Genomic DNA, 256665 nt, shown 5'->3' on the forward strand with positions numbered 1-256665 from the left:
TGTCGTGAGAGAACATCTCGCAATCACGTTCACACCGTCACTGAGTGGGAACTGAAATCCACGCAGCCGGCGCGGAAGTCGGGCCGACGTACAACCACGCTATCAGTTACTGTATGCAGGGGAAAAAAAAAGCAGGATTTTGAATGGGAAATGTCTGGCATACACAGGAAGTTGTTATCTTCAAAAGTGCCCCAAAGATCGGCTCACTCTTCACATTTGGCAAACTTTTGTACAGTTGCTGTGGTTGATTTGGTCAAGTTGCCAAACAAAATGTGTTTTGATTTACTTTAGCTAACTCGGGACTTTTGAAATGCACATTTAAAGATTTCCCTGATGGCTCAGTTTATATAAAATAATGTTCATATTCAACCCAATTCAGAAAAGTATCTATCTATCAAGTACAAATGTCAATGCGATCACCCCATCTAGCCTTTCTAGTCTGAACACTGACTGATTTGGTACTACCTGACTATAGTACACTGTGCAATTCTAGTTGATTTATGAATTTTAATAAACTTCAAATAACTGCAGGATGTGAATATCTGCAGTATTGGGCCACGTCTCAAATTCTCATCTTTTTTCAAACTATTCAAAGTTACCTATCCCTGTGTGGAAAAAGTAATTCGCACTCTTTTAACTTGTGAATTCATTGTGGTTAATCACAATTTTTGTTTAATTTTCACTGATCACACCCGTCCAGACCTGTTCAATCGAGAAATCCACTTAAAAGAATCTGTCCTGACAATATCCAGTCTCGACAGAAGATTTGAAAATCTACTTTATGTGACATTTTTGTTTTTTGGTGTACGATGAGATTTTTGTGATAATAAAATATATTGCTTAGCTTCATAAAGATTGGAAATCACTGTTCTTGCCGGGTTATGTATTCTAATCAAATCAACATTACAATATGACGGAAATAATGGTTGCCAAGAGACTGCAATCAAACTACAGTGAATACTCGGTTCTCGAACGTCTCCGTTCTTGAACAAATCGGATTTCAAACGAAAATTTAGAGATTTTTTTGCTTCTGTTTTCAAACGAAAATCTGTATTCGAACGCCCCGGACAAAACCTGGAAATGACACAATGACCAGCTGACCCACTACGCCTGTTGTGATTGTGAATTCGAACGCACCGCGAAAAAACACGGAAATAACGCGCACAGCCCGACCAGATGACCCACGACGTGGGTCGTTATTGTGAATTCGAACGCACCGCAAGAAAACCCGGAAATGACAACACGTGCGGCCCGATCAGCTGACCCATGACGCGGGTTATTGCGAATTCGAACGCAGCTTGAAAAAACCCGGAAACAACAACGCGCACGACTTGACGAGCTGACCCACAACGCCCGTTGTTATTGTGTATAACGCAGCCTCTGTACGCAGACATGTCCTGGTAGCTACATTTGTAATGGACAATATCGGTGCGGTTTTCAAACAAATCGTTTCTCGAACCGCCTTCTGGAAAGGATTGCGGTCGAGGACCGAGGTTGTACTGTACTTTATGACAATAAAATGACTTCACCCGCACCGAAGCTTTAGAGCATGACTTGACAGAACGGCGGCATGTTTACGCAGAATTGTTAGTGCTAGCACTAGCTCGCCAGGCTACGTAACGTTTTGTTGCCTGCTTGCTAGGCGTATTACAAGTGCATGAACATACATCAAAAAAACACTTTCACGTGGAGGTGCCCTTTCGCGGAGCCGATTCATGACCTCATTGACCGGATCAGTGATTTCTGATAATAAAACCGATGAATCGATCAGCATAAAATGGTTATAATGGATTGATACCAATCGCCGTAAAGTCGATTTAATTTTGTCCTTAATTTTCTCAACGAATGACAAACTTCAGACATACAGGAGATGTATTTTGGAAAGTGTGCAAGTTCTTTCCACCCAAAAAGGATGCCAGTGCATTGTTATTCCTTTGACACGACCAATCATTTTCCAAACTACAAGCTGAAATTCCATCCAGCCTTACTTCATCAGCCTCTTTTGTGCCCCGCAGCACAATGAACGGAGCTCTGGGGTCAAGAGACAATGTTAAAATGGAACGACTATCTTGGTTTTTTTTTTTGTTCGTTTTTTTTTTTTCGGGGGGGGGGGATTGATTTTAGGGCTACGAGTCAGCTCATTGGCATTCGGATTGAGTGCAGGTAGGACTCGAGACGAATGCGAGAGCTTCTCTTTTGAGGGCGTGGGGCATGTAAATGACAGCAGATCGAAGAAACAAGGACAGCACAAGGACGGCAGAAAAATGGGAGGTCACGCTTCGTGACAAATGAAAATCTAAACTTTTGAAAACACATTTCATCAATTGTGCTGACTTGTTACACACTTTGCTAGTTATCATTTAAAGGCAGCTGTGGAAAAAAATGTTACTCCATTATTCTGCATTCGATAAAACACTTCCACCTAGTGGTGCTACATTGTGGCGGTGTACTTTTTAAACTGGATTTGACCACTACTTCTGCTTATGATGGCACAACAGTCGCAGTAATGCTGATAATCACGTCATATCTCTTGCAACAAGCAAGTTTGACACCATCTTCACGTACTCCGCTTTAACCTCGAGAACATTTTAAGAGGAAACATCAAAGAGGCGATTCAATTCCCCCTTTGCATCACGAGCATTTTTGCTGACGCCAGTCCAGGAATATCATAAAATTAGCTCTCAGATCACCTCCGATGTAGAGATGGACCAAAAGTTCGAAGTCATCCCATTTGAATGCTGTTCATGAGCTAATGGACCTTTCCAAAAGGCGATCTTAAGTTTCGCTCCCCCTTAGCTACAGTTGCCATGTCCCACAAGCTTCCAAAATGTCGACTAAACAGAAGTCGATTCTCTAACGCGTATTCCGGATAATACTGTGGTATGTTTTTTTGCCAAACGCGTCAGACCTGTCCAAGAGAGTTCTACAGAGAGCTCTCAACGATTTCACGCAAGGATATGTACACGCGATTAAGATTTTGGACGGAGCAGGACGCAATGTCAGAGTTACAGCGGAACGTTGGCGATCGATGCAAAAAAAGTTTGACGCCTCACAAACTTCATGTTGAAATCCAACAGCAGAAAATTGTGGAATCGTACTGCGCATGTAAAGCATTGTGAGTACATTTTACTTGGAAAGATCATGAGTAATATAATTGTAGTCTTTATAAGTGGGTTAAATTTAATTTTCTACATTTAAACAATGGTGATTAACTCAGTCTGTACCATAGTCACCAAATGAAAAAGTTTGACTTGGCTCGTAATGGAACCCAGTGCTCTGTCTTAAAAGTCTGTTTAGTTGTACGTGCGCTTTTCCGCGAGCCTTCATCCATCGTAGACACTTGAATGGAATGAATCAACCGGGCCACTTGTAACCTAGCCCGGATATCTTTCATCAGAATTGCACGTTCCCCAAGCGCATCCGAGGACCATTTTCTTCGTAACATTAACTTTTCCAAGCGCACACTACTGACAACCGGCATTGCTTGTGGGACAATACGGCGAGAGGGGCGTGTCAAGCCAGGGGTTAAGACAATGCGGCTATCTGATTGGCTATTAATGTACGAGCGATTGGCAGGTCGGAAAGGTCCATTGTGATATGCAAAACGTACCAGATGTGATTCATACGAAGCTGGCAAGACTTATGCACTTTTGCAGAGACGATACAAACCGCTCCACCAGCTCCAGTCGTCCACAGCCAACTAGAATGTCGGCAGGTTTACTGATCACAACCTCCAGAAAACTGAACTTTCTCTACCCTTTGGTGGAAGCGCGGCCGTGCCCTCGGTTCCACGCGAGCACCTGGCACTAGTGACTGATGATTGGGCTTACAAAAGCAAGAATTGAATCCCCAAAAGGAGCCAGAGTGGGAGCACACCCGTGTCTCGTTTCTATCGACGCTTGTGAACTCTTTGCGACATCTGCTGAGTTGAACAAATCAGCGATCGCCACCTTTCGGGGCTCAAACTGCTCGGCGCGGCACTGCAGCCGACACCCCCGTCGAGATAAAAAACAAAAAAAAAGTGGGGTCAGCGTCATCGATTCCCCGTGCCCTGCGCGGGTCAAGACGGGTTTAAGACTTTCCCAGCATGCATTTGGCTCGCGGTGGGGCGGGGGGGAGTAACAACGCAGGGTGTTTGATACATAAACCTACAAGAGAGAGATGTAAGCATTTTCCCTTCATCAAATTCAGCAAAGGCGGAGTTAAGGGGTGTTAAAAATCAGAAGTATCCCTCAGGACTGCATCGCTGACAACCCGCTCAAAGCAACGTTCATCCATCTTACCTGAATCCTTGTCCAAGAAAACGCAGCAGTGAGTCGGTAGTAACCATGGCAACACCTGTGACACATAAAGACATACTGTATGCGTACTAGTATACGATACAGCTGACTCACGTCACGTGTACGTTGGCTGGATGTGAGAACAATGAAGGTGGAGGTGCTGTACCTGATGGGATCGCTTAAGCGCTTTCCCCACCTAATAACACGTTGAGGTTTTTCACAACTTTCTATTTTTCTATAGCGTTACATGCCATGCCCACGTGACGTAATGGCTATAAACCAAAAAAAAAAAAAAAAAACACACAACATGCTCCAGCTGCAGCCCGGCGCGCATTTACCTTCTTCATGGCTGACATGTTCCACGCGAGGCGATCATGTCTCCCTCGTTGCGTCCGCGACCGGGTCGGTTACCCCGCGGGGGGTGAGAGAGAGCGCGCGCGCGCGTCGATTCGGCGTCGCGGAGGTTCGGCGGGCATGGACGGATGGGCGCCCGGCTCGTCCAGATGTGCCGGAACGCTCACGGCCGAGTCTGACGCCATTACCCCCCCCCCCCAACACCAACCCACCCATGTGATGATGTTGTGATGCAGTCACAACTTCTTAGATACTTCTATTAATAGATCAATTGGACGCGCCTCTCTACAGGAATTGCTCATTTTGAGCTTATTGGACTTAAAATGTACAGTAAAGGTGATTTAATGTGTATTTTGTGCTTATGGACTTTTGTTTTCATTATTGGGAAATGTATTATGCGACATTTTATACTGTATGTTGTAATTTGCAGTGGTGTTGAAATTCATCACAAGTTTCATTTCGCGGTAACTAAAATATTAACAAGACCTCCAAAATGATGCCACGCATTTCTTCAGAAATGTAACAAATAAGATTTGGCAGTATTAAAATGTCCCTTGTACAGATTTTATAATTATTTTAATCTCTTTTACTATATTTATTATCTGCGATTGACTGGCAACTGGTTCAGGGTATTTCCTGCCTCCTGTCCAAAGACAGCTGGGAAAAACTCTCAACTCTTCTACAACCCTTGTGAGGATAAGCAGTGAAGAAAATGGATGGATGTGTGAAGTGCTTCTGTGGCACAACATTTATTATCCATCTAATCAGTTATTAAAGTTAAGTGTATATTTAAGTATATTCAACAGAAACACCACCGGGCCACAATTATTAAAATTGCTATTATGTATTTTTCCGGAAGTGACGTTCTCCGGGTTTCTGATTGGCTAAAATTCCCTCGCGGTCTCAATTTTGTCGACCAAAAATATTTTTGCTGGTGATTTATTTATATTGCTTTAAGCCACTTTTGAGGAAAATTACTGTTAAGCGTGTTTTTTTTTAAAGTTTAAAAACGAACGATTTCTCTTGGCGTTTTGTGATCAAATGTATTGAACACCTGCTTAAAATGAGCCAGCTGCCGCGTAATCGCTGCTTCCTCCCCCCAGAGCGACGCGTTAAAGGCAAGGAAGGAGCTCAAGAGCACTCCGCCAGCATTTCCAAAGCTTTGTGCAGGTTTCCAGGAGCGAGGCGCGTCATGGACGTGGGATTTCGAGGCTGGGGTGGAGGAGAGCTGCAGGCGCGGACCCTTGCTTGAACCGGCCCAGGAAGTGAAAGACCTGCAGCTGCAAGGTATGCGGGTGCAGAATTGTCGCAATGTTTTATCTTGTGCATTTAATCAATGAAGAGGGTCTTCCGCGAAGAGTTTGAAGTCTTTGAGTCAGTAAAACGTTCGCGCTTGACGTTCGATGGTCTTTCTGCAAAAGTCGGCGTCGCCGTGGCAGCTGATGCACGTGATCGCGTTTAATTTGTCATTCGCGTCACGCGATGAGGTCGCTCAAGGGCACATTTGCCATCATTGAGTCCAGCCGTCATCTTTTATTCTTCATCAGTTGTTAAAATTGTATCATGTTGCATTTGGTTGAACTTGCATGAACGGCAAACTTTTTTTTTTTTTTTTTTTTTTTTTCCCCCCAAAACATTTGCGCGTGCTGCTCAACCTCAATGCTTTGTTTGTTTGTTTCAGATTGGCTGGCTTTCGTGCAAACACAATCCAGCCCCGCATCACGATGGGGAATACGACCAACCGTTCCTCAGCAGGTCTGTGATATACTCTCCAAAAATGACCGCACAATTATCCCCCCGCCCCTTCCAAAGAGAGTTGCCAGCTCCCCACGACACAAAATTAGAGAAAACAAATTAAATTCGCTCACACAAGTTAGGCGCATATGTCGCTCTGTTGGTTATATAGTCGAAGGGCTGACAGGTGGTAGCTTAGGACCATTTTTGCCACCTCCCAAAATGTTTTTTTTTTTTTTAAATATGACCATTATGAGCAATGCTCATTTTGTTAAAACATGAGCATTTTTATTTTAGGAAACCCTTGAAATGGAATCCTTATACAAGAGTTTTTAATCTGCAGCATCTCAACCACACTTTGGGAATCCCTGTGATATCTTGGAGAGATGAAATGATAATTTTGCAAACAAAACGTGCAGTTGCTTGTATTTAGTTTAAATGCCACTATCCAGCACTTATGATTCAAGGTCCTATAATTAACTGAACTAATTTTTTTTTTTTCTTTCTGGTGTTTGGGACACAAATTGGCTATATGGTGCCTCAGTAGATGCATGCGAAATATGAATTAAAGTTGTCCACGTATTCTTCAGTTCTAGATCTCTCCCCCCTAACCCCCTCGGCGAGGCTTGGAATCGGGTCATTCGACTTTTTCAAGCTAAGCTACGTCACTAGCGAAGATCTCACCTCCTTCTGGACGTGAGCTAGCGCTGTTAATGTTGCTCTCACAATTGGGTCTTCCACATGGAGGCAACAAATCAGTGGAAAGGGGGCCAAATATATAGACAAAGCGGGTGGAAAATTGGGTCAAACAGAAGTAGCTGTCAAAGGAGAATTTTCTGCACACTAATATGACAAAACCAAGTTGTTGTTTTTTTTATGCTTTTATTTATATTTTATACAAAGTCCATGTTAGAGAGTGAGGGTACAAATAGCCAAATTATGGGACCTTTTTATTCTTCTGTCATCTACGTTTTCCCAAAAATGTCTGAAGTACCACTGTTGGCTAACTCATTCTTACTGTGCTCAAGAATTCATTCGAAATGACAGACAGGAAGGTGGCATTCTGCGCGCCAATGTTGTTGACATTGGCTCAGGTTTTGGCTTTAGATAGGTGTGGAAACACCATGCTTACTGCTACATCAACAAGGATATATATATATATATATATATATATTAAAATTTTTTTAAATCCTTCAGCCCTTTCACAGTTGTTCAATCCTTCCTTCTCCTGTAGGTTCTCCTTTTGATTTCTTCCAAACCCACCTGATGCCCTCCGAGGCAGACCTAACATCCATGACTATAGCCTCCAAATCCTCCTCTCGCAGGCTCCAAACTCCCTCGCTCGAAATAGCCACGCACGACTCTTGTGGCACCACCTACGCAATAACGGACTGGGTGCAGGGGCTTTCCCCTCCCTCCGAATGGGCCATCTTGAGCATCGACCGCAGCATCAAGTCCCCGAACCTGAGCGGCGAGGTGGCCGGCCACGACGAGGCCCCGGCGGTCAGCCTCCGCAGCCTGACGTCACTGAATTCGTCCCGGGTGTGGCCTTTGGAGGAGAGCTGGCAGGAGAGCGACAGCGGGCTGGAGCCCCAGGTTGCGGCCGAGAGTTCCGGGGAGAAACTGAGTCAGGCCCTGCTCTGCCTGATGGATCGGCATTCTACCTTGATGGGCCTCACCCTGGACACGGATACCACTGTGGAAGCTGTAGGTAGGCCTTGGCTTCGCTGGTGTTGGATTGTTTGATGTACAGTTTTCTCTGGTCTGGACATTTGACTTGATTAGTCCATTCCAGAACCCGTCAACTGACATTTTCCATATTTTGTGACGCTGACGAGTCTACTCTCACTCACAGACGTATGCATTTTTAAAATTTGCTTCATCCTTTCAGAGCTGGTCAAACAGTTGATAACGGAAAGGGACAAACTGGCCGAGGAGGTGAACAGCCTGCGAGAGACTCAAAACGTGAGTCCAACCTGCACGTTCTAGCGTAGCTGAATTTGACACGTAAAACTGTTGGTTAGGATGAGAATTTGTGATTGTTGTTACATTTCTGTCTTCTGTGGGAGGCCCCATAGCCCCTGTCAATTGGTAAACAAGGGGTTGTGAGTTCGTATCTCACTGGGACGTCTACTCCCCAAGAAGGGGTTGCGTCAGGAAGGGCATCCGGCGTAAAAATGAGCGTTCACCTGAGAAGTCACGCTGTGGTGACCCCTAACGGGACAAGCCGAACGAAACTTACTTCTGTCTTCTGTGGTCTCCATCAGAATGAGAAGTCTGATTGGCAGCAGTTCCAGTGCGACCTGCAGGTGGCGGTGTCCGTGGCCGACCGGATACGGGCGGAATCGGAGCATGCCCTGAGCCGGCTCCAGGAGGACCACAAGAATCTGCAAGAGCAGCTGGCCCAGGCCCTTGGAAGGGAGCTGGAGCTGGAGCGGGAGCTGGAATATCTGCAATCCCAACATAGGGAAGTGTGCCTGAGATTGGATTTGCTCAAAAAGCAGCAGCAGCCGATGGACAGAAAAGTCGCGGAAGACAAAAGCCACCAAGTGGAGGGGCATGCGACGAATCTTCACTTTGTTGAGGAAGCTGACTTGAAAAGTGTCCAAAAACAGGAGGAGCACGAAGGTCATGAAACAATGGATGCTAAAAGATCTGCAAGCTCGCAGCTGACGGGGAACGGTATAGTCAAGGTATACGTGGATGCACTGGAGAAGAAAAAAGGAGAGCGTGATCCAAGGAGGTTCGTGATGTCTCGACGGTCCTTGTAAATACACGAGAGCTCCCGCTGCAATGTTGTTCCTCTGCTGTATCGTAGTAAACGCGCACACATTGTCTTTTATATTTTATGCTTAATTTTTTTCAAAGTTCAAATTCATTTTCTGTGCATGGGTGAAATTATGAAGATTTTTTTTTTTTTACACATGATCTATCACAGACTTTCACGTAGGTGGTTATGAAACATATCCACACACGGTAAATGGAGATTTTACTGTACCGGCAGGTGTGATGTAATATTTCTAAGAATTTCTTCCCCAGGAGTCTGTCCCGTATTCCGTTGCCCGTTGACTCTTGTCACAACAACTTGATTAAAACGAGGTCGACATCGCCATTGTGCAAGGTAAGAACATCCTCCTTTGGTACAGAATTTGTCCGACAGTTTCTCCTCCCCCCCCCCCCTTTTTTTTTTTTTTTTTCATTTTTTTTTAGCAAAAAGAAGAGCCAACACAGGGGAGGAAGATTGCGCACATCGTCAAGCGCCATGACAGCTGGTCAAGCTGTCAGACGGGTGAGTTTAGAACCGATCTCCGGCTAGGTGGATCGTGGTCTCTATCAAGATCATGTATTGTAGACCAGGGGTGTCACTAATTTTTGTCACCGGTCACTTCGGGGTTGTGGCTTCCCTCAGAGGGCCGCTAAGACTGTGAACCCAAACAAATAAAAGCTGACCTCATTTACTAATTGCATATGGTGTACACAACACATTAATAAATACGTTTTGAAATAAGAAGCCTATAAAGTTTTTCCAACTAATAAGTTTCCTTTCAAAGGGGGGATTAATTGCAACAGTCTCATTGGTATTACCGCAGAAATTAGCAATTTTGATTTGCTTTTGCGGGCCACATGAAATGATGTGGCAAGCCAAATGTGGCCCCCGGGCCACCAGTTTGACACCACTTTTGTTGTAGGATTTTGACAGTTTATAAATTTTAAGTGGTCCCCAAACAACAGGACCATTTGGTACTGTGCCGTGAAGATAGTTTATGGGGAAAAAAATGTAAATTTTGGTGCAGCATTTTTTTTGTAAATGTATTTAATGGGGGAAAATGTTAAAGTTGCTAAATACTTAGTGAATCTTGAATACAAAATTGGTATTAGTTCTGTACAAACACCATACACTTAAAGAACAAAAAAATATATAGGATACCTAATATGTACGTCACACACTGGTTCACATCAGGCCGTTTCGAGGAGCACGTATAGCTTATGAAAATTAGAGGGAACAGCTTTCATTACCATGACGACCAGTGCCAAAGTTAGGTCATGCGACAAAGCAAAGTTATTTTTTGCCAAATGGAAAACATAATAATCGTTAAAACACGAGCAGTGAATCTAGAGACCTGTTACAGTGATATTGGAGACGTCTGGAGACTTCGAGACTTCTTCCAGAGTAAATGTTCACCAATCTGCGTCCGGACTGGAAATGGAAGATGTCTGCACAAAGTCACCTTTGGGTAATCTTATCTACCGCCCCTGAGACCCAACTATTTGAATTTTTTATTTTTTTTGTCTTTTTTTTTTAATTGACGAAATGAGTTTGGTCAGAAAAGTTCTTGGACTGGTGTCACAAACTATATATTTCAAAGACAAGCGACAAACTTAGTTCTCCATTCGATGGTTGGACAACAGATTCAAGATAACTAACTTGTTGCTTCATTACAATGAAGGCCTGTCTGAGCATCGGACACTTCCTGCCAAAGCTGGAGCAACCTTCCTCCTCACCAAACCTAACTACCTGTATTCATTTATTTATTATTATTTTTTTAATTCTCCCCTTTTCAAAGCTCAAGGGGTTCATGAATATCTTGTGACAACAGAGCTGGAATGTTTTCTGACGCCATACTTGTCAAATTTTAATTGTACTCCTTTTGTTACAGTTTTTTTTTTTTTTTTTTTTTCAGGAAAACTGGAGGAAGTCCCTTGCGATATCAAGTGAGTACTGTTTTTAACTAATTACATACTGTCCAACCTTTTGACATAAAAATACCAAATATCTCATACATGTATAAAATTGACCTTGTCGGCACGGTGGATCAGCTGGTAAAGCATAGGCCTCACAGTTTTGAGGTCCCGGATTGTTGTGGAGTTTGCATGTTCTCCCCGTGCCTGCGTGGGTTTTCTCCGGGCACTCCGGTTTCCTCCCACATTCCAAAAACATGCAACATTAATTTGACACTCTAAATTGCCCGTAGGTGTGATTGTGAGTGCGACTGTTGTCTGTCTCAATGTGCCCTGCGATTGGCTGGCGACCAGTTCAGGGTGTACCCCGGCTCCTGCCCGTTGACAGCTGGGATAGGCTCCAGCAATCCCTCGTGAGGATAAGCAGCTAAGAAAATGGATGGCTATATTTACCTTTTCACCTGGAAGTTTGATGATTCTTCGGGGGGGGGGAAATCACCCTAAATGCTAACAAAAAATTCAAAACTTCATAGACTGGCTAATGGATCGCATCAGAGTATTGTTGTTGTTTTGAATGGTGGAGCGACACACAGATATGCACGGGCATTGATTGTTCTGCCAAAAAACAATTCCATTTGTGCACGGAATATGAAATAGAAATCAAATAACTCATTAATTAGGGTGAAAGCACGTTGACATGATGACGTGATTTCCAGAACCCTGACTGGATTGTGCCCCCAGCTACGGCGTCACAGCTTCAAAAGGAACTCCCTGCTGAGCTGGTGTCAAAGTCGCACTCGAGGCTACCAGGTTTGAGAGCCGTACCCTTCTCATCTCCTCCCCATCGCCAACTGAGTAACGACTAAACATTTTTTTTTGGGGTGGGGGGGGGCAGCATATTGAAATCACCAACTTCAGCACGTGTTGGCAGGACGGTTTGGCCTTCTGCGCCATGTATCATACGTACCTGCCTACCCGCATCCCTTACGACAGGCTCAACCCAGCAGAGAAGGTATGGGACAGCAAATAAAACCAACGCTACTGTAGAATAAACAAGATGATTGACGTTAAGTAAAACAATTTCAAAATTCATTTTTTTTTTTTTTTTCCCTTTCAGAAGGAAAATTTGGATCTTGCTTTCAAGACTGGAGAGTCTGTCGGGATCACAACAACTCTGGTGAGGCTCTCTTCATATAAACATTGTGGAAAAAATGTTTTAACTGTGCTGTTAAATCTTTCAACATCCAAAGAGTAGGACAACACTGATTTTTGTCCGCATTCCAGTCTCTAAGGTTCATAAATATTTGAAATGCATAGCTGTGAAAGTGTCAATGCCCACAGTGCATTCTAATGCTCGAGGTAGATGAATAGTAAGTTGGGAAATTGGCACTTTTGGAAATCCTTTGGCAATAAAAGAATGAAACTTTCATTGTCACATGAGATCGCAAAATGTTGTTTTGCTTTTTGCATTTTTTTTTTTTTTTCGTGATGCCACCCCATAAAAGAAACAAGATAAATATATGATAGTCCAGGAAAACTAAGATAAATCTGCCGGTCTACATATGGCTCACTACCTCCTTTACTGTACAGAGTAAAAGTCAACACACCCTTTAAAATGGCAGGTGTTTGGGAAATAAAATAAATGAGACTAAATTTATATTCTTAATGCTTGTACAAATCTTTTTTTTACACGGGTGAAGTAAAAATAAACTAAGAAACTTGACTGAATTTGTAAAAAGAACTGAATGAATAATTTTAAAGAACTGATTGTAATGGAAATTAAAACTCATTTTTATATTAAAAGACATTTGAACATTTTGTAAACTTTTTAAATCCACTATTACATTCCCCCCTAAGATCATTGAGTAATCACTAGATTGATTTATTGTAAATTATTTTTTTTTTTATAATTAAATTCTAAGTACTTTTTTTTGGGGGGGGGGGTGACCTCAAATATGAATGACCTGGCCTATTTGACTTTTTTTTGTTTTCTTTATTTTATCTTTTCCTTTAACTCAAATGTTGGCTATGCTTTTGTCCACCTGTGATCTTTGTACGTCCAGTAGCAGATGTTGTCTTTTGTTTTGCCTTCTTTTCATGGTGACGGCGCATCAGTCCGTGGAAGACATGCTGAAGGAGGATGGTCCGGAATGGAAGAAAGTCCTGTATTACGTGGAAAGCATATTTCATCGCTTTGTGGAATGTGAGGTAGCAGCCGCCCAAGGCTGTGACCACGCATCTGCGATATGACCCCAATGTATCGTTTGATGGAGCTGCACTCCTCTTGCACATCATGCTTCATGGTTCCCCAGTATCAGAAGTTTCACCCCCACCAATGATGTCGCTCACACTGGGTAAAATAAGCAGCCCGTTTGTTGCACTGACTGTATTCCACGTGGCTTTTTTTTTTTTTTTTTTTTTTTTTTGGGGCAGGGGGGGTTCTTGAAGCACTATGTTGCACTAATTTTTTTTTTTTTTAAGAAAATGAGCACTTTTTGAAGGACTATTTTTGGAATGTGGGCACTTAAGTGTTTATTTTATTCGATAAGCGTCATCTGTAATGATTGTCACATTCACTGCCTGCACGCAACCAAACTCGAAGACAAATTTTATGTTCAAGTGTTTTGCATGAGGAATATTTTAGGAAAGTGCATTTGTTTTTTTCCTGGTGTAAAGTTAAATAAAGGTATATTTGAACATTTCACGATGCAAATTTTAGATGTTTTTCAGACGGCAAAACGAACATTGCTTTAAAAATATTGCTAAGAAATTTAAAATACAAAGTCGTCAAAAGTTTGGGACTTGATATTTAAAGTGTCTGTGAGTAAACAAGGGAAGTTATTAGAAAATACAAAACAATGCAGTGAAATCAAGGAATCTTTTCATAAATGTGGATGGATACAAAGCATAACACCATGAACTCCTATGACGAATCCAAAAATTGGATCGAGGTTTTTCTTGCTCAGATCTGGGTCGCTGGGGCCAGGCCTGGAGGTGGGGCTTGAAGGAGAGTGTCTGTCTGGGGGCCGGGCACAGCTTGAAAAGGTAATGTGGGTCCCCCTTGCCAGAGGCCCAGGGGTACAGGGGTCTGGTCAAGAAGTTACCGATTATAGCCGGACTGTCCACACACGGCTTGGGTTCTGGTACCACTCCCCTTGAGAGAGGTTGGACTCTCTCCCACTCTGGAGTTCCCTACCGTGAGATGTGCTGGGGACGTGTGGGTATACTTGTTGCCCCCGCCCCCCCCAAGCTCGGCTCTTGCATTTTGGGGTTCACCAAGTGGTAGAAGACGGATGGGATGAAAGAAACAGGTGGAATACAGCCATGTTTTTCTACATAACATAAATATGGAGCATTTCAAAATGACATTTGTGATCAACAACTTCGATTGATTGTATTTTATGAGGCTGGGATAGCCCCCCCTATGGGTGGTGTCGACAGAGGCGGGAGGAGGAGAGACTTGAGTTTAGCTGACATGGCTGCTATTTCGGGGTCCTGGCTTTCATACATCTTGACCAATCGGGCAAACTTCAGGACACCTGAAATGACAAGCACACGTGGAGTTAAAAAATCTTTTTGACATTCTATTCCACCAATTCCAGCCTTTTAAAATCCCAAATACAGTAGTGCCTTAAAATATAGATTTAATTCACTCCATGACCATGCTAATTAAAAAAAAAATGAATCTAATCTGTTCCAATTTCCCTGAAAACAATGACTTTTTTTTTTTTTTTTGAGACAAAAAATAGCACTTTACAGTCCAGTGTTCTCACCCTCTCCTTCATTGTTGAAGCCGTATGCTTTGATAACTTCCTGTTGAATCTGCGTGGCCACGGGCAGCACCAGCTGTAGCATCTTGCCCATGTCGTTGCACGCGCTTTCCCGTGCCTCCTCCATCCTCACGGCATTTTCCGGCACAGAGAAGGCCTGGATAACCTCACTCAGCACCACTGACACACACAAACGCGTGGTCCACTTTCATGAAATTCACGATTTTTAGGATGTTATTAATTAAAAAAACGGCAGCTGGTATGGACCCATCTGTTTTTTTTTTTCCACCACAAAACATGATTTTGACGTGTATGGCTTTTTGTAAGTCCTCCCATGAAAATCCTCTCGAGGGATTTTTTTCGAGAAGAAGCAGGAAGTGACGTACAGGGCAGTAGTGCACTCAAGCGGACTCGTTTGTTTCTATTAGTTTTACCTGCGGGAAGGTAGCTCTTTGTTCCTTCGTGTTAGCCAAAATGCCGGCTCGTTGCATTGCTGGATATTGCTCGAACACTCGGGAGGATGGATTTACCCTTCATAAGTTTCCAAGAGACATAGTTTGTCGTGAAAAATGGATTGCGCAGGTGCAAAGGACGAGAGCTTCGTGGGTTCCAAATGACAGGTAGGTATGTATACAGCTAATAAAAAATATATATTTTTTAAAATTACATTTTTTGCAGGGACGTAATCCGTAAATCAGAGGTGCTAAATGTGTCTATGTGCCACCCTGGCCAAAGCCGTGATCGACGGACGAGGCACCGCCGGGGTGGCTCATCTCTGCTGCAAAGGTGGATTGGACAGCGAGGCAGTCTGGCCACGGCATCGTCGTCGCTTGTGGGAGGCGTTATCACCGCCACAGAGGTGGATCGGACAGGGAGACAATTTGACCGCATGCGGTTTTGCCGTGATCCACATATTATCTAAATATGGCTGGAAATGATGGGGTAATATTGCCCCGGTCACTTCACTCAGTTGTGAGATGCTCTCTTCTTCGAAAATTGCTTCTGGAGTCAGAAGGGGCGTGTTCATCTCCCACAGTAGGAGCCACAGCGTATTTTCAATGGCGAATGTCCCAGTGTGACGTGACAGGCAGAAGATGCAGCCAAAATGGCTACCACTTGAATGTCGAATGAGACTTCTGCAACTTTGCGCATGGACAACACGCTCTCTGCTCATATTTATTTTTTCATTCAGACATTGAAGTGAATAATGTTATATGTGTTTTTCATTACAATATCTATTCTCGAATGTTTATTGTCATAACACTTGACCTTTAAGATGCCTCACGAATGCTTATCCAGTGCAATACAGATGCATGCAAACAAATTATATGTAGAAAACTTCATTTACTTCAGGAATTCAAATATGAATGCTACATCCACGATAGATGTGACATCCACGATAAAGAGTTAATTCGATTTGGGCCAGGCCAACCGCTGTGTGACATTTAACAAAACTATGCTTAAAACATTTTGACAGCTTTGTAAATAGTGCATATAATAGTTAATGGTTTTGTTACAAGAACATTTTATGGTGAGAATTCCCTTAGTTAATTTGGTATGCGGGATGTAAAATGTACCTCTTGTCTGTTCTACAGTCAGGGTGGGCTGCTGTGCTGGTGCAGAGGCCATAGCTGGAAAGAGCACACCACCGGCATATATATTTTAAATATTGCACTCTGTAACATCTTATTCTCAGATGTAAATAAAGGGTGTCAAGTTACAGATGAGTAAAGTGAACAAAGACATGGCGTTCGTGATGTGATTTATCGCAACGTCACATCACTCCGGTCTATTTTACTCTTATTTGAAAGACTGTCGTTACGTCAGACCAACGTCAAAAAAAGATCTTATGTAATATAATGGCGGTTTGTAAAACAAAAAGTGTTTAATAATCGAGACAACAGAATGAATTAGGTGTGGTTTGAGATGTCTCGACGATTCGTGGCAAATGTTTAGCAAACGTTATTATCGTGCCATACGATGACTTAACTTTTATCACTGTTTATAATAATAAGGGCATAAAAATGTAGCATAATAGCGTCAAACTCACCGCATCGACGCAGACAGGCTGGTTAGCCCCCCCCCCAAAAAAAAAAGCTTCCGGCCCGATTCGCGACAGTCGATTTGCGACAGCAAGTCCCGCTTTCAGGCAGACGCTCTAGCTGCAACGTCAAAGTTGTGACACGGAAATGTCACTAAAACGTAGAAACGTGGCACTCAAAGCACATTAGTGAACGTTGGAGGTGTCGATGGATGAAGGCGGGCTGCATGGATCAAGGTTGAGCGGCCGCTGAAATCCCCTGGACGCGTTTCTCGCCGCAATGGAGCGGAAGCTTGCAGATTTTAGGGCCCGGCGACAGGCCAAAAAGGGTTCCAGCAAGGAGCGCTCGGCCGCCGCCGCCGCCCCCGCCGCGAACGTAAACGCGACCCCGGCTGTCACTCCGCAGACTGTGCAAAACTCAGACCCCAACCCCCTACAAGAGGTGAATACCGTCCTTTTCCGTGTTCTACATTAACTTGTTGCTGTTGTCAGGAATTGCAGCACACTTTTAAATCCTTGTTTTTGTCTTGCTGAGCTCCAGATTCATGCAAGTTGAGTACAGAGCTGGTTACCATGACGACTAGTTGCAGGGCTCGTCGTCAGTGTGACGAAACTAAAAAAAAAATTGTGAACACAACTTTTTCTTTTTGACTAATTTCGAGACAGGGTTTTGTCCTTCTGCATCAAGATGGCAATTAAATGGCGTGGAATTGATTATTAGAAATTATGAATTCTCACCGAGCCCCCTAATGGCAATCATCAATTTCATGTAGTTTCTTCTAAATTGAAAGTGGGTTTTTTTGGGGGGACCAGATTTTCGATGATACTCAAACAAAAGTGTTCCCAAATAAGTCTGTTTCTCCCAGCCTCCTAGCCTCACACATGCAGAAAAAAAAATCAATCAGATTTTAATAATTCTTGTTGCACTCTACAGCAGCAGCAGCAGCATTTTTGAGCAATCTTATCAAGTTGCTAACATTAGCAAAGGTGAATCTGAATGAGGCGGCACAGTGGCTCGGCTGGTAAAGTGTTGGCCTTACAGGTCTGAGGACCCGGGTTCGATCCCGGGCCTGCCTGTGGAGTTTGCATGTTCCCCCTGTACCTGCGTGGGTGTTCTCCGGCCACTCCGGTTTCTTCCCGCATCCCAAAAACATGAAACATTAATTGGACACTCGGTAAATTGTCCCTAGGTGGGATTGTGACTGTTTGTCTCTATGTGCCCTGCGATTGGCTGGCAACCAGTTCAGGCTGTACCCCACCTCCTGCTCCTTGACAGCTGGGATAGGCTCCTGCACTCCCGTGACCCTCGTGTGGATAAGCGAGTAAGAAAACTGATGGATTATTGGACTGTATTCAGATCGAAGTGGTCGTTCCAACTGGACTAAGCAATCTTGTCAAGTTGCTAATGTTAGCAACGGTGCATCTGTATGAGCACTGCAGCTCTGCTTACCTTTTTTGCTTTGCCCCCCTTTGAAAGTGACACTCTTGGGTGGAGAAGCTTTACATGGGGGCAGTAAGGTGTGGAATTTGCGCATTGTATGGCTTGTTCCCACATTCCAAAAATATGCATTTTAGGTGAATTGAAGAGTAAATTCTCCTGAGATGTGAATAACTTTTTTAAAAATGTATTTGTCCCGTGCAATTTGCTGGCAAGCAGTCCTGGGTGTGCCTCGCTTCTTGCCTGAATACAGCAGGGATAGGCTCCGGCTCACCCGCGACTCTGTTGTGGATAAGCAGCAGAGAAAATAGATGGAGTTTCCGAGTCTTCCGTCTCATGTTTGTTTTTTTCCTCTCGTGTTTTTTCGCAGCGTTCGAGGGACTGGATGGTGGACAGCTCGTGGGGGAGATGGCTGTCAAGGAAATACGAGTTCTCCAACATCACCCTGCTAAAAGTCCTCCTCTGGGTGGTCCTGCTCGGCTTTTTCGTGGAACTGGAGTTCGGCTTTGCCTTCTTCGTCTTCTCTCTCTTCTACTGGCTGTACGAGGGACTGCGCGACCCGATCGAAAGGGAGCCCGGGGAGATGAGCGCCTACTCCGTCTTCAATCCGGACTGTCAGCCGCTGCTCGGCACCCTCACCGCCGAGCAGATGGAGGCTGAGATGGGCTACAGAGGTCTTGCGAACCGATGAAATGCCAGTAAATCTTATGTGAATCCTCACAACGAATAATTAATTCCTGTGTATTATCTGTCATTAAATGTCATGTTTATTTCCTTTACTGTTTCACATTTGAGGGAATGTGCGTGGAAGATGTTAGTAGTGAGGTTCTGGGTTCCAATTAATGACACTGGGTTAAATAAAACTTTCAATTGGTTGTCGGTGTAAATTGTGTGCTTTTACAGACGTCTCAGTGTAATTTACAGATTTGTTATGTTTTGGTTTTTTTCACGGAAAGGCCAATAAAACATTTTCGTAGAAGGAAGGGCTTCTAATTTTTGTTTCAGCGCTTTTCAAAGTTCATTAACAAGCCACAAGGGGCAGTGTCGTATTTTCACGTACGAATTGGCGGCCTTGTTTGAATAACACAAGCGGTTCAGCCGGTTGTACTTCCGCATTTGTTTTCCCGATAAATTACCGGGTCAATTTTATGTTGATTAAAACTCATATACTGGCTTGCCGATTCAAAAATCTGTCATTGTCCCTCCCCCCCTTGTTCTTCGGACTCGATAAGCAAGAGTCCGCTGATTTAGCTGGAGTACGACTTGCGAGCCTATTATAAGTGGACTCATCTACGGCTGCGTGCCGATTCATAAATCAGTCATTTTTTTCCCCCTTGTTCTTCGGACTCAAGATAAGCAAAAGTCAACTGATTTAGCTGTAGTAGGACTTGCCAGCTGATTACAAGTGGACTCATCTAGAGCTACAGTACGTGCCAACTTGTTTGAGCAGTGGCGATTGATACAATGCCGTGAGAGTTGTGTGCAGCTCCCAATAGGTCACTACTAATACTAATAATATCTGTAAACAAAGCTATCGTAGTACGAATTAAGAGGATTTGTGCTAGCTGTAGCCATCTGCATAGCGTTTTAAGTTCCATTTTTATTTTTCAACGCTTGTAACTATTCCATCCTTAGTGTTTTATTTACTATGTATTGTACCAGATCATGTCTTGTCCTGCTACTTGTAGTAAATCCCGAAAAACTCTTGACTGCTTTTGCTGTATTTGAAGGAGATTGACCATTCCGAGTCAGAAGGCAAACAGTGAATTTGTCAAATAAGTATACAGTAGTTTGCATATTTTCAAGTGAAAGTATGTGATCAAGACGAGCCATGGGTATGAAAGTAGATGAGTGCCACCAGGATTTGAATTTGAAATGTAAAGTGTCACATTTTCAATAGTTGCGACAATTCACCGTCTGTGCCACCAGACGGAACACAACACATCACATACTAAGGAAGCGTAACTGGATTGGCTGGGTATTCGGTTCTGACCTGAAGTAACCCTGCCTGGTAGCACAGACGGTGAATTTTAGACCGCGAATTGTAGCCAGTTGAATTGTTAACATTGAAAAGTTACGCTGAAATACAGCTATTGAAAATGTGAAAAAAACTTTACATTTCGATTTTAAATCCTGTTTTCTGTGGCATTTCAAATTCAAATGCTGGTGGCACTAATCTACTTCCATACATGGGCCCCTTACAAAGTGTGCAAGAAGTGTGTGGACACTTTACGGCTGTGGACCAAAGGAAAATGTGAAAAGTTGACATTTCGTATCGCTGTGGTTTGACGATACCAAAAAGGTCATTGGAGACTATGTTTAGAGAAACATTGAGATCTGACAACAAAAATAAAAGTAAATTAAAACCTGCTAATCTAGCATCATCCATCAGACCAATGCCCCATTCATCTGAAATTCCAGTGTTGCTTTTCATTCAAAATCACAGTCAATAGCTTTCTTGGAAATACGGATGTGTCTAATTACATTGAAAATGTTTAGAAACTATTGGAGAGCTACAAAGCAGTTGGTTGCGAAATTAGTTTTAAACTGCATTTTCTGTATTCAAGTGTACATATGTTACTCTTTTTTTTTTCATGCAACTTTAATGTGACTCCTGCACAGATGAAAAAATATGAGTACATTATGTACATAATGACAGTGTGTTGAACTTCAGCCATGTCTGGGAGTCCTGCTGTGGTTATTCGCTTGGTGGCTTCGGCTTACACTGTGGCTGAGAAAGCTGGCGAGATAGTGAGGAAAGTCCTTCACCGCGGAGACCTCGGCATCGTTGAGAAGGTCAGGCATTAACTCTGTAAATATTTCCCGAAAGGGGACCGATTTGTTCACTTTGCGCGCACAGGAGGGTGCGAATGATCTGCAGACGTTAGCGGACAGACTTGCACAGCGCAGCATCTGTACGTCGCTCTCGAGACGCTTTCCTAAAATTACTATCATTGGCGAGGAGGTGAGTGTACTATCTATTTCGCCAAGACTAAGTTCTAGCTGTTTCCGTGTCTGTCCCACAGAAGATAAGTCCCGTGTTTGACCCTGGTCTCTCAGTGCATATTCATATGAATCCATGCAGGAACTTCCAGCAGAGGAAGTCTCGGAAGACCTGATTGAAAACGGCCAAGCAGAAGAAATCCTGCAGAAAGTCTGCCCGGTTGAATATTGTGGAGTGAAAGAAGAGGAGGTAAAAACTTAAAACAGTACGTTCCGAAGCACCATTTCTGATTGGGTGATCTTTGGACGTACACTGAGACCCAGAAGACGTCGACGGAGTTTTTGTGAAGGTTTATTACAAAGTGACAAGACTGTGTAAAGGAGACAAATTAGGTCATTTTATTTTGCAATTTCAAAAGTGAAAACGAGCTCACCGAGCAATGTGACTAAACTGTTGTGCAACTAATTATGAGCGGTCGACCGTCGACAACTAGTTTTTCTGAGATTTGACTGAATGGTGGGGTTGCATTGCGGAAGTAACGGCCAATTACTACACCCACGACCAGTTCTTATATAATGTACCCGATCACAAGCTTAGTATCAGATATTTTTTTAACGATCTAGTAAACTTTGACTAATCTAGTAAACTGACTTTGACTTCTGGGTATCTATTCACGCAGGCATCTCTTGATTGTAGATTTGGACAGTAACATGGCAATCTTCCTCAAAGACTTCAGAAAAGCATACTTTATTGGGTTGAGTTCAGGCAACTGAATTGGCCTTTGAAGAATTTCCTTTGCCTTCAGAAAGCTCCGCGATTCTCTTCACAGTCAGAAAACCTAAACAAAAGATTGCATAATACCGTAATTCCTGGCCGACAGACTGCTCATGCTAGCGCGGTGCTAATGCTAACCCTAGCGCGACGCTAATGCTAACGGCAGCACCACGCCAATGCTAGCGCCCATACTGGTAAAAAAGACACGGGAGTAACACGCTAGTGCGGCGCTAACAGGGTAAATGTCACTTCCTCGGTACATATATTCCACCGGTCTCACTCTTACCTTTTCTGCTCGAGTGCCCCCTCACAGCCGTTAGGAAAAAACGCACAAATTAGCCGCATGACCCGCAGGGTTGAAAGCGTGTGAAAAAAGTCGCGGCTCATAGGCCGGAAATTACGGCACTTCACTCATGATTTAGGAAAACAACAACAAACAAAAACAAAAAAAAACCACTTAGCCACCATTTAAGACAAAGTGGGAAGAGTCATTACAAATGTCATTGTCTAAATACTCGTGGACCTTATTTTATGTATACTATAATGTTAAACTTGGTCGATGTAACAGATTAATTCTGTTTCTGCCTTTTCAAAATATTAGCTGGTTGTGTGGGTGGATCCTGTGGACGGCACAAAGGAGTACACGGAAGGTGAGTCTTGTACATATACTTGTCAGTAGTACAGCACGAAACTGAATATTGTACCTTCATGAACTGTACTGAACAAATATTTTGAAACTTTTGGCAAATGTCGTAAGTGGTGAACCGGAGAGAGAGAGAGAGAGAGAGAGTGTGTTTACTTTGAAAGAACATTTTACTTAAAAGTTTATGATTTTAAATTAATCATGAACATGCGTAAATGTTTTTTCAACCAAATCCATTGTGTTTAGTTTCATATTTTTGGTGATGAAGTAATTCTTATTACTATTTGTAACTATTACATGAAATAATTTTAGTAGGAAATGCTTTTGAAAATATAATTTACTATTTCCTCCTGTCCTCCGTTTTACTGTGAAGTATATTCCATACTATGAATTGCTGTATTGATCATTTCAATCTGTCATATTTTGGGTGTCGTTGCATACTTCAGGGCTCCTCGATAACGTAACCGTGCTTATCGGAATCGCCTACGCAGGCCGCGCAATCGCAGGTGTCGTCAACCAGCCGTTCTACAACTACCAGGTCCGCACCCAATGAAACGGTCCCACTTATGAACTATCGCTCATTTTTATTTATTTATTTATTTTCGTGGGGGGAGGCGCCGACGTTTACTTAAAGACTTGTCTCTCGTCAGCTTGGGCCAGGGGCGCATTTGGGAAGAACCATGTGGGGGATGCTCGGACTGGGCGCCTTTGGATTTCAGCTGCAAGAAGTTCCGGACGACAAACGCATTGTGACCACCAGCCGTTCCCATAGCAACAAGCTTGTCACGGACTGCGTCAGTGCGATGGAACCTCATGAGGTTATCAGAGTGGGTGGCGCAGGGAACAAGGTAAGCTATGCTACATTCCCTTGCTATGCTAACGCGATTCCAGCGGAACCTCCAAAGTTGGGCGCTCACTGCGATGTTGGTTAGCTTCCAATTTGTTCTAGTTTCAAAACAAAGGAAATCGTGTACATTTTTAATCTTACAAGCGGGCAGCAGCACATTAACTGCGCATATGTTTTAAATAAAATATTTAAGCATTCTTCAAGATGTTTTTCCAGAATTTTATTTGAACTCCCGAGTTCTTGAGTTTAGTATCGTTGTTCCGCCGCCTGGCTTCTGCGCAGACAAGCGTAGGTTCAATTCCCCCGGTGTCCTTGTCCTGAACTTCTCTCGTCTCTATATTTGCACTGTGATAGACTGGCAACCTGCCCAGGGTGTAGTCCTAAATCTGTCTGTAGTCCAAAATCATTCAATCGGGTCTAATTCTCTCAGGACCCTGAGGAGGATAAGCGGTGTAGAAAACGGACGGAGCGGCACGACGGGACTAATTTTCATGGAGGGGGTTTATCTTTCCGCAGATCATCCAGCTCATCGAGGGCAAAGCGTCAGCTTACGTCTTCGCAAGCCCAGGAACCAAAAAGTGGGACACCTGCGCTCCCGAAGTTCTCCTGCACTGCGTTGGCGGTAAGAAACATCTCTTCGGGTTCGGCACTTAATCCAAACGGCAGCGCTCGTTGCATTTCCTTAACACATTCCTTTTCCTCTACCAGGTAAACTAACGGACATGCATAATAATCCTTACCGCTATGACGCTAATGTGAAGCGCATGAACTCCGGCGGCGTTCTCGCGACGCTCAGGAACCACGAGTACTACATCAGCCGAGTGCCTCAGTCGGCGCTGCAAGCCCTCAAGTCCGACTGAGGACGGCCTCTCGTGCAGAATATAGCTGATATACATTGTTTTTCTATTATGTATTTCATATTTAATACAGAATAGTGAGTCAACTTTTAAATGTTTTTATGAATAAATAAGTGCTCAATATTGCTGGGTGTGTCTGTTTCTTCAAATACATCACTCCAAACAAGTGCGCCACATGCAAAGTTCTGCACACCAATGGACTGGCGATCTTAAGCTCCGCCCTCCTTACCTACATTTGCCATGTCCCACAAGCTTCCAAATGGCGACTGAACAGACCAGGTTTGAAGTGGATTCTCTATCGCGTATTCCAGGCAATATTGCAGTATGGTTTTTGCCAAATGCGTCAGACTTGTCAAAGAGAGTTCTACAGAGAGGTCTCAACTATTTCACGCAAGGAATGTACACTGAATAAAGATTTTGGACGGAGCAGGACGCAATGTCAGAGTTACAGCGAAACGTGAAAGTTGTTCTCCTGCAATGTATTAAAGCAATGATAATAATGAAATCAAACTGTTTTAGGTTTTGGAAAATGAATCAACTCTGCCCCTTGTAACCTAGCAGGATATATTTCATCACAATTGCACATTCCCCAAGCGCATCTGAGGACCATTTTCTTCGTAACATTAACTTTTCCAAGCGCACGTTACTGACAATCAGCATTGCTTGTGGGACAATACGGCGAGAGGGGCGTGTCAAGCCAGGGGTTAAGACAATGCGGCTATCTGATTGGCTATTAATGTATGAGTGATTGGCACATGGTAAGGAAGTCTTCTTTGTCCTTTGTGTATTTTGTTTTTATCAAGATACCTGGGACCTGATTTTGTTTTTTTTAAAAAAAACGATTTGTTCCTTAATAAATTTACAATAACATACATTTTGTATGATCCTTACATAGGACGTATATGTATTCCAAGTTGCAGTAATGATATATTAAGGACAGATCAGCTTACAAAAGACTTCAATACTTATGGTGATATAGATGTTTGAGATTCAACGAGTAGTATGAAACATTTTATATGCGCCCTGATAGAGATTCTGAAGACAAAGACCTTGAAAATGGTTTCCCAACCGGCCACATATTTTACAGTACAAAAATAAACTTGCGGGACGCCAATATACAAAAAGTCAACATGCTACGGTACATCTCCGGCATAGATCGAGGAACAGCAGCAAATCATTTTCAGACCATTTAAGCGAAACTGAACCAGTCACAGTGGTTCGGAGTCGCTGTTTTAAAACACAGGTGCAGAGAGCGAGACTGGGGCGAGGCCGACAAAATACAGGAGCTGCTTTTTAGAGTCCAACCATGCAGTTGTGATACAACTGTGAGACAACTTTACGCTGCTAATTGTAGTTACAATCCTGTTGCTTTCATTTCTTCTGGGCATTCTGTTCTGCTTTTCTTCTGAAGCACAAAAGTGCACATGAAGCAGGCAGAGCCCATGCCCACCAGTAGGCTAACAACGCCCACCACCACGGGAACCCACAGCGGCCGGGGGGACGCACAGTGGGGCGCGGACACGGTTTGTGTCGTGCTGCTTCTGAATGTAGTGGTGCGGGACGCGCCGGGAGCGGATGTCGTCGGTGTAGCGCTAGTGGCGTGAGAGCTGGGGGCGGCGGTCGTGGTGGTCCAAGGTGGACGAAGCGCACTGTTGACTTTAGTAAAGATGAAGGGGCTGGACTGTTGGAGTTCAAAGAAAAGGAAAATAAATAAAAGTACTCGAGAGCCACCGATAGGTCAGGCTGATTATAGCGTATCACAATCTTTAAAAATTGTGTGAGGTGTGCCGTAGGTGTGACAGTAGAAGTTAAGGTGAAAGTGGGACTGCATCAGGGATCCGCTCTGAGCCCCTTCCTTTTTGCTGTGGTAATGGATAGGCTGACAGATGAGGTTAGACTGGAATCTCCTTGGACCATGATGTTTGCAGATGATATTGTGATATGCAGCGAAAGCAGGGAGCAGGTGGTCGGAACAATTAGTAAAATGGAGGTACTGGAAAGGAGAGGAATGAAGATTAGCTGAAGTAAAACAGAATATATGTGCGTGAATGAGAGGGGTGGATAGGTAAGAGTAAGGCCACAGGGAGAAGAGATAGCGAGGGTGGAGGACTTCAAATACTTGGGGTCAACAACACAGAGCAATGGAGAGTGTGGTAAGGAAGTGAAGAAACGGGTCCGAGCAGGTTGGAACAGCTGGCAGGAGGTGTCTGGTGTTCTATGTGACAGAAGAGTCTCCACTAGGATGAAGGGCAAGGTTTACAAAACAGTTGTGAGGCTGGCCATGATATACGGATTAGAGACCGTGGCACTGAAGAGAAAACAGGAAGCGGAACTGGAGGTGGCAGAAATGAAGATGTTGAGGTTCTCGCTCGGAGTGAGCAGCTTGGATAGGATTAGAAATGAGCTCATTAGAGGGACAGCCAAAGTCGGATGTTTTGGAGACAAGGTTCGAGAGAGCAGACTTCGATGGTTTGGACATATCCAGAGGCGAGAGAGTGAGTATATTGGTAAAATGGTGCTGAGGATGGAGATTCCAGGCAAAAGAGCGAAAGGAAGACCAAAGAGAAAGGTTGATGGATGTTGCGAGGGAAGACATGAGGACATTTAGAGAGGGAGATGCACGAGATAGGCTAAGATGGAAAATAACGGGACAAGCCGAAAGGAAGAGAAGAAAACAGGCTTTAAAACCGATATCTGATATGACCCCTAAAAGTTGCTGATTGCAGATTTGATCTTGTCCTAATGTAACCTGGATAGAAGCGCAAAACAATCAACGCTCCTTGGACACGTCCAGTACCTCAGTGGGACAGCGAATCTTGGAGCGGTCGTATGTGAAGTTGTTATGAGCCTGTTTCCTGCCGACGGGCTCCAACTGTTTCGAAACGAAACGGGTATTAGATAACGAATCCAGCAAAGAATCATTCCGAGGAAGGTCGACGGGCAGACGTGTCACCATGTTGTTCCACAGCGCGATGGCCATCTCGGCGTGAGCTCGCTCGCTGATGTGGAAGCAGTCTACAGAGAACAAAGTGTCGTCTGCTTCCCCTTCCTACTTGGAAAACATGGAATGATTTCTTTTTAAGCTTCCTTTTTTCATAATTGAATGCATTTCATTGGACGTTGCGCTTGCTTACGCCTATAAAAGGGATGAAGGAGTTGTGTAAAAACGGCTGAAGGACAACAGCAAAGTCTTCTTTCCCATCATAACGAGATCCAGAAATGAGATTGTGAATTTCAGCCTATGATGATGCGAAAGAAAAAAGGACGTTCAAAGGATAGCTTTTTTTTTTTTTTTTAAATTAGATAAATGGCCCCAAATGCAGTTATCATGTACCTGGTATTCAAGATTGATCCGTTTCAACTGTTCTATCTCTGGGGACCTTTCAGTTGGGATAATGACACAAGGACAGGAAGTTCTGGAAAGAAAGAGCACAAAAACTTCAAAATGTGTCACTGGATAAAAGAAAACCGGACTATTGCGGATTTCGGACCCAACCTCCGGAGCAAGGAGCATCCCAGGGTGTTTTTCTCGACTTGTTTCAATGTGTCGATCTGCATGATCTCCACGAGGTTGACCAGCAACCGCGGCACCTGCGCAAATGCACGTTTTGGAGCGGCGCGGCAGCGGTTGAGCCCGTTGGCTCTAATCGTACGACTCACCTCGTGGTACAGTTTGTCCAAAGCCAGCATCAGATTGCGACTGTAATTACCCGGTGACAGATGATCCTGCAGAAAACAACGAATGAAAATTGCAGACCATTTCGTACATATAGTATAATTTACATTTTTATTAGTTTACCATAATTTCCGGCCTACAAGCCGCGACTTTTTTCACACGCTTTCAACCCTGCGGTTTATGCAGCGATACAGCTAATTTGTGCATTTTTTCTAACAGCCGCAAGGAGGCACTCGAGCGGAAAAGGTAAGAATGAGACCGGAATATATGTGCTGAGGAAGTGACTTTTACTGGCCCTGTCAGCGCGGCGCTAGCGTTAGCGCCACACTAGCGCTGCGCTACCATTAAACTCTTTCTGTGTACCATCTTTGTAAATATCTCGTCCTGCAGAAAACACCAAATGGAAATTGCGGACCATTTTGTATCTATAGTATAATCTATCTTAGTTTACCGTAATTTCCGGCCTACAAGGGTTAGATTTATGAGGCGATGCGGCTAATTTTTTCTAACATCCGCAAGTGGAATCGAGGTAAGGTAAGAGTGAGACCAGAATATGTGTGCCGAGGAAGTGACGTATACTGGGCCTGTCTAGCGTTGACGCCGTGCTATGGTTAGCGCCACACTAGCGCCGTGCTAGCGTTAAACTCTTTCTGTGTACCGTCTTTCGTTGTATATATATCTCGTGTTTGAATGTGGGTTTCAATGTGGGCACTTGCGGCTTTTAAACAGCTGCGGCGTACGTAAATGGTATTTCCTTTGCAAATGTACTGGGAGGGGCTTATAACTAGGTGCGCTCTGTAGGCCGGGAATTACGGTAAATTAATTTGAAAATATATCGATATGAATAAGTCATGAATTATACTTGGTTGTCATATACCGCACATCATTATTGAGGTGTAGAAGCCATTTTAAAAATCAATCTGAGATATTTTGTGAAAACACTTACTTGGTCATTGCAATAATGGCAAAGGTCATTTCCACCCACAAATATTGTCAGAAGTTTCCAGTCTTGGTCAAAGTTCACCTCCTGTATGAGCAAAAAGGAGAATAGCTCAAGAGCAATATAACCATATACTTGCTATAAGTATATTGGATCAATTTAATCTTTTTCGTGGCCTCACCTTGTGTTCTCGCATGGCCTTTATGAGAACTTGGATTTGGTTTGGGATGTCCCTGTGACAGACCCGATGCAAAAAAAAAAAAAAATCATGTGAGGCAGACAAACACAACCTTAAAGGTACAAAAGCACTCTGTAGTCTGACAGGTCACACGTTCCTGAATGCATCAGACCATTTAGAACTCTTTTGTATGAACTCACGCAGTTTGCAGGCCTTCAGCACCAAAATTGGACTTTGTAAATCTCGTTTTGTATTTTTGTAAGTACAGTATACCATTTTTCATCAAAACTGGCACATCAGAGATGTAACAGAAAATGCACTGTTTACAGCACTTTGATTTTTTTTTTTGTATAATCGATTTGTGTATTTCCTTCAGAGAAATTTCAAATTGGTCATGTTTCTAATACTCCCCTTGAAAGGTAACAAAATACCACATTTCTACCGTGTTGTATCCAGTAGGAAATACAGTAAAGATTATTACGTACGAGGTCTTGGCTCCTGCTCCAGCCATGTTGAAGCCCTTCTGTCTTGAACCTTGACCTTTGGAGAAGCCCCTGAGGCCTGAATTGAACTTCCGTAGGATGTCTGTGAGGACGCAGAGAACTTTTCACATTTGAGATTAGCAGACGTGTCAAACTAATTTTCGTCATGGGTCAGACCTTTACGTCACACTTTTTACATTTGAACAATTTAGTTAACAAATTTGAAATCAGAAGTAAAGCATCTAATATATTATTTTTCACACCAAAAACATTTTTATGGCTTTTAGAATTTAATCATCTAATCCGGAAGATGTAGGTTTACCTCTTTTACGGTTTTGTATTAGGCCTGAGAGCAATTTTGAATCACCACAAAAACGGACACTAGATGACAGCAGTGCATCATACAACTTAGAATTTTGTTATCACCTATGTCCTACCTAAAGAATGGAGAAAGGTAGAAAACATTTTGTTTGATAAATGGAACGTATATATATATATATATATATATATATATATATATATATATATATATATATATTTTATTTTATTTTATTTTTTTTTTTAATATTTTTTTCTCATTGGATTGGTACCATATTTTTGAAGCCATCGTGTTCTTCAAAAATTGGTCAAAATCCTCTTAAATGGAAGAAATTGCTCGTGAAATCTCTTAGAAGTGAAAGAAAAATCCAATTCCAGTACAGATTTTCTGCCAAAATGAAAAACAACAAATCCATTTACCAAGGAACATAAGTAACATGCTCAATTTGATTTAGTGGCCTACATACGTTGATGTTGGCTGGATCTGGTTCCTGGTCCTTCAGTTTGACATCTGTAATTTAAGTGTTGAGACGCTAAAATACTTATATTGTGTTGCTACATGGATGATCATTCTCAAATTTTCTATCGTGCTGGTCCTCATTCGGGTTGGGGGGGTCACCAGGACCCTCTCCCGGTTGATTTTGCAGGAAATGTGGGGAACAACCTGTAGCCTACTACACATTAACAAACGTTTCAGATTTTGCATTTATTCTATTTAGCGTCTCCAATAAATGGATGCTATATGGAATGTGGGAGAAAACCCACGTAAGCACAAGTAGAACATGCCCACTCCACACAGGAAGGCCTCAGCCGAGATTTGAAACCAGAAACTCAGAGATGAAAATGCGGGTCGGACGATCAACATACTCGGTAGTGTTGTGACTGTGTCCAGAGTCCGATCTCCTCCGATGCTGCGGATGAGAACCAACAAACAGTCATGGCGTTAGTCGTCAGTTGTAAGTGTGAGCGTCATTCAGCATCCAGGCTTTGGTTTCCTTTACCTCCAGGAGACACCTTTATATTCTCTACTGAGCGCTAACAGATTCTTGGCTTTCGCACCAGTGGCGGCCTGTGTTCAATTGATAGACAAAGAAAGTGAAAACACAATTAGTAGTCATAAATCAATGCTACATGAATGTTATTAAAAATCAGAGTGAACAAACTGATAAGTGAGTTGTCATTTCAATGACAAGTAGTTTTACTATCATTAGTAATTCCTTCCGCAGTGGAATTTATAAAGGCCCGAGACCAGGCAGGACGACACGTTCACAGGCAGAAATGCCACATCCAATATGGCGGATGCACTGACGTATCCCTGCCGATGGCCAACAAGCGCGCTTGTAAATTCAATGAAAACAAGAGAGCGATCTAGCTCTCTGAACACTGCACTTCCGTTGACTTTAAAGTATACAATTATTGGTATTTCTAGAATAAACCAAATAGAAAATAATGTGTTCTCCTGTGTGACAGCCGATCGATGCAAGAATGTTTTCTTTCAACCAAAAATCTGAAATAATCATGACACCAACCGTCGTGGAGTCTCCCACTGCTGCCACCACCTTAATGTCTGCTGGTCTGAGCTTGTGAACTATAAATATAAAAAAAAAGAACATGGTGAACTCTTTCAGGGTACTTCCGAGTAGCGGTTCCCTGATTATCGCGTGGTGATATGATTGCTCGCTATATAGCTCACCAGATGTTGGCACTGACTGAGATGGAGCAAGGTCCACACACGAGAAATCACTTCCCCAGTTCTAGGAAGAGAGAGAAAAACACTTATTATTAAAAAAGGCATTTGTGCTATATGTACATTTTTTTCTTATTTTTATTTAATTCTGCAAAGAAATAAAGGTTGTGCAGGAGAAGAGAATTTCATCCAGCTTGCCATGAAATTCGAAAAACAAATACAGTACATAGTAAAATCTCAACTTGTTATATAAAAGGCCCAAAATTTTATCCCACGTTACTTGCACATATATATAAGTGTTTGGTGCATTATGTTAAATACGGGCTAAATGCATGTAAATAACGCGAGGAATGGGCTATAAACATGTGATCTTTAAATGCGCTCGGATGAAAAATACAAAACGACTTACTGTATTCGGTGCTGGTGTTGGTGGAGGGGCCGCGTATGTGTAATTGCTGTTACGATAGGTCCGGATGAATGGGGATGTCTGTCAACAAACAAACAAAATTATTCGATCACACGTAGTAGTTACTTGAAGAACCTCAAGAGACAGAGAGTAAAACTTCACTTGTTACTGCAATTACTCGTTAAACTGCCCTACCTCTGACGGACATTTCAGTTTAATGTCTGTGGAAAAATCCTGCAAGGATGTTTTGTTTCCCAGTGGTTCCAGCTGGGAAAACAAAACAAATAAGAAACAAACGTGAAGCATCTAAATATATCAGTATTGTTGTTGTGTTTGCGTGCTACCATGTTGTTCCACAAGGAGCGAGCCATTTGGGTCTGGGCCCTCTGGCTCAGGTGGAAACAGTCGGCACTGAAGAACGAGCGATCGGGGCGGCCATCCTGCAGAAGAAGTAACATTACCGGTCATATTTTCTCAGAGTCCCCCAGAAAAAGAGAGAGCGTCACAGTCATGTCTTGAAAATGTCCGCCGTGGTTACTGACCGGTAGTCTGGGAACGTTGATATCTCTGAAAAAAGGCTGGACGACCACAGTGAAGTCGGGCCGAGTGTCGTAACGACCGGACCCGACCAGCTCGCCCAGCGTCAGCTGTGAGGCAGAGAGCAGCGCGACCGTCAGATCGCATCATTTTCTCCCGTCCGTTAACATCACTGCTTTTTCGTTACCTGATATTTACGATTTAGTTGCTCCAATTTTTCCAGCGCTGTCGAATTGGGCTTTGGTAAGATAACGCAAGGGCACAGAATACTGCAAAAGCAGGTATAAAAATTTTAAAAAATAATAATTAGACATAGTTGAGAGAGAAAGAAAACTCACTTCACAAGCCAGGTGGGGCATTTCAGTGAGGGGTCCGCATGCATTTCTCTCAAGGGGATGATGTGCAGGGGTTCCACTAAATTGACCAGAGCTCGAGGGACCTGGGCAGAAATAATCCCGGTCGAACCGTGCAGGGAAATCGCAGCGTCGCTGTGTCTGCTTTTTACCTCTTTATGGAGATAATCCAGGCTTTCTCGGACATTTTGGACGTAACGCTCCACGGAGTAAAAGAGCTGTCGAGGGGTTAAATGGAGCGGTTAACCGGATTCGTGCTCTTTGCGCTACTTCGAAAGTACGTACTCACCGAATTGTCGCAGTAGTCGCACAGGTCGTTTCCACCTATAAACACAGTGATCAGTTTCCAGTCGGACCCAAAGTTGATGCGCTGCGTGGAGAGAGTAGAACGTGTTTGGTTTTATTTCACGTGGTTTTGTTAGAATTCAAATTCGATTTAACGTGTACATTTTCTACAGTTTAAGTTTTGAACAGACTCGAGTACTTACAGAGTCATTCTTCATCCTCGCTACGAGGGCTCGGACCTGAGATGCCAGGTCCCTATTTAACACACACATACAGACAATGATATTAATAATTCTTTCTTTCATCGTTGGTCAGTAAAATCCATTTTAATCACGATTGCAATGATCTAACAATTTCATGTATCAGTAATTAGTCATGCGAATATTTTTCCCGTCATATTTTATGGCATGTGGGTTATATCTGAATGTATTTAACAATTACTTGTCTGTAATGTGTTTATAATAGAATGTCATGTGCTCATGAACTTGTTTTTCTGAAATTAAATATCTGTGGGGGTACTGACTTGCTTTTTGCTCCAGCAACAGCCTGGTTGAGAAAAGCTTGAGGCGTGTGTTGCTTCCCCTGCCCAACCGAGTAACCCGTCACGTTGGCTTTAAAATGCTTGAATATATCTGTAATAACATAATAAAGCAGGTTGAATGCAACTTGAGCTACACGGCAGCTTTTTCTTTTTTTTTTTTTTTTCAAGAATTTACTCACTGGGCAGAGTTGTTACACTTGTGAGGTTGTCATCTCCACCGATGCTAGCAAAGATATTAAAATATCATGTTCATGAAATGAATTCAAATTTTGTTTTTATCAAAAGACAGCAAAAGTGCGTTTTTTTTGGGGGGGCACCTCCAGGATAAACCTCTGTATTGGGTCAGCACATCCAGAACATTTGCTGGACTGGATGCAATCCCGTTCCCTGCCTGGCGGGCCAAAAAAAAAAAAGTAAAATGTTATCTTAATTCTTCTTTTGATGAATAACACACAGGACTGAATAACAAGCATGCTACTTCAGTGCTGACCTGGTTAATTAATAAATATATCTGCTATATTAAAACCGTTACTAACCATTAAGAATCGGAAAACAAACGGAATTGGGAGTTTAGGTAATTATTTATTTCAACTGAAATTGATAAAGAAAGGGACACAAGACGGTAAAACTGTCAATTTTTAAAAAGCATCTGATGGGGATTATCATTTTAAATCCATAGTTGAATCATGTGTATATATGTAAGTGACCAGGATCCTTTGGAAGGAAGCTAAAAATTGTTTCTTTAAAATTGTCCGATCGGTAACATTAAGTAATTATCCAAATGTGCGGTAAAATTGTTTCCCATGAGTTTCTTCAAGTCTTTTGAGAGTTTTTAGTGTCACCGATTGTCCTGTCCGGTTCACTCACTGTCAGAGAGTCTCCCACGGCGGCGAGTACTCGGATGTCCGCCGGTCTGACTGCATGCACTGATAAAACACAAAAAGCAAGTAACCACAGGATACCGGATTTTTCAACTCTACGCTACGCGTGTGATGTATTCGACAGGGCAGTAAACTTCCGACAACTGAGACGATTTAGCATTGGTGGGAAGTAAACGATGCATAAATTATACTTTGTCAAGCTCTTGATTGGCACAGGAATCAAATCAGTATTCCTCCTTACATGCAAATTGAGGGAATGCCATGGATTTGGTACATCCATCCATCCATTTTATTCACTGCTTATCCTCACGAGGGTCGCGGGGAATGCTGGAGCCTATCCCAGCTGTCAAGGGGCAGGAGGCAGGGTACACCATGAACTGGTTGCCAGCCAATCGCAGACCACGTAGAGACAAACAGCCGCACTCACAATCACACCCAGGGGCAATTTAGAGTGTCTGATTAATGTTGGATGTTTTTGGGATGTGGGAGGAAACCGGAGTGCCCGGAGAAAACCCACGCAGGCACAGGGGAGAACATGCAAACTCCACACAGGCGGGTCCGGGATTGAACCCGGGACCTCAGAACTGTGAGGCCAATGCTTTACCAGCTGGGGCCACCGTGCCGCTATTTGGTACAGTAAATGATAATTTTGTAAAGTAACATTTCATCCACTTACCAGAGGTGGGAATGGAATGGGAAGGATTGATGTCCTCGCAGTGCACGGCTGTGCCTGTATTCTGACCAGACGCGCACAGTAAATTCACGGTCAGAAAAAAGTATGAGGCGCGCAACGTCGCCTCAATGGGTCCCATTTGGCTCTCGGTGACACCAAAGTCAACTTACTGGATGGAGGTGAGGAGAGGCGTTGCCGCCGTGGCTTGTAGGAGAGTTTCCCTCCGTCCTCAGGAAGGGACGGTCCTTTGGGGGGGGGGGGGGGGATAGTAGGGAAAGAGAGGAAAAGGGGAGGAATATGACAATCAACTCAGAAATCCATTTTCTTAGCAGGTTACCCTCACAAGGGTCACAGGAGTGCTGGAGCCTATCCCAGCTGCCAACGGGTACACCCTGAACTGGTTGTCGGCCAATCACAGACAACAGTCGCACTCACAATCAAACCTGGGGGCAATTTAGAGTGTCCAATCGATCCCTGTTTTGGGGATGTGGGAGGAAAACCCACACAGGCACGGGGAGAACATGCAAACTCCACACGGGCGGGGCCGGGATTGGAACCCCGGTCCTCAGAACTGTGAGTCCAACGCTCTACAGCTGCCCCACCGCGCCGCTGAATCGAAATAGTGGTTATTGTAATTGTTATTCAAAACAGATTAGATCATTTTCTTCCAAATCAATATAGATATAGCTATTATTTTGACTTGAGCTCTAGCTGAATCATCCTCTAATAGTTAAAAGAATAGTGTGACCATCATGGCCCCAAAAACCCCAACCATGCGGTGCACTCACCACAGTTGGACATTGCAAGGCAAAGACGTTTCCATTGTCGTCGTCACTTGCGCGCTGCAGCTGAAAAACACGTTTGACACAACAATGGCTGACTGTCACCGGGGTTGAAGGCGCATTGCTGGCACGCGCATTGGTCCTCACCAGGTTGGCCCACAACTGCACCGTCAGTTTATCGGTCTCATGTGACGCTTGGGACTCGGAGAGAGGCGTCCCGATCTGCACGGAGGACACCGACGAACATTGTGATTACTCACTTAACTATCTGTGCTTGTCACAAAACAGACTTACTGTATTTGATAACATCCACTGATGAGGATGACTTGTCATTTGCTCAGAAGTGTCATTGGCGAATCAGTATCGATACTAACAAGATCTCAAATGACCGTGGCATGACAGAAGTTATTACAATCCCGTTATTATCTTGTTATTACAAGACACTGTAACATCAAGGCAACGCGAGGCAATCTGCTAAACGGGTTTACTTTGATCTATTTTTATTTGAACCAGGTTTCAGTTTTTTACATTGATTTAATATCCACCACTGTGATGGCTGAGCGTCGACCTCCGCAGAGGCTTAAACATAAATTGGATGTCACTTGGTAAGTTTGTGCCCAGTCTGGAACACATCTGGGCGGTTTCATGCAACAGCTAAAAAAAAAAAAAAAAAAAAAAAGACGAAAATTCACCTGAATTGCTTTTTTGATGGATATTTGACTTCTAAAGCCGTCAATGGGAGGGAATGTGTTTCAAGAGTGAATGCTCGCTAAAAACTCGTGGAAATACCTGCATCTTCATAACTGTGACATGAAACGACTCACATTAGTAGAAAAGAAGTCTGTGACCAGAGGTTTTTTCTGCAGGACGACACTGAAGTCGTCTTTTTCGCTGTACCAGCGTCTCTTCACCAGGAGCTCATCCAAAGATGCCTGAACAAATAAAATACCAACATTTTGGAAGTACAAAATTAGCCCTCAGTTAAGAAAGTTTCATCCATAAAAAGACAAACATTGCAGACTGAGTGGGCAACAATAGCTTCGCAATTTTCTCTGGTAAAAGACATAAATGAAAAATGACGCTCATGTTGCAAAAACAGTTACCGTAATTTCCAGCCTACAGAGCACACCTGGTTATAAGCCTTGGTACACTGAGTTGAGCGTGGCTAGGCTTGTAACCAGGTGCGCTAACGCCGAGCTAACGGTAGCACCGCATCACCGCAAAAACCGCAGGGTTGAAAGCGCCTGAAAAAATTGTGACTTTTAGGCCGGAAATGACGGTACTTGACGTGACCAGTCACGTTTGTTCTTTTGTCCTAATAGCATCACTTTCACCCGTATCATCTCTGTCTTTGTTCACAGATCAAAACACTCTCATAGTTGTACAACGTACAATTAAAAAAAATCCTCACATAAGTCACATGCAGTCGCTATCAACTAAAACATTTGCAGCTGGAGCTTCAGAACTAGAATTTAACTCGATGGGCAAATGGAGAACAGAGTCAGATTAATTGGTTCCGGCATTGATTTGAAATCATGAACTACATGCAGATGAGCGTGTATACGTCTTCTTCTTCTTCTTCTTTGCCTTTCAGCTTGTCCCGTTAGGGGTCGCCACAGCATGTCATCTTAGATGAACGCATATTTGTTTGGCACAGTTTTACGCCAGATGGCCTTCCTGATGCAACCCCTCTGCATTTAGCCGGGGAGAGAAGCTAACGGCATCCGGTATTCCCAGGCGGTCTCCCATCCAAATACGAACCTGGGCCAAACCCACTTAGCTATCGATATCTGACGAGATCGGGTGTTCTCAGGGTAGCGTGGCCGTAAGCAGATACGCTAAATGAAGAGAACTGGAAACAATAGCGACAAACCTGCAGGCCGTGAGTCAGCGCGGCTTTCGCAAGTCTGACCTCTCCTTCTTGACGTTGTTCCAAACATGGACACCTTTCAGGGAAAAATAAATCAACTCATCAAATGCGAGACTACTCCCTCTAAAACAGATTATCCACGGATCAATCCATGACGTCTCCAAAAGTAATTAATCAAAGCAGCTATCCTGTGACGCCAATACGATTGAAAATCAATAATACTACACCACAAATGCATAATAGGTACAGTGAAGAAAATAAGTATTTGAACAGCCTGCTATATTGCTATAAGTTCTCCCACTAGGAAATCATGGAGGTGTCTGAAATTTTCATTGTAGGTGAGAGAGAAAATCTAAAAAGAAAAATCCAGAAATCACAATGTATGATTTTTTTCAACAATTTATTTGTGTGATACAGCTGCAAAAAAGCATTTGAACACCTGTCTATCAGCAAGAATTCTGACCCTCAAAGACCTGTTAGTCTACGGTGGTCCCAGCTCTTTTCAGGTCATTGACCAAGTCCTGTCGTGTAGTCCTGGGCTGATTCCTCACATTTTTAACCCTTTCCGGGCAAAGGGTTGCAAATTTGCAACAGGTTTAATATAATTGAAAATTTCAAGTCCAGAGTATCATTTTCTGAAAGTATCAGATTTTTCTCTCTGCAAAATTTTATTTGGTCTAGAGAGAGCTAAGGATCATTGAGACCCCACGAGGTGGTCTCTTGCATGGGGTTCCACTCCGATTGAGATTGACCGTCACGTTTAGCTTCTTTCATTTTCTAATGATTGCTCCAACAGTGGACCTTTTTTCACCAAGCTGATTGGCAATTTCTCCGTAGCCCTTTCCAGCCGTCTGGAGTTGTACAATTTTGTCTCTGGTGTCTTTGGACAGCTCTTTAGTCTTGGCCATGTTACAGGTTTGAGTCTTTGTGATTGTATGGAGGGCACAGATGTCTTTATGCAGCTAACGACCTCATACAGGTTCATCTAATTCAGCATAATACATGGAGTGGAGGAGGACTTTTAAAGGCGGACTAACAGGTCTTTGAGGGTCAGAATTCTAGCTGATAGACTGGTGTTCAAATACTTATTTGCAGCTGTGTCACACAAATAAATTGTTAAAAAAAATCATACATTGTGATTTCTGGATTTTCTTTTTAGATTATCTCTCTCACAGTGGACATGCACCTACGATGTAAATTTTCAGACCCCTGAACTTGCAATATAGCAGGGTGTTCAAATACTTATTTTCTTCACTGTATGTTGAGAAAATGATTTGCATGCCTGACCATCAAAGTTGAGATGGTAGGATGCAGCTAACACTAAATTGAACAACTGGGTCTTTTTTTCTCTTTTCTGGTACTTTATAAAGACATTCTCAAATAAATATTTGCATCTTTGGTTAGGAATTGTTGTAGCTCAATGTCCCATCGACAATTTACAACTAGTGCAGGCTGAATTAACTGCGCCGCTGCCATTTTGCTTTCAATTTGCTCGCTGATCCATGTGTGAAATTAAAATGAGCGGGTAGCCTTATTAAATACAGAATGTACTAGTAAAAACTACTGGGGACTAAAATATGCCAAAAGACTTATACAACATGTATATCCCCTCGAGCGACCCCTGTAGCTGCAAAACTGCCAGTCCTACACGTGATGATAAAATATATATATATATATATATATATAAAATACTGGACACTTTGTGAGATACTGCATTTCAAATGTTTTGCAAGCACGTACTTAGTTTGAAGAGTGTCACTCTCGCCGTCCCACAATGCAACGCTGACAATAGTCCGCTTCAGCTGCGGCACGATGGGACAAATCGAGATATCGAATATGTAACGATGATAACGGGAGATGAGTTGATTGCCTGTGATGTAAAAATGAATGCAAACCTGAACACGCAGCAGCTGCAGGGCAGCGTCCACCTCGCCGATCGCCGATGTGATTACGGACTCAACCTGCAAGCGCAAATCGCACACGGGGGCCGTGAACCTTGGCTTTATCGCTCGGCGGTCATCACATCACCGCCTGCTTTTATGGCACTACAACCCAAGACTGGGAATATGTATAATGTACGGACAAAGGTATTTGAAGCAATCTAACAATGTTATTCGCAACAGACACTCTTTACTAGGAAATATCTCCAATGATAGAAAGCGGAATATAGAATTCTGCTATTCACAGGGGAAACTGTTTTGCATATTTGTATGAGCAAGAATAGCCATCCAATCAGAGCAAATATTATTTACAGATCAAATATTTATGTGAACGCCATCTGTCCCTCTTTGGTCATTTTGGAAACTACAATAGCGTGGGGGGGGGCATCCTGGGCATTTTCATGCCAAATTATCTTGGAAACCCAATACGAAGTTTTCATGTCATCTCATTAAGCCGCTTATTCTCACAAGGGTTGCAGGAAAGCTGGAGCCTATCCCAGCTAACTTCGGGCAGAAGGCGGACTACACCCAGAACTGGTAGCCAGTCAGTCGCATGGCAGATATTGACACCATCTCTGAGTGGGAATCGATCCCACACTGGCCCGCACCAAAGGCAGCTGTGTGTACCACTACACCATCAGTGACCTATACGAAGCTTTTATTTAAGAAAATATAAATAATAATACAAGAATACATATATAGAATACAATAGCGCATGAAATGTCAATATTATTCTTTTAGTTGTACTCGTTCTTTATATTCAGGAGGTTTGAATACACGGCAAGTGTTAATGTTTTTAGATCAGGGGTGGCAAACTCATTTTCGGCGCGGGCCATATTTTACCTACGGTTTCTCTCGGAGGGCTGTTATGACTTTGAAACCATAAAAATCTTTAACCGCCCCATCAAATTTACATATGAAATTTATTAACTTGTTTTGGAACCAGAAATCGAGAGTAATGGGTTTTTCAACTATTGTTGTGTGGCCACACAAAAATGCTTGTAATATCTCAATGTTATCATTTATGATATGACAATTTGAAATTTTGGGACAGATTTTAACAAAAATTATGAAAGTTGATGCATATGATTTGCGTTCTTGCGGCGGGCCGGATCTGGTGCCCAGGTTTAGACTTTGACACGTGTTTTAGATGTTAAGTAATTTGTATTAAAAGGAAAATATTATCGAATTGAAAAAGTGTCTATCCTCTGCATTTTTTTATGCAGATTAAAACAAAAAAGTGTTTACCTCCTGCTGGTCACATGCATAGAACCGGTCCACTTGCACAAAAAGAAGCAACAGCTTCCAAGAATGCTGAAAGAGAAATGATCACGATTTACATCCCCCCCCCCAAAAAAAAAAAAAAAACAAAACAAGAATTGGAAAAAAAAAAGATACAATTTTTAACACAAATGCTCATGATATGAAATGCATCCGAGTGGCTGGTCTGCGTACCGGATTGTTCCGGAGGCGGCGAGAGGCCTCTTCTGCTTGCTCCAGCAAAGTGCTACGAGCAGAACATTTGACACTGAGGGCAGCCTTTTTTTTTTTTTTAAATATGGATTTGGGAGAAATGTGTTTACCCTTCTCTTGCAAACCCAGCCGCATTCACGTCTGTTCCTTCCACATCAGAGTCCGTCAGTGCAGGGTTGAACGTGCTCATCAGCTCTGATAAAGACGGAGGGGACCCAAAATTTCAGAACAATGTACTTCGGAATAGAGTGCACTTTTCAGGCAGGTACATATCGTACATACTTTACTTTGTACTGTGCTGTGTACTGAATAGCTTGTAAATATTGGACCGGTTACCATTCAACATGTGCTTTGCCGGAAGAAATACGCTTCATCTGTGTATAAGTGTACAAGATAAAGTTTCGAGTACTATAGTAATTAACATTTTCATATTTCAGCGCGCACAGGAAAAGAATACATGTTTAAAATTCACCTTGAAGTCTTGATACGACATTAGACAACCGCGTGCTGCAAAAATACAAATAAATAGTATTTTATGTGGCAATAAGATAAAAATGATGCTCAAAATGACACTAATGAAGCTTACCTGTCCGCGCGGAGTCCGATAGAGGCTAAAACCTCCACGTCTGCAGGCTTTACGCTGTTTACTTCAAAGAAAGAAATCAGAATGAATGAATGAAATAGATTGTATGATGTACTCGCATGTACACATCCTCGCTAAGCAGTACCATTCGGAGGGGGGTGATGAGAGGGGAGCATCTCATCGCAAGGCAGCCCATTTACTGGAAAAGCCACAGAGGAAATTCAATATATTCATCCATACTTATCCAAAATGCATATTTCAACAAAAAAAGTGCAAGTGACCTGCTGTCGTAGCAAGAAGCACCAAAAGAATCATCTTCTTCAAAAATCCCATTTATATGTCTCCGAATATTGTCCTCATACAGCGTCTCTCTTCCGCGTTAAACTCTTCTCAGGTGGTTTGGTTTCTCTATTATCAGTTGTACCTGGCCATAGTCGACTATAGGTATCGTAAAGATGTCGGAGGCGCGGGGGGGAGTCGACTCGCTTGTTCAAAGGACGTCGTTGAAGAAGTGAATGACTGATAAGAACCTTGATGACACCTTCGATCATCAATAGTGAAAGTGGACTTGTCACTGCTTGAACAGTGAAGAAAATAAGTATTTGAACACCCTGCTATATCGGACGTTCTCCCACTTAGAAATCATGGAGGGGTCTGAAATTTTCATCGTAGGTGCATGTCCACGGTGAGAGAGACCTTCTAAAAAGAAATATCTAGAAATCATTTATTTGTGTGATACAGCTGCAAATAAGTATTTCAACACCTGAGAAAACCAATGTTAATATTTGGTACAGTTGCCTTTGTTTGCAATTACAGAGGTCAAAGGTTGCCTGTAGTTGTTCACCAGGTTTGCACACACTGCAGGAGCGATTTTTGCCCACTCCTCCACACAGATCTTCTCGAGATCAGACAGGTTTCTGGGTTGTCGCTGAGAAACATGGAAATCCAAATATTTTCTATTGGGTTTAGGTCTGGAGAGTGGCTAGGCCACGCCAGAACTTAGATATGCTTCTTACGGAGCCACTCCTTGGTTTTCCTGGCTCTGTGCTTCGGGTCATTGTCATGTTGAAAGAACAGCCACGACCCATCTTCTATGGTCCGAGTGAGGGAAAGAGGTTGTTCCCCAAAATCTCACAATAGATGGCCGCGGTCATCCTCTCCTTATTACAGTGCAGTCGTCCTGTCCCATGTGCAGAAAAACACCCCCAAAGAATGACGTTACCACCCCCATGCTTCACAGTAGGAATGGTGTTCTTTGGATGGAATTCATCATTCGTCTTCCTCCAAACACAGTTAGTGGAATTATGACCAAAAAAAGTTAAATTTTTGGTCTCATCTGACCACAAAACCTTCTTCCATGACTCCTCTTTATCATCCAAATGGTCATTGGCAAACTCAACGTGCTGGTTTAAGCAGGGGAACCTTCTGTGCCATGCATGATGGTTGTTCGTTATGGTAATGCACACCAATATAAAGAGAAAAGCATCCGGCGTAAAAATTGTGCCAAACATATGTGCGTTCATCTGAGATGACACACGCTGTGGCGACCCCGAAAGGGACAAGCCGAAAGAAACTTACTTTTTATTTAAATCCATTGTTTCTGTGGTGAAGTATTCAAAACTGCGAGTTTGCATCTCGACCTGGATCGGGATCCGGACACTTTCCCTGCTGACCCTTTAACCTTCAGTCTTGACTTCGTCACATTGCGCCACGGGGCAAAAGTGAAAAAAACATTATCTTTATTAGTCGCTATCTCCAGATTACTTGATGCCATCATGTAATATTAGACGGCAGACTTTCATGTTCTGCCACTTTTTTAATCGCCATCAGCGACTCTCAAGGGGCTGAAGGTTCAAATAGTTAATGTATAAGAAAAAAAAGATGGTTTTACAGGTGAATGCATGCATGGGGGGGGGGGGAGGGTCCTGAATTTATGCAAATTACAATCACTGTTTTCAGATAATTTAAAAGATCGTCGGCTCATCTTTTTGATGTCATCACTTTTAACATGACTGATGCTGCATTTGCAGGAACCAAGATTAACTATCTTATCTGTTTCCAGGGCTGAAGTAAAGGTCAAACTAAAAAAACAACAACTCTGTACTGTGTATAGTTTCCCACTAAAAATAATGATCAAAATGGCAACAAATAAAATCATAAAATGCTTTATTGTGTGTAGCAAAGCCATACAATGTGAGCTTCATTTTTTTAATTAAGTTTCCCAATATATTCTAATTGAGATGCACTTCTAACTGCAACATTACAATGACCACAGCATACACATTTCTGTATTTATGACACAGAAGCCGCGAAAAACCCAAAATTCCTTTGTGAGTACAATCGTGGAGGTATGGACCATTTATCTTTTTCTCAAGGTGAGTAACAACGTGAATCTGCCGGGAAGAGTGAAAATAATCTACTCGTGCTAATCTTTGCATTGGATTCGTGCGGGCAGTTTGTCCTCTGTTGAAATATAATCGTCCCAAAAACAAAGATAAAGCCACTTCACACAATTTCCACATACATTCCCAAACTTAAAAAAAAAGAAAAGACAAAAAACATAACACTCATAGCATTTTTAATTGACATTTTACAATAGTCTTACTGTGATTGTTTATTTTGGTTACTCTGCCCCCTGCTGGTCATAAAACATAAACCGTCTCTTTATAACGCTGAATTTTTCAATTGAGGGGATATCAAAAGCAATCTCGTATATGTGTGGTCTCGAGACCCCACTTCGAATCCATTTGGGTTCTTTGGCCAAATTGGCTGTGCCCCTTGGGCCATTTTTGGAATTGCGATGATAAACGGAACACAGCAAACAGTTTAAAAATTAAAGCAACGACATTACCAAAGACTGCGTCCAGACCCCTTTTCACGTGGTAATTCGGCTTGAACTTCCGGTCAGGGCAAAACATTGCTTTGGGTATTATTTCACATAAAAGTTGACATCATTTGATAGCCTTACAATTGTACATTGTGAAATATAATATTGGAATTCGTTAGGTTTAGCTTTTTTGGTGTCAATATGGTTAATTCGTGTTGCGCTGTTAATTGTCAAAACAGTGCAGGCGGTCACAAAGAAGTAACTTTTCACCATTGTGTTTCAGTTTAACCTTCATAATTATTTATTATAATTATGAATGTGGAAAATATATCATTACAATATTATGGATGTCAGTATCTCCTATTACATATGTATGTGGCAATGTATCTTTTAAACCTTCCTGGGCATGCTGCAAATATTTAGATTATATTCATGTGTCTAGGGATCCAAAACATCCCAACTATATAGATTTATCGCATCGTTTTCCATAATAATGTGCTTTTGCCCTGACCAGAAGTCAGAGCCTGTTGCCCATGGCGGAACCAATGTTGGATGCAAATTACGCAGTCCAGTATTTATTCTACGTCATTGGATCTAACTGGCAACATATGTGGATGCGTGAAAGCCACTCTTCGAGCAAATCGATTTTTTTTTAATCGTTTTAATGTTTTGTTTTCCAGATTAAAAGTGCAATTTCACCAAACTAAGCGACACCTTGGCTAAATTGGACTTTATTTTGAAATGAACGGAAGTGTGTGATACGTTAGTCGACAACAGCTCTTGTGGCTGCTTGGCTCGTCTCCCTTGCTTTTTTGTTGTTGACATCATAAAACGGGAAAACGTTTTGAAAACGGTCTTGGGCAAACGTATCTCTAATACAGCACTCCTCTATTTCGAATCGACACAAGGTAGGAAACGTTGCCTCTTGTTCATGTTTGTTGTCGATGTCGACGTCCCAGCCCCGATGGTGTTTGCAATATGGAAGTAAACATAATATTTACTTTCCACCCCCCCCCCCCACCCCACCGACACACGCACACTATTAATTCAACCACCATCGCACGACGCCGCCGCATCAGTGCTGTAAAATAACCACAAATCAAGAGTTCTTGTTAACCATTTAGCTTCTCCATTGGAAAAACTAGTCACTGGGTCAATTTACCCAAATGTGTGCATCAGGAAAGGCTCTTGTGTGTGTTCTATTGGCTCATTATTTTTTCCTTTTTGACCCCAGCTTGTTCTGTTTCTCCTACACGTCAGTGAGCACCATGGGACGGATCTTCTTGGACCACATTGGAGGCACTCGACTGTTCTCCTGTGCCAACTGCGACACCATTCTGACCAACCGAGCGGAGCTCATCTCCACCCGCTTCACTGGAGCGACCGGCCGGGCCTTCTTGTTCAATAAGGTACCTGCGTTCGACTTCACCTGCGGACTCAAGACGGAGACGCTGTCTGCGTTGTTTTGCCCGCAAATCTGATGTTGTGTTTTATTTAAGTGAGGGTACATTGTTCAATTATGTAAATTACAATATTTAATCTACAAAAAAAGAACAGTTGGCAACAAAACTCAAATGCATATGTAAAAACATCAAAGAACGAAATCTAACAATAAAAATAACCAATATTTCACAATATGGCCCCAAAGTAACCCTTTATTGGGTTGTCCTGAGTCAAAAACAGCAAATAAGTGAGTTTTCAGGGAATAACAGAGGCCAGCATGTAGACTCAAAGCAGAGATACTAACTAATTGTTTGCATATTAAAATAGTTAAAATGGGGTGTAATTAAATCATTTTGTCGTACTTGTTAATTATGACCATGATCTTCATTTGGCTCATTCAGTGGCGTTTTGGACTTGGAGTGTCTTTACAGTCTCGCTTGGGTAACTTGTTACAGCTGTTATAATCCAGATTTGTCAAAAAAAAAAAAAAAAAAATGAACGAGTTTTCTGGGATCAGCATCTGAACCCGACGACATCAGATTTTTACCGAGTGTGCTTGCTGTTTCTGTTACAATTTTCCCAGCATTCAGTTAATAGAAAAATATGATTGCGTATAAAGACAAAATGCTGCAACCCATCTTACATAAATATGTGGCCATGATGTTACACATTCAATTTTTCAGGCAGGTGGTTTAAGGGTACCAATAAAAGTCGGACGGGTTTATTTAAGCAATTAAATCTGCTCTCTGTCCCCAGGTTGTAAATCTCCAGCACAGCGAGGTTCAAGACAGGGTCATGCTGACGGGAAGACACATGGTGCGCGACGTCAGCTGCAAGAACTGCAACAGCAAGCTGGGTTGGATGTACGAATTTGCCACGGAGGAAAGCCAGCGCTACAAGGAGGGCAGAGTCATCCTGGAGAGGGCGCTGGTGAGGGAGAGCGAGGGCTTCGAGCACGTGCCCGCCGCCAACTCTTGAGCCCGCGGCGGCGACCGGACTGCTTCCACGTCAGCTTCGCCTCCAAGAGCAGCCCCGCCGATCCGCACGCCGGGGGAGCTGTGACAACGGCAACGTAATATCGGGGGTTCAAACATGAAGAGGTGCAACGTGCAAGTGTGACAACACTGATTGCTTCCATTTCTCTTTCTCGTGGTTTGGATTTCATTGCGTTTTACACACTGCGACGTTCATCGTGGTGCGAGGTTGTCGGAGAAGCTTGGTCACAAACAATCATCTTAAAAACTGAAGTTTGTGAACTTGGCCCAATGTAGACTGTTCAGTCTGATTCAGTGGGGGGAATGATACAATATCATATTTTGCACCATTCAGTTTAGTGTGATGCCAGTTATTTGAAATGTTTTCATTTAAACATGATCATATAGATCGAGCTCAGGTGTCAAACTCATGGCCCGGGGGCCACATGTGGCCCGCCATGTCATTTTATGCGGCCCGTGAAAGCAAGTCATGTTCATCAACTTTAATGATTTTTGCTTAAAGCTCTACACAAATTCCAGATTCTCATTATAATAAACAATGTTACGATAATGCATATTACTGTTGCCCAACCGTTTTTATACACTAACTTAAACAATACTTCACCTAACTGTTATCCACGTCTTCTGTTTGCATAATTGGTTATGGTTGTGGATTGAAAAAATATATTTGGTGATTAAACTATGGCCCAGGACAAAAATGAGTTTGACACCCCTGATATAGGCTATCTGATGGAATCCATTTTGATATTTTTCTATTACTGGACTTTAGTGTTTCCCCTGACATCATCTGTACATGTATATGCCCTTTTGATTCATTTTTCCTGCCAAGTTGATTGATTGCGTTTGGTTAAATGTAATTTATCTTCACTATTTGCAGTGATAAATGCATACAGTACTTCTATATACTCGGGCTTATGTTGTATGCTGTACCAACCGCACCTTTGACAAAAAAAAATACAGGTCTTTGTAAAAAAAATAGTTTAATAGAAGGTTGATCCTTCTGCAGTTTGATGTGATAGCAGCTTTGAAGGATAAAAACTCATTTAGAGAGAAATAAAAACTGCCACCATCAGTTTGTTGGGCCTTTAAATATGTAACTGGAAACATTGGGTGAAAAAGGTCTTCAGTCTGGGGCAGTGGTCACCAACCTTTTTTTTTTTGAGCACAGATCGTATGAAGGGCTACATGACCTGTTGGGAGCGGTTTACTATACATCAAACATTTTTATGACATTAAAAATTTAATCAAGCAAGTCAAATTCAAAGTGTAAAGCAGAAATGATAAAAACAGTTTTTGACGTGTGCTATTTTTTAACATGCTTGAAGGCTACTTTTTGAGCACCAATCGTGTGAAGGGCTACATGACCTGTTGGGAGCAGTTTATTATACATAAAACATTTTTATATTATATGACATTAAATTTTTAATCAAGCAAGTCAAATTCAAAATGTAAAACAAATAATAGTAATAATAGTTTTTCACCTGTGCTATTTTTGGAACATGCCTCTTGGGCAACGTTAAATGATCCATCCGGGCAACCCGTTGGTAACCCTTGGTCTAAGGCCTAGAGACTAGAGGTGTTTAAATATTTCCTGTATTATGAATACAAGTATTGAGTTTGCTATTAAATGTTCCGCTCCTGCGTTATATTCGCTTGGTCTGAGGTTCTAAATTTGTTCGAACAAACACATCAAAGGCACGTTTCGTGAATGAAATCATTAAATCTTGTATTGTCATTTGTACTTGAGTCAGAAAAGGAGGAGGCCAAAACCGCAGTTAAAAGGGGACCGTTCTATGTCTTGTTTCAACTTTCGAGGCAAACCAGGACGACAAGTTTGCTCACACGGACGACCGGCAACGTTCCAGGAGGTGGGCAGTTGTCGTCCCGCTACGTCGGCGGAGGAGGAAGTGCAGCAGACGGCTGCACGCCGCTCTGCTATTGCTCAGGCAAGGCTAACGCGGTGGTGCTTCCCCCCGCCCGCTAGCCTGTTGCTGTTTGTAACCAATATGATTTCACTTTTCTAACAGCACGGACGGACGTACATGGCAGCAACGATGGGCGGCGGTGAGTTTATTTAGTTTGTCCACCGCCAAAACCCTTTTCGTTCAGCTAACTGGCTCATGCTAGCTTGTCGCGGCGATAGCAAGTTAGCCACACGCACACAAATAAAAGAAATGGCAGCAAGGTGAAAGCTGCTACTTGAACTTTGACATCATTTTCAGACAACCCTGTTAATATAATATATCCCCCCTGCCCCCTCCCAGAGAACGTGACCTTAGTGTTCAAGCTGTATTGCCTGACTGTGATGACGCTGGTGGCGGCCGCGTACACGGTGGCTCTCCGCTACACGAGGACCACCGTCTCGCCAGAGGAGCTCTACTTCACCACCACCGCCGTCTGCATCACCGAAGTCATCAAACTCATACTGAGCACCGGAATGCTGGCGTGGTAAGCGCGTGTGCATGAGGCTGCTTACATGGGTCATCAGTTCCTTTCGTATTTAAGTCATATTCTGGTTGTACAGAAACTTTGCGCCGGGTAGCCCAAACTTGGATCAAGTGACAAAAAAAGCCAAGAAAACGAGGTTTCTTTGCCAATTTTATATGAAAGTCAATGAGATTTAGTGACAACCAACGTTAATGCGCCGAAAATCGGTCACAATGTTTCACGAACCCTCCCTTTGTCGTCCCTTGACATACGAGTTTAATGCGTTCTGCGACCACGTTCGCACCTCATCACACCTGTGTAAGAAATCGCTTCTCAGAGACTATTCTAACCAAGGGTCGCCATGCATAGGTCACCCCCAGGGGCCACATGAGTAGCCCTTTTCTAAAAAAAACAAACAAAAAAAAAACAAACAATGTGTTATTGCGATGGTCCAGGAATGTTGTGAAATGGTAGTTGGAGGGGCTATAGGTACAGAATAGGGGGCCAGCGGTTTTGTCAGAGGAGCACAGCATGCATGCCCACCTCGAACTGCCATTGCAACATATTACAATAACATGAAATTTGAACAGGGGATTGGGCACCTACCTACTGTGGATGTGAGTCAGCCTTAAGTTGTGTTTGGAAGCACACTCAGATGTGAAGTCAGACCCTGGCTCCAACGATAAAGGAGAATAACTCATTTTCCCCAAGTGCTTCAACCTGTTTAACGGAATGTGGAAGTTTATTGCACATAACCCCTAGTATCCGACAGAATTCTGGCTCATGAAAATCCCGAGTGGTCGACATCGAGCTTGGACTCGAGCTATAGCGAAAGGTGAGCAAAAAGTTAAATGTCAATCCTGGCTTACATGTGTTCATCTCAGGGAATGCGGCAGTGTAAAGAACCTGCTGGCCACCATAAAGGAGCACCTTTTGAACAACCCCAGAGAGCTGCTGAAGCTGAGTGTACCATCGTTGGTATACGCACTCCAGAACAACATGGCCTTCGTGGCGCTGAGCAACCTTGATGCGGCGGTTTATCAGGTAAGCTCAGCCTGGAAGCAGCAAGGGTGTTTGTGTGAAAAAGGGCCTTCTTGTATCAGTTTAGCCTCATGGGAAATGGAGAGAGGAATCTCATGGTGTTAAAGCAAAGTTAAAATAGATTGCGTACCTGGTCTGGTGTGACGGTACTTGTCCTGTAGGAAAGAGTTACATTATAGTCGTTATGTGATCACATCATTGGCCAGGGGGTTGTTATAACCATCACCAAAGACCTTGCAAACCATGACTTGTACCAATGCATCAATGCATTCCCTCTCCAGGCAGAAGGATGACAATACTATGGCTGGGTTGCACGTGGCGTCGCGCTTGTTCATCCAGGTACTTGACCGCCATTGTTGCAGACAAGCAGTCAGCTGTCCATCGTCGTCATGCCAGATTTTTGTTGCGTCTACGGACGTGGAAATCGCGGCAACAGAGACATTGGGAAGTGATTTTTCCGTGTTTCAGAGGTTAGATTGCATGAAGGAGAAGATACAATGGAGTTATCGAAAAAAAACGGCAACAAAAAAGGCTTGCAAATATTCGACGTGCAGATCTGAACGAAGCTCGAGTACACGAGGCAAATGTTTATTTGGAAGTCTGTTCTGATCATTTTTGTAAGCGGTAAGCATGTGTATTTCTAGTGTCCGGATAGTCTACTTCAGGGAAGTCTTTCAGATCCTTTGTAAGATACGGATCGATATCGTCACAGAGTTTGATCTTCGGTTCATATCTAGCTTTGGCGACATCATCGAGTAAATTAAAGTAGGCAGAAAACATTGGCGCTCGCCGCTTCCACGTGAGTCTGTGGACGTTGCCATGGTGATGTCGTCTGCAACACCACGCTTGTCTGTAGAAATGGCGGCAATTCGATTTGAGGGCGCATTTTTTATCACGTAATTGCAATCCAAGGATTATGTGCCAATGTATTCCATTTGGAAATTATTGTTTCTCCCCTCGCGTTGATCAGAGTTGTGATTGAGACTTTTGATAGGCCTGTGTGGTTGCTCATATTTTTTATTAGACCCAGGTGCTCTTTTAAGTTTGCTAATGGAAGTGTTTGATTCCAAGCATGTCAGAAAATAGACAAGCATGTTGATCAGTTTTCCCAAGTGCCTTCGCTTCAAGGGGAAGTCCACTCATTGAAAATAACAATGTATCAGATAGGTCATATCATTGGTACTGTAACTTAAAAATAAAGATTTTCATCAGATATCATTTAAGGTTGTTTATATCGGCAATTTTGAATGTTCCCTGACATTTCGGCAAATCAGATGACCTCCATGCGCGATGTGACGTGTCATGTGGTCAACCTGAGGCTCTGTTACGTTGCTACACAGTTATTGTCAGCGCTGATTTCTCGGATTTATCGTCATCTGATGAGGAAATAGAAGTATCTGGAAGACGAAGGAATACGTCCATACAGATTTGAACCTGTGGGTGTCAGTAATGTTTAATATTCGGATGGTTCTTCGGACAGGAATGTCGCGGAGTCTGACTACTTGTAGGCCTACGCGTGGGACATAAGCTTGTTCACTCGCTGCCGGACCTCCTGGGGGCTTTGTGTATGCACTGTTATTTTCAGTGAGTGAATTTTCCCTTTAAAAACAAAGTTGCTTTGTTTTCTTTTATGGAGGACAAAGCAGATCTGAAAGTTTTCTCTTTTGCGACTTTCTCTTTGACTTAAAAATATTTGTCTTCAGTGTTACAATTGCAGATTTAATTACCTAGTTCTGCTCTTGAGCGTGAGATCGACAGGCGGATCGGTGACCCTGACGTTGTTTCCGTGCGCAGGTGACATATCAGCTGAAGATCCCGTGCACGGCGGTGTGCATGGTCATCATGCTGGGCCGCTCGCTCAGCAAGAAGCAGTGGTTCGCAATCAGTACGCTGTGCCTGGGGGTCATGCTCGTGCGGTGGAAGCCCGTAGATGCCACCAAAGTCCAAGTACGCCTCTAAACTCATCCACTTACATCTGTGGCCGTGTTTGGAATCAGTCACTCATTCCCCACTATCTAATATCTCTCTCTGGCAAACTCATGTAGGGCGCTATATTATGCAGTGGTTCTTTTCTTCTTTTCTTTTTTTTTTCACAACCTTTTTATTTTTTTAAACACCTAAAAAAATACTTGGCTCAACAAGTACTCCAATAATTGACAATATTGTAATAGTTATGTAGTAGGCTCAAGTATAATTTTTAAAAAAAAAGTTTTTTTGTTTGCCTAATAAGTATATTTAATATTATTCTAAGTTACTGTAACTCATGATCAGAGAGACAGGCAGGAGAGTACCTGGTGTGTCTTCTGGTAGGAAAGGGGAGAAGGCGAACCGGTGGTGAAACCCCAAAAAACAGGAAGTCATACAAGGAAAGAGATTAGCGAAGAAGTGAGACAGTGAGAGGACTGAGGAGAGGCGAAAGGAATAGAGATGGGACTTAGGGCAAAGGTAGAGGCTTAGATGGAAAAAGATGACACGCTGTGGCGACACCTAATGGGAAAAGCTGTAAGGAAAAAAGAAGTAAGTAACTGTAACTCAAAAAGTGAAATATAACTGAACTGTACTTGGGCAGTGATACTTTTGCGTAGCGTTACTTTGAGACTCCCTCATATAATAGATATTTTTTTTGATGTTACACCACCACATGTTTTTTTGATTTACTACACTATTTTGGACGGAAAGATCGTGTCTACATATCATGGCTCGGAAGCGATAAGCCTATACTGTCATGTTTTGGCTACCGTCATTGTTTGATCTCTTAGCTTGACAGTCCTTTGACAAACGAACACTGTAACTGGAGGTGATTGAGGAGCTTGTATGACAAGTATCGTTTCGTTAGCAGGGCGCGACAAGACAGGACGATAAGGAATTGAGCTTGTGGGGGGGTATAGTTAGACTCACATCTACGTTATTCAATAACACAACAGCAAGATTATAACATGGTGTCAGAGTGACGGTAGTATAACTACGGACTCACGAGAAAAAAAAAAAGGAACTCGAGGGAGAGGGTGGGGGACAAAAATGATGACGAATTGACCATGATGGAGGCGTAGGTTTGATGGTCCAAGCCTGAGGATGGACTGGGTCTCATCCAATTGACCAGATGCATGGCGGAGATTCAAGCAACACGCCGAACTCCTGTTCACAGGACCGCTTAAAGACAGAGCTGAAGAGGAAATGTGCAGTTCCTCAGAGATAAAGAACGGGATGTCTGCAATACGTGGGCACTGACCGGAGACGAAGATAAGTTGCTAAAAAATCATTACGGAAAATTATCTGATTTTGACAAACCCCATATTTGCTAGATACAAGTTTCACGAGAAGGCGCAAAGTAACTGAGTCATCTGAGCACTTTGGGACAGAACTCAAGCTGTTGGTTAAACACTGTAACAACACAAACGGCCATGAGAGAGTCAGAGACCGCATAGGTTTTGCAACCAACTCACCGAGTGTGTGCGAAAAGTTACACAGCCAGGGGCCGGCGCGCACGCTCGAAAAAAGCGATCGGCGTAGGCCGCTGCCACGGGTTAGCAAAAGTGCAGCTAAAGGCTACGGCTAGCGACAGCCACGAGGTTCACGTTATCCGCCGCAAACACAGAAAGCAAAGTTTCACTGCGGGTGCTAGTAGGCATATTGACAGCCCAAAGACCTCCGTAAAGATATGGAACAAGTGTGGAGGATACCGCAGTGAATTAGCTGAATGCCCAGCAAAAAGTAAACAACACCTGAAGTGTCAGACCCCTTTTTCTGTCTGTTCTTACAATCATAAGCCACGCAAAGATATACCAAGATGAAAAGGCCATAAGACGCTTATAAGCAAGCCAATATTCACAAAAAGATCACTAAAAAACGCGAGTTGTATTGTAGTTTTGCCGTCCAGTGGGCATGGTAAACAAATGTCGTATGACCCATGACGTCACGTGAAAAGTATCTCCTTTCTTCTTGTGTCCAGATTGAGCAGAACCCTTTTCTCGGGTTCATGGCCATCGTTATCGCTGTGCTGTGCTCCGGGTTCGCAGGTAGCCGCCAACCATCCCCTGGAGTTCTTTTAATCGGCGTGACATTGCTTGTAACCGCACGCTTCATAACTGTGCCTCAGGCGTGTACTTTGAGAAGGTGCTAAAGAGCTCCAACACATCGTTGTGGTTGAAGAACATCCAGATGTACCTGTCGGGTATCCTGATCACCCTGATTGCAGTGGGGGTAAATGACGGCGATAAGGTCGTGAAGAAAGGCTTCTTCTTCGGGTACACACCATGGGTGTGTTGCGTCGTATGTGAGTACAATGATGCTACAGGCTCTGGTGACATTCTTGGCTACGCTTGATGTCATTTTGCACATTCTCCTTCAGTCCTGGCAAGCGTGGGAGGCCTGTACACGTCCGTGGTGGTGAAGTACACGGACAACATCATGAAGGGCTTCTCTGCCGCCGCCGCCATTGTTCTATCCACCGTGGCGTCCGTCATCTTGTTTGGATTGCACATAAGTAAGATAATCTCCTTGGTCCATTGTGTGCATTGTGTTGTGATAAAGTGCGGACACGTTTGTGCAGTCCGACAGGTTCTTTCGTATTGACGCATTCTTTATGCAGGTGTGTAACATCTACAGTATTGTCTTTGTTAGAGATGACGAGCTATATTTTGTGGGGATTACCCTCAAACCTTTCAAAATGCAAAACATTTTTCCATCCGGGTTTAGGATTAAAATAGAAAGTCGTACAAAAGGTTATTCATTTCCGTTGTTCAATTCAAAAAGTAAAACTCAATTGTAGTAGTCAACGGGAATGTTTTTATCAAGATGCCAATTATGGGTTGTTTCATTTATCTAATATTCTGATTTCTTTAGTTGGTGCATCTAAATGGCGCACCAGATGGCTTTTGTTGGTTTTCACCTATGGTCACCAAAATCATGGAACAGTAGTGAATTTTTATGCTGAGTTTCACTTTTTGAATGGAACTACTGAAATAAATGAAGTTTTCATCGGTAGGTACTCATTTGTAAATTGGACTATGCAACAAAAGTATTGACATATTAATGTTAAAATAGCATAGTATGAGCATGAGAAAATAACCAAGGAAACTAGTTTTGAAGTCTATAGTACCTAACTGTATAACTTAAATTGCCTGTGATTAAGGATAATAAAGTGATCATGTTGTTATTGGGCTTGCGGATGAACCCAATCCTGATGTAACCCAAAATGCACTATAACCTTAACGGGTCAATTTACGGTAATTCCCGGCCTACAGAGCGCACCTGGTTATAAGCCTCACCTAGTAAATTTGTAAAAGAAATACCATTTGGTACATACATATGCCACAGCTGTGTAAAAGCCACAAGTGCCCACATTAAAGTCCACATTGAAACACGAGATATTTACAAAGACGATACACAGGGAGTTTAACGCTAGCCCCACGCTAATTCTAGCGCCGCGCTAACATGGCCGGTTAAAAAAAAAAAAACGAAAAAAAAACACACACACATACCGGTAAAAATCACTGAGACACAGCAGTAACACGTTAGCTCTGTGCTAACAGGGCCGGGCTGGTAAAAGTCACTTCCTCGGCACATATATTCCACCGGTCTCACTCTTACCTTTTCCGCTCGAGTGCCGCCTTGCGGCCGTCAGAAAAAATGCACAAATTAGTTGCATCACCGCATAAACAGCAGGACTGAAAGCGTGTAGGGAAAAAAGTTGTGGCTTATAGGCTGGAAATTACAGTAATTCATCTTTCAACTTTTGAATGCCTGTGGATTTTGCTTTTACGCTTATAAAGATTTTGGTGCATTTAAGGTTCATCCGGAATGTTCAATTGCAAGCCAAATATATCACTTTTTCATGAGTAGTGTAAACGTGCACAGTACGTCGAGGCCATGTGACTAACTTTCCTGATGTGGTCTCTTCCCCCGCAGCGACCACTTTCTCGTCCGGAGCCTTCCTGGTGTGCGTGTCTATCTATCTATATGGCCTTCCAAATAAGGACACGTCCACACTCAACCAGGAAATCGCACACACAGAGTCCCAAAAGAAATTGATTGTTGTGTGAGTCTGCTCCGCTGACTCACTGAAGAGGGACCTCAGGGATCGGGTCCTTCCATCACGTGGACTGAGGAGGAAGAGGAACTTTGCTGTTTTTCTCCCCGATAATAACTGAGTTGTCGTCAATCATTCTATAAGAAAGGACCCATTCATGCGGGCTCTGAAAAAAGCGAGGCCAGCTTGCTGGAACACCCTTTTATGTTTACAGCCGTGCCCAAAAGTTTTAAATTTTGAGAATGACAGATTAATTTTCACAAAATCTACTGCCTTTTTTTTTTTAGATTGAAACTTGAATGTACTCCAGAATAAGTCATCCGATGACTTGAAATTAATTGCAAAGTCCCTATTTGCTATGAGAATGAACTTCAAGGAGAGAGGGGTTCAGTTGCTTTGAAGAAACCTTGTAGGCGTCCAAGAAAGTCCAGCAAATGCCAGAACCGTTCCCCAAAATTCATTCAACTGCAGGATTGGGTCACCACCACTGCGGGGCTTGCTCAGGAATGGCAGCAAGCACAGTGAGGCTAAGACTTCCAGGATGGCCTGGTGTCAAAAATGGCAGCAAAGAAGCCACTTTTCTCTCCAAGAAAACCATCAGGGACAGACGGATATTTTGCAAAACGTACAGGGATCGGATTCCCAAGAACTGCGGTAAAAGTCATTTTCTCCAATGAGTCCCCTTTCCGATTGTTTTGGCCATGGCATCTGGAAAAAAAAACAGAAGAAAAGGGGAGCACGACCAAACGTTCTGTGTCATGCCAACAGTAAAGCCTCCTGAGATCATTCATGCGTGGGGTTGCTTTTCAGGCAAGGGACTGGACTCACTCACAAATTTTCCAAAGGACAACAGCCATGAATAAAGAATAGGATGGTACCAAAGAATCCTCTGAGAGCAACTTCTCCCAACCAATCCATAAACAGTTTGGTAAAGAACAATTCCTTTGCCTGCAGGATGAATCACCTTGCCAAAAGGCAAAAGTGGTAGCTGCATGGCCCAGAGAGAACAAAGACATTTTGGGTCCATGGCCAGGCACCTCCTTTTCACAGTTTATGAAATAGTAACATCCAACAAAAAGTTCTAAAAACACTGACGCAGCAAACTTTGTGAAAACCAATACTTGTCATTCTCAAAACTTCAGGCCATGACTGCAATGACACGTCAGAAAAGGCCAGGATTGGTCAAACTGACTGTCAATCAATCGACATATTGGGCACACCTGAATCAAGCTACTGATGGATGATAGGCTGACTTTTTTTTTTTTTTGGTCACTCAATCGAACAAAACTGCCTCGCAATTGACTCTTCGACGAGATGCATTGGGCACCCCTGGTGTAAATGAAGCACTGCAGCACCACTTAATTAAGGGAAGTTTATTTTTATTTTTTTTGTTTTTGCATTTTCATTGTAATGGCTGAACAGAACTTGTCATGCCTCTCTACCAGACGTGATTTTTCCGTTTATAGGCGGAATTCCGTTTTTTTTAAATTGCATAGATAAAAAAAAGTTTTTCTGCAATATTCCGACTGTAACCACACTCGTTCATTTTCCAATCTGTCTTTTGCAAGCGAGGCGGAAAATGTGATGCGCGTCTGTTGATTGGTCGAATGTGGAACAGGCAGGTAATGGCCTCACGATATGTTTACAAAGACGGTACACGGAGTTTAACGCTAGCACCACCGCGCTAACAGGGCTAGTTAAAAAAAACATACTGGTAAAAATCAGTGAGACACGGCAGTAACTCGCTAGCGCAGCGCTAACAGTGCCGGACCGGTAATAGTCACTCCCTCGGCACATATATTCCACCATTCTCTCTCTCTCAACTTTTCCGCTCGAGTGCCCCATTGCGGCCGTTTGCACAAATTAGCTGCATCACCGCATAAACCGTGGAGCTGAAAGCTTGCGAAAAAAGTTGCGGCTTATAGGCCAGAAATTACGGTAAATCAACTGGAAGCAAGGAAAACTTTTCCATAGCTGGTATATTTGGATGTCAACCCAAGGCCAGCAAGCCTTACGGATTTCATCCTTTGTTTACTTCCACTACTCCTGATATTGAGAGGCAAGATCCACCGAAACAACCGACCCCAGTTGCAGACAGTCGTCAATAACGAGGGGACAGTTCAGAAGCAATTACTTGTAAAAACGTCTGTATTATTACTTGCCGTTAATAATTCTTGACAAATTCATGCGTTTCAATCATTTACAAAAATGAGCAATTAAAAAGATTTTGAATGGATACGATATACACATTATGAAAAGCACACTTGCACACCATGATGCAAATCTGAATTCAATTTAGTTTCACTTCTCGTAGTTTACTTAGATGAATTTGTAATTTTTGGAGGTAAAGGTATGCATCTAAATAATGAACGATCATGTTGTGTACATTTTGAAAACAGGATAGCATTTATTTATAGATATATTTCATTCATAATACAATTTATAAAACTTGAACGTTAAAATTGGTGATCAAATTTGGTCATGCTTGGAGGGCCCCCCCCCTGCTATTTTTCAGTCTTTTTTTTTTTTTTTTTTCCCCCATTCAGTCAAATCACATGCATGCTCTACTGAAGTGCAATGTGGCACTGATCATTTGTTCAAATCTTAAAGGTTGCACTGTTTAGAAACACAATACGGCTTTTTCTAGTGGGTCAAACATTCCAATACCGATATTCTCTTTTTTTTTTTTTTTTTTGTTCTCTCCGCTTTTTCAAACCCTTGTGTAATACATGAAATTGTGAATGTAAAGAACCTTTTTATACTTGAAATGACAAGGACACATTGTGTCTGAACGCTTTGAAGTGTCTGGCAGGAATTCCAATCTTTCTACAATCGGCCAAATAGAAGGCGTTCGCTTGTTTGTAGTTGCAGGTGTGTTGCTTGTTGACCATAGACAGTTCCCCCTCATCCCAGTTCCTCCTGGTGCCAATCGGTAATAACTATGCTTTCGGTGAGCATGAGGGCCTGATGTCGTCTTGGGGTTCCGTTCCTTGGACGTCCTCCATTGGTTGCTGCAACTGTTTTGGTGTGTTTGGCTTAGAGGAGGCGGAGGTTTCATCAGTCTGTAGGGGATGTCTGGTGCCAGGGTCCACATGTTCGCTCTCATTGGTTTTGTTAGGGTGAATTTTCCCAAGATTGTTAAATTTTGGAAATGTTTTTGCGTGATCTCGCCGATGACCATGTCTGTCAGTAGTGCTTTCATTTTGGTGAAGTCCACGAACACCCCCGCCATCACCATGGCTACACTTGAGATGTATGTGAGGGTTGTAGTTAGAATTCTTCCTGACACTTTGGGTGGAAGCCTGTGAAGGACCTTTTCCATCCATGGTATGCTGTGTTCCTTGTAGGGCTCTACATTTTTGGAGAAGGACAGGTCCAGTCTGTCAAACGCAGAGCAGAGCGTTTCCGCTAGCATGGCTCCAGTAAGCAGTGCAGGTGGTGTGTCAGTTTTGAGTTCTTCCTATGTGTGTTTCGTGTAAAGGTCTCACAACAATACCTTAATAAGTGCGCTCTCGACGACTGGGGGCTCTGTGTCGAGCGTTTAGCAAAGTGCCCAAATTCGCATGAGCCTTGTTTTCTGTATCCAGTTGTGAGTCATTCACGCTGGCGTCGTTGTAGTCCCCCAGTCCCAGAAACCCCCTCTTGTGTGTCCGGCAGTAGAATGAAATGCTGTTCGTTCCAAGCCTGCCGCTGTAGTCGTCATGCGGTTCCAGTGCGAGCTCCGCCTGGTAACACTTCCAACTGTCTGCGTATCGCCCCACTCCCTGTCGGGAATTGAAGGCATCACCCACACGACCTACCAAACATTAAATAGTGGCTTGATAGGTGTAACTTATTCAAGACGCCCGGGCAACTGGCACACCATCTATTGTCCCAACTCTGACATATGATTAATGTATTGCCTGGATCGCTTATGGCGGGCGTGTTGTTGCTGGTGACTAGCACGCCGCTGACCGGATGTTTGTACGGCTGCGTGTAGTGAGTGTGGAGGGAGTTATAAATTCCCTTGTCTGAGAACACTTGGCGCAGAGTCTGGTCCACATTGATCCGCATTGTGTTCATGTTAGATTGGAAGTTGACGCCCTTGTGGGTTCCTAGACATGTTTAAAAAAAAACAAAAAAACCCACTCAGCCAAACCAAGTCCAGGATTCTGTGCCTTGCAAACAATGGGTGAATCTTTGGGTTCTTGGACTTGGTGGCCATGGCCATGTGTATTGACATGCTTTTAATTTCCTCCGGGTCTGAAAGAGTGGTAACGTCAAGCGGGGCTGGGTCACGCTTGCCAAATTTAGTGGTGAATGAGACCACTTTGACTTCCTATCTCATGTCCCTTTCCAGGATTGCAAATGAGGTTAGGTCGTAAATTAATTTCTGGATGGTGGGATGGCTGAGGTCATCCTTGGGCAGGTTTTTCACCAATCTTTTGAAGCAAGCAAACACATCGTTTAAAGCGCTACAGGCAACCTTGTACAATTTCTCGAGGTTGAGATCCCTGTCCAGCGTTACTGCATCTTTTGGAACCACCACTAGTCTAAGCACCTAGCCCCCGTCCATGTAAGAGATTTTGTTTTCCAAAACAGTTTGTGAAAGCTTGAAATAATTCTTCACTGCATGCGTGGAGCGGCACATGTTTTTTCATGAAGTTCCATTTTTTTTTTTTCCAGTGAGTGTTCTGTGACATATGGCATAAGTAGCAGGTTCACTCCGGATTGAATGACCTGGGTTAGGGTTGTGTGTATTTTTAATTCTTTATTTTCCTAACAGTACCCAGTTGGAAATGTTATCTCTCGTTTTCCATTTGCAAGTCCTGTATTTATTTTGTTAATCGAAGACTGAATTTAAATGTAGGGTTAGGTGATGGGGAACGAGCCCTCCCTCTCCCAGAGTATGGAATATAATTCCCCCTGCGGGATTGGGGGGGAGGTGCACGGTCCATCCCCCTGGGCCACCCACCTTCCTCATCTCTCCTTTGCTGTTGGCAGTACGCTTAGTCACGCTGGTCGTAACGGACCACTGTCCACTCGCCACTCATTGTCCTTTTCGTTGAAGAAAAATCCAGTACTTGGTTGTAGAAAAAAAATCTAATTTTATTTTCGAACTCAAGCTGTAACTATACAGTCAGTTGGTTTTATTGAAAAACAAATTAGCAAAAGGACAAACAAAATCAAAACATCAAAAAGGTGACATCACGTCAGTGGGTGTGCCATTGGCAACGTTTCAACCATATAAGGTCTTCCTCAGACCGAAGCGCACTCAAAAGACAAAAATTAAAATCTAAAACGTCCAAAAATTATTAAAAAAAAAAAAAAATTAGTCAATTCGTACTCACATGTCCTGTTCCCAAAGTGGAGTTGGTGTTGTTTAGATGATTTTCAGTGATTTAAAAAAAAAAAAAAAGCCCAAAGAAAAGTAATTCACTTGTAGGCATGTGATCCATTCACTTGTTAACACTTAAAGAAAAGTGAACAAATACATCCAAAATCAAATCCAGTTTTTACTCACATGCAAATTTAAAGTGTTCCCCACGTGGAGTTATGTCGTTAGGGTTAGCATTCCGATTTTTTTGTTTTTTTTATTGTGGACATTGTTAGAATTATTGTTAAAATATTTATTATGGTCTTGGAACAAAGCCAAAGTATCATCTTTGTTTTGAAGATTCCTTGTATACAGAAATGCAGCCATAAATTGTATAATGTTGATTGTACCGACTCATATAAACAAGGATGATACTTTGGCTTTTTTGCAACTCCATAATAAAAATATTAACAATCACTCTAACAGTCTTGTTGCTGCCAAACAGGTCAAGCCAGTCCAAAGAGTGACGGGCTGATGTTGTGTTACAAATAAGATAAATGCACATAATTTAACAGATTTTTGTCTTTGTTTTTAATAAGTGAACTCATGATTAAATATTTACATTTTATCGACTGGAATGATCCCAAGAATTTTCATCCCGTTTGCCAGAACCGAGCAGGTCCCGCTGAAAAGTCTCTTTCTTGCCTGAGCATTCAGAAAATCCACAGAAAAGACTGTTTTAAAAAAAATATATCCTCATTTTGTACATTTTGATTTCTAGATTAATTCAAAGTACAATCATTGTCAAGGTCTGTTGTCATCACGTGACATGATTAAAAAAAAATAATAATAAATCTAGGAGACCTTTACCAACTTGAACAATGCGTGACATGATTCCAAATTGTTTTTGTTGCTATGTTATTCTTTATTCTGAATGAAGTTCATTTCCCGACAGCACCGATTGCCGGAGAAAAATTCTTTGTTTTTTTTTTTTACACACTTGTCCAATAAAGCTGATTCTGATTTGGAATGTTCAGCTTTCTGATGGGTGCAAATCTTAATGTCCAGTTTTCAACTTGAAATCCATCCATTTTCCTAGCCGCTTATGCTCACAAGGGTCACGAGATTGCTGGAGCCTATCCCAGCTATCAACAGGCAGGGGGGGTACACCCTGAACTGGTTGCCACCCAATTGCAGGGCACATTGAGACAAACAACAGTCACACTCACAATCACACCTAGGGGCAATTTAGAATCTCCAATTAATGGATGTGGGAGGAAACCGGAGTGCCCGAAGAAGACTGACCTGATAGAAAAAAAATATTTTTTTTTCCTCACCTGGGCTACTTGTTGTGGGCTCCCTTTGACTGGCAGCTCTCTGTGCGCCGAGGCAGTCAAGTGGCTACGAGAGAGAGGGAGAAAGAAAAAAAAAAAAAGTCCATTCATCTCCAAACAGGCGTGAAATGTCCCACTCGCTCACACCCGAACAGCCTTGTCCCTTACCACAGCTTCAACAGGAAGTTGAGCAGGTGTTTGGGTTGCAGGTCCTGGGCCGACCTGTATAGCACCTCGTCGTAGCTGCAGATGGGCAAAAGGGGGTGTGTGGATTTATTTTCAAAATGACGAGTAGGACTACTGGAGCGTTAGCACTCGTTTGCGCAATTTACCGGAGTAGGTGTTGAAGAATGGAAACGCTCGACTGCTCGGTGAGGAGCGACGGGTCGAATGTGGCTGCGTCGATGTTGCTGTTCTTCCGTATTAAACTGCACAAATGCCCAAGATAAGATATATTCTTTGTCTTACATTTTTCAACCATTCCAAATGTCACATTCTGCATTGCAATTCATCCCACAGAATTTCATCTTTTTAGCATTTATATACACAATTGGTAACGAAGTTGAATTCTATCGTTGGAAATCGTGCCAGGGGCTAACAAAAATTAAATGGACGCAGTTAATGTGAATGAAGGGCTACAGAGCATTTTCTTAACAGAGGAGTCAATTTGAGGGAGGCGTTTATTATTTTAAGTGGACGATGCACCAGGCAACTACTGAAGTAAGCCCATCTTTGTGGAGTTTGCATGTTTTCCCTCTGCCTGCGTGGGTTTCCTCCCACATTCCAAAAACATGTAACATAGGACACTCTAAATTGCCCCTAGGTGTGATTGTGAGTGCGGTTGTTTGTGTCTATGTGCCCTGCGATTGGCTGGCAAGCAGTTCAGGGTGTACCGCGCCCCTGCCCGTTGACAGCTGGGATTGGCTCCAGCAGGCCCTGCGACCCTTGTGAGGATAAGCGACTAAGAAAATAAATGGATTAAACTCGCCTGCAGAGGCGTGCATGCGTATACTGGAGGAAAACGCCCGTGTCTCCCTGAGCCTGCAGCATCTTGTCCCAGTCAAACTTGTAGTCCCCCTGCAGCGGACCTTTGAAGTCCTACAACATGGTTTTTGATTTCATTTTTTTTACACCATTTTGAAAAGACAATTAGAATGAAAGCTGCACATCTGGCCTGTCGTCGTCATTGTTGTTCACCTGAGCTATTAATGCACTGATTCCCACTTTTTGCGCCGTGTCCTCTGCGTCGTCCATTTCCTTGGTCACTGTGGGATTGCAGCGGGAGAGAGAGAAAGTATTAAGCGCTCACCAAGGCTTAAACATTCAAATAAAAGTGAAGTGTTATTATCAATAGGCTCTCAGTAAATCAACAAAATATATTTGACCTCATATGATCTGACAAGAGACAAACTGTCCACTTGGATTTAGCGAGCAAGGCATGAAAAGCGACGCGCACGCCGATGAGTAAAAGCGAGGCGGGTCGTACTTTTTGACTGGCTCATGTTGTGCAGCATCCTAGCCCGAGCCTCGTCCAGAACGTCCTCCAAGAACACCACCTCACCGGTCCTGGTCTTCATGCCCTGCACTAGGCCGAATGGCACGTGTGAACACCTGCGCCAACGCTTCACATTAGGCTATGTAAACTCTTGTGTGTGTGTTTGTGTTGAGACTGTAGCGCCATCTACCTGTCAGCCCAAGAATGCCCCATCGCTCGCAGGATCTGGAACAACTGCCGGAAGTGATGCGTTTGACTTTTATCTGTCTGCAAACAAAACAAAAGCAGCACAACAACGGCTATAAAAGGACACGTAACCATGTTAACCTAATGAGTGCCATTCATTGCGCCGTGCTAACGCTAACAGAGCTGGTTAAAATAAAACTTGCCGGTAAATATCACTGAGACACGCCAGTAACACAGCAGTAACATGCTAGTGCTCGGGCCGGTAAAAGTTACTTCCTCGGCACATATATTCCACCAGTCTTATTCTTACCTATTCGGTTCGAGTGCCCCCTTGTGGCCGTTAGAAAAAAATGCACAAAATCAGCACATACATCACCCCATAAACCACAGGATTGAAAGCGTGTGGAAAAAAAAAGTCACGGATTGAAGGCTGGAAATTAAAGTACTGTTGCAATTGAATTAGCAACATAAATTGATGCAATGATATGATCACGTATTTACAGTGTAATTCGCAACGATTTGAAAAACACAAATAACGTCCATCCACCTATTTTCTGTATCGCTTATATCTTCTTACCACATAAATCATCTCATCAAAATTGTACTTTTCTCTCCGGTCAATGGCTGCTGCGATGTCCCTTTAAAAAAAAAATAAATAAAAAAAAAAAAATAAAAAAAAGGTAAGAGATAACTACAATGCCCAAATACTAACTCAAAGCTGAGAGATAGTGAGATATGATTTGGAAATCGTAGGTTTGAAAATGGCACCCACCTGGTGATGTACAAACTTGTCCCATCGCTGCGGAGGACGGTGCAAACGTTGCTCACGTCTCCGGGTGAAAGATCCACAACGCCGGTCCCCTTCCTGGAAAACAACGTCAGAGGAATTTTGGCTAATGCATTGTGCTTGTCAGACACTTGTGACGTCTGTTGTACATTTTCATTGATTTTTATAGATTCTGATGGAGATATAATGCTAGGTATACAGTGGTACCTCGGTTTTCGAAAGTCTCTGTTTTGGTACAAATCAGTTTTCGAACGAAAATGTCGAAGTATTTTTCGCTTCCGTTTTCGAACGAAAATCGGTACTCGAACGCCCCCAACAAAACCCGGAAATAACCGAACGCGCGGCCAGACCAGCTCACCCACAAAGCGCTCTGTTGTGAATTCCCACCCGCCGAAAAAAATCCGGAAATAACCGAACGTGCCTGGCCAGACCACCTGACCCATCCACGAAGCGCTTTGTTATTGTCAATTCGAACAAACCCCTGGAAAAAAAAATGGAAATAACATAACTCTTGCGGGGGTTGCTTCGGTTTTCCAACAAATCGGTTCTCTACGAACCCGCCTTCTGGAACGGATTGTGGTCGAGAACCGAGGCACCACCGTACATCAAGTTTTTTTGAGTTATTTGAGTTAAGTTACTACTGAAGGAATGGATCTCAGTCGTAGACCTAGGACTCCCTGTACTAACTTTGCCCGTCACGTGGTTCAAATTGGCCATTACATCAAGTACTGATCCGATCCCAGCACGTACTCTGTGGTCTTCAACAGGCCTCGGTTCTGCAGCTGCCGCACCACCTCGTCAACTCCCTCCTGGTGACAAGACTCCCCCGAGTAGACATCAAAGTGGACCCCTAACCGCTGCGAGTGAGTACACACCACCGTGAAGTTCACGTTGGACGACGCAAAACAGCAGCGGAGCACCCGGTTTGCACCTCGTAAACACGCCGATACTCGCTCACAGTGATGTCCCTGAATTGTTGCCATAGCGACACAGCCCGACTCTCGTGCCGCTCCAGGCGTCGGAAGAAGTCCCTGGCCGCCAGCATCGTGTCCTCGTTGCGCTCGGCTTCCTTGTTCGCCTTTACGTATACCTGCAAGAGAAATATACAGTGGAGCTTCCAATTCATATATTGGTTTGCGGGGTTAGCGCAACGAAACATAAAATGAACTCTCAAGGCTGAACTCTGCTCTGCCCCGACAGGCAAAAGCTAAATTGAGATCTGTGAGCTCAACGTCGTAGCTCGGAACTAACATGCCACAAGATGGGACCGCAGCCCTGTCTCAAGGGAAATATAAACAACAAATATTGCTAAGGATTGCATCTGAAAATACCGTAATTCCCGGCCTACAGAGCACACCTGGTTATAAGACTAGCTAGTGCGTTAAACGCTTTCTGTGTACCGAGGCTTATAACCAGGTGCGCTAACGCTCGTGCCATGTTAGAACCGTGCTAACGCCAGCACCGCATAAACCACAGGGTTATAAAGCAGGTGAAAAAAGTCACAGCTTGTAGGCCGGAAATTACGAAAGGTGGAAAAATATTGGATAAGAATCTGTAAAAAAGAATGTGCGTCAATCGGCTGCTTCGCTGTGTCTATTTGTTACTATCTTAAAAGCTTGGCATCATAGTGACAGCTGTTTCTAATATTTTGACTCTCATCGAGCTGGCTTCCTATTAGCTCTCCTATAAACTAGCTAGCAATAACTGCTAGGATACAAATGGTAACCGTTTAGCGGTGAGAACCTTGGGAAATAATTATGTAATAGGTAGTTCGATCCTCCCAAATATTTGCAAAGTAAATACAATGGCAGCGGTGGGATTCAAACCCACGCCATCGAAATGACTGGAGCCTAAATCCAGCGCCTTAGACCACTCGGCCACGCTACCATTGACAGGTAACAGTGTAGGGTCGTTTTCGCTGCTGTTTGACTTTATTTTTTTTTTTTTATTATTATTATTTCTCATTGTGCCACGTTTGACTGATTGGTCAAACTGCAAATTCACCTCAAACAAGTGCTGTAAAGGGTTTTCTTCCAACTGCTCCTGGCTCCCAAATTGGCTGAAACCTGCTCCCAGCAAACCTGAAAAAAAAATAATAAAATGAAGCGATGCAAAAGTACCATAGGACAGAACATTCCCACTACTGTGAAAGACTGTAAAGATGTTTGAAGCTCGCTGAGAAAATGTGCAAAGACTGAGAGTGATGAATTGAGGTACCGTAATTTCCGGCCTACAGAGCGCACCGGATTATATGGCTCACCCAGCACATTTCTAAAGGAAATACTATTCGATACAGATACATATAACCCGGACCTGTGTAAAAAGCCGCAAGTACCCACATTGAAACAAGATATTTACAAAGAAAGGCGGAACACAGAAAGAGTTTTCAAAGTTTGAATAACTTAGCTTAGCTAGCGCGACACTAACAGGGCCAGTTAACAAAAACATACCGGTAAAAATCACTGAGACGCAGCAGTAACACAGCAGCAACATGCTAGCACAGCGCTAACAGACCCGGTATATAAAAAAAAAAACATACCGGTAAAAGTCACTTCCTCGGCACATATAGTCCACCTTTTCTCCTCGAGTGCCCCCTTGCGTCCGTTAAAAAAATTACACAAAACAGCCGCATCACCGCATAAACTGCAGGGCTGAAAGCGTGTGAAAAAAGTCACGGCTTGTAGGCCGGAAATTACGGTAGATCGAGCATTAAACTGTTTTTCACACTTTCAGTTTTGGCACTAACAACTTTTCTCTGCAGTGACTCAAATTTTGAAGATACATTTAATTTCACTACAGAGATTTGAAGGATTTCATTAAACCAACAGATATTTGATGAAAAATTCCAACAACTACTCACCAAACTGCATTCCCCAATCTCCGAGGTAGTTCATTCGAATGACTTTGTTCCCAAGAGACTCTTTCAAGTTGGCGACAAAGTTACCTTCACAAAGATCCTCGTTTAGAGTTTCATATTTTTACCATGTTTAATATTACTCCCAAAAACTCACCTATAATAGTAGATCGTAAGTGTCCTGCGTGGAACTTTTTGGCAATGTTTGGAGAGCTGGAACATATAAATGTATCAGTACTCGTACACAAGCTACAAGACTTCACATATGTTGTGTACTTGTACTCTATCTAGCATACCTGTACTCTACTAATGTCGTTCCCTTCTGAAGAAAATTAAAAAGTTCGCTACGAAGACCGAATTTGCCATGGTGCTCCGTTCCAAACGGTTGTAGGATTTTCTAGAACACAAAACTGCAGGAGTAAACGGGCAGAATCGGCAGATGGAGTCAAGTTAGTATTTGTGAACGATACGACTAACCTGGGCAAGAAGTTCGCGGTTGAGTTTGAAGTTGATTACGGAACTTCCCGCTGTTATCTCCTCCACTACATTGTCCCGCTTTAGCTGAAAAATATACAGTAGGATTTAGAAATAACAAAACAGAGGACCAAGTTGAATGCCTTATTTTTATTTAAAAAAAAATTGTCTTCGTGTGTGGGGTCTACAACTGATTAAAAAAAATACATAAAAATCACATCGCACATGGGAATATTGACGCAAACATTCGAGTCTCAGAACAGTGAAGCAGACATTTACTTTCTTTTCTTTTAAAATTCATACTAACTATTCTGCTATTTTTCCCCATATCTGATCAGTCCTACCTGCTGGGCCAAGTGTTCTGTTTGCGTCTGGATGTCTCCACTGACTGGTAAGACGCCATTACTTCTTAAAACGCTAATTGTCAGCTTAAAGTCAGAAGTCTGCCTGAGGAGAAATGTTTCACTTTTTTTCTTTTTTTCTTTCGAGGATGTGGTTAAAAGTCAAGTTTTAGGGAAAAACAAAAGGCTTAACTGTTTCTTAAAGACTGGGACAGCTGACAGAGCAGGTACGAAGACGTCATCGGGCTGATGCAGCGTCCTGCCCAGCTAAAGGAAAAAAAAAGTGGATACATGTATATTAAAAATGTAATTCAATGCGAGAGCTATTAGCGTCAACCGTGCCCTGAAGGACACTCACACAGTCACAAAGTTATCATAGCAATGTCACCTCTTTTTCACAATACCATTACCTTCGCTGCTATTATTCGTCTGAAGAAGCAAGCCATATTCCTGGCAGAGGATTTACAAAGGGTTTAAAAATATTTATTGTTTTTTAATTGCGATTCCTCTTCTGCGCACATGATTACTTCACATCGTTGGTAAATAATCGAAAGCGCTTCCTGTTTTAAACCTTTTCCGGTATTTTGTCCAATCGCAGGCGATTTCTTCGTGACGTAACACGATGCTGGAGGGTTGTTCGATTTGTTCACCGTGTACTCCCGATGGAACGGATGGACGCCTAGATGGAATCCTGAATGGTTGCAACATTTAGACATAAAACACGCTCACTTATTTAGAGCATTTTGCTTAACTAAACGATTTTTAACTGATATTTGCGATTTAAATTACAAAATACAGGTCATGGAAACCTGCAGAGGGTCAGCACAAGAGTATTTTAAATTAAATGCTGCAATTTAGGTATTTGTTGTTCCACAATATTTTTTTTCCAAGACGCAGGAAATAACCAAATACCTGCTGTTAATAATTTTTTTATTTGTAATTTTGTTTTGCAGAGTGAAATCTCATGAGCTACAGAATGATATTGTATATTCATTTTTAAAATTTTAATTATTAGAGTGGAAAAATTAAAAAAAAAATAGCCATTAAGTTTTGTGGAAATTTTATTACGTTTTCCAAATGTTTTGGTATAATGTATACATCAAACAGAAAACAACATAAAACATGGAGTGTACAAATGTAGATGCAATAATTCCTGTATGGCGTGAAACAAAAAATTCATTTCTGTTCCTTCAAGTCTAGTCTGAAGGCTACCTTTTACAGAACATCATCACTTCCCCAAAATGTACAACAAAACCAAGTGGAGTTAGTTAGTAAAATAAGGACAATTGAAAAGAGAATTAAATTGAAAAGCCCGTGAGAGAGTTTCGGTGGCAGTCGCCCTCGTACATGTGAAGGCATCCGAGGAAGAACGCCGAATATATTATAGCGAGGCCGCCGGTTGTATTCAGTCACAGAAGGTCCTGGGATGCGCGACAGCAAAGAGTCCTCCCAAAACTGCACCAGCGACAGCAAAAAAAAAAAAAAAAAAAAAAAAAAGAAAAAAAAGAAAAACGTGAAAGCCGAAGACTAGTCCGTGTAGTCCACTGGGAGGCGATATGGCACAGCTAAGAAAAAGTCCAAATACACCACTGCGGGTCCAGCGGCTCGTGTTATTCTCCTCCTCTATTCAGGATACATCTGGGACACGCACACACACACGAGAGCTTTCATTTCGAGAACATGTTCAAATTGTAATTGCAGGGAGGTTGATTCGATAATCACAGGGTTAGAAAATGTATGTCACTCAAAGTGATTTGACTATTCACTATCATTTTATTACACTAGAGTAGACTTGGAAAAAAATTATACACATAAAATAAGATTTGACTTGCAAAAAAAAAACATACAGTTGTGCAACCCAACCCTCCAACAGGAATCTTTTTACAAAACAGACGTCATTAATACTTCGAAAAATGAAAGCATCTACGATGTATAAGCTGATTTTGTAACACGTCTTTTTTTCCCATGTTATTTTGACAAAGTGTATGACATAAAAGTCGTATTAAGATACTGGTATGGTTTACATCCAGACATAAACTTAAGTGTAAAATAATGGTAATATTTATATTGTCTGCTTAAACGATTTTGAGAAGATTCATTCTTATATATTATATCCATATATATAAAAACCCGGGCGGCACGGTGGCTCAGATAGTAAAGCGTTGGCATCTCAGTTCTGAGGATGGAAGTTTCACGTTCTCCGGATCTGCGTGGGTTTTATCCAGGCACTCCGGTTTCCTTCCACATCCCAAAAATATCCAACATTAATTGGACACTCAAAATTGCCCCTAGATGTGATTGTGAGTGCGATTGGTCATTTGTCTCCATGTGCCCTGCGATTGGCTGGCGACCAGTTCAGGGTGTACCCCCCCTCCATCCTCGTGAGGTTAAGCGGCGAAGAAAATGGATGGGATATAAAAAGTCACTGTCATGTGGGTGCGTGTATGTATGTGTGTGTGTGTGTGTGTGTATATATATATATATATATATATATATATATAGAGGGGAGCGATAGAGAGACATGACATAATGTTCATCATAATTTTCACCTAATAGGCTTCTCCAGGCTGAATTATGCAGTAACATATGGATTCATTTCCATTTTTCAACATCTGTGCCAAACTCATAACGTCTACTGCATATAGCACACAAGTCTAATTGTATTATTCATCCATTCATTTTCTGAGCTGCTTATCCTCACAAGGATCGCGGGGAGTGCTAGAGCCTATCCCAGCTGTCAACGGGCAGGAGGCGGGGTACACCCTGAACTATCCATCCATCCATTTTCCGTGCCGCTTATACTCACGAGGTTCACAGTGAGTGCCAGAACCTCTCCCAGCTGTCAATGGGCAGGAGGCGGGGGTACACCCTGAACTGGTTGCCAACCAATCACAGGGGACATAGAAACAAACAGCCACACCCACAATCACACCTTGGGGCAATTTAGAGTGTCCAATTAATGTTGCATGTTTTTGGGATGTGGGAGGCAACCGAGTGCACAGAGGAAGCCCACGCAGGCACAGGAAGAACATACAAACTCCACACAGGCAGGTCCGGGATTGAACCCAGGACCTGAGAACTGTGAGGCCAACGCTTTACCAGCTGATCCACAGTGGTGCTGGGTGTATGTCTGTCTGTGTCTCACACGCACAGACACAATCATCATGAAGACTATCAATCATTGTTATTATATAATTTTCACCTTATAGGCTTCTCCCCAATGACTTATGCAATAACGTAATGCTTCATTTTCATTTTTCAGATGCGTGTGCCAGATTTATAGCATTTACTGCATATAGCGCGCAAGTCTAATTCCAAGTATAATTGCATTATTCATTCAATAGAAAATTTCCATGTGAAAACAAACTGCGGGTTTATTTCTCCTTGAATGTATCCAGTGTTTCGGCTACGGCTTAAAAAGCTGGAGCCCAACCTTTTAGTACACGTTCGTCCACTGGAATTCAAAACATAACAACATAGACAAACAAGAGAAAAGGGGAAAAAAATACACTCACAACTAGCAGGCTGCTCGCCAAACCGCATGAGCTGATCGTGTGTGAACTTGACAAAGGCGTCATATTGCTCTGTTGGGGCGTTGAAAAATAAGCAATGACTTGACATGACTCGTTAATGCGGAAACAATCTGCAACGGCTTTTTCTTTTGTATGATCCCCCCCCCCCCCTTTCGTTCTTCACACCTGCTAACTTTGTCGTGAGGATCTCCTCGTACTCCTCCCGGATTTTCTCCTCGCGCTCCTTCAGTAGTCGTTCGCAGATCATCCCGACCTGTCGCAGGGAAAACAAGGGCGGCTCTTTCCTGGTGGGAGAAGAAGCGCCTGAGCACGAACCTGACGAGGAAAATAATAATAATAAAAATCTCATATTAAAAAAATAAATAAACAGACACTTGCTGGGTCCAGAAATACACGCAGGCAAAGCAGATTCTTCTAAATCGGGGATGTCATTCACAGCGGGTTGAGATTGGGATAAAAAGGTTTTTTTTTTTTTGCGCATGATTCAGATGTGACAAGGCGGCGGATAGAATCGGATATATTTAACCAAATATGGATGGAAACGCGGGTGAAAGTGAAGCATCAGCGTGAGATCAGGTATACACGGTCAATGCGCTAGTGACATTTTTGAAATACATAAACCTCCATCATGCCCATACAACATGAAAAAAAAATAAACACCTGCTTTAAATCGACACATCTACATATTTGCACCCATTCATGTTTTTTTTAATTGTACCAAGATGCTGCACAAACACCTTGCTGATCCTACAACTGGCATCAAAAAACAAAACAAAACAAGAAAAATGTGGTGTTGCTTCAAGTGTGTTTGGAAATCCTAACTTTGGTCAGACGTGAAGTTTAAATTTTAAATACGGCGACGCATGAGAGCTTAACTTGTGACTCCATTTAATCGGGTCGCAAATGTATTTTCCCACTGAAATGAATCAAAAATGAATGTGATGGTTAGGAAATCAACGTTACTTAATGCATGTACAGTATTTTAGTTATTTAGTATTTTGACAAACTTGGACCTGGAAATGTAAGTCCAGATTTAGATGAAGTGATGCTTACCTGATTGGGAAGATCCACTGGGAATATTGTGATGATCCAGAGGGGAGAAGCCGTCTAAATGCTGGAAACAAGCGTCCAGGTTGCGTCGTTTGAGCCGCTTGTATTCCTGTTTGATGTTGTGCAGGATTTGCTCTGTGACGGGGAGAAAAAATGATCAATTTGGAGGCGACACGTAGCCCAAAACAAACCGGCTTGACGCTGCCGTGACAACATTACAAACGAAACAACAACAAACTTCATCCCCCGCACACTACACGGAGACCCTTATGCTAGCTCGCTCCTGGATCGAGTTTCAACGAAAAGCTCGCGAAGTCCGGAAAAATATAAATAAAAGTTGTGAAGTGGCAACCTGTCCTGAGCTTGGACGACACTTGTCCAAACGGCGAAGGCTCCAGGCGGAGGTACTTCTGCGGCGACGCGACGGGAGACCGGACCGGGGCGCACCTCCTCCTCTTCGGGGAAGCCTGGTTCAGTAACGGGTCAAAATCCAGAGTCCTTTTCAGAGTGGCTCCGCACGCCATGGCGCAGGCTCCCGCAGACCACCTAGAGAAGCTGCGGGGTTTCCGTTATCTGGCGAACCGGCGGTTATGGGAAGCGCACTGCTAGTTAGCTAGCTAGCGTTCTCCGGCGATTCCGGGCTGGGAGAAAACGCCGCTTGCTCGCCTCTCGCTTCCTTCCGTTCGGCCGATGTCACGCACTTTGATTTGATGAACGTGTCTTGAACCAAAGCGGACACAACGACACGCGCGAGCTGTGGCGAATCGTCAGATGAAAGCGGATATTTCTTCGCCATACAAGGCAACAACGGTTAAACGCTAACGCCGACTTGGACTCCTTCGGCTGGCCGCTGTTGCGCGCATGCGCGACAAAGCGTCAGCTCTTCTGGGAGTTGTAGTTTCCAAGCTGCTATGGTTATTTACGTTTTACCCGTTTGAAAACTACATTTCCCAACCAATGAAGGAGACGTCGCTTTTTTTGAAAAATACAGTACGTATTGTCGTTGCGTGCCTGGAGAAGTTACTGAACGATTTCGAATTTTTGATATGAAAAAAAAAATCGACTCAATATGCACTTAATTGCTCTACACAGACAAAACACCTGGTTCAAAATTGTCATATTGAAATATGATCAAAAATTAAAATGAACGTTCAGGAAAAATGTAATAGCCTATTGCATGCATGCATATATTCTTTTACTTATCCATTCATCCAGCTATTTTCTTTGCCGCTTATCCTCAAAAGGGTTGCTGGTTCAAAATTGTCATATTCAAATATGATGAAAAATTAAAATGAACGTTCAGGAAAAATGTAATAGCCTATTCCATGCATAAATATTATTTTTCTTATCCATTCATCCATCTATTTTCTTTACCGCTTATCCTCACAAGGGTCGCGGGGAGTGCTGGAGCCTATCCCAGCTGTCAACGGGTACACCCTAAACTGGTCGCCAGCCAATCGCAGGGAACATTGAGACAGACAACAGTCGCACAATCACACCTAGGGGCAAATTAGAGTGTCCAGTTAACGTTTCATGTTTTTGGGATGTGGGAGGAAACCGGAGTGCCCGGAGAAAACCCACTCAGGCACGGGGAGAACACCCAAACTCCACACAGGCGGGTCCGGGATTGAACCCAGGACCTGAGAACTGTGAGGCCAACGCTTTACCTGCTGATCCCCACCGTGCCGCCTACTTTTCTCATTAATAATCTTGAAATACATATTATTTTTGTTGTTTTGGGAAAAGCAACTGTTGCACATTTTTAAATTAATTGTTTTCTTTTTATATTTTATATTTCATTTTGGCTGGGTAACCACCGAAGTGAAGGCACTCAAGTTCTGATATAGCGGAAGAGGTTGCAACTCATGCTCGAGCCTCAGCGCGCCACTGGACGTCGTTTTAGTCCCCAAATTAGTAAAACCTAAAATGGTGAAAAAGTTCAAGCGATACTCTCTGGATATGTTTTCAGCAATAACTTTCAAATATTTAGAGTATATTTAGAGACAAATCTCTATTCACTTCACAGGGTCTTACGTTTGACTTCTATAGCCGTCAATGGCAGCGGATGCAGCTGTGTGTCGATTTACTGCTACTATTTGACGGAAGTAGCTGGAGGGAATGCAGGGGGGGGGGCTGGGGGGGGTGTTCAGTCGATAAAAGAACCACCGATGTAATAAAATAAACTGTCAGGCTCATTGGCCACCAAAACTGTAGTCACCATCCGCCATCTTGATACTCCCAAAACAATGACGCTGACCTGATGGCTGTGCGAAAACATTCCACAGGTAAATTAGAAAGATTTACTTTGACACTGTTAAAGTTTGTTTGTAAAGATTTTTTTTTCTTTTCTGATGAGCTTAATTCACTTGAACAAAGTTTTGTTTACGGTTGTTGTTCACTGTTCACTCTCTGCTTCACCTTTAGAGGCCGACGGTTTTTCGCAAAAAAGCGATGTAAATATTTGCCCAAACTTCATCAGTGGATAAGCAAGAAAACACATTTTCTGTGAAATTTTTTGATGAATTTTCACAACACAGAACTCTGCAAATTGAATTTGATTTTCAAATGCGAGGAAACAAGTTCAAATTTTCTGTCCGAAATAGGATGTCGCAGAGACAACAAATGAACAATGCCTTTTAGCATGTATTTTCCCATTGCGAGTCCTTATTTCCAAAAAAATATATCGAACTGATTGACTTGAAATTTTATGTTTTTATGTTATAATTATAATGATAGTGCTTCACAGCGTATTTTGTGAAAAGTTAACATGTCACGGAAATCAGACCCGAGGTAATATGCAAGGTTTCCTGCTAGTCACGGTGTTTATATGTATTTCCTTTGCACTTAGCCCTTTTTTGGTTTACCAAGTCGGATTAAAAATCCTTCATGTTACCAGAACTGAAAAAATGTCAACCTCACACTACCAGTTTTAATTCTACATGCCAAACTTTGAGAGAAAAAAAAACATAACTGCCATAATCCAACCTGTAAACCATATCCTCCACACGTTTTGGAAGTACCAACATGGTGGCCAACAGTCGCGTGAGGAAATCGTGCAGTTTTTTCCATCGTGAATTATTAGAAATGCAATGAATACTAACCAATGTGTGGAAAGTCGAAAATGAGGCTTGGTTTCTTGAGGAAGACAGGGTGTAAAAAGAAATACATAAAATATCCATCGGGGGGCGCTGAAACCTAATAGATTGCGTGATTGGATGGACCAAAGTATGGGAAGTGGAAACCTGGGACCTTAATTTTGACTGGGAGCCAAACGTGTCGCCCTGAAAAAAACAAAACAAAAAAAAAAATTGCTTCAGACAAACTTGACAATCAGCTCCGACTTTATTGAAACAGTAATACTAAAAACACTTGACCTATTGTGACTTCTTTTTTTTTGTCATTTTTGAGGACTCTTCATTTCGCCACTATTGTACAGAAAGTCACAAGACAGTTGACATTTGAATTCTTATCTTCACTATTCAAGAATTACAAGAAGCAGCAGAAGCGATTACTGGTAACACGGCTGTCATGGATAGCGTCACAGTCATAGAAAAAACTACTTTGTGCCGTCAGATTCAAAAATTTAAAAAAAGCACTACATTTCTTATTTTAGAGAAAAAAAACATTTTTTTTCAGAAATTTCCTTTTAAGTGTCATCACTCATCCATTTCTTGATTTTTACACATAAAATGAACAGCAGAATATTTCTATTACGCTAAGAGAACGTCACTACAGGACTGTGCATGGGTGGCTTTTACCCCCCACCCCAAACAAAAAAAAAAAAGAAAAATTGACAAAAAGTAGCACTGGACACAACTCACTATAATGATTCATTAAAGGCTTTGGGGTGGAACGTTATCACCAAGTCACGAGGTATCACATCTAGTAAAAGCAGACACGAGATGAACGCCAACTTGCACAGCTGTGACCAGCACACGCTGTGTCTCAACTAATTTTTGATGTTTAGACCCCCCCCCAAAAAAAAAAAAAAAAAACTCGATTGTAGAGCCGAGCAATTCGACGCGAACTAGGAAAGGGATTATTAATGATTGACGATATAGAGGGCACCGTCTGGGAGCAACCAAAGGGGGCGCTGTTGATTCATCCTCCACCAGTATGTGGTAGAAGAAGAAAAGGTAAGCTATGGCAATTTGGAGAATGCCAACGTACTTTCACGTTGTCGACCAATTTTCTTTGGTTAAATATGAGTTCAAATCTGATGAAATATATGATATTTTTTTAAACAATTGTTAATTTCCCCCCTAATTACATGCCCAACCCCAATTGCAACACAATTTTGCATGTCATAACACTGTACGTTGATGATTGTGCTACTCTACACTCGCTAACGACTCGCCAGTAAACAAATGGATACAATTACACACTGGTGATCGTCACCACTCTTTTGAAAAATACTTTTTTTTTTTTTTAGCACATATTCCAAAAAGCTGCATTGACATTAGTTTCTCAAGTTAAAAGCATTGTTGTTTCTTTTTTGTGTATTTTTTTTTTACACTGCAGGAATCACCGCTCGTTCATTTCACGCTCTCCCGGCGTGTTCGCCGCTCACTCATTTGAGTGTTGTCAGAAGAAGTATAAAAAAAAAAAAGCGACCTGTCCTAATAATAAGTGACAACGTCTGTACGCGAAAGCCTGTGAGAAAGTCAAGGCGCGAGTGAAAGGACAGAAAGAGGAAAGGTTTCTTGTGTTCGCCGTGCGAGTGGCGCGCAGTCGCACGTGTGGAATTCAAAATGTCAGTAGCCCCTTTTTCCCAGCGCGAAGATATCGTTGTTTTCCAAAACCTGAAGTCGCGGTACAAAAATATAAAATGCACTCACCGATTGGACCGCCGCGAAAGCCGACTGCAGGATTCCTTCAAGTCTATACTGAAAATATGACCTTGTAATACCATTTGGCACTTGGGCACGCAATGTGCTCACACGCTAACAACGTAGCAGAATTTTAAGTTTTCTGTGCTGAGTTTCAGTTTTCTTTCTGAGCCGCTTATCCTCACAAAGGTCGAAGGAACGCTGGAGCCAATCCCAGCTGTCATCAGGCAGGAGTCAGGGTACACCCTGAACTGGTTGCCGGCCAATCGGTTGGGGAACGATGGTGTGATAACTCTTCATCCAGCGTCTACACTGCTTTTCGTGTTCAGGGTCAAAGGCGAACTGGAGCCCATCCCGACTGACTTCAAGCGAAAACTGGACGACACCCTGGACTGGTCAGTAGCCCATCACGTGGTGTCCATAGGGAACCATTCAAATTTTGTGGGAATTGAACCCTGAACCAGTACACCGTCACTCACGCAGTAAATATACTGTACCAATCATCTTTTTTTTGGCATTTCTTTGAACAAAAGACGAATATGTAGCAATACTATTAACCAATATTTGACAGCCATCTTGAGGAATGCCCAGAACTGTTCTCGCAGTAATAGCAAAGAAAACAGGGGGACTACCACATTTTTTTCTTATTGAAATGAATATTTCTGCCAAATTTCATGCTTACAGTATGTCATCAAATGGAAAATTATCTGCTCCAGTATAATCTAGACGAACTAAAATGTCTTCTTTTCCCTCAAATCAGTTTTTTATTCATGTGGAATGACAAGAAATAGGACATGTACCAACTTTCTGCCACTCTCGAGAGCCGATTAAACAGGTTCGGCGGAGGTCTCGGTGGACACAGACATAGTTACTTTGGCTATTTTCACAGTGGTCTTCACGCAGCTCTCGGCGGCCCTGTTGGCCGAGATGTTGGCGTTGCGGTTCTGGCAGTCCGACTCGATGCTGTTGTCCAGCTGCTGGCCGCTGCCCCGGCAGGCGTGGCACGAGCTGAGGAAGGCGTGCCTCAGGTCCTTGCTCCTCAGGGCGTAGATGATGGGGTTAACGGTGGAGTTGAGCAGGCAGAGCATGCTGCAGAACGCGAACACCGTCTTGATGTCGTCGTCCATCCTCCAGAAGAGGTCGTAGACCATGATGGCGAGCACGGGACCCCAGCAGATAACCAGCACCGCCAGGATGAGCACTAGGGTCTTGGCCAGGCGGATGTCCATGCGGGCCTGCTCGGGGCGCGTGGTCTGCACCTTGGTCCCGTCCGCCGAGTACACCACCAGGCTCTTCTGCGAGGTGCGGCTCAGCATGCGCACCGCGTGGTGGTGCGCTTTCCACAGGATGTAGATGTAGGCGTAGATGATGAAAAGAACCAGCACGCTGGTCACCCCGATCCAGAAGAGCAGGTAGTTCTCGTCGATTAGGGGGAATATGTCGGAGCACACCGACTTGAGCCGTTTGCAGTTCCAGCCCAGCAGAGGTAGCACGGCGATGACAATGGAGATGGTCCACATCATGCAGAAGGCGATGACCGCCTTGGTCCGGGTCACGATGCGCCTGTAGGCCAAAGGCCGGTGGATGGAGATGTAGCGGTCGATGGCGGTGAGGAAGAGGCTGCCCACGGAGGCGGTGAACGACGCCGTCACTCCGCCCAGCTTGAAGAGGAACACGTTGGGGCTGTCCTTCCGGTGGAATACGTGGAAGTCCAAGAAGCTGTAGACGAAGATGACGCTGCCCAACAGGTCGGCCACGGCCAGGCTGCCGATGAAGTGGTAGGACGGCCTGCAGCGGAGGGTGCGTGACTGCAGGATCACGCAGAGGACCACTAGGTTCTCCAGGACCGTGAAGGTCCCGAGCGTCAGCGACATGACGGCCACGGCCAGCTGTTGGCTGGGGGTCAGAATCATGAAGCACTCCATGTCCATGAAGTTCTCCCCGCATTGTATATTGCTGCCCTCGTCCCGGAACGTGCTCCGGTTGGACAAGAGCTCTGTGGCGTTGGTGGGGTAGAAGCCCCTCAGGATCAGCTCCTCGTCCGGGGGGATCTTGTCGGGGAAGGCGTTACTGCGAAAGGAGGACAGCGGCTTCTGAAGGGAGAAGACCCCCTTGAAGTCCACATCGCTGACGGCCTCGTCGTAGTTGGCGTCGTTGGAGCCCAGATACTGTAAACCGGAGGTGATAGTCCGGAAGGTGGTGTCGGCAACGGCGTCCAGCACAGACTTCATGTTGCCACGTGAGACGAGACGACTGCAAGCTTACACCAACCTGCAAACGGACGACAAAACGTCTCAGGTGTGCTCGGAGGGAAACGACGCCGTCGAGCCGTTTCCGATTGCAATTTTCATCGTTAGGGTCACGGGTCACCTGGAGGCTACCCCAGATGACTGCGGGCGAGAGGCGGGGGACTGGATGCCCGTCAGTTACAGAACACCGAATAAACCAGTGATTCTAGCGGGATGCCGGCTCCCTCTAGTGGTACACAAAAGAATCACTGAATTAAATATTTCAAGTGGCTTGAACTTTTTCTTAATATAGCACAGCATATTTATTAAGTACAGTCCAGTTAGACATATAATATTTCAGAGTACCTTTGAGACACTTCTGTTGGTGAAATAAATGAAAATTTTCTGTCCGATTTAACCTAATTGAATCCTAAACTAGTTTAATCAGAAAACTCGGATTAATAATTTGGTGGTATATTTCTCTTCATTTTTAAGGACACATCAAAGTACGTTTTTTTTTTTTTTTTGCAAGTGTACCTTATGTTTTGGCCGGACAGAGGAGTTGCAACAGGGCGCTGGAGCACTGCTTTTCAGACCCACGAAACAGCCTTTACATTAATAATTAATATATTTTTAACGTTAATATTTAAGATGATACTCGAGGTCATGTTTTGGTGTGGTGAACAAAGTCGCCCACGAAGTGCACGCACAGTCACAACATTAAACACACCTCCAAGTATGCCAAAAAAAAAAAAACACCCGCAGCAATAAAAAATATTTTATGAATGCATCTCTAACATTTTTTTAATAGCAGATTTTTGTACAGGTGCGCCTAATGTTTTGTCCTGCAGGTGTATTGATAATAGGGTCGGGGGTGGGGGTGGTGCAGAAGATATAAGTAACTCAGTTCAATTTTAGATGATTTATGCAAGTTCGATTGATGACTGGTGTTTATTAATTTTTTTCTCACAATGACGCACCTCTCCGTGTCCACGATCCATCACCTCATCTGCTTTTCCGCGCTTGCGCTTCATAAACGGCCGTAAAACTTAATATGTATGAGCAACTTCCAATTGCACCTAATTATTCCGGTTTTTCCAAGTTACAAAATAGATTGATTGATCATCAGCGGGTTTTTTATTTTTAATAAGAGGACGCTCCTCTCCATGTCCATGTCATATCTCTTTGTGTGTTCATCCGATTGGGAGCTGGACCCTTACTCGTATACATATTTTTTTTTCTCCTGCCCCGGTCCAGTCGGGCTTCAGTATTGCTTTTTTTAATTAATAAATTTTTTTAAAGAATAGTAAATTGAAGTCAATTATTTCCCACTCTTTGTAGTTTTGTTTTAAATGCATCTGATTGATGATCAGCAGCTCCCCCCCATGACAATGCTCCTTTTCCTATCAATCTTTTTTCATCTTTGGTCGAGGGACAGCAACGCGCATATAAACATGAACAAAAATAAATTTTTTTCCCCTCCTGCCAGGTTTCAAACCTCCGTCAAATTGCATGCATTATCCACGCCCGTGCAACATGAAAGAGGAAAATTCACTTCATGATTCCTTCGCGTTCGAGTGCTCGAGACAAGTGTCAATGATGGTTTAAAAAAAAAATGATGAAAATGATTGCATTTTACCTTACATAATTCCCTCCAGAGCGCAGATCCGCCCTTTATGTTTGCGCGTTAATCCAAACCACAAGCGCAACATCCGACCTCCTCGCACTTTGCGTATAGAAATAAAAGTGCAATTTAATAAAAGCGAAGCTTTCTTGCCATGTTGCGCTCAGATTCTACAGAGTAATGTTTTTTTTCTGTCTTTTTTTTTTTTTTTTTGCGTGCCAAAGTGTTTCTTCTGCTAGAAGATGTGAGCGCGGCTCCTCCAGACGCTCTCAGCTCTCCACATGCAGTCGGCACACTTTTTTTTTTTTTTTTTTTTTTATAAGGCGTCGCTCCCTCAAAGCCACGTCACGTGACTGCATCCACTTTTTTTTTTTTTTCAGATGGCCGGCCCCGCGACGCGCACGCGGTCGGTCAGCACGCGCGCACACAAATGTGATTTGAATTCCCGGTGCTGCTTCTCTTCTAGCAAAGCGAGCTCAGACAAAAGGAGCGTCAAGCACAACAACAATAACAAAAGCGGAATATGAAACCTCTCCGACCTGTCGACGTGATTTGGGAGGTTTTGGAGGAATAAAAGCTCACCTGGCTCCTTCCTTCACGCTTTTAGTAAATAATTGAAACGAAACAAGGTCAAAATAGCCACGCTGTGAAGTACTGCACAATTGCTTTTGCCCCATGGCACGAAATGCATTGGTAAAATATGCTAGCATAGTCACAATTTATGCAATCTGTGCGTGGGTCGCTCTAGAATCGAAGGAAAATGGAGACACCCAAATATTTTAGGTCTTCAGAATGTTATTTTTGACTCATCCAGCTCAGCCTTTAGTGTGTACACTTTTTGAATATTTTGTCACATGATCGCATCGTATATTTTTGCTGGATTTGTCCATTACAGATAGCAAAAACACATACAAAAATATTGGTAAATAAATCCTTAACTGGAGTCACCGATGGTGTAGTCAAACTCATTTTTTTCATGGACGACGTTGTACTTGCGGTTTACCTCAAAAGGCCATTATGGCTGTTAAACTCTAAATATCTTTAATCACCTCATCATATTTACACATGAAATCAAGGCTAATGTGTTTTTCCCAACTATTGTTGTTTGGTAACACAAAAATGCTTGTAATAGCTCAACGTTATCATTTATACAATTTGAAATTTTGGTACAGATTTGAACAAAAAAATCACGGAAGTTGATACACATGATTTGCCTCCGCGGGCCACATAAAATCATGCTGTGGGCCGAATGTGGCCCCCGAGGCCTTGAGTTTGACACCCGCGGTGTAGTAGTACACACGCCTGACTTTGGTGCGGGCAGCGTGGGCTCGATTCCCGCTCAGTGATGGTGCCCTGCGACTGACTGGCGACCAGTTCAGGGTGTCGTCCGCCTCTTGCCTGAAGCTAGCTGGGATGGGCTCCGCCTCTCCTGTGACCCCTTGTGAGGATAAGCGGCTTGGATAATGGATGGCTGGCGTTTGTGCTCTGCAGGCTCCCTCAAGTGGTGCGCAAATTAATCACAAAATTTCATATGCAAATGCTGCATAATATTTTAGTGGCTTAAATCTTTTTCATAATACTGTACTGCTCTTCCGTACAATTATGTAGTTCGGCGATATTAACTTTTAAGTTTCATTACATTGGCATTTAATAATTTAGAACTCCCTTCAAACATTTTTGCAATCATATTTAATACGCCTTCAAGAAACAAAACCTCCCATCTATCTATCTATCTATCTATCTATCTATCTATCTATCTATCTATCTATCTATCTATCTATCTATCTATCTATCTATCTATCTATCTATCTATCTATCTATCTATCTATCTATCTATCTATCTATCTATCTATCTATCTATCTATCTATCTATCTATCTATCTATCTACATGCGAATTCATTGTTTCCCCATTGATAATAGCAAGCGGTCCAGGCTCTGCGGAGGCAAAGCACACCCACACCAGGATGCTCCTTCCAGGAAGCTTCGCAGTTCGACTACAGTTTTGAAATGCATCGTTACGTGATGGCCGCTGCTTGCACAATCGCTAACCTATAGCTTAACTTACTTGTCACGTCTTCCTTTTCAGTAAAAATATGCACAGATAATTATTGCTATAAGTTCAAGCAGATTGTTTATTCTTATGTTTTAGGTGAAGATGATATCAAACGTTATGACTAATTTATGCAGTAATTTTAGAAAGGTGAAAGAAATGTTCACATACTTTGACAACAACAACAAAAAAGTAACGTTAGGTGTTTACCTCAAGGTCTCGTGAAGCAGAGAAGTCACCCAAAATGACTGCTGCTGAGCAAACAGCCCGGAATGACTTTTTTTTCTCAAAAGGTTGGCTGGCGACTGGTTTGTTCTCCCCGTGCCCCGTGTGGGTTTTCTCCGGGCACTCCGGTTTCCTGTCATATCCCAAAAACATGCAACATTAATTGGACACTCTAAATTTCCCAGAGGTGTGATTGTGAGTGCGTCTGTTGCCTGTCTATGTGCCGTGTGATTGGCTGGCAACCAGTTCAGGGTGTACCCCGCCTCCTGCCCGTTGACAGCTGGGCTAGGCTCCAGAACTCCCCGCGACCCTCGTGAGGATAAGCGGCTAAGAAAATGGATGGATGGATGTGCAAAGTTCTTGCTAACACAACACTAGATGTGTCATGGTCCACCAATAATAATAACATAGTTACAATAGACAACAAAATAAGAATGTAGTGAGCTCAATTTGCAGAAACAAAATAAAATGTTATCACATAAAAAAGAAAATGCAAGATACGTCGAGACTTTTGTAGGCTGCACACCTATGTGATACTCAAAGTGTGCGTTTGTTGTTGCTCGAACAATTAACTCAACATCTGCCAAGATTCATCTGATCGGATGCTGATAAGATGGAAGGAGTCAAAATTCATCTTTTTTTTTTAAAAAAATAATGCCTTTGACTTTCCTCCGGAGCCCCTCAGGGGACATTGAAAAAAAACACCCATAAAACTAAGTGGTTTCTCATTGTAATGAGAAAGCTTCTCATTGTAATGAGTAAGTTTCTCATTGTAATGAGTAAATAGTCCATTGCATGTGTGCATAAATAAAAGACCCTTATTCCTTATTCAGGAAGCTACCGCTAGCGGGTAAATAAGCTACGACTCCCTGAACGCAGGAAGCTACCGCTAGCGGGTAAATAAGCTACGACTCCCTGAACGCAGGAAGCGACCGCTATCAGGTAAATAAGCCACGACTCATAGGTAGCCGTTTTTCGACACTCTCATTGTCATGAGTAAGTTTCTCATTGTAATGAGTAACTAGTCCATTGTATGTGTGCATGTATAAAAGACCCTTATTCAGGAAGCTACCGCTAGCAGGTGAATAAGCTAGGACCCATAGGTAGCCGTTTTTCGACACTCTCATTACAATGAGTAACTTCCTCATTACAATGAGAAACCTGTTTTTTTTTTCAATGTCCCTTACGGGGCTCCGTACTTATCTGCCAAGTTTGAATAATTACCATAAAATATTCTGAAAAATGTGCAAAGACTCGCGCGCATGTGTGCACGCACTAATTGACCAATTAACCTTTGTCAAGTGGCCGTTCAGATCTTTAAGCATTTAATTTCCATATATTTATTTGGCAAAGATCACAAAGACACGAAAAAGCTGAATTAGCGTTTTGCAAATCAGGCAAACGGTCTTTGCGGTACTTTAGGATAAGTTGCACTTTATTGGCACTCGTGGAGATGGAACAAAATTTGGCCGAGCACGCAAACAAATAGAAATAATTGAAAAGACATCTAGACACTATTTCACAATTATGATAAAAGTAGTCAGTAAAATTAGTAGGGACGTTGCACTTGTTCTCTTCAGGGAATCTTAACTATAAAAAAAAAAAAAAATCTTGTCTATTAATGTTTGAGATGCAATCTTTCCTCAGTTGTAAATGAGCATCGTAAAAAAATAATACACTGTAAACGTTGTTGGTGACTCACAGTGCTTCTTTGATTAAATCAATAAAATATTTGGGGATTGAGACTAACTGTGCGGTTGGGGACTCTGGTCAAGACTCGCAATCATGAGCACCAGTTAAGGGGGTCGTTGGTCTGGCTCAGATGAGCCTTCATGCCAGTTCGGGGTTTGTATGCTGCATAAGATAAACATCCACCATTTTCTTTGCCGCTTATCCTCACAAAGGTCGCGGGGAGTGCTGGAGCCTATCCCAGCTGTCAACAGTACACCCTGAACTGGTTGCCAGCCAATGGCAGGGCACATCGAGACCAACAGCTGCACTCACAATCACACCTATAGGCAATTTAGTGTCCAATTAACGTTGCATGTTTTTGGGATGTAGGCGGAAACCGGAGTGCCCGGAGGAAACCCACGGAGGCACGGGGAGAACATGCAAACTCCACACCGGCGGGACCGGGATTGAACCCGGGTCCTCAGAACTGTGAGGCTTTACCAGCTGATCCAAGATAAACACATTAAAAAAAAAAAGCAATAACTTTGTAATCGCTTCAAAAAGATACTTGCTCATACTGCTTTGATAGCCAAAAAGTAGAACAGAAATACTGTAAAATTGCTGTTTTATATGAGTAAAACGCATTTAATGGGGAAGATCATCACGGCACGTGAACATGACGGACAGCCATCGTCCCGGGGAGGAAAATTCCCACCTTTGTTATCATTCACGCTCACCGGAGCACACATAGAAGTGCCACACATCAATTCATTTGATTGGCGTGTGTGTGTGTGTGTGTGTCTGTGTCTGTGTCTGTGTTTGACTATCACGGCTGCTAATAAGCAGCATCAGAACTAGAATCACCAGCTTGAAGGTTCAACAACAACAACGACGACAATGAGAAAAGCTTTCGTGCTTGTTTGTCTGACCATGATGATGATTTTATGTTGGACAGGAATTCGCAACTTTTAGTGTAGTGCGGCGGCGGTGGGGGGGAATGACCCATCCCAAAATGTCACTGACTGGTTTGTATTCCAGCCTTGAATTTTAAATGGTGACATGTGACTCCCCTTGTCATGAATGTAAATTTTTTTCTCTCTCTGGACTTTTTTCCACACTTGTATGACATTTAATAATCCATCCGCCCATTTTCTTTGCCGCTTATCCTCACGAGAGTCGCGGGGAGTGCTGGAGCCTGTCAATGGGCAGGAGGCGGGGTACATCCCGAACTGGTCGCCAGCCAATCGCAAGGCACATAGAGACAAACAGCCACTCTCGCAATCACACCTAGGGGCAATTTAGAGTGTCCAATTAATGCGTGTTTTTGGGATGTGGGAGGAAACCGAAGTCCCCGGAAGAAACCCACGCAGGCACAGGGAGAACATGCAAACTCCACACAGGCGGGTCCAGGATCGAACCCGGGACCTCAGAACTGTGAGGCCAACGCTTTCCAGCTGATCCACCGTGCCGCCGACATTTAATAGTGATTTTTTTTTTTTTAATTACAATTCTCACTGTCCCGGAAAGGACTGCATCTGCTTGGATGTGCTACAAAAACCACCTGCTAGTACACAGCGTCCACATAAAAAGTTACATTTAATAGCGTATCATTTGGATCCAAATTGCCCCCCCCCAAATGAATGTTGTGACAGTTTTCCACTGATTCGTTTGGCATGCTAACCTGTTAGTGAGCAATGAGCGGTGGCTCAGGCAAAAGCTTCGGGCCATCTGGCTTTCAGCTGCGCTCCATAACATTTTGTCCTCCGCTGACTCACTCTGGATTCGCGGAGGGAGATGGAGAGTGAAGGCAAAAAAAACCCCAAACAATACAGTACGCAAAACACGCCTCCTTGGATGCAACGTATTCCAGAACTTTCGGGTCTGAGCAATCGAGGAAGTTTAGCGGGCTAATTAATGGAAGGCTGATGCGTGACGTGTTAAATGCTTCCTTCCTCGCCTCTGGCCTCACATTAAGGTGACGCCGATCGAGGCCCGCGATCGTCCATTTTTGCATCTTTCCTTCGGGTTGTTTAAACCTCTTTATAGTCACAGAGCACGTCGTGACTCCCCCCGCCAGGAGAAAAAGGATAAACGCAGGTTGCGGTAGATCGCATTATTCTTTATTCCTATCGGTATTTCCCTGATATGAAGATTAGCATGTTTTTTTTCCCCCTAAATAGGCTAAACTGGCGATTAAGGTTTTCACCGTATGCACGTGTCAAACGTGGGTGAAAAACGGTCGCAAAAGCTCATTTCGCGCGCGCTACTTTATCATAATTCTGTGCTCACAGCAGACCGTAATGGTTCTGATGCCTGAGCGGACCAGCTGCAACATGAGGTTACACTCCGGCTCGATGAGGTTCTATTAGGATCCGCGATGGGAAGAGATTTAATGTGATCGGACCGGCCAATAAAGGCCGTTTGTGCATGAGTTGTTGCAAGGTGACAGCCACTCGTATATGTACGTTCGCAGAAAGCAACAGCGTCATTACATCAGATTAGAGTAGAGATTATTACATTAGATTATAGTAGATAAACACAATTACTTAAAATAAAAATGTCTGTCTTGGTCAGCAATTGGCAATTCTGTTTGTACGGTGCCTTGATAAAAGTATTTTCTTTCATGTTTCAGATGATCAAATAAATGTAAATATGAGATGAATTTAAACCAAGTCAACTGAAATTGCTGTTTTTAAATTATGCTTTCATAATGGGTAATATAATCAGCTACGACAATCAAGCATTTTCTAAAACTGGCAACGGGTCTTTAAAGTTCAAGTGTCATGAAATGGAGGATTTTTAGTCATTAATGAAAAAACGGCAGCTGGTATGGATCCATCCGTTTTTTTCACCAAAAAACATGATTTTGACGTATATGGTTTTTTGTAACTCCCGCCATGAAAATCCTCTCGAGGGATTTGTTTTCGACAAGAAGCAGGAAGTGACGTTGGAGGCAGGTGCGCGCTCAAGCGGACTCGTTTGTTTCTATTAGTTTTACCTGCGGGAAGGTAGCTCGTAGGTCCTCCGTGTTAGCCAAAATGTCGGCTTGTTGTATTGCTGGATATTGCTCGAACACTTGGGAGGATGGATTCGCTCTTCATACTTTTCCAAAAGACCCGGTTCGTCGTGAAAAATGGATTGCACGGGTGCAAAGGACGAGAGCTTCGTGGGTTCCAAATGACAGCTCGGTGTGTATACAGCTACAAAAAAAATAATAGTTTGGGGCAGACCACGTAATCTGTCTCTCATAATATAACAAAAGATCCGCGTACGTATGACAGGGATGCTAAATGTGTCGAGGTCCGCGTCGGGCTCGCTGGCGAGCCTTGCGGACAAGCGTAGCCGCCGCCGCCTGCGATGAACAACACCTCCGATAAACAATACCACCGACAATGGCGCACTCAGCCGCGAGCGACAAAAACGCCGTAAAGCGGCCCAGCTCAGCGCCGCGATGAGCCAACTCGGTGCCACCCCGACTGGAGCCATGATCGGCTCGTCGCACCCGGGCCGCGGCGTTGTGATTACTCGTGGCTGAGTCCGAGATATTTTGGGCCACAATTGTTTGAATTTAGCCGCAATGGAGGGTTTTCCAGGTCATTCTACAACATTTCAAGTGGATTCAAGTCCGGACTCTAAAACTGCCATTTATTTATTTATTTATATCAAAAGCCACTGAAACGTCGACTTGCTGGTGTGTTTTTGGATCGTTATCCTGCCGCTTAACCCGAGGGCGCTTCAGCCCGAAGTCACAAAATGATGGGGCTGAACGTTCCCTTCCAGGATTTTTCTTCCCCCAAATACGCTGAGCGGCGGCAGTCGGCGATCAATTCCATTGATCTCCTGGCGGCCAATCAGGTAAAACTGAGCTCGGATTGACTTCCCTGCGGAGGCTGCATGAATCACTTCATCGGCCCTCGAGCTCGTGCCGTAGTCACACTCCATGTCCTCGCTTGGTGACAAATTCACAGGCTGAGGATAAACCGTCCATCATCCAGGCCAGTTTTTAATAATGTAGCAAAAAAAAAAAAAAAAAAAAAAAACTGGCCACCAGACATGATCCATCAACAAAGTAGCTCAACGGATGAGAAAATTGTTATAAATTGTTACACGAGGACTGACTCTTGGGTACTCATTGATACGGAGTCCTGATACCACCAGTACTTTTGATACATAAAGTTAAAACTAAAACAATGACAATGATTCTTTAACCTTTCTGATGCACGAAGATGATTCCCAGAGGCGTCAAACCGCTGCTGTGTGCCGCCAGCTACTAGTTAGGAGGACTTCCTTGATGTCAAAATTCACTAGCCGGTATCAACCGCCTGTCATGAGCAAGACTTGGCCGCTGCCAAGAGGGGTGTCCACGCCACTGCTCTGGGGGGGGTGACAGCCGTCACCACTCACAGCTGTTTCACATTGGGACTGTAATTAGACATCGCCACCACCGAGACAAAGTGCCTCCTAGTCAACAGACGTTGCTGCATGTGTTTTGGATCAAGCCTTGTGTTGTTGTGCCTCTGCCTTCTCAGACTGCTTACACCGTGTATGACCTCAGCTTTGAACCAAACTATGCCTAACATCATCCCCTCGTCTCGGAGTCCTGCATTTGGGTCCAGCCCCGTACCACAGGTTCGTGACAGAGCCTAATTTGTGCAAAACAGAAATTACAGCCACCAAGAGCTATTTCTTGATCTTGTGGCGAGGGAGAAGGAAGAGGAATTAAATTTAGAGTCCTGTTTGCATCAAAGTTCTCGTCTTCATTCGTGCAAACTGGAGTCTGTTTCAAGTGGACTTCGGTGGGTAGCAACACCCTGGACGGATCACCAGCCAATCACAGGGCACATTGAAAAAAGTACCATACACATGCAAATCAAGTCACTGGAAACCTTTGGCCTCACAGTTCTGAGGTCCCGGGTTCAATCCCGGACCCACCTGTGTGGAGTTTGCATGTTCTCCCCGTGCCTGCGTGGGTTTCCTCCGGGCACTCCGGTTTCCTTCCACATCCCAAAAACATGCAACATTAATTGGACGGAACTTCAATTCAACCTGAATGGAGATCTACGCTCGTCCCTGCACTTTTAGCCCCTTTGCCAGGCGAGATGAACCTTAAAGTTGCCGGCAAGCATTTCAAACTCTTACAGCTTGGTTTTCAGCAAACTCGTTCTGGCAACCGATTCTAACGTTGCCCGACGAACAGGTCAAGGGACTTCGCGGTCGAACCCGGCGAAAAGCAGCTCATGCGAAGCTCAGCTCAGCCGCCCCCCCCCGCCCCAACCCCCTCACCCCCAAAGCAACGTCTTCAGCCATCTCCCAGTGCAAGTAATCTCTCTTTGCTTCCTCATCTGCGCTTGTTTTCCTCTGTCCGCTTTCCCCGAGAAGACCACCACCAAGATGTCCGTTTCCATTACGCGCTTTCTCCTCCTCCGAGAGCCCCTCCCGTCCTCAGTCCACCGCAACGTTGTGTTCTCTTTACACCAAAGCTGAATCGCTTCAGTACTCTTCACTTCAAGGTCTCGCCTGCTCATCCATGCGCAAGTTGCATTAACGGCAGCTTTTTTAAACTCAAGAGCAAATACTGCAGTTCACCTTGCGGGACTGATTACAGTCATCTCAACGTTTCTGCGCAAATATAATGTTGACACTGCATGATTAATGTTTCAAGGCATGAGAGAAACAGTGTGGTAAGTCCTAGTTAAACTTTGTGGAAATAGGACACTATTAATCTGTTATTGTCAGTTAACAACAATACTTGCATGGCCTTTGATATTTTTAATATGTACTGATTCAAAAGGAATGATAATTAAGAGTTACATACAATTCAGTTTGTTTCTTCTGTATTTGCCCCGTGGTATTTTTGTAGAATACAATAGAATAGATAGACCAACTGCAAGGTCATTTCATATTATTTCATTTTTTTCCTGAAAGACAAACTTTTAAAATAATGTGTTTTCCTCATAAGATTTTTTTCAATTTCCAGATCAAAGATTCTGAGTTGGTTTTCCCCTGCAAAATATCTTTGTCCTTGTGAGAATATTCTTAACATGAAAAAAAATGTTTATTAAAATACTACATTATAAATACAATGAGTAATGCAGCACATTGGAATAAAAATGTTTTTGTGCAATACACTCCCAGGCTAGTGTACTCTCCTACTAAAGCATACATTTTAAGCAAAAAATAAAGACATTTTCAATTATTTTATTATAAAAAGTATTTAAACTATACATGTATTTCTACTCTGCAATTTATTATTAGGAAAAGCTGGGAAAAAAAGCTTTAAAAAGCCCAATTTTTTAGGCTTGGAATGCATTATTTGTTTTTCCATTCATTGCAATGAGAAACATCGATTCGGTTTTCCAACAAATCACTTCTTGAACCGTTTTCTGAAACGGATTGTGGTCGTGAACCGAGCCATCAGTGTATATGAAACGGGGTAACTGTAGCTCGTTGCTACGTCATTTATTCTCCGTCCTGTTCAACTAAGTCATTGTGTCTCATAAAGTCTTAAAAGCTATTATTGTTTTTAATTTTTGGGTGTGGTAAGAGCCTTTCTGGTTGAATAAGAATTTCTGTGAGGCATGCGACAGGGTTTAAGATGTGAGTGATGGTTTTGGGGTGAGCGTGAGGGTGCGCCCCCCCACGCTCCCCTGCTGGGAGGGGGCGCAGATGGTGAGGATGTCCTGGCACAGCACATCCTCTGCGAGGTGCGAGACCAGGACGTCCGACCTTGCAGCGAAGCCCCGGTGCGTTAATGGACTCGGCGTTTCCATCTGGGCTCGAACACATCACGTCACATCTCAGACGCGACGTGGTTGTCTACAGTCGTTGAACGCGGTCAGATCGTATAGTCAGCTGCCTTTTTATTTGGAAAATTAGCCCTTGGGTAGGGGACGTACCAGGAAAAGTATCATTTTCTGATTGCGTGTCTGATCTGTTTTTTATATGCTTTTTTTTATGTCCAATTTCTTGTAATTTATCTTTCAGACAACATTATGAATTGCACTTAAAGCACAAATCATTCCCGATTCATTACATGTAGCAATGCAGATCGGCAGAATTGCTCGTGAGGCGATTTTAGGGCCCCTGAAAAACACATTTTAGTTTCAGTTTCCCTCGCAGGGCCGTTATGACTTTGAAACCATAAAAATATGTCATCACCTCATCACTAGAACTACTTTTGGAATCAGAAATCAAGCGTTTTACGTGGCCCGTGAAGGCAAATCATGTACGTCAACTTCCGTGATTCCTGTTCAAATCTGTCCCCAAATTTCAAATTGTCATATCCATAAATGATGACGTTGAGGTATTGCAAGTGTTTTTATGTTACCAAACATCAACAATAGTCGAAAAACCCATTAACCTTGAAAATATGATTCCAAATGTAATTGATAAATTTCACGTGTCAATATAATGAGGGCAGCACGGTGGGGCAGCTGGTAAAGCGTTGGCCTCACACTTCTGAGGACCCGGGTTCAATCCCAGCCCCGCCAGTGTGGAGTTTGCATTTTCTCCCCGTGCCTGCGTGGGTTTTCTCCGGGCACTCCGGTTTCCTCCCACATCCCAAAAACATGAAACGTTAACTGGACACTCTAATTTGCCCCTAGGTGTGATTGTGCGACTGTTGTCTGTCTCAATGTTCCCTGCGATTGGCTGGCGACCAGTTCAGGGTGTACCCGTTGACAGCTGGGATAGGCTCCAGCACTCCCCGCGACCCTTGTGAGGATAAGCGGTAAAGAAAATAGATGGATGAATGGATAAGAAAAATAATATTTATGCATGGAATAGGCTATTACATTTTTCCTGAACGTTCATTTTAATTTTTCATCATATTTGAATATGACAATTTTGAACCAGCAACCCTTTTGAGGATAAGCGGCAAAGAAAATAGCTGGATGAATGGATAAGTAAAAGAATATATGCATGCATGCAATAGGCTGTTACATTTTTCCTGAACGTTCATTTTAATTTTTGATCATATTTCAATATGACAATTTTGAACCAGGTGTTTTGTCTGTGTAGAGCAATTAAGTGCATATTGAGTCGATTTTTTTTTTCATATCAAAAATTCGAAATCGTTCAGTAACTTCTCCAGGCACGCAACGACAATACGTACTGTATTTTTCAAAAAAAGCGACGTCTCCTTCATTGGTTGGGAAATGTAGTTTTCAAACGGGTAAAACGTAAATAACCATAGCAGCTTGGAAACTACAACTCCCAGAAGAGCTGACGCTTTGTTGGACACTCTAAATTGCCCCAAGGTGTGATTGTGAGTGCGACTGTTGTCTGTCTCCATGTGCCCTGCGATTGGTTGGCAACTAGTTCAGGGTGTACCCCACCTCCTGCCCCTTGACAGCTGGGATAGGCTCCAGCACTACCCACGACTCTCGTGAGGATAAGCGGCAAAGAAAATGGAAGGATGGTTGGAATATGATGAGGCGATAAAATATTGCAGTTGCTCCCTAGAGTGCCCGCCCTCCCATCAAGCGCAAATTGAAACAACCCAGTTATTATTTATTGTTTTTATTGTCTAAAAATGGGTGTCCTACACTGTTATGTAACAGTGGGGCTAATTTACATAATGGCCGCCCCCAAGCTGAGTTTCTCCGTTTACGACCGGGCGACGCATCGTCAAGGAGCGCCGTCGGAAGAACGAGGCGCGTCGTAGCCAAAAGGTAATCACCTAAGAAAAGAAAAAAAAAAAAGGAGAGTTTGTCGACTAAATGATGAAATGAAATGCGGGAGGGAAAACACATTCAATTGTTTACTTTATGGGTGGTGGGGATACGACAAATTAGCCAGTGGGGGCTTTTGTGCTAGCGCCGTTAATTTGCAGCCTGGACGAGGAGGGGCCAACATCTGTTCTGAAGCCTCTCCAATAACACCACAAAAAGGATCTGGCTTAAAAAAAAGGATCCAGGTCCAGGGCATTTGCATGAGCGACAAGTGGATCTTTAAGCCCAAGTGTCATCCCTAGAAACATTCTAAAATAGATATTGTTATAAAAAATACATATAAGATTATTCATTTCAATGTCGATACAAAAAAAAATATGAGCGGAGAGCGTGTCATCCATCCGCAAAGTTACGGAAGTCTCAATCGACATCCAAATGGTAGCCATATTGCCTGCATCGTCTGTTCATGATGTCACACCACGACATTCGCCATTGAAAACACGTAGTGGCGCTTGCTATGGGAGAGGAGCAACAGAGATTTTCGGATTTTCCGACGCCCCATCTGACACGGGAGCTCTTTTCGAAGAAAAGAACATCTCACAATCGAGTGAAGTGACCAGGGCAATATTACCCTATTGTTTCAAGCTATATTTAGATGATATGCGGATCACTTCTAACTAACGACAGACTCCCCAACAGTATGTATGACAGGATGTAGCATACTCAGCCGCGAGCGATGACAACGCCGTAAAGCGGCCCTGCTCGGCGCCGCGATGAGCCACCCCAGCTTGGCGGTGCGTCCGCCGATCACGGCTTCGGCCGGGGTGGCTCATCGCGGGGCCAAAGGTGTGATCGGCGGATGCGGCGCCGACACGCACATCGACACATTTAGCACCCTTGACTTACGTACGCGGATCTTTTGTTACGTTATGAGAGGATTACGTCCCCCGGCCCATCTATTGTTTTTTTTTTAGTATCTCTATACACACCAACCTGTCATTTGGAACCCACGAAGCTCTTGTCCTTTGCACCTGTGCAATCAGTTTTTCACGACAGACCGGGTCTTTCCGAAACTTATGAAGGGCAAATCCATCTTCCCGAGTGTTCGAACAATATTCAGAAATACAACGAGCCAGCATTTTGGCTATCACGAAGGAACAACGGGCTACCTTCCCGCAGGTAATACTGGTATAAAGACACCAGGCTGCCTGACTGGGCTCCTGCTGATAACGTCACTTCCTGCTTCTTGTCGAAAACAAATCCCTCGAGAGGATTTTCATGGCGGGAGTTACAAAAAGCCATATACGTCAAAATCATGTTTTGCGGTGAAAAAACGGATGGGTCCATTCCAGCTGCCTTTTTTTTTCCAATTAAAAACATACTCAAAATCATACTTTTCATGTCAGTTGAGCTTTAAATTAGCTGTAATTCTTTATTATTTGTGTATTTTTACCAAACAATGTCATAGATATCTTATTAAGGCACCTTGGAACTGTTTGGAATTGCGGAAAAATGACATAACTCCTTCAAATATATCTAATATTCAGTTAGCCTTGTATGCGGATTTTCTGTTGCGACTGGACTGACATGGAGGTCCTCTCTGCTAATGAATAATTTCAACTCATTAGCGGGCCTAAATGATCTCTTAATGTGCCGCAGGATCAAGCGACACCACCGTAAGTATATTCATAAATCAAACGGAGCGTAGGCACTGTTTGTCAGCCGTTTCTCCTCGTACGTCGATACATAATTTGAGAGAGGTTGTAAGATTTCTCCCCAATCTGTCGTCACAAATCCCTGCCAAAAGACGCCGCCGCAAATTGGCGTCGGACCGAGGGGACCGGCCGGCGCGTACCTGCCCGTCTGTGAAGCGCGACCATCCCGACCCGCCGCCGAGTCGGCACGGCGGAGGCCTTCGATATGCCGTTGGCATGACAACCACAGAGGGATCTAAATGACACAGCCAAGGTTGAGCGCAAACAAAAACAGAAAAACATCATCATTTCTTCCGCGGGGGAAAAAAAGATGACAGAGAAGCACGCCGAAAGAAAAAGAAGGCCAATAACGACGAGATGTTGCGAGCCAATTATCCCGGAGGTATCCGGATAGGCGGGAAGAAGTCGCGTCTTGTCTGCACAACACGGACGAAATTCCGCTTCAGAACACGCCGTTGACCGGCCAGCGCGGCGACGAAGATGACCAAGGGGAGGAGACGGTGTTGATGGGTGGGGGGGTGAAGGGGGGTGGAAAACAGTTAACGTCTGCTCCGCCGAGCACTTACGAAGCTCTGGCGTCATGGCAACAACATCCACTTCTAACAAGGGGTGCAGCTTCGTGTTGCAACCCGGCTAATAGCGGGGCTCTTTGTCGCCGCACCGTCACGGGGGATGTGACCCCCCACCCCACCCCCAGCAGCAAACCGTCACGGTCAGGAGAGCCTCGCAACCAGTACAACCACTTGTTAAATCCACACTGGCAGTCGGAGTGATTTTGTTCGATATCGGAGGGTGACGGCGGAAATATCGCATGCGTCTACGCTCTCATTTCCATTCTTTACGTTTGTCTGCTGTTATTTCGGTTTATTAACATGTTCTAAACTTAATCAGACACATTTAATTAGAAGCTCATATGATTGCAATGCAAATTACATTACTGAGAGAAAATGTGCAATTATAAAACACTTGCTTTTGTACAATTCCATAATTTCAATTTTAGCTACATTTGAAAAAAAAAAAAAGCCACAAAGGTTTCCTCTTTCTAAAGACGAGGATTATGATTGGTTCTCTCTCTTTCTCTCCACATGAGTCATTCTGCCAGAGTCTCAAAGGTATTTTTCCAAATATGACCTTGAAGTGCCAGTTTGAGCCGTAATCTTGCTGTATTAGTTCGTCTGAGGAAAAAAACGGGTCAGGGAGGCTGGCACATGGCCACTTACAAGAGCTTTTCACGTGCTTGCAGCTGCACCGCAACCACATTATTTCAATTTACTTCCAGTACCCATAGGATTATTATTATTATTATTATTATTGTGCACATTAATGGTGGAAATACTGCATTAAGTAATACTAAGTATATAAGAAGGGAGGTAGAGTTTTGCGTAAGGAGGAAGGTGGTAATGGTGCTAGCTCAGTTGGTTGGTTGATCGAGCGCACATGCCTAAACATTTACATTTAAATGTGACTTTATTAGGTTGGTACAAAGCAATGAAGGTAAGCACGTACTCACCCCCCCAGAGCCCCCAAATAAGATACACGCTACTCTAATTCCTCAACATCAAAAAAAGTATAGTAATTCCCAGCCTACAGAGCGCACCGGATTACAAACCTGACCCAGGACATTTGTAAAGGAAATAACATTTGCTACAAACATAAGCTGCATCTTTGTAAAAGCCGAAAGTGCCCACATTGAAACACGAGATATTTACAAAGAAATACGCTACACAGAGAGTTGAACGCTAGCGCTAATGCTAACGCGCTAACGCTGATGCGCTAACACTAACGGTAAAAACACGGCAGTAACACGGTAGCGCAGCGTTAACAGGGCCGTACTGATGTTGTGAAAGTCTGAGAGTTCCCCCATGCTGAAAAGTCTCCTTGGGGTGAATGCGCATGACTTACTAACAGGGGAAACCTGGGTACGTAGCAGACGCTTACTGGGAAATCTCCCAGTCTCATAGTTCCGCTTCAACATAGAGGGAACTAACATACGTTATAACCTAACTCTACCCTAACCTTAAAACTAAAGTTGATAAAAAGATGTACACATATATGTACGTTCGCTGTGTTCCTCTCAGAAAGAGGAAGTGAACACACGGCGACAAGTTGTCGAATGGCACACGTTGAAGCATGGACGGGGATGTTTCAGAATGGCCGGAAGTTTAGAAAATATACGCGCGTACGCATTACTCACAAAGAAACTTTGCAGCACCCGGAGCGCTCAGACCGTCACACCGGTAAAAGTCACTTCCTCGGCACATATATTCCACCGGTCTCACGCTTACCTTTTCCGCTCGAGTGGCCCCCCCTTGCGGGCGTTAGGAAAAAAAAATGCACAAATTAACCGCATCACCGCATAAACCGCAGGGCTGAAATTACAGTACTGTAATGGGCAATAACACAATAAATGCGCGCATGAGCCTCCCCCGCACCGCCACGTGTCTTTGGGTCCGACTTAAATAGCGAGCAGGATTTCCCGCTGCGCCGCAGAAATGATGGACAGACGCGGACTTGAACAGTCACACAGTGTACTTGTACGTTCACACGTTTGGATGGCTCGGAATGAAGACAGACAGGCCCGGCGCCGCAGTCTGTATTCACAGTCCCATTTTATGTGCTCTCTATACTGCTTCATTTTACACTTTTTTCTTTTTAATCTTCCAGTACAACTTCTATGGCAGCTAAATTATTCACATCTAATTTCTTCTGCATCAGCTTTGTGTTCCAAACCCGCACAAATTTAACCCAATGTATTCAATGAAACTTTTCTAATCATTTTACTGCGACTGTTGCTGCCGCGGCACCCCACATCTTCGCTGAACAGTAATTAAAGTCTCTTCCTCCTCTGCATCTCATCAAAGAAAAAAATAAAAGCGAACGTGGATGTTGCGGAAAGGAAGTGCGCCTTTTGTCAATTTTATCAGGACGTCTGTACGCAGAGCGCATACCAACTTCGGCTTAAAGAGTTTCGCTACCGTTGCGTCGGCAGACGAGACCTCAGGTGAACGCGCGAGCTTCACTTTAAAGCAACTGATTGGGATTCACGTCGGCGAACTCGCGTTTAACATTCTGTCTGAAAATTGACAAAAGTGTGCTTCCTTAAACTATAAGATGTTGCCCCGCCTCACCGTTTCAGATGGGATTCACGTTAAGAACATCACATGGCAAAAAGGGGACATTTGGTGCTTAAAGGTCCACTGTCATAAAATGCATGATTTTTTTTAGTATGTTATTAATGAAAAAATGGCAGCCCGTATGGACCCATCCATTTTTTCACCACAGAACATGATTTTGACGTATATGGCTTTTTGTCACTCCCGCCATGAAAATCCTCTCGAGGGATTTGTTTTCGACAAGAAGGAGGAAGTGACGTTATCAGCAGGAGCCCAGTCAGGCAGCCTGGTGTCTTTATACCAGTATTACCTGCGGGAAGGTAGCCCGTTGTTCCTTTGTGTTAGCCAAAATGCTGGCTCGTTGTATTGCTGAATATTGTTCAAACACTCGGGAAGATGGATTTGCCCTTCATAAGTTTCCGAAAGACCCGGTCTGTCGTGAAAAACTGATTGCACAGGTGCAAAGGACAAGAGCTTCGTGGGTTCCAAATGACAGGTTGGTGTGTATAGAGATACTAAAAAAAAAACAATAGATGGGCCGGGGGACGTAATCCTCTCATAACGTAACAAAAGATCCGCGTACGTAAGTCAAGGGTGCTAAATGTGTCGATGTGCGTGTCGGCGCCGCGTCCGCCGATCACAGCTTCGGCCCCTGCTCGGCGGCGCGATGAGCCACCCCGGCCGAAGCCGTGATCGGCGGACGCACCGCCAAGCTGGGGTGGCTCATCGCGGCGCCGAGCAGGGCCGCTTTACGGCGTTGTCATCGCTCGCGGCTGAGTATGCTACATCCTGTCATACATACTGTTGGGGAGTCTGTCGTTAGTTAGAAGTGATCCGCATATCATCTAAATATAGCTTGAAACAATAGGGTAATATTGCCCTGGTCACTTCACTCGATTGTGAGATGTTCTTTTCTTCGAAGTGTTAGCCAAAATGCTCGTTGCATTGCTGGATATTGCTCCAACACTCGGGAGGATGGATACCCTTCATAAGTTTCCAAGAGACCCGGTTCGTTGTGAAAAACGGATTGTGAAAAGGACGGGAGCTTCGTGAGTTCCAAATGACAGGTAGGTGTGTATACAGGTACTAAAAAAAAAAACAATAGTTGGTGGGGAGGACGTAATCCTTTCAGAACGTAACAAATGATCTGCGTCCGTAAGTCAGAGGTGCTAAATGTGTCGACGTCTCCATCGGCGCCGTGTCCGCCGATCACGGTTTCGGCTGGGGTGGCTCATCTACGCCGCGCGGAGGTGGATCGGACGGGGAGGTGGTTTGGCCACATGCGGTTTGGGCCTGATCCGCATATCATCTAAATATGGCTCAAAACGATAGGGTAACATTGCCCCGGTCACTTCACTCGATTGTAAGATGTTCTCTTCTTTGAAAAGAGCTTCCATGTCCCATAGTAGGTGGGCGGACGAGCCGCCGCCAAAGCCGTCCCTCGCGGACAACTCATACATACATACTGTCTGAGAGTCTGTTGTTAGTTAGAAGTGAGCCGCATATCATCTAAATGTGGCTTGAAACAATTGGGTCATATTGCCCTGGTCACTTCACTCGATTGTAAGATGTTCTCTTCTTTGAAAAGAGCTTCCGTGTCCCGTAGTAGGTGGCGGAGGAGCACAGCTTAAGCCGGGCTGCCTCATACATACTGTCTGGGAGTCTGTCGTTCGTTAGAAGTGATCCGTATATCATCTAAATATGGCTCGAAACGATAGGGTAATATTGCCCCAGTCACTTGACTCGATTGTGAGATGTTCTCTTCTTCAAAAAGAGCTTCCGTGTCTGAAGGGGCGTGTCCCATAGTCGGGGCCGCAGCATGTTTTCAATGGCGAATGTCCAGTGTGATGTCACGGGCAGTAGATGCAGTCAATATGGCGACCACTTGGATGTCGAATGACACTAGGAAAACTTTTTACACAGATGACACGCTCTCTGCTCATTATTTTTTCGTAAAGACATCGAAGTGAATAATGTCATATGTATTTTTCATTTCAATATCATTTTTAGAATGTTTATAGGAATGACACTTGACCTTTAGACATTAAACAACAACGCACGATTGCGGATCATCGAAATCAATGGGGCTGGAATGCTAATCCTGTAAATTTGGTGTTATCCAAGATATAATTCAGACCAATGGAAGTGAACAAAGTTGATATTTCCCTTTTAATATGCGTATCCCTAACTCCATAAATGTTTGTAATTACCGCGGCGCCGACTTCAACTACAAAAGGGCAAGTGAACGTGCTCCATTACTAATTGACGAAGAAGAAAACAACCCGCCTGAAGCATTTAATTTGCTTATGAGTCCTGACCGGACAAAAACGGCGATTCGACGCCACTGAGTGGTGGGACGGAAGAGATATGTAAACCGATAAATAGGAAACATACAGATGATGATACTAAGTGAAAGAGAAGTCTTCGGAATGCTTTTTTTTGGGAAATATTGTGGCGGTTGTTTATTTCGGTGGGAGTCAGGTGATGGACGAGCTCCAAAAGGGAGGAAAGGCCGTCGTCTTCCCCGTCACTGCCTGAACGTATGCACGGTAAATCTGGCTAACTTGTGACGGCTGAGGAGGAGGCGTGACAAGGTTGATGAGGAAAATGTTGAAAGGTGCTTATTTGGGGAACACTAAGTGGGAAACAAAGACGGGGATGGGGGGGGGGAAATTAGGGAGTCAGGAAAGATAAGGTCTGAAGGCTTTGGGCACCGCCATTCTGGGACTGTTTGGACATCTTCAGGAGTTAGAGGGACGCAAACTAGACTTGAGAGTTGGAAAGTGTCATCAAGAAAAAGTTAAAAGAAAAAGGACGTGACTTTCACGTGATTGCGATGGACCTTTCCGATGGCGACCTTAAGCCATGTCCCACAAGCTTCCAAAATGGCGATTGAACAGCACATGTTTGAAGTGGATTCTCTGTCGCGTATTCCAGATAATATTGCGGTATGTTTTTGTGCCAAATGCGCCAGACTTGTCCAAGAGGGTTCTACAGAGAGGTTTCAACTATTTCACGCAAGGATATGTACACGGAATTAAGATTTTGAACGGAGCTGGACGCAATGTCAATGATATTGTCCACATTTAATTGTCTGCGTGCTCCTCCACGAGTCTTAATCCATCGGAAATATGTTGTGAACTGTGTTTTATGCGTTGGAAAATGAATCAACCGGGCATCTGAGGACCACTTTCTTTGTCACATTAACTTTTCCAAGCGCACGCTACTGACAACCAGCATTGCTTGTGGGACAATATGGCGAGAGGGGTGTGGCAACACAGGGGTTAAGGCAATGCGGCTACCTGATTGGCTATTATTATAAGAGTGATCGACAGGTCGGAAAGGTTCATTGTCGCATGGATTGATTCCCTGATGCTTGACTTCTAACGAAGCTCGTTTGACTGAAGCTCAAAAAATGAGCCCATCCATTTTCTTAGCCGCTTATCCTCACGAAGGTCACGGGGAGTGCCGGAGCTTATCCCAGCTGCCAACGGGCAGGAGGCGGGGCAAACCCTCAAGTGGTTGCCAGCCAATCGCAGGGCACATCGAGACAAACAGTCGCGCTCACAATCACACTTGGGTATTATTAATCTCACCCAAGCATACATTTTTTTGTCATATTGTATGCCTGACCCCAGTATTTTGGCCATTATCTTTTTTTTTTTACTGTCTTTCCTTTCATCCTCTGAATCCACTCAGGATGCAAACAATAATGAAAATGTGAAACCAATTTAAAATGTCCTTGAAGAACAAACGGATTGGACTCTCGGCGCCCGTACGGAACCCCGCGCATTCATTACGGTCACAAATCTCACGCGCAATATTTATGAGGTGCGCCAGCCCAGTCGCAATGTTTATTATTTATCGCGAGTGTACTTTTTCGGCGCCGCGTGAGACGCGTGCACCGTGAAGTTATTTTTGTAAAAGCAGAATTGTTTGATTCTGGTCTTGTATGAGTTCTTATTACCTTGTGTAGGTGTACCCAATACCGTGGCGGTGAGTGTCAATTTATAAAAGTAACAAAAAAAAAAAAAAAAAATCATTAGTAGACCCCCTCAGGTAAAAATGTAAAAAAAAAAAATTCAGACGCAGACAGATCCCGAAGAGTTCAAATTACTTGGTCTCATTTCCAAAATAAAGCGTGTTATTTGCTTTTCCCCAGTACGATGGCATCAATTATATACTCCCGCTCTCATCAATATGATTTTCTGCTCGAGGATAAAAAAATAAAAATAAAAAAATAAATTAAAAACATCCCCCGAACAGCAGCTGTGTCGAAATATTCTCCATCTAATTTGCATTTCAGCCCATTAGAGGTTTCACGCCTTTGAGCCAAATGGTCCAAAAAAGTCTAATCTGAAGCCCGGAAATGTATTGGACGCTGAGTTTTTCAAAAGAAACAAACAACAAACTATCGGTAGCATATTAATTTGGGTGTGAATGATTCACGATATACAACGCAGTCCAGCTGTGGTAATTTGGGCTCATTTTGGTCATTGTCTGTGACCATCTGCTTCGAAAAAAGACCTTCTGGACAACAATCAAGGTCTCACGCTGCTCAAATATGTTTGTTCTGCAGTACTTCATGCAACAAAACTTTATGTATCGTCATTCCACTCACCTCACATCTGACCGCATCACAAAAAGGGCATCTCTGTCCAGAATCTCAACAATGGGGTCTCTCAGGGCACCATCTTGGGGCCAATGGTCTTTCTTCTTTCTCTTTCAGCATCTGTACAGTGGAACCTGCAACGTGAAACAATATATTTAAAAATTCATAGAAACCTCCTGTTGGTCATTTTTACTGCATAGTACAAAAAAAAAAGGTACATTACAAGCTACTACCAGGTCGATTTTTTTTTTTTTCTTTGCCAAAGTGTGAGGTACGAGTAATGTTCTGATAAAAAAAGAAATGGTGCAATTAAAAAACTGTAACGCTCTCACATGTGGACAAGGAGAGCCACAGTTCCTTATTCGATTCCTTCATTGAATGGGACGAACTATCAAACACATGAATACAGTAAAGTCTTCTCAGTATATCCCCAAAAGGTGTTGAATAATATTTTTGTTGTATAAAGTTGGTCAATGGTATGAAATTGGAGCCTTTAGTCAAAATGCAACTGTGTCTGTATTCGTACTCGCTTTGTCCGCAGTAGTAAGACAATTAAGTACACAAGAACAAATACATGCTACTATTGAGGAAAAAATGTAGTACTGTAATTTCCGGCCTATAAGCCGCGACTTTTTTTACCCACTTTCAACTCTGCGGTGTATGCGGGGATGCGGTTAATTTGTGCATTTTTTCCTAACGGCCGCATGGGGGCACTTGAGCGGAAAAAGTAAGAGTGAGACTGGTGGAATATATGTGCCGAGGAAGTGACTTTTACCGGTCCGGCCCTGTTAGCGCTGCCTTAGCTTGTTACTGCCGTGTCTCGGCGATTTTTACCAGTATATATTTTTTTAACCGGCCCTGTTAGCGCAGCGCTAGCATTAGCATTAGCGTGGCGGCGCCAGTGTTAAACTCTCTGTGTACAGTTTTTGTAAATATCTTGGGTTTCAACGATGGCACTTGCAGCTTTTACACAGCTGTGACCTATGTATGTACCAAATATTTCCTTTACAAATGTACTGGGTGAGGCTTATAACCATGTGCTCTCTGCAGGCCGGGAATTACGGTAGTTGAGACCCGCGCACAACTAGTACTACTAGCTAGATGTTAGCGAGTAGAATTGGATACAACAAGTTGTACTAGTCGCACTCAATGGTTAACTCCTGCACAATTTTGCCTCAATAGCAAGCTGTAGTTCTTCTACTACAAAACGGTACTGCGGTATTGAACAAATGATCAAACCACTTGCTGTATTCCTCAAACATAACGATTCGAAGGCCCAAGTGCAAAAAAAATCAACGAAAAACTATTTTATTTTGGACATTCAACATATACTATACTATAGATACATACTAGACTATATGCTAGTATTGTTTGTTAGTTCTGATTATGGGCAGGCTTTCTCGAGAAATAAGCCAACAAGAAAGTCATGCAGAGGGGAGATTTTGCACTTTGAGTATCAAAATATTGAATTGATTTAATTTCACGTCGTGGGAGGCGTTTACAAGAAAATGTAGGTTTGGTTTTGTCTGGAGCGTCCAATCTCCCTTTGAGTTCTTCTAACGTATCACTCAGCCATCATCTGTTTTCTGTTTTTGTCTTTTTCCGGACTGCCGCAATCAAAAAGGTCTCTTAAAAAAAGAAGAAGAAAAAAACAACACACACCGGCATCCGAGAAGCGCAACGCTGACGGCTAAATGCTTTTCCCAGATTTCCGCGGCGTATCAAAGAGACCCGCCGACGACTGCGGGCCGTGTCATTAGCGTGTCTGGGAGCCGCGGAGTGGCCGGGCTTCCAGAAATCAAACGCATCCCTGTGGAGAACAGCGTGAACCTGTTCTGAGGGGGGGGGAGAAATGGAAAAAAAAAAAAAAAAGTTATGCTGACATTAGAGGCGCTTTGAGCCAACTGGACCGGCAGGTGACGGAAAAGAAGTCAGCCGGATCCGAAAGGCTGATTCGGTTTGCCGTTTGGCCCGATTGAAATTCAGCATTTTTAATTGAATTTAATTGAAACTCAGGTCGAAAGTGAGCATCCATCCATCCATTATCTGAGCCGCTTATCCCCACGTGGGTCGCGGGAGTGCTTGAGCCTACCCCAGCTGTCTCCGGGCAGGAGGCGGGGTCCACCCTGAACTGGTTGCCAGCCAATCGCAAGTTAAGCCTGAGCAAACAATTTTTTTGGTTTAATGATTGAACTTCTTTTCCCGCGACCCTTGTGAGGATAAGCGCCCCAGATGATGGCCGATTTTAACTTTGTAAAATCGTACACTCGTGTGGCAGTTGAAACGTGGCTTGTAGACTTAAAGATTTTATTACTACATAAATTTGGATTAGTTCAATTTCTGTTATTTCTTGGGGGGGGGGGGTTAAAAATCCGAGCCTTGTACCCAATTTTAGCTGTTCCTTTCTACTCTGCTGTTCAATAAAGAAATCAACTTTCTTCCGCTTGCCAAATATGGAGCCGGGAGCAATGAGGACCGCATTTGCTTGACTTCGGGGATCTCGCATTATTATGGGAGGGCTTTTTGTCACATATTCAATATTCAGCCTAGGTAGGAATTTGCCGGCGGCTTATCACTTAACAGCTTTTTATGATTTCGTAATGATGTTTAAAACGTTTGAGGACGGCTCAGGTCATTTTTTGGTTAAAGGAGAAGAGGGACTGGGGTGAGGGTGGGGAGGAGGGGAACACAGCAATTCTGAATTCTGCTTTGATATGAGAATAATTAACATGCAGACAAGGAATCATTTGATTAAAAAAAAAAGAAAAAAACAGCACGTTGGCGCCATTGCTCTGTCACCCGCCAAGTGCCCATTTTTAGCCATTCTATTATCTCTAATGGCTCTAATGACAAACAGGGCAAATTGCTGCCATGAATGAGAAACACTTTCACCAGGAGGGGGGGGGGGGGGCACTTTATATTCGGACCGAGCCATAAAACCTGACCTTGATTGCAAATGCTGCATCTTGAGCGAGAGGCAGACATCTTGTGCAGTGCGTTTCAATTTGATGACTAATCCAAAGCCCACCCCCAGGACAGAACGTGACCCTTGTCCCATGGACTTGTCAAACGGTGCAAACGGCAATGTTTATCTCCCTATTTGAGACTAATTTTGCAATTTCACTCCTTTTTTTTTTTTTTTTTAATGCCGTGCCATTCGTTCTGGCAGTGGGCACATCTGATGACTTCAATGTGGAGATTTAAACCATTCCTAATGAAATGGTGCGTGTTGGCAATAAATGGTCGACAGGCATTTAAAAAAAAAACAACCTACATTTAATGACGAACATTTATCTTGTAACAGTCTTTCCTGTGGCCAAATTTCACCACTTCTTCTTCTTTTTCTTTCGGCTTGTCCGGTTAGGGATCGCCACAGCGTTTCATCTTTTTCTTTTTCCATCTTAGCCTATCTCGTGCATCTTCCTCTCTAACTGTCCTCATGTCCTCCCTCACAACATCCATCCACCTTTGTCTTAGGTCTTCCTCTCGCTCTTTTGCCTGGGAGCTCCATCCTCAGCATCCTTCTACCAATATACTCACTCTCTCGCCTCTGAACATGTCCAAACCATCGAAGTCTGCTCTCTCGAATCTTGTCTCCAAAACATCCGAGTTTGGCTGTGCCTCTAATGAGCTCATTTCGAATCCTATCCAGCCTGCTCACTCCGAACAAGAACCTCAACACCTTCATTTCTGCTACCTCAAGTTCTGCTTCCTGCTTTTTTTTCAGTGCCACCGTCGGTTTATGCAGTGATGGGGCGCTGCCCTTAGCGCGGCGCCAGCATTAGCGCACCTGGTTCTAAGTTTCGGTACAAAGAAAGAGTTTAATGTTACTGCCGTGCACTGTGGCTTCTAACCAAGTCCGCAAACACTAGCGCCATGCTAGAGTCTCTCATCCGTATATCATGGCTCACCACTGTTTTATAAACTTTGCCCTTCATCCTAGCGGAGACTCTTCTGTCACATAGAACACCAGACACCTTCTCCAAACTGTTCCACCCCGTTTGGACCCGTTTCTTCACTTCTACCACACTCTCCATTGCTCAGTATTGTTGACCCCAAGTATTTGAAGTCGTCCACCCTCGCTATCTCGTCTTCACTCTTCCCCCCTCGCCCCCTCTCATTCATGCACATCTATTCCGTTTTACTTCAGCTAATCTTCATTCCTCTCCTTTCCAGTGCGTGACCTCCATCTTTCTAACTGTTCCTCCGCCTGCTCCCTGCTTTCACTGCAGATCACAATATCATCTGCGAACATCATGGTCCAAGGGGAATCCAGTCTAACCTCGTCTGTCTGCCCATCAATTACTACCGCAAACAGGAAGGGGCTCAGTGCGGATCCCTGATGCAGTCCCACCTCCACCTTAAATTCTTCTGACACACCAACGGCACACCTCACCACTGTTCCGCTGCCCTCATACATGTCCTGTACTAGTCTAACATAGTTCTCTGCCACACCAGACAAAACAGTCAAGTGCAATCTTTTAAAACTGTATCATCGATAAGTCTGACGGTTTTCATGTCCCATTTTGCTGAGATGCTGCAGTCGCTTGCGAAAAGGATAATACAATTTCCATCATCGCCATAGCGACTGAGGATCACCAACTTTAACCCATTCATGGGCAGCGTGGCAATTTTTTGCCTTATTGAGATAAAAAGTTTCCTAACAGGCCACAATCAAGGAAATAACACTTCGTTTATGGTTAACTTATATGATAACTTCACGAATTTATAATCTCGTCCCAAAAATCTAACTGCTAACTTTAACCGATGAGTTATCCTCTCCTAATACCGAATTATGGCTTCAGATTAAAACACTTAAATATTTTGATATACTGAAGGATATAATGCATGAAAATCATGATGTCCCAAAAATGGGACGCTGCCCACAAATGGGTTAACGGGGTGTCAAACTCATTTTTCTCGCGGGCATCATTGTCGTTCCGGCTTCCCTCGGAGGGCCGTTGCGACTGTGAGACAATAAAAATGTTTCATTGTCTAATCATATTTACATTTATCAATTTATGAACTCATTTTGGAGTCAAAAATCAAGGGCAATGTGTTTTTCAAGTAGTAACACAAAAAATGCTCATAATATCTAACTTTCATCATTTATGATAACGCCAATTTGAAATTTTGGTACAGATTTTGCAAGAATCGTATAAATTGATTTGGGTCTGTGGGCCACCTAAAATGATACGGTGGGCCGAATCTAGCTACCGGGCCTTGAGTTTGACACCTGTGGTCGATATTGTATTATAGATTTATTGGGACTCTATATTAATTTGTGGATCAGTGAGGACGCCTCATAAATGAAATATAAATAAGTGTTAGTGTCTGCATCTACTCTTCAGGGTTGTTTGCTGCACAAAAAAAGATCCGATGTTTAGTTGAGACTTGAAAAAATGGATCAACAAAAGATATTACATTTGGAAAAAAAAAAACAAAAAACTATTACATTCGTTTTTCCTGGTTTGGTGCCAAACGTTAGAGAAGAAGCAAAGTGCCAGGCCGGACTTAAATGGGATCTAGAAATATCCAATTTTCCTGCCACAAATGGTCGAGAGGACGGACAAAATGTATTTTTCATGCTGCATCCTCAGGGGCTTGACCTGCATGTTTGAAAATATTCATTTCATTGCAACAACTCTCACAGGTCTTTTTTCCCCCCCTGTTCAGTCTGTACACAATCAAGGTCTTATCGGTAAACACTAAAGTTTCTACCCCACAAGTTTTTGCATCTAACCTTCAAATGATGGCAAATGGATTAATTACAAGTGGCGCGGGGGCTAATTACTGTGGTAGGTTGTGTTCGGAAGGAATAATCATTCCAGACAATCCAACCGCAAAGGGGAGTTTTATGGGAACCTTGGTTAGCAATTTATTATGTCTCTCAGACAACTCGGACTCTATTGTGATGAGCATATAATTGTTTGAACAGATGAAGGCGGTGCCTTCAAGTATCTGGAAATTGCACCCAAGGATGAGCGGGACTTGTGGAGCTCCACAATTCTTTCTCTGATTTCGTGTCTGATTTTTTATTTTTATTTTCCTGTGATTTCAAACAAGGAAGTAGAATGTTTGAGGGTTAGGCCTGAAATACGTACCCAGGTGTGCAATTAATTAAATGTTGATAGGAGCTTCTAAAGCCACGACATAATTATGTGGACTTCCCCATGTAAAGACAGTACTTTTTGTGTATGTAAACCAAAGGTGTCAAACTAATTTTTCTCGCGGGCCACATCGTTGTTCTGGTGTCCCTCAGGGGGCCGTTATGACTGTGGAACAAAAATATTTAATCATCTCGTCATATTTAGATCATCAATTTCTGAACTAGTTTTGGAATCAGAAATCAAGCCATTCACGATCGGTAACACAAAAATGCTTGTAATATCTCAACTTTATCATTTATGTTATATGACAATTTGAAATTTTGGTACAGATTTTTACAAGAATCATGGAAATTGACACTCTAAATTTGGCTTTGCGGGCAACATGAAATCATGTGGCGGGCCAGATCTGGCCCCCGGGCCTTGAGTTTGACACCTGTGATGTAAACCTTTGACTTTACCAAAAATAATATCGAATTGTCTGAGAAATTCTCTCGCTCATTATTGTGGCCTGGCGGCACAGGGGAGCAACTAAATTGCCCCTAGGTGTGATTGTGAGTGCAACTGCTGTCTATCTCCATGTGCCCTCCGATTGGCTGGCGACCAGTTCAGGGTGTACCCCGTTGACGGCTGGGATAGGCTCCAGCACTACCGCGACCCTCGTGAGGATAAGCGGCAAAGAAAATGGATGGATGGATTATTGTGGCATTTGACAAAATTAAATAATCGTGGTGATCCTGACTGACCCGAAACAGGAGAGCTTTAGTCTGATTTGACTTCAGATAGTGAGACAAAAAAAAAAATTTGATGTTTTTGCACAGTTTATTGTAATATTCTGGCATAAGAATAATGCAGACCTTTTACTAAGACATCTAGGAACTGTCATACATTGTTAAAAAAAAGTTCATATGCCTCTTTTAAAACATCGGCATCATCGGGATTAAAGTTTCTATGATTCAAATATTTCCTTGGGAAAAAATGGATTAAAAAAAAGAGCTCAAGCACACCGCGAAATGATAGACAATTTTTTTAAACTTTCCCCCAAAGTTTGAAACACTTTTTATTTTTGAACACAACCACTCTATCATTTCTATGTTTCAAACATATTTTATTTTGAAATTCTCTCCAAACAATCATTCAAACACCAACCCTTTTCTTGGCATCGCTTTCCAAACGTGTGTAAAGTAAGTTTCTTTCGGCTTGTCCCTTTCGGGGTCGCCACAGCGTGTCATCTCAGATGAACGCACATATGTTTGGCACAATTTTTACGCCGGATGCCCTTGCTGACGCAACCCTTCTCAGGGAGTGGAGGCCCCAGTGGGATACGAACCCACAACCCCTGGTTTATCAAACCAGTGCTCTAACCACTGAGCTACAGGGCTTTCCAAACGTGTGTCACGCATTCAAAGTCGCCGGGAAGTCAGCGGCTCCATTCATTTGGAAAAGGTCAGCATTTGTTATTGAGTTTCTCTTGAATGTTTTATTTTGCTGTGACAGGCGACAAGCGCCGGCCTCCAAATGAGCCCCCCCCCCCCCCTTTATGTAATCAACTTGAAATCGTTTGAGATAAGTTTGCTTTCCTCCCACCTTCAAGTTTGTTGAGAGGCAATTTGTTTTCACCCCGCGGGCAAGTGTAGAGGGGAAAAAAACTCAAGCGTGTCTTTACTCCATTAACTTGGGCGCGCATTAAGAATGTACATTATTGTTTGGGGCCAAACACGCCATATATTACTTTCCAACTTTGTTCTCCAAATAATAAACGGCACTTAACTCGCGGGTCGTTTGAAATCAATTTATTCCCGCGACGGCTTGGATTTGTGGCCTACCTGGACGGCGACTACCACACTGTTACACGCTCCCAAGTCTCTTCAATTACTTTCGCGGGTGTAGCCGTAATTAATAGACGCAATTGCCGACAGCTACAATGAGGGAAAATTGAAAATGGAAAGGGGGTCATCTTTACTGCTGTACAGCTCCTGTAAAATTAAACGTTTGAAGACGTTTTACTGATGTAAACAGTGCCATTAAAAGTAAACAAAAAAAAAAAAAAAAACATCTATTTGACCCCACTGACACCAACTATTTCTCTGTTACAAATTAAAAGTACATCTTCAAAACACGAGATGACTGTTGATTTAGAAATTGTTCTAACAGTAACATTTTCTTTCCGACAGAAATCATGTAAATGTTATTACTTTGTAGTTAAAGGAGAAGTCCACTGGTGTGGAGTAACAATGTATCCGATAGGTCATGTCATATGTACTGTACTTTGAAAATTTGATGTTAATCCTCTATCAGTTAATGGTGTTTTGAGAAGATTTTTAATCGGCAATTACGAATCTTCATGGGCGAGTCACATGACCTACGTGCGCGGATGTGACGTATTATGGCCCCGTCACACCATGACGTTCTGGTCAGCGTTTTATACCGTTTGAGGAAACGTTGGCAGTCTCCCATGGTCGCCGTGATAGCGCCAGAAGAGCGTTGTTTGAACGCTAGTGAACCTCAATGATCGCTGGGAATCGGCGGAGAACGCCGGTCTGGAAAAAAAGTTTTGAACATGCACAGGCTAAACGGGCTAATCTCGACGCATCATTCCTTCTTTACTTGCACCAAAAAAAGAGGAAACAAAAGTAATCCATGACGCAGTTGGTTTGGTTAAAGAAAACTCTTTACTCGAATTCAAACTGTAAAAATCAATAAAATTGTTTCCACATCGCATGGGGACAGGAAATCCAGGTCAATGAACAAAAATACAAAGAAAATGATGAGGATTGCGGATGATGATGGATGTTAATGATGATGATGATGGTCAAAAAACTATTTCGACCCACTGTCCATATTTCCACTGTCACACGTTGTCTGTCTATCCTTCGTTCTTCTTCCGGTTCATTACGCCATCACAATGTATCGAGCAAATCCTCATTTTAAATATCACAAAATACAATATACTCATCATCCACTGCATACATATAATAAACAATTATCAATACACAATATCACATAATTAAAACTTAGTTGAAATTATTTCACTAATTATTCTGAAAATATTTGAAGAACAAAAATTATATTTAGGCTCTTACAGCTCTTCACATGTGGTACCACCACGATCGGACACGGTAAAGTGCCTTACTGTATCGCGAAATTTTGCCATAATTCGGATAGAAATAATCCGCGAAATGTTCGGTGGCACGTTCTGCCCAGTTGGAGAAAGAAAGAATCATTTAAGGACCGGAAACCGAAGTGCCCGGAGAAAACCTGCGCAGGCACGGGGAGAACATGCAAACTCCACAATTCTCCACACAGAAAACTCCACAAAAATCAAACCCGAGTCCTCAGAACTGCTTTACCAGCTGAGCTACTGTAGCAAAGCTCATTTCTTTCTCACTTGGACCCCGGCCACCCTGTTGGCTAAAACAACCTTTCCCACAATATTGGGCCTACACCTTTCACTGATGGGCTCGACCATCCTTCATGGCCACCAGTGGTGTCCTCAGTGCAGTCCTCCGCTGACTCGCCTAAACGGCTTCCAAAATCGATAGGATGGATGACTGGTGTGTCCCGGGCGTCGGCCGACTCGCGTTTTTCATCAGATGAGGATAAATCTGAGAAATCAGCGCTGTCCATGATTGTGTAGGAATGTAACCGAGCCTTCGTTTACGCACTTAACGTCCGGCGCGTCGGCCCAGTAGTCAGACCCCTCGTCATTTCCGCCCGAAGAACTATCCGAACTTTCAACATTATTTACAGCCACAGCTTCAAATCTGTATGGACGTATTCCTCCGTCTTCCTGATCAACCAATACTGCAATTTCTTCGTCAGATGAGGATAAATCAGATAAATCAGCGCTGGCAACGCCAACGTAAGCGAGCCTTCGTTGCCGGGCCTATTACGTCACATCCGCACACGTAGGTCATGTGACTCGCCAAAATGGCGGCACCCATGAAAATTCGTCATTGCCATATAATAATCTTCTCAAAACATCATTAAATGAGAGAGGATTAACATCAAATTTTCAAGGTACAGTACATATGACATGACCTATTGGATCCATTGTTAATCCAAACTACCAGACTTCTCCTTTAATTATTTTTTTCCAAGTTCCAACTTGCCTCCTAAACTTTATTTTTTTTATTGCAAAGGCAATATTTGAAGAATTTTATGTCATATTATTAGCATCTACCGCCCCCCGTCCTCCCAAAAAAACCAACATTCCTGCCGTGCAAGGTTAAAAAATACAAACAATACAGAATACCAACGGATGGTTATCATTACAGTTTTTCTCATTTCATTCACTTCTGTGGCACCATAAAAAAAAAAAAAAAATACACGTAAAGTCTCGAATTATAACGCACTCACGTTATGACACGTTAAGAACATTTCAGTCGACCTATTACCCAAGTATTGACTTGTGGGGTTCAACTGTAACTGACGATTGCATTATTGTATTATGTATTATGATTAAAATGCATTGTACTTCTCTCACATGAACAAACAATATAAGATCTCTGAGTGCTTCCTTGTCTTAATGCACAAACAAAAATATCACAAAGTATCAAATAGAAATAAGGATCTCATCTCGTCGTGAAATTTAAAGCGGATATCATCACAGGAAGTCACGACTTATTCTGTTATATAAATACCAAAAGGTGGACGCACAGTTTGTTGTACCTTCTGCCAGGTAATGAAAAAAACATTTAATTGTTCTGCTGCAGGGCGCACTTACCGTTAGGCAAACAGGCAGTTGCTCGAGCTCCCAAGTGACAAGCCCCCGCCCAGCCGCTGAGCCCAAAAAGTCTAATAAAAAAAAAAATGGCATTATCTATCGTGACTATTTCAATTTCAAGCCCCAAACCTCAACGTCCATACTCACCTTTTGTCAACATTGAACAAAATGAATGTACTTGAGGAAATGCATTTAGTTGCATGTGGCTTTGGAGGCGCCCCGCCCCCAATTTCTGAATGACCAGCTACGCCCCTGCTGTCACTACATGTCGCTAGCATAGAAGGAAAAAGAAAGCTATATTTGCAATTAATAAATAGTCATGTTCGGTCAAATTAAGTGAAAATGAATCATCTCCTGTAGCATCACATAGATCTCTCATGCGGCACAGCGGTGCGCCACCTGTCATTTTGCGTGCCTTTATTGGCGGGGGGGAAAAAAAGTGCAAAACATTAACATATCCATGGAAACAATGCCAGAAATTATGGCGAAAAACCACAAACCGCAGCCTCCTAATTGTCCCCCCTGCACTCGCTTTCTACGGAAACATCAACGGCATTATCGCAGTTACCCTCAAATGGGACTGAGAGGACCAATATGTGATAATAGATTAGTGGCGCCGTGGCTCCCTGACCGAGGCGTGGAAAAATGTGTGCAATTAAATTTCCAATTTGAGCTTATTAATCGGTTTGGACGCGCCTGAAACGTGCTGGCAAAACGTGTTATTACAAGCCACCTGATAAAGGACGCAAAGTGCTATTTAACTGAGAGATGACGACAAACGCTCGGCCATCTTTGCCACCGGACCGGCACCGCACGAATACCTCATTGAACACGCAAGATAACATTTGTAGCCAGGAAGGCCCGCGATGATTTAATACGAGCTTCCCGGGCTCCCGGCACTCGAGCCGATAGAGAGGACGCCGAGCCTCATAATGTCGACGGCACCGGCGGAGTTCGCGTGGTGTTTACAAGTTCACACTGCAGCCGCTCGCCTCCTGCACTCCCAAGGACTCACGATGTGGGAGGAAAAAAAAAAAACACACCACGTTAATGCAAATGTTTCAACTTCTCCCTGATTCGTGATTGTTTTGCAGACTTGTAACACCCTTATGCTTTAGCGCGAGATGCAAGCCCAATCTTCTAGAAAGTGGGGATTAGTTTCCCGTTGAGGGCCTCGGTTGGCAATTGGTGAAATAAGAATTTAAGAACTACAGAAGAGGACGGGGCTTTAAAATGGAATAAAATGGAGATAAAAGCAAAACTCTTTACCTGTACACATACCGTAATTCCCGGCCTACAGAGTGCACCTGGTTATAAGCATCACCCAGTACATTTTTAAAGGAAATACCATTTGGTACAGACATACGCAACAGCCGTGTAAAAGCCGCAAGTGCCCACATGGAAACATATTTACAAAGAAAGACTGTACACAGAGAGCTTAACGCTGGCGCCGCCACACTAACATTAATGCTAAGACCGCGCTAATGCTAGCACCGCACTAACGCTAGCATCGCGGTAACAGGACTGGTTGAAAAAAAAAAAAAAAAAACATACCAGTAAAAATGCACGGCAGGTATAACGGCAGTCACACACTAGTGCAGCGCTAACATGTCCTCACCGATAAGTTACTTCCTCGGCACATATATATTTCATTGGTCTCACTGTTACCTTTTCTGCTTGAGTGCCCCCTTACAGCCATTAGAAAAAAATTCACAAATTAGCCGCATCCCCACATAAACCGGCAGGGTTGAAAGCGTGTGAAAAAATAGGCCGGAAATTACAGTACTACATTTTTTCTTCAATAGTAGCATGTCATTTTTTTTTGTACTAAATTGCGTAAAAGTCGCAAGTGCCCACATTGAAACACGAGATATTTACAAAGAAAGACACAGAGAGTTTAACGCTAATGCTAGCACCGCGCCAACAGGGCTGGTTAAAAAAAAAAACATACCGGTAAAAATCTCTGACACACGGCAGTCACATGATAATGCAACGCTAGCAGGTCTGCACCGGGAAAAGTCACTTCCTCTGCACATATATATTCCACTGGTCTCACTCTTACCTTTTCAGCTCGAGTGCCCCCTTGCGGCCGTAAAAAAAAAAAAAAAAAAAGCACAAATTAGCTGCATCACCGCATAAACCGCAGGTTTGGAAAGCAAGGGAAAAAAGTTGGGGCTTATAGGCCGGAAATGACGGTAATGTGATATTCCGACACAGTGACGCTAAGTTGTTTGAGGCACGATTTCATTTTTTTCCCCCCACACTGATGGTGGAAGTTCCACAGTGAAGTGCCGCTTATACCGTTAAGTAAAAAGGTCAACGAGACTTTGATGAGAGTCAGCCAGGTTTCGAGTGCAGCGTCGAAGGGGGCAAAGCACTTCGGGAGCGCACCTCATCCATCTCCGCTATTGCAACTGTCGCCTCTCGCAATAGCGCGCAGGACCTTAAAACACACTTGATTTTGTTCCAGCCTTCTCCATGCTCCGCTCCACTAATTTTTATTGACTCAACCCTCCACACTGCGTGAGTAACCCAACAGCGTCAACCTGGTCTTAAAATAAACATTCTGCCCCCCACCCCCTGAAAAGCCAGAAAATATCATCACTGCAGGAGAGACAGATTTCAGACCTACTTCTGCAAACACATTCCTTTCTCAGATTAACACTTCTCTTCACGCAGAAGTAAAAAAAATGTTTTTTCCAAATAGTATCAACTACATCAGGTAGCCTCCTACCTCATTTCTTGGTAAGACAGCTGAAATACTGCATGAGAGCTGACAAGTACATCAGCACACTGGCTGGGTGACAGTGCACGTACTCCCAACGATCCCCCCCAAGAAAAATATGTTCCTCACAAAAACACACAAGCCTCCGTGACAATCTGAAAGAGAAAGGAAGGACTTAGGAGCGTTCAACAGAATGTACTATTGTTGCAAAAAAAATTAAACCTTACATTTCAAACTACTGCACGATCTGGTCTAAATGTTTAAATAAGCTTATCTCCGCAATGGAATAGTTACAGTTCATTAGATTCGAACCCTATTTAATATTTCAATTTAATTCTGACTGAACAAATATACCATAATTTCCGGCCTCTAGAGCACACCGGATTTTAAGATTCACCCTGCACATTTCTAAAGGAAATACCGTTTGGTACATACATAAGCCGCACCCGTGTAAAAGCCGCAAATACCCACATTGAAACGAGTATTTACAAAGAAAGACCGTATATACAGAAAGAGTTTTCAAAGTTTTAATACCTTATCTTATCTTAACATAGCAACAACACGGTAGCACGAACAGGGCTGGTTTATAAAAATAAAATAAAAGGATACCAGTAAAAAAAAAAAAAAAAAAAAAAAAAAAAAAATCGGCAGCTACACAATAGCAACACGGTAGCACGGCACTAACAGACCCGGTAAAAAAAAAAAAAAAAAAAAAAATGTACCTGATAAATCACTGAGATGCTGGAGTAACACAGCAGCAACGCGCTAGCATAGCACTAACAGGGCCGGTTAAAAAAAAAACATACCGGTAAAAATCACTGACACACCGCACTAACACAGCAGCAACACGCTAGCACAGCGGTAACGCAAGTGTAGCGCAAACATGGCCGGACCCGTAAGAGTCACTTCCTCGGCACATATATTCCACCGGTCTCACTCTTACCTTTTCCACCCGAGTGCCCCCTTGCGGCCATAAGAAAAAATGCACAAATTAGCCACATCACCGCATAAGCCCCACGGTTGAAAACGTGTGAAAAAAGTTGCTGCTTGTACGCCATAAAAATTACGGTACATACAAATTCTGGTTACACCTGGTGCTGTAGGAACAGATCTCCATCATAGACCAAAGACCCTGAGTATACCTTGAACGGCAGTACTAGCGACGCGAGTCATAATGACGAGAACAGACCTGGACAGAAATGAATTTATCAATGTCAGTTTCATAATATTTGGCAAAATTACAAGGTGAAGGTTTTTGGATGGTGAAAAAGCCAAAGGTCAAACTGAGTTCAGATGAAGTCCATTTTGTGTAATGTAAACCAGTTTTAAAATCTAAATAAATCAAAGGTTGCGGAGCCTTCTAGTACACATTACCGAGGAATGCTATCCAATACTACTTCATCTTCTTCTTTTCCTTTCGGCTTGTCCCGTTAGAGGTCGCCACATCGTGTCATCTTTTTCCAACTAAGCCTATCTCGTGCATCTTCCTCTCTACCACCCACTGTCCTCAGGTCTTCCCTCACAACATCCATCAACCTGGCTGGCAGTTCCATCCTCAGCACCCTTCTACCAATATACTCACTCTCTCGCCTCTGGACACGTCCAAACCATCGAAGTCTGCTCTCTCTCTCTCCTTGTCTCCAAAACATCCGACTTTGGCTGTCCCTCTAATGAGCTCATTTCTAATCCTATCCAAGCTGCTCACTCCGAGCGAGAACCTCAACATCTTCATTTCTGCCACCTCCAGTTCTGCTTCCTGTTGTCTCTTCAGTGCCACCGTCTCTAATCCGTAAATCATGGCCGGTTTCACCACTGTTTTATAAACTTTGCGAATCCTCTGTCACATAGAACACCAGACACCTTAACCCAACTGTTCCACCCCACTTGGACCTGTTTCTTCACTTCCTTATCAAACTCACCATTGCTCTGTATTGTTGTTAAGTATTTGAAGTCGTGCACCTTCGCTCTCACTTCACTCTTCCCCTGCCGCCCCTCTCATTCACGCACATATATTTTGTTTTATTTCGGCTAATCTTCATTTCTCTCCTTTCCTCCATCTTTCTAATTGTTCCTCCACCTGCTCCATTCTTTCACTACATATCACAATATCATCTGCAAACAATTCCAGTCTAACCTCATCTGTCAGCCTATCCATTACCACGGCGAACAGGAAGGGGCTCAGAGCGGAACCCTGATGCAACCCACCTTCGCAGATACCGAGTTCTATCCTGAGTCTACCCTCCAGTACTCTTTCCCATAGGAAAGTTCATTTCCTAGTTCCTTGTAGTTCCTAGTTCCCATGTAAAACGTTTGAGTTGGAAAATTCCTTCATAGGAGAAGACACTGCCAGGCCAAACATATAAAACAAATGAAAAAGAGTCAGTACGGTAATTGTGCATCCCTTATTATGACGGCATATTCTTACACACAAAAAACGTTGTGTGTATTTAATTGTTGATTAATTGCACATTGAAGAGGTGTCAAATCTTTTGCTGTGTAAAGAAGGCATCATGATGTCGGTTATAGGATGTTGCAGCGAATCGATTTCAGCCTACAAGTCATCGGGCCAGATTTATTCGAAATATGACACTTCTGGCAGCCTGAGTGTTCTTAGTGACATTTTCATCTTTTAAGTCAGTTTAGAAGTCTAGACTGCGGTGCGCCAATGGTTTAAAAAAAAAAATGCAAACAGAGACAAGAGTCCTTTCCAGTGCAACAATCGTGATTTACTTCCTGTTCTTCACCATCATGAAAAGTGTCTTAAGAAAACTGAAGACGATTTCCTACACACCTAAGTCAAGGACAAATAACGACGCATCACGAAATTGCTTCAGTCGGTTGACTTTCAAGTATTTTCTTTGAAAAAACCGCCATGACTCAACACAGAAAAAAAAAATACATTATCATACCAATGTCATGTGCTACGCATTACCAGCTCTAGAATTTGACTTAAAAAAAGGTACAAGGTACAGACCAAACATGGGACCAAAAATATGTTATATAACAAAGGGAACAAAAAAAAAATGATTCTACATTGCAGTGAACAAATACAAATAGTAAAATTGTAGCATTGAAATCAACAATGGACGAATGTATCACTCCACCTCGTCACAGTTGGACTGTAAAATAAGGAAAACTCCAATTGATGGTAGGATTTAAAATGGCCCCCAAAAATGCGCACTCTCTTTCTTTTGGAGCCATTTTTTCTTTTTCCACGAGTCTTGTCAGTTTGCGGCGTGTGTGTCATCGCTGTGTTACATCCCCGCCCATCTGTGTAGCCTTTAAATCTACAGATGGACTTCGTTTGGACAACTTAGAGTGCTCACATCCAAGCTGGAACTGTTTCACATTCTTTTCATCCCCAAAAAGGCAACATAACACGACAGTTGCAAAAACAAAAGCATCATCTTGTAGCCGTTTTTTTTTTTTTTTTTAAATGTGTTAAATTAACAACAATTGAACAGGATATGAAGCTTTCTTTGCTGATGTTTATTCCTCTGACACAAATTGGCAAGCCGCTGAATCTTAATAGCGCAGACTTGAAATCAGCGTGAAGGTTGTTGTTTGTTTATTTTAATAAGAACACCAGAAAATAGAGCTACAAAGAATTTGACAAGGTAAATCAAACGTAATGATGTGGACAGATTTGCAGGTGCATGTGGATGACTTTCCCTCAGCCGGAGGTGGCTGGTGATGAGGATGGAGGACAGCAGCTGTAGAAAAGTCTAGACTGGCCCGATGCGGTTCGCTTGAGTCTATTGGAAAGACCGGTTTGGTCTCTTCGGAGGGGGCATGAGCTCAGAGTCCGGGTCTCTTTGGCGTTTGCGGGTCTGGGCTGGGGCCGCCTGAGGACAACGGTCCACGTACTCCAACAATATTTTCTTCGTGACGGGTTCCTGGATGCTTTTACACACCGCTGGGAAAAGATAAGGGACGGGAAGGACAACCATCAGGGAACGGCTACAGGAAATACTTGCTGGAGCCGTGTGGGAGGTATTATTCATTTATTCACTGCTGTGGATCTTTATAGTCGTCATCTGGAATCCAATCATTTACTACTACTGAGGTGTATGCGGTGTGTCACGTACGTTTTCAATGAGGATGTTGCCCGGCTTGTCTCGGAAATTCAGATTTTCAACCACTGTAATGACTAAAAAGTCCCTGCAGATTGTGCCTTTGCTTCTTTTGAGATCAGCATAGATTTTGAGTAGAAGATAAAGATTAAGAGGTGAATCTCGGCTGGTCATGTTGATTTTGAGAGAGAGAATTGCCGACAAGTTGTAAGTCGGACAGGTTTGAGCGTCTACAATTTGAACATGTACGTATAAATAAAGTATGTGTCATGGTAAATAGTATTAAGTGTGTGTTGTGATTGGAGTGATTGACAAAAGCCATAAGAAAAACCTACTGACTCCCAACTTCTTCTATAGACTGAGTCAGAGATGCTCATTTCATACTTGTCTATCTGTGACTAAATAATTTTGTCATCATAATCCCTCACTCATTCATTTTTGTTGGAGTTTACGGGTGTCATGAAAACATTTTTTTTTCCTGTAAAAGTCATTGTTCTAAGTCAGAAATAGGGATTTTTGGTGACACAAATCCTGTTCTACTGTTGACTACTAAAGAACGTAAAAAGCTGGAAAAAAAAACCTTTTTTTTATTGTGATAGAAGCGAGTCTTGGTTCGGTGTTTATATTATCACAAAAGGGTATACTGTGGGTCTTGAGAGCTCTGCTTTGAAAACAGCGGGCAGTGAATGATTTAAGACTGAGTGTCCCCAATGGGACAAGAGAGTACAGTAAAGCCTCGGTTCTTGAATGTTCCCGTTTTCAAACAAAAATTTCTACATTTTTTTGCTTCTTTTTTCGAACGGAAATTGGTACTCGGACGCCCCCGACAAAACCCGGAAATAACATTGGGCATAAGCAGACCAGCTGACCCACGACGCGCTTTGTTGTGAATTCCTACGTCACCGAAAAAAACTGGAAATAACATAATGCGCGCGGTGCAACCAGTTGATCCACCTACGACGCGTTTTGTTATCGTCAATTCGAATGCCCGCTGGAAAAAAAAAAAATGGAAATGACATAACGCGCGTGGCGCAACCAGCGCATTTTTGTTATTCTGTATAACGCAGCCTCTGTACACAGACGTGTCCCCGTAGTGGCTGCTGTTTTTCTTCTTATGGAGGACTACCGTAATAACCCTCAATCATGGCTCCAAAGAAGGCAAGTTGCTTGTTTAAAATTATTCTGCACTTTTGTTAATTAAAAAAAGTTTACAAGGCTGGGGGTTGAGTCGCTACAGATACGACAATGCACTCCCAGCCTTGTGTACTCTACCACTAAAGCATACATTTTAAGAAAAAAATAAATATATTTCTTAAATTATTTCATTATATATAAGGATTTAAAGTATACATGTATTTTTGCAATACAGTTTATTATCAAGAAAAGCTTAAAAATGCTTTAAAAAGCCAAATTTTTTAGGCTTGGAATGCATTATTTCTTTTTCCATTCTTTATAATGGGATACGTCGATTCGGTTTTCAAACTAGTCACTTCTCGAATTGTTTTCTGGAACGGATTGTGGTCGAGAACCGAGGCATCACTGTACAGTCAATGGCAGAAAAGAATTTGTCACTCATCTCAACTCTTTGGGTATGTTCCAGTTTTTCGATTGTGTAACCAGACGTTCACTTATGCTAAATTGATTTGCCTTTATTTCATGCTCTGTCCCAAAATAATAAAAAAAAAAAAAAAATACAAAAAGCATACAAGGGGTAGTTTTTAATCACTAATCCCTTGGGTCAAACATGCACATTAAAGTGGAACGCAATTCTGAATGCTTTAAAGTGGTCTACAATAACCTTTACTGGGTCCCGCCTTTATAATCGTACATCAATAATTGAGCTGCGGGCCACAACAAAAGAGGTAAAACGGTCAATCCAAATCTTAGATGGCAAATCCTTTGACGTGCACGTGATGCAACTGATGGTTTTAAGAAAGCAATTATCTATGTGAAACTCGCTTGGGCACGAGGGAAGTGTTGTCAGATTTTGTTAATTGCTAAAATAATTAAAAGGTACTGCATGAAAGGGTAACTCCGGAATCTGACCCGATCGTCAGGTTAAGCAAACAGTATGTTGCACCAATAATCTTCAAAGGTCCCTTTCCAATCAATTTTTAGACTTTCTTTTTTATAATCTTTAATGTTCTCTTATCAGATTTGCAAAATAATTTGGGTTGGAGAGGTCCCAAATGTCTTCCCCCCGCTCGAGCTATTCTAATTGGTTCTTTGCTGCCGGGCACTTGAGACAAACGGATTTCTCACTAATATTCAATACGTAAATGAGCTTTGTTCCGATTCGATCCATGTGGTGCTAATTCAAATATAGAAAGCGGCTTGTTTCTATTTGGGCCGTGGCTCTATCACGGCATCTCGTGATTTCGGGTGGCCAATCATTTATCGTGACGTCACATTGGAATCCTTCAATGTCTTTCTATCATTGCGAAGACAATGAAGATCTATGACTATATTCTTACTACTACATAACTTTAAATGTAATCTTTGCATCCATAAAATAACAAAGTACTCTTAAAAAGGGGCTAACAATAAATTATCAATGCATGGAAATTCTTCATTCTCGACAGCCAGCCAAAAGCCTGACAAAGACATCAAAAGTAATGACAGCTAAGTAAATGCCTCGTCGGCCTGGCCGTGATAGCATGACGCGGGCAGAACTGCAGCGCTATCCTATCGGTCTGGTACTCAGATAAAAGCTGTTTTCGCCTGCGGGTCCTCACATTAGCACGCTGGGCAGCCTGAGGACATAAAGCTCGATAAGTCCTGCTTTCTTATCCGTTTCAATGAAGTCATTCTTTAAATGCATTTTCTATTACTTACGCTTATTTTGTGGGTACTGGCGTGTGCAAAAGGGTAAAGTCAGCACTTCAATGCAAGATAAGTTTCTCCAGTACATGAAGGATTTTTGTGTGCGGGGAAACTATATTGACTAGGACTCAACACAACACTGGGGACCTTTGATCATAAACAACAAAAACTTTCACGATATTGATTTGGTTTCAGTAAACTATTTTTCCTCACAAAATGGCAAACTAAAATAGTAAACAATATTGTTGAACGACAATACTCTGGTTGAAAATAGATTATTTGTGTTAATACATATTCAGGATTGGATCATGGGAGCACATGTTGAATAGGACGGAGTTCCATGATGGATTTGCCAAACTTTAAATAATTCTCATCATAAATATAATAATAATAATATATCCTAATTTCTCAACAATAATGCGCAAATTTTCCCAAATATATTTTCAAAAAGTTAATAGAGCGCATTATATATAGGTATGGCTTAAAAATAAAAAATACAATTACATTGTATAGTCGTATACAGTTACATAGAGTGGTAAAAAAATGTATACATATACATTTCAATATGATATTCAATGTCTTATGTTACATATTTATATATATTACGGTAATGTGCACCCCCAACTTGAACTCTATGACCTCCTTAGGGAGCTTGCATTTTAGGATTGTTAGCTTAGCATGCTTGTTGCTACTGCACCATGGATCAGAAACGACTGCCCATGAGTTTGTTTTAACTTAAACTAAGACAAAAAATGTCGACTACAACGGCTAGTTGTGCAGCCGCTGTTAAAAGAAATGCGTCATCACTCGTGCCGATGATGCCGCCGCCAACCCGGAAGTTGCGCCGCAGTCCGAAACAACGACAGCTCGCCTCAATGGCTTCAGGTGGATATAAACACAATGTGAGCTCTAACTACGTAATAGGAGCGCCATGGGGACATTAAAAAAAAACACACACAATTGAAATGCTGGCTTTTTTAAAAATGTGCCCATTACGCTCGTTTCTGGATAGCTCACGTTGTTTTGATACCCACCTTACACCGTACTGAAAGATGCTACGGATTGGAGCCGAACGGAGGGGGAGAGGTTGCTCTGCGCAACCCAAACTCTTGGGATTGAAAGAAATGTTTCAAGTCATCAATGATGAGTTCCACAGCGATGCACCAAAGGTAGCTGCTATGGATTTTTTTCGGATTGGAGATGAGTCCGATGCTTCTTTTGAAGGCTTGGCCAAGGATGTATAATGTAGTGGATAAACTACTCTATGCACCAATGTTTATACACAAATATTTAATGCAGTGTTTGATAAATAGTGTTAAATAGTTTAGATTTTTAAGACTGCAATATCTGTTATCAACAGTATTAAAATGAGCCATCAATGAGCATTTATTTTAGTTGGTTGAGGGATTCTGTTGTGACTATTACAGGGACCAGGACAAGCGTGTCCTGTGGCCTGTCCCGAGATTATATTACCGCTACATCAGCACATGCACCATGATTATTATTAATGACTGTTGTACGGACAGTTTTTTTGAAAAACAATACAAGTACAAAGTTAACAAACTATGAATACAGAGTATTCGCAATATTCTGAGCATATGGGTAGCGGGAAATTGGTGGTGCGCGTTGTACAGTGATAGAAGGGTTTTCCTGATTTTTTTTTAGGTCAACTTTGGGGGTGCTCATTATACTTCAGGACGCATTATACTCGAGAAATTATAGTACCAGACATTCACTTACTTTTAGGAATGTGTTCTCTTAATGCTGCCTTAGTTGTTTGACTAAACAGCTGCCGACTGAAGGCGCATTTAACTGGGAACAAGGAAGACTCACCCATCGCTGTGTCGTAGGAGTTTGGGAAGCTCTTGTCTATCCTCTGCCTCATGAACACCCAGCTGTTGTTGGCAAAGGTGCACTCGATGATCTTGTTGTCATAAACCTTGAGCTCTTTCGTAGCCTGTAAATATGACAGATTTTTTTTTTTTAACTTCTACAATGCCGTTGTACTGTTGTTATAATTACCCACGACAACTTATTAGCCCACGTTTGCGTTCTGCAAGAGTGAAGGCCATATGACTTCGAGCACAAGGCATTCTCTGAATGTGATAAATGTAATGCAGTGACTGCAATGACTGTGGTGTTAAAAACACATTAAATACCCATTAAGAATAAAGATTATATTGGTGCAGGCAGCTGCTATTCAACTTCGAGAAACAGAGTGGACGTGGTTGCAGCTGCAATTCACTAGAAAAGAGCAAACTCGCCCTTTAGAGGCGGCACGGTGTCTCAGCTGGAAAGCGTTGGCCTCACAGTTCTGAGGTCCCCGGTTCAATACTGGACCTGCCTGTGTGGAGTTTGCATGTTAAACCCCGTGCCTGCAAGGGTTTTCGCTGGGCACTCCGGTTTCCTCCCACATCCCAAAAACATACAACATTAATTGGACAGCTAGAATAGGCTCCAGCACTCCCCGCGACACTTGTGAGGATATGCGGCTAAGAAAACGGATGGATGGATGATGGATGGATTGACGGATACCCATTTAGAGGCAATTGTTTGTGAGAGAATTTCAGAAAGATCATTCTTTTAAAGATGTGCATTTTGTTTCTCTCTAAAAAGGCATCTTGACAGAAACTACTACTGGACCACTCAAATGTATACAATAATTCCTAGTGAGGTAGTCTGTTTAAAAAAATGTAAATAAAGCAACCTAGTGGCACCACTTGTTACCTTTAATGTGGAAAAAAAAAGAAGGGATCAATTTGGGGAGAAACACTAGTTTGTTCCAGAGGACAACGAATCCAGCAATTAATTAGGGAATGCGATCAGTATCGAGGCCACTACTTGAGGAACTATACACTTACCCAAAAAAAAAAAAGGCTAACTGAAATTAAATTTGTGTCATAAAAATGCAGTGTGTGTAAAAAGTCAGTCCATCTCATATAATTTATATGAAGTGTTAAAATGTTTTGGAGACGACTAAAATTGCCGTTGTCCCATCACATTTTATTTAACTTTCTTAGTCAACTGTTACACTTCAGAATGCAATCGTCAAAGCTGCATAAGGAAATAACGCGCAACGGGCGTTGTCACGTTCTCAGCTATGATGACAGGGTTGGCCACCTCCATGAAGGCATCTGCCCACCTTCACAGAGGTCAAACACGCCGACGCATGAAAAAAAAAAAAAAAAAAAAAACATCCAGTCAGTTGCCTGGCTACATGATGCATTTGTGGGAAGGCGAGATGGCGTCTGCCCGACCAGCTGACGAGAAATAACCTTTAAACCGATGCCGGGGACATCTAGCAGTGCATTTACGTAGCCATAGAAGATGCAAAGCAAAATTTCACACAGTAAGGCTTTACTTTCAAGCAACATCCGGTTAAAAACACGATTCAGATCCAGATCCATGCCATCCATTTAAATTAGACCTGTAACGGACAGTGCCACTGTCACGTGTCATCCCCCCCTGAACTACCTTATCCCTAACTTGCAGTCCGGGTTGATAATACGTACTGAACATTTGAGTTTATGATACCACTTCATCTGCTATTCGTCATTAAACCTAGAGCTCGTCTCACCATGTAGCGATTCTGCTCAGTTTTTACAAAATCTTTTTGGCTTGATCAAACCAGAGAATTCTCCGGCGCGTCACAATTTAATGCGGCGGAACAATACAACAAACGGATGAGTTATCCATGATGTGGTGCTCGGAGCTGTCATCTGGATCACTGAATTGTTCTTGCATATTTGATTTGAAAACATCAGCATCCTGCAGCCATTTTATCTTAAAATTGCAGCTTGAAAATGTTTTGAATACCATGCCAAATCGAAATACGTACAAAAGTATCATTGTCTTGTCGATGGTAACCGAGGATCATCTACTTAAAATATTGGCGCACAAAGGAAACAGTGCTCATGATTCAACTCAATACCAAAAAAGACCGTCGCGCAGCATGTTGTCCAGGTTGACAAAAAACACTGACATTCATCAAAGGTCAGGCAAAGAACAACAGCCAAGAAAGCAATGCAGTTTGGCAAGACCCTCGAATTCTACATGAGCGCTTCATCGTTCCTGGAGTGTGGGGCATCTGGGCTGACAGCGGGGGCGCCACAAATATCACACAGGAAGCAAGAAAGAGTGTGACGGAGGAAGATGGAGAACGCGGACCACAGAGCCAAGTTCTATCTAGTGCCCTTTAGATGCAAATGAACAAGCCATAATAGTAAGTCCAGCACACGCTGGCGTGTCATATAGTGTACGAGGGACGACGAGGGAGCTCCCGCGAAAGCTTGCATGCGGTTGTCAGTCATGTATATATGCACAAGAGGAGATGTGATACGTTTAGCCATTGAGTATTGCGCTTTTCAGGCTGGAGAATATAGAAAGAGGTGATAAACATGGCAGCGATACATTTCTCAAGATGAAAAGCCCCCATTGCTGAGGTGGACGGGGATCGTGGCAGAATGAGTGAGGAAAGTTGATCCAACACAATGTGGCAAGTAGATAGTTAGGCAGGCGACTAGAAAAGGCAGTAAGCCGGTGTAAGGTAGCAAAGCTTCACAGCACTGACAGGTGCAAAACCAACCAGGGTTCTACCGTTGGTTGGGGTACGGCAAGGGATCCTGGTTAAACTAAGCTATTTTAAAGGTCAAGTGTCATGAAATGGATGATTTTTAGTATGTTATTAATGAAAAAACGGCAGCCGGTATGGACCCACCCGTTTTTTTTCCCCACCACAAAACATGATTTTAACGTATATGGCTTTTTCTAACTCCCGTCATGAAAATCCTCTCGCAGGATTGTTTTCGACAAGAAGCAGAAAGTAACTTTGGAGGCAGTAGTGCGCTCCAATGGACTCGTTTCTTTCTATTAGTTTTACCTGCGGGAGGATACCTGTAGCTTGTTGTTCCTTAGTGTTAGCCAAAATGCCGACTCGTTGCATTGCTGGATATTGCTCGATCACTCGGGAGGGTGGATTCGCTCTTGATAGTTTTCCAAAAGATCCAGTTCGTTGTGAAAAATGGATTGCACAGGTACAAAGGACGAGAGCTTCATGAGTTCCAAATGACAGGTAGGTCTGTATACAGCTACTAAAAAAATAACAATAGTTGGGGTGGGGGGGGGGGGCGTAATCCGTAAATCAGGGGTGTAAATCTCTCGATGTGAACATCGGAAGGTTTCCGTGCAACAGCTGGTGAAGGACGGCCTCCGCAGGCTTTGTGAATCGCCACCGGCCTTGTCGACAACGCCGAGCCGCTTGGCGGACTTGTCGACCGGGGTGGTTATTTTTATCACCGCCGCGCGGAGGTGGATCGTGGAGTTGGTTTGGCCGTGATCCGCATATCATCTAAATATGGCTTGAAACAATCGGGTAATATTGCCCCGGTCACTTCACTCAGTTGTGAGATGATCTATTTTTCGAAAAGAGCTTTCGTGTCAGAAGGGGAGTGTTCGTCTCCCACAGTCGGTGCCACAGAGTGTTTTCAATGACGAATGTCCGGGGTGATGTCACGGGCAGGAGATGCAGCCAATATGGCGGCCACTTGGACGTCGAATGACACTTCCACACTTTGCGCGTGGATGACGCGCTCTCCACTCATATTTATTTTTTCATATAGACATTGAAGTGAATAATGTCATATGTATTCTTCATTTCAATATCTCGAAAGCACTTAGAAATGACGGCAAGGAAACACTCCCTCCAAGGAAATGTCAAACAGAACCCAGGCTCTGTGGGGCGACAATGCTTTCCGAGAGCTCTGCACAGCATGCTGGCAGACAAGTGAAGGGCAGTACAGGCAGGTTACAAGCTGAGTCTCTTCCTGCTGGTGGAGGTTGACATGTTGGCTGCCACTTTTTCATCAACGCCTGGTGCTTAATCTGTCAAAATCTGTCCATTATTGTGGCGCATGTGTCCTACTAGTTATCGGAGACCTTGGCAGGCAGTATTTTGGATCTACTGTTGCACGACTGCAGATCACACACAAAAGTGTTGCACTTTACACTCCTTGTATATTCAGCATTGATAGGGACTTGGGTTATATCGGCTCACTGCTTTGATGACTTGTGACCTGACTTGACAAATATGAAAAGACTTGAGTCTTAACTTGGAAGGTCAGCACTTGAAACATGGTGACTTGAAAAACTTAATTTTGTTGTCCATTATTTATGTTCAGTTTGAAGATAAAATGAATCTGTTTCGGTATGTTAACGCAGACTGGAAATGGCGCCGTTATGATTGCAGGATGAGCCTATCAATCAGAACCAAAACCTTCACTACGGAGAATTATTTCCTCTCATATCAAACTGTATCCTGATGTGAGCAGCGATGTGCAGACTTTTCAGGGATGTAAAAATGATGGGTAAATTGGACAACCAGACTGCAAGATTACATTTCACATGTTATTTAAAGACCCATCCTTCCCAGTAATCATCTGTGAAATCTTTAGCCTTGGGGTACATAATCTTGAGGCATTATACATACATAAAGGTTAGATAATTTAGCCAAAAATGTTACTACTTGACCTCATTGATCATCTTTCTTTAAGATCGGAAACTGAACGTAAGAATGCCTTAGTAAGGAGACTTGACTAGAGACTTATCACAGGACTTGACGTGTGACCACCTTTAACTTTAACTGCCAAAGAAAGAAATGACTTGGGACTCGCTTGAGACTTACTTGAGGATTCCAGGTGTGACATTATCTTTGATCAGATTTAAAGACAATTAGACCAGGATCACAACAAGATGCGAGAGTTCTGTTTTAAGTTTCACTCAATTTTCTGTTCCATGTTTTCCAACTCATAAAACCTAAATACAACTATTTAGCCTTGAATCTTGATGTGTAAATTACTTCTTCTATCGAGGCATTTTTGTGAAATTCTTCAGTATCATGGGTAACAATCCTGCATGCTTCTGAGTAAGTCACATGCTTGTTCAACTTCCAACCAACCACTGTGACAGCTTCATCGGTTAACACTTGCCAGTCACATTGCAAGCCCAACTTTATCTGTGCCTGTCACTGTGGATGAAATCAGTGTCATTCGCTCTGTGTTTAAAAAAAAAAAAAAAAAGAGCACACGGCACAGAACCCGCTTCGACCCAGAGAACCATGTATTGCTGTAACACATAACTAGCCGCATTTCTTGTCAGCAATGTTGACATAAGCATAATAGCTCTAAAATTAATAAACAATTATCTCAAACTCTTACAAGGGGAAGGGTGCATTTAAGTGGTTCAGATGAGTTTATGGACCATTGACTCAGCCAGTTACGCCTTTCCGTTCACCATCCTAATTGCAAAAAGATGCAACAGCAAGCATATTAACAAGGTCTAATTGACAACGTTGGGCAGGCATAATGTTGCTCTGGATGTGGAAATTCAACGAGAGGATTATCGACAATTACTGGAGAATTTTTATCTGTGACCTATAGTTATAGCGAGTATTCCATTTAATTCTAATGATTTACGTTTATGACAATTATTCACAGAGAGCTGGACAGGCTTTATTTGGAACATCTACTTGGAGAACCAAATAGGACTCAAGACTTGATAAATATCACTACTGTGCTTGAATGGGCTTGATTTACAATACATCTAGGGCATCAGGCTCATCAAAATAAAGTTTGCTGCCTTCTTGACCCCTTAATGAGGTAGTGGGTGTCTATAGTGCAATGTTTAGACCAAAGAAGTCTGGGAAGGAATAATCTTTTCACTGGTTACTTGCGGAAAGCACAAAATTCAATGTATTGTTCAAATTGCCGTTGATTTGTTGTCCTTTTAAATCCGTATTATGGCAAAATTACAGACAATTTCTACAAAATGTGAGCTGAATGGACCAAAAACAATTTTCATGCAGCTCTTAAAGTTTGGAAGTATCAATTTATTTTCACTTGTGGCTGATTCAACCTTGACTGAGCGCTGCAGATCTTAATGAGTGGTATTTCAGCGAAATTATGTTTAGGTTCTTCTCTGCAATCTACATTGAAAGATGATGTTTTTGCTAAATTCAGGCAATACAAGAAGCTATGGCTACCCCAGTGATTCATGAAGTTTGGATGGACTTAGATGGGCTATGTCCACTAAAGCAATATCTGGATTTGCTTCATTGGATACACATATTAGGGATACGATTATCCAAAAGAGGATACAAAAATAATGAGTTTTAGGCTACAAATAAGCAATACTTGCGCACTGCAGTGACGATTCAAAGCAGAGGTCCTTTTTTAACATATATGCTGTTCATGAGGAATCATTCACTCAATCTGCAGTTCTCTAAAATCGCATGTTGTCATATTTACAATTTACTTTGAGAACATAAAAAATACGACAGAGCGTGCGTAGGTTTACAGACGCTCTCAGGAAGAGAGTGCGTGTCCCCATGCACTTCCAAATTTGCATTAATCACCAAACAGGTTTGCAGTTCAGCTACAGGGAAGTGATGATCTTAAGTGCCTGTGAGTTTTCTGGTATTTTTTTACCTCAGAATTACACCAAGGCTGAAAAGTTGGAATCACAAGAGAATCCAAAACTAATGTGTCTGGATTTTCAGATAGACAACATCTTTGTGAAATATAGAACAGAGTGAAACCTAAAACATCTAATACTGGTTGTCTCATGCCCAGAGGTCTCTAGCGCAAAGGTACAGTGGTTCTTTTCCAATATTAAAGGAACTGGAAAAAGAAATGAAAATATACAGCAAGGACCTACAGTAAAATGAAAATATTAATATCTGGACCATAAAATATTCACATCTAATATGATTGTCAACATGGACAGGGAAAACAACCAGCCCCCAAAGCGAAGTCTCTATATTGAAGTTGGAATTGATTTGCATTACATCCAGTATGGCTAGGTTGCCCTATTTACTAGGCAGGAAAAAAAAAAAAAACACTCGTGGTTATTGTGGTTAAAAAAGGCCAGACTGTTGATTGCAAGTCCTCATTACACATTTACTCAATCGCTTAAAAATGAGGGAGTCCACCTAAATGAGACAATAATCAATTAGAGAAAACAACGGATGGAAATTTCAACAGGGTGAAAGTGAAGTTAACATTGTGACACTCTCGTAGCTTGATCAAAGGGAAGTAGTCCAATGACGAAATGCTATTTTTCGTCATTTCTGGTGGCAACTTCTGTCAGCCAACTCTCAAATTATGGATGATTAATGAGCTACACTCATGGGCCACATATCAGTGGAATTCAATTCTAATGAGAAACCAATCTCAACCGAACAAAGTCGAAGCTGCGTATCAAGAAATGGAATAGAACTGAAGTAGGAAGTGTATAAATAATTAGCTAGACTAATTATTTAAACAAATTTCCAGAGGCTCATTAGCATGGACAAGGCAATGCATGGCAAAAGTACAACCGACATGGCAGTCAGCTCTAACAGGATCGTCGTACTGTATTTCCTCCTACAAAGGCCAGGGGCGTTTACTCAAATGCGTAAGGGTCAAGGTATCTATGAGAGATAAGGCACTTATCGCATTACTTAATGTGAAATCATACATAATGTAAAAAAAGAAGGCACCACGGTGGCGCGACTGGTGAGAGCATTAGCCTGACAGTTCTGAGGACCTGGATTCAGATCCTGGCCTCGCCTGTGAAGAGTTTGAATATTCTCTCAGTGCCTGTATGGGTTTTTTTCCGGGCACTCCGGTTTCCTCCCACATCACAAAAACATGCATTCATTGGAGAGTCTAAATAACCCTTAGGTGTGATTGTGAGTGCGAATGGTTGGCAACCAGTTCAGGGTGTACCCTGCCTGAAGATATCTGGGGATAAGCTCCAGGTCTTGCGTGACTCTTGTGAGGATAAGCAGCTCAGAAAATGGAGGGATCGATAAAAGAAATGTATCTTTCCTATACCGTGCACTCAACATTTCTAGACTTGCGAGTGATGGGTTTTAAACAGAATTTTCCCTCACAGGAATGTAATCTGTATTCATTGATTCATTTTGCAAGCCACTTATCCTCACAAGGGTCCCAGGTATAATCTGTATAATGAATAATTAAAAAAAAATACACCAATAAATAATGTTTTCCGTGACATACTGCATGGTAGGAAACCACCTAGCTTAATAAATATGGAAGCACATAACTAAAAATGTGGAGTGAGCACAGAGGTGACTGGAACGTAAATCAAACGGTAATAATAATACTGTGCTGGGAACTAACACTCTATATATCCAAGTCACGCTCATGTGCCTCTGTAGGTGCTGCTGTTTAAACCACCAAATGTGTTGGCAAAGACGTACCACTCCTCAGCAGTTAAAACCTGAATGACCACAAGTGAAACAATAGTGTTTGTAACTTAAAATAACCAAAACGGTTGTATTGATTTGAGTGGCTGCTTCTTCAGAAATTAGATGCTTCAATGTCCTGCGCTCATAGAAAACTGAATTAACACAATTAATGCATCGATTTACTTGGAAACAGAACAACAAAAGCATGAAAGTGTGAAATAATTCAGTGTGGTGGCTTTTTGTTTTCTTTCCGTTCTGACAGACACAAGACTGCCAATTGCTGATTCTTGGAAATCAGGCATACAGTGAAAGAACAGAGATTGGAGTAATCACTTATTTATTGCGTCTCTGAACCATGACGATGACTAGTTCAGGCTTAGACACAGATTTAGATTTACCAATTGGGGATATATTAATTAGACATGACAAAATTTAACTGTACAACTAAATAACTTAAGGCCCACATTTTGGTCATGAGGTATAATTAAATAACTTAACTTTGGTTAAGGTTTACTTAAGATTACCAAGACTTTAGTCATGCGGCCTTCAACCCAACCACTGGGCAGGATTATTCCACCCTGACAAGGGGGTTAACGCTGATTCAAATGCAGAGGGAATAACCGTCACTGTCACTATAGGTCCGGGGACGGATGCTTCAGTTAAAATGAACCCAAACTGTCTGTCACGAGAAAGTGGCGACAGTGCACACAGCTGAAAGCACTGCAGATAAAGCCAGTCCATCATTCGGTGCAGAATTCCATACATGGGTATTTATCAAAGTTCCAAAACTTACAAAACACATCGGAAGATGGCATCCGAGGTGAGCACTAATCACGGAATGTGTGAATAAGTCGTAATTAAACACGTACAGTAATCCAAAAGTGTTTTACCGGTGCATTTTGAATCACACATGGTATCCGAAGATGACATTAAATGACCAAAAGTAATTAATAGTGTAAGGGAATCCATGTGAATAAAGTGCGTTCAACAGTATTTGATTAACACCGTCAAAGAAATGTCATCAATGTCATTTGCGCCTTTAAGAAAATAAAGCTTTCTGCCGGGAACTTGAGGACAAGCATATTTCTAAAAATAGCAAATGGCTGTCTTAATAAGGAAAAAGAACAGGTGGGAATTCATTAGTGCTTGACAAGTTGGCAGGTTGATGTGATTGTGCTAAACAAAATAGAATTCCATTATAATAAAACCTGCATTACAATACAGCAAAACAAGGCAACTGAAATAGAATATGGCAGGTGTCATATAAAACTTTTAATACATTTTAGTCACAAGTGAGCTTCAGATACACTGCCGCGAAAGTGAAAAAGATTGAGCAATTATACCCTTGCACGCAGGCAAAGACAGCCAAAATCGCGGGTGCAATTTCAGCTATTTTTTTGGATGGCAGAAACAGTCAGACAAAAGAAAAAAAATGAAAGCATTAGCAAGGCGCTTCTGTAGGTTGCCAACTTATGCCCAGGTGTTGAACATGGACTGAGCTGCTCCAGCTCTTGATGTCACTCACCTTATAAGCACAGGTTCAACACACAACTACTACAGAGTGTACAGTAATTCAACTTTATTTACATCTTTTTGTTTTCAAACGACATAGTTCTTTATTAAAAATGTTCCTGCGACCCTTGTGAGGATAAGAAAATGGATGGCTGCATGGATGGATTAAAAATGTGTTGGAACAGATTAGTGGTATTTCAATTCATTTCCAAGGGGAAAATTGATTTGATGATGAGTTTCAAACTTGGTCACGGAGTGAATTAAACCAGTAAGTCCTCCTCCCACCATACTGGCTTATGCATGCAAAACTTGCCAGGAATCAGACAAAGGAAGAGGAGTGGTACTTCATCCTTCTTAGGTGGTCTGTGGCCGTGGACTACAAAAACATCCACGTAGAGCCTATCCTGCAAATCTACTCATTTTTCCAACAGTTGTATTGCACAGCAAATCGATGAACAGAGCAGTTTGATATCCTACACGCTGCCTGTTTGTTCAGCAGCGTACATTAAGAGGAGTACAAGCTGTGGAACTCATTAAAACAACACGTTCTCTCACCTTCATCTTTGCGAAGGGCATGTCGTAGTTGCCGACGTACAGTAAGCCGACAGTCTGAGGCAGCAGCCTACGAAGACAAAAAGGGAGCATGGTTAACACTGCACAAAGGATCCGGCACAAGAGTAGCTCGAGTGGTAACACTGGTGTGAAGACGTGATCACACTGCTTCCATTTTACGGCTAGTAACAGAATGGCAAGAATGCGATATTGCACCCCCGCGAGCGCTTCTGTCTCACTGTGTGCAGCTTGAGGTGCAGAATAAAGGACATTATATCCACGGTCCCAGGCTATGAGAAAATGGAGTCCAATCTACGGAATTAAAAATAAGATTCCAGGAATTTCTTACAAAGTGAGTTCGTGAGAAGTCGGCTCAATGCGTTCATATCTTACTGACTTTGATTTGCATCAATTTGGTGTGTGTGCGTCCATGTGTAATATGACGGAAGTGTCGATGTACTGTTTGTCTCATCCCTGAGAGGAAGCCCAACAGATGGTTTAATCACATACTGCTCCAGTCCTCACCTCCCTCCCATGCCCCACTCCCACCACGAGCCTGTTGTTATTTCCAGACACTCCAGCTCTATTAGGATCGAAGATTCAAGAGCAGGCTCCTGTTTTGTTCGAGTTAACCATCCAGCGGAAACAAAGGGGGCTATTGTTACTAACTGATAGCTCAAAGTACAGTGCAGCTTTAGTGAATGTCATTCAAGGATTGAAAAGAAATTGGAGACAGAGAGCCCACCCGCCCTAACCGTACCATCCCCCCCTCACCATCATCTGTGTAATAATAGCAAACATGGAGAGGAAGGAAGGATGTTAAAAGAACCAAATAGCCCTGATGCAGTCAGTAATGGACATGTGCATCTGTCCTTCCTCGTCATTGTTCTATTAATACAACTCGGACTCACCAATAAGCTACAAAAAGAAGAAAATAAAACAAGGATGGCTGATTCCATTGTGCACCAATAAGCGTAACATTACTGTGCTAGAGTTCGGGTCAAATAAATGGTGTTACACATAGCAACCATTAAGAAAACATTGAAATCCCACGTAAAATTGTTTACTCTTGTTTGCTTGTTTACTCTAAATACCAAAAGAAGCAGAAGAGCAGAAGAATAACCCTCTACCGGGACAAAAGAAATGAGAAAAAAAAATGTGGGGATGAAACATGGGGGGGGGGGGGGAAGATACATCTTAAAACATAAAAGTACACCATCTGTGACAAAAGTATCCCCCTGAGCAGCACCTGAGTGAAGGGCAGATACAGTATAGACAGACAACTGCACACATGCACAGTCACACCTAATTCAGTTTTGAATGAACCTAACCTTTTAGAAAGAGGGAAGAAAACTGGAGTACCAGGACAAAACCCACACAAGGACACAGAAAACATACACAGCGGCGGGTGCAGGGTACTGTATGAAAACTGCATAAACACCCTATTTGTGAGATTAAATTGAAGCACTTAAAAAAGGGTTCGAGATTAATCTATCAAGCCTTTCTTTACAAACTTGCTCGTGTTGCATTGGTTAACTGCAATATTTAGGGCTTAGACCAGGGGTGTCAAACTCATTTTTATCGGGGGCCACAATGTAGTTACGGTTTCTGTCAGAGGGCTATTATGACTGTGAAACCGTTCAAAAGCTTAAACTGAACCATCATTCAATTTACATGTGAAATTTAGGAACTAGTTTTGGAATCAGAAATCAAGGGTAATGGGTTTTCAACTATTGTTGACGTTCGGTAACGCATAAAAATGCTTCCAATCTCTCGTTATCATTTATGAGATGTCAATTTGAGATTTTGGCACAGATTTGAACACAAATTATGGAAGTCGATATATATGATTTGCCTCGGAGGGCCACTTAACATTGTGCAGCGGGCCGGATCTGGCCCCCGTGCCTTGAGTTTGATCGCTGTGGTTTAGGCACTCTCTCCAAGTTCAAATTGAAGCAAGAACATTTAAGGTACATTTAAGTCTTTCTGATCACATTGCAAGAATATAAAAAGCTCTCAAGATGATAATTCTTTAACAGAAAATAAACAGAAAAGGCAAAATTTTAATGTAGTGCACTAATACAGGATATTTGACATCTAACAAGTGAGTTATTCAGTCATGTTTGTGGTAAAAGAAATAAGCAAGCACATGGTTCAATATTAAACCGTTTTTCTAAAACCTTGAAAACGGACTTATGTTCAACCATTTTGAAAACAATATTAAAAATCCCTGTGAACCCTGTGGATGATGACTGATGAGAGAAAAGACAAGGACAGCAGCCTTTTATGGCTTTAAAGCCTCTAACAAGTCAGCGCAAACTCGAAAAGAGGTTGTTGATAACTTTGATGAGGTTATGCAGCATTAGTCAAAGGTTAAGGAATGGTGGGTGGTTGTGTTACCCAATTGTGGATTCAGAAGCTTGATGCTCCACAATAATGAAAACAAGAGGCCTCTGACGGCCCAGTTGAACAAAACCATTTTGCATTCCTTGGAATTCAAAAAACATTGCACAGCTAATGAATAATCAGAATCAACTTTATTCGCAAAGTAAGTCGGAAACATACAAGGAATTTGTCTCCGGTAGTTGGAGGCGAGAGAGTGAGTATATTGGTAGAAGGGTGCTGAGGATGGAGCTGCCAGGCAAAAGAGCGAGAGAGAGGAAGACCAAAGACAAGGTTGATGGATGTGGTGAGGGAAGACATGAGGGCAGTGGGTGTTAGAGAGGAAGACGCACGAGATGGGCTTAGATGGAAAAAGATGACACCCTGTGGCGACCTTAACGGGACAAGCTGAAATGAAAAGAAGAAGTTGGGCGCTCTCGTGTGTCAAGAGTCAATTGACATTGTAACAGTCGCTGAGCAATAAAGGCTGCTAATAATCTGGTAATGATGGAACTTTTATTTTTGATAATTGATGCAAATGATGCAGAGTCCTCTAGCATTCAGAGAAGTTAGAGTACCTTATAGAGCAGTGATTTCCAACCTTTATAAAGCCAAGGCACATAGTTTACAATTGAAAAATCCCACAGCACAAAACTAAATGTCACCAAAAATGGATCGATTAATTACCGTATGTACTTCCTGCCATCTAATAGAAGAGGATTGTTTTGTTCTGTCATTGTGCCTCACTGGCATAAATAGATAAATAAAGATATATTATTTCTTGGAATAAATGTTTTGTTTTAGCAATTACATAAAATTGGATAACTTCCCATGGCACACCAGAAGCGCACTCACGCCACACTAATGTACCCCAGTGCACTGTTTGGGAATTACTGTTATAGAGCAATAGTCCAGAACAGTGACCATTGTGCAAAGGGTGTCAAGACTTCAAGGAATGTATGCACTTTAAAGTGACTAGTCGTGCAGTAATCTGGGACAATGTCGATTGTGCAAAACAGTGTTGCTGATATTCCTCCTTAACTGTCTAAGCAGTCCATGCAATACTTGCAGACAGCTGAATTCTAGTTTGAATAGCTGCTGCTTTGCAATGAGTTCCCTTCCAACTTTCCATTTCTCCTCCCGTACAAAAATAACAGCCTGCCTTTGTGCCCGCGTTCAGAGACGGTGAAACAACTTGCTAGGCAAAGACGTGCTCAAGGATTGATTGCGTGGGCTGATGAATACACTGCTGTTACCTCCTCATTTGTCTGTCCGTCTCTCTCTCTCAGATGGTAAGTGAGGAGAGACTTGAAAATACAAAATGGAGCTTGGTCTGAGGGAAGGCTTGTGGCCACTGAATTCCTCTTTTGGGAGAAGTATCACGACTCGCAAATGACAACAACAATCATGTTCTGTGTTCTCCTGCACGCAGAGCACAAGATGTGACTTTGATGCAGGAAGAGTGACTGTGATCCTTCCAATCTGTTGGTGATGAGTGATGGCCGGGCTCAGAGCTGGGACAGCCAGCAAGGTCACCTGTTTCTCAGAGGAGGAGGCTGCGTGACCATCAAGTCTGCCGTGCTGGGTCTGTTTGAGTCCACGTGCGCACAGTCCTCGCACACTGTGACACAGCCAGGCACAGAACAGTGACCAGAAAGAAGGGGGAAGAGGGGTAGAACCCTGTGAGCTATCCTTTGTTTGACTGTGGCTTGTCACAGCTCGATTTACAGCACATTATTTAACACAAGATACAAATATTTGCTAATTATCATGTACAACCAAGAGCACATGTCGTATGTGTACTTTTTTGGACGAGTTACATGATAGCCAAATTGGCCCAAAACAAAAAGCCAATTACTTTTTGGAGGGGACAAATGCCCTCACTTGAAGAGAATTAACGACAGTTACAGTTCTCGAACACAATCCATTCCAGAAGGCCATTTGAAAACCGAAACGTTTGAAAACCAAAACGTGTCTTCCCATTACAATGAAAGGAAAATGAAATAATGCGTTCCAAGCCTAAAACGTATTTATAAAGCCTTTTTTTCCCTAGCTTTTCCTCATAATAAAGTTTTTTGTATTTGATTTGTACAAAAACAGAGAGGTTCGAAAACCGAGGTACCACTGTACACAACACAGCAAGAAAAAAAAAATGCATAGTCCTCAGTTATGTATCCTCGATCGCGCAAAAAGAAGGCATTCATAGCACAAGGTTATGCTCAACTTTTACGTTTCTTATCCAATTTTAGTGTGAAACTCCACATCCAATTCCAAATGGCTTCGGGGCTGTACGGACTAACTATTATTATTTTTTTTAACCTTCATACGCCACAACATTTAGAATGTGACAAGTCACAAATGATTTATTTTTGGCTTGAGGATCAAGAGATGAGTGTATTAGATAAAAACTTAATTTACTGGAATTGTCTTCTATTTTGTATGCTCATCTTTGGTAAGTGAGAGAGGACCAATCCAGAGAGGGGGGAGCCAGGCTCAAGCAGCATTTTGAACAATTTTTCAGTAACACTAACAACGTGGAAAGAGCGCACGGAATTATTCCACCACACATGAAGAGGTCTCAGATTTTTTTGTAAGCGCCGCAATTTCACATCTTGCAGAATCCACGTCTGTGGTGGGCGACGGTGTGCATAGCTTCACCCAACTCACGTCGTAGATCTTGTGTTCTAACCTGTATATTCTGTTCAATGTCAATGAGTATAAATGACTGATTACTGTCATTTTCTTTGCGTTATGGCTGGCTGCATCTCAGTAGGTAGAGCAAAGGGTCACTGATTCAAATCCTGGCTCCGAGTATCCGCAAGTCGAAGCAAGAAACACACACACTTTCTTTCGGCTTGTCCCGTTAGGGGTTGCCACAGCGTGTCATCTCAGATGAACGCTCATATTTGTTTGACACATTTTTTACGCCGGATGGCCTTCCTGACGCAACCCCTCTTGGGCAGTGGGGTCCCCAGTGAGAAACGAACTCAGGACCCCTGGTTTACCAAACCACTGAGCTATGGGGCCCCAAGTCGAAGCAATACACTCAACCCTAATTTGGTCCCAGTGGGCTTGGCATTGCCTTGCATGGCAGCAGTTGTCCACTGATGTATGAATGTGAGGCTTTCTAAAGCACATTGGACACTGTGACGGTGTAGTTAAAGCCGTGCAGTGCAGTCCATTTACCATCTATCCACTTTCTACAATGCTGATCCTCACTAGGGTCACAGGTATGCTGGAGCCTCTCCCAGCTAACTGCTGGCAGGAAGTAGGGTACAACCCAAACTAGTTGCAAGCCAATCGTAGGGCATATTATAGTTTTCATTTAACCTACCGTGCATGTTTCTGGTCTGTGGGATGCAATTGGTGTACTCGGAAAAACCCAAGTGGGCACGGGGAGAACATGCAAACACCGCGCAGGCAGGGCCCGATTTGAACCCCGCTCCTCAGAACTGTGGGTCAGCTGTCCTAACATTTTTTTTAATAAGAGTTCTGAAAAAAAATAAGCGGCTAGTCAGCGTCACCTCCATTTTTACGCATATTAGTGTCAACTTAAAAAGTAAAAAAATAAATCAGAAGTCATGCAAGACGTAAGTTCAGACAAGAACAGTATAAGCGTGCAGACTTATGTTTGTACAGTCTTGATGTTGAATTAATGTAATGAATGACAATGAAATGTTGAAAAAAAATGAAACTCGTTTTCAGGTTATTCTTATGGAATTACTCCTGCCATCTCCAATTTACAACCTTTTTACTGATGCATAGAAGAAACATTGAGAGCTACTAATTACCTGCAAGGGAATGATTGCCTTTTACAGCACAGAAAAGTTTTTTTTTAAAGGCAGGCGGGGGACACAAAGATAAGCACTGGCGCAGCTGAATAATTCATGCCGCAGAGGATGATGACCACAAAATGAGAGAAAACACGAAGGGCAGCCACGGTCTTTGCTTTTGTCTGAAAGCAAATGTTCTGTGGGACTGCTGCATAGTAAAAGGAAGGAATTCTCCACAGTGGAGGTGGGGTAAGAAATAAATGGGCTATAGAGGAAAGATTGTCATTTCAATTTCTCGTGGCTGGAAGGTATCTTTTCGTAAACACACCAACAACACCATATGTACAGAAGTGCAAGAGGCACCGTTTTACATACCCTTCTCCTCCGACTTTCGTGATCTTGAGGCGAAAGTCCACTGAGTTGAGATTGGGGGGCTTCCATTTCAGGATGTCGTCACACCTCCCAGGTTTGTATCTCTGCCAACGTATGACAACAAGAAAATGTGTTTGGATGAATATACAGTGAATAGAATTGATAATATAAAGTCAACATACCCCTGTTCAAATTCTAAGTCTATGTGATTTTAAAAGACAAGACAAAGAACAATCTTTATTTTTTCTTTGATTTTAAAAAAAAAAGCGGAAAAAAAAACAGCCAAAGAGCATGATGCTGCGACCACTTTATTTCACTATAGGACTGAGGGGTTATACTAATACATGGTGGAGGGGATTATGAATACTTCAAAGTACCAGTTAATATAAACACAAAACCATCAGGATGCTGCTGGAAAGTAAGATTAGCTTACTAAATCAATTTAGTTTCAGTGGTGATTGTGAACACTGCCACATCTCAGTTATAAGATGGTGTCAACACTTGTGCAAGACTTTATTTTTACTTTTTTTCTCAAAAGGATTTTTTTTCCCCAATTGAGTTATAGAGGTTACATGCAACAACAAAGGTGAATAAAGTTAGTAAATAATTTTTCTTGGTCTAATTTTTTTATATCACAAAAACTTGGCATCTGAATAAGGGTATTTAGACATTTTACATCCAATAGTTCCAGTCAACCTGCTTTAATTTAAGGATTATATTTTGTCAAGCTCACACCGCTGCACTTAAGGCTGAGCAATTTGTGAGCAGAATTTATCATTACAAAAATAAACAATGATCTCGCTGGTTCATTTTAAAAAATGAACGAGAGGTTTGACAAAGGTTTGAGAATTTCTTCTTGTTCCATCTAATAATTGGATTACTGTATTGTAAAATTGCATGGTTGGATCACAACATAACAAAAGTTGAATAACCTTTCAGTCATCTTGTGAGCTTAACATTCAAGCAGGCTTGCCTCCAACGCCTTGATTATTTGGGTGTGCGTGACATTTAGGAGAATATGATGCGCAGTGGAATATGAGAAATGTAAAGGCATGGTGGGTGGAGGCGGGAACAGATGACCAGATTCTGTCATTGTCAGGTTGCCCGGTAACAAGTCTAGTCTGAAAAAAAGATGTCTGGAAAATGGACAGGGTTCCTCAGGAGATCCTGCACTGTTACGTCAGATGATCAAATAAGGCTCAAGCTACATACTAGATATGATTATTGCACAAATCACAAGAGGGAGACAAGACAGTTTGCTTTGTTGGATCATCACGGAACACTCGCGTATATACATGTACTGTATATGTGCAAATACATCGCGCACGAGCGCAAACACGCATATGGAAATATATATGCTGATTTATGCTGAAACTAGAATTGGTAGCTGTCAGTTTCTTTCAAGCGTGTCAAGGTTTTTCTCCACAGCTAACCCTCCAGATGAGCAAAATTCCACTGATGAGCTGTTGTAAGACTTTCTAGCTGATTACAATTAAACTCATCTGCAGCGACCTGTCAACTTTTGTGCAGTCACAATTGAGACAGTGCGGTGAGACGTGTGTGCACCTTGCAATGGGTCAGTCCTATCAATATCTGCAAATAGAAATTTACACCCCAAATTGGTTGCCACTCAATCGCAGGGCACAGAGACAGACAGTCGCAATAACAATCACACCTAGGGGCAACTTAGAGTCACTAATTAATGCATGGTTTTGGGATGTGGGAGGAAATGGAGTGCCTGGGAAAAACCCACGCAGGCACTGGATTTGAACCCTGTTCCTCAGAACTGTGAGGCCAACGCTCAACAGCTGCCCCGCCGTGCCGCTTTTTAATGCGCATCCTAAAATCAAACATTGCAATCTCAACATATGCCAGCCATTTGAAAGCATGCATGCACTGGAGCTAAACTCAGTATGTGTTTCTTCTTCAGAATGGACATAATAATCAAGCAGTGCATTAATTCATCTTTGAAATTGCATTTCAAATTGATTGGCTTCCATCATTATTATCTGCCACGCAGAACATTTTTTTTCCCTATAAATAGCATTTTCATTAAGTTTTGACTTTTAGGTTTTCTGTTCTTCTTTAGATCTAATTAACAACAGCCCGATCTGCATATTTTTTAGATAGGTGTTTATCTCTTTTGTGCACCATTGTCTTCCTGCTTTTATAGTTTACTTTTTCCATTAAAATGGTATACCCCATTTCATTTTTGTGAAATGTATTCCCCAAAACAATTTGCCTGACCTGCTCCCTTCCTACATAACTAAACTTTACATCCTAACAACACCTTCAACTTGTTAGAGCTTCTACTTTGACACTTTTTTGTATGGGCTGGAAAGTTCTGAAATTAAAACTAGCAGCCTTCAAAAGTGTTGACTGCAGTAAGAGGCAGCACAGTGTTAGGGTGACAATGCACTTTCTACAATTCTCTTCAAACAAAGCCTTTTTGTTCCTTACCCTATCTTACAGCAGTGCATACAACTGCAATCCAAAAAAACTCCAAAATGAATATGATTATTTTTTTAAACAACCCAAGATGGAAACAAAAGCTCAATACAAGATATATGAACAAAAGTGATAGTGTGGTGAAATTAACAGAAAGGTTCTACATGGATTTAAACTCTTAAGATTTACATCTGGAAATATTTGGACGACGACAGATTTGACATCTTTTTGAATGGAACTACCGATATGAAGTCCCATAATATCATAAAACATCTGAATAAGGCTGGGTCAGCGGCCTGATTTCAATCCAAGCGAGCATGCTTTTCACTTACTGAAGAAATACGTGAAGACGACAGATCCACAAATGAGAAGCAAGTAAACGTGGCCGCAGTGAAGACTGGCAAAGCAACTCCAGGGATTTATATATGCTTCTAAGCACAGCAATGATTCCTCAGATTTATTAAGACATGGCACATATCCTATATTGGAAAAATCTCATGGCACCCCAACAAACAAAAATGTCACAAAAAGTGTCTACATAACTTAATTATACATCTTCTGCCATCTAACAGAAATACCTTTTTTTTTTGTTCTGTCTTTATAAGCTGCTGCCATAGATAGGTGAACGGCAAAACATTTGTTGTTGTAAATAAATAATATTTTGGGCAATCAAGGGAAATTTGATCATTTCCTGCAGCACACCAGAAGAGCTCTCACACCACACCGGTTGGGAATCGCTGGTCTCCAGTACACTTCAACTGCTCCCAAATTGTTTTCTTTCAAACCAATTGGATTGGAATTAGGCGGCACAGTGGCTCAGCTGGTAAAGCGTTGGCCTCACAGTTATGAGGTCCCGGATTCAATCCCGGACCCACCTGTGTGGAGTTTACATCTTCTCCCCGTGCCTGCGCGGGTTTTTTCCGGGCCCTCCGGTTTCCTCCCACATCCCAAAAACATGCAACATTAATTGGACACTCTAAATTGTCCCTAGGTGTGATTGTGAGTGCAGCTGTTTGTCTCCAAGTGCCCTGCGACTGGGTGGTAACCAGTTCAGGGTGTACACCACCTCATGTACGTTGACAGCTCCCCGCGACCCTCGTGAGGATAAGCGGCAAAGAAAATGGATGGATTGGAATTTCAATGAAACTTGCCTGCTTTCACTCCATGTTTAATTTTGGTTAAATGGTTGGAAAGTACTTAAAAATGTTAACTATTGTGATGTATCTTAACCAGTAAAGCATGGCCTATTTGTAAAAAGATGCCATAACAGGAATAATAAAATGCATGTTTCCATTATTCCGTTTTGTTAATTCGTTGTTGTTCTGTTTCTGTTTGCTGTTCATTTGGAACATGCATATATTTGAATACATGTGCAATTATAATAATCTAACACTGATTACAATCACAAGCTCTTGTTTCCACGGATGCCGTACCTCTCTGCTCAGTGATAAAAGAGCGAAACGGACCACTGCACTTGTACAAAGGAAAACCGTGTATCACTAAATAAATTCATAGGTAACATTATGTTGGTGTGGATATGTCCCGTGTAAACAGACGGGTGGAAAGGTTAACACAATGCCGGGCTCAATTTTACGGATACGCGGCGATTTAAAAAAAAAAAAAAAAAAGAAATGGGTACTGTAACTCGGATATTGTTGGTGGGACTCGCACCATAACGCTTCGTTGGAGTCGCCGTGGGGAAATAAATAACATGGGTTGACAGAGACTGTGGAGTAGAAGCTGGAGAGTGCACCAAACAGAGAAGGTGACAAGCTACTGAATGGCTGCAGATCAGAGATTTGTTACCCCCTTTTAAGTCCTGAAATAGCTTGGCTGTATTTGATCCTGTACAATCCATATTTGCGCAGGAAGAGAGAGACCTATAGTTTCCACTTCGCCGCAGGAAAGAGAGGAAAAAAGGAAAACAGATATGTACAAGCTGGAACAGCTCTAAATCTTAAAGGATGAATGCAATTTCAATAATCCCATATTCTGTGACTTGTCATAAAACGTTCATTAAGAATCACATTGAAAGTGCACCTCATCTATAGGTTATTTCATCCCTGGTGCATTTCACGGTTGGGCATCATAAGGATTCACTTTTTTTATTCTTGAAATGAACAGTGAATAAGAAATTTCACATATTACAAAAATAACTTTAAAAAAAATGAAGTAATATTATGCAATTACGAGCAGTGAGAGCAACGGGTCTGAATTTAAATTAGTCTTGTGTAGAAAAATTAAAATTGGAAGAACTAATTACAAAACCACTTAATAGACTACTACTTCAACAGAAAATTAATGCGCAAACATATACTGTACAATTAATGCAATTCATTTTTGTTTAGATAGTATTGCTTTATTACTATTAAAGCTATCTATTGAAAACAAATTTAAACTTAGTGCGGGGTTAGTAGTTTGAGAAGGAGAAAACCAGGACATCAAACAGAAATACTTTGGCCATAATGTTACAGTGCTTTTTTTTTTTTTCTTTTCTTTTTTGTCAACATCTTATGTTTGAAGGCACAGACTTGTGTGCTAGGAATTACAAATAAAAGGCAGGCATGGTCAATAGATTTGCTCCCAGGAGAAACTCTGTGTGTCTTACAGGTTAGCCTGTTGTGTCACACTGACACATCACATGTGGAGTTTTGTTCTGGATGCACCAAGTGGTTGGTTGTGTGGGATTAAGCCTAATAGAATTGATGAAAATGAACAAAATAAAAACAAAAATTGAAAAAACGTTTTTGTTGATGAAACGCTTTTAAAAAAAAAGTCTTCTTAAAAATGATAACTGAAATGACATTCTCTCTTTACAAAACTAAGGAATGAATTATATTTATAACGAAAATGTCATTTGTTTTTATGTCAATTAGGCAGTTTGCATTTTTTTATTTTTAAGTAACCACAAAACAACCAATCAGAGACAGAAGATCTGACAGACTAGATGCCAATCCCCTGCGAGAACTCGTGGGCCCACTCATAACCTGTCAAAGATTACTGAAGTTAAGATACCGTCAATGTTTGCTAGCGGTTTTAAAAGAACAAAATTCCCCTTTAATTTTAAACATGAGCTTTGGGTGGTTCAATTTCAATGTTTTGTCACAACTCGGCCCCTTTTGAGACTGTCAGGACTTATGTCACCTTTAGGCTGTAATAATCATTTAAATAAGGTTATTCACTGTAAAGACCTGTATTGAATGTAAAAATGATAAATGCTGTGAAGTTCTGGTAACACTTCTTAACACTAAAATGGCACTTCCAAAAATAAACCACACTGTTCGCATTGATTTTTGAGTGAACTGTTCTGAGATTGAATTATAAAAACTGAACAACTCTTTCAACAGGCGATCTTTCATTTTCATATTTACCATCTGCGTTTAATGTCTGACTATAGAATCAAAATCTTGCCAATGAAGCCCGAACAAAGAAAATGTATTCCAAGAAGGCTCTGCAATGGCTCTGATAAAACACCCGCCACCGCAGCAGTAAAAACCTTTGTGCTAATATTAATGGACATTCACAGCAGCAAGACCCTGCTGAGATTAACCCTGAGGGCTAATCTCATTCATACAAAAAAGATTAACACTACATCTGGTGTGGGGAGCAACAAAGCCCAATGATTTTGCAAGTGACTACTGGACTGCTAGGCAGTTCTTGCTATTCCATCCTTAAAGACTACGTATCTGTTCAGACTATAAAATAATGTTAAAGGGCCTTTTCTTAATGGCTATTACACTGCCTCTAAGCATGCACTCAATACAGGGGTGTCTAACTTGCAGTTGGGAATTTACAGTCCAGGGGTCATATACTATATACTAAATTCAGATTAGTAAAATGATGGATAATATAAATAGCATCACCCCTTTGTTTTGATACAAAGCAATAAGTACAAGTACATTGGGAAGTTTTTACTGTATATTTAAAGCTCCACTGTCATGAAATGCATGATTTTTAGTATGTTATTAATTTAAAAAAAGGCAGCCGGAATGGACCCATCTGTTTTTTTTTTTTTCTCTTCATCACACAACATGATTTTGACGTATAGGGCTTTTTGTCACTCCCGCCTTGAAAATCCTCTCGAGGGATTTGTTTTCGAGATGAAGCAGGAAGTGACGTACAGGGCAGTACCGCACTCCGGCAGGCTCGTATGTTTCTACTAGTTTTACCTGCTGGAAGGTAACTCGGTGTTACTTTGTGTTAGTCAAAATGCCGGCTTGCTGCATTGCTGGATATTGTTCGAACACCCGGGAGGATGGACTTACTCTTCATACTTTTCAAAAAGACCCAGTTCGTCGTGAAAAATAGATTGCACGGGTGCAAAGGACGAGAGCTTCGTGGGTTCCAAATGACAGGTAGGTGTGTATAGACCTATTAAAAAAATACATTTTTGGCAGCGGGTGGGGGGCTTAATCCTCTCAGAATGTAACAAAAGATCCGCGTACGTAAATCCGAGGTGGTAAATGTGTCGATGTATCCATTGGCGCAAAGCACGGCTTCGACGGCGGCTTGTCCGCCGTGGACGAGGCACGGTGCCACCTGGGTGGCTCATACATACTGTCTGGGAGTCTGTTGTTAGTTAGAAGCGATCCGCATATCCTCTAAATATGGCTCGAAATGATAGGGTAATATTGCCCCGGTTACTTCACTCGATTGTAAGATGTTCTCTTCTTTGAAAAGAGCTTCTGTGTCCCATCGTCGGGGCCACAGCGTGTTTTCAATGGAGAATGTCCCGGTGTGACGTCATGGACAGACGTTGCAGGCAATATGGCTACCACTTGGATCTCGAATGACACTATGCAACTTTGCGCATGGATGACGCGCTCTCTACTCATATTTATTTTTTCCTATGGACATTGACGTTTTAGAATGTTTATAGGCATGACACCTGACCTTTAAAAAACAATCCTTTTGCAAAACACCAACAAGAACCTCAGATGTCTTGACAAAAATGTCAAATTCTACTCTGTCCACGTGTGCATTATAACTAATTACAGAGATTTTATACACTAATTGCAAAACTTTGGGTCACACAAATTCAAAACTGAAACACAAATACTATTTACATGTCTCTCTCTATATATATATATTTTTTAATTTTTTTTTAAATCCAAGTGCATAATAATTCTCAAAACCCAAATTAATCAGTTAATCAGTTTGCAGGTCACAGTCACGGTGAGAAACATTTTGAAATTAGTTTACCTGGTCTGTTGTTGTGGTTTTTTTTTTTGAAGCAGGAAAACCTGGCATTTGAACAGGAGTGACATTTGACATCCACTGTAATTCACCGAAAATGAAGTAACCAAAGAATCAGACACAGTGCTCGTTACGATGTAGTGCATGTCTACATGCCATATTACCAGTATGATGACTCCATTGTAAAATATCATATCACTCACAAGAAACAAAACTAAGCACCATCATTTTCGTAAAAGCAGAATATTTGATATGGTTTTTGTGCAGGCTATCATCATACTGCGCAATTGGTCACACTGTGGCAGTGGGGAAGAGGTAAGCAGAGACAGGATTTCCACAAAATAGAATCTGTAAGTACAGAGGATAGCAATATTTTATCAATTATTTGGTGAGGCAAACACAATGAAACCCCAGGGGGTCTATGTGTTTCCGTGGTGAGTATTAAGCATTCACTCTGGGGGGGTGACATTAAGAGTTTATCAACAAGCAAATAGTGCGGCTCCTACTGAGAAATATTAGTTAAAAAAAATGCGTATTCATAAAGGGTGACAGATTAGGGTCTCACTGTCAATCAATAAATCATGTTACAAGCAAAAGGTCAGAAAACTAAATGCATTTTAATGAGGACGCATTGAGTGAGTCAAGATTGCGTTTCCTAATGTAAATTGGCAGAAACCCTGACAGTTGTTAAAATTAGGGATTTCATCACTATTGCAGACAGGCGCTGTGAGTGAAATGCACCCTCCTGCAATACCCCAAACAAAGAGGCTGCAATAAGGTTTAGCTCAGACCTAAAACTGGAGTTACAAGTACCCTGCTATTGCATAGTGCATTTCATGCTGCTTTTCTTCGAGTTATAGTGGCTTGCAGGTACAATTTTGCAGCAAATGGCCAACAGAGCCACAAAAAATGTGGAGAAAGTGATGCAAATTGAGTAAAATTTGAGATGAATAAAACATAACATAAGTAAAGGTAGCAGAATCCCAGGTAAAGGAGACATAAACTCAATCACCACTGACGAGAGATGTACTATCTATTGAAACGTCAAGACTGAGCTAGGAAATGGGAAAATATATGGAAATGAACTGGTTGAAAATAATTGTCAATAGAGAAGGAAAATGACAGAATCCATGGGGGGGAGACATCTGATGGCTTTGAATATGAGGAGGACATTAAATGACATGGTGGGTAATGGGAAGCCAGTGAAGTTGCTGTAGAACAGGTCTGATGTGACGTGTGTGATGGGATCTAAATGCAATTCATGCATGGATTTGTATGAAATTAGTTGCAGGAACCAAGATGCGAAGTAACTACTATGTGAATCAAGTGTTGTCAGAGGCACCGACTGCTGGAGACAAAATTTCTCGTGTGTTGTTACATACTTGACCATTTAAGCTAATTCAGATTCTGATAAAAGTAACATTCTGCACATGCATAGATGTTCTCCTAAGAAAGCCAAAAACCTCAAACACGCTTTATCTTCTTAAATATTCTGGTTGGAGGTTTACTGACATTTTGGATTCACCAAGATTACAGTAGTTGATCAATAATAAAAGATAATGTGTCCCAAAACACAACTTGGCTGATAACTCCCCACAGCGTTTTAACAGAATTTCCTTCAACTTTGCACACTAGAAACAGAATATAAATCTATTTTGATTAGCAATTGCCCCTAGAAGATTTAAATTAAACTAAGAACGCAATAAAATGAAATGAAAATGTATAGCAATTGCAAAGTGGAGGCAGACCCTAATGAAAAATAATCAGCGGGGCCAGAATTTAATGAACTTAAACAGAAATTACATATCCTTTGAAATATTGCTTGAGACCGTGTCATCAATTCAGTGGCATTAGAGAGATGTCGACGTCTGCTCTAAGTCAGAAGTAGCAGCTGTATACTGCATGTATACCTCTGCCAAATGGAATTGTCAGATTACCGAAATCTTAATTAAAGGAAAATAAATAGACTGTACTTTCATGGGTTTGTTAGTTTGGAGGCTAACTGCGCATTACACGGGCTTGGTTTTGAAACAGTCAATGAAGCAATATGTCACCAGACATTTCCTAATGTGTGGTTGTGAAAAATAATTTGGAGATGGATGACGATGACCTCCTAATATTGTTTTCAGCAAAATACACAGATATGCCGAATCATACCGCTCCTCCTATTGGCAACATTGTGAGTAAAGGTTAAACCTCTCAAAGAATGACTGTGGGGCAACCCAGTCATATTTAGGAATCCTAAAAAAAAAACTAACAAAAAAAAACCAAACAAATCTACTGCTACTAAAACGATGAAATCATTTAACATACACTCCAAAAAATTAAGTTATAACACTGTCAAGACCTGAATAACTTGTGAGTTTGGCAACGGTTTGTGAAAGGCCCTTTTCCGCTCCAGCATGACTTATTTCCCGAGTAGACACAGCATGACCAACACAGACACGTTTGACAATTCTCCAAGTCTCAAATTAACATAATCTTCCAAAATATTAAATTCATTCAGATAACTTCACCGCAATTTTATGACAGCAGATTTACAATTGCTTCATGTTGAGAGTGGAGTTTTGATTTTACTGAAGCTGTTTTGGTTGAGCTGCAAATTCAGACACGAAATGTTCCTCCACGGTATTTCAGACCATGAGGTAGATGCGAGTTGCATCATAAACCAGATTAGGCACTCAGATTTCCATCTAGCCTGTGGCCAGACTCATCATTAACCGAGCAAGCTGATGGTGAGGTCCCCTGTTGATAATCTAGCTTTGACTAAAAGAGATGTTCGATATTTGCAGGGTTGAAAGAAAAGATAACCCAGTGTCCAGCAAAAACAATGGACGCCCACGACCATCAATGTGAGTGATATCCGTACTTTGTGATCCAGATGGCTAGGGTTGAGTCCAGCATTTGGGTGCTTTGCATTGTTGCTCATTATTAAGCATTCCAATCCTGCTTGATAAAGGGTAGTAGGGTGAAAGTTAACATATGTATAACAAAACTCTTCTCTTAAAAAGATGTGATATCATTGCAGTGTTTTGATTGGAATTTAATGATCCGCTTTCAGTCAACTAGAGCATCAAGTCAAGGGATGTGATACATTTTCAGGAACAGGTGCAAAAGCAGGTGGTGTTATGAGAATCTGACAAAGCAGAAAATTACATGTCCCAAGAGAGGACCCCTACCTTGCTTTTTCATCCATTGCTTTCATACTACCTGTGATTTTTGATCTACATTGCTGTATTGCAGTCCTGTTGTTACGGCATTAAATGATATAGAAAAGCCACAGCATTTAAATACTCCAGAGGTACAAAAATCTGTTTTCTGGAATTATTGTCTGTCATGGTACAGGAGAGATACATAAACAGATATTATATGCACTCCTCCATGTACTGGCAAAACTATCTCAATGGCAAATTCAAATGTTTTGCTACATTGATTTTAAAGGTCATTTTTAGATCATTTGATCAATAAAGGTAAAGACAACTGAAATAAAAAGTTTTTTTATGCCACCTTGTTCTGGAACAAATGTGGCAATAAGTAAGGACGAACAGCTTCATAAAAATTATGAACTGCACAATTTACGTGTTGCCTTCAAACTCTGTGGATACAAGTCCCTAAATGGTCCTAACTAGTCTTTAAACCCATTAATTACCCTCATCTTTATACAATTGCAATAATGTAAAGACATTCATACATATTCAGTCATAGCTCAGAAAAAAAATCTTTTGTGTGAGTATAAAATAACTGCCTTATCCTGGCGCTTTAGCTCACAGATATTTGGCTCAAAGGTTTTCCATTCTTATGTCGCTATTGTGATTCGGCATTCATTTTTTTCTTCATTATTATTTAATAATTGGAGTGCAATATAGTGACCCCCTTGGCCATTCGCAGTTCACTGTTTGCATCCCTGCATATTGGTGGATTTTTGTCTCCAAATTGTTTTTTTAATTGACCCTATTTTCACAAAGCTATTCTGTTTGCTGTGGTGTGATAATTTTTGTTTTGACGTGACACCATGAGTGTGTACAACAATGTCAGTAATGACCTCCCTACACAGGCAGTGTGTGGAGCAATGCAAGCTTCTTCTGCTTACAGATGTGAGATGCAGTTGTTCCTCACTACCTCATGAGTGCCATAATATGGTAGCTTACATACATGCCAAAACACATGCTGACATTCATGCTGACAATGCAACCAGTGTGAATTAATACTACAACCATTATTCAAAGATTTTCGTTATTTGCAGAGGTGTAAGGAAGGTAACCCCCGCGAGTAACAGGAAACACTGTACTGCCATTATTGCTGTGAAAATATCAGTCTGATTACCGGAGATGTTACTCAGGGGGCTCTCGGCCCTTGAGTCCAGTGTATCATAAAATTATCATAATTGCGCAAAAGTAATTTTCTCTCACTCCAAAACCGAGTGCAGTACATTTGTATAACAACTTAGTTGTTTCTCTTGTAGCAAAGTCATACAAAGTGGGCCTGTGTTACTGTGAAATTGCGTGGAATGTGTTTTTATTTCCACAACAACAGATAGTAAGCCTTACATAGCATCAGCAGGAGGTATGAAAAAACATCATTGGTGCAACCGCTAGGGGAAAATAATCTATGGATGGTCACTAGCATATGGCATGATCATTGTACATATTGTTTATTTGTGTACATAGTGACTTACCCCACATGGCTGGAAGATGAGGCCATCAACTTCGTGGCTGACCTGGGACGTAAAACGGCCTTCCAGGAGCTGAAATGAAAAAAAAAAAGAAAAAAAAAAGAATGGAGTTAGGCAAAATTAATACAAAAGTGGTTCCTTTGATTCAAAACATGTGAAATAAAAGATTTGTAAACTCAACAAAAGTTTGACAGTATATCAGTCCTGGTAACAGTAATGATGACACCGTCAAACTTTGACCAGGGCTGTGAGGAAAAAACAATCTATTGGGAAGTAATATTTGTAAAAAATAAACTTGGATAATTGAAGAGTGACGCATGGAGGTAATGTATTTCATATTTTGCAGTAACGCTCAATCCAGTGGAAGCAGAGAAAGTGGATCTTTGTATTAAGACACTAGCAGCCTCAGGGAAAGCCACATTATTTTACAATGAAAACATTTTTCCCTGAAACAAAGAGTAAAAACCACAGCATAGTGCTATAAAACTGCACAATAGATCATAAAGACAACAGTGAACAATAGGAAAAATGGACTCTAGTCTTTTTATAAGTAGAGTAGAAAAAGCTGTCTTTTATTTTTGGTGATGAAAAGACAAATGTTCCAATTAGATGTTTAACTATTGAAGAACAAAAAATGGACATAAATTTCATGGTGATACTGTGTGGCAAATGCTAGGGATAAATCACAAATATGAAACAAGTATATATTTCAACCTGCAGCGGTATGAGGAGCAGCCTGATGCTACTGCAAGGGGAGATAGAAAATCAATCCGAAACAATATCATATGCCTCGGAAAATTCTCCACTGTAATGTGAAACGAAATAGCCACTCTAAAATATTATCTCACACAACTGCGCAAGGCAGCCTCTGATGAAAGCCCTTTAAAGGGCAAATAATAAATGTAGCACAATGAATCTATCAAAAAGGTGAACTATTGCAAAGTAAATGTAAAACTATTAGTCTTACGATTTATTCAATGGTACGATTGTCCATGTGGAAACACTGTATTTATATGTTCAAAATGGCACCAAAGTTCAGGCAACCAGGATATTGCCTTGATTGATAAAAAAAATAAACTAATTAGTGAATATAGCACATGGTATCATGAATTATCTCCAAGCGACTGGAATGATTTTTAGGCAGATGGCAACAAGATGGCACTTGATGAAGTCGCATCAAGGAAGACATCAAATATTTTACAAGAAAATCAACCCGTGTCATCTTCTTTTGTACCGAACCAAGTTTGTCCAAAACATGGATTCCAGATTGTTGGCCACAAGATTACTTATTAGTATTTTTTTTTGTGTGTCAATAATTGTAGTTATTTTTACAAGATAATTTACTGTGGAAAAAAGTCCACCCATCCATTTTCTTCGCCACTTATCCTCACCAGGGTCACGGGGAGTGCTGGAGCCTATCCCAGCTGTCAACGGGCACGAGGCTGGGTACACCCTGAACCAGTTGCCAGCCAATCGTAGGGCACATTGAAACAAACAGCCGCTCTTGCAATTACACCTACGGGCAATTTACAGTGTACAATTAACGTTGCATGTTTTTGGAATGTGGGAGGAAACCGGAGCACCCGGAGGAAACCCACGGGGAGAACATGCAAACTCCACACAGGTGGGTCCGGGATTGAACCCGGAACCCTCAGAACTGTGAGGCCAACGCTTTACCAGCTGAGCCACCGTGCAAAGTCATCATAGCAATATAAAATGACTTGAACTGACCTTCCCATAATGCGATTAAACACGGGCCTTTGGCAACCATCATCAGCAGTTAAAATGTCTGTATCCCTCTAATGTAGAATATTTAGACTAGGGGTCACCAACATTTTTGAGGGTGAGGGCTACTTCGTGAGCACCAATTGTACGAAGGGGTACATGACCTGTTTGCGGAAAACTTCCAAAATAACAAAACCTCCTCATACTTTACAAATAGATAACTATACAAAATTATTTTTAAAAATTCATTAACCGGAGCAAGTCAGATTCAAAATTTAAAGCCCAAATAATAATATTAATCAAAATAAATTTGTGAACTGTGCTATTTTAGAACATTAGACATGGCGCCTTACAATGGTCACACACAGGGACTCTATAACGGAATAACGAACCAAGTAATCAAGACAAAAACACATTAGCGTAAATTAATCGGTATCACTCCACTCTTGCGCAGCGCTGACATTTCAATCAGGAAGCATCCAGTCATTTAAGAAACCACGTGACTAGTTGGTTTCATCTGATAAAAGTGAGAGACTTACGGTACAGGAGAAGACAGATCATCATCCATCCTGTTGTTGAACTCCGCCAGACAAACTAATAAGCTCAGTCACAAGCACCACAAATCATGGCATAATGTGACCACATTTGGATTTAATCCATTTGTGACAAATCACTCTGTTTTCTATCAAAGGCTCAGCACAGAAGACAAAGTGAGGAAAAAATGTGAAGCTTTAAAGACATTTTTAGATACAGAAAATACTGCTGCATTGTGTCACGGGGGCAGACGGAAAAATATCTTACATTTACATGTAAGAAAAATGAAGTGCACCTCGCCTCGTCCACTTAAATGGCTACTAAAATGTGCTTGCATTCTGCTGTGTAAAAAAAAAAAATAAAGCCACACCAGTGCTCTTTAGAGGAATGAATGAGTCACAACTGATCACACCAAACTTGACATCCAAGCTGACACGGAGAAGGCAGAGAGTCAGACTAAAAAGAAATGGTGTCTTTATGCAGCGATAGCAAGTGGGTGTAAGATCTAGGAGTTCCATTTCACTTCTCTTGCCATCTTAGCACAGCCACCCACCACTTTCGCTCAACATGGTGAACTTGGATGGAGGGAAGAGCAGAAATAAGACTTGCACTCAAACACCCACCTTCTGTAAGGAAGTACCTTGAAGTGATTAAGTGGAAAAGGGGGGCAGTGGAACTGCTTTCAGGTTAAAGCTCCTTGGGAAGGAAACAAAGCAGTGCATGTTACAGAAGGGGTGTGTGGGTGGGGTTGGAACAAAACAAAGACCACTAAGAACTCGAGCTTTCAATGCACACTTCAGGGCACACAAGGTGGGACGACTGAGCTACTGGGAAAAAAATATTACTAGGGGCCTTATTTACTAAGGCTTGTAAGTGCAAAAACGGGCAACCGTCTGAATTTTCCTCTCGGGTAAACATTTAGAGACATCGTCAATTCAGCAATGCAATTTTGGAGCTTCAGAATGATCTAAAGCTACGGTCATAATATCTTCCGGTCCTATTTCAGGACACTGTAGACAAAACTGGATGGTTGTGAGACAAAATAAGAGGAAGGGATGGGCAAACCTGACAGGCCGTGATTGTGGAGGATGCCCAGCGAGATGTTTAAACTGTCAAATAATTTGTCATGCCAGTCGCAGTGCAGATGAGGAATCTAGTTGGTGGCAATAAAATGGGGCGAACGGTGAATTAAAAGACCAAAAATTTAAATTGTAAATGTAATAGGCCATAACACAACTTGGAGGTGCTCCGTGACGGGACAGCATAATTATTCACCCAGCATCTCACACTTACCATCTACAACTATTCTAACACTAAGTCATGAATTTGATTTAGTGCTGTGGGATGCCGCTTTATAAACAGTGATGTTGGCTTTGTGTGTGAGCAAGTGAGAGCACGAGAGAGAGAGAGAGAGAAATTGAGAGAGAGAGAGAGAGAGAGAGAGAGAGAGAGAGAGAGAGAGAGACTCATTCTCTGAAAGCGCCAGCAAACACACTTGGTCCAAGAGGTGAATTAGTGTTGGTAATAAAATATTTGTTGTACAACAGTGTACGTATGTGTCGATGATGACTCAGAAACATGGCCACGCAAGGCACTTCATTTGACCCCAACGGGCCAACAAATGTGCTCCAAAGCTGTTTTACATCCATCTTCTATTCATAGAATGCCCTCATAACATGACGGGGCGAAGGGGATCATACTGGCTATTATGGTTTAGCACACACTGTGAGACCGTCGACTTTAGCAAGACAAAAATGTGGAGAAACAAAATAGTCAACATCCCACACCGCGCTGCGTCTCAGACAAACAGTGATGCAGTGGCCGGAGGTAACAGAGTAAACGGCAAAGGGCTGGCCAAACCATCTATGAAAAATGCCATTAAACTCTTCCTGCATTTGGTGGTAACAACTGTTGCTCAGCTCTCTCTCTCCCAAGGCATTTTTTCACATGTTGTGTCCCATGTTAATTTTAATATTACAGAAGATGGGCAGATGCATATAATTACTACACAGCTGGGATGAGTTAAATGAAAGAAAACATGGAATTTATGTGTTTTATGTTCACCAGCAAATTATCGACAGCAATAAACTTCTCGTCTGTTAGTTAGCAATATGTTTGCCACTTCCATTAACGCTTCCAATTCCATCAATGGAAAATCCATTTCCGTCTGTGGTTCTTTCCAAAATTTTCCATGCCGAGAACCTACCAAAAGCACAAAACCCTCTTTTAGTTTATCACGAGTCTTAGGTTCTGGACCAAGACGGCAACAAGTGAATTCCGAAAAGTAGGAGCCGGGTTTTTTTTCCTCACCACTTTTACCACTTTTCAGTTGCCAGCAGTGTGTACAATCTGTTGGATTGAGTGAGGAACATACATATAATTTAATGCCCGTTATTTGTGTCAGGGTAAAAGATCACAATCTTAGTAGATCACATGCAACGTGCCCACCAACAGCCCATGCAATCTGTTAAAGTGAACACGCAATTTAGTGCTCGGTGTTTGGGACATTAATAAATCAGGCCTGAAGAGATTGTCACTGAATTTTACACATGACTAATGTCAGTCCACATTTTATTTTATTTATTTATTTTTTTTTAAATGTATGGCTGAGCTAAAGCAGGCAGCATATCATCTTATGTCATTCACCTTCAGTATTAGTCTCTCCTCACACAGATTTTTAATGGGTAGTCAAAGCAGGGTAATTCCATAAAACGCCTCTTGTCCCCTCCTTACACATGAAGTGTAATGCGGGATGCTGACAATATGGATTTAATACCAAGGCTCATTTGCTATCCACTTGAAGCACGCACCCTGACTGATACTATGCACTTTTGAATCCTCAGGCCCATGTGTCCTTGTGTTGTCTGTCTGCTGCTTCAGGGAGGCTTGTGCGTGGGGGGTTGAATCAAAGGCGGAGAGGATGGAGTGATATTCTAGTTAAGATTCAGGGCTGTTGTGGCTAGAGGCATCTCTCAAACCTATTGTGAATTGCCCTGCAAATCCAGTGTGCAGTTGTCTATTAGATAAAAAGCCCACATCAAAGAATGAATGCAGGGTTACCAAACCGCTGGCTGGTTTGAGAGTTGAACTCTGTTATGCAGTCCGTAAAAGTTGGTAGCCGTTTCCTTTGAAAAATTAAGGTAGTTTCTGAACTAAGTCAGCAGATACATTCTTACCCACCCATTTTTGTGTCAAGAAAGACAAAGAATGGGAATGAAAAATCCATAATGAGTATTGTTAAAGTATAGCAGCCATAAGTGAGGAAAGATGGAGTATTCACGTCTCTCTCTCTCTCTCTCTCTCTCTCTCTCTCTCTCTCTCTCTCTCTCTCTCTCTCTCTCTCTCTCTCTCTCTCTCTCTCTCTCTCTCTCTCTCTCTCTCTCTCTCTCTCTCTCTCTCTCTCTCTCTCTCTCTCTCTCTCTCCCATGAAAGAAAAATGTTACGTTCATGCTTCACTCGTTGCATAATGTCCTTTTGTGAGTGGGTGCAGATAATGGATTCAGGTAAAGAGCGTTTGTCAAAGGACAGTAAGGTCTTGCCACAGGTCTTTTTCATCTTCTGCAGCAAAAGACTTGACACCAGAAGTGTGAAGTCACTGAGCCACAAGGAAGCTCTAGACAGACAGCACTCAGGTAATGAGACAAGCCACAGTGGGGTAATCAATGTCTTTTAGCTTTACCACTACAAACCACCATCTTTACAGAAGAAAAAAAAGGACTGTCATATGGGTGACAAAATAATTGTGAGTTGACAAGGACTAGGACATGGTGAAAAGTGTCCAAAGTAATTTCATACTAGCCTGGTGACATGTTTAGATTGTGTTTCCTTGTACCTAGAAGAAATGGATCTGGGTAAAACCTAGTCTGAAAGATACTCCACAAACACGCACAATGTCATCTAACTAGACAATGATTTATGTGTCTAATTTAAAGTATTGGTCCAAAATGTGTTAACTCGATCAGATTAAATGAAAGGAAAATTGCTCAATAACCACTGAGCTAATGTGAAGTTACGACGCATGCATCCATACACATTCATTGCGTGATTCAGTTGTGAGTTAGGAACTATATTGCAAATAGCAAAAATCAGCGAATTGACATTCACTGATTTCTATGACTGCACATCAAGTTTGAATAAGCAGGAAAATACCACCAATGAGCAGTTTATGCAAATACATGGTGTCCAGCATATGTTGTTGTTTTTAATTCAAACGCAGCTTTTAAAGTTTGGACTTCTGAGATAGACTGTGATATTTAAAAAAGTATTAAGAAAAATGATTTTAGAATCCCTGTCCTAAAAATAAGTGCAGGGGTACCTCGACGGACACTTGTCATCAATTTCGTGGGGCCCATGGTGAAAAAAGATTAATAAATTCACAAAGAAGTTGCACTTAGTCATCCAGTCATAGCTCAGCTAGCGTGTGACTGGATTCGGTGACGAAGCAACAGGAAGTTAATCACAGGTGAAGATTGACGTCCCTCCTAATCAATGGAGAGATGTGATGCCAGGAAGCTGGTACGTAGATCGGGAATGGAAAGTCGCTCTATCGTGCCGCTTTCAAACCCAGAAACAGTACTGGATGTTTATGTTAGGTGGAATCCAGTGGCTATTTTTTTTCCTTATATTTCTAATTACCAATTTTGTCATTATTAAAACACCACGAGTCTCTTTAAACTACTTATTCACATAGACACTATCATGATGAACCTTTGGGTGAATGTGCTGTATAACTATAACCAACAATTTATATAATACTATATTACAGTAGAGATTAGATTATTAAAAGGAGACATGAACGTTCATGAGTCCTTTTATGAGCTGTTGGTATACAAGTTAATGGCTCAATAGATATGACTTGTATTCATTTAAAAAAGGTATGCATATGCATCTACCACACATAGCATAATCAAAAAATAAGTTGGAATGGGTTAAGGGTGCCAAAAGAGATTTTCAATAACTAAAGAAAAGAGCGCTTAAAGCTATACAACTTAATGGGAAAAATAATTCCAGGAATCTGTAAGAGCTTAGAAATTTCCCCCCTACAAATCGAATGGATGCTCCAAGTTCTTTCTAAGAAGTATATGGGTTTTTGCAAATTATGAATACAGATCACTGAGAAATCAGACAACAATATATGGAAATGATTATTAGTGGGTGAATATTTAAAATGCAGTGACAATAAAAAGAACTAAGAACGACAACTACTCACTATACCCTAAGCATCATTCTTATGCTTTTACAAATGTGTGTTTATTTTTTTCCACTTCTATTTGTCAGCAGTGTCTCCTTATTACATGGGCATGAACAGTGCTTGGTGTAAATAAAACCTCATAACAACCATTGAATTAGCTTACTTGCAACAGATGGGTTGCGAGTGATAGCACAGCTAGACAATAAACTAGGGACGATCAAATTTTTTCCAAAGCTGCACTTTAGGAAGCATGTACAACCATACCAGATGGTGAGTGAGCATTTCACTGCAAAAAAACAACAACAACGGAGGCAGTAAGACAACAAATGACATAAAAAGCTTTTACAAACTCTTTCCAACAACAAAAAAAATAACAATGACGCCCCCTATCCCCTCCATGGTACCTACTTGGCTTACAAAGGCACAATTTCCACAACTATGTCAGTCTGGTTTCCAAGCATTTCTAACCTAACTGGAACAACAAAAGCTGACTTGGCTCAAACTACCGAAGACAAATACCTTGTGTGTTTTTACATATTTGGCAAAATAAAGATGATTCTGATTCCACTTGGCTGCAGTGCTTAGTAGTGCCGCTATCCACAATACTTGTCTTCCAACACAGATTCCGTAGGGCACAAAAGTATTGTCAGACACAAACTGTGCAAGTTCTCCCACTTAGAACGATGAGATGCCTGTAATTTTCATCATAAGTATACCTTACCTATGAGACAAAAAGAATCCAGAAAATCACAGTCTGATTTTTAAAGAAATTATCAGTAAATTATAATGGAACATAATTATTTGGTCAATAAAAAAAATGTCAACTCCATACTTTGTTATACACACTTAGTTGATAAGGACAGAGGTCTAACGTTTTCTATAAGTCTTCACAAGGTTTTCACACACTGTTGCTGGTATTTTGGCCTATTCCTCTATGCAGATCTCTAGAAAAGTGGGGCTTGGGGCTGTCGCTTGGCAACACAGAGTTTCAACTCCCTTCAAAGATTTACTATGAGATTCTATGGGACTAAGAAAGCTTCCAGTAGGATAGATATCAATTACAGTGGCACCTCTACTTACTAACGAATCTAGTAACAATAAATTCAGGTTATGAAACGTCTCCTCTGCAGGATACCAAAGGAAAAAATGGGAGCTGGATTCGCAGGCCCCAAATTCCACCGAACGCAAACATCCTGCATCTTGGTTTGTGTGGTGCAATACAGCTGGTCTCCCGTTAGAATTACAGTAGATTATTTCTTATATGTTCTTGAATTTCAGCTTTTTGAAATCTTTTCGCTGACTTTATTTTGTCAAGCAGGTTCTATTTGACGTGTTTTCCTGATTGAACAGCTATAGAGGTAATCCATGGTCAGTGAAAATGAAATCCGCTTTCCATAAATATGCAATTAGCCACTGCTCATTTTTTATTTAAGATGAGGGAAATACTTTTTCACAGCTCTGTAAATACAAACGGCCTTCCTTGTCATTTAGGTTTGACTGATGTGGTCAATGCTTTTTTGGGAGTTTCCAGCAGTATTATTTCAAAGTGGAAACCTGACATCTGTAAAACAAAGGCAAGTAGATGTGAGCCACCAACGCACCACCAAGACAGAAAGTGTGGTGAGCCTTCAGAGTCAGCCACCATACCAAAAATACCCCGACATTTGGACTTTGACAAAGCTTATTCTCAAAGACCACAGTGGCACTTTCCTCTTCAGATAAAACTGGACCAAACAATGGCAGAAAAACACCCCCAAAAGAATAATGGCACAACATGGTTCTTTCACTGTCGGGCTGCTTTCAGATTTCTCCAGTGGGCTACCAGTTGATTTTTTTTCCTAGTCAATGACTTTGCAAATGTGGAAAATCTGAATGCGAGATGCGTCTGAAAGATAATTGTGTGATTGGAGGAAGAAAAAAATTTTGTAATTTGGAAAGAAAATGAGGACTTTAATGTCCACGTCTCAGCCAAGGAACACATCAACCTAGCAACAGACAAAGGCCAACACATAACTGCAGTCTGTGACGGAAATGGCCCCCAACAGGAATCTACAGTCAACCTATCATAAAGTGGAGGATTGTGCTACTCTGAATGAGAGTCAGATACCAGTTCCCCTACATAAAGATCCCACATAACTGAGATTTGACTGTAAGGTGACCGGATGGTCTCTTAACAACACAATAGAACTGATGAAGTTCCAGTGAATTTAATAGATCAACATTCTAAAGACAGAGGAGGGGCATGACGCCTATTATCATAATACAGATAACAAAACCATCAGTGACAAGTTGAAGTGGCCAAAATCTTAAATAGCAACGCTGCCACAGGAAGAGATACTTGTAAAATTGGATCCAATCCATAAACCCTGATCATTACAACAAGAGTGCAGGGGCAAGGTTTTCAATTGATCTCTATGCGAGCAAAGCATCAAATGAATTGTGCTCTGACCTCCCAAAGACACCCTTGAAGATGGCTAAACTGTGTTTTCGAGGATAAAAGCTGCTTTTTTATTTTTTCCAGAGGCACACCCCACCTGAGACCTAGGCGGTGAAGATTATTTATTTGAACATTATGAAACCAATAGAGGAAGGAAATAAAATAAAACCTAATTCCTTCCTAAAGAAGAATCTGGGATTATGACAAGACACTCATTATTTAAAAGATTAAGATCAGGCAGGGGAAGGCACAAGTGTCATGAAGCAAAATGGCAAAGCACAAGTGTTATACCAATCAAAAAAGTTGCATTTTTATAGAAATGCCTAGGCAAACAATAGACATGGGCAGTCCATCTCTGTCAGTCATACCTGCAAATCAGGAGTGCTACCTTGTACCCTTTGGACTGACTATTGTAGTATCACGCCTCTAATGCTACCCTAGCTTGTTGATTCATCAGGTGCAGAGGCTCCCTTGCAACTACAAAGAGTGTTTTTTCTGTGATGTTTTTTGGACTACTGTCTGGCGAGTTTTTTGCCTCTGTTTTGTCACGCTGCGATAGTTCCTTGTTCTCTCTTGCCTGTTTCTCTACAAAATGTAATTGAGACATTTCCCCAATATAAGCATGCCTCCCACATCATTAAGCACATCCATCCTTGACATGACACAAACTAATACAAGAGCCCTTCAATGAATTCCTACAATTTCACGTGGCTACTTTTTCAATATTGTTTGACAAAAATGATACAGTTTCAGGTTTATTACTATTACTATTGCCATCATAATCAGAGATTAATGATAACATGATAAAAGTCAAGCTAAACAACACTACAGACAACTACAGTGGTGCCTAGACTTACAAGTTTAATTTCTTTCATGACCATGCTCAAAAATGAAAAATGAAAGTGAAATCCTTCCCATCTCAAATTAACTTTCCCCAATGAAATGAATGAAAAAGCAATTAATTAAGAGAAATAACACTGTACTCTAAAATGTAAATGTAGAATACTTTAAAAAATGTAAAGAAAAAAATCTTTTGTGTAATTAGGGCCGAAAGTCTCACATAACACATGCACACACAAATGCACACACACTTATATTGTGATAATTAACATTCAGTCAGTCACTCTTTGATTCCAACTCCTAAAACAATTCACTTAGAAACTCACAGTCAGTGCCACTAACAAAATAATAATAACTGGTACTGATAATCTATTGTAAAATGTTCTCCTTGCCAGAACCCATGAAATGCTTCAAAAGGTTTTTCCAAGAAAATTGAGTAGCACCACAGATGCTTAGCCTGCTTTCACCCCTCGGGCCAAAAGGCCAACAACAATTCTTATCCTGCCCTCGAACGCAACCAACACACCTCGTGTGAACTATGACATGTTTTAGATATTCTCCTTCCAGGAAGATCCCCCATAACTCCACTCCCAAGGGAAATTCCCTTCAAATCTATACAGTATCACCTTCAGGGTGGGGTAAAAAGTCCTTTAGACATGGCTACTCTTGGCAAGCTAAATACCCAGACTTTCCAGCTGACCATTTAGTTTCCTGACAAAAAGCTTTAAGGAGTTTACCTCTTCCCCCTCAACCCCACCCCACGCACAGGTTAAACTAATGTTTTTTTTCCCCAAACTCAATTGCACTCTTTCCATTTTTTTATGTGGCACCAATGGCGTTTGAAATATACCCGATATACTTCACAAGGTCAGTCGCCTACAACATATCCCACCAGGCAACTTTGGATTGGTTCGAAAACATTATATGAACTGTAAATGTTGTTCAAGGCAAGATTAAAATTGGTCCTTCTTTCTTTCTACTTTTCAGATTATTTAAATTCTATCCAAAAGTTTGTAAATGTCCTCAATTTAAACGAACATTTGGATTTTGTCCAAAAATAAGAGCACTCATTTAAAATCCAATTATATTCAAAACAATGTTAAACAACGTTAGTACACTTATGCAGAATAAAACTCTCCTATGCCGTGAAGTGGGATAATAATTGTTTAAACATCACCTAGTGTCTTGCAACTACAAGTAAATAAAGGAAAGAGCCTCAGGTACTTGAGCAACCAGTTCAGGATGTACCCTGCCTCCTGCCCAAAGGCAACTGGAATTGGCACAAGCACTCCTGTGACCCGCATGAGGATAAGCAGCTAAGAAAATGGATGGATGGATGGATGATCTACTATTATACTAGTCTATTAAATGCAATATGTAAGTGCATGTCTATGAGCAGATCCAAGTTCTGACTGACAATTGGTTATCACTAGTCATGAAATTAAAAAAAAAATATTTACCTTGCGTGAAGCCTGAATGTCGAAGAACGGCTTATTTCGGACACTGAAGGGTTCCTTCGTTTTGTCGATCTGTCCCGTCTTCATTTTTTCCATCCGTGGAGAAATTATCTCTTTTTCAATGCATAACAACCGGATATTGAAATCACATTGGCCTACGGGTTGTCCCTGAAACAAAGACAAAGTGAAGCTTACATAAATAAAAATAAATACACAAAAATGCTAAACACAAAAATTGCAGGTCACATCAAAACAACAATAGGAACGTCTTGACACAAGTACTGCAGAATGTGAACTACAAACTAATTTGTGGTTGCTTCTTGGTCAGTGAAATTCTTTTCAGGGTTAAGATGACAGTGACATCAACAAACAGGACATTGAATTCCAAAATGCTTTGTTACTATGACAACGTGTTCCTTTCCGTAATGACTACCCATGGCGGTACTTGTTAAGCTCCAAAGAACCTGAGCCATCTCCTACCTTTCAAACTGCTAAGCAGCTACAGTATGGAGCCATCATGGTAATTTTATTATTTCATTAACATGAGTTTCAGTTTGTGTCTTTCAGGGACCACATTTTAGTTCTTTGACACGGTGCAGAAAATGTGACAGATTAAAATTCTGATCTTGATTGACTGTACTGTGAAAGATAATCGCTAAACGTTACTCTCAAAAGCTATTTGCCTTTCAATTGATATTTTAAGATGAACCTTAAACTGGACTGGAACTATTACATGCGGCACTTGCAGGCAGAGTTATTGTGCTTAATACAAGTCAGTCATAATAACAGCAGTTCAGAACACTCAGTGCTCTTAGTCCATAAAAAAATACATAATTTATTTTTGGGGGAAATGAAAGGGAATGCAGTCAAAAACTCAATAAATTGTCATTTTAGAGTGTATCCTTCTCTATATATGATCACTACCATGTGTTATTTGGAGTATTCCTCAGTAGTATATGCGGTAGATGTGTATATATACACAGATGTATTTACCATACCGTATGTATTTAAAACATATACTGTATCAATATTTAAAGAAAGTTAAGCAACCACCATATTTGGTTTCTCCCTAAATAAGTTGTATTCGGTAGCAAATAAGAAAACATAAAATGACTTACAAGTTATATATCTGTACTTCTCCCTTAAACCCGATCACTGTAATTTCAACTAAATGTGCTTCAGTCAAGCCGCTGTAAATAATTCATAGTTGTTTCAGTATGTAGCTGTAAATCTAGGAATAGCCATGTGTATTGCATTACATCTCCTCTTTCTTCATAAACTTCATGCAGAATTTAGATTTAACTGCAGCCACATCAGATTGAAGATGTACTTCACTTTCTGACAAGACCCCAGCAACAACATATCTTTGCATTTCCCCACTTAAATCTTTAAATTTCAAACCTTTTCTGCTTTTACATTATGCCTTTACTGTTTGATCCTCAACCCTGTGCCAACCCCCATTCCTGCTGGATCATTGAATTAACTCTTACCATGTGCGTTTTTTGTAGTGATGTTTTATATTAAATTTCTTTGCAAAAAAATGTTTAAAAACCTAAATATATATCTACTGGACTATTTACAAGGGCACAGCGAGTAGGACAGTAGAGAGCCTCTGTTGTATTAGTATTCTGCCTGGTACCTGCAGAAAAGGTCAGTGCACAAGGGATTTTGAGGTAATCATTGGATAGGGGAAGAGGCAAGGGATATCTGTTGACTGTGCAAGCGGAGGTGGGTGGCGAATAATTATTTCAAATTAGATGTAATAATTTGAAGGGCTGTCCGGTGAGCCATTCTCATATTTATTAATAACATCATAAAAGAAACGTTACATATGACACAAGGTAACAAGGCTTGATGATATCAATCCATCCATCAATTTTCTAAACTACCTTATGTGAAATTCATGTACCGCGATATGATTTGCATCTATTTCGGATGTCGATAAAAATGCCAAATCGTCCTCGGTGCTTGTATCACACATTCAGCACCATCTGTCAGCCATGTCACTGGGACAGTGCAAGATGTAAGTGTAGATGATTCAAGGCGTGTGCTATGTGCCTGAGCAACACAAAAACCCAGCAGACATTCTTCCAACACTGCATCGATTAAAGAATGCTTTGAATAATTGATAATAATCTTAAAAAGGAAAAAAACCCTTAAGCCAATGAGAAAAAAAAAAAAAAAAAAAAAAAACTTTCCTCCAGAAATGTGATACCTGTAACCTGGCAATGTAAAGTGTACATAAAAATTGTACACAGACTTGTCAATTGCCAAAACAGAATTGGGCTAACCTACATAATTCATCACCTCGTGAAAGCGACCTTCGATTGCCCCCCACAACTTGGCGTGCGTCTACTAACTGCACGGAATTATCACACACATCCCCAAGCACCACTGATGTAAGTTTGGATAAACTTTAAAACTTTTCATTTACATTTAATCTTTTTTTTTATTATGTTTATCTATAATACATTTATACTGCAAAAGATACAAAACAATTTTGCAGAGTATTGAGTGCTTTTAGGCCACAAAAAAGTGTCAAATGCCTACGCATGAAATTAATTCACGTAGTGCATAGAGGAAAATAGTCAAAGCTTTTCTAACGAGTGCATTAAAAATAAATCGTGTTTAATCAAAATCAGTCATCTGAGTCATCAAATAAGTCATCACTAAGATCATCAGTTTTTACTTTGGAGTAGAATGAGCAACACAAAAGCACACACAACAGCCTATTTTTTGAAATGACGGAACAAATGAGACATTGAATTATAATCAATTTCAGTTTATGCATTTGCGCTACTCTCAATCCAAAATAATGCCTTGAGTTTTTTTTATCAGATTAATCAAAAAGTTACTTGACAGATTAATCAATTATTGAAATAACCATTAGTTGTAGCCCTACTTTCAATAGATGGCCATTTCCAATAAATAATGTCAGCTACTGATATAAACTGTACTGAGCTATTTAAATGGCTCTTGTTTTGTTGGTTGATGACAAATGATAGATTCGTAACTGTTGCAAACGATACAGATGGATTTGAATTCAACTCTAAAAACATCTCCAGTTATTTATAATTTGATTCCCTTCAATTATTGCTGCATCAACTCATAGCTTATGACGATAATGCCATCACAGCAAAAATCTTACAGCACAGACTGGGAAAAGCAGTAATAACAACCGCGTTCATATATTTCAGTCTGTTACATAACTCCCATTGCTGTTAAAGTAAGAATACATCAAGAATCTATATATATAAATCTCATTAAAAGTTAAACACCTGAGTGCTGGAGGAACACAAGGCTTTTTCTACCAAAAACTGCTGCAACAAGTACGGTAAGAAATGGTGAATAAGACAGTGAATAACAATTCCTCTAGTGTCTTTTGTGAAAACGTTATTTTGACTGTCGGGTATATTTTGAAACAAATGCCGCTCAGCAGCGTTAATAAATGAAATCTATGCTGAACTAGTCGAGAGTTTTCATGTGCCGATTCAATCATAGAAGTGCTATACTAAAATCAGTCAACAAGACAAGAATAATTCACAAGCAACAATGTTTATTCTACAGGCATTTCAAAGCCAATTTTCTTTAACCTTCTGTAGTCCACGAAGACTGAAGTTGTATTTGTTATTGCCGTAATTTTCAGTCACAGATGGAAAATAAAATTCAGTTTTTTCTCTTGCATTAAATAATGTATACATAGAAGAGCCCAGATTTCAGGATATATACACGCAATAGAGTATATTATTTTATATCCAACTTGTGACTAGTATAGGATTTGAAACAGACATCCTTTAAAGGAGACTGATTTGCACTGTTTAAGATATGCCAAATGAAGATAAATATACAAGCATATTGTTTTGGATTATAATGGTTGATTATATCGGGATTAGTTATTGCATGCTGTAAATGAACCACTATTATATAGTTCTTTATCTAGACCATCACACTGCCCAGAGCGCTTAACAAAACCTCACATTCACCCATTCACACACGCCCAAACACACACACGCACGCATGTACACTAATGGGTGACTGCTGCCATGCGAGGCGGTCCGAGGCGCACTGGGAGCAAATCAGAGTTTAATGTCTTGCCCAAGGACACTTAGATACATGGACAGTCGTAGCCAGGATTCTATCCAGTAACCCCTCGGTCAATAGACAACCTGCTCTACCTACAGTACTCAGCCAGTCTGGTAACAGTACCATTGTTTTCTTACTAACTAATTTTTTCTTGTGTCTGTGCAATTTAAATGGAAAAGGACAATAACTAATAAATAGTTATGCACTGTGTGGAAGCTGATGTATATCTGAAAATTGATCTGGCAAGAATAAACGTTTATTTCTATTGAAATCAGTGTCGAACTCAAAATGATCCTGTAGTAGGCAAGGGCACGCACTCACCATTATATTGTAATCAAAAGAACCCCTGGATAGGTTGCCTTGATTTTGCAAACAACTTGGGTCTTACATCAGACCATGGACCTCGCAGGTGGTATCATCTTCCTTCTGCTACACTCAGGATGAGACCTTAGCGTCAAGAGGCAGCCCACTACAAATAATGAAGAAGGCTAATAATGGCCATTTCAGATCAATACAACACTGCTTTAGCGGCCAACTTGGGGGACTCATGTAGAGTGTCTAACCAATGCCTGACATCTTAACAAAAGACGCTCCTGTCAGAGTGGTGTTTTCATTGAGCCATTTACTCGGGTGATCGATGGAGAGCTGGGGGACAGCGGACCAAAATAACCGGGAAAGCTACATTTATCAGTTTCTGTTCTTTTTAGGTATTTACCACACCCGTGACCCAAGTGAGGATAAGCAGCAAAGAAAATAGTTAAATGGATGAGGAAAGAAACTGCGGCTTCCTAAACTGATAATTGACTGATCATCTGTTTCTGTTCCTGCCTGATTGTTGTTAGCAGAAATCAGATCAGTCTGGAAAGTTAATTCATTTACAGTTACGGAGGGATATTAAAAGGCTTATAATGTCCTCAGCCGGTTCAAGAGAGAATGGCCAAAGTCAAATATGGTGAGATGGACAGATGGATGTATTCGGTCGGAGTTTTCAATTAATATTTGACTGTGAACTGATACAACAGAAAATATCTATGGATTTTCGGCAAGTAAACATGATGGATAGTGCCCAACCAAATTACACACACGCCTGCCAGTGTAATGATCACTTCATTTCAGGTAGGAACTATTCTTCTCAATCTCAAATTACAAAGAAGTATTTAGAATGCCAAATTGGCTCATTTGAGAACAATGCGTATTAAAAAAAAAAACATCTGTCGCAGAGGTTTACGGAGGATAAGTGTGGCCGCAATTGCTTCCGTGTTCCGTAGAGATGACTGTCCCTTTCTTTTTTTTTTTTTCCGTGGAGACAACTCCAATCATAGTTGATGAATGTGAGTTTGTGTAAAACCAGGGGTCATTCATTTAAATATTGGTATTTGTATTGAATGCTAGCTGAAAAGATCGATGGATTCCGGCAAAGGATAACGTGTGGCCGAACGCTTCCGTGTTCACAAGCCGTCAACCCGTCACTATCTGGGATTTATTCCTGATTAAGAACAGATCCAGCAACAAAGTATTTGTACATTCCCAGACTTTTATACACTTTGAAAAGTTTCCGTGTAAATCTTGATGACTTACTCACCAGATACATGTGTAGATCTAGTTGTCCAAGACAAGCAGAAGCGAATTAACAATCCAATTTGTTATCCGCGAAAACATCGACTTCGCCTTTAAATAGGGTCCACTGTGCCAAGTTTATCTAATTTTTCCACATACCTTCGTTTATTTTCAACTTCTAAATGTCTAATGGTATCGGACAAGATTCTGGGCGTCATGCTATAAGATGTATTTTCGTGTCGTCTCCAAACAACTTAGCATTGAACAATTCTTTGTTTGACTGGCAATATGGTGAGGTACACAAAAGTCACGTGATTTTATAGGTGCGCGAGCTCTATAAGGTGTGTAATGCGACAAGGAGTGGAGTTGAGGACCAGCGGGCAGACTGATGGTTGTATCAAATAATGCAGAGAATAATTACATAAACAATTTTGCCATGTGCTATTAAGATATTAAATTGTTCATTTCATGTTGGGTTTTGAAAACCAGCATTTATCTTCAATCATCTATGCAATTTCAATCCATACAACCAAGAATTACATAGTTCATGTTACCTTTGAAAAAAGGAGAAATTCTATAGTCTATATAAAATTACAATTGCTGGTACTGAATGATGTTGTCACGCATGTATTTATTCAACTGTCGGACGCATCACAGAGCTGCGGCGATATCCAACGTTTACCGGGTTCTTATCTTCTGTTATGGCTCTGATGCAGCTATTTTGTGGGATCTCTGCATAAATGGGGCTCATCTAGAAGACAGTTCCTCATAAAACTACTCACATTGAATTTGATGATGTCGTATATCAGATAGCGGGGGACGGGTTTGCCATTCACCTTGTCAATGATCATCTCCTGCAGGGAGAAGAGAGTCCAGTGAAAAATCCAAGTGGATAAAACAGTGCCTTCCTGAAAACATGGTACATGTGCATACTTAATTATAATTACATAGAATTAAAAGACCATCTGTGCGCCATACAGCCCATGGGGTGCAGTGAGGGAAGAATGAGTTCTCCTGTGGGGATATATGTTCAGAGAGCCCTGTGGCAATAAGTGGGATATGAGCGTGAGTGCTTAGGGTAAGGTCAGACGAAAGAGGCTGAAATAGCACAAAATATCAATTATGCAAGGCTCTCAAGTTGAGACTAAGGTGAAACAGTGACGGATTACACTGGGCAAACTGAGCACTGGTGTTTAAACATCTTACGCAACCGTGCAGTGTGATAACAGCCAAGGATGGACTTGAAAGATTTGCATCCTGTGCCATGGCTAGTTCCACACCCACAAAATATGTTACATTTTTTCTCAAGTTGCAGACAAAAACTGATGCTCAGTGTCTTAGCAAATGGATTTTAAGGACTAAAATATACATCCGTCTTGACCACACAAAACGTTAGCCATGTTTGACAAAAACAGAGCATCACATGAATAATTTTGGAGGAACAATCTAGGATTAATGTGTTTGTTTGCGGTTTTGAATCAGAAAATACATTTCTCTGGAAAAAAAAAAGTAGGTAAAGTACAAAGTAGGTCCCATAGCGGTCTCACAAAAGATGAATTGTTTTGCCCTTTCTTAGAGGGAAGTATACCACAGAAAGTAGATAAGAACGTTCAATTAAATTCTGTTAAAGGAATGGTGGGAGTTTTCTTTTTTAAACTGCTTCAGAATGCAAACGTTCACAATACTGTGGGTAAACCTCTGTGCATCACAAAAAAAAAAAAAATCTAATGCTCATCGTAAAAATAACTTAAAATTGACAAAAGTAATAATACATCAACATAAATCAGGTTAGGTTTATTTGTGTGGTCAAATAGAATTATCTTGGAAACAAATTAATGATGATAATGAAAATGGTTTAGACAAAAATCATGGACTTGACTTTATATTAAAAAATGTTTAACCTCGTAAGGGAATTGAGAACAGTTTCCCATTTAGTATACCAACCAAGCAGCAATTTAGGATTCGGTGTCTCACCTAAGGATACTTTCGACAGAGGACAACGGTAGTTTTATTGCGCAACCTTCTGAGGGAATCAAATAAACAATTTCCATGACTCAATAATAACATTTTAGCATGTCTCCACGGGTATTCTGGCTTACGATCATTAGCAAACCAAAACTTTCTCTCGGGTGCCTCCTCCAGACTGGATGTTTCAGCTCCTTTCACAGATGTCTAATAGTATTTATGTTAGGACTTTAAAGGACTGTCTGATGTTTTACTCTTGGCCATTTTCATCTGCTGTTTTTGTGTCTGTATCCTGTTGGAAAATCCAAAACCAGTGACTGTGACCAACCTTCCTGACACATTTTGCATCAAAATACCTTCATATTACTGTATTAAGATTTCCGTTTCATCAGCACCGGTTTAAGACACACCGTGCCCGACTGAGCAAAGCAGTCTAAGAATATAACTGAGTTTGCTGTTAGTTTTTGTACATATGGCGCAGGAAAAATTGTTGTCCATTTGTGTAGGTCTCTGATGCCTCAATCATGTTATTAAAAATGTAAAAGCTGATTTGTAAAATTTATCAGTCTATGAATAGCAGACATGATTTGTAGGTGTGCCTGGAAAAGTGAGAAATTGGGGAAGGGTGTCATCACTAAGCATCTGGTGCAATGAACCACTGACCAGGCAGACAGCAATGGATGAATACATTAGTGTGACCAATGAAAGCTGCCATTACGTTGCCATCCAGTGATGAAATTGGCCTAAGATAGGCAAAACCACTAAACCAGTGCTTGTAGGCTGAAGATGAAACCAATCAGAGAACACAGCAGGACTTAAACAGAGCTCACTATAAATAGAAAAACACGTCCTCTTTCTGGATACTAAGAGCCAGAAGCATAAACCGATAGAAACACACAAAAATAAAACAAGTTCTTATAAATCTCAACACACAACCACACCTGGGCTTCAGGAGCATGAGAGAACTGTGATATTTAAAATAGGAAAATGCATCAAATATAAAACAGTGCAGAGAATACTTCACCTTTTTTAGACAGCAGTTGAGACTACTACCATTTGAAAAAGACTGATTACCTTGACAAAACAGAATAAACTGTTGAGGGTTAATAAATAAACTATGATTAAAACTGGAAAAATGTAGTATTGCCCTTGCAAAGTCAACTATGACTACCGTATTTAGCATCCGTGAGAGCAGTAAAAAGAAACCAAAGATGACATCAGATGTATGTTACAGTGCTAATAAGGCGCAATGTGGCCCAGATAGCAGTGATATTTTTGCTCTTACAAAGAGGACTAGGACAGAAGTGTGAGTTTATTCATCATTAGAAGACTGGCGTTATCGTATACACAGAGAACGCAGAAAAACGTCAGTGTTAAATCTCATGAGTCATTTGCGTGATCACTACCTCAGCAGTCACAAAAATTCTTACTTGCTATTTTGCAAACATTGTTGGCTGATTGTTTCATGAACTTGAAATAAAACAGTAAAAGTGTATAAATTTTTATTTACATTCACATTAGCAATAGTGTGATAAATATGCCACCAAAAGGTTCTGACGTTTTTTGCTATCAGTTCTGTAACTTATTACTTACAGTACAAACTTTACAGGACTTTGTTCACCTGATGCTGCTAATTCAAACCCAAATGACTGAAGAAACCGTTCATTGCCATGTCTTCGGTGTAAACAGTTTTCATGAAAAGGATGCACTTTCATCTCAAGCCGGTACATGGAAAAAAAAATTGGAAAAGAAAAACCTTTCACAAAAACTTGATTTATGGGCAGAAGTCTGTTAATAGTTGTTTGTTCAGCTATTCATCCATCCATTTTCTTAGCCACTTATCCTCACAAGGGCCGCAGGGAGTGCTGGAGCCTATCCCAGCAGTCAACAGGCAGGAGGCAGGGTACATACTGAACTGGTTGCCAGCCAATCGCAGGGCACACAGAGACAAACAACCACACTCACAATCACACCTCGGGGCAATTTAGAGTGTCCAATTAATGTTGCATGTTTTTTTTGGGATGTGGGAGGAAACAGGAGTGCCCGGAGAAAACCCACGCAGGCACGTGGAGAACATGAAACTCCACACAGGCAGGTCCGGGATTGAACCCGGGACCTCAGAACTGTGAGGCCAAAGCTTTACCAGCCGATCCACCGTGCTGCCTGTTCAGCTATTATTCAGTTAATTTTGGGGATTGACAAAATATGCAATATCACTAAATTATTAAAAGTTAAGAGTATTTGGAATGTTGATATTTTAGCAAAAAAAAACATGAAGATGACATAGATGATTTCCTTTCACACATAAAATTACATAAAATGATTTGACGGGCCAGATCTGGTGCCTGGGCCTTGAGTGTGACATCGGGATCTTACTAATACTTAAGTGCCCCATCATCAAGTTATAGCACCTATCCAATATAACCTTGTGGAGTCAGCCATTATGTCAATCATTTCGACATGATCAGCAGAAATTTTAATAATTAATATCAGAAATTGCTGACTCACTTTGTCATATTTAAGCCTACCAGCATGAAGTGGCAAAGTATTTTTCCTGGTAAAGCTTGGTATTGCAGGATGAGGTCACAATACAGTTACTGCCCCAGCAAACACACCGCTAAGCATTACGACGCAACACAGAGCACAACAGAAAAAGGAACAGTGCGGGAAAAACTGTCAAATCCACTATTAGCTATTTCCCCAGGACACAGAAGGATGATTTTCATGTCAGCTATATATGTGAGGGGCCGACTGCCAGATTGTAAAATTTCTGGCCTGAGGTTTTGAAAATCCATATCAATTATCGGGAAGACTGAGCAGCAGGGATAGCAGAGTAAGGTTATGAACGTTAGTTGCTGTTCCAATCCATACAGGGACTGATAGAATTTTCTCAAGCGGCAATGAAACTGCAAGAAATACAACAGTGACAAAGACAGTCAATGTTATGAGAAAGAAAACTTACCCCATCTAAGAGCGTATTTGATAGATGGACGCGTGGATCCTTCCGGAAAGGAAACTCTAAATTGGGTATGTGAAAGACTGTATTATCTCTGTCAATCATGAATACTTCATCTTTCCCGCTGATCACCATCATATACCTGTTGGAGGAGAGCAGATCATTAGCGGTTTGCATGGCATAGTTTTGACATGTTCCTCGCAGATGAAAGAACATTATCTTGGCGAAATAAGAGTAAATGATATCCTGCAATTTACCACAAATGGCACTCATTCACAAAAAAAAAAAAAAAAAAAAAAAAAACAAAGCACAAACACTGCTATGAAACTCATCTACGCCCTGCACCATGGGTGGGTTGTTACTGTGATTCCATCGATCTCCCGGACACCCCAATAAACGATAATATGGTGATAAATGATCCTGTCTATGCCATCATTACAAGGGTTACATATCTCTTTATTATATTGACTGTTTAACGAAGACAATTTTTAAGTATTTTTTAAGGCAACTTTAATTGAATTTACTTTACATTCAATAAATGAGAAAAACATGATGATTAGAATTTAAAAGTCCCAAAATGACGAGAGAATTTTGTGAGCTAAAGAAATTTGTGGCAACACGGTGCAGTTCTGTGGGCTGGGATTCAAATCCCGGCCTGCCTGTGTGCTGTTTTGCATGTTCTGTGTGCCGGTGTGGGTTTTCGCCGGGTACTCCGGTTTCCTCCCACATCCCAAGACATTTGTGGTAGGTTGATTGAAGACTCTAAATTGCCTCTAGGTGTGATTTACAAATTGTGTTTTGTGTCCCTAAACCAATTTAACTATGTATAAGAACTCTTAATGCCTTGGATTTGAATTGCTTTTATTAAGTCCTTTGAGCCAAGCTATTGTGAGAAGGCACCGTGTCGTGGTGGACCTGACTTGGCTAGAAATGTCTCTTAAATGTTAAGCAATATGGAGGCTCCATTGCACACCTCTTACAGACCTCGTTAGCATTCCAAGACTGCACTTTAACAAAAGAAAATCCTAAGGATTAAATACAGGAGCCATAATGAGCAACCTTGATGTAACATTTTTCAAAGGTTAAGTAGAACCAATGTGCTTGTTCATAGAGACAAATAACTTTGCTCTTTAAACATTTAAGGGGATTTGTGGCATTAAAATATGAAGGGTGCATTTAAGGCACTTATAGTCCAGAGATAATACAAGGTGTCAGAATATGCTAAATTCTGAAAAGAAGGTCACATAACAGAGATGGATTTAGGATGACATCCCCGGTGATGATATAGATCTCTCATACCTGCTGTGCCTCCCTATCATTTCCACAAAGGGATTAGATGTGATAAATATCCTGTCAATACCAGCTGGTTCAAAGTGGCACACTTGACAAGCTGCCAAGGATCAGCCAGCATCAAATACCGCACCAGCTGATCATCTAATCACGCTTGGACTGATGTACGAGTCCCATAATTTCAGTAACTGCCAAAAGTTGTTGTCTAAATACTGTAAGGGAAACATCACGTACTTTGTGGTGGGAGTTATTCTATATACTGTACAATGGCAACAACGGATATTCCCCTCCTTTTTGTTGGGCCATTTTCATTGTCAAATGTTTGTTCGAGATAACGGGCTAATGGGAGGTTGTATAGAACAACAACAGTTAAAACGTTCAAAGAGGGAGGCAATACAAACCAAGCCCTGTCCAGAGTTCGTCTGGAAACAGCAGAGAATCATTAAAAATGTGGGAGGGTAAAGAAACAATGGTGTCTTCAGAGTGTTGGCCAGATACAGTTACGCATGTAAAAAGTTGCTTGAGGGGAGAGGAGACACATAATAAAAACATAAGCAAAAGATAAAAACGCTATGCAGACTCTGCTAAGCAAGAGGGGGAGAGGCAAATGTTTGAAATATCTGACAAATACTGATGCATACCAACCAGAAGGTACTCGTGTGCAATGAGTTCTTAAACAGGACCACTGCCTGTGAGAATCAAACAGAGAATTTCTCGCATTTTGTACAATGGCAAATAGGTGTGCAGTGTGCAGAAGCCATTCATTCCTCTGTTGCCTAATTGGGCCAGTTAGCCACAGCCAACCATGCCATGTTCACAAAAACATGGCAGGAGACCATTAATGCCCACTAACTCCATGTTCACTCTTTATTATGCTTTCACCCAATTCACATCAATCTGTCGACATACTGATTTGAACATCTGACAATATATTCGCTGACCAATCGTGGAAATGTTCAAACTGATGTCTATTGAGTCTCTGACTTTGTACTCCTCCTGCTTCAATCTTATCAGTATGCTTTGGTCCCAGACTCATAGCCTTTAGCCCTAATGAGAGACAGACATCTTCCCTGGTCAAGTCCGGGGGCACAACTGACAGATGAGTACCAGGGGAGGCTCATCATTACCAGTGCATCAATGTGCAAGACTGCTCTCTCATGCTGTTTTTCCACAAAGTGGTCCAAGTGGCTTGTAATAGATCTGGCTTACTTCTCCACTGAGTGATGTGATGTTGGAGTGCTGCATAAATAGCATCACATCATAGCAGTCTTACATACATTAGACTTTCCTTGACATTTTTGCTATTACATCTTACAGCACATGCCATGGCCACATAAGAGGGACCTCATTCAATTGTTCAAAGGTATCAGTCAGGAGAAGGGCATGAAATCTTCTTTTCCTTTCGGCTTGTCCCAATTAGGGGTCGCCACAGCGTGTCATCTTTTTCCATATAAGCCTATCTCGTGCATCTTCCTCTCTAACACCCACTGTCCTCTTGTCTTCCCTCACAACATCCATCAACCTTTTCTTAGGTCTTCCTCCCGGTCTTTTGCCTGGCAGCTCCATCCTCAGCAGCCTTCTTCCAACATACTCACTCTCTCGGCTCTGAACATGTCCAAACCATCAAAGACTGCTCTCTCTAACCTTGTCTCCAAAACATCCTTTGGCTGTCTCTCTAATGAGCTCATTTCTAATCCCATCCAACCTGTTCACACCAACCGAGAACTTCAACATCTTCATTTCTGCTACCTCAAGTTCTGCTTCCTGTTGTTTCTTCAGAGCCACCGTCTCTAATCCGTACATCATGGCCGGCTTCACCATTGTTGTATAAACTTTGCCCTTCATCCTGGCGGATACTCTTCTGTCACATAGAACACCAAACACCTTCGACCAACTGTTCCACCCTGCTTGGACCCGTTTCTGTATTGTTGACCCCAAGTATTTGAAGTCGTCCACCTTCGCTATCTCTTCTCCCTGGAGCTTCACTCTTCCTCCTCCGCCCCTCTCATTCACGCACATATATTCTGTTTTACTTACTAATCATCATTCCTCTCCTTTCCGGTGCGTACCTCCATCTTTCTAACTGTTCCTCCGCCTGTTCCCTGCTTTCACTGCAGATCACAATATCATCTGCGAACATCATGGTCCAAGGGGAATCCGGGTCTAACATCGTCTGTCAGCCTATCCATTACTACCGCAAACAGGAAAGTACTCAGCGCAGAACCCTCATGGAGTCCCACCTCCACCTTAAATTCTTCTGACACATCGACGGCACATCTCACCGCTGTTCTGCTGAGAAGGGCATGAAATAATTTCCAAAAAACAGTGAAGACAGTCATCATCGAGTGGAGAAAAAGTGTCACGACACTGAAATAACCAAGAAATTAATGCCCGTCTAAAATTGTTGACAAGGAGAAAACTGGTGATGGTGGCTGTCAAGAGGTAGACAAACTTTACAGAAGCCTGAGAGATTTCTGGCAAGTACTGGCAGTTTATTACACGTGATAAATATCTCCCCTCTTCTTCATGTGACTGGGCTACAGGATAGGCCAGCTGCACCTTTCTTATAATAAAAGCAGCCAAGACTGGCCTATATTTGAAGAAAAAAAAAACAACTTCACCAGAAGATTTAGGTTTTCAAATAGCTCAGCCAAAGTATTAAATTAATTTGCAGATGTATATATTTATATTTGTGTTTTTCCCCTCCCTAAAAGATTTCCTTTCATTTTTCAATTGATTTATAAAGGTTATATGTCACAAAGGCAAAAAAAAAGTTTTGAAATGATTTCGTTTGGCCTTGTTTTTTTTCCCTATCAGAAAAAAATTGCATTTCAAACAGGGTGCACAGAACTTTTTATAGCACTGTATAGCCAACTGCTAGGTGATGACTCATACCATATCATCATTGCGATAGTCTTGTTTTTTTTGAACAAGTGTTGGAGAATGTGGGGAGGAAATCAGGTCACAGGGAGAAGAGGAAGAGCACAGAAGATTTTCTGAAGACATTTAAAAGTTGAAACTTTCAGACTACACATTCCTTTACCTGACTCTTATAGCCCAGACGTCTCAATCATAGACGAGCACTAACTCGCTCTTCCTTGAAATAAAAGCACCTACACGATACTCAAATTTAAGTCATCAAAATTTACAGACACGAAGCACGTTTTACCAGAGTGCATGCGAGAGAATTTAAATTGTCTTTAAAAAAAAAAATCTCATCTGCACTTGCAAGATATAAAGCTCGTACAAATGCAAATTCAATCAGTTATGTGACAGGAAACAAGAAGTTCCTTGCCATACGTCTTTGTAGTGGATTACTAGACAGCTGTTTAATCATGCGGCTGAAGTTAAATCACCATTTTATCGCAGGTGCTGTAACAACCACCTTAGGTTAGTTAATAGGGAAGGCCAGTAATTAAACACAAATCATGTCATGAAAGCTACATTAAAACCTCTGAACAAGGCAACTTCAGTAGACAACCATAGACATTAACTCATCAAAGACAGCGAGATGCCTGTGGTGCCAAAGTCTAATAAAACGAGAAAGAAAATGGATGGAAGGAATCAGTATCCAGATATCCCGCTACATCCTCTACATTAAATCTGTTTTATTAAATGATCAAGGCTGCTATCAGGCCTGCCAAATTCAAATGATCTGTTCACAACCAAAGCAAATATTAATTTAGCACCTTCTGGAAAGCTTCGAGGGAGTTACTCATGAGCTACAAGTGGGATATTTCCAAATCAACCTGTGTCAATTGCCGCATTATTATCGCGACTCACCGTGTTCCATCAGCTTTCCAGCTGACTTTGTAGGGATGCTGCTCGAGGAAACAAAGGTTCTGTCGATCCATTGATACCGGCTGAGCCCCAGGAAAACCAGATCTGCAACCAAAAGGAACATACTGTGTTGATTCAATTCATGACATCACATCTTGTTTCCATAACATACTAAAAAAAACAAATTTCATAGACTCCACAATACGTGGTGGACGCACAACACTTGGACTGTTTAATGGATGCTTCGATATAAGTGTGCGGGCAGGTGGAACCAGGGACCAGGTGACAGACAACAATGTTTTATTTACTGCCTTTCCCACTGCAGGAACAAAATACATTTAAGAGAAAAAACTTCTACAAGATACTTAATACTCTACACTGCTAGATTTAAGAATTGACTAAAAGCTGTCAATGTCATGTAGTTTTACTTTATGTAATCATTGACCCTTCTCTACGTAATATAGTTTCAATGCAACCTGGGTGCAGACTTTAAAGAAAAAAAAAAACAAAAAAAAAACAGAAGCATATACCTTTTTCACTCTACACTCTAAGGTTGCACTGTGTACAGGTACCACAAAAATTACTGCAGTACCTTCCCGCCAGAAACGATACAGAAAAATGCAGTTTAAAAAGGGAAAATAATTGCAGTGAAAGCACTTTCTATCCCTGTCTGAGGTGGGCTGTGTTTTCAGAAAACTGCAGGTGTGCAAGACCGAGAAATCGTGACGAGAAATGGGTACAAACTCGTGTGACTGCAAACCTTCCAGGTGCATGCAGTGTCACCTGGGATTATTCTGCCTACGTGTCTGATAGCCAGGGCAAGCCAACAGACACTGCAAAGCCTGTCTGGCAGGCATGTTAGAAAGCTATCAGGTGGGAGAGTGGTTGACTGACTTCCTGAATTATATCACAAATTTAAAAAGCAAACAGGAGATTTTGCAAGAAGAGTGCTTGAGGTTTTTTGTGCAAATGTAGGTGCATATACAGTCACTCACACTTGAAAAATGTATGAGTGTGGTCAGTCATGCCGGCAGATAAAGTTGCGGTGGTGATTCAGAATGGAATATTAAGACCTTAAAATAACTTTCTGAGTTTTTATACCCGAGTAAGTCGTTGTTACCTAATACCTTAATCATAATTTATTGACATTGCACTGACACAGACATTTTTAAAGAGGTCAATAGACATTCAATTTCAAAATTAGTATTCATAAAATCAAATCATTTTATTTCATCATGATGTATTGTTATAGTCTAGCGTAATTTACGGGTTAGGGTATCTATTGTCAATCCATTGATGAAAGCTAGCAGTATATGATTTATATCTTCCTAAAGCATGTAGAGGGGAAAAGTTTTCAACTTCAAGATAACGCAGTACCACGAGAGAAAATGACTGTTCGTATTTAGATATATGGAGAGACTGGTCTAATGTTAGAACACAAGCAGTGTGTCAAACTCTCTTTGCTCTACCTTGCCCAGACTGTGCGGGTGGACGTTGTTAGTAATTATGAGTGTGCCCCTTTAAGAGCCGAAGGGGGGCAGAGTCAGGTAAACTACCAGGAGAAGTGTGCTTCCTTGTTTAAAAAAAAAAAGACTCAGGCTGTGGTTCACTACGCTGGATTGGTTTTTAATGTGCGCTGAGAATGTCTATGTATTTCTCCTCGTAACAAATTTTACACACGTGATTTTTCGTGCTCGACTGTGCAGATTAGAGAGTGCGATGGCGCGCGGGGGCGATTGTGCCCGTCAAATCACAGACACTGCATATATATATATAATAGCAGGAGAGAGAGAGAGAGAGAGAGAGAGAGAGAGAAGAGAGAGAGAGAGAGAGAGAGAGAGAGAGAGAGAGAGAGAGAGAGAGAGAGATACACACATACGCACACACGCATTCAAAGGCAGTGAATGTGTGTCATTTATAGATTGTTACTTACTAGATTGTTGGATTGATACTTGTTATGCACTGAAATTAACCCGGTAAACACAGATAAATAAGGCCGGAAACACTCGCACCACTACAGTACGTTTGTCATGACATTTGGACCAGTCGTTTCATAAAATATAGCAACACTCATACAGTTAAAACAACTTTAGAAACAGCAGAAAGTGGAGATAGTGTTGAGTGTTCCTCTTTTGAGATGGAGCTAACTCATAGCCATTTCTTTAAAAAGCTGCAGCTGCATTTTTCTCGAATAGGAAAAATCTATTCCTGACTCTCTCGCCTGTATCAAAGTGTCAGGATCGTGGGGAGCGGGATGGGGGTGACTGAAGAGAAAACGAGCCTCTCACAATACACCCACTTAAGCAAACAACTGCACACACCTTCTCCCAGAGGGGCAGGAGGAGCACAAAAGACGACGCTGTACTTACTTGTTCCACTCGGCCATCTCCTGACACATTCTTTGGATCTCGCCTAGTTTGGGCTGCGTGGTGACCTGTGTGACGCCTTTTACCGTGACACCTTCGAGGAAAACTGCCCCCTGGGAGAAAGAATGAAAGAAATATGTGTTGGAATGAGAAAGGAAAAAAAAGCACTCGGTCCTACACCAAATATGTGAGACACTTTTTCACACTGATGAAACTATTCCAAACACTTAGCGGTGTTGACAAGCTTCTAGAAAATATCAATCCATCTTTATTTATCTTACCTCATTGCGTCACATCATCCCTATATGAATTATGTATTAATTCAACCTAATAAACCTGCTCCTCTGCTTCAACATGCCTCCTCTTTCTTCATTACGTGGAGAAATTCTGAATACTTGTTTCACAATATTTTTAAAGTGTAGCGCATGGCTATCTTTGCAGCCAGAAAATTTGTGTTTGGATGTGGGTTCAAATCTCTGTTTAGACCTTTCGGTGTGAAGTGTTCTCCCAAAAACATGCTTTCTTCGTAGAAGATTTTAACTTGCCCATCGGTGTCAATCAATGGTTGTCTATCTCAGCCCTGTGATTAACAGTAACTGCTTGTCTGTGAAAAGGATAAAATTAGATTATTAATCTAAATTTGTACATTCCAAAAGATCTTTCCTTTCAGAATGAATATTTCTATGGCACAGTATATATACTGTATGTCAAAATACCCCCACAAGTGGGATCCAAGAGTCCTGATTCACTAATAAATGCATAGAAATAAAAACTCTGCACACAAGTTGAGCGTATACGAAAAAATATTCTGTCAGATATATGAAAAATGGATACTGACTGATTTTCCTTGCACCGCCATACGTTATGTTGACAAATCAGAATTCATTCTTCATGACAGGCTCGCGCCCACGACCGTGCCCAAATTTCCCCATGAAAGCGTCCGTCTGACACATCTCAGCCAATGCATGGAGCTTTGAAGTTATAAGTGATGGCTGATCAAAACTTGGAGAACTTTTTAAATCTTTCTCCTGGACTCAAAATTTTGGTATCATCACAAAGCTTGCTTCACATTGACAACATATAGCCTAATAATCATGTTAATCATTTTTAGGTAATTCAAGTTTAATTGGATAAACTGGAAAGTGTTGGCGTCACAGTTCTGAGGTCCCAGGTTCGATCCCGGCCCCCACTGTTTCAACTTTGCCTGTTCTCCATGTGCCTGCGAGTTTTCTTGGGGCACTCCGGTTTCCTTCCACATCTCAAAAACATGCAACATGAATTGGACACTCTAAATAGGTCTGATTGTAAGTGCGGCTGTTTGTCTCTATGTGGCCTCCAATTGGCTGGCAACCAGTTCAGGGTGTACCATGCTTCCTGCCCATTGACAGCTGGGATAGGCTCCAGCACTCCCCGCAACCCTCGTGAGGATAAGCGACAAAGAAAATGGATGGATGGATGGATGGATGGATGGATGGATGGATGGATGGATGGATGGATGGATGGATGGATGGAAGGAAGGAAGTTGGAAAATGTGGCACCAAACATACATTGTTGAAAAACATAGCGAGGAATAACTATAACACAGAAAAGAGGCATTTGTAGTTGATCAAATTCATGATGTTGGAAGTAAAAAAAAATACAGTGAAGAAAACAAGTATTTGAATACCCTGCTATATTGTAAGTTCTCCCACTTAGAAATCATGGAGGGGTATGAAATTTTCAGTCCACTGTGAGAGAGATCTGTGTGGAGGAGTGGGCCAAAATCCTTCCTGTAGTATGTGCAAACCTGGTGAACAACTAATGTTTGACCTCTGTAATTTCAAACAAAGGCTTCGGTGCCAAATATTAACATTGGTTTTCTCAGACATTCAAATACTTATTTACAGGTGTTTCACACAAATAAATCATTAAAAAAATCGTACTTTGTGATTTCTGGATTTTTCTTTTTAGATTATCTCTCTCATAGTGGACATGCACCTACGATGAAAATTTTAGACCCCTCCATGATTTCTGAGTGGGAGAACTTGCAACATAGCTGGGTGTTCAAATACTTATTTTGTTCACTGTATATGAGTTATATATTTTGTTCACTGTATATGAGTTATATATGCCGAACAGAGTAAGTCACAGTTCAACCTCGGCATTGGCAGTTTATGTGTGTACATAGATCAATTTTCATCCCATCCAGCCATCCAAAATCACAGAAAAATATATAAATCATACTATTGTGACGATTATTAAAAAAAAAAACTGAAGCTTTGGAAAAACAAAGAACAGTGAGCAGCTTGATCACACGTCCTGCTCGTTATATGATAGTGTCAGACTACTGCTGACGCTGGGAACACATAAATAAATGTGCATGCTATATAAGTATGAACGGAGCGAGGGTAAAAGTGATGAGAGGTGTACTTTTCATTATTTAGGACAGTCAACCCATTAAAAAATTCTTTGAGTTATCACCAAAGTTATTGTGTTGTCTTTTTGAATGACTGTAGTTTACTTACGTTGTACATCTTGGGTACAAAAGATGTGTTTGACGTATTCTTAATAGCCGATCCAGAATTATTTGTGTGTACACATGGTCTGACGTGGTGTGAAAATTGTTCGCAGAGTACGAGCACAAAAAAGTGCTGCGCAAACACATTGATGAATGACAGATTTGTACTTAACGCATGATTTAAGCATAAAGGGGGAGACATTTCATTGCTCACGCAAATTAAGACCTGATGGAACCATCTGTACTATTTCTAGGACCATTCTCAGTGGAATATATTTATATATATAAACACATTAATTTACCACACACACAATGTGATTTATCAAACGTAACACAACTTGCAGTGGTCGATTTTTTTTGTCTTTAAATAGAGTGTGTGAAATGCATGTGCAAACCATCGCAAAAAGCATTGCTACCATAGTGCAGTCAAAATGAGGATGCGCAGAGCAATGATAATAAAATGAAAACTTGACTGCTGGCCGTGGAAATATTTTTGAAACCTCAGTGAAAAATAACATGCGTGACAGATTGTCCATCTAGCAATACAGATCTGGACTTTTTGAATGATCAAAGGGCTGACTTAGAGTCAGTCGCAAGCAGCCATTTCAGCGCACTGTGACAACTGATCCTGACCAATCCCAGAGCAGTTTTTTTAGGAGTGCTGTACCAAGCTTCAGGTGCAACATTGCATGGGATGGGCAGACACACAAAGTTCACATGCACTCGGGACGAGTGAAAAAAAAATGGCTTCTGCTCTTATTCGGTCCCCCATAATTTTAAGAGCAATATATTTTCTATAAGAGGGCAATATGCTTGTTTGCCTTTCACGATTGCAAATTTCATTTGTGCTTCCAGTCGTCTCCAAAATGTTCTGTGGTGAAAACCAAAGCTAACTGTAGTGCAAATATATATTTTTTTTAAATGTATTGATTTTTAAAACTTTTACAACTGTTGCAAACAAGCCATGTAATCTGTGAGAATGATGTTCGCGCCCATTATTTCCAATCTGAGTAAAAGGTCAAATTTTAGTTGATCCAGTGCAACAAGCCCACCAATAAATACCATTTAATGTTTGCGAAAAAACACAACTCAGCACCTGGTATTTGGCATCTTTATAAATCAGGCCCTTAGAATTAGATAAATAGCATACTTTTCAAAGGGGTGCACTCATTTACGTTTATGACTGCACATGCTATTGTGGATAAAGATAAGATTTAAAGTGAAATGTATTTTATCGAAGCAAATGTGAATATCTGACTTCCAAAAAGGAGCCAATTGGCCACCAACCAGTGCTAGTAGCCTTGAGAAGGCCACTCAACCATGAACAAGAGACTGTACTCTTTAATGATGCCAGAGTGATGCAGGGTGCAAGCTGCAGCTCTGCCTGGCAGCTTGCTCCCTCCATAACTCATCACTGAAGCCTATCACATTGAAAGCAACTGAATTTGTCTTAGTTAAGTCATTCACTGCACTTCAGTATTTACCCTTTACTTTTGGGGATAAGTTCCTTTACAAGTGATTGTCTTAAAGTGATTTTATTGTGTTATTTTTACCACTTAATCAGGGTACCTACGCCATGTTAGAAATGGAAGTAAGACAGTAAGATTAATGTTGATGAAGAAATTGAATCATATGCAACACGAGATAACTCGGTGCTTCTTTTTTCAGCATTAAAAGCAAACAAGATTATTGTAAAATGTGTTGAAGCAACACCACCAAAGAGCATTTCCTGTAATGCAGCATCCATTTACTGTACTGGTGCACATGAGTCCTACCTGTTTGAGCCTCTCTCTTTTTCGTTTTCCAGGAGTTGACCCGGACGAGCTGGGGCCAGAATCCTGGCCGACTGTGTTTCCGTCATCATCTACCTCCCCGTCGTCGTCATCAAAGCACCACTCGGGCAGAGTGGGGGCGGCGGGCGCATCCTCCTCGTCCCCATAGCGACGGAAAAGCTCTTTGAGGTAGTCACCCTTGTAGATCCCAGGAGCCCGGGCCTGGGCAAAAGCTGCAACGGCTGCTTCCACACTGATAAGAGTGAACACAGGCGGGATTATCGTTTCAAAATCAAACGCTAACTGGATGCTCACTCGACAATCGACACGAGCGATATCATTCATTAATTCATTTTCCGTACCACTTATCCTCACTAGGGTAGTGGGTGAGCCGGAGACAATCCCAGTCGATTCTGGGCGAGAGGAGAGGCACACCATGAAGTGGTCCTCAGAACTGTGAGGAAGATGTGCTAACCAGTCTACCACTGTGCCACCCAGAGCTACATCAAATATTATAAATATAATACTATTCAAACTGGTGTTACAAGAGTTATATAAATGTAACAACCAATTTGATTTGCCGTGGTGTGAAACAATGTTATCATACTAAGTGACAAGTATATTTATTATATATACGAGTTGGTCAAAATAAAGTATGCTGTAATTTCTCGAGTAAAATGTGTCCTGAAGTATAATGCGCACCCCCAATGTTGACCTAAAAAAAAAAAAAAAAAAAAAAAAAAATCAGAAAAACCCTTCTTCCAATGTACAATGCGCACCACCAATTTGCTGCTACCCATGTGCACAAAATATTGGGAATTATCTTTATTTATATTTTGGTAGGTTTGTACTTGCATTCTTTTTCAAAAAACTGTCTGTACAACAATCATTAGTAATAATCATTGTGCATGTGCTGATGTAGCCGTAATATAATCTCGGGACCGGCCACAGGACATGCTTGTCCTGGTCCCTGTAATTGGCAGAACAGAATCCCTCAACCGACTAAAATAAATGCTCAATGATGGCATAACATTTTATTAATACTGATGATAACACATATTACAGTCTTAAATAAATAAACGATTTAACACTGTGTGACTTAAACATTTTTTGCATTAAATATTTGTGCATAAAAGCTTATAGCTTTCTGATGGCGTCAGGTGGCTATCAAAACAACGTGAGCTCAAACTATGTAGAAACGAGCGTAATGGTCAATTTTTTTAAAAAGCAAGCATTTCAATTGAGTGCAATCTCCTGTTTTTTTGTTTGTTTTTTTTAATGTGCCCATGACGCCCATATTACACAATTTGAGCTCACGTTGTTTTAATACCACCTGAAGCCACTGAAGCGAGCTATCGTGGTTTCGGACTGCGGCGCTACTTCCGGGTTGGCGGCGTTATCGGCACAAGTGATGACACATTTCTTTTAAAAGCGGCTGCACAACTAGCCGTTGTAGTCAACATTTTTTGTCTTGGTTTAAGTTAATACAAACTCACGGGCCTGACGTCTCTGATCTTTGGTGCAGTAGCAAAAAAACATGCTACGCTAACAGTCGTAAATTGCAAGCTCCCCGAGGAGGTCATAGAGTTCAGGTTGGGGGCGCACATTACCATAATAAATATAAATGTGTCACATAAGATGTCGAATATCATATCGAAATGTATATGTATACCTTTTTTGACCACTCTATGTACTTGTATACAACTACACAATGGGATTTTATTTTTTATTTTTCATCCATACCTAAATATGATGCACTCTACTAAGGTTTTGGAAATATTTTTGGAAAAATGTGCGCATTATTTTTGAGAAATTACAGGATATAAGAAAATGGTTGTTCACAAATGGTGCAAAATGACTAGTTTGAGCTGCAGCACCCAGCCAGCCGCACACCAATTGACGCGGCTGAACTACTACCCTGACTACAGTCAGCTCCTACATAAGAAATGACTTGGACTCCTACGCTTCCTCATTAACACCGTCTGACATAGACACGGTGCCCTGGAAATGACTGGCTCGAGCCTCATAGAGGAATATAAGTACTCCAAAGTGAGGCTGGATATGATTTTGAGTCTTATGATGCAGCTATATGTGCAATGGCCCTAGAGTGACAACTGAGAGGAAATGCATTCTATCAGACACCATACAGCAAGACCCATGGTGACAGTGCAAGACATGTTTGAACAGGGACAAGACATGTTTGAACAGGGAAAAACAGGCTTTTGCCCAAGTCAACCAACGTGACACTTTGCTCCAGCCAAGTGAGGAAAAAAAGATGGCAGTGGAGGAAGTTCTGCGTCAAGAGGTGGCAGAAAGATGCACCAATGCAATTTTTCAGTCCAAGCAAGGGCAGCAGAGCAGTTGAGAAAATGTGGAACATGACAACTTTACCCAGAGGGAATCTTGGAAAATGTAAGGATGCAAACTCAGTTTTATTATCAGAGCAACCTCTGATGATAAACTCCCCAAAATGGTGAGGACCCCATTTGTGCGCTCTGCCAAATAGCTAAAATCATGAAGGACACCCGCACCGGGTGCCAACCCCATCTGTCCAAAGGTCGTTACACCTGGAGGGAGGTCTTGCAGCAGCTAGCAATCATCCTAGAAGGAAGGAAAACCACAACCAATCCCCTCCCTCTAGTGATACATGGACTTCCAAGTAACATTATTTTGTGACAGAGGGTGAATACAAGAGAAATTTTGACCCCCCTGAGAAACACCAAATAAGCTGTGCTATTGGAGTGATGGTGCCAACAAGTCCTAAAAGCTCTTCTCGAATTATGACTTTACTAGTACATTAGCGTAGACAGACTACGACACATTCCGACCTCCTGTGTCGTAATTGTATAATATAGTCTAATAATACATGACTTGGTAATTACTACGACTTACTAATACTTGTAGACTACAAAAGGGTGGGAAAAAATCTGCTTGCAAGGAGTTCATCCGATAGTTACATTATCTCGCAACACAGGATGAGCCTAATGCTCTGGGAATATTCATTACACAGGAAGTAGTGGGTGGTGGGAGGGTTTAATCAGCCCACATTTCCAGCACCTTCCAGGCATTCTTGTCCTCTCAGACGACCTGCCCCACCTCTGTCTGAAGACCCCCACTCCCACAACCCACCCAGCACGATCAGTCACTGTAATGCATTAAACATCTCTGGGGTGAGGGCGATAAGCTCTGCTAGCTGGTTAGCTTTGTGTGATCTTTGTTGTTTGGTCGCGATGTCTTGGTGTCGTCTGACATAAGGTAGCAATTGAGAAGAGAACTGGACTATTGCCAGATGAAAGGATATTGCTAAATATTGTATGGCTTAGCATGGTGGTTTAGCTGGAAAGCGTTGGCCAGTTCTGAGGTCCCGGGTTCAATCCCAGACCCGCCTGTGTGGAGTTTGCATGTTCTTCCCGTGCCTGTGTGGGTTTTCTCCGGGCACTCCGGTTTCCTTCCACATCCCAAAAACATGCAACATTAATTGGACACTCTGAATTGCCCCTAGGTGTGATTGTGAGTCCGGCTGTTTGTCTCTATGTACTCTGCGATAGGCTGGAAACCAGTTCAGGGTGTACCCTGCTTCCTGCCCGTTGAGAGCTGGGATAGGCTCCGGCACTCCCCGCGATCCTTGTGAGGGTAAGCGGTAAAGACAATGGATGGATGGATGGATTGTATGGCTGAGTTTATCATGAAAGACCTTTTGCACCAAGATTGTGGGGGGGAGAGACTAATACCTAACAATCTTCTTGTATCTTCAGTAAATCCCCAGATATCTTCAAGACCCACACACTATAGGCTAAAATCTATGGTGTAGAGCAGGGGTGTCAAACTCATTTTTCTCGGAGGCCACATTGTTGTTCTGGTTTCCCTCAGGGGGCTGTTATGACTGTGGAACAAAAATATTTAATCATCTCATCATATTTACAATCAATCAAATCAATTTATGAACTAGATTTGGAATCAGAAATCAAGGGGAATGTGTTTATCAACTATTCATGTTTGGTAACGCAAAAATGCTTGTAATATCTCAACTTAATCATTTATGTTATATAACAATTTGAAATTTTGGTACAGATTTTTACAAGAATCATGGACATTGACAGTCTAGATTTGGCTTCGTGGGCCATATAAAATTATGTAGCGAGCCAAATCTGGCCCCCAGGCCTTGAGTTTGACACCTGTGGTGTAGAGAATCATTTAAAAAAAAACTGCCCCCACCACCCACCCTTTCAAAATACTTAAACTTCTTAAAACCCATTTTAAACATTTAAAAACTCAAAAATGTTGCATGTATAAAATGTAAAGAACCTACTGTAGCATCTGTCCGTTGGATAACATGCATGAGGCTTTAAGAGGTGTGGGTGGGTGGCATTTGACATTAGCAAGTCTGTGTGTGAGCGTCAGGGTGTGAGCTGTGGCTGACAACAGCTGATGTGTGAGGGTGGTCATTGTGCTTGTTTCGTTGTTCTCCAGGCATTTAATAAATGGTAACAAGTGCATCTCCTTTCTGACATGCGAGGACGTTAAAGTAAGCAAGTATACGAAAAAAGAAAACTGTGCAAAAAGCATCTAAATAGTCTGTAAGGTCACAGTCTTACCTCCAGTCCATCTTCTCCACCAGGTAGGCACATATCAAAAAGCCTGTCCGATTGAACCCATGCGTGCAGTGGACTCCTTTGGGACACCAAGGAAACAGCATGGTCAATAAAAAGAGTTTCCATATTTATGGGTGGAGAATTATAAATTATGCATAGATTAATTAACAAGAAATGGAGACAAACAGCATCAGCTAGGGCAGGGGTGGAAAACCTACAACAGATGGGTATACAGGGGAGTAAACTGAACCTGAACCTGAATTTTTTTTTTTTTTTAAACCTACGCCGTTCATTGAAAAACTAACCTAAAACTAAGATATTTGTTGCTTTGTGCTTACGACAAAGCAAAAAAAAAAAAGTTAAGCCGCCACCTTGTGGTACCTTAGTGCCAAGGAACTGTGTCGGAGTGAGTTAAAATGCTTCATTGAGGCAAAGGTTCTTTGTCGCCATCTTGTGGCAACGTGACATGAACCATAAAAAAGGACACACATGCAGTCAACAAAATGGGATAAAAAGTTGAACAATTGTACACATTTTAAAAGAACTGGTCTTGAAAGCTACACTAAAATCCATTGGAGAAGCACATAGGAGGGTTGATTTATAAAACTGTACTGTAATGTAATAATTTCTAGCAATTCTAATTTTAAATTTTCCTCCTTAATTGCCAAAATCACAAAGATCAGTCTTTTGTATGCATGCAATTGGACTAACACTCCCTGCACACGGGATATTTGCCCAGCAACATTGCACACGAATGAAGACAGAATGAACTGACGTCAGTGCCTAGAGACCAAATTTACAAGCACATCTATCGAATCTGGCCGGGAGGGGGGAAGAAAAAAAAAAATCACCAGTAGATTAAAGACAAGCCACTGACTCACACGTTTTGTACAAGCACTTTGTATTGCAAGCCAGACAGGTGTTTGTTGAAGTTCATCTGGTTGGGATTAATTAAATGATGCTCCAAAGTAGAAGAGAGACCCCTATTGTCACCAGTCCGAAAGTGCAACTTCTAAGTAAATATATGCATGAAAAGGTACAGTACAGTATGTACGATATTCTAAACAATATACAAAATTGGAGGGGAACAACAGAAAGGCTGCACTATGTTGGACAAAGTCAGGTTATTGAAGATTTTTTATTATTATCATTTTTTAAACTGCCCGGTGCCCATTGCTTTGGTCCCCACCATTCCTAGTTTCCAGCTAGTGTGGTGCGTGGCGCCCATGTTGGGTCATGTGGACAGGTGGGCACCTCATGCTTTCCTGGAGGGGGGGGATTGGCAGGGTGGTTGTGGTTAGCTGGGGGAGAGTGGGGGGGGGGCAGCTATTTTTTTCCTGCGTCCCTCTCCTCTGAGGTATTTGAGGAAACTTGCTGAGACTGGCGCAATAATCTGGGTCCCTGGGCGCGGGCGTTGAACTGTGTCCCAACAGGATGAGTACCCTGGCTCACATTTGCCCTTTTATGGATGTGGCGGAAGATCAATTTCAGGCACCAAATGACTAAAACGCACATGTGGCAGTTTTAAATCGCAATTACCGGAAATTCACCGTAGGTTTTAGTGTGTTTACGCTATCTTTTATGACATATTTCATTACGATTACGCTATGTCAGCGCCCTGGACTATCCTCTTTTTAAAACTCTAAAATCCCTACAGTGGTGGTTTCTGATATAGACGACATGGCGGCATTCTTCTCACCCCCAACCCTGCATGATCGGCCAGTTGTGCCCGGATCACGGTCGCCACACAAACTGCTGTTTTGAAAATAAAACAAAATATCCTACATCACTTTGTATAAAACACTATAGTAGTCACATATACATATTCTGCTATTGGTCTTTGTTACTATTTTTTATCTGTGCTGTTCTCTTCTCCCTCTGTCCCCTTACAAATCTTGTCCTGTCCAACAGTTTTTCCCAATAAATATCATAGTACAAACCACAGAGGAAATATTTCAAGCGCCGCCCCTGTACTGAATAACTGTTCTCATATAAAATGACATGCAGAGCCACCATTTTGCATTACCAAGCAGATGAAGATGACAAGTTGGAAAAAAAAAAACGGTCATTGTGGTTTTCCATCAAACACAAACAGAAGACGAAATAGACAATGGAAATTCAAAGAAGGTGGGAGATGTGATTTTCTGTTGTGCCGCATTGCTTTTGTGTGCACAAAGGCACTTGGGTAAAGTCTTCAAAGCAAGAGAGCCAATACAAAACTACATATTCTGGGAACTGGGGATTTTTGTTGTGTATCCAGGATGAAACAAGTGTGTGGCTTGGCATTCAATATTCAGTGCTACTCGATCCTTGCTGAGCGGAATAAATTTAAACCTCCGTGTCCAAAGAACAACATGATGGTGAAAAATAAGTATGTAAGAGGAAGCAAAAATGAGAGCTACACAAGCTTGAGCAGTTTCTGGAATATCTGAGCTATTGTGTACAAATATTTAGTCTTATCTTCTTCATGACGTGCAAAAAATGAGACAAAAATGTTGGTACACTATGTGAAAACTATGAGTGCACAGTTTGTAGAAAAAAATAATTTTAATGATAATTAATGCACATGTGGTTGAAGTCTTTTTTTTATAAAATCAATCTGGCCTTTCTAGAATTGCTTTGCATTTGCATGTGCCCAATTTTCCAACATCTTTTTATTTACATACTGACAAATCTCATTTGCAATCGCTGGCCCAAATTGGGGGAGTATTTTGTAGTATCCACCCGCAGATGCCGCACGAGTGCAATGCCCTTGCTATTATATCAAATCCAAAATTCAAGCAGATCTGTACTAAATGTTGTTGGATGCCCAGATTAGCATTGGTTAACAGTATTAGTTTGTGATAGCGACGCATATTTGAGGGTGGTCTACATCCATCCATCCATCCATCCATCCATCCTTTGTTTCTTCGATGAATCGACGAATCATATTATTTGCCATTCAGTTTCCATCCCTTTGTTCAAATAAAGGACACTATTTCAAACTGACAGCGCTGAAAATGCCGAAACATAAAGTGATTATGATTCAGTTCCTAGTTTGGGTAATAACATTCAGAAAGTTGTCTAAAATGTTGATAATTGTTTTCCAAACTAGTTATTTACAGGCTTTTGCAGAATACAAAACCACAGTGCGGGCATCCAACAGCTAATGTATAGTCCAATGAATCAATAATTTTTGATAGCCGACTCATCCTTTAGACCCTTTAATGATTGTTGAAATTAAACCTGTCCAAATCCTGTGATTTCACCATCTTAAAAAATCTAATTACTGTAATGGGAATAACCATACTCATTATCTTGGTATTCCATAAAAATGGGAAATTTGCAAACATCTTTTTTTGGTTTTTACCTCTGTAGAGCCATGTTAAATATCTCCTACGTCCCACCAATGTTTAATGTAGAATCAATCAACAAAGAATGGTACAAAAACTTTGCCAATTTTATTGTCTAATAGCATGACGAAACATACATCATACAGATATATTGTTGTTGAAAATATGGCTGTTATTAAAAGTTTTAAAGGGGCTACTAATGTTTGAAAAAGAAAGAGTCTGCTAATGTGCAACTGTGTTTTTTTAGGGGCATCTACAGGGTTAAAATATACTCGTGGCATTGTGAAATATACTTAAAATGAAATGGGACCCTTGAGCCAAACTAAAGATATTGGCTACTCACCTATTAGATCTGAAGAATTCTTCTCCATAAAGTGTTCACAGAGCTGTATGAACATAGCGGTCGTCTCCTTGGAAGGGCATTCCCCATGACTAGAGAAAAAGGAGGATGGTAAGCAAACAATACTGCAGGATAAGCAATCTATTCATCTGCTGTATTTTCTATACATTTTTCACAAGCTTTGCATTCACACCTATGGACAATTAACCGTTTTTAAGTTAATTAATATGCATGTTGGCGGTACGGTAGCGCAGCTGGAAAGCGTTGGCCTCAGAGTTCTGTGGACCCAGGTTCAATCCCAGCCCTGTGTGGAGTGTGGCACTCTGGTTTCCTCCCACATTCCAAAAACATGCAACATTAATTGGACATTCTAAATTGCCCCTAGATGTGAGTGTAGCTGTGTGTTTCGATGTGCCCTGCAATTGGCTGGCAACCAGTTCAAGCTGTACCTCGCCTCTGGCCCGATGTCAGCTGGGATAGGCTCCAGCACTCCCGAGACCCTTGCGAGGATAAGCAGCTAAGAAAATGGATGGATGAATATGCATGTTTTTGGAAGGTCAGAAGAAGGTTCCAAAGAAAATTCATCTAACTACTGGAAAATCATGTCAACTACATATCGGAAAGTCCGGAACCAAGATGTGAACCCCTCACCCTAACCTGTTGAGGTAAACATGCTAACCACTACTTCACAGTGCTCTTACAACACATCCATCCATTTTCTCTACCATTTGTCCCGATTAAGGTTGCAAGAGAGCTAAAGTCTATCCTACGTGACTTAAGGGTTTGCGGTTAGATACACCACGGACTGGTCGCCAGCCGATCGTACAGCACAAATAGATGACAATTCAAACAAACGTCATGATCATCACATACCCCTTACACTGTAGCTTCACATATTTGATTCCTTCCTTTTCAATGTCGTTGCGGTCGTAGAAGCGAGTTGTGTTCGTCAAATCCACAAGCAAACCCATTTTCACCTAAAGAGGGACAAAAAAAACAGTTACATGATGCTTTATTTTGAATACAATAAAAAGTAGTGAATCAAAACTTCCTTACATTTAAACTCTTCAAGTAGTTCGACAGCATACTGGGGTAAAAGCGATTCTCCTCCGCAACTTGGTCATCATATCTGGGGCCTAGCATGGTTTTCATTGGCAGGAATTTACCTTAAGCAAACAAACGTAAAAAGGGTATGGTGAATGTGAACACATCGATGCATGTCCCGAGTTCACAGGATAAAATCTTGCCGGTGCGCGGACTGACCAATGCAGCCGCTGTATAGCTCACACCTGTCACCGCATTACACCGTCACAAACTCTGTTTATGAGGAAGCACATCTCTCTACGGCAAGGGTGTCAAACTAATGTTTGCTGTGGGCCCATTGTAGTTACAAAGGCTGCTATGACATTTATGAACTCGTTTTGAAATGAAAAATCAAGGGTAATGAGTTTTTCAACTACTGGTGATGTTTGCTAACACAAAATGATGGGCCACACAAAATCATGTGACGGGCCGTATCTGCCCCCCGGACTCCATGTTTGACATCTGTGGTCTACGGGATGCATCTCTGACAAAAGAATCATGGATCCCTTAAAGCACAATTCTTCCCTTCAAGGCATTGTGAAAACAGAGCACCCAAAAATAGTATTTCAACATGTGGGACCATTTTGGCCTTAACTGTATGTGAAGGTATGTGTAGAATATATTTATTGTTAGTAAAATAAATATTACATGTAAATACATATGAACCTCTGTTGGCAGTGTAGTTTTTCAGCTCACAACCTAGGAAAATCGCTTTAATAAAAAAAAAATAATAATACATAAGCAACATTACATTAACAATCATCAACCTTTCACTGATTTACACATTATGAAATGTTCACAATTTTTATTGACTGGATATTTTAAAGACACCAGACATTTTACATTTAGAAATAAAACAATACAACATACAATAACTTAAATATCATATACAGTCAGTTAAATGCAATATTTAATATCCAGCTGGTGTCTGTATTGAGCAACACAGTAACACTGTACCTACACGTTATGAAGATTGAATTGTGTATAGGCGCGAATGTGAATGACAATGATTGTCTATATGTCCAAATTCAGCCAGGATGGGCTCCAATGCCCCGTGACCCAAACCAGGATAAGTGGTGATGAAAATGGATTGCATTGAAAGCTAATGGTTTATTATTTAATCATGGTGCCTGCCTTACAATTAATGTTTGCATTTCCGTCTATGGACCTTAGTGTGGCAACGTTTCCTATTTAAAAAAGAGTAGATTTCAAACTCCCTTCCCCCCCGTAGGGCTACCATGAATATGTTTCATTATTAACTTACACCCGGCAGATAGAGCTATGTTTACTACTGAGCACACAAGCCCACACCAGCCAATGAAATTATGTTAAATGAAATGAAAGATGTTAAATTTAGGTGGCCTGATAAATCAGTGTGAATTTTCTACTGTAAAAGTGACCATTGCAGTGATTGATTAGTGTAACCTACGTGTATTAGTATTTATAGAAAAAAAATGGGGGGAAGGAGACCGTTAAAAAAAAGTTTGGGAACCACTGTTTTGAAAAAAATTCGTTTCTTGTTTTTCCAGCATTGATTGTAGACCACTTTCACATTGTGCGCATGCGCAAACTTGGTTTGTTTTGACACGTGATAGATGGACTACACTGTGATTTACACGACTGCAACATCTCCCATAATAGTGAATAAAAGAATGAACCATAACCCACACCATTACGAAAATGAGAGCGTTGTGCTAGTGCTTTGTTAAAACTTAATGATGAGCAAATGCAGCACTGCTCGCTAATCTTAGCATGTTGTGATTCTACCATGCAATGACAGGGGACAGCAAGTCCATCTTATTTTGTTAACACAAAATGTTTAAATAACCATTTGAATAGCAATAATAATCTTGGGGAGGAAGCCACGTGGATGTTTTATCCAAATAGCAAGCTATAACAGATATAAATGATCCTACGTGATCAATAGCATACTAACTGTAAACGTAGCTAATAAGTATAATGAGAGCGCGGCTGTGTCACCTGCCACCGGTTGTCCTCTTCTGGGACAATTCCGCCATCGGGGAGGGGGTCCCGCGTGTGACATTTGTCAGCTCCCAGTCGTGGGTGTTACGGACAAGCGTGTCTCACAGGCTATAAAAGGATCCGAGGCGTCTGCCCAGTGCTATCACCTTAACCCCCGGGTTGTGGCTAACCCAAACACCGCGGCTTCAAAGGCCTCTTTAGCCGCTAGTTTAGCTCATTCGGGAACACCGTGCAAAAATAAGACCGTAACACATTTGCGTTTGGTTGTTGTTGTTGTTTTTTTTTTGTTATTCAGATACTCTTACGTCTTAATTTGTATCAATCTGGCAAACCTAACGTCCGTATAACTAAAAGCATGGCAGTTGGTTTAAGCTAAATAAGCTTAGCTTCTCATTCATGCTCCTCCGGGGTGTCTGTGTTGTGTTGAAGTGACAGCCGGAAGTCAGGATTTCTCGGATTTTTTTTCCATGTCTTCGTCGTTTCTGTGATGATAATAACGGCACAGTCAATCTTGTTTGACTGGATTTGTACACATTTGATGTTAACCGTAATTATTTTTATTTTCATGACAATATGTGTGTAAATGGTCAACATATCCCGGAGTTTATTGCAGTGGGCGAAGATAAATTGTATGATATTTTGGGGAACTCTTGCATCTCCAACTTTCTAGGAATATTAAACGCATCATTCTTGTATTAATTTGTAACGGCGGCTTACAAGTAAATTTTTAAAATGACGTGACCATGCTTATATTATTGAATAGAAAATTTGGACGTGATGGAACACTTTAACACGGGTTGTAAACAAGTGATGCAGATAAGTTTGCTTTAGCGTTTTGTTTGCAGTGTACCCATTTCTCTCTTGCGATTTTCTGTGCTAGTTGTAGGGGTACACATAATTATGTCCTTGGAGTTTCTTTTCCAAATTAGAATGTTCTCCTGATCCTATTCCTTTTAAAAAATATATATATAACAATAATAATAAACACGCCTTTAAGTACAGTACTAGACGCGTTTCGCATACAGTACTTTTTGACTTCCCTGACGTCCCGTACGTGTTTCCACTTCCTCGAGTTTGTTTTCATCTGGGGTTACGAGGAAGTGCAGCACGTCAGGGACCTTCTCTCACTCCATCATTCTAGAATATTTTTATATTCATTTGCAGACTCTGCCGTTTCCACGAGGGTAATGCAGAACTTTAAAATCAGTCGAGACAAACTGTACAGCACTAGGTGCTGTGGATGTTGCCATGTCCGGACGGGGACTATCATCCTTGGGACATGGTACATGGTACGTAATTAAAAGCCATATGGATTCATTGCAAAAATATTAGCAACAGTATAATCATATGTATTGTTGTTGCAAAATGTCGTATCGATACGTGTCGATTCTGCCACTATTGGTGATTTGTTATTGCGTCTAAATCGGCCTTCAACTCACAAACGGCGGTTGAATGTCATATTCACTGCGAATGCTAACGTTAGCACGTTAGCTTGTGAGTTTTAGCAGAAATTTTAGTTTAATTTTCAGCTACGCGGTTAAAAATTAAAACCTACTGTGGAAAGTACTAACAGAACTATCCTTAGCCCAAGTGTACTGGCTGATGTTGTCCAACCAAACAGCGTTTAGCGTCTGATTACACCCTTAAAATGACTAGCATCATTTGAAAGATACACAATACAAAAAAAATAATAAAATATAACGCGACCATATGAATCTCTTGTAGTAATTACATCAATATTTCGGGAGGGGTGTGGGGTATGTGCGCGCACTTGCCAAAGGACCCTTGTATAATATAGGAAAATTTGCAATAATTATAATAGTGAAGGTGATACATTTGGTCAGAGAGATAAGCTTTGTATCTCAGTAATTAGCTAAGATTGGCATAAATTGTTAATAAAAGTTTTAAAGATTGTGCATGCATTTATTTGGAAGGATAATGTTGTAACACGTGTAAAATGATATTAAACTGTTCTGGGCTAGTACTCGGTATATTGACCAATTTAAGATATCAGGGGCAAACAAAAAAATGTATGTATGTAATTTCTCAGTTTTATTTTCTCTAAGGATTGCATGAATTCGGTCCATCCAGGATGGAAGGATACTGCAGTTTACTTTTTTTTTTTTTTTACATTCACGTGTGTTCTCAGCACAAAGATTGCCAAATATGTGTTTTTCAGAAAATAATTTAATATTGCCCAACTTGTAAATGGCCAATCACTGCGTGTTGGCTTAATATTTTCCTTTTTAAGGATTTTTTTAATGTTGATTTGTTTTGCTTCTCCCAGGTAATCAACCTGTTGATGGGAATCCTGCTAACAGTTGCGGCAACCCATCCGGAAAGCGTTCCCTCTGTCAATTTACAGTATGCCGTTATTGACCATTACCTAACATCAGACAGGATGTCAGGTAGGTCCAATTATTCTAAATTGAGTCTTTACTAAGTACATAATCTGTCCAAACATTTTCGCGATGGCATTCCCACAGGAACAACGTAACTAAATACAGTTCAACCCATGACATGTGGTTTCAAAGAGCTGGAACTTGTGAATGGTGAAAAAACTCATGACAGCTAAAGAACACTGCTGTTTTGTTTAACAAAAACTGTTTATTTGCGGTCCTATTAATGTTCTCACAGATTTAATTTGTGGAGTTTTTATGTTGCCTTGCAGGCTTTTTTTTTCTTTTCATAAATGAAATAATTTAACCTCCCTATCCAGTTTAAAACTTTTATGTATACAATATTGTGTTTATGCGATATTGGTTCATTCGCAAACATTTTGTGCAAAAGTACCAATCTTTTCATTAAATGTAATGAACTAAATTAGTTTATGAAATCATTTTGTATTTTTTTTAGCTCTGCCACCGTTACCCAGCCCGCTCGAACTAGAAACAGAAGTGTTCAAACCGGTTGGGACCGGAAACAGAAGCGTTCTGTGCAGTCTTGACGTATCAATTGAGAAACTCAGATTTTTCGGCTGAGAAGAGTCAGTCTTGTTTTCCAAATAAAACTCACTTGTACGCGAATTGCAGTACAACAGAAATTATTCAATTATTATTCACTACAAATAATGTAAGAGTGTTTATCTCGCGATGGCCGCAACAGACAAAAGCACTCAATGCTCCTCCACAAGAATGGAAAATGTACCTAATTAACCTGTGTGTCCACATTTTTCTTTGGAAGATGTACCGTGAGAAACTTTTAATGCAATGTAAGTGGTCAAAATAGTAGGGAAAGTAAACATGTACCAAAATGTTCTTCACTTTTATTCGCCTAGGTAATGCCGGTGCTGGATTGGCCATTTCCCTGCTGATGGTCACTATCAGTGCTATGATGCTGTATGGAGCCATTACTGTAAGTGCAGAGTTATTTAGCATGCCCCCCGCCCCAAAAAAAAAAAAAAAAAACAGTGCTGCGAGCATCATACTGTCTTTTCTGTGTGTTATCCCTGAAGTTCAACAAGAATCCGAGCTCCCACGACACTGTGTTCCTCACTGCTATTCATCTTTATCTCACAGGTCTGCCTGATGGCAACACAACTTGACAGGTTGTGAATAGCATTTGGTCATAGAGCTGCTTGTAGTCGGGGCAACTACAATTAGTGTCACACCCTTGTGCAGTCTCATCGTGCATGTCAGAAGTGCGTGCGAGTGTTTTGCTTCAGCTGTCCGAGCAGTACTTGCTTTTCCCAGAGTAGAGTCCCCTTTCTTTTCTTAAAGCAGGTGGACAGAAACGATCCGCTTTGTCCTGTGTGTTAACCAGTCACAAACCATGAACAATGATTATACTCCAATAAAATAAAAATAGATTCTTGTGAAAGTATGGTTCTTAAATGATGGAATGCTAAAACAGTGAATTTGGTGTAAATAGTATAGCAGCCTCACCTTGATTAATAAGCAATAACGCGCGCGGCCCGACCAGCTGACCCACCCACGACGCGCTTTGTTATTTTCAATTCGAACGAACCCCCGGAAGAAACCCCGAAACAACATGACGCGCGCGGTGGTTGATTCGGTATTTGAACCGCCTTCCAGAACGGATTGTGGCCGAGAACCGAGGCTCCACTGTACACAAGGACATGTTTCCATTTGCCACAACTGACAATGAGTCCGTTAACCCCAAGAGAGGCTAATGGTCTAGCCAAACAACTCTACACTCTGATTCGCTGATTCCAATTTCCCTTTATGGTTTAAATTACATGTATTAATATTGGCAATTTGAAACAATTTTATCAGGGCATCAAATTTCAGTTTTTCACTTTTAGCAGCAGGGTTCACTCCCTCTAGGAATTTATTAATCATAATTCTAAAGCATCAGTTGACATTTTGGAGCCCTCAACATGCTTGAAAATTCACTAATGTTTGCAAATACTTGGAATATCTTAACGGTATTTATTACATATGATTTATATTTACCTATTTCAAATTTTGATGCAGATTTAAGGAAGGGGTGCCACGGTGGATCAGCTGGTAAAACGTTGGCCTCACATTTATGAGGACCCGGGTTCGATCCCAGCCCCGCCTGTGTGCAGTTTGTATGTTCTCCCCGTGCCTGTGTGGGGTTTCTCCAGGACACTCCGGTTTCCTCCCACATCCCAAAAACATGCAACATTAATTGGACACTCTAAATTGCCCCTAGGTGTGACTGTGAGTGCAGCTGTTTGTCTCGATGTGCCCTGCGATTGGCTGGTGACCAGTTCAGAGTGGTTGTTCACAGATGGGAAAGGCTCCAGCACTCCCCGCGACACTCGTGAGGATAAGCAGCGAAGAAAATGGATGGATGGATGGATGGATTTAAGCAAGGATTGTGGAAATTGCGCTAAATACTTTCATAGAGCACGTAAAATGATGTAGCAGGCCGGTTGTGGCCCCCGGGCCTTGCGTTTGACACCTGAATGCATAAAGATGAAATTGGCAATTAATATTCTGCACGGCCCTTGAGAGAATGTGTAGTAATGAGCGCCAGTTTGTTTGGGTCCTTCTTAACGGTCTTTCAACGGTTTTGCCTCCAGCACCGCAGCCGGCTGCTCATCCCGTTCTTCTGCTACCAGATGTTCGACTTCGCTCTAAGCTGCCTGGTGGCTTGCAGCTCCCTCACCTACCTGCCGAGGATACAGGAGTACCTGGACCAGCTGGTGAGTCCACAAGCTGATGGATTGGCCTCAGGACTGTTATCACCACTGGTTGTTTAATGATGCACTCCTTGACAGGCCATTTTTTCCCCTTTGTCCTTTAATTTGGGTTGTGACTGAAAAGCAAGTGTAGAGTTCAACCTCATTGATTTTCCCACGCTGTTTCCTCAGCCGGATTTCCCGTACAAGGATAACCTCTTGTCTCTGGACCCCCGGTTCCTGTTCTTCTTTGTGCTCGTTCTCTTCACCTTCCTCATTGTCCTCAAGGTAAAACTGCTTCCTTCCATTATTTGCTGCTTAACATTCATCCATCATCGTATAGAAATAAAAATGTCAAACTCCGACTTGCATTCTAAAGTAAACAATATTCTCATGGAATGTTGCGATGGCGATGTGACGGCAAATATGATTAACAAATGTTTTGTGTTTTTGTTTTTTACTGATGTAGCGAGAGACTGAGAGAAATCTTTTTGAGCATTTCTGTTCAAACTGAATAATGTTGCAATGGCTCACTATAATAAATTTCCAGTTTGTGATAATAATGGTGGCCATTCTGATGGTAAATGGTGAACTAAGTATTTTTCGGGTTGTACTTTGTGTAAAAAGTTTGAAAACCACTATTCTGCACACTTGGGCCACGCGGTGGATCAGCTGTAAAGCATTGGCCTCACAATTCTGAGGTTCCGGGTTCAATTCCGGACCCGCCTGTGTGGATTTTGCACGTTCTCCCCCGTGCCTGTGTGGGTTTTCTTCCGGGCACTCCGGTTTCCTCCCACATCCCAAAAATATGCAACATTAATTGGGCACTCTAAATTGCCCCTAGGTGTGACTGTGAGTGCAGCTGTTTGTGTCGATGTGCCCTGCGATTGGCTGGCAACCAGTTCAGGGTGTACCCCGCCTCCAGCCCGGATAGGCTCCAGCACTCCCCGCGGCCTTCGTGAGGATAAGCGGCTAAGAAAATGGATGGGTGGATTGAAGTCTCATTTCTGTTTTGCATTTTATTTTTTTGCAGGCCTACTTGATGAACTGTGTGTGGAACTGCTACAAGTATATCAACAACAGGAACAAGCCGGATGTCGCCGTCTTCCTCTCCTTCGAGAATCAGCCCCAGGTTTGTGAGCACTCGCAGAGAGACAAATAATAATTTATTACTTTTAGTGGTCTCGAATATTTTTGGACCACCGTTTACATACAATCTAATGTTGAGTGAATTGATTTTTTTTTTTTTTTTTCAACCAAGTCAATGTTATAATACAGAGAGAAATTTGGTTTGATCAAACTATGGAACCACATTACAATAAGAAACCTTGTTCAACCAATAATATTGATCATTTTCATTTCAGAAAGGCAATTTTGTGGCAGTTCTTTTCTGATTGTGCAGGCATAGATAATGGAGTGACCGTTCATGCCTGTGTAACTTGTTATGTGCAGGCCATACCAGCAGGGGTCATGCCAATCAAACGCATCCACTCCTGCGTGTATGATAATCCAATATTCAGCAAAAATGTTTAATCAAAAACATGATCTGAGGATTTCTGCACTTTAGAATGATTGTGTTCACTGTTTTCAATGGTATATTTATTCCCTCGGAAATTATTTTTGAAAATTGGAAAAAACATACAAAAACAGCTGGATTGTATTTGGGGTTCATCAAAGACACATTAAATGATCTGCTCACGCTCATTTTAACATCATTTTGAAAGTTTGTCGTTAATTCTGAACAAAGCCTGTTACAAGAGGGGTTGCACACTTTTACAACAACTTATTTTTACTTCCCCTCTCAAAAATATAAATTTCTTTCAATTGTGTTGCAGAGGTTAAAGGTCACAGCAACGGTCTTGGTCTCATTTTTTTAGCCTTTCAACAGGGGTGTGTACAGGGGCGTAGCTACGGGGTGGCCGGGGATGGACAAGGCCACCCCACCAGTGTGCATGTGGGTGGTCACAGCAAAAGATATCAATTTAGATTTTTCTTTTTAATCATATAAAAACTGAATAACTGGCCTTGACTCAGGCTTTGTGTCACCCTCGCTGAAATTTTCTCTCTTCTTTTCTGTCTCATCCAGTCGGCCCTGCCCACCTATGAGATGGCGGTCAACATGCCTGACAAGGACCCTCCGCCGCCTTACATGCCATCTTAAAGACCAGCCCCACTGTGGACGACACACGCCGCCAAATGCATATTTCTACATTCCTTCACTAACCCTTTCCGAGCTCCATTTATCTACTGAATATATTTTGTGCAAAGAGGATGGAAGAAATCTGACTGAACAATGACAGCTTATTTTTTTGTTTCACTTTGTTTTTAATGAAATCCAGTCAACAATCCAGCATCATCCTCGTGTAGACTGACAATCCACTTATGATAGCTCCCTAATTTTTTGGCTCTTTTTAAGACTTGCACAGTTGCATCTCAGTTTTGGGAAGCACGCTACAGCAATATTTTTTGGGAGTTTTTTTTTTTTTTTTTTTCTCGCTTTACTATTATTCACTGCCAACACCTCCATCACCAGCTCAGATGTTTACATCAAACTTTGCTACCAGCTACAGTGCCGTGAAAAAGTATTTGCCCCGTCAAACCCATTTGAATACCACTCAGAGACAACCCAAGGAAATATAAAAATGCAGTTTTCAAATGACAATTCAATTTTTTAAGGCACTTATGATTTGAAACCTTTGCGTGTGCTCAGTAATCAGGAGGTGGCAAATATTTTTTCACGACACTGTAGTTTTCCAGCTGTATACGACGAGGGAGAGAGGAAAAAAAATTGCTTTTCACCAGCCTGACATCAACTTGTCTGTTGTGAAAGATTTGTTGTTGCATGCCCACCAATTACTTAACCATGCTTCTTTGGTTCCATTTCATTATACCCACTTTCATATATTTGACTTGAATAAAGAGTTGAAACAATATGTAGTTCTTTCATTGACTTTTTGAAACATTTCCATTTTCCTGTCATGGAGACGTAGTTTTTGGACTAACACTGAAAGCCCATTTGCTACTTATGTCAACCTTAATGAATGACTTCAAAATCAAAATTGTACTGTTACTTTTTGTACTATTTTGAATAGTACAAGAAGTAAAATCTAAAATTGTCATTGTCGAACAAATGTAAAATCCAATGAGATTATTTGAAAACTATTGGTAGAACCTGAAATAGCATGCTGATGTGTTTCGACGACCGCTTTTCCTTATGGAATAACGTTTCTTTGTAGTTAAAAACAGCCTACGTTAGCCAGGATCCCCTGCTGTACTGTGGCCAAAAATCAAACTCGTGTCTGTTTTGCCGATAGATCCCTGCTATGGATCCATGAATGGTTATATTGGTCAAGGGGAAATTGTTCATTCTAAAATTTAAAATACATTTAAATTGTCTTCTTCTGCAGAATGACAAAATATTCAGATTCTAAATATGCATTTTGTACAGATAAAGGCCTCAACTATGCCTTATCAACAATAGAGCTCTGGTAACACGGGCGACCATGTTGGTTTTAGAAAAAATACTAATTAACCACTATTATTTCCATCCATCCATCCATTTTCTTTGCCGCTTATCCTGACGAGGGTCGCGGGGAGTGCTGGAGCCTATCCCAGCTGTCAACGGGCACGAGGCAGGGTACACCCTGAACTGGTTGCCAGCCAATCGCAGGGCACATCGAGACAAACAGACGCAGTCAAATTCACACCTAGGGGCAATTTTAAACTCATTTATAATCAACTTTTACAACAAAAACAATGAAAATGCCTACCCTACACTTAGAAGCCAGAAACACAAGCGTAGGTGATCTCGTCTAGCCATCCGATAAGTGTGGCTTCAAAATTAAACGTGCAGCGTACTTCCTGTGTTTCTCAGATGCTCCACCAACACTTCAACTGCATTTCCCCCCTTACCATGAACATTTTCAAACACCCAATTCCTTATACCAGTAACAGCGTCAAAAAAAGAACTAAAAAAAAAAAGAATAAATACCAGAACGCGTGCTGCCTTTCAAAATAAGAGTACACTTCCAAGCCCTGTTCCTATTATAGCGCAAAACATCCCACCATGACACTGGCTTAAAAAAAAAAAAAAAATCTAATTAATGACCATTATTTGAAATACAAAAGCATTTTGGATTATATATTTTACCAAGGTTTTAAACATCTATCCATTTTCTTAGCCGCCTATCCTCACGAGGGTCGCGGGAGTGCTAGAGCCTATTTGTACAAATAAAGGGCTCCCTTCTAATGAATGCTTTATCCCTAATAGGGGCCTGGTCCTCATCCATGAGTGTGCAGAGAAAAAGATGGATTACAGTACTAATAAGATGAATGTAAGCATGCAAGTATTCAACTTTACAGGTTTATAATCTTAGTGTGATCCTCTTACCGAGACTGTGCAGTTTATTTGAGAGTTTACCTCTTTTGGGTCGACCAGTCCGCATGCCGGCCGGGAGGTCACATGACCCAGCCCCCACCTGCAAAACACACGTGACGCGTTGGCCTTCCCCCCCCCCCCCCCCCTCATATGAGGAACGCCAGGACCCGGAAGGGAGAGGAGACCACGAGTGCCAGTTGTGAAGGAGGATGATGGTGATGATGAAGTACTGGCTGTGGGGGGTCGCGTATGCCACCCTCCTGATGCTTGGCAACGTGTTGGCCACTTACCAGCTCCACGCGCAGAACTTTGGACGGAGCTGGAACAACGGACGACCCCCCACGCGGACCCTCAACCCAGCAAGTACGTTCAATTATTGAATACGGGTAATTATTAAGCAAATGTGCTCACATGGAAAATGTAATGTGCTTCATTGCAAGATCAGGATAAAAAAAAATGTGTATGTGTATAATAATCTAATATATATAATAATACTTATTATCCTCTTCTTGTATTTTGCAGTGTAACAGAATGGAACTGAACAATTCAAAGATGTTTAAATAATTAATAATTAATCATTATTAGAAGAATGTATACTTGTTTTTTATATAAATATTAAGTTGAAAAAAATAAGAGGCTAGTGAATGTAGCCAAAATATTAGAAACACGTGCAAATCCCACACAGGTGGGATTTGAACCCGGGCCCTCAGAACTGCGAGTCCAATGCTTTAAGCGGTTATTCCACCACGGCACCGCAAAGAATGATAACGACTGTCGTTTTTATTATTTTTCTGGGAGTAATGCAGGAGTTCTATCATACATTCAGTGTTGGAATTAAAAATTAAATCCTTTTATCAGTCATGAACCAGTGTGCATGTTACTACAGTATAATTACGGTTACCACATAATTTGATCATGTACAGCATTTTTTTCCTTAAATATAACATTCTGTCGTTTAGTCTCTGCCAAGTTCTCATGTTTTTGGAACCAGAAAAACCCCTTTGTGGAGAGGATCTTTACTAAAATATGACAGTTTTTTCTTTGCATGCCCTCCCCCTCCACAAGGAAATTAGCATGAATTAATTCAGTAATCCTGCTAGCAAACAAACTTTTCAACTTTTCTTCAGTTTGGTGGCAAAAGTCTTAGGCCACCATCGTAGCAAAAATAATAATGACCACATGTTGGAAAGATTATTCAAACAAAGCTTGTGGTGGAGTAAGGGTTTTGCTTTGCAATGTATATTTTTCACTGTAAGTTGCCAAAGCCTTGTTCCCACCATGCAATATACAGTTCAGTTCGGTGTTTAATTTAGGGTGTTTATTTTTCACTTTTTCTTTCGAAATGTTTTCATTTAAAAATAACAAATGGGCAAATGCACTCCCATTTTTAGTACCTTTTTTTTTATCCAGTAGCTGTGGCTAATGGCTTGAGTGAGTTATCCACTTATCCAAGGGTAGGTGTTCTGAATTCCACAATTCCACCAAGTACTCAGGCACAATAAGCTCATTTTCTAGCATATTCCAAAAATATTCAACGCTATCTGGCTCAACATGCTCTTGAGAACCCCTTTTTAGGTGTACAGTACCTTTCCAGGGAGGCATAGTTCCACAGTATATCCACCTCAGTATTACAGTAAACCTGATCAGATCCTCAATTTTTTTTAGGTAACCGACTCCAGTATTGAAACAGTCTACTTTATCCACTTATAAAAAAAAAATACTAAAAATAATAACATGATCAGGATGATTTGGTCCAAACCGTAGTGTAGCCAACCAACCTGAACTGTAACATTGAGTGGAAATGGGGCTTTGGTGTATAAATCCTCCTTTTCACCTACTAATGATCTCCTCTTTGGTGGCCCTGTAGTACACAGAGGTGACTACACATATAGAGGAGGGTATCACTACCACTACCAGCCACCAAGGATCCCCCCACCGGTAGTGTATCCACCTTTTCCTCTTTCTCCTCCAGTGACTTACCACAGACCCTCGGTCCCTATGTGGCCCTATCAACACAAATTCAAAGGGCAATTGGTACCACAGTTCCCACATATTTACAAAGTTCCTGCCCCACCTCTAGTGCACCGCCCCCACTATAATCTCAAAGTCCCTTATTACCCGCAAGGCCCGTGTCCGACAAAATCCGCCCCCACGGTGGCGTCTAGACCCGTGGTGTACCTCCCGACTGTCCCTCCCACCCTGCGGGTAACCCCGGCATCAACTATGGCGCCAACAATAGCTCTGACTCTGCCCCCAACCACCACGCCAGCGGCGACCACCACTTTGGCACCAGCGGAGACCACCACTCCAGTGCCGGTCAGTACCCAAAGCGGCTCCGCCACCACCGTCAGTCCTGTGAAGACAGGTAGACTATTACCAGTCAGGTTTGCTCGATTATTAAAGCTTATTTCTTTCTGCATTTGTAGCTCGGCAGTTAATGCAGACTCTTTAATGGTTAATATGTGTGGTCCAATCAAGCAATGTTTTTATATTTTAAAAAAATGGTGTGGCACTACTCATAACTGCAACAATTGCAGCGACCTTTGGAGCGTCATTCCAATTTCTAATCCAAACTCCACAGAAAATAAGGATCATTGATTCGTGAAAAAAACATGACTACAACTGCCTAATAGAAAAAAAATCTAACAGACAGAAGGGATGAAGCTCAATATTTTCTGTTTTTGTTGCTAGGCAAGATCATCTTGATCATGCCCAATGGACAATGAAAAATAACGATGGATTTTTTCCCTTCGCTTTTGTTGCTAAGCAGATCTCAAGGGGCTCAATCAGAATTGTCCCACGGACCAATGAAATCCATAATCATATGCAAGCCACAACCACTAGGCAATGCGAGGCAGGAACAGGAAGTCAGAAGGAAACGGCTCCATATCAGTTGATGTTTTAATCTTGCATGAACTCTCAACAAAAGCATAAAGCATACTTGCTCACATTTTCCATCATAAAAGACCAGTTTCTCTGCAATTAAATTCGTCGTTTTAATGCATCCCGATGTTGGTGAATAACTATTGCACAAGAACATCAATGAAATAACTTTACTTGTATTCATTGTTCTTTTATTTCATGGAGAATGGGAGCAAATGTGTAGTTGCGCTTACAGTTTTGTTTAATATTTACTACCGGTTAAAAGTTTAGACACACAATCTTCATTGGCTGTGTTAGATGGCGTGTCCAAACATTTGAATGGTACTGTATGTGTAAATAACCCGAAGGAAAAAGGGGCTGTAGTCTATCTTTGGGGGTAACATATTATTTTGTCATCTGGCATCCTTTTCATTCAGGATGAAAGGATGAGCCCAATGTGAAATGAATGAGTGCAGCCGCACCTGAGAGTGTATGATAAGTTCAATCAGCCACTCTGTCCAGTGTTGGACCAACAATGCCGTCTGGGCTAACAACTGGCATGCAATGCTGAGATAGCCTTAATGGTGCCGTGTCCATTACCAGAGTCACCGGAGTCTCAGTGCAGGAGCCGCATTTTGGACCTGGTTTTCATCATCGACAGCTCGCGTAGCATTCGGCCCAATGATTTCGAGAAGGTCAAGAACTTCCTGGTGCACATGGTCGATACGTTGGCGGTTGGCTCGGACGCCACCAGAGTGGCCGTGGTCAACTACGCCAGCACGGTCAAGATCGAGTTCCTGCTCAAAGACCACTTCAAAAAGCCCGACATGAAGAAGGCCATCTCCCGCATCGAGCCCCTCGCTGCCGGCACCATGACCGGCCTGGCCATCAAGACGGCGGTGAACGAAGTCTTCACCGAGCAGTCCGGAGCCCGGCCTCCCTCCGGCAACATTGCCAAAGTGGCCATCGTTGTGACTGACGGCAGGCCACAGGACCGCGTGGGGGACGTCTCCGCCGCTGCCCGGGCCGGAGGCATTGAGATCTACGCTGTTGGAGTGGACCTTGCGGAAATGGCTTCGCTGAAGCAGATGGCGAGTTTGCCTCTGGAGGACCACGTCTTCTACGTGGAGACCTACGGCGTTATTGAGAAGCTCACCTCAAAGTTTCAGGAGACCCTGTGCGGTATGACCGAGACGGGCCCGCGGGACCTTCTTCTACCATTAACGATGGTTCTATTGGCATGGTAGGGAGGCACCTACAGTCTAACGGGGGCGTTCTAAATCAGATCATTTCAAATGAATAACAAATTTAAAAGCTAGCATTCTGAACCCCTACAAGGACTGCAGGTGTCGGCACTAGAACCTGATTAGAGCTGCAGAATTAATACAAAGGAAAGTTTGAGTGTCAAACATACCTTAAACTTTCAGTTTCTTTAAAATGTTGAGATTGACAGAACCTCACTTTTTCAAACCAATCAGCTTTAAAGGCGAATGGCCAGACAATGGAAGGAAAAACAGAACATGAGAGATTGTATTTAGCGGTAACTGATGGTGTAGTGGTACTCTGACTTCAGTGCAAGCAGTGTTGGTTCAGTACCCCCTCACTGAGACTTTGAACGTCAGAATAAATAGTAGTCTCTACCCTGAGACTGACTGGTTTTAGGTTGTAGTCTGCCTTTATTCCTAAACTGGTGGAAATAGACCCTAGTTCTCTGTGAAATTTAACAGGATACGCGGTATAGAAAACGGATGCCTGGGTTGATTGTATTCATAGGAACCGAGTAGTATTCCCAGCTGTGTGTGGGCGAGGGTTTGGTTACACACTGGACTGGTTGCCAGCCAAGCACAGAGATTGCAGGTCATGTTCTGTGGGAAAAATAGCTTTAAAAATGATTAGTGGATTGTTTGGGTAATGCAGATGTTTGAACAATTGAGGTTCTGTTGTCAATACTCATTTTGGAACTGTTTGAACTGTTGTATACTAGCAGTAAATAGTGAACCTCTGGTGAGTCTCGTGACATACCGTATTGTACTAAGTCTTTGCTTTCCCATCCTTTAATCCTGGACTAGGTCTGGATCCCTGTTCCACTGGAAATGACTGCGAGCACACTTGTGTCAACAGTGATGTCTCCTTTTACTGCAAGTGCCGCTCTGGTTATATCTTGAACGCAGACCGGAAAACATGTTCGCTGAAAGGTAAGCTCGTATGATTCGCTTTATGAATTCCCATCCAACGGTGAATATCTACCTCTTGTTTCTGACATTGAGAGCGGTAATATAAAATGTCCAGTACTATTAATGTGTCAACTGAATATGACTTTCCTGCAATGAACTGACGCTGTGACATGATGTCATTTATTGTGATGAAGAGGTGAAGGTAGAGGTGGTGGTGGATCCGTGCAAGTGTGAAGCCAGACTAGCGTTCCAGAAGCAGACGCGGGCTGCCGTGCAGCAGCTCACTGCTAAACATATCCTTTCTGTTAGAAAAAAAAAAAACATTCCTGACGGCAGGAGTGTGAAACTCATTTTTCTTGCAGGCCACATTGTTGTTCTGGTTTCCCTCAGGGGGCCGTTATGACTGTGGATCAAAAATATTTAATCATCACATCATATATACGTCATCAATTTATGAACTGGTTTTGGAATCAGAAATCAAGGGTAATGTGTTTTTCAACGATTCACGTTTGGTAACACAAAAATGCTCAACTTTATGATTTATGTTATATGACAATTTGAAATTTTGGTACAGATTTTTACGAGAATCATGGAAATTGACACTCTAGATCTGGCTTCGTGGGCTACATAAAATCATGTGGCGGGCCAGAACTGGCCCCCGGGCCTTTAGTTTGACACCTGTGCTTTACTGTATTGCTTATATGGCACAATCACTGATCACAACGTTGAATGGTGGGATGGATGGGCAGGTGCTAGATCGATAGATGAGTTACTATCTGACATTTTACTGTACAGTATGTGCGAAGTGGCGGAATAGTGGATCAGCCGGTAGAACGTTGGCCTCACAGTTCTGAGGACCCGGGTTCGATTCCAACCCCGCCTGTGTGGAGTTTGCATGTTCTCCCCGTGCCTGGGTGGGTTTCCTTTGGGCACTCCGGATTCCTCCCACATCTCAAAAACATCCGACATTAATTGGACACTCTAAATTGCCCATAGGTGTGATTGTGAGTGCGCCTGTTTGTGTCTATGTGCCCTGCGATTGGCTGGCGACCAGTTCAGGGTGTACTCTGCCTCCTGCCCGATGACAGCCGGGATAGGTTCCAGCCTTCCCCGTGACCCTCGTGAGGATAAGCGGCAAAGAAAATGGATGAATGGATATTTTTGATGCATGCGCCAGTGAATGTATTTGCAGACATCTCTCCTTGACTCGAAGGCCACTAGCTGAAGTAGCAAAGAGAATAGAACGGCTGGAGGATGCGCTGGGCCGCGTATAACGCTTGACAAAGGGGTGAGTGTCGACACTCCGGTGACCCGGCCGGGCAGTAAAAAAAACATCCCGGCGACCACACAGCATGACCCCTTTCCGTTTATTTGCTTTATCTGCGCAGGCTGCCGGTGGGTGTCGGAGACATGGGCTGCTGCAACCTGCACATGTGCCGCTCCATCGCTGCTGGACGGATGTCGAGCGTGCAATGTCTGTAGACCGCCATGGAATGTGAACATACTAATCACATCTATATCGATGTCTGCTCTGTTCAACGACTATGTGCGCCGCACGTCTTTAAAATCCCACATAACATTCAGATTTGGAAGATTTTGTGACCCTTGTGCATACTGTGTACATATTTTTTTTTCTAATTTTGATCAAATATCATAAAAATACAATACATTGTGTTCTATATATATATATAATGCCCACTGTAGTTTTTGTTTGAATAAAAAATAGAATAGGCCTACTAGGAATATTTTTGTCTTTTTTAAGTAGACTATGGTTAATAATGAAACCTAAATTATAACTACTTTAAGGCAAAATTGATATCAATTTTTATAAAATACAACAATAGCAAGCATGAATTATTTAAAATTAAGATCCCATTCTTTGGATGCCTTTATACCCTGCGAAAAAATTTCCATAGAAATCTATAGAATTCTATAGAATTTGTACAGAACAACTTGTTCTATAGAACTTTGGCTGTGATTTTCTATAGAATTTCTACAGAACAGTAGAATTTCGAGATTTTCTTTTAGAATTCTATCGGACTTGGGTCCTAAAGTTCTTTAGAAATTCTTTAGAAATGTTTGATGGAATTTTTTTAGCAGGGTATATAATACAGTGGTACCTGGACTTATGAGTTCCCCAACTTTCTAGTTATTAGAGTTACGAACTGTCGTTTCATCTTTTTTTTTTTTTTGCTCTGTGGTGCTAGCCAAAATTTAACCAAGCTTCAGATAGTTTGCTGCTGCAGAGAGTCAAGTACAATTGCAAATTAAATTAAATAAATAATTAAATTTAGGAGAAAGAACTTTTGGAGTAAATAACATTTGCCAAGTGGTGTTGATTAAATATAGGCGTAAAATAGCCGACAACGCCAATAGATGAATAAAAGCAGTATTCCACAATACATTAAGAAGCAAAAATTGTGAACATTTTGCAGCTGTTACTTGGAAGGTTTTATAGTTGAATTAGAAAGAGTCTTTGGTGGGAATTAGTTTTTGGAGGAGAGGAATAGAAGGCTTTTTTATTTTCCACCAGGATGTGCTTTTACCGCCATGACTGTCGTGGCAGACAACATTCCGGGGTCAAAGGTGACCCTTCGGTCAAGTTGGCTTGTTTGCCGAATCGTGAGCTGGACACAGAGCGTCTTTTGTGCGCCCCCTCGCGAGTCAACATTTATCTCCGGTCTACTCATGTCTACTCTTTTACTAGACAGCTGCTTTGTGTTTGTTTGCCACCGTGCCGGCTTTCATGGTTACCGCATACATGGAAGGCGAAGCTGGTCATGCCGTGTCAGTGGGAGGAAGAAGACGAATGTGGCTGACACGTCATTGCGAAGTGGAAAAGCGTAAAGATTACAGGCGACAAATTCCAATATGCTTTCCTTTGAAGGAAAGAAAAGCCTCTGAACATACAAAAAAAATGTCTTTACGTACTTTCAATCTGGCAGTTTCTAATATTAGCCCGTGCATCTGCCCACTTGTTTAATATCCATCCGGCCACCATATCTGTCCTTCCATGGTTCAATGATGATTTTTCATATCCTCAACTGGGGGAGTGAAATCCAGTCACCCTTGCGAGGAATAAAAAGAAAAACGCCCCCAGCCGACTGATCGACTGACCGAAAGAACGTATGTGTGATGGATGCTGGGTGCGGTTGGACTTGAACACTTTGTGTCAAGTCTCTCAGTCGGTCAGCTGCATACCACACCGCAGAGAGAGAGATCTCAGGCATCAAGCACTGGTGTCAATTCGTGAGCGGCACGCTTGGCCACATTTACTTTGAGTTCAAATGGTCATTTTCATGTTTTCCAAGTCACTGCTTCACAGTTGAGAGAGAACATAATGGGTCATTGTAAAAAAAAAAAAAATGGGATGATTGAAAAGAACAGAAAATGCATTATACCATAAACCCTGCATATAGTATGAAGATTTGTTGAGCCTGAAATTAATCTGAATAAACCTAATAGCTATTGTAAAAGCAATTGCCTCTTCAAGAAAGTTGTCCTTTATATGCATAAGGCCTTTAAAACTTCAAACTTCATTTTTTTTGGGGGGGGGGGCAGGAGTGTGTGATTAATGAGGCACAAAATGGGAAGTGACCTCTGCATCGTTGAGGCGCCACTTTCACCTCGACATGTGTTTTATTCACTAAAGAACTTTGTTTAGTGTCTCAGAGGAGCAAAAAGCAACTTGGATCATAAATTAAACCTTACCTTGAATGGTTATTTTCAACCAGTTGTCTGAAATATATTCGCGATCGCAGGAATAACGAAGCTGTGTGGTGACGTCACTTCCGCATTTAGCCATAACAATGGCGGACGAGTGTGTACAAATACTCCAAAATGCCAACTTTGAGTTTAAAAACCAGAATTTCGAAAGGGCCGAAGAACTTTACAACAAGTTCATTTCGTCTTGTGAACATTTCAGGTTGTTTTCTGTTGTCTAACTAGGCAAGTAACGGCATTCGAAATTAAAACAAAAGTCATGTTGTTTTTTTCAGGGAACGTGAAGCGTCCTGTTTGGCGACGGCTTACAACAACCGCGGACAAATAAAATATTTTCGGGTGGATTTTAACGAAGCCGTCGAGGATTACACGTCGGCGATACAGGCTGATGACAAGTTTGAAGTAGCGTTCTACAACAGAGGACTAATACATTATAGACTGGGTAAGGAAGGACACTCTGGTCCTGGAATTTCATTAGCTTCCGTTTTCCGGCGGCGATGGCCTTCAAAATAAAATCAGACGTTTTAATGATTGTGCACCCTTTCAAAATAAAGCGTTTCTTTTTCCCAAAATTGCATACTGTCTAATTAGTCAAATAACCTTTGCGTTCTGATGGATAAAATGCCAGAGTAAAATGTTTCTAAAATGTATAATTGTAACAATTTGACTCAAGGTTAACATTATTTACCTGCTTGTTGAGCCCAACATTGGGTTGGATAAAAGTGGTCTTCTTGACAACACTCGGTGATGCCTGTGCTTGCAGTACACCACTGTACCGATCCCAAAAGCTACAGGAAACTGGAAATGGGGGCTCAACCAGCCAATGTGACTCTTCATTTGAAAAACATCACATAGACAACTCTTCCTGTCTTATAGGTGTGTTTGACGACGCCATTCGGGATTTCCGACAAGCTTTAAAGCTCAACGAAACCTTTGAGGACGCCAAAGTCGGCCTTCGACGGACTCTGCTTGACCAACAGGACAAAACAAACAGAGAATATTGACGTTTGTGAACATTTGTGTCCAACCTGTGGTGTTTTTGTAAATGACATGCACGCTTAACTCCTCAAAATGATATTAAATAAACTGTCTATGTCCCTCCACAAGCCCGTTTGTTTAGTTCAAGATGAAATACAAACAAAACTAGAATGACACTCAGTAGAATGCACTGACCTCAACCAAAGGTGAACAGTTTTAATTTAAATTTTGTTGTGAACAGACTTCCTGGTACATGTTTTCCCTAAAGTGTGCATAAATAAGCACTGGGGGAAGAAAATCATATTTTCAAGAAATAAATGTTCAACATTTGTTTTAGGTTGTAGAGGTTCATGTGCTTGCCAAGATTCTTGAGAAATTGATACAGTAACCCCACATTAACCCTAGAGAAGCCAAGACATCCAAATCCTCTTTTAAAATTTTGTGTACTAACTAAATTAATAAATGAGCATCTAAGGAACACAAAAATATCACATTTGGAAAAATGTACCAATTTACTTCCGGTTTAGATTATGCATTTAATGCAGACACGTGAGATGTTTGGCTTTAAGGGTAAGGAAAAAAAAGTAATTATTATTATTTATACAGTGGGCTCTTAATTACACTTGGTCATATGTGACCCCATTGGTTCTCTAGAGTTGTCGATTTTATCACATTAATACTGTAATTTGTTTAAAACAAGTACCACACGATAGTACGACTACACCATCTCATTTAGAATAACCTAGAGAAGGTCAAGGAAAATAAAAATTTGGTGAGGAGATGTGCCCAAATGAGAAAAACTAATAATTTTGCATTACTATTCTGAAGTGCGTCATGTCCGCCGGTGTATTGAGAGAAAAAAACCCACACAACCAAAACAAACTCCACATAGATAAATGTCAGAGGCTGGATTTAAACCCCCAACCTCAGAACTGTGGAGCAGATATGCTTTCACCACTTGTCCACAATGATGAATCATCCATCCATCCATTTTCTTCACCTCTTATCCTCACAAGAGTCGCAGGGAGTGCTAGAGCCTATCCCAGCAGGGTACGCCATTAACTGGTTGCCACCCAATCGCAGGGCGCATTGAGACAGACAACAGTCGTACTCACAATCACACCTAGGGGCAATTTAGAGTGTCCAATTAATGTTTTGGAATGTGGGAGGAAACCAGAGTACCTGGAGGAAACCCACGCAGGCACGGGGAGAACATGCAAATTCCACACATGCCGGTCCGGGATTGAACCCGGGACCTCAGCACTGTGAGGCCAACGCTTTACCAGCTGCTCCACCGTGCTGCCCAAAACCTGCCATATAAAATGTCAAAAATCGTTCATATGGGCTTTAATACAGAATTATTTCCATTCTCAATGTCCTCTAAAGACCGCTGGACTGAGCAGTTAAATGAAAAAACGAATGAGAAACATTTTAGAAGACACACGAGCTTCAATGCGTGTTGCGAGATTAACGAGTCTAACGCGCCAGCATGTGTGTGTTTGCGGGTTCGGGACCTGATTACGGACGCCGAGCACCTGCGCGTCCTCAGCACGAACCATACAAAAGAGGCTGCGAGGCCTCAGGAAGGCAGTCAGCCCCCTTCTTCACTTCAGAGTTGGTTGGGTATGCTGGGTTCTGAGTGCCAGTCTCTGCAAGTGGTTCTGGTCCTTTGACTTTTCCTGGATGATGTGGCTGTACTCAAACTGCAAGATGTCAACTTCAGTGCATTTGTAAGTATCTGGTTTTTGTCGCTGCTATTCAACTGACTTTTCTTGTAATGTGTGTTTTGTTCTCAAAGACTGATATGGAGCCTGCTGGCTGTGATGATTGGCTTGAGTCAAGCAAAGCCCAATACTAAGAGCCACACAGAGCCAAGTAAGTCATTTCATCTTTTTGGTTTTTAAATTTCCATTTTTGTCCCCACTTTAGTCTCAATTCTGTCTTTTGCCACAGGTGGTTTAAAGGCTGACTGTGTTGGTAACTTGATGAGGCTCTCCCTGGACAAAGCCCTGGCTGTAGGGAACCAACTAGAAGTGCAGGCTATCAGTGAGTACAGCATTTACATCTTTTTTTTTTATGCCTTTTTTATTTTTTTTTTTTTTTTAAATGTCTTCTGCCCCTATCTCAGATGGCACCCGACACATTGTGCTAACACCCGCCTTGGCTGCTCAGTGTGGCTACAGCATGGAGTCTGACCCATGGGGTAACACCAGAATCTATACATCACTGATGGGCTGCTACGTGGACAACAAAGTACGTTTCAGGGGAGGGGACCACTCTTTACTATGTAGTGACTAGTTTCAGTGTAGTCATCTTTTCGCCTGAAGTTAGCTGGGATAGGCTACAGGACTCCTGTGACTCAAAGCAAAGTCATTTCTTGGGTTGCAATTACGTGATAAATCGCCATTTCTACGGAGAAGCTAGGTGTCGCAGATGACCTCACCCCGGCAACATCCACTGACCCATGTGGATGTTTTACGCTGACTTAATTCACTTGTGTACAGAAGATCAGACTCTGAAGCTATCGCTCGGTATACTCTCCACAACGATGTACTTCCAAAGGATCTGAAAGACTTCCCTGAAGTAGAGTATCTGGACCCTAGCTGTAAAACATGATTACAAAATGATCAGAACAGACTTTCAAATAACAATTTGCCTTGTGTACTCAAGCTTCGTTCAGATCTCCATCGTGTGTGTATATATGCAAGCTTTTTTTTTTTTTTTTTTTTTTTTTTTTTTTTTTTTTTCCCCCCCCAATAATTCCATTGTCTTTGGGACACGGGAAAAATCACTTCCCAATGTCTGTTTCTGCAATTTCCATAGACTTGTCAAAAATCTAGAATGCTGACTGCTTGTCTGCAACAATGGCGGTCAAGTACCGGGATGCCACATGCAACCCAGCCATGGCACCACTCTGGCTGGGTTAATCTGGACAGTTTAAGTGAATTTATAAATTAAAGGGTTGAAACTTTTCTCCCCAAAATGGCCAATATTTAACAGGGTTAAAATTTTAAAGCTTGTACATTTATATATATTACTGGGGGATTAGATCCTATAATGTAGCTAGCTAAATCTAATTTTCAAACTTTTGTCCTTTAAATGCTAATATTGACATGACTTTGGGATTCTAACGGGTAGTCTCATATGTACTTGTAGAAAGATGCATCCTTTGATATTGCCCTCAAACTGCGAATGTACAGTAGACCAGCAGATGTGGTCTCCCATAATGTGATGAAGACTTGCAGCTATACCCGTTGGGCCACCAGAGAGATTCTTTGTGACAGAAACTACATGGAAGTAAGTGGTTTGACCACTTCAGCAATTTTATAGACTACTGTAGCTAACAGTAAATGCATTTTCCTGTAGGTGTCAAACTACATGCCCGCGCCTGTTCCTGATACAAAGGATGAGTACATGAATGCTGTCCCCAATGTATGTGGAAAGCGACGTCTTAATTGGTTGTGCCCTTCCCATTGCAGTTACTGTAACGCTAATCCCTTCATTTAGGAATCTGGTGCAGAACAAGGTATCTGGAAGCTGACTTTCTACACACCCAAGGCAGTCGTGATGATGAAGGATGAGGCCGAAGAAGCTGGCTACAAAGCAATGACCACTGCTACCCGTCTGGTGATGCGAAGCCCATATGATACAGCCGAGACTTACTCTGAGGATGTAAGCGACACGAAGTTTGTTTGTACCACCAACAGTAGCGTAACTGAAATTCTCTTTAGGTTGCTGGAGTCCCAATGGAACTTTTCAAGGTTAGCGTCTACCATAAGAAGCCTGAAGGTTTGACTGTAATGAACATGGTGGCTGCTTGCCCCACAGGTGAGTTTCTTTTATTCATTAAATGAAAACATTAGCACAGTTTAATCTTAATTTATTCTTCATACAGGTGGCGTCCTCTTCACTGATGACATGATCTCATGGCATGTCCCCCGCCGTGTGACTCCCCTTCTGGATGGAAGTGTAAAGATCCTCGAGATGCAAATGGGCATCAATGGGCAGCGTCTGGATCGACGTCAAATGGCCGCACGTGGTTACACTCTGTCCGCTACAGACTTCCACCTCATTATTGAGATCCCCGTGGGTTCTCCTGATGGCTACAACAAGGTTTGGCACACCCCTACATCTGTGTATGATGCCTATGTCCAGCTACATTAATTAAAAGTATGCATAATTTCAGAGCCATGCCCCAGATTACCAGTACCACATCACCTACACAGTGGAGCCCATGCTTGAAGTCCTGTGGCGGTGTGAGAGAAGTCATGAAGATACCAGATATAAAATTCTGTTCCCCATCACCACACCTCTTATGCCAAGGCCACCTCAAGCTGTTGACTGTAAATCAACATTTCTATACACTAGCATCCAGATTAGAGATTTTTAAACTTCAGGGTTGCGAAGATCACTTATAAATGACTACTTTTTCTTTAGTTACCAATGCTGAGGAGAGGTTGTTCAGCATCCATGTGGGCACCTTCGTTGAGGATGTAGAACTGAAAAATATCACCTTCTCTACTGGCACATACACTTCAGAAGAGTGTGGAATCAAAGGCTTTGTTGTACAAGAGCACAGGCATCCTGGTGGCACAAAGAGCTTCTCTCTGAAAGTTCCCTTTGCCGCCACTGAAGTCCTCAAACATGTATGTAAACTGAGAAGGGATTGTAGAACATTGACAAAGTGCAAATGAGGCTGATTTTTCTCCATCCCTCTGCAGAATCCTGAGCCCTTGGTTACAACCTACACCCTTGCTCTGGTCTTTGGTTTCTTGATCTATCCTGAAGCAAGTCCTTTTGCTCACCCAGTAGAACTTGTGGCATCTCTGCAGGATGTTGGTAAGGAATGTTTCCTGTTTGAACGCCCTTGTGTTGAATATATATATATATATATGGTAATTCTATATCTTCTCCCTTTTAAGTTCTTCCCACCCTCCAAGGAACCTGTGATCACCATCAGTTCTACGTTGAAGTAACACTTGGAAATCAAGGCAAAAACTTCCAGACTCTGGTTGGATACCAGCCACTAACACCTGAGGTGGCTCAAGCCTTCCGACTGCACGAGAATGAGACCCATCTCACGCTTGTTGTTCCCTTTACTGCCAAAGAGACCACATTTGAGGTATGCTTAACTTTAGGATAAGTTGCCTTTTCATATATCACATGTAATTCTGTTTTTCCACAGCTTATAACATCAGACTCGGTCAGAGCTAGACTGGACATGCTGCTTTGGGAGCCAAATAACAACTGGATGCTTGCTGATCTCTATCTGACCTGCAATTTCCCCTTGCAGACCACTGGTATGGAAAATAAATCTAGTTTCATGAGGCTGAGTCCATACCATTTTTGCATGGATTTTTAAGTCAAACTTCAACTTCCTCAGTGTGCTACCCCAATGGAACCATGACTGCTCTGGCTGTCAAGGTAGAATCAGTTCCCAACCTCATCCCCAGCTGGCTCACTTTGAAGGACAAGTCCTGCAAACCAACCTACAGTGACGACCGCTTCGCTTATTTTGCCTTCGCTGTTGCCACCTGTGGAACCACAAGAACTGTAAGTTTAACCTTGTACATAAACTTTGCTGGTGTGCTAATACTTTGTTCTCTCCAGTTCTTTGAAAACTACATGCTCTACCAAAATGAGATTGGCCTCTACTACAAAGGAAATTCCTACACTTCACCCAACGATCCAGAGTATAGGTAAACCTTAAACACTGAGCACCTCTTTAAGAACCACTAATGCACTGTTACCGCATCTGCATTCTTCACTCCTCCTGTAGGCAAACTGTGTCCTGCTACTACATGGTCAATGACACTCAAACAGTTACATTTGGCTACAAATCCCGCAGTACTTACCCCTCAGCAGAGATTGGACAGGGACAACTTGATGTGCAAATAAGGCTAGCTCATGGTAAGAACGCTCACCAAAAATCTTCGAGACCTACAGCTAATGCTCTCACTTTCCTCAGATTCTTCCTATTACCACTTCTACCAACCTGAAGATTACCCAGTAATGAAATACCTCAGAGAGCCCCTCTACTTTGAGGTGGAGCTGACCCATTCTAACGATCCTTCCCTGGAACTCATTTTGGAAAGCTGCTGGGCCACAGCTAATGAAGATGGAAATTCTCTGCCCAGTTGGGATGTCATTGTGAACACGTGAGGATTTTCTTTAGTACTTCATGATCGCTTCGCCCCCACACAAACTAATGCTTTTATCAATCGACAGGTGTGAGAACAAAGACGACAGCTATGTTACACTCTTCCACCCTGTTACGGCTGACTCCAGAGTCCAAATCCCATCCCACTTCAAGCGCTTTTCTCTCAAGATGTTCACCTTTACCAAAGATGACAAGGTTCTTAAAGATGAGGTACAAATTAATTCCATCTTCTAAAATGAAATCTATCCTTTACAGAATACTAAAGTTTTGCTTTTTAGATCTACATCCACTGTAATGCCATGATCTGTGACACAAATGGTGACTCGCAAGGCATCTGCCGAGGACAGTGCCCACGTCGCAGTTCTGGCATTTCTGGATTTCATGGAATCAAAGGAGTAAAGAGAAGTGAGCCCTAAACTATTTGGCTTTTTCTTAAATACATAAGCAACATTGTTGACAAGCATTTTATTTCTCAGCAAAGAGAAGCCCAGACTCGACCCAGCAAAGGAAGATCTCATCTGGACCAATTTCCCTCTTTAACTCTGAATAAAGATTCTTAAAATAAATCTTGCTACATCTCATTATTCAGACTTGACTACTGTAATTGAAAGATGCTGGTACAAAACTCCAATGTACTTAGAGTAGCACTGTTAAAGTCTCATTTAGAATAGTTAACATAATTCTATAGTCCTAAAATGGTATTTAGGTAATTAAACATTAAAATTGTTTAAAAAAAAAAAATTACTAAAACCATTAAATTTACCTGAGTATTGCAACACTTGTCTTGACCAGGAATTTTTTTTTTTTTTTTTTTAAACTCAAGCTTGTAAGTCAAAACAATGATTAAATTTTAGACTTGTACTTTCATCATTAGTCTTGTGTAGTTTTAGGGGGGGAAAACTGCCCAAGACTTGAGGTAAGTGCTCGTCAGCAGTCACTATGGAGTGAAAGAGCCAGAAACTTTAGTTGTGCAGTTCTATGCCTGACCAATCTGACATTGGCCTCTAGATTATCTACATTATGCTGTTTTTGTGAATGTTCTAAGAACCAAGTTTAAAACTTCTGCTCTCTAACTGAACATTTTTGGGGGTTGACAGTGCAATCAGACCACTTAACCTGATCACACAAGGGGAGAAAATTTGCTGGTGCATGGCTAGGCACGATACCTCAACATTTCTGCCTGCCCCCTTAAATATTTGATCCAAGAACTGGCCCTGGACAGATGCTAGTTTTGTCCTCAAGACTTGTCTCAGGCTAAAACTGAGTCAAGACTATACAAATCATGACAAGGTTGGACAGTTAGTGTTCTCTTTAATTGAAAGTTTTTGAATTGCATTTCACAGCTGAAAACTGAAAATTTCAAAGCACAGCATGCAAAAATTTTTTTCAATGTAATTCTTAGAAAATACATGCATGTATTTAAATGTGTAAAGCAAGTTTACAATAGTGAAAAAACTGAGTATGATGCTGTTAAAGCTAACTTGAAATTGTAATTAAAACATCTTTCACAAATACCTAAATTTGTCATTTAATTATGGAAAATTCCCCCAGGAAGAAAGTGATTTTTTAAAATATAGAATCCACACAAAAAAAGGTGTGCGCTTACTAGTCACAATGTGTGGGGTTCTCGGGATGACCGACACCGCACAGTGTGTCCCCACCAACAATCGTGACCCAAAAGGTTGTATAAACTAGTGTTGAGCAAAATCAGTGTTGAGAAGGTCATGTTCCAGAACTGTTGGGGTCTTTGTACATTGAACTCTGTAATAGTGGGGGAAAAAATGGAATTATTTGAACTAGTGATGTGACATACTTCAAAAGAAGCTATTTGTGGACTAAAATGTGATTACATAAAAATGATCACATACAATACCCATGACGATGAAGATGGAAGAAACCACTGGGTGACTTCCAAACTGTGATTTAAGAAAAAAATGGGAAATGTTCAATCCTTTCACAAGTTTTCAGAAAAGAACAGTGTAACATAACTCATTTTAGAGTGAGTAGCCCCTCAAGAAATGTATATTTACACTTTATGTATTGAGGCGGCAAGGTGGAGCAGCTGGAAAGTGTTGGCCTCACAGTTCTGAGGACCCAGGTTGAACTCCGCCTCTCCCTGCATGGATTTTGCATGTTCTCCCCGTGCCTGAGTGGGTTTTCTCCGGGGACTCCGGTTTCCTCCCACATCCCCAAAACATGCATTAATCGGACACTCTAAATTGCCCCGAGGTGTGATTGTGAGTTCGGGTGTTTGTCTCGATGTGCCCTACGATTGGCTGGCAACCAGTTCAGGTTGTCCCCCACCTCCTGTCCGATGACAGCTGAGATTGGCTATGGTGCTCCCGCAACCCTCGTGAGGTTTGGAAAATGGAAGGATGGATACATGCATTGTCTTTTCCTGAAAATGTTATATAGAATTGAATACTGACTCAGGAAAGGTGTCAGTTCTGGTCAGTGCAGCTTTTGACATGGTAGATCATAATACAGTGCTGAACAGGGTGGAAATGTGAGTAGAATTAAATGTCGAAGACCTTAAATGGTTCAAATCCTACATGGAGATTTTTTTTTAACCACTGGAAATGTTCAGTCTCATGGGGTCCCTCAAGTGTCAGTTCTTAGACCCCACCGGTTCAGCCAGTATGTTACACTCAGGTCAAAATTTACAGGATTCTGAGTATCATAACTATGCAGGTTATACTATGCAATTATATTTAGCAGTATCTCCAGATGACTAAAGTTCAATTGAGGTGTTGTAACACTGTCTAAAGCAGATAACTTGAGGCTGAATTTTCAACTATACCACAAAAAAAAGTTTTTGGCAATAAAGGAAAAAGGATTATAGTAAGTAAATACCTGGACTCTATCTTTAAAAACCAAAGCAAGTCCAAAACCTTGGTATTTGGATAGATTCTGACCTGTCAAACTCAAGACTTTTACCAAAGAACATCAGTAGAATGAAGACTTGCATGTGTCAAGCAGACTGGGAGAAGTTCATCCATGCTTTTAGCTCAAGTCCAAGACTTGACTATTGTAAATGGTCTTCTGGCTGGACCCCCCCCCCCCCCCCAAAAAAAAAAAAAAAAAAAAATTCAATTCTAAAGTCTTTACACAGCCTTCCAGTCAGCTTTACAATAAATTTCATAGGGCTGCTGCTTATTCATCAGTAAATGGTTTAAGTGCTAAAGGCATGAAAAATGTTAATTGAATATAAACTCAGGAGGGTTTTGAGTTCAAACTTGTCAAAAAGTGGAGCACAGCAGTTATTTCCCACAAATGGAATAAGTTGCCATGTGAATGTTTAAGTCCATGTACTATTAAACGGTTTGAGCCTTTCCTCTTTTAAAAGGCAATTTCTGTCACTGTATGCAAATTTATACGTAGTTTTGAATGTTAAGAGATTACCCTTGTTTTGAAGTGTATAAAAAGGCACATCAAGTTACTGCAGAGTATGAAATGCACAATATGAATTCGCTTTGCAGCCAACACTTCAACCTTTCAAAGGCCAACTCTTTACAGATTAAATCCTACAAGTATGTTAATGAAATTGAATAAAAACTTGCTTCTCTGGTCATTTGCACACTAGATTTAATTTTACTACTCAGCCATTATGACTTTTGTACAAAGACTTAATGTCCCCAGTACATGCTTGACAGATTAAAGTCATTTTGCACAGCTTGCCCAATAAGTACACCACTGTAATTTCCCATTTAAAAGTATTTTATTGCAATAGAGAGATGCATCCAGAAGACACTTGTATCAGGTCTTGGTCATGCGAAGTGGCTCTCTTTTGAACTAGAACAGAAGAGGAAAAGGCATTTCAAAAATCTGTTGTATTAAAAATGACAAATATATCCCCCACCTTTAATCTTGTTGTCCTGGCCGTAACACCACCTCTTCTTGCACGCTTCACTTAGGCGATTTCTCGAGTCACAGATCTCCACATCACAGTGGACATAAAGCTGCAAAAACAAAGGTTGCTAAGTCGTTTTGAATATGAGCAATGCTTGGAAAAAATTAAATACCTGCTCGTTCAAGTTGTTCTGGTCTTCAGCAAAGGCAAACATGCGGACCTCAAAGCGCTTTACGTGGGATGGGTACTCCACTCTGTCGTTTTCCCACACAGGATGGAAAACTACCTGGGATGGGTCGACTGGGTTTGGACAGCTGTCAAGCATGAGAAACATTAATAAAACTCACTCAAAATACCAGTTTATACATTTCATTTTTACCCATTTATGATTAGATTCCATCTGGGCTTGGATTTTCTGTCCTTGTCAACCGTGGCCCAGCAGGTCTCCAGCTCCAGTGACACCTTCGGATTGCTCGAACTCATGAGCGCCACCTCAAAATACAACGGCTGTTGCAGGTACTTTGAGATTGGGTAGTCTGGGGAACTGTAAAACTCACTGTAGGAGTCATCTAAAAAAAAATGTGGAGTGGGAGAAACCATTGAGACTATCAGCTTATTACATGGTATGAGAGCTTTGACACGTTGTAGTTGTGTGGTTAAAGCATTCGAAACGTGATGACCGATTTTGTCAGCTCCAAACAAAACACTAAGTCTAGTGATCAGCGAGTCTCCATACATCCTCCCCCCTACATTAAACTGGAATTTGATTGCAGGCATTTCAAATTCTGTACAACTAGTTCCAGTTCATGTTTACATTCCACTTGCGCTACGGACCAAAGGGCGCAGTGACACGGAAACAAGTCAGAGGGACATGTTCAGGATTGTTTGGCCTTGGCAGGGGTCTGTTATTCCAATTTCTTGCATGCAGACCATTTAGAGGAAGCCATTCAATAGCTCAGTACCATTCACTTGCCAAATAGTCATCTTATTTGAACACTATCAAATTTTAGTCTTTTGCTAAAGCTCGTCACGTACCCACAGCCAGCCTCAGTACCACTTGCAGCTCGCCTCTCCCATTTTCAGCATACGGGTCATTCCTGCGAGGTCTGGTGCGGAAAGCCACGGAGTGACTTGCGTTGACGTCATAGTAACATGCAATGCTTAAGCTTGAGAAAGGAGGGGAATAAAATAAAAAATAAATTGCCTGACAACTGCTTAACCATGAAATGAGCTTCAGCTTTTTATATCTACAATGACTATAAGTGCTTTTATCACTTGTTTTTTGGCACGCTACAACATGTGCACTACACAAGGTTAGAGTGAAGGTTCTCATAAGTTATTTTAGTGTGCTTGAGGATTTAAGTAAAGGACACTCAAATGTTATGCAACTCACGTATAATGAGGTTCATCATTTGATCTGTTCCTTTTAGGCCGTACGAGGGTCTCCGGCAGAGAGATTTCATTCTCATAAAGCATTGCATTAGATAAGAACTTAAAAAAAAAAGGGATAGAGAACAAAAGTCAGGCTCAGATTGATTGTTTTGTACTCAGGTTGTTACCTTCCGGGTGGTACCGCAGGTGTTTCCTGTGAAGACGAAGTAGGCGTAGCGCTCGTTGCTGTAGGCCGGCCCACACTTGGGGTCGAGTAGGGTCAGCTGACTGGGGTTCAGGCTGGGGACTGATGCCAGTTTGACGGCGACTGCTGTAATTGTTCCGTTCGGTAAACATACTGGGGGGGGTTAAAAAAAAAAAAAAAAAAAATTAAAATAAAAAGCATACCAAACATTTGTCCCCTTTTGATTAAAGACTGGTCATCCCCATAAGCCCATTCCATTTAGTTTTAATTTGTCAACACTTCTCCAAAACCTGGTCACTTTAATTGCTTTCCTGTCAAGATGCAACCACAGCAAAAACTGTTGAAAGGTGTATGAATTTCTCCATTTAACAGGAGATTTCAGAATTTAGACAAACCTGTGAGTTTTACGTTGAAGAGACACGTCAGAGTGAAGGCATTGAGATCGAGGTTGGTTTCGGGATTAATCAGTGCTACATCAAGTGTGCTCCGGATAGACGGCCCCTCGATAGCCTGGAATGGGGGAGAACATTTGCCAAGTTTATTAAAGAACCGTGCTTATTCAAGACAAGCCACTTTCAAATAGTGGTGAAATGAACTTAGCATTCCATGATTAAAAAAATATATAAAAAATAAAAGCGCAGCAATTTTAAACAGTGTCCCATTGCTTTAGGTTGCCTGCGCACCTCATAGACGACATCAGGGGACGAAAACGGCACCACTATGCTGAAGTGCGTTTGGTTGCTGTTGAAGCCGTACTCCTGAGCCAGACTCTCAGTCAAAGTGCGCTCCCCTAGATTAGTTTGGAAGTTGTGGCCTTCTGTTCCGTATTGCACGAGAATGTAGAAGTTCTCCGTGTCGCAGCCGCCGGTAGCTAAAGGTAGGAGTGGAGATGCAGGCGGGCTGGGAACTGAAGAAAAAAAATAAATACACTAAAATGGATACGTGCAAGCATCCAAATTACATTTGGAATAAAGGACAAGCTAGTAGTAATGTTTCGCCAACAGTAAAGTACAAATCCTGTAGGTCTTGCCATTTTCACCCAACAGATATTAATTAACACTTGCCACGCATTCCATTCCCTAATCTGGCCTTCAGATGAGCAGTGTGACAAAATGGCAGCAACTTGGGCAGGACCGCCAGGCCGAAAATCAGGTGCAGTGAGTAAACCGTAGATCCTGCTTCTTTCTGCAAGGAGAAATTTTACAGTGTTTGAAAGTATTTTGACAGTGTATAAGCGCAGAATGAGAGAGAGGCTGACCGTCTGTTTCACGACCCGGTCCGCGAAGGACACTTGGAGAGAGATGAACTTTAAGCCGCTGGTCTGTGAACGGCGCTCCTCCACGTTGAAGCCGCGCTCGTTGCAGTCATGGACTGACAGGAGCTCGTCGTCGAAGGTTACGTTGAGCAGAACCACATCTGATGCTAATGGGCCAAGAGTCACTTTGAACACCTTCTCCTCAGGGACAGTGTCTGTTGGGGGGGGAGAAGTACATCTACAAGACTATCCTGATGTACGGGGGGGTGTTAAGAGGGCCGTTTCCTCCCAGAAGTGCTTGGAATAAATAGAATTGATCATGTTCAATAGTTAAGATCACAAATGTGCTGTCACATCTGTCGAGCCAAGGAAAAGTTTGAAAATTTAAAAAAAGTGATTGATTTTTCCTGTATACAAAGTGTATGATTCGTATAGTTAATCAAGCCATCACAACACAATTCATGAGATATACCATCTTTCAGTTTTAACGCTTGAGGTTCTGGTGGAGTCATGATGGGGAAGAGCACTTTGTATCTTGTGTCCTCGCGGGTGGCTTCTTCAACCCACAGCAACTCGAGCATGGGCTCAATCACGTAAGAGACTGAATATTGATTATTCTGGATGAAACTCTAGAAAAATTAAATAAAAGTTAGCAACAACAAAGGTTCAAATGGTTTTCCGTGCGTCAGACCATGAAGAAGCCGCCTGGCGCGCCAATGGGAATTTGGACCACGACGTAGATGTCGTCGACTGTCAGGTTGTAATGTCGCGCCGACAACTCGGCGGCATCCAGCCTCCTTCCGTCCACGCCGAAGTGCACCTCCAGAAGACGAACCTTTTCAGAGGAAATGAGCGGGTCGATGCGCATGGGCAGGAACCAGCTGATCATGTTCTCTGTGAAGTAAACACTCCCTAAAACAGAGGGACAACAGCACCAAAAGTGCCCATTTTAAGTGGGTGGACCCCTTGTTTGAGATTCCAAATACAACTCAAAGTTATGCTTTTTTTTTTTAAACTTTCCATCATTGCAGCTCATTCATTACCTTCTTGGAGAGGACAAGCAGCTGCTGCAGGGATCTGTCTTTTGAACCACCTCTTTTCAAGGATGGCAGAGGCTTGCAGCACAGACATGGGGACTCCTGCTACCTGCAGATTTTAAAAGACACATTACAAGGACCATAATTAAGTCAAAGTTCAACATTTCAATTTCTGGAGTTTCCTGCTGTCACCTAAGAAAAGCTACCTATGCATAGTTCTATACTAGTCCTTTGTAACAAAAGACAAACACATGTGACCTGAGATTTGAACCCAGACCACTTAACTGAGGTGCAACAAAACAAAAGCTAGCAAGTGTGAAAAGTAGGTTTAGTATACACAGTTGTCTCCATTTTTTTTTTTAAATGTTAAAAAAAAAAAAAAAAAAAAAAAAAAAAAAAAAAAAAAAAAAAAAACACACAACTATGGCTTCCAAATGAGCTAAAAGACCAAAATTCATAACTGGACAACTTATCCCCATCAGAGTTTCTCACAAACTGCTGATTACTGACACTGTAGCTCAGTGGCCATTTAGAACATTCAGTTTGAAGGCTCGCAAGAAAAAAAAAAAAAAAAAAAAGAACTATTGATTAAATCAGTGTGTCCTAATCTGAAAAGCGCACCCTCAAGCCAAGCATTTCCAATTGTGGTTTGTACATTTACTTTAGGGCTGCCAAGATTAATTTACCAAGTCAACATTTGTTCACCCTCCCAGAAAAACCACTTGACCGGGTATGTGCTCAAAATTTTAGAAGCCCTAACTGACTTTAAATGTTTAGAAATGTTAGCCACACTACTTGCCCATCACAGATGTCTAGTTTGAGTTTTTCCTTTAATGAATTGCACCCCAGCGCAAAAAAAAAAAAAAAAAAAAAAAAAAAAAAAAATCCCAGTCAACTCACGTGCTGTTTGTATGTCTCAGGCGCAGACTTGCAACTTCTCAGGATGAACCTGGTGGCGGTGTTGGCGACGCCGTAGCCGGCTTTGTGGGCCTCTTGCAGAGTCATCCTTTTCTCTTCAGGTGTGAAGAACACCAGCGATGTGATTTTGAAGCCTAAGTCAATCAGTTTTTTCTGAAAAAAAAAAAAAAAAAAAAAAAAAAGTGTTTTTGGGGCAGCGGGGGAAGGTTCATGTGACCGTGGATCGTGCTAACCTCCTTGGGAACAGCATGGAGTGGAAGGGCGTAATCATCTGGAAGGGCCCTTTTCATGGACACCTAGAAAATGAGGTCACTGTGTAAGCGGGCGTCCATCTCTACTTTTGACCTCCGCAGCGACAACTAAATGTGACAGACAACGCTCATCCCTTGTGGGGGTCACGGCGCATTCACTTACCTCCATATAGTTGCGGTCACAGACAATCTCTCTGGAGGCCCGTGCCCTGTAGTGGCAGGTTTCGGTGAGCTGGTACACCTCATCTTGAGGCATCGTCTTAGAATGGAGCCTGAGATTTAACACCGTTCTGTAGCCATCCCCCTAGAAGAAAATTCAATTAGAACCCTATATTGATACACAACTTGAAATTTGCATTATGTTTACCAAGTTTTGAGCAAAACAATTGTGAAGGGAGACGTAGATCATGACTGTTCCTTGCTTGTGTGTCATACTGAATCCGCATCGCTTTGCCAAACTTTGCGTCAGCTTAACAGCAGAGTTAGCTAAAACGGAAAAATATATAGGAGTAAAGAATTATTACTACAATGTGAGAAAAGAATGCCACTTGCCCCCCCCCCCAAATTAAATACAACTACAAGCTGAAAAAAAAAATATCTACCTTAAACCTAAACTTCCCCCCACAAATTTAAAGACATAGTTTTTGGAACTTACCAACAACAACAGAAACTTCCAGAGATTGCCCAGGAGGCGGACGAACATCTACACGCATTATATTTCCAAGGCATTTTGTGTGAATATCTATCATAAATGACATCATAGTAAAGAGTTCTGTTAAACAGGGAAGAAGGTATCAAAATAGAATTATATGTAAAAATCATAAAATTGACCTACATGGGGCAGGGGTGTTTTGACCCTCTATACTTCCAAGAAAAGAAAGGAGAAAAAGCCACCTAGAAAGAAAAAGAAAGAAAGACTTACTCTTAAACTAAGAAGACAAAACATGTACAAGATTGAAGACAAGGGACCACTACAAACCCAAATCCAAACACTGCAGCCATGGCACAGACAGGGGTGGGGAGAGTGGATGACCACTGAGTGCCTGTCCCTGCAGCTTTTTAAACACCTTTGTGGTGACCCCCCCCAAGCAAGGCTTTCAGACACAGACAGGAAGTAGCTGCTGCAAAAAAAAAAAAAAAATTCAACTGCACACAGGTGTGTTGCATCAGAGCCTAACTGACCCAAAGGCAACCACAGCCCGATTGGACGGCTCCCCGGAGTCCCGGACCTTTAAGACCAGAGGGCAAAGGTAGGAATGATCACTTGGGTCTCTCTGCACACATCATGCGGCAAACTCTCTGGCATGATGTACTTAAACGGGCATTATTTGAATATATGCAGTGAAAGTGACATATTCTTGACTAGTCTCATTAAACTGTCACTGACAGACGTGAAGATATGTGCAATACTACATACATTAACAAATTCATTAAAGCGACAACTTTGGGACCACTCAAGTGTTGTTGTTGTTTTTTTTTGCTGAGAAAGTGTTGTTTTCGAGCTTTCGGCACCAGAAAACCAGATGGTGAGCTTTGTGGAGCAGCATCAGGACAATCAAGTCACGTGACATCCCATCCCTGCCTTCAAGGACCGACGGACACTTAAACAGCTTGACGCCGTGCACGATGCGAACATTAGCGGCTGTCACGGGAGGACACTTGGCGAGGATTCTGCTTTATGGGCTGTAAGGTGACGTCCTTGTCTAGAGTAATATGTCACATTTGTGGGTGTCACTCGCCGCTGATAAAAAAAAATGCACATAAATGTCCTCTACAAACATTTGGAATTGATGACATGCTGCCCCTTTTTTTATATATATGTTTTAAACTCTTTTCACCCTGTCTTTTGTGCAAAGTCACTTGTTGCTAGGCAGATTGAATCATACTGGAGACCAGATTAAGAAACTATTTTTCCTGAGGAAATAATGAAAATAGAGTAATCAGTATCAGTTTGAAACTGTCAACATTATAAAATGCTAATTTTTATAGGCAATGTTGTCAGGAACATTTTGATGGTCTTTAAATTTCATGTGGCAAAACGTTAACCTCTGTTAATGTTCTAAAGTAAAATCTCGGAAGCTCTCAGTCGTAACATTGCATTTTTTTTTCTGTCCATCCCACAATCCTCAGTGCAGCTTTGCTTAACTTGTGTGAAGTCTCCATACTGCTAATTATGGTGGCAATTTAATCATATGGCTCCACCCACTCTCATAAACTTTAAAGAGAGCTACATTTAAAGCCAGTATGTGCCAGCATTAGTCAAAACACGCTACTCTGACTAAGATTGTGTTTGTGGAATAAAAATTAAATAATGATAAATTGGTAAGCCGGCACGGTGGGCTCAGATGGAAAAGCGTTGGCCTCACAGTTCTGGCTACCCGGGTTTGATCCCGGCTCCGCCTGTGTGGAAATTGCATGTTCTCCCCGTACCTGTTTTCTCCGGGCACTCCGGTTTCCTCCCACATCCCAAAAACGTGCAACATTAATTGGACACTCTAAATTGCCCGTAGGTGTGATAGTGAGTGCAGCTGTTTGTCTCTATGTGCTCTGCGACTGGCTGGCAACCAGTTCTGGGTGTACTCCACCTCCTGCCCGTTGACAGCTGGGATAGGCTCCAGCACTCCCCGCGACCCTCATGAGGATAAGCTGCAAAAGAAAATAGATGGATGGATGGATAAATTGATGAAACGGGGGCCATTTTGGGCAAAATCATGATCATCTATAGACCGGAAGGGATGTTGATGCGACTTGAGGAAGTTGCCTGCTGATATCGCGCGTCATGGAACTCTGTCGGAATGTAAAAGCATAATAATGAGCTTACACATCAGCATGTTAATGTAGATATTGATGTTCAAGATCATGATTTAGGGTGCATTTTTGTAGCTGTAATAAATTTGAATTGATAATTCTCTTTGCTTAATATCTCCCAACTAATCGTTTTCTTAAAGTGGGCAGAAAGTAGTGAACACATGTCACATTTTGGCAAAGTCGCGCTTCCTTAATAAAAAGACCTAAAAATGGCAGTCCCCATACACGAGTACACAAAAGTAGATACTACAGTTCCAACTTTTTTTAATCAATAATGAGGAGGAGTGGCGCATGACATCAGCCAACACAAGTTACCCCCAACAAATGTCGAGAGCCTACGTAAATGCCCGATGACGTGAATGTTGTTCATCTTTGCTAGCGTTGCACCTTTGCTTACCAAATCAGAATGACATCAAAATCAGAAGACAGATGGTAAAGATTTACGATACATCCATGCATTTTCTTAGCCGCTTATCCTCACGAGGGTCGCGGGAGTGCTGGAGCCTATCCCAGGTGTCAACAGGCAGAAGGCGGGGTACACGCTGAACTGGTCGCCAGCCATTTGCAGGGTACATCGAGACAAACAGCCGCACTCACAATCTCACCTAGGGGCAATTTAGAGTGTCCAATTAATGTTGCATGTTTTTGGGATGTGGGAGGAAACCAATGGAGCCACGGGGAGAACATGCAAACTCCACACAGGTGGGTCTGGGATCGAACCCACTACCTCAGAATTGTGAGGCCAACACTTTTCAGCTGATCCACCGTGCCGGCTAAAGATTTACTAAGTTGCTTAATTTCACACTGGATGCGTGGGCAGGCACTCCTGAGCCAATTATCCATATTACTGTATACCCCTATAAAACCGTTAAATTGTGACTTTTAGTGAAATATACGTTACATGAGACAGGCCCTCGAGATGAGGTCAGTTGGACCGTGACATCATCCCCCGCTGGGCGTTCCCACACATCAGCAATCCTCTTCCTCTCTTGCTCTCTCGCCCCCTCCAACTCTGCCCCTCCCTGCACGCTTTAAAAGCGAGCCAAGAAGCCTCCGTGGCTCCACCGGCTCCCCCGTCGTGAAGCCGCCGCTCCTCTTCTCGCGCTGAGCCCAACGTCCGGACGACAATGTGACCGCGGGGTCCGGCTCCAAGTTCGATTTGATGGAAAGCGAGCATCCGAATCCCGGTGGGTGTCTTGTGCTGTCACTGCGCATGCGATTAAAAGTTCTCAGAATCTGTAACGAGTGTGCTCCACTGAGGAAAGCATGTTGCTGTTATGGAAGCGTGCGCTCATATTTATATTTCCTTCAGTTTTAGGAAGCACTCCAAAGCAGATGAAGGGAGGGAAAAGTGCTCTTTGTGTATTTTCAGTTTAACTTGTTGCACCTCGAATGCAAAGCTTCTGGGAATAATCCAGTTGCATTTCCTGTGTGTGTTTTTGCGTGTGCGTGTGTGTCTGGTTGTGCAGTATTGATTTCGCTCCTTCGGAGGACTAATGCATTCTACGATAACACGGTACTGCCTCTGCGTCTTCAGGAAGATGGGCTATGGGCAAATCCTCCACAAGCGCGGCCACAGTGAGCAGCAGCTTCGCCTTAATGTTGGAGGACTTCACTTCGAGGTGGACGGAGGCACGTTGCGGCAGTTTCCGCACACGCGTCTCGGCCGCCTGCTGCGCTGCCGGAACGAGACGGCCATCCTGGAGCTATGCGACGATTACAGCGCCGCCGACAGGGAGTACTACTTTGATCGGAATCCCCGGGTGTTCCTCTGTGTGCTCAACTTCTACCAGACTGGGCGCCTGCACATGATAGAAGACGTGTGCGTGTTTTCCTTCAGCCAGGAGATCGAGTACTGGGGCGTCCACGAGTTCCACCTGGCCGACTGCTGCAGCAACTGGTTCCACGAGAGGAAGGAGTACATCCATCACCGGGACTGGGACGCCAGGAGCGAGGACGGCCGGCAGCCCAGCTTCGATTCGTCTCTGGCGGAGTTGTCGGCGCTGGATCAGGACCTGGCCAAGTTCGAGGGCGCGTGGTGCGCCCAGTTCCGGAGTTACATCTGGCTCAGGCTCGAGGATCCGGGTCACTCCCGAGCGTCCAAGATCATCGCACTGGCGTCCCTTAGCGTAGTACTGACGTCCATCATCGCCATGTGCGTCCACAGCATGCCCGAGTTTCAGCACGTGGACGACAACGACAAGCCCATCGAGGACCCGGTCCTCGCCATCCTGGAGATGATCTGCATCGTGTGCTTCTCGGCCGAGTTCATCATCCGCTTGTTCGTGGCCCCCTCTCCCAGGAAGTTCCTCGGGAACCCCTTGAACATCATCGACGTCGCCTCCATCCTGCCCTTCTACGCCACCCTGGCTCTGGAAAACGCAGACGAGGAGGCCGCTGAGGAGAACGAGGACATCCAGAACGTGGGGAAAGTGGTGCAGGTTCTCCGCCTCATGAGGGTCCTCCGAATCCTCAAACTGGCTCGGCACTCCATAGGGCTGCGAGCGTTGGGCGCCACCGTGCGTCACAGCTACAACGAGGTGGGTCTCCTTCTTCTCTTCCTCTCCGTAGGGATCTCCATCTTCTCCGCCCTTATCTACTTTGCGGAAAAGGAGGAGGAAGACACGGACCTGGGCACCATCCCTTCCGGTTGGTGGTGGGCCACCATCACCATGACCACGGTGGGCTTCGGGGACACCTGCCCCGTGACTCTGGTGGGGAAGATAGTCGCCACCTTGTGTATCATCTGCGGACTTTTAGTGGTTGCGCTACCCGTTACCATCATTTTCAATAAGTTCTCCAAGTACTACCAGAGGAACCAAGCCATGGAGAACCAATGTATCCCCAAACCGGAGAGACAGGACCCGGACCTCCCCTATTACAACATCAGCGACTTGTTCACCGATAAGGTGTATCCGTTCCTTGAGGGCGTCACTCTCAGGAACAGCGTAAGCAGCGGTGGGGACAACACGGACGCCTCGAGCTTACAGGACTTCGACATGTACTACGTTGATACTCGTGAAAACTCAAATACCGAACTGTGAAATGCCGCGGTACTTTGACTTGCGATTTGTTTTGAACCCGCGATCACATCTTTAGCATTAGGTGTTTTCTGGAGATACTAATTACATTTTTGGACCTACATGACTTTTCCGTGAAAACGTACACAAATGCATCTTAGTGATCGAGTTCCCTTTTTTGGGAGCTTCTTAAACAACTTGTCTTTAGAGTTAATGCCACTGGAGAGAACTTTGTCATGTTCTTGCAATACACCGGAGGCATCTGTGAGCTTGATTGCCGGGATGAAGCAGCCATTTTGCGTTCACTTCGTAGCCGACAGCCAAATAACTGCTGTTATTTCTCAGCTATGAATGAATCTGTGTGAATGTGTCAACTATTGCATGTCTTTACGGTTATTATGATTGTATAAAGACAAGAGTGTACATGGTTTGATGAGTAGTTTGGGTCATTTTAGCACTTGTATCTGGGCAACACATCAATTTTCCAACGCACGTGATTTACATGAAGCTATTTGTCTTTACTCTTATGCACTTTTCTTTTTACTGTGATTTAAAAAAAAAAGTTTATTTCTTTTTAGGCCACCACCGTTTTTTCCGATCAATAAGGACTGCCTTTACTATAAATGCCCAAAATTTAAAATCATCAGTAACTTCTCTGAAATAGTAATTTCGCCATACCACCATTTAAAAAAAAAAAAAAAAAAAAAAAAAAAGCTAAATAGAATGTCGTTACCATTATTGATCAAATTACCGTATTTTCCGCTCTATAAGGCGCACACCTAAAAACCGGTAATTTTCTCAAAAGACGACGGTGCACCTTATATATGGATCAATACTGAGCCTTTAGTGCAGGTCCATCTAACGGATGCATAACGTAACCCCAACCTCTACTGTAGCGTCTATTCTATGCGCCTTATAATGCGTTGCGCCTTAGATATGAAAAAAAGTTTTAGAATAGGACATTCATTGAAGGTGCGCCTTATAATGTGGTCCGCCTTATCGTGCGGAAAATACCGTATATGACAATAACTGTTGCAATTAATAGTTTACCAAACAGTGTCATTTTTCTATAGGAACAACATGGATTTCAGTTCATTTCGCTGGGGATTATTGATTTGTTATATTAGTTAATGAAGTCGGGGGAAGCTTGTACACGGAGGGAATTAAATCAATGTACCAATGTATTCCCAGCAAGAGCTTGTTGTGTTCTTTTTTTCCACCAGGCCCCCCCTAAAAAAAGGAGAAAAATAACCGCAGCATCATTAAAACATACGATCCCTCCCAGCCACAAGGGAATCACCTGAACGTTGCTCCGAGGCCCGAAAGCCCATTTTCTACTTGACAAAACTCCAATGATGCATGCGGCAGGCTCCTAATGTTCGTGTTGTTGTTTTTTTTCTTTTCTGCTTGATCTGCTATTGATTTGTCCACTCGCTCAGAATCCAGCATTTGGCGTATGGCAAAAGTAGCGACGCCGCCACCTTAACCCTTGATTAGTTGACACGTCACTGATTGCCTGTAAATTTGAAAATATGATAACGCATTCATTTTGGACGGCTGTTTTTTTTTTAAACTCATGTTCATATAAACAAGAGACTCCTTGCAATAATGTCATTCAAATTGTCCCACAACATTCACGGTGGTTACTTTAATGATTTCCTTGGGTCGTGACTCTCTAGAAATGAAGTCATCTTAAAATGACGTGAAAGTGATGTTACCTGACAGTTATTGACATCCCCCCCTTGATAGCACCGTCTGCTTGAATAAACTGCAGTTCAACCAAAACTACAAAAAGACTGGTACCTTGACTTACAAGTTAAATTTGTTCCAGAAAGCTTGGTAGAACCTCAATTTTTTTGTCTCAAAACACAAAGGTAAAAGTCAACCAAGTGACGGCGCACAATTCAGAAATCGCACAGTATGTTTATTACTGACGTGCACTTTAGTTTTTCAATCTGTTTAACGAAATGAGTTTCTTTTCATTCTTAGAATTAACCTGAATCAATTAGTTCTAGCAATTAAAATGAGGTACACATACAAATAATCTGCCCAAATTGGACCATCCACCCTGCCCCTTCCTGATTAATCATTTTATTTTAGTAAAAAAAAACTACTAAAAAATATACAATTACAATTTACTAAAAAATACTAAAATAAAACATATGACAATGACTTTAAAGTAAGCAAAGTTACCTGATGTTTCCAAAAGATTATTTTGAGTGATTATCCTGCAGTGTGGGCTGTTTGATTTATTTATTTTTCCTTTCCAAGTTGCAATATCAGGTTGACTCTTCTTGTGAATACAGTGGACCCCCACATACTCCCAATTTGGAACCCAGGGGACTAACGTAATTGTTGTTTTGTTGTTTTTTTTAAATTCTTTTCCAAATTTTTACAATACTGTATTTAAAAAAAATCTGATTACATTTTTTTAATACCTTCCAAAAAATATTTTTTTTCTTCTGAGGTGAATATATATATTTTTTTCATTTTTATTATTTTGCTCTGCAATCAGTGCTGACTGTCTAACTCCCCGGGTTCCTCCGACCATTCCTCTATCGTTTGGCTGTGACATTATGTCCCCCGACAACGGGGGTAAGTTGACTCATGTGCTTGTTTTTATAATCATAGTCCACAATAACAATTCAATTTTGAAGTTGAGCCTCCTCACATGATTTTACATGGTATAAGCTATCACCTCGGTATGCTTAATTCATTTTGGCGCATGCATTGGACACACCCACAACGTCTGAGAGCCGAGAGGTTACGCTTATTATTAAAATTTTGAAGCCTGATTTTGTAAAGTGTAATTAGCTTTTTTATTAATTTTTTTCCATTCAAATTTTGTAGGTTTGTTCACATTACTCCCATCTGTGGTGTGTCAAATTTACATGCCATTTTTTTTGGGCCCACTTAGTGGCATCGACCATTATTGCATGGATATGAGTCCATCCAGAATATTAAAATTATGAGTCTGACCACACATTATACTTTTTCTCTTATGCTCGTGCATACATCCCTATCATTACAGAATTTTATCAGACCAAAATTAAATCATATTCATTTTTTTTGTGTGTGTATAGCAGTGTAGTGAATCACCTTAACTCTCCAAGTAGTCAAGTACTACGCCTTTATTAGTGGAGTCATAATGATATATATTAAAAAATATATATATACTGTGTGTGTGTGTATATATATATATATATATATATATATATATATATATTGCTCAGTGGTTAGAGCACTGGTTCGTATCCCACTGGGGGCCTCCACTCCCTGAGAAGGGTTGCGTCAGGAAGGAATCCGGCGTAAAAATTGTGCCAAACATATATATGCGTTCATCTGAGATGACACGCTGTGGCGACCCCGAAAGGGACAAGCTGAAAGAAACTTACTTTATATATATACACATTACAACTTTAAAACCAACCTTCACTCATTCACATGGATACTCTTTAGTCATAATAATAATAATTCCCTAAAATAATGGCTGAACTTAAAATATTCTAAATAAATAAATAATGATTACATTAATTATATAAATAAAAGAAATATTACTTATTTTTATTTTTCCATATTTATTGATTCATAAAATTGAACACCCAAGAATTAGCAGTCCACAGAACATGTGGTGAGAAACTTTTTTTCTTTTTTCTTTTTTTTTTTACTGTCATTTAAAAGGGGTGTCACCTGAGGGCCCAACATGGATGAAAAAGTTGAAGCCACATCTGAATCACTGCTGATTTACGAGCCATAAAGCTAGAAAATGAAATTGCAAAAGCGTTTTACATTTGATAGATGTATATGGTTATCTTTAGAACTCCTTTTCCGTCTTAATAAATGTCTCTATGTGCTCATTTAGAGCGAGAAACCTCCAGTGGGGAGGATGAAGCCTTCTGGGGATCGGTGTGAGGGGGGCACATAAATGCTCAGAATTCAGCGAGCGATGTTACTTTGCCCTGAACAAATGCGTCGTCTTGAGTGGACGCTTACGGGCACGGCGGTCACGGTGACGCCGTATGTAATCTCTGCCAGGAGTCCGAGATGATGATGCAGCAGCAGCAGCTCACAGTGATAGCGTAACGTCCCCCTCCGCCATTACACTGGAGCGGCCAAATGCACTAACTCGCTTGAGAAAACAACATCATACGCTTAACGTACATATATTGCACCATTTCCCCTGCAGCTTATGTCACTGATGTTACACTTGTTGCAGTCTTGACTACAAATTTGTACTCGTGGGAGGCAAAACTAAGGAAAGAAAACCAAGAGATGGTCCGAAAAATGTATGCATGTAATGTGTCGAACTCTGCGTTGTGTATTTTTTTTGGATGATGAATGAGAAGACACACACGTTGGCTGATCTCCACCTGGTTTAATCTTCTCTCCGTATTATAAAAGAGACACATTCACAGATGTTCCCAGATTTCTCTTCACAATTACTCTCAAAACTCTTATAATCTGAAGTCTCACAAACAAGAGGAAGTCGTCCCTCCCGCCACACGACAAGTGCGGCTTCAAAATAAAGCATGCAGCCTACTTCCTGTGTTTCTCAGATCTTCCACCGACAGTTCAACGGCATTTCCCCCCCTACAATGAACATTTTAAAACACAAAATTCCTCATACCATCAATGACATTGAAAAGAACAAAAAAGAATGAATGACAGAGAAAGTTCTGCCTTTCAAAATAAAAGTGCGCTTCCACGTCCTGTTCCTGTTATAGCGCACAACATCACACCATTTCATACGCATTTATTTTTAAACATAATTGACATTAACACCTAGCAAAACTTTTCATTGTTACACTATTTGCATCAACTCACTTTTGGGAGCACCCTCACAATTTGTAAGAATTTATTTTTTGCAAGATCCATCTATCCATTTTCTTTCGCCGGTTATCCTCATGAGGGTGGTGGGAGTGCTGCGGCCAATCCCAGCTGTCAACGGGCAGGAGGCGGGGTACACCCTGAACTGGTTGCCAGCCAATTGCAGGGCACATGGAGACAAACAGCCACACTCACAATCACACCTATAGGCAATTTAGTGTCCAATTAATCTTGCATGTTTTTGGGATGTGGAAGGAAACCGGAGTGCCCGGAGAAAACCAGGCAGACACGGGGAGAACATCCAAACTCGACGCAGGCGGGGCCGGGATTTACCAGCTGCCCCACTGTGCCGCTACAATGCAATATGTAATAAAATATTTTTACATTTCTGTCCTATACCGTTCATAAGTTTATTTTGCTCAAGGAAACTTGTTGACATTAGGCTCGAGTGACGCGTCATCCTTCCATAAACTCCAATCAAGTCGAAACCACCCAAGATGGAGGACAAGGAAAGCGGCGCGATGAAAGGTGTGACAGCGCAATTGACTTCCTGTCAGCTACGCTGTGCTCCATTTCACGACGGGCAACATCAGAAAATCAATAACTTTTATTTAAGCCATTTCGTCACGCGGGATCATCGTCAACGCTGTATTCGCCCGCCGGACTTATTTTCAGGCAGTTGTTGATGTTTCTCCGGCCGCAAGTCTGGAAGATATTTCCATTAGTGTTCTTTTATGAGGCGTCGTTAAAGACTTTCATGGCTCATCAACAATGCGCAGTAACAATTCTTTTTTTTTTTTTTTACAAGCCAAAACATCCGTCTTGCCTTGGGAATTCTCATATGACAGACATGGACTCCTGCCCGTCTCATATTTCTATTTTTATGCAGCGTCTCGTTTTTATTTAGTATCATATTCTAGCCCACGACATCGAGTTAGCTTTTCACAACGGGCGGCTCGGGCTTCTTCACAGCTTGCTCTCCACTGAGTGAAGTGCAAATGCGAGATGGGGAGTTTTCCGCTGGGGATTTACCCAATTTGATCCGTCTCTTTGTACCGCTGCTGTCTCGTCAGGATTTCAAAAACTATCAATACTGAATGCTGTTGTTATCCGGATGCAAATTTGGAATCTGATTGGTTAAATAGGCGGCGCAGTTCTGAGGACCCGGGTTCAATCCCGGTCCCACCTGTGTGGAGTTTCCAAGTTTCCATGTTCTCCCCGTGCCTCTGTGGGTTTTCCCCGGCACTCCGGTGTCCTCCCACATCCCAAAAAACATGCAACATTGATTGGACACTCTAAATTGCCCATAGGTGTGATTGTGAGTGTGACTGCTGTCTGTCGTCATGTGCCCTGCGATTGGCTGGCAAGCAATTCAGGGTGTACCCCGCCTCCTGCCCGTTGACAGCTGGGGTAGGCTCCAGCATTCCTGCGAACCTTGTGAGGATAAGCAGCTGAGAAATTCGATGGATAGATGGATGGATGGATGGGTTAAATAAACACATCCTTGGCAGATTACTGTAATTCCCGGTGTGACGGTCTGAGCGCTCCCCGCGTGCTGAAAAGTCTCCTTGTGATTAATGCGCATGCGTTACTAACAGGGGAATTCTGGGTACGTAGCTGACGCTTGGTGGGAAATCTCCCGGTCTCACAGTTCCCCTTCTTCTACATTGAGGGAACTAACATACGTTATAACCTAACTGTATCCTAACCTTAAAATTAAAGTTGATAAAAAGATGTACACATATATGTACGTTCGCTGTGTTTGTCTTTCCGAGACATCCAGAGCAAACATGAACACTCGGTGACAAGTTGTCAAGGGGCACATGTTGACGCATGGATGGGGATGTTTCAGATTTGCCGGAAGTTTACAAAATATACGCGCATGCGCGTTATTTACAAGAAGACTGCTCAGACTGTCATACTGGCCTACAGAGCGCACCTGGTTGTAAGCCTCCGTATACATAAAGAGTTTAACGCTCGCGCCGCGCTAGCGTTAGCACAGCGCTCGCGTTAAACTCTTTCTGTGTACGGAGGCTGATGAAAAGGTTATGTTAGGGCAGCAACCTGCGCTAATAGTTCCAAGTAGAGCAGGGGTCACCAACGCGGTGCCCGCGGGCGAATGGTAGCCTGCGAGGACCATATACAGCGCCCGCGAGGTATGTTCTAAAAATACCATAGGCCACAAATTGTCACTATTACTTGTGCTTTAAATTCTGAATCTGACTTGCTTACCTAAATTAAAATTTTAAAATACCTGTAATGTCATTTCCTACCATAAATTAAAATGAAAATATTTGATGTACGTGTCATGAACTGAGTCTGAAATTTGCCGCAAACAGGTCACATAGCCCCTCACGAAGTAGCCCTCAGCCTCAAAAAGGTAGACGTAGAGGCTGAAATCTGATTTGGTAGAGTGAAAGCGAGAGTATTGTATTGTATTTTGCTGTTACAAAAAAAAAAAATTGCTACCGGCAAAGGCCAAACCTCTATGGATTTATACGCTGGAGGCACTGGGCATGTGGGAAATGGAGTATGAAGAACATAGTTTGGGCTGAAAGCTACGATATAGCTCAGACCAGCACGTCACTGTCGGCTGCAGGCGTTAAGTAAAAGTCGTATGGGTGGAATGGTCCACATTCGAGAAGAGCAATAAGTCATAGGGAGGTAAATGCATCTTCACCTCGCCTTGGACTCTGGGGAGTGACTTACCCGGTAATGACATTGGAATCCTGATGTATTTCAATTAGCCTCAGGGCCCTTTCTACATTAAAGTCATCATTCAAGCAAACCAGCACAACCACATAACACAGCTTCTCGTGCGCGGACGTGCGTGCATCACGGCCTCTTGTTTCACTTTACACCAGACAAATTACCAGCAATCTGTGATGTACACTACACATTACTTTGTCTTGATCAAATGAACTTGAGCGAAAATGGTCCAACAGTGTCTCTCACTCCGTTTCCTCCGGCTCAATGTGCATTTGTGTAATGGATTTGTGAGAGACGCGGGAGCCGAGCGATGCTGGGCGGTCCCCAAGTGGCCGCGAAAAGTTGCTGGGCTGAAAAACATCCAGTTCACGGCGTCGGCTGCCGCGGGTTTTGCTTCTGCCGCTGCAAGTGATGGAGCACTCGCTATCCGGGGAGAGCCGCAATGGTGAGAGCGGGAATCTAATGGAGGCAGTAAAAAAAAAAAAAAAAAAAAAAAAAAAAAAGAAGGCCAGGCGGCTCACGCTTTGAATCCCGCTAATGAGTCCTAAAGACGGGAGGAAGGATGAGAAAATAGCAGCGAGCTGAAGAATTGGTTGGCAAGTCTGTCTCGCGGTAGAGAGGTCTGAAACTTCTGAACGTTTGCATGTTCTTCGTGCGCCTGCTCTAGTGGTGTACAGGGGTAGGGGGGAAGTGGAGGTTTTAGTGGCCATTAAAAGGTTTCACAGGCGGCACGGTGGATCACCTGGAAAGTGTTCTGAGGTCCCAGGTTCAATCCCGGACCCGCCTGTGTGGAGTTTGCATGTTCTCCCCGTGCCTGCCTGGGTTTTCTCCGGGCACTCCGGTTTCCTCCCACATACCAAAAGCATGCAACATTAATTGGACACTCTAAATTGCCCATAGGTTTGATTGTGAGTGCGTCTGTTTGTCTCAATGTGCCCTGCAATTGGCCGGTCACTGCCCATTGACAGCTGTGATAGGCTCCAGCACTCCCCGCGACCCTTGTGAGGATAAGCAGCTAAGAAAATGGATGGTTGGATAAAAGGTTTGACGCTTACTGTGAAAATGAGTTTAAATCTGAGAATTACATGTTGTGTATGTAAAACACACCACTTTGTCTTCCCTAGCTCACTGCTAACACAAATAAACGCCATAGATAGACTAACACATTTCTTATGCAATGTAATCACTCTTTAACAAACCGATATTGGAATTGTCCATCAATGCGCAATAGAGAGACAATAGATGAATGCTCACAGGGTTATATACCGGTAGTTTGTCCCTCTGTAGTTGACTGAACTACACTAGTTGTGCGGTCATACTGTCCCCGGTGGCCAAGTTGTGCACACGGCAAAAGTTTGCTTTGAACAAACTTCATAAAGTTGACTGCCACAGTAATTGCAAGTCTTGTTTTAGCTCACTTCGGTATGTATGACATCATTAAGCGCTAACCATGCAATTGTGTCCAGTCAGCCCTTTTGGGAGCGCCAATAAATGTCTGTAATTCAAAATCAATGAGAATCCATGGCTTTATTGAATTCATAAATGTCCTCCCTGGACCCCAGTGTGCATTACGGTTTTACCCACCGCGGTTTTCATTTCACGTCACTTGCTGTTTCCACACGAGTAGACATTTTTATCCTCCATCTAATTTAATTCGAACAACTGATGGGGATAATCGATCATTACCTTAACGGGCGACGTTTGTGTTACGACCGCATATGCTGAACGCTTAAAAGAAAGCAAAACTTTTCAAAGGGCTCGCTCGGATCCCCTTGAAAAGTTAACATTGCGGCGTCATAACATTGGCGCTATGACGACACTCTAAAAGTCACAATGTGAAATAGATTAAAGCCAATCACGGTTGCAAAGTGAGGACGCCGCACACGCTTCTCCCGTTCCCTCAAGGTCGCTCCGGCCATAACAGTTTAGACATTGCCAAGGATCTGTTACACGGAGCGTTGCTTTTCCCGTCTTAAATGGACGTGGAGCCGCAGTGAGACCAAAAGCCAAAGACGTTTTAGTCAGTGACTAATTGGCCAGCACAGTTCTGGTCATGCCCCCTCTTGTGATGACTGTGATCAGCCAATAAAATGACCTTGTGAATAATTAATTCATGTGGACTTTTAATTCTGCCCACAGGGGACTCGAATTTGCAGCTTTTGATGGAGGTTCTGTCAGGAACCAACGGTGCACGGGCGGACCCAAATGTAGGACTCCCAGACGAGGACATGATGTCCAGTGGGTTTTATTATAAACGAAAGTTGTGCACGACAACACAGTCCAAGAAAGCAGGATCCAAAACATAAGAAACAATGTCCGATAACTATGAGTCAACTGAAGAGCATAACCAAAAGCGTGACTGGACTATAATGGTGCAGTGGCGGAGTAACCCTGGATGCGGGAAAGCATACTCAACGAACTGGCAAAAACTGGCAAAAACCAGTGACAAAACTCTCGATCACTTGCAACTTGAACCTCCTTTTCATTAGTATTAAAAACCGTTGGAGCGTTGCTTCTAGTGCAATGAATTTCCCGTGTACTAGTGCACTCTCTGACCTCACTAGTAGGACGAGGAGGAATATCTCAAGACATCAGCTAGGATGTTAGCTTGGGTGCAAATGGGTCTCCCCGTTGGACAACCGCATGAAACTTGGTGCCAAAGTGGCTTTAGGATAATAACGTTAATATCCCAGCAAATTTCAGTCCTGCTGAAAATGAACGGGAAGACCTGAAAAGGCATGTGCGAGCAAGGCAGCCTACAAATTTGGCTTACTTGCACCGATTGGGTGAGGATGAATGGCCACAATTCCTGCCAACTATTGCGAGAAGCTTCCGGAAAAACTTGGAACCAAGTAATATGCTTGAAAGGCAACAATACCAAATGCTAATGAAATGCACCTACACGTCCGATTTAGAAGAATATCGTGAATAATCCATCCGTCCACTTTCTTAGCCGCTTATCCTCACAAGGGTCGCCGGGAGTGCTGGAGCCTATCCCAGCTGTCAACGGGCAGGAGGCAATCGCAGGGCAAGCGTCAGCGCAGCGCTAGCGTTAGCGCACCTGGTTATAAGGTGCTGGCGTTAAACTCTTTCCGTGTACCGAGACTTATAACCAGGTGCGCTCTGTAGGCCGGGAATTACGGTAATCTGCCCATGATGTGTTTATTTAACCAATCCATCCATCTAGTTTCTCGGCTGCTTATCCTCACAAGGGTCGCGGGAGTGCTGGAGCCTATCGCAGCTGTCAATGGGCAGGAGGTTGCCAAATGCCTTGTACTCTCTGCAATTGAATAAAGACATCGCGGGTCCAAATCCTAAATCCGTCCTGTACATAACTGAAGGAACATTTTTATAAATGAGCGTTAATGGTGTCAGCTCAGCGTATTTATGTGAACATGTAAAGCGAGACCGTCATCGCGGGGCGAGCCAAATGTCTTGTCTAATAACACACGGGGCGTAAATTGTTGCCATCAAACTGAACTAACAGCGCTCTCTTTGTTCTCAGGGAGTCGATAATTCTTGTTTAGATTCACGCGCATCAGCGCAAAATACCGCAATTGATGGACGCGCACAATAACCCAACAGGATTTATGTGACACTGTCTTCATTTGGGCACACGAAACAAAGAAATCAACGATTGTTACGAGGCGGGCATTGCGTCGTAATTTCTTGTATTTGATGCTTTTATGAGTTTCATCCCAGCAGATGCGTATGCGTATCATTTAATGGCTTATTACACGATGAATGTTGAGTGGGGAAAGTTGGCCTCGGGGAAGTTTGGATAGAAGTCAGATTGGTGCTAGGAATCACAGTCAGGATCAGTTAGGTTGAGGGCCGGCTGGCCGGGAAAAAAAAAGTGCTGGAATAGTCATAACAGTGTTATTACATGTTGCTTTTTTTTAAAAAAAAAAAATCAGAAAATCAACGTGCATTTAGTTGAGTATTGTTTGACAAAACAAGGGAATACTCAGCGTTCTGATAGGAATTGGAAAATTTTGATAGATTTGCTTGAGGGTCGTTTAAAGTAATGAAATAGTCACGAGAGTGCATAGCATGCTACTTGCTGCCGTAATTGAAAAAACAATTTTGGTTGTTTTCGTTGATCGTCAAGGGGTGAAATGTTGTTTACTTCAAGGGATGAAAAATTCCAGGATAGATTTGGTTGAGGGACATCTGACTGAGCGCCGTATTCACTGACTGCACCAGTGCATTTTGTTGTCAGAGACTCTCCACGCTTTGATTTTCAGCCCAAGGAACATGTGAAATGACAAAAATAGTTAAGCATTGTTGTAAAATACTATGTATTCTGTATTGGTACGACTTGCACTGCACTTACTTGATTGCTCGTGATGTTGTGGGTGACGTGGCGGTGGGGGGTGTGGGGGGTGTTGTATTTTGTGTTCATAAGTCACATACGAACAGTATTATGAATAAGGAGTAGAAATACTTATTTGGTTTTCATTACTTCACCATGATAAAGCGTTGGAGTCACAGTTCTGAGGTCCCGGTTTCAATCCCAGGCCCACCTGTGTGGAGTTTGCATGTTCTCCCCGTGCCTGCGTGGGTTTCCTCCAGCACTCCGGTTTCCTCCCACATCCCAAAAACACGCAACATTAATTGGACACTCTAAATTGCCCCTAGGTGTGATTGTGAGTGCGATTGGTTGTTTGTCTCTATGTGCCCTGCGATTGGCTGGCAATCAGTTCAGGGTATAACCCTGCCTCCTAACTTGCCCGTTGACAGCTGGGATAGGCTCCAGCACTCACCCCGACCCTTGTGAGGATAAGCGGAAAAGAAAATGGATGGATGGATGGATGGATGGATGGATGGATGGATGGATGGATGGATGGATGGATACTTCACCATACTGGAACGAGGATGTTTAAAATATGAAGTCTTTCTTGATCCGTGGGGTATTTTGATGAAAGAACGTCACAGGCTGTTTGATATTGTGGGGGCTGGGGGGCGGGGGGCAATACATGTCTCCTTTAAGGGAAATTGTACATGTTCCTGTAAATCAAACAGAACGGCAACTGTTCGAAAACATGCTAGCGTCAGTCCGCTGAGAGATAGATGCAATCAAAGACGGGCTATTTGAACAAGCATGAAAGAGGAACGCTGCTGACTGTGGCTAAAACCCTGATGTGGTGGGGCAGGAGGGGCGGGTGGAGGGTTTAATTCCATTAAAGTTCGCCAGCAAATGAGGATGGCGTCTTCTTTGAAAATGCAGAGCATCAACATGACGGACGGTTAAGCAATCAAGCCATAGGTGTCACCGGTCAAAAGGTCAAGGGGGTGTGGGGAGATGGGGCGCAGATGACATCGCTCAAGGCCATTGAAATTTTACTGCTTTGTCACTTATATGGCCTCTGTAGTTATTACATGGAGTGATTCGGGGCCCCCGTCGAGGACACTTGGATGTAAGCAAGGCTGGAGGGGTGACATGCGTGTGACGTAAAAAAAAAAAAAAAAAAAACGTGACAAAGTAGTGCGGCATGGCCTTGATGCACAACTGGCTCCGAAACTTTTAGCTCAAACAAGCTGGGCCAAGTCACTGGATTTAGTACCTGAGCCTTACCTGACTTAATATTCCACCACTATCGTATCATAATGTGAGTATAAAAGAACATTCTACATTATCTGAAGCAGCTCAAAACAATATTTTCAAATAAGATGACAAAAACACAAAAGATTGACATAAAATATATCGTGCTTACCAGAGTTGCAGATTATTCATTGTATTAATTACGGGTGTGTTTCGGTATTTGAACTTCCTGTGACTTGCTCTGTCCAAACAATCTAAGGACAAAATAATAGTGTAAAACGTAAAGATGGACAAACAAAAACAAATGGGACACTGCATTTGAATGAGTGACATCCTAGGCTATCCTTTACTGAGCATATTCTCTAAAGTGCTTGGATCGGATCGAAGTGTACACAGAGCCCCCATGTGGACACATCTACAGTAACGCCGTTCACTTTTGTTCAATCTTCATCATAATGACGCCCTTTGCTGAACAGAATGTGAAATGCAGCTTGGCTGTCGTGTGTCATAATACAGAATATATATGTATATATATATGTATATATATATATACAGGAAGTGAATACTGCACTTAAATGGGTTTGAAAATGCAAAATTTGATTTCAATGCTGAAAAACGCAGAAATTCAAACTCAAACTGAGATGCGACTGGCACACATTAACAAGCAAAACGTACAACTGGCTTTTACTTTACATGTGACTAAATTGACTTCAGTGCAGATGTTGCAACCTACAACTGCTCGTTTCCATCCATCCATTTTACGCTTATCCTCACGAGGGAGTGCTGGAGCCTATCCCAGCTGTCAACCGCCAGGAGGCGGGGTACGCCCTGCACCCTGAACTGGTTGCCAGCCAATCCCAGGGCACATGGAGACAAACACCCAATCGCACTCACAATCACACCTAGGGGCAATTTAAACTCTAAAGTGTCAAACTCAAGGCCCGGGGGCCAGATCCGGCCCCCAACATGATTCTTTTGCGGCCCGTGAAGCCAAATCTAGACATTCCATTTTCCTGATTCTTGTAAAAATCTGTACCAAAATTTCAAATTGTCCTTATATCATAAATGATGAAGTTGTAATATTATAGGCATTTTTGTGTTACCAAACATGAATGGTTGAAAAACACGTTACCTTTATTTCTGATTCGGATTCCAGTTCATAAATTATGTAAACATGATGAGACGATAAAACACTTTTGTTGTTTCACAGTCAAAACGGACCTCTGAGGGAAACCCGAACTACAATGTGACCCCACAAAAAAATTAGTTTGATACCCCT

At 42.0% G+C, this 256665-nt stretch overlaps 17 protein-coding genes, 1 long non-coding RNA gene, 1 other non-coding gene and 1 pseudogene across 32 annotated transcripts; 11 read left to right on the forward strand and 9 right to left on the reverse strand.

Moving 5' to 3' along the window:
- Window positions 1–5588: 5588 nt before the first annotated feature.
- Window positions 5589–13749, forward strand: LOC133496626 (cytospin-A-like). The gene is made up of 13 exons (XM_061812432.1): window positions 5589–5921; window positions 6316–6389; window positions 7603–8079; window positions 8260–8333; window positions 8636–9111; window positions 9408–9489; window positions 9579–9657; window positions 10499–10603; window positions 11051–11081; window positions 11765–11858; window positions 11944–12060; window positions 12166–12225; window positions 13164–13749. The coding sequence occupies exons 2-13, from the start codon at window positions 6359–6361 to the stop codon at window positions 13296–13298; spliced, it is 1761 nt and encodes a 586-aa protein (XP_061668416.1). The 5' UTR covers window positions 5589–5921; window positions 6316–6358; the 3' UTR covers window positions 13299–13749.
- A 158-nt stretch (window positions 13750–13907) lies between these two features.
- Window positions 13908–16947, reverse strand: grcc10 (gene rich cluster, C10 gene). Its single transcript, XM_061812436.1, has 4 exons — window positions 16869–16947; window positions 16396–16449; window positions 14822–14998; window positions 13908–14587 (listed from the first exon to the last, which is right to left on the reverse strand). The coding sequence occupies exons 2-4, from the start codon at window positions 16445–16447 to the stop codon at window positions 14448–14450; spliced, it is 369 nt and encodes a 122-aa protein (XP_061668420.1). The 5' UTR covers window positions 16448–16449; window positions 16869–16947; the 3' UTR covers window positions 13908–14447.
- Window positions 16948–17132: 185 nt separating this feature from the next.
- saysd1 (SAYSVFN motif domain containing 1) lies at window positions 17133–19280 on the forward strand. Its single transcript, XM_061812435.1, has 2 exons — window positions 17133–17301; window positions 18668–19280. The coding sequence occupies exons 1-2, from the start codon at window positions 17140–17142 to the stop codon at window positions 18986–18988; spliced, it is 483 nt and encodes a 160-aa protein (XP_061668419.1). The 5' UTR covers window positions 17133–17139; the 3' UTR covers window positions 18989–19280.
- A 124-nt stretch (window positions 19281–19404) lies between these two features.
- Window positions 19405–24479, forward strand: bpnt1 (bisphosphate nucleotidase 1). 2 transcript variants are annotated; one of them, XM_061812434.1, is made up of 9 exons: window positions 19405–19723; window positions 20957–21093; window positions 21158–21262; window positions 21383–21490; window positions 22617–22665; window positions 23105–23196; window positions 23309–23506; window positions 24022–24127; window positions 24214–24479. In XM_061812434.1, the coding sequence occupies exons 2-9, from the start codon at window positions 20974–20976 to the stop codon at window positions 24363–24365; spliced, it is 930 nt and encodes a 309-aa protein (XP_061668418.1). In that variant the 5' UTR covers window positions 19405–19723; window positions 20957–20973; the 3' UTR covers window positions 24366–24479. The 2 variants fall into 2 exon arrangements, with proteins under 2 accessions (XP_061668418.1, XP_061668417.1); XM_061812433.1 differs by having other exon boundaries at window positions 20972–21093.
- An 830-nt stretch (window positions 24480–25309) lies between these two features.
- LOC133496578 (phospholipase B1, membrane-associated-like) lies at window positions 25310–44840 on the reverse strand. Its single transcript, XM_061812333.1, has 42 exons — window positions 44819–44840; window positions 42113–42166; window positions 41971–42031; window positions 41857–41891; window positions 41495–41579; window positions 41367–41418; window positions 41160–41225; window positions 39867–39932; window positions 39712–39773; window positions 37975–38047; window positions 36926–37033; window positions 36249–36323; window positions 36108–36167; window positions 35490–35564; window positions 35323–35383; window positions 34633–34691; window positions 34083–34156; window positions 33945–33988; window positions 33748–33856; window positions 33428–33479; window positions 33229–33309; window positions 33092–33157; window positions 32925–33025; window positions 32774–32855; window positions 32592–32696; window positions 32394–32489; window positions 32245–32316; window positions 32053–32130; window positions 31650–31710; window positions 31486–31544; window positions 30958–31025; window positions 30824–30867; window positions 29642–29741; window positions 29160–29211; window positions 28985–29065; window positions 28023–28088; window positions 27859–27953; window positions 27697–27778; window positions 27497–27601; window positions 27316–27411; window positions 27160–27234; window positions 25310–26043 (listed from the first exon to the last, which is right to left on the reverse strand). The coding sequence occupies exons 2-42, from the start codon at window positions 42141–42143 to the stop codon at window positions 25717–25719; spliced, it is 3240 nt and encodes a 1079-aa protein (XP_061668317.1). The 5' UTR covers window positions 42144–42166; window positions 44819–44840; the 3' UTR covers window positions 25310–25716.
- LOC133497069 (5S ribosomal RNA) lies at window positions 37814–37932 on the reverse strand (annotated as a pseudogene).
- Window positions 44841–45386: 546 nt separating the features above from the next.
- On the forward strand, window positions 45387–48135 carry LOC133496323 (protein yippee-like 5). Of its 2 annotated transcripts, none has more exons than XM_061811742.1 (3): window positions 45387–45702; window positions 46029–46203; window positions 46994–48135. In XM_061811742.1, the coding sequence occupies exons 2-3, from the start codon at window positions 46063–46065 to the stop codon at window positions 47213–47215; spliced, it is 363 nt and encodes a 120-aa protein (XP_061667726.1). In that variant the 5' UTR covers window positions 45387–45702; window positions 46029–46062; the 3' UTR covers window positions 47216–48135. The 2 variants fall into 2 exon arrangements, with proteins under 2 accessions (XP_061667726.1, XP_061667727.1); XM_061811743.1 differs by having other exon boundaries at window positions 46055–46203.
- Window positions 48136–48433: 298 nt separating this feature from the next.
- On the forward strand, window positions 48434–63066 carry slc35a1 (solute carrier family 35 member A1). Of its 2 annotated transcripts, XM_061811740.1 has the most exons (10): window positions 48434–48580; window positions 48611–49178; window positions 49260–49296; window positions 49497–49680; window positions 50544–50703; window positions 52495–52647; window positions 54650–54716; window positions 54797–54973; window positions 55049–55183; window positions 56608–63066. In XM_061811740.1, the coding sequence occupies exons 2-10, from the start codon at window positions 49026–49028 to the stop codon at window positions 56739–56741; spliced, it is 1200 nt and encodes a 399-aa protein (XP_061667724.1). In that variant the 5' UTR covers window positions 48434–48580; window positions 48611–49025; the 3' UTR covers window positions 56742–63066. The 2 variants fall into 2 exon arrangements, with proteins under 2 accessions (XP_061667724.1, XP_061667723.1); XM_061811739.1 differs by having other exon boundaries at window positions 48459–49178.
- Window positions 62594–70046, reverse strand: rars2 (arginyl-tRNA synthetase 2, mitochondrial). Of its 2 annotated transcripts, XM_061811737.1 has the most exons (20): window positions 69906–70046; window positions 69689–69762; window positions 69499–69601; window positions 69158–69241; window positions 68977–69077; window positions 68838–68893; window positions 68687–68770; window positions 67831–67907; window positions 66758–66916; window positions 66577–66683; window positions 65812–65904; window positions 65617–65677; window positions 65044–65120; window positions 64845–64969; window positions 64556–64623; window positions 64347–64456; window positions 63691–63786; window positions 63527–63601; window positions 63362–63425; window positions 62594–62729 (listed from the first exon to the last, which is right to left on the reverse strand). In XM_061811737.1, exons 1-20 carry the CDS (start codon window positions 69939–69941, stop codon window positions 62643–62645), a joined length of 1737 nt encoding a protein of 578 aa, XP_061667721.1. In that variant the 5' UTR covers window positions 69942–70046; the 3' UTR covers window positions 62594–62642. The 2 variants fall into 2 exon arrangements, with proteins under 2 accessions (XP_061667721.1, XP_061667722.1); XM_061811738.1 differs by lacking the exon at window positions 65617–65677 and having other exon boundaries at window positions 64845–64943.
- On the reverse strand, window positions 67632–67713 carry trnal-uag (transfer RNA leucine (anticodon UAG)). The gene has a single exon. It is a non-coding gene; the product is annotated as a tRNA-Leu (tRNA).
- A 483-nt stretch (window positions 70047–70529) lies between the features above and the next one.
- On the reverse strand, window positions 70530–74972 carry akirin2 (akirin 2). Its single transcript, XM_061812463.1, has 5 exons — window positions 74431–74972; window positions 74082–74213; window positions 73194–73343; window positions 73011–73079; window positions 70530–71133 (listed from the first exon to the last, which is right to left on the reverse strand). Exons 1-5 carry the CDS (start codon window positions 74600–74602, stop codon window positions 71123–71125), a joined length of 534 nt encoding a protein of 177 aa, XP_061668447.1. The 5' UTR covers window positions 74603–74972; the 3' UTR covers window positions 70530–71122.
- A 2453-nt stretch (window positions 74973–77425) lies between these two features.
- Window positions 77426–79931, forward strand: LOC133496647 (uncharacterized). Its single transcript, XR_009793830.1, has 3 exons — window positions 77426–78214; window positions 79097–79302; window positions 79797–79931. It is a non-coding gene; the product is annotated as an uncharacterized LOC133496647 (long non-coding RNA).
- LOC133496645 (cannabinoid receptor type 1A) lies at window positions 79296–117705 on the reverse strand. Of its 6 annotated transcripts, none has more exons than XM_061812460.1 (6): window positions 115799–117705; window positions 115652–115722; window positions 104828–104952; window positions 85021–85168; window positions 81278–81382; window positions 79296–81178 (listed from the first exon to the last, which is right to left on the reverse strand). In XM_061812460.1, exon 6 carries the CDS (start codon window positions 81136–81138, stop codon window positions 79735–79737), a length of 1404 nt encoding a protein of 467 aa, XP_061668444.1. In that variant the 5' UTR covers window positions 81139–81178; window positions 81278–81382; window positions 85021–85168; window positions 104828–104952; window positions 115652–115722; window positions 115799–117705; the 3' UTR covers window positions 79296–79734. The 6 variants fall into 6 exon arrangements, with proteins under 6 accessions (XP_061668444.1, XP_061668440.1, XP_061668446.1 ...); XM_061812456.1 differs by having other exon boundaries at window positions 79296–81382; window positions 115799–115922; window positions 117206–117269; XM_061812462.1 differs by lacking the exon at window positions 81278–81382.
- Window positions 117706–120943: 3238 nt separating this feature from the next.
- On the reverse strand, window positions 120944–202660 carry rngtt (RNA guanylyltransferase and 5'-phosphatase). Its single transcript, XM_061812443.1, has 16 exons — window positions 202203–202660; window positions 200196–200305; window positions 200013–200116; window positions 199143–199231; window positions 195471–195546; window positions 190879–191128; window positions 186610–186719; window positions 184244–184345; window positions 179177–179312; window positions 175032–175103; window positions 168613–168777; window positions 156429–156497; window positions 144113–144213; window positions 137586–137652; window positions 127106–127229; window positions 120944–122292 (listed from the first exon to the last, which is right to left on the reverse strand). The coding sequence occupies exons 1-16, from the start codon at window positions 202264–202266 to the stop codon at window positions 122132–122134; spliced, it is 1800 nt and encodes a 599-aa protein (XP_061668427.1). The 5' UTR covers window positions 202267–202660; the 3' UTR covers window positions 120944–122131.
- Window positions 202661–203161: 501 nt separating this feature from the next.
- laptm4a (lysosomal protein transmembrane 4 alpha) lies at window positions 203162–210246 on the forward strand. The gene is made up of 7 exons (XM_061812444.1): window positions 203162–203494; window positions 204493–204613; window positions 205483–205559; window positions 207217–207339; window positions 207508–207603; window positions 208349–208447; window positions 209402–210246. Exons 1-7 carry the CDS (start codon window positions 203393–203395, stop codon window positions 209474–209476), a joined length of 693 nt encoding a protein of 230 aa, XP_061668428.1. The 5' UTR covers window positions 203162–203392; the 3' UTR covers window positions 209477–210246.
- A 1639-nt stretch (window positions 210247–211885) lies between these two features.
- Window positions 211886–219906, forward strand: LOC133496983 (collagen alpha-1(XII) chain-like). Its single transcript, XM_061813120.1, has 7 exons — window positions 211886–212056; window positions 213561–214289; window positions 215132–215798; window positions 216283–216290; window positions 216625–216750; window positions 216924–217022; window positions 217948–219906. The coding sequence occupies exons 1-7, from the start codon at window positions 211903–211905 to the stop codon at window positions 218001–218003; spliced, it is 1839 nt and encodes a 612-aa protein (XP_061669104.1). The 5' UTR covers window positions 211886–211902; the 3' UTR covers window positions 218004–219906.
- Window positions 219907–220372: 466 nt separating this feature from the next.
- Window positions 220373–221558, forward strand: ttc32 (tetratricopeptide repeat domain 32). Its single transcript, XM_061813138.1, has 3 exons — window positions 220373–220654; window positions 220728–220894; window positions 221329–221558. The coding sequence occupies exons 1-3, from the start codon at window positions 220539–220541 to the stop codon at window positions 221454–221456; spliced, it is 411 nt and encodes a 136-aa protein (XP_061669122.1). The 5' UTR covers window positions 220373–220538; the 3' UTR covers window positions 221457–221558.
- Window positions 221559–223001: 1443 nt separating this feature from the next.
- zpax1 (zona pellucida protein AX 1) lies at window positions 223002–228156 on the forward strand. Its single transcript, XM_061812895.1, has 21 exons — window positions 223002–223160; window positions 223229–223305; window positions 223384–223476; window positions 223559–223683; window positions 224587–224727; window positions 224797–224862; window positions 224938–225102; window positions 225162–225258; window positions 225326–225543; window positions 225617–225773; window positions 225868–226076; window positions 226152–226269; window positions 226353–226552; window positions 226616–226730; window positions 226814–226983; window positions 227041–227129; window positions 227210–227340; window positions 227399–227588; window positions 227659–227800; window positions 227869–227995; window positions 228067–228156. The coding sequence occupies exons 1-21, from the start codon at window positions 223114–223116 to the stop codon at window positions 228138–228140; spliced, it is 2751 nt and encodes a 916-aa protein (XP_061668879.1). The 5' UTR covers window positions 223002–223113; the 3' UTR covers window positions 228141–228156.
- Window positions 228157–231289: 3133 nt separating this feature from the next.
- Window positions 231290–237600, reverse strand: LOC133496695 (uncharacterized). Its single transcript, XM_061812560.1, has 21 exons — window positions 237457–237600; window positions 237313–237371; window positions 237133–237219; window positions 236845–236963; window positions 236641–236781; window positions 236460–236522; window positions 236209–236379; window positions 235315–235417; window positions 234963–235183; window positions 234744–234900; window positions 234275–234486; window positions 234081–234201; window positions 233700–233923; window positions 233412–233526; window positions 233000–233169; window positions 232834–232931; window positions 232476–232606; window positions 231820–232009; window positions 231613–231754; window positions 231450–231549; window positions 231290–231382 (listed from the first exon to the last, which is right to left on the reverse strand). The coding sequence occupies exons 1-21, from the start codon at window positions 237477–237479 to the stop codon at window positions 231309–231311; spliced, it is 2721 nt and encodes a 906-aa protein (XP_061668544.1). The 5' UTR covers window positions 237480–237600; the 3' UTR covers window positions 231290–231308.
- Window positions 237601–237603: 3 nt separating this feature from the next.
- Window positions 237604–242733, forward strand: kcns3b (potassium voltage-gated channel, delayed-rectifier, subfamily S, member 3b). Of its 5 annotated transcripts, none has more exons than XM_061812565.1 (4): window positions 237604–237727; window positions 237967–238162; window positions 240823–241825; window positions 241898–242733. In XM_061812565.1, the coding sequence occupies exons 2-4, from the start codon at window positions 238104–238106 to the stop codon at window positions 242327–242329; spliced, it is 1494 nt and encodes a 497-aa protein (XP_061668549.1). In that variant the 5' UTR covers window positions 237604–237727; window positions 237967–238103; the 3' UTR covers window positions 242330–242733. The 5 variants fall into 5 exon arrangements, with proteins under 5 accessions (XP_061668549.1, XP_061668550.1, XP_061668546.1 ...); XM_061812566.1 differs by having other exon boundaries at window positions 237605–237727; window positions 240823–241023; window positions 241126–242733; XM_061812564.1 differs by adding an exon at window positions 240324–240472 and having other exon boundaries at window positions 237607–237727; window positions 240823–242733.
- Window positions 242734–256665: the final 13932 nt, after the last annotated feature.

The sequence above is a fragment of the Syngnathoides biaculeatus genome, chromosome 23 (assembly GCF_019802595.1).
Source record: "Syngnathoides biaculeatus isolate LvHL_M chromosome 23, ASM1980259v1, whole genome shotgun sequence".
NCBI classification, from domain to species: domain Eukaryota; kingdom Metazoa; phylum Chordata; class Actinopteri; order Syngnathiformes; family Syngnathidae; genus Syngnathoides; species Syngnathoides biaculeatus.

What these genes read in the sequence shown, in the direction of transcription:
- LOC133496626 (XM_061812432.1), top strand. Translation starts at nt 6,359, where the DNA reads ATGGGGAATACGACCAACCGTTCCTCAGCAG. An exon ending in GACCAACCGTTCCTCAGCAG is followed by an intron (nt 6,390 to 7,602) that starts GTCTGTGATATA and finishes CTTCTCCTGTAG; the next exon opens with GTTCTCCTTTTGATTTCTTC. An exon ending in CTGCACAAAGTCACCTTTGG is followed by an intron (nt 10,604 to 11,050) that starts GTAATCTTATCT and finishes TTTTTTTTTCAG; the next exon opens with GAAAACTGGAGGAAGTCCCT.
- grcc10 (XM_061812436.1), bottom strand. Translation starts at nt 16,447, where the DNA reads ATGGCCTCTGCACCAGCACAGCAGCCCACCCTGACTGTAGAACAGACA. An exon ending in GACTGTAGAACAGACAAGAG is followed by an intron (nt 14,999 to 16,395) that starts GTACATTTTACA and finishes TGTGTGTGTCAG; the next exon opens with TGGTGCTGAGTGAGGTTATC. An exon ending in CTTCAACAATGAAGGAGAGG is followed by an intron (nt 14,588 to 14,821) that starts GTGAGAACACTG and finishes TTGTCATTTCAG; the next exon opens with GTGTCCTGAAGTTTGCCCGA.
- saysd1 (XM_061812435.1), top strand. Translation starts at nt 17,140, where the DNA reads ATGGAGCGGAAGCTTGCAGATTTTAGGGCCCGGCGACAGGCCAAAAAG. An exon ending in ACCCCAACCCCCTACAAGAG is followed by an intron (nt 17,302 to 18,667) that starts GTGAATACCGTC and finishes GTTTTTTCGCAG; the next exon opens with CGTTCGAGGGACTGGATGGT.
- bpnt1 (XM_061812434.1), top strand. Translation starts at nt 20,974, where the DNA reads ATGTCTGGGAGTCCTGCTGTGGTTATTCGCTTGGTGGCTTCGGCTTAC. An exon ending in TTACTATCATTGGCGAGGAG is followed by an intron (nt 21,263 to 21,382) that starts GTGAGTGTACTA and finishes GAATCCATGCAG; the next exon opens with GAACTTCCAGCAGAGGAAGT. An exon ending in TCTCCTGCACTGCGTTGGCG is followed by an intron (nt 24,128 to 24,213) that starts GTAAGAAACATC and finishes TTCCTCTACCAG; the next exon opens with GTAAACTAACGGACATGCAT.
- LOC133496578 (XM_061812333.1), bottom strand. Translation starts at nt 42,143, where the DNA reads ATGCTCCCCTCTCATCACCCCCCTCCGAATG. An exon ending in TCATCACCCCCCTCCGAATG is followed by an intron (nt 42,032 to 42,112) that starts GTACTGCTTAGC and finishes CTTTCTTTGAAG; the next exon opens with TAAACAGCGTAAAGCCTGCA. An exon ending in TCAACGTTCCCAGACTACCG is followed by an intron (nt 32,490 to 32,591) that starts GTCAGTAACCAC and finishes CTTCTTCTGCAG; the next exon opens with GATGGCCGCCCCGATCGCTC.
- LOC133496323 (XM_061811742.1), top strand. Translation starts at nt 46,063, where the DNA reads ATGGGACGGATCTTCTTGGACCACATTGGAGGCACTCGACTGTTCTCC. An exon ending in GGGCCTTCTTGTTCAATAAG is followed by an intron (nt 46,204 to 46,993) that starts GTACCTGCGTTC and finishes CTCTGTCCCCAG; the next exon opens with GTTGTAAATCTCCAGCACAG.
- slc35a1 (XM_061811740.1), top strand. Translation starts at nt 49,026, where the DNA reads ATGTCTTGTTTCAACTTTCGAGGCAAACCAGGACGACAAGTTTGCTCA. An exon ending in AGCACCGGAATGCTGGCGTG is followed by an intron (nt 49,681 to 50,543) that starts GTAAGCGCGTGT and finishes TGTTCATCTCAG; the next exon opens with GGAATGCGGCAGTGTAAAGA. An exon ending in CTTGTTTGGATTGCACATAA is followed by an intron (nt 55,184 to 56,607) that starts GTAAGATAATCT and finishes CTTCCCCCGCAG; the next exon opens with CGACCACTTTCTCGTCCGGA.
- rars2 (XM_061811737.1), bottom strand. Translation starts at nt 69,941, where the DNA reads ATGGCTTGCTTCTTCAGACGAATAATAGCAGCGAAG. An exon ending in GTCCCAGTCTTTAAGAAACA is followed by an intron (nt 69,602 to 69,688) that starts GTTAAGCCTTTT and finishes ATTTCTCCTCAG; the next exon opens with GCAGACTTCTGACTTTAAGC. An exon ending in TCAGTGCATTAATAGCTCAG is followed by an intron (nt 64,457 to 64,555) that starts GTGAACAACAAT and finishes ACCATGTTGTAG; the next exon opens with GACTTCAAAGGTCCGCTGCA.
- akirin2 (XM_061812463.1), bottom strand. Translation starts at nt 74,602, where the DNA reads ATGGCGTGCGGAGCCACTCTGAAAAGGACTCTGGATTTTGACCCGTTA. An exon ending in GTCGTCCAAGCTCAGGACAG is followed by an intron (nt 74,214 to 74,430) that starts GTTGCCACTTCA and finishes TCCCCGTCACAG; the next exon opens with AGCAAATCCTGCACAACATC. An exon ending in CCTCACGACAAAGTTAGCAG is followed by an intron (nt 73,080 to 73,193) that starts GTGTGAAGAACG and finishes ACGCCCCAACAG; the next exon opens with AGCAATATGACGCCTTTGTC.
- LOC133496645 (XM_061812462.1), bottom strand. Translation starts at nt 81,138, where the DNA reads ATGAAGTCTGTGCTGGACGCCGTTGCCGACACCACCTTCCGGACTATC.
- rngtt (XM_061812443.1), bottom strand. Translation starts at nt 202,266, where the DNA reads ATGTCACACGCGGGACCCCCTCCCCGATGGCGGAATTGTCCCAGAAGA. An exon ending in AAAGAGAGAGGCTCAAACAG is followed by an intron (nt 186,720 to 190,878) that starts GTAGGACTCATG and finishes TCTTTCTCCCAG; the next exon opens with GGGGCAGTTTTCCTCGAAGG. An exon ending in CTCCTACGACACAGCGATGG is followed by an intron (nt 122,293 to 127,105) that starts GTGAGTCTTCCT and finishes ATCTTTTCCCAG; the next exon opens with CGGTGTGTAAAAGCATCCAG.
- laptm4a (XM_061812444.1), top strand. Translation starts at nt 203,393, where the DNA reads ATGCAGAACTTTAAAATCAGTCGAGACAAACTGTACAGCACTAGGTGC. An exon ending in AACATCAGACAGGATGTCAG is followed by an intron (nt 204,614 to 205,482) that starts GTAGGTCCAATT and finishes TTATTCGCCTAG; the next exon opens with GTAATGCCGGTGCTGGATTG. An exon ending in AGGAGTACCTGGACCAGCTG is followed by an intron (nt 207,340 to 207,507) that starts GTGAGTCCACAA and finishes CTGTTTCCTCAG; the next exon opens with CCGGATTTCCCGTACAAGGA.
- LOC133496983 (XM_061813120.1), top strand. Translation starts at nt 211,903, where the DNA reads ATGATGGTGATGATGAAGTACTGGCTGTGGGGGGTCGCGTATGCCACC. An exon ending in GCGGACCCTCAACCCAGCAA is followed by an intron (nt 212,057 to 213,560) that starts GTACGTTCAATT and finishes GTGGCCCTGTAG; the next exon opens with TACACAGAGGTGACTACACA. An exon ending in GCAGCAGCTCACTGCTAAAC is followed by an intron (nt 217,023 to 217,947) that starts ATATCCTTTCTG and finishes CTCGAAGGCCAC; the next exon opens with TAGCTGAAGTAGCAAAGAGA.
- ttc32 (XM_061813138.1), top strand. Translation starts at nt 220,539, where the DNA reads ATGGCGGACGAGTGTGTACAAATACTCCAAAATGCCAACTTTGAGTTT. An exon ending in TCGTCTTGTGAACATTTCAG is followed by an intron (nt 220,655 to 220,727) that starts GTTGTTTTCTGT and finishes TGTTTTTTTCAG; the next exon opens with GGAACGTGAAGCGTCCTGTT. An exon ending in ACTAATACATTATAGACTGG is followed by an intron (nt 220,895 to 221,328) that starts GTAAGGAAGGAC and finishes CCTGTCTTATAG; the next exon opens with GTGTGTTTGACGACGCCATT.
- zpax1 (XM_061812895.1), top strand. Translation starts at nt 223,114, where the DNA reads ATGATGTGGCTGTACTCAAACTGCAAGATGTCAACTTCAGTGCATTT. An exon ending in TGGGATGTCATTGTGAACAC is followed by an intron (nt 227,589 to 227,658) that starts GTGAGGATTTTC and finishes ATCAATCGACAG; the next exon opens with GTGTGAGAACAAAGACGACA. An exon ending in ACAAGGTTCTTAAAGATGAG is followed by an intron (nt 227,801 to 227,868) that starts GTACAAATTAAT and finishes TTTGCTTTTTAG; the next exon opens with ATCTACATCCACTGTAATGC.
- LOC133496695 (XM_061812560.1), bottom strand. Translation starts at nt 237,479, where the DNA reads ATGGCTGCAGTGTTTGGATTTGG. An exon ending in ATTAGGGAATGGAATGCGTG is followed by an intron (nt 233,924 to 234,080) that starts GCAAGTGTTAAT and finishes TTTTTTCTTCAG; the next exon opens with TTCCCAGCCCGCCTGCATCT. An exon ending in GGTACTGAGGCTGGCTGTGG is followed by an intron (nt 232,010 to 232,475) that starts GTACGTGACGAG and finishes ATTTTTTTTTAG; the next exon opens with ATGACTCCTACAGTGAGTTT.
- kcns3b (XM_061812562.1), top strand. Translation starts at nt 238,104, where the DNA reads ATGCGAACATTAGCGGCTGTCACGGGAGGACACTTGGCGAGGATTCTG. An exon ending in AGGATTCTGCTTTATGGGCT is followed by an intron (nt 238,163 to 240,822) that starts GTAAGGTGACGT and finishes CTGCGTCTTCAG; the next exon opens with GAAGATGGGCTATGGGCAAA.